The sequence below is a fragment of the Macrotis lagotis genome, chromosome 5 (genome assembly GCF_037893015.1).
Source record: "Macrotis lagotis isolate mMagLag1 chromosome 5, bilby.v1.9.chrom.fasta, whole genome shotgun sequence".
In the NCBI taxonomy this organism is placed as follows: domain Eukaryota; kingdom Metazoa; phylum Chordata; class Mammalia; order Peramelemorphia; family Peramelidae; genus Macrotis; species Macrotis lagotis.
Window position 1 is genome coordinate 236,554,516 of NC_133662.1, and position 251,947 is coordinate 236,806,462.

General features: G+C 39.7%; 4 protein-coding genes across 18 annotated transcripts; 1 reads left to right on the forward strand and 3 right to left on the reverse strand.

Annotated features, from left to right (window-relative positions):
* Positions 1–422: 422 nt before the first annotated feature.
* On the reverse strand, positions 423–25,832 carry ZNF207 (zinc finger protein 207). Of its 12 annotated transcripts, none has more exons than XR_012468756.1 (14): positions 25,622–25,831; positions 24,185–24,311; positions 21,513–21,651; positions 20,291–20,461; positions 20,067–20,142; positions 19,527–19,574; positions 18,358–18,428; positions 17,094–17,251; positions 14,825–14,917; positions 13,576–13,818; positions 12,765–12,927; positions 12,129–12,613; positions 9,103–9,157; positions 2,484–5,053 (listed from the first exon to the last, which is right to left on the reverse strand). XR_012468756.1 is itself a non-coding variant. In XM_074188958.1 (13 exons), the coding sequence occupies exons 1-12, from the start codon at positions 25,660–25,662 to the stop codon at positions 12,453–12,455; spliced, it is 1,491 nt and encodes a 496-aa protein (XP_074045059.1). In that variant the 5' UTR covers positions 25,663–25,832; the 3' UTR covers positions 423–12,208; positions 12,430–12,452. The 12 variants fall into 12 exon arrangements, 7 of the variants coding, with proteins under 7 accessions (XP_074045059.1, XP_074045060.1, XP_074045061.1 ...); XR_012468755.1 differs by having other exon boundaries at positions 2,484–5,056; XM_074188958.1 differs by having other exon boundaries at positions 423–12,208; positions 12,430–12,613; positions 25,622–25,832.
* A 13,639-nt stretch (positions 25,833–39,471) lies between these two features.
* On the forward strand, positions 39,472–62,935 carry C5H17orf75 (chromosome 5 C17orf75 homolog). Its single transcript, XM_074188965.1, has 10 exons — positions 39,472–39,661; positions 44,805–44,885; positions 49,147–49,272; positions 49,664–49,807; positions 52,332–52,389; positions 54,237–54,356; positions 55,740–55,804; positions 56,632–56,768; positions 57,548–57,651; positions 59,697–62,935. The coding sequence occupies exons 1-10, from the start codon at positions 39,510–39,512 to the stop codon at positions 59,913–59,915; spliced, it is 1,206 nt and encodes a 401-aa protein (XP_074045066.1). The 5' UTR covers positions 39,472–39,509; the 3' UTR covers positions 59,916–62,935.
* Positions 62,936–64,162: 1,227 nt separating this feature from the next.
* RHBDL3 (rhomboid like 3) lies at positions 64,163–133,603 on the reverse strand. 2 transcript variants are annotated; one of them, XM_074188966.1, is made up of 9 exons: positions 133,481–133,603; positions 131,447–131,470; positions 109,890–110,048; positions 103,942–104,166; positions 99,685–99,833; positions 94,545–94,657; positions 82,221–82,321; positions 72,729–72,789; positions 64,163–70,652 (listed from the first exon to the last, which is right to left on the reverse strand). In XM_074188966.1, the coding sequence occupies exons 1-9, from the start codon at positions 133,601–133,603 to the stop codon at positions 70,381–70,383; spliced, it is 1,227 nt and encodes a 408-aa protein (XP_074045067.1). In that variant the 3' UTR covers positions 64,163–70,380. The 2 variants fall into 2 exon arrangements, with proteins under 2 accessions (XP_074045067.1, XP_074045068.1); XM_074188967.1 differs by lacking the exon at positions 131,447–131,470.
* A 39,813-nt stretch (positions 133,604–173,416) lies between these two features.
* RHOT1 (ras homolog family member T1) lies at positions 173,417–240,361 on the reverse strand. 3 transcript variants are annotated; one of them, XM_074188968.1, is made up of 21 exons: positions 240,258–240,361; positions 219,149–219,207; positions 217,330–217,411; positions 215,418–215,461; positions 214,990–215,043; positions 214,099–214,151; positions 206,700–206,808; positions 206,343–206,444; positions 200,502–200,600; positions 199,788–199,896; positions 198,624–198,744; positions 195,303–195,387; positions 194,479–194,624; positions 191,150–191,250; positions 190,665–190,795; positions 189,976–190,059; positions 187,685–187,804; positions 187,193–187,395; positions 184,346–184,468; positions 176,077–176,220; positions 173,417–174,606 (listed from the first exon to the last, which is right to left on the reverse strand). In XM_074188968.1, exons 1-21 carry the CDS (start codon positions 240,292–240,294, stop codon positions 174,489–174,491), a joined length of 2,124 nt encoding a protein of 707 aa, XP_074045069.1. In that variant the 5' UTR covers positions 240,295–240,361; the 3' UTR covers positions 173,417–174,488. The 3 variants fall into 3 exon arrangements, with proteins under 3 accessions (XP_074045069.1, XP_074045070.1, XP_074045071.1); XM_074188969.1 differs by lacking the exon at positions 176,077–176,220 and having other exon boundaries at positions 240,258–240,360; XM_074188970.1 differs by lacking the exons at positions 176,077–176,220; positions 184,346–184,468 and having other exon boundaries at positions 240,258–240,359.
* Positions 240,362–251,947: the final 11,586 nt, after the last annotated feature.

A 251,947-nucleotide genomic window follows, 5' to 3' on the forward strand; every position in this document is an offset into this window, starting at 1 on the left:
TTTTTTTTTTTTGCAAGGCAAATGGGGTTAAGTGGCTGGCCCAAGGCCACAAAGCTAGGTAATTCTTAAGTATCCGAGACGGGATTTGAACCCAGGTACTCCTGACTCCAAGGCCAGTGCATTATCCACTACGCCACCTAGCCACCCCCACCATTACATTTTAGGTGTATATATGCTTACTTGGCAAGAATCATGTTTCCTAATTGAGAAGTTAAAACTCACCAGGTATCCCTTTAACTGTTCTTGATACTAGTAACAATAACAGCCAATATTGCTATTTTATATTATGACATGTCAACAAGCTGGATTTTTTTTGTATTAAAAGAAATGCTTTAATATAACTCTTGAGTACTACTGATCTAGTCCATTTTGAAGCAGTTTGAGGAGAGGAGCTTGCTTTATTCTCTAGTCAAAAGCCGAGCCCCCCAGCACCAAGTACTAAGCACTGTAAATGCATTACTGAATCTTCTAATCCCTACCTCATTTGCCCTTTTTATTTTAAATTTTTTTTCCCCCAAGGCAATGGGGTTAAGGAGCTTGCCCAAGGCCACAGAGCTAGGTAATTATTAAATGTCTGAGGCTGGGGAATTGAACTAAAGTACTCCTGAATCTAGAACTGGTGCTCTATCTACTGCATCACCTAGCTGCCCTCTCACTTGCCTTTTAAACATATTTAATAACCCTGTTATTCAAACCCTATCCTCAAGTCTCTATTATTAAGCAAAATGCTTTACTCCAAAATTGCTTTTTCCATTATGTATCGTCTTGTGTTAACCCCAAAGTTCATCATCTTAGCAACATCTACGATAATATAGTATAATGAATTAATAAAGATCAGTCTTTGAATCATAAGACCTTAAAAACCTGTCTCCATATAGTAGCATTGTGACCCTGGTCAAGACACATGACACTTCTAACTGTAGCAAGCAGTTTTAGGGGTGTTATGGAGGAATTATCTTAGTGTTTATTTAACTCCAGCATGGCATTTTTTAATAGCCCTATTAAAAGAACTGTAGGTACTTAGGATTTTCCTTAGGCTATGAACACAAATAGCCTTTTAATGTTTGACTCATACTAATACAATTTGCTTACAAGTTACTATTGCCCATAATATAAACAGAGCAAAACAATTTGACTACCTAATGAGTATCAATACCTAATGAGTATCAATCTGAAAAGAAAGTCTTAAATAGTATAGTGTAGAAACATCTATTCCATTTCACAGCTAAATCTCTAATGTAATTAATGTGGAAAGATAAGTAGATGTTTGAATCAAAAAGTTCAGAGATTATTTAGTGCTCATGATACTAGAGATATTTTTTACTACATTTTTCTAAGTAAAAAAAAAAAATCAAATTCTAAATAAAATTTATTGTAAAATCTCCTGAAGGAGAAGACACTAAATGAACTTTAAAAAATCCCATACCCAAATCCTTACATAAAAATCATTAGACCACTAATCTAATGTACTAATCTACTTCACTCCTGGCCGTAAATAAGAAAATGTTTAACAATAATCTCCAAATTTTAGTCTCTGTTCTTTCTATACTGAGGAAAGGCAGAAAAATTTATAAACAAAAAACAAACACATCAATCAAATAATACCTTAACAAAAATCTCATCTACAACACTGACAACCAAGTCATCATTCAGGCTGCTTTGAGACTTGAAGGATGAAGGATGGAGGCACAGATGCCTCTAACATTGGATCACTATATTTAACAGTGCCAAAAATTTCCACTCCAAAACTTTTAACATTTTTCCTAGTTCAAATAATATATCAGGTATAAATCTCTTCAAGGGATAGCTCAATTATCAGAACATAGCTAGCAATATTACCCAAGTAATCTCTAGACAAAAAGTCCAATTCTTCAACTACATGACATTAATCTTGAGCACCATTTTCAACAACCTGATTGCACTTAATTTTTAAGAAGAAACATTTTGAGATCCTTTCATTCAACCCTACACCTCACATCACCATTTGAACTATGAGAAATACTCCTTGGCCAAAGTCACAAAGGTTTAAAAATAGGTGGCAAAATAGAGTCAAAGCCAGCAAAATTGGTATTCCTTCCATAGCACCAACCTACCCCAACCCCATGTCTAGCCACAGAAGACCTTATCCACTTGAACTTGCTTTATTTTTTAACAAAAATTAAATTTTTTAGTTATCCTTACTAAATTTTATTTATTCAATAAGCTGGCCCAAATCTTTTCTTTTTTGACTTGTTATCCAAAATGCTGTCAATCCTTTTCCATCTTCAGTGATCATCAGAAATACTGCAAAGAATGCCATTTATACATTTATACTTTTAACCAAGAATGCTTTTAATACATTAACTTCAAATGGGGAACAGTAATTAGTTCTTCTCTTGAAATTATTTGCATCGTTAAACTGATTACAACCCCAAAAATAAGTTAAAAAATATTTACAACAATGTTTTGTTTTGCGCCCAAAAAAGCAACACAGACAAAAGAAGTAAATCCACCTCATTTAATCATTGTACACGCTTCTGTAAATGTTAGATACATCATACAAAGATCTGAGTCCCAAATTAAGAATTCTAAATTTTTGCTTATTTATGTAATTTGGTTGCTGGCCATGGCAACCATTACATGCATATAAAAGACACATACTTACCACATTTGTACTTTCTTTAATACTTATCTAGGAAAGGACACAGTGCTTTCAAGTTTTATTTCACTGAAAATCTTACAGACACCACCCAAAGAGTCAGGCTTTGCTCATTTAGTGCCAGTTCCAGGAGACAATAAATTCCAACATATTAAGAAAATACTTATTTTCTGAGGTTGGGTTGTTTTTTATACAACAACCATTTCTGGGTACCAAAAACTCCAAAGTGTCATTTCTGTTAAGGGTTCATAAAAATCACAGCAGGGAATTCATTAGAGGAAAGCACCTTTTAGCAAATGCTGGCAATAACCAGGCTGTAAGCTTAAAAAAAAAAGATCAATTTTTCTACATTGAGTAGAAACAAGGAGCAGAAGGTAGCACATTTACATCCATATATTTAAGAAGCTAGTTACACCAGCAAAATTACCTTAACTAAAATATATACTTGTGCAGAATTAAGTTCTACAAAGAAAACAATGTGAAAATGTTCATGCCTAAGAGAACTCCAAAAATAAGTAAACTATTTAAGTCACTTAATCCTATCTAAATTTAAATGCTTTTATAATTTCTGAACATTCACTTAAATAGCCAACAAATTGTTTATTTCTCCTCTATTACCTGAACAAAGTGATAGGATCCAATCACCAAATAACTGTAGTTATTGCTTAATTGACTCAATATTCTAAAGCCTTTGTGTAGAAAATACTTTTTTCCAAGATGAAATATTTTGGATTTCTTCTTAACCTAACACTTTCAAAATAGTGGGGAAAAATATTAAGCCATGCAACATCACCTTCTTAATGCTCCTGGTTTAAGGTAAATCTTAGAAATCCATGTAGGAATTCTGATTAAAACTATAAGCAGGTGGTGACGTAAGTTACTTCATTTTTTAAAAAGTTTAAAACTTGATATAAAAGCGTAAAATGGTACTCACCAGGAAGACAGCTTGTATAGAGATAGTTTTAAGGAAAACCAAATCTCCACTGTATCTACTCCATTTCTTAAATACAGTTTAAACTGTGAAAGGCAGGGAACCTTTGCCCTCAGGTAATTTCGTATAAGAAACAACAGTAAGTGATCTCATTAAAAAAAAAAACACATTACCAGCAGATAACCCTAGATTTTTTTTTTAACCAAACAGGACTTTGTCTATGAAATCATGAAAGGCAACTGTTTTCAAATAGTTATAACTCCAATTTAGCAGGAGCACTAGACCAGCTAAGTATCTACTTTAAAATGTTTCCCCCAATTCTATAGGGGGAAAATCTTAAGTTTAAAAGTTCAGAACATGTAGCTTCCAGGGATGAAGTTATATGAATCTTTTCACTCCCCTCCCAACCTCCCCCACAAAATCTCCTACAGTAATGAATGTGAAAGGAAGACATTATAATCAAAGCTCAAGATTGCAGATGGGGAGGAAGGGAATTTAAGCCTCTGAAAAATAAATGCTTTGTAATTCCCCAAATATTTAACATCACATTTATATAGCTTTTATCTAAGTTGTTTCAAGATTCATTTTATCAAACCACTCCCAATTCCCAGAATAAGTCACACACACACACACTTCCTTAAGAATCAAGAATTAGGAAAAAACTGAACATGGTTAGCATCATTTCAAGCCCTTGGAAGAATAAAAAACCTGAATGTTAAAATATATACATATATTATTTCCCACCCACAACTTATACTTGCAGCATCTGCCTGAATTTCCTGATGGATTTTTGCATTAACTTAGATATAATGAATGAGGTTTTATGCTGTTCTTAGTACAAAGGTAAAAAAGTACCTAAAGCTGGAACAGTAACATAAAATTGAGGTATATTTTATGTAAAATAAGTAAAAAGTTAATGCTTGTTTGTAGCAAAAGCACAACATCTATAGTCAAAATGTACACTATTTTAACATTTTCTAGCTTATACACCATTTGGTGCTCCTAAACTGTAAAGTTAACATTTTTTCCAAGACTTCAAGTCACACTGTGAAAGTGTATCTTAAAGGGAGAATGCAAGAAAGACTGGAGAGGCTCAAACAGATGAATCCAAGATTTCGGTACTTGAGCCTTAGCCAAATAAAACTATTACTGCCTTTTCCTTTCTTGGGGAGCACATCTATTTTGGGTCAACCACAAAAAGCCAGATCATTAGGGAGCATCATTATAATTTGACCTAAAATCAGCAGGTCTAAAACTGCTTCTGCCCCCAAGCGTATGTTTTTACATGTCCAAAGTAGTCAATATTAGATGTAGTCATTTTTTTCTTTTAACTAGGTTTTTATTTCCTTGTGTGGTTATATGGATATGTTTGAAAACAATATTTCAAATAGGAACATCAGGTACTTACAGATTAAACTAACCTGTACTGGCAGTGCTGTGGGATTTTTCTTCTCTACCAGTAAGTAGCAAATGCTGAAATTCTGCTGCTAGTTAACAAAAACACAAATTGTATTAAACTGAGGAGTTCAATTCATACTTATAAAGTCAATGTGCATTAAATTTCCTCAGAGCCTGCTATTTTAAACATTAGTTATTTCTTTAAATGCCACAAAATTACTTTACACGGGCTATTAAGTTTAGTGTGATCTGATCTGAATGATGAAACAATGATTCCTCGTGACCAATGATATAATTTGCATATTCCTGACATTTATTTTAACTTAGGGAAATTATAAAGCAATTACTTCTAAAGGAGAATAATCTGAAGATAGAGATAACCTTCTAAATTAAAATTCTATACCACAAGACAAATGATTTCTTCTAAACTGTCAAAACTTGGAATGACAGAACTCAAGATTTCTATTCATCTCAATTTTTAAAATTTGCTATAATTTCTCAGAGACCTTTCTTACTAAAAAGAAACAAAGCTTTTTCCCCCCATACTCTTTTTACCCCTGCCCACTTTAAGTAGTTTTAGTCTGTGATGACTGTGGGTGATGATCTTGCTGCTACTTTCTCAATGTCTTTACATTGATACTATTCCCTTTAATAAAGTGATGAACTGTGTATGAGGCAAATATTGAGAAAAATTTGTTAGCATGAATAACATTTTTTGAATATGATCCAAAATTATTTCATTAATTTGGAGGACAAAACCAAATACGAAGTATGAATAAGAACTTTTTCCTATATGAAACCGTCTTGCTAATATCAGGCCAATATGGACTACCACCATTTAAAATTAAATCCTTTAAAAAAGGATGCAGAAATCTTTGCCCCTAAACAATGTGTTTTTAAAAAATCATGACACAGGATCCTTCCAGAACAATAAGAATACCAAAGATTTGTTGGGATAAACAAGATTACTGTCCAATTTGGAAGGCAAAGGATTCAGTGCTAGATTCCCAAAACCCTTCCATAAATTTAAAGTTCAACTATAAAAAGCAAACTTGGGGGAACCTAGTCTAAATAATCACCTTAGAGGTGAAAGCCCTAACATAGAAAGTGATACTAGAGGACCAGAACAAATGCCAAAATGATTTGCCAATTTACTCATGACAAAATTGTATTGTCAAATATTTCACATACCTTATTATTGAACCCATAATTCATAAATTGTAATTTAGAATAAGTAAAAAAAAGTTGCTTTCAATGAAAGTGATAAGTAATCAACTGAGGTAGGTTTTACTTACATGCATCTCCCTTGCAATTATTCTGAGTAATTTAATTACATATGTGGTTATTTAAATTCCAAGTTTCAAAAAACTTGTCTTTCTACTACCTATCATACCTTGCTCAATAAAATCTTCAACTCAATTGTTATTCTTGAATAAGCATTGGTCAATGCCCACCACTATAGCCTCAAACTAGGTAGAGTATCCTCTTTCGATCTACATTCAGGTCTTTTGCTTTTTTTTTAAACAATATATGACATTTTAAAAACAAGCTAGGTCGACTTTTTAAACAAATTTTTAGAATATTGGGGGGGGCTAAGTGGTGCAGTGGATAGAGCACCAGTCCTGGAGTAAGCCACTTACCCCATTGCCTTGCAAAAAAAAAAAAAAAAAAAAAAAAAAATGGGCACAACATGAAGGAAGAGAGGTGGGGAAGGGACAATTCTTCCTTGGGGCAATGAACAAATCTTATTTACAAATGTATTTTGCTCCTGTTAAAAATACAGCAACATTCCAAAGTACCCTTCTATAGTGCAGCACTCTTTCACATGCCACTCACTCTTCATTTTCAACCAATGCTAGGCTCACAAGAACAGGAAAAATCTACCAATTCTTAAATACTATGATATGAAGATGATCTGAAATGTCAGAGTAGTCAAACAAGTTTTATTTCCCCATTCTTCACACGTTCATCTGAATAGGATTCATAATGGGGGAGTGGAGTGGGGAGGTGTCGTGGAAAAATATTTTAGTAATTCAGCATTAACCACAAAATTATAAGCACCAACAATGTGCAAGGCACTGTACTAAAAAGTTATAAAAAGCCTAAAAGCTTTAGATTTTTAAATGGGACACTTTATATATTATATAAGGCATAATCAGGTGACTGCTATACTATGAAAACCACAATAAGTAAATGATTCTAATTAAGCAAAGGGAGGAATATTTGAATCATGAGTTAATTGCCAGAAATGCAATTAACAATATTTATTTACAAATTTCTGCCAAGTAATTCATTAACAATTGTTTCAGAGAGAAAATTTTAAAGCTTAAAATCTCATGTCTCCTCTTAACCAAAACTGTTAACTTGAAAAATTATAGGAAAAGAAAATCAAATCCAGAGCACTCAGAATTGGATGACCCATGGCTAGATCAAAGGAGGATACCCACTTAAAAATATAATGGTTAATTATTGTACAAAGAGAAGAAATATGATTAATGTGTAAGAGAGTTCCTATACCTACCTCTGACTATATAATAAGCATTATGATAAAGACATCCATTGTTCATTTTATTAAACAAAAAATTCTTTGAGAACTTAAAACATAACATTTATTTAATTTTACCAATGGAGGCTGCAGATATCTGAACCATTAGATGAGTTTAATTTCTAAAATCCTACTTATTTACTAAAGCACAAATTATAAAGTAACGTTTTAATTTATTAACTATATTTTTTTTAAAAAATAAACTTTAAGGACTCCCTTACAAAATACCACCCTTTAAGATAAATGAGTAATTAAAATCCATCATACAAGAAGGGTTCCTAAAATGGATAAGAGTTCTCGGCTGGTTTCAGGCTCATCTAAAATTCTGGCATTACATTAATAATTATTAGAATAAGCAATTTTTAGAGATTAGTATTGAGAAAATAAAATAATGGCTAATTCTATGAAAAAAGCCAAATATCTGTCTCTTCCTGTAAGAAGTAGGATAATCTTTTCAGATTTGTCAATTATGACTATTCAAACAGCAATAATGAAGTTATTAGAAACAATAAATTTTGTTGTTAAAGAAAAAGTTAGATATTTTAGATAAATTTTTCTACCATTCACTAAAATCTAGAGTGAAAAAATCATCTTTATAAAACCTTAAAAACAAATTGGCGATTTGGTAACTGGTTAATATTTTAATTTCAGGCTTATAAATACTAAAGAAATAAAACCCAACATTTAAATGCTTAAAACTGCTTTTAACTTTGTTATTAAAAAAAAAAGCTTTCCAAGAGGCAGAATGGTGGGCCAAAACACACCCTAAATGAAGTACTTTAATCTAGATTTAAGCTTGTGTCTCCCTTTGTCTCACACCAAGTAATAGTTAAGAAGGGATTGGGACTCTTAAATTAGCCTAAAAAAGAAACCTCAAAATTATCTCAAATAGTGCAATTTTAAAGCTCATTACTAACTTTAAAATATACCACATTTTCCCAATTTTTTTGGCTGATTAAAAACATTAGCCAGTAATCTTTCAAACTGATTATGTTATGTTCAAAAGTTTCATTCCTTTCTTTTAGTAGCCTTTATAAAATCAAATTTCTATTCTCTTCCCCACCTCCGCATTAATGTAGGGGCTCTACATTAACATTTGCTCTAATGTGGTGACTTTAATATAAATTTATAGATAACGAAAGTTTCATTTTAAATGTAATTTTTAATACTCAATATGTTAATCAAACATGAATCTATTAGAAGGTTAAATATAACGCTTCAGTTAAACTAGGCAAAATTTTCATGGGTCACAAATATGATAAATACAAATAAAAATATAGCATAATTGAACAAATTATGTGTGCCTCTAAACGATAAAAACTATTAGAGGCAGTCAAGATACCAGACAAAACATAAAATTTCAGAATTATGTTTCTATAGAACTAAAATTCCTAACTCATTTAATCTAATAACACCACAGTCAAACATGAATATTAATATAGAGCCTTCTCTGTCAAAAGATTATAAAAATCCTAAATTTAATTAAATTTAGGGGCCTTCACCAAACTTGCTGCAAGTTTGGGGACATAAATATCCAACAGCCATAAAGCTGTGAAAGCCCCCATAAGGAATAAAATAAATCCCACTTGCCTCAGACTGAACAGGGCAACACTGAGACTCAGCCTCAGCCTGTCCTATGGCAGGGCTATAGGAAGAAGAAAATTTCAATTTTAGAAAAACATGACCCAATTAAATTTAAAGACATGCATAAAAAATGAACAAAATCCCAATGATCAAGCAAGCAAAAGAAAAATCAGCTTTTTTGCTAACTCTTATAAATTTATACTAAGCCCACATTTTGTTTGTTGGGGGGTCCCCCCAAACATTTTTTAAATTAGCAAAGAAAGGAAATGCTGAGATAAATATTTAATTTGCAGCTTGATCACTGGAACATTTAATACACCTACTATTATTTTCCCCATACCTTGTAGCATTTATTATGCTATGTCACTAAGCTAGAAATGCTGAGTAAAATGAAAATCCCATCAGTCTCTAGACCCTCAGTTAGTTGGTTGTGTTTCACCATACAACTAATAGTTCAAACAGAACAACTAGTGCCAGACAAATTTAAAGAGCTAGTTTTGAAGAAAAAATGAGAAACTGGCAAACACAAACCAGAGTAAATCAGTCTTAATACTTTCTTAATTATGGATGTTATATTGCCTTGCCCAGTTAAGTCCAGTTCAAAGGATTTTTGCTACAATTTTACCAGTTATTTTTTAAAGTGACAAGATCATCTCTATTGTTCCAATTTAAATAATACATACCACCATGGACCACAGAAGCAGTTAGGCACAAGAAAAAGTATATTCCAGAAGTTTAATGATATTTTAATGAATGTTTCAAAGCCACTAGAGGTATATTTTATACCAACCCCATATATACCAGTTATACCTAACAAGTGATATTTAATCAAGATGTGATTGATATTCAGGTGCTAAGGCCTTTCTGAATTAACTTTTTAAGCACACAGTAGAGAAATGCTACCATTTTGATAAAATTAGTTTTTAAACAAGAGATTTCAAAAGGCATTAAAGAATTGTTGCCTCCTGTATAATTCATATATAAAAATGGAAATTCACTTCACACAAGGTAAGCCCAAGTCAATTAAAGAGATCACAAATTTAAATCTTTACAATCTACCATCTACCTTTGCAACAAGTCTCAACTAAATGCACTTAAATTAACAGTTTTAGAAATCTTTTTCCTGTCTATTGATGCCAAATATATTTTAATCATTTTTTAAATACAATTACAAGCTTCTCAGGGAATTTTAGGATAAAGTAAGATCCTGCTAAGGGTGGGGGAGCTCTCCTATCATTGTCAGGTAAGTTATAAACCAAGACTAGCGGGGATCCTGGATATGTCTATAACACACCAGAGGAATTTCTTCCCCCAAAAAAGCAATAGTAGTAAAAAGGTATTGGTTCAAAATGTTTGACAACTTTTACTTTGAAAAAAGTTTATAATGCTGAGTATCTTTCAGATAAGTTATTTTCACCATTTAATTCATATATGGGCTTCCTTGAAACAAAAAAGTTGCAAAATACTTAAAATTTGAAATTGATCCACATTTAATAATTAATTCCCCATATGGACAAGCTTTGTGCATTTTTAGGACTAAAACTTGTGCCATGTTAACAAATTCAAGTCATTTTTATTATAACAAAATATCAATTTAAATTATATTTCATAAAGAATGAAAATATTTTAGAGTATTAAATCCCATTTCTCCTTTCACCCTCAAATGAAAATTTATAAGCAGTGAAGTAATTCAAGTTTTCAAAATAAATTTTAATACTACATGGAAAAGGTTTATCATGACATTACAGCTAAACCTTCCATAATTTTATATGTATATATATATATATATATATATATATATATATTGAATTTTCTAAGGAAAAAATCTTATCTGTAACTATTAAAATTTAAAAAAAATAACACTAGATAATTAAGACACATTAAACAAAAATTTCTTATTTCTACAAATGAAAAGCGTAAGTCAGTTGTTAAAGCCAAGTTTTTAGTCACAAATGGATAATATACATAATTACCAGCCAGTTGACTACAATAATCACTAGCTTCATCTGTGAAACCTTAAAAGACTGATATAGATTAAGAGTATAAAACAAATGTTTATAAACTTCTTCACAAGCCCTCATAAGTTTAAAATTAACACAAAGATGCTCAGCATTACAATTAGTAAAATTATATAACCAACTAATAAGGCTATCAAACTATAAATTTTTTCATCTTAGAACACAAATCTTAAAAATTAGTATAGCATGAAGTATGAGTTTTCAATGCTTTCAGCTAAATATAGAAAACACATTTATAGTATGAGGTTTAACTTCCAGAAGCTTGCACCTGTAAAGCTTTTGAGGTCCATGACTAGAATATTAAATAATCCTAAAATTACATGTGTCTGGCACTAGAGTCTATGTAATCAGCATCAGCAGCAGTAGGGAAGGTGTGGAGTAAAATTCATATATTTCTAAAGTGTGAAGTAAAATTCATATATTTCTAAAGTCACCTGTAATGTACTGAAACCAAGGGAACAAAGTCCTAGAAAGTGTTTATACTCATGTAATGGTGTAGTCATACCCTGCATTATGTCTAATGAAACAGTAAATGAGTTAAAAGTACAACTTTATGCCAACTGCTCAGGAATAATTTTTACCATGCAGCTAGTGACCTACAATTCAAACACAAAATTGGAGAGTATATCAAAACTTCACCAGTAATTATGCATTTTTTATTATATGTGGACATCTACTGTGGCATGCATCTGTACAAACCTTTCAGGCAGTGGTCCACAGCTGGTCATGAATAAAAAGGCATCAATTTTTCTTTCATTTTATTACAATTAAGTTTAACAGTACAGAAAAGTCACACGACCTTTAACTGGGTCAGTTGGTTGTTGTTTTAAACCCTGCAACATGAGGAATTCTAAGTACATTAAATATTGTTACACGTTCAGACTTCCAATGTACAGGTACTTGGAAACAGTTACAGCCCTCACCAAGCTATGTTGGGGACTTAAAGTCCAACAGCATATGAAATGCTGCGAAGGCATAACTTTACAAATAGCAACATAAGGTTACAGAACTTGCCTTTAAGATGGTATGTTCATGTAATTCCAGCGCCTTCACAATTTAACGAACCATATTTACTATACTTCACTTCTAAAAACCTAGATGAAACATGAAAAAGAAGCCATACAGTATAAATTGCAACATCAGGAAAAGTTCCTGTTTTATTATTCCAAATAAATCTTTCCCGTGTAAAACAAAATGTCCAATAGTTCCTGGTATGTGGGAAGATAATGTTTGTTAAAGTCACAATGAAGCCTTAATTGACGAAAAGCTTGGCTATATAAACAGCACAAGATGAGAAAAGGTTTAATCTCCAAACCTATTAGATTGGGTGAAGTAACATCAGTAACGGCCACCTTGCGACATTACAGGAGGTCTCATTCCCATCGGAGGTCGAGGCGGCCCACCTTGGTAAGGGGGTACCATTGGAGGTCCCTGCCCATATGGAGGCATGGCACCAGGAAGGTAACCTGGCATGCCTTGATGATGACCACCATACTGACCTATAAAACACATCCAAAGATATAACATAGGTAAATAAGCCCTTAAAAACATTTTGCAATATTAATTACTTTAAAATCTAGAAAATTTATTTTCTGTGTCTAGAATTCATTAAATAGTAGTAAAAGGTTTTTAAAAAGATGAAAAAAATACCATGTGGAGGCAATGGGGGCCTCATTCCTGGCTGTTGTGGAGGGATTCCTGGCTGCGGTGGCATCATACCTCCAATTGGTCCAACAGGTGGATTACCCATAGGGGCTTGTCCTGGTCGTGGAAGATTACGCTGATATTTAGGTAACTGCGCCCTTCTCTCTTCCTAATAAAGGAAATAAGCAAAATACTTTTAAAAGCTCAATACAAAGAACTTAATCAATACTAAGAAACTTTGGATACAGTAGTTAAAATAATCAAAATAAAACACCCACAAACTATGAGCATAATTTTCCAACTTTCTGGGTGAGATCTGTCAGTGGCCATCCAAAATAAAAGTCTAGTAATTTTCAACATATAACTGCTAGAACATGCAAAAGTAAACAAAGTATTATTAACTTATTGTCAAACTATCTTTAAATAACTGACCATGTAGAACATGGCCTTGTAAAAACATGTTAAGATGAAAAAGTGTCAACTATGTTTTAAATATTTGTTTTGGTGACCAGCTGATGCTGACTTGACACCTTTTCCAAGATTTATGTAACTAAAATAACTAAAATAGGATTAAAAAGGAGAAAGTAATAAGGTGCACATGGACATACTTTAATTTCAAAACCATTCTAATAATCAAATGGGAAATAATGGAGCTAAGCCCTTTTAATATTTCTTTCATGAACCAAGTAAGTTATGAATATCAAAATCTTTTAACACCAGAATACATGCCTTTATATGACCACACTCACTAAATGATAAAATGTTGATAATTTTTACTTTTGTAGTCATTTATTAGTGAAAACTGAAAACCACTTACCAGTGATATATCCTCATCGGGATGGATCAACTTACTGGTTGCACTGGTTGTCGTAAGTGTAGCTGGCTTACTTGTAATAGAAGCAGCTGGTTTGGCTGCAGTGCTATTTGTTGTACTAGTGGTTGAAGCAGTAGACTGAGTATAAGCAGGGAATGTAGGCTTGGGGGGTTCTGTGGTTGTTGCAGGGGTACTATTTAAAGGCTTGAAATCTGTACCAACAGGTCCTTGAACAGCTGCCTGAGCCTGTGAATTACAATCTTCAGTAAGCAAAACTCAAAAAGCACTAAAATAATGTCATTTAGGTAGTAACTTTAAAGCACACATCAAATAAACTAGCCCACAATAAAGCGCTTCAGCCTTAAATTATATATCAAAGCAACTCAAGAACACAACATAAAGGTAACGCAAAACCCAGTATCCTTCAAAAGCTACTTGACAAAAGCAACCATCAAAACATAAATCAATTCAAATTAATGAGACAGCATGTATAACTTCAATTTCTTCCATCTCATTCAAAAATTTAAGAGTTTACACAAAGTTATCCAGTTATTCCTGATAATATAGTATAATGTCATATACTGGAATACTGTGATTTGCTATTTTCTACATTCTAAATTAGTTGTTTTAGCAATTATTAATCTACATTGCAGATCAAAAAGTTAGAAACTGCTAAGAATGTCACATTTGAGCAAATCCCACTATTATTAAACACAGTATCAGTAATGACTAATTCATCTGTCCTTTGAAAGCAACCTATTACAAATACTAAAATGCTCTCATTAAATTTGTTTTAAAAGTAGGCAATAGAAAGACTAAGAATAATTCATGTATCTTTTAAAATGACATCAGAATTTGAGTAGTCTGTCTGAAATTGGGGGGGGGGGGGAATCACCCAAACTGAGAAAACAAAGCCAAATATTTCAACTTTAGTATGGAATTCAGAATACTGAATTCCTGCACATTAAATGTGATGCATTAGATTAAACAGCATAAATCAAAAGAGCTTAATCATGCATCAAGCTAACCATTGGCCACTAAGAAGCATTTAATGCTTACATGCTTTTTAACCCTTTAGAACCATAGAAATTTAGGATGTAATTTTTCAGTTGAGTTTTTAAATTAGCATCCATGACACTATAATCATTGATAAAAAATTGTTTTAGTTGGACATATGAATACAAAAGTTTAAAAGGGTCCAAAGGGTTAAGTTATAAAGCCTTTGTTTTTTAAACTGCAACTTCCTGCGTACTTGTGCTGTGCTAGGAAACAGAGCTTTAGAAGATGCAGACAGATTTTCTGAATTGGATGAAGCTGTACTTGAGCTTGTAACAGGTGTCCCCATCTGTAGCACAAAAGAAAGGAAACAGTGAAAAGTCTCCAAACAAATGGGTGAAAAATAAGCCATGTGGTAGACTTTTAACCCCAAGATTGTATTTTTGTAAATGAGAAATTATCTTCCCTGCAAAATATAATCCAATTTGATAGTTATTCAAAAGGCAGGCAGGACATGTTCATTTACAAACACAATCTAATGACAGTGGTCACAAGCCTTTAAAAAAAAAGGGGGGGGAATACCCACATAAGACAGTTTACTTAAACCTAGTTACATTTTTTTCCTTTTAAAGAAAGGGTTCCCTTTGTATATATATATATACTCTATGTGCACTATTAATGTGCACTATAAATGAATTATCACAGATAATTACTTTGAAATCTGAAGTACCATATTTCCCCATGTATAAGACCTATCCATTTGGGGTCTAAAAACTAGGAGGTTCTTATACAGTGGTTGTAGATTTTTTTACTTTCATTTTCTGCTTTTTTCCATGCTTGTTGTCTTTGCGCCAACGGTTTCAATTTGTTACTGGTATGTTAGGTTACATTTTGCCCAGAAAGGCTCAGTAAATATTTCTGTACAGTGCTGAATTCAAGTTCAAAGGGATCCAGTTTGCAAATGAGAATGAATACATGCTGCTGAGTGTCACTTTGGTCTCCTCCGCCTACTGAGAAAACAATCCAAGGGGAGAAGTCCTACTAAAATCACCATTGTAGAAGAAGGCCATGAGAGGCAATTAAAGTCCAATAGCCAGAGTTAGAAGAATGAATTGAAGAAGTAGACTGAAGAGCAAAGGGCAATTCCTCTGTCCACAAAGATGGTTCAGCATGATGCAAGAAGAATTGCTGATAAAAAGGAGTGACTGATTTCAAAGGATGACACAAATGGTGCTTCAGGTTCATGTAAGGGAATGGATTAAAGCATGCATCCACACACCAGACTTGCCCAGGGAGTGCTTGTGGTCAACCACAGACCAGAGCATAGGCAGGATAACAGTCAGAGCCTCTTCTAAGACAGTGACCAAACATAGATGAAGATCATTTAATCGAAGGGAGTTGACAGTGATGAGGAATTGTATTAATTTTATGAAGAATAAAACTTCAAGTTCACTAACTTTATGTAACTTTTTTTCAAATTTCTAGTCCCAAAATGAACTTATGTCTTATACGTGAGAAAATATGGTAAATAAACTTCATGCTGTCATTCTATAACAGATGAATGCAAACACCTTTCCATGTATCAAAAAAAAACATTAACTAGAAAGTTGAAGTTATAACAATAATTAAAAAGGCAACCCAAAAATGTTATCAATTAAAAAGAAACATTTTTCTAAGTATTTCATGCTTTTTAAAATGAAGTTTTAATATTATTTATCAAGTCTGAAAAGATTCACTAAAAATCTATTATCTAGCTAAAGTACACTTGTCCTTGTCTTTAGCCATAAAACTAGTACAGTGCCTCAGAACATAACAGGCACTTAAAATTTTAACTTGGAAAAAAGGATTAACTTTCTTAGTCAAGTGTCTTAGGAATATAAGATGAATTAGATCAGAAGTATCAAAAGCAAACCCTAAAAACTCCCAAATGTAGACCAAACTAAAGTGTAATTGGGAAATGCTTAAGAAAATAAATATGTAATAAAATACAAGTGTTCATTTGTGATTTCCTAAGTCAAGATGCAAGGAGTTATTGCTATCAAAAGTTTGAAGGAAAAACCCAAAACATTGCAAAATGTTTCCATATTCACATGGAGTGTCCCATAGTCATTTAATGAGCAGTCAGAAATAATCATCCCTCATCCTGATCTCATCCCACTTTCAGCTCACCTGAAAGAAGTCTGGATCTCTCTCATATCCACACAAAGAAATTAACTTTCAACTCCAGCTAAAGTCAAGTCAAGAAAGGGTGAAACTACATCCACAGTATTGATATATGAAAAAGTCAAATAAAGTTTCTGACACTTTCTGACTCTAAATAGAGGAATCAAATTATCTTCACCTACATGTGATCCTTGTCACTAACTATGTAACATTCTTTTAAAAATACAGTCTTATTTAAGAGGCTCCAAAGGAAAAATTGACCTCAGTAATATGCATGGGAAAATTGTAAAATTTAAATTAAAATTTAAAAAAATTTAAAAATTAAAAGCAAATATCCAAAATTTAATCAAATAAAGCCTTACCTGTCCTGCACTAGGGAAAAGTGGCTTAGTAACTGGAGGCTGGGGGGTAGGAACAGCTGGGGCTGGTGCAGGTGGTCTATTAAGAATACCAGGTGCTGTGACAGCCTGTGCTTGAGTCATAGGAGGCATCCCAGGACGAGGAACAGGTGGAGGCATACCTATAAATGAGTTGAAGTTTGGTCAGTCTGTTAAACACCTCATTATTTAAAAAAATTATTTTAAAAAAAACACTGAGGCTAATATATAAAAAAATTTAATTTTCTAAACCAAAAATTTTGAAGTTGACACAAATTCAACCAATTCATAAATGTGGCAGCTGGCCCTTTGGAATAATCTTTAATCCCTGCCCCTTCCCTACATCTACATGTCTAAGAGTATGACAGTAGCATTCTATACATAAAATATGCAAGTAGTGCAACTAAAAGGTACATGTGGAACTTATGCCCAGAGTTGAATTTACTAAATGCTAGACTTGATACTTGCATTAGTTTGTAAAGTATTAGGAAACTTTCTAAAGTAGAAGACAAAATGTGCAAAAAATTAGATTATTCGTGTATGAAAATGTCCATATTTATACAATCAAGTCATTTAAAATATAAGCTTGCTTTATACCAGTCACTAAAAAGGAACTCATGCCAAAACTCTACACTTAAACCTTACTTATTTAATTAAAATCTTTCTAAAATGTATTTACACTTCCCTGACTTAACATATATTTAACCGCATCAAAGATGGTATTCCTGGTCCAAATGGCATCATTCCATCCATTGGTATCATTCTATTAGAAAGCAAATTTTAGAATAAATGTAAATAAACTACAACAGCATAAAACAATAGACTATCATGTTCCTTTCATAATGACTCAGAATTATCATTATGAAGATGCTGTTATTTCTCACAGTGCCTAGCTGACTGCTCATCAATTTTTTAGCCAACTTAGTGAGAGTTCTATCTAAAAAGCCAAGAGATAGCAGAAAGGTCTGACCTATGAGCAAAAGGCCTTACATGATGATCCTGTCTAGGTTTGGCAACAAGTCCAGATGCTCAAAAGCATTTTACTATCATCTTAGGTGTCAATTACAGGAGATAGTGGACACTGTCAGATAAGGTATTAGGTTTAATTTCCCATTTCAAACCTCAGGAAAAATAATATATGCTGTACCTATATCTCATTGGTCAAATTTAGGAAAATCTAGTTATTCAAATGGGGGGGAGGGGAGGCCTCAAAGTCCCATAATATAAGAAAGCACTCCACATTTCCTACCTGGTGGCATACCAGGCATCAGAGGTGGTATTCCTGGTCCAGGTGGCATCATTCCACCCATCGGCATCATTCTATTGGAAAAACAAATTTTAGAACAAACATATCTTAAATACTAGAATAAACCACAGAAGACATCTTGACTAAGAGTTGAAGTAATCATGGATTAAAGACTTCAAAAGCCTTCATGAATTAAATCCAATCAAGTTCAAAGCACTCAACAAAAAAACAAAACCAACACATCCTTCAACAACTCTCAAAGACTAAAAAATTCTTAAACTAAAACAAAAAATATAAAAACAAAACACAGTAAACTTTACCAGAAAAAGGAGCAAAGTGAATCTTCTTGTCTGCATTTTTCCTTAACAAAACTCCACAAAATTTACTATCTAAATTTGTTTAAAATTAAATGCTACCATAAAAAATTAAATTTGTTTAAAATTAAATATGCTACCATATAAAATATGGTATCATATACTGATAACAAAATATACTTTTGCTTACTATAAAAAAAAGCCATAAATGTAATGGATTAAAGACTACTGTCTGCCTGTTTTAAGATAGATAGATAGATAGATAGATAGATAGATAGATAGATAGATAGATAGATGATAGAAAGAATTTGTTTTCTTCATTTTACGGAATTACAACTAGCCACTCAATTAAAATCACCCAAACAAGATCTTTTATCTATAATCTAAAAAAAGATTCATCATTTAACTCCTAAATATACATTCTAGTATTTCTCAATTTCCTACTTTCTCAAAAAACTTTTCCAAACTAATTAATGAAATAAAGAACCTTCAATTTGTCAATTCCTTAAACTCAGCATTTTGTGGACTTTGAAACATAAAGAATTTAAAGTACATATTAAGTTCCGTACCTAAACACATACATTAAAATGTGTAATTTGGCTAGTTAATGGCAATCTCTATTCATAGAACTTTGTACAGGTTAAAGCTTTTAAAAACCTATGTTTAATTTAGGAGTCTAAGCAAACCATTTCTTTCTCCAGCTATTTAGATACCTGCTGTCATTGAGAACTTGGGGATTTTCAAGCTTGGTGAGAAAGTTACAAACTGTTGAAGTCAACTGAATAAATATCATTATACACAAAAAAAAATGACATCATGAATGTACCTCCTGAATTACATTATGAATGAGATGCTTACATGTTTTCACCGCAAAATGACTGGGTGTATTTTCTCTGATGATGCAATCTGTGAAAATGTATGACAAAATCAAAATCTAACTGTGATTTTCAAAATACAGTGGGAGTGTATCGTCTACCTGTCATAGCCAACAAGATTACGTAAAAATCCCAGGTACCTCATACTTATTTAAACTTTTGATGCTTCATCAAGCAAATAAATTACAAAGTTTGCTTTTGGTTCACCTGTGTCATGGATAGTTATAAACTTAGAAATTGTGGAACCATAATAAACTATGTTAATTACAGTAATGACAACTAAGAGATGAAAGCAAACTGAAACTATCTACAGGTAAATAATTTCTAAAATCATTTGCAGCATTTAATTTATAAGTCTTCTTAGTTCCTTAGCTTCACATGTTCACAAATTATAAAACCCCGATACTGAACAAGTGAACAAGTAAAACAACTCTTAATTCACAATGAAACAATCAGGTTAAAAAGGACCAGCAAATTTAGGCAAAAACCAACTAAGGAAGTTATAAGTTATGATTTTGCTTACCCAGGAGGCATCCCTGGCATAACTGGAGGCATTCCTGGCATCAGAGGTGGAACACCTGGCATTAATGGAGGTATACCTGCAAATTTAATTTTCAAAAGAAATGAGTTAAGTATAACCTAGAAAATATGTACATACATGAAATTAAACCAAAGAATCACTTCAAATTAAAAACATCTGGTTCCTAACATACAACCTCATGGGTTTACTGGTAATTTGCTTATTACCTGGAGGCATTCCTGGTGCTCCTGGCACAGGTGGCAATCCTGGCTGTGCCATTGGGGGGATGTAACCTTGTTGGGGTTGAACAGGTTGGGGCTGAAATGAAGTTGAAGCTGTAGATTCATCATCATCATATTCATCAGAATCATCTTGCTGCTTCTTTTTTTGACTCTCTGCTAATGAAATTTCAGTTTTACAACAATGCAAGAAAAGCTTAGGATTATGTCATTTATTACATTTGAGGATTTTTTCCCATCTCAGTTCAGATCTTTAAACTTCAAACATTTCAGTTGCAATCTTTCAAATAACAACTCCTAACCCCTCACTCAGATGGCCTTCATAGACTGAAGTCAAAATAATTCATTTCCAGTTGAATGATCCAGTGATGAAGTGTCCAAAGTAAGATTCATCCCCATATAAGAAACAAAGACATAGTAAAACCTGTCCTCAGAGACTTTTCTGATCAGTAGGACCTGACAAAGCATGCTGTCACTATAATGATCTAGTTTTAAAGTATCATGATATCAAAATTTATATAACATTACTTTGAATGAATTGTGACCTCACTGTTGGTGTAATCTATGATGATGTGGACAATACTAACTCCACTGATAGAGATTTCAGTTCTTCCCTCTAGAACTGAGGATTGATAGCTATCTAAAATATCCATCACTGAACAACCACAATATGCATAGTCATTTCTGCTATCTTTTATATGCTTTTATATCCTGTGCAATTATGGGTTAGCAATAATACTAATAATAGCCCCTATACCACCATAAGCCTTCACACTGTCTAATGGGTATTTAATAATTGTGATTCTTTGGAGACTATATTATTCCCTAATTAACAGCCACATAGCATCATCAAAACACTGATGTTAAGATGGGCCATTGTTTTAAGCATCAGCTTGGGGGTGGGTGTCATTAAAGAAAGTATTATGCAATTTTCTGAAGGCAAACTAATCTGGGAAGGAAGCTGACCAGCTCATCTAAAGAGTTACTATAAATATTTTACATTCCCAATGTCCAAAACAAAATTCTATCCACCTCTCCTTAATCCACCCCCCCAATTATCTCCCAATGTAAACGAATTTGTTTCTTAGTAACCATAATAAAATAATAAACGTTTACTTCTACATGCCCCAGGTATTTTCTAAGCCAAGGGAAAATGGGGAGTTACTTCCTAATGTATTTTGATAAAGCAAAGGATAAACTTTGAATTCACCTTGAGTTTTTTGTTCCAGGAGTCTTCTCCGTTCATCCATATCTTTTTCTGGAATGCCTTCCATACCATAGATTTCCAATTCAATGTCCGTTCTTCCAGGTATGGCATTTGGGACAGCATCTATTGTTTCTTTATGCACCTATCACGACAAATTTGCCATTTCAATTAAAACTACAAATTTGGCCTCTGACACTTAATAATTACTTAGCTGTGTGACCTTAACCCTATTGCTTTGCAAAAAATATCAAAACAAACCAGCCTGTCAAATGATGGACATTCCATGATCCATAGAGAGCATTTTGGAAAGTATCATTACTTACTAAAAACTGAGGGGAAAGGAAGGGTCAAGTATGAAATAGCAAGTTTAATTTATGCAACTTTTCAAAGTCTCAAAGATATCTCAAAGATAAACTGCTTCTAGAGACTGCTTCAAGGTGTCTGAGAAGAGAAGCTTTAGTATGCTCCAAGAAATTAAAAACATAATAGGCTTGCATAGGAATTTTTTTTTTGGGGGGGGAGCTGAGTGAGTCTGTTCTGGTCCAGAAAGACTGACAATGTTCAACAGCATAAAATATGACCAATGCATTTCTTCAGTGCAATAGACCAACATTTTTGCTTTCTATTTCATTAGTTGATGAAGAAAAAAAAAAATCTTAAAATTAACAAATACTGACTAACATGAAGACATCTCTGGGAATCAAGAAAAAAATTTTTTTTTAAGTTTAAGAGCCTAAGTCTCTAGATACGGGGGGGCGGCTAGGTGGCATAGTGGATAAAAGCACAGACCCTGGAGTCAGAAGTACCTGGGTTCAAATCTGGTCAGACACTTAATAATTACCTAACTGTGTGGCTTTGAGCAAGCCACTTAACCCCGTTTGCCTTGCAAAAACCTAAAAGAAAAACAACAAGGAAAATGGTCCTAAATGGTTGTGACTTAAGGATACTCATAACCGGAATCTTTTAGTCGCATGGCCTTTTCAGGAAACCACTGTGCCTGTTTGTATTAACTATGAAGTTTACTAGATACAGGGGTTCACCATTAAAACAATAAAAATCACCATTCACCAACAAAAAAGTCATGACATACTTCAATGATAGATTAACTCAAGAGGGAGAAGACTTATGGTTCCCCTTTTCCTACCAATGTACTTCTTCAGAACACTCAGCAGTTCATAAATGTACTTAAGACAAAAACTTTAACTTTTCTAAAGATTTAATGATGCCTATCACTAAAATTCAATTCTTCAGAAATGCCTGGGAAGACTTACATGAACTGATGCTGAATAAAGTGAGCAGAACCAGAAAAACAATGTACATATTAATAACACTGTGTGATGAACCACTGTAAGGTCTGTTAGACCTTACCTCTTCTCAGTCATACAAAGATAAAAGACAATTCTAAAGGACTGGTAATGGAAAAATACGATCCACATTCAGAGAAAAGAACTATGGAGCCTGAATGCAGAAACATACTATTTTCAATTTTTTCAAGTTTTTGTTTAATTTTTTCCCTTTTTCTTTTGTTGTGACTGTTCTTTTACAACATGACTAATATGGAAATAAGTTTAACATATTTATAATATGTATAACCTGTATCAGATTACTCACCATCAAGAGGAGAGGAAAAGGAAAAGGAAACTGTGAAACTCAAAGTATTACAAGAGCTTATGATTCTTCAAAACAGGTTCTGCCTATCACACTTAGCTCACTAGGTTACTAATAAGAACATACAGAAAAAAATTTTTGAAAACCATTTGTGAAAATCTGTTCTAGATTTCTGTCATTCGATCAAGACCCTATTTGGGGTTTTCATAGCAAAGAGTGCCATGGAGTAGTTTCTCATTTCTGTCAACTCATTTTACAAATGTAACTTACCCAGGGTCACATAGTAAGTACTTAAAATTGAGAGTTACATTCAGATCTTCCTTACTCCAGGCCTAGCACTCTATATACACTGTTCCACCTAGCTGTTCCTTCATCAAAACTACACTATTGCTAAACTTGAGAACAATTATCTCGTTTTGCTTTTCCTCCTACACAGTCCACTAAAATTGGTTCCCTCTGTGAATTCAGCCAAACAGGAAATTTTGTTCAATCAGACACTAAAGGATTTATTAAAAAGACACATTTTAAGAGTCTCTTCAAAAATAGTTACTCACTTAAAAGTAGAAAGACCAGAAATACCCAAGAACAGACCAAAATGAATTCTTTTATTCTCTAAGAGTATCATAAAATGTTGCAAACATTATCCTTTAAAAGTTATGACATATAAAGTTTATTTAAATGGAATGAATTAAGCACTATACTAAGGTGAATAGAATTAGATATTACTGTTTGCAAAATTCAAAGCATTATCAGATTCCTACTCAGCAGATAATGCTGGTTTGTGTTATCATCCATAAAATATTTTAAGGGAAAAAAAATATTAAGATATTTTAAGACCCTGTGAGAAACACAACCTGAACTACTTACTTAAATGAAAATTTTAAACATGACTAAAAACCAAATACTGTCAAACAAGTTTGCTTTATTGTGTTAGCATTAAAGTTCACCATGGTTAACAAATTTGCAAAACAAATTCATCCAAGTCCTTTCCCAGAATAAAGGAAAATACAATAAATGTGGACAATACTTTTACAGATTAAAAAAATGAAATATAAGAATCACCTTACCTGCATACAATGAATAGCTAAACCAGGCCCCGTATATAGTTTTTTATGACATATGTGACATTTAAAGTGCTTTGCTTTTTGATGCTGTATAAGGATCTTCTCATCATCAAAATCCCTGTTACAATACCTGAACATACTGTTAAGGAACACAGTGGGGAACCCTAGCGTTAATTTTATTTACAAAGGGGAAAACAAGTGTCCAACTTTACATACATTTTATCACTTTGAAATTGAATTTTTTAAAAACAGATTTACTTACTATATATTCCTTATACATAATTCCAGACTCAATCCCATGGTTTCTTTCCCACCACCACCTTAAATAGGATTATGTACTACTACAAGGCACCCTCTTAATCAGGTCTGTTCTAATGCCATATTTTACAGTAAGAGAAAATTCAATTCATGAAGTTAATTGTCCAAGATCTCAAAAAAAATCTGGCCTGTGATTCAATGCTATTTTAATTACCAAATTCGTTTATTTTCAAAGATGCAGCTAACTTTTTGCCATGTCTCTTAATCGCATCTCGTTAAAATAAAGTAATGGAATTCAACGGTCAGAAAACGTTTGTTGTATTTTTAACATATTTAAAAGTTCTTCTACAGAATATATTCCAAGGGAGAGAAAAGAAACGATCATCAAAATTCAACACAAGGTAGGCCTTCAATTTATCTTTTTTTGTGCTAGAATGTAGTATTTAATGAATTCTGGATTCACAAACCCATTCAGCATTTCCAAGTCGGTAGAAACTAGAAAATGCTTCATTGGTGGTCGGGGGGGGGGGGGGGGGACGCAAGCTCAGTCAGTTTTGTTAGATGACCAACTCTTAACCCATGTCGCTATTTTATTCTTTCTTTCTTCTATTCCCGGAACCTGGGAGACAAATGAATTCAACAACCTAAAAAAGCCTCATTCCCAAAAGGATGCTGTAAAAATGCCCCAAAGAAAATGTCTCTGAAAAGCCCTTTCCGTCCCTGACAAAAATTAAAGCACATTTTCAAAGGATCCAAAGCAAAAAGAGATGCCTTTCGTCATCCAATAGTCTTAGGCATGAGGACTCGCGGCCCCCAGGGGTGAGGGAAGCGCTACCCGCACCCAGGGCCGGGGCTCCCTGCCCTCTCCGCCCCACTGCGCAGCGGCCTCCCGGGGGAGGTGGCGCGGGTGGGCGCCAGGCTCCGGGCCGGGCCGGGCCCCGGGGACGGCGCTTCTCCCGAGCGACCTCTGGGCCGGGCCGGGGAGGGGGAGGGGCGCCCAACCCTCCCCCCTCGGGCACACAAAGCCGCGGGGGGGGCCGGGCCTGGGCCTCCCCTCCCCCGCGCAGCCCCGCTCTGGGCCCGGCTCCGCGCCTCGGCCGCGGCCGGGCCTCCCCTCCCCCCGCCCCGCCGCCCCCAACGGCCGCCCCCGCGGGGCCTCGCCCGCCGACCGACCAAGGATACCAGCACCAGGGCTTCAGCTGCTTCTTCTTCTTCCGGCCCATGGCTGCCGCGCTCGAGGGACAGAGGGCGAGAGAGGGGAGGAGAGGCAGCAGAGGGGATCCGAACGGGCACCGGCCGCCGCGCCGTCCAACACCAGCGCCGCCGCGTCCCGCAGGAAAGACACAAAATGGCCGACCGCCTCGCTCCCTCGCCCCTCCGCTTCCCGTCAGGCGCCGCGGCCACGGGCGGCGCGGAGGAGCGGCGCGGTCACGTGACACGCCCCCTCGGCCGGCCCCGCCCCCTCGGCCTGGGTAGAGGAGGTGAGAGAGCGGCGAAGCCGGGGCGCCATCTTGTCCCCGAGCGCGTGCGCAGTCACCAGAGCCCCTCCCCCCTCCCAGACGTGTTGTCAACACACTAGTAACTGGGGAACTCTGTCCCTCGTTGTGCGCGCGCGCGGGCACACAGCGCCCAGACTCACACACAAAAGCTCTATAGTTCTTAGTCTCCTCTCTATTTGTGTCTCTCTGTCTCTGAATCTCTCTTTCTCTGAATATCCCTGAGTCTCTCTGGCTCTCTATCTCTAAATCTCTGTCTCTGAGTCTCTGTGTCTCTATCTCTGTTCTCTCTCTGTGTCTCTGAATCTCTCTCTGAGTCTCTGTTTTGAGTCTGGCTCAGTCTCTTCTCTCTCTGAGTCTCTGCCTCTGAGTCTCTCTTCTCTCCGTCTCTGAATCTCTGTGTGTGTCTCTCTCTCTTCTCTCTGAGTGTCTCTTTCTCTGAGTCTCTGTTTTGAGTCTGTCTCAGTCTCTTTTCTCTATCTCTTCTCTCTCTGATTCTCTATCTCTGAGTCTCTGTGTGTCTCTCTCTTCTCTCTGTGTCTCTCTATCTCTGAATCTCCCTTTCTCTGAGTCTCTGTTTTGAGTCTGGCTCAGTCTCTTCTCTCTCTTCTCTCTCTGAGTCTCTGCCTCTGAGTCTCTCTTCTCTCCATCTCTGAATCTCTGTCTCTCTCTCTCTCTCTCTCTTTTCTCTCTGTGTGTCTCTCTCTGTCTCAAAATTATACCCAGTTTCTCAAGACCAGACCCTCCTCCACTGTGATTTCCCATGAGCACCATCCCCTATTAAAAAACCAAATGAGCTAGGTGCAGAAGAAAACAAGGTAAATACATTAAGTCAGGAAAGCCTCACTTTCACCCCAGAGACTTAGTAGCCATGTGTCCCTTGGAAAAACACTCCCAATTTGCTCATCCATAAAGTGGGCATAATAATGCTAGTCCATCCCTCCCAGCTCTGTCTGGGGCATACTAAGAACTATATAAATGAAGGCTTTGTTAATATTCCTAGATTCAATCAGCAGCATCTTGCACCCATGTCCCTCTCTATTCTCACTTGAATTCCTTTGTCAGGTGAGGAAAGGGAGGTGAGTTAATGCTTCCAGTCATGGAGGAATGAAATGACGTCCCTTCAGAAAGTCCATGAAGCCTAGTGGAGGCGTCTCCACAGCAGCCAAGGACAATCAAAGAGGGGAGTGAGGAAAGATGCCGTCACAACTCCACAAGGAGACCCACAAAATAGCACTCATCCAACCTGTGGGCATCTTCCTGGGGCTGCCATGAAGGAGAACTTTGAAGAACTATCCAGTCCTTTGTCTGCTCCTGGGCTCTAGGCTGGAGCCCACTCTCCCTTGGACTTTATGTACTTATGGGAGAATGTACCCCCATATTTTGTATCCACTGCTCTAACTGTAATGTCTTAGTGAATATTCTTTCTAAAAACTAATTTTCTCTGGCATCAATTAAGTTCTCTGGCACCATTAAGTTTCCCTAGGTGGAAGGATAATGGATAGTGATAAAGGTTAAAGAATGGAGGAAAATGATGGGGGTCCCCTAGGACTAGAAAACAATCCTCCGTAGCTTCTCGAGCCCTCTAAAATCCTAAGAGAAGGAGCAGCAACTGCCTTCAGGGGACCCAAGCTCCCAGCAGGACTGGGAGTTGAGAGGCAGTCCTAGATTCTTTGTACTACCTCTTCTATTTGTATCACCAGCACATAACATAGTCTGAAACATAGTAATAATAAATGCTTGTTAATCAATTGGTCTTTCACTATCTCTGCAAGAATACAATGCTGAGCACTTGGGGATACAAAGACAAAAATAGTCAACCTTATAGTCTAATGGGAAAGACAACATAAAAACAACTATGTATATAGTGCCCTTAGATGTGAGGGACCTAGTGTATGATGGGGGACTAGGAAGAAAAAGGCATTTGAGCTGAAGCTTGAAGGAAGTCAGAAATTCTTAGAGGCAAGAGGTCATGATGGAGGGCACTCCAGAAATTCAATGCAGTTAAGACAATGGCAAAGAGATGAGAGATGTAGTATACTGTTGAGAACCTCAAGGAGACCAGTAAGGCTGAATCATGGAGTATGGGGAGGAGAGTAAGTATAATAACCCTGATCCCTTCTGGACTAGGTTGAGAAGAACTTTAAATATCAAAGAACATTATAATATTTGATCCTAGAGTTTGAGTAGGAGAGTTTAATGGTTTAGGAAAATCAATATGGTAGCTCTATGAAGGATGGTTTGAGGATGAGATCAATTTACTATTGAGATAGTAGTAAGGTGAGAGGGACAGAACAAGATTGATGACTATGTGACTGGAAAAAAGGGAAGAGATAAGGTGAGAAGTGGTGAAGATGTCAATGGCAATATTTGGTGAGTCATCAGGTGGGTCATTGGTGAGACTGAGAAATCAGTAGTGACACCCTAGTTGTGAATCTGCTTGACTGGGAAAATGGTGATTTATTAGGGGGAAAGATAATTTGAGCTCTGTTTTGGATGCTTTGAATATGAGATGCCTACAGGACAACCAGTTTGAAATGTTGCCAGACTAGTGCTCAAGCTAAGAAGCAACTAGATAGTTGTAGGAATCATCTAACTAATGAGATACCAAGTGAAACAGCATTATGAGGAAAGAGAAGAAAATTCAGGATAGACATTTCTCACTCCCTTTTCTCTCAAAGACAGAGGAATGGGGTAGACATAAATGTTTATGTAGGCTGGACTGAACTTGACATTATCAAATTTCAGGTCCAAATATGAACTATTTTATTTCCATTTTCCCCTTACCAATTTAAAAGGTATTAATTACAAGAATCCTTAAATACAAGAATTTAAAAGGTAGTTCTTAAATACAAGAATCCTTTTTCAATGTCTTTAGGCAGAGAGACTGGACATAGATAGAGAAGGATAAATAACAAACACATTCATGTTTGTTAAATGTCCAGCAGAGTTATGACTAGCAGTTTTGTCTCTGGACCATAAAAGTGAAAGCCTGAGTAAAGAGGTATAGCTTCTAGGGGATATAAGGTCTAATGAGAAGGAAGTATATAGTCTTAGGTAAGACAACTCTGGTGCACCCTTTAACATCTACTCCAGTTTGGCCCCCCAGTCTACATGGGAAGAGAGACAACTCTGGAAATCAAACATTCTAGTAAAGGGTATGCTTTATCATTATGCTAAAAACCTATACAATCTGGAGATAAATGTTGGGGCTATCTCTTGATTGGATTAAAAGACTAGCCTTGTTTATACCTGAGGGAGTTTTATCTACATATTCTTTTCAATTGCTAAACTGAACTGATCAGAAGGCCTTCCTTTACCTTTATCCACCAACTCTGTTCTTAAAAAGACACAAAAATAATTCAACTATACATATATAATATTTAAGTACATATATACACATATGACAAAATATACTATTGACACCTTCCCTTCCCTTTTCTTTTCTTTTCTTCCATTCCATTCCTTTCCCTTTCCTTCCTTTTATCCTTATTCATAGTCAGGAGGATAGGAGTTTCAAATCCAGCCTCAGACACCTGACACTATCTGTGTGATCTTGGGCAAGTCACTTAACCCTGATCACCTCACATCCAAGGCCATCTCCAGTTATCCTCCATGCTATCTGGCCACTAGACCCAGATGGCTCAGAGGAGAAAATGAAGCTGGTGACTTAGCGCAGCATCCCCTCACTCAAATCCAATTCACATGTTTGTCGCCCTGATGTCATGGTCTTCTTCAGGAATGCAGGACAAACATCATCATCTCATCATGTTGACAGTGAACTGTCCTTTCTGCTGAACTTCCATTGAGACTTATTGGCTTCTAGGGGTGGGACAAAAGATGAATGACCACTGCTTGGATTCCTTTAGGAGGATAGGAGTGGTCAGATTTGTGGCTCCAATACCCATTGATAGACTTCTGTTTTGGCCAGACTACTGACTAGTGAACAAAATGAAAAGAGATCTGAGCTCCAGGAAAGATTCTGATCTGGGAACAGAAAAAGATGGGATCAAGGAGAGAGGGTCCTGATTATTAAGACTAAGTATTCCTAGCTGCTAAGTGGCACAGTTAATAGAATACCAGCCCTGTAGTCAGGAGGATCTCAGTTCAAATGTGACCTCAGATACTTAAGAATTACTTTGCTCTGTGACTGTGGGCAAGTCACTTAACCCCATTACTTTGCAAAAAAAAAAAGACCAACTCTCCTCATGAATCATCTTCATAAAAATTTGGTGAGCTTGAGAACACTTATTTTTCTTATTTTTCTCACCATTCCTTCTCATTTGCCATGCTTTAACAATCTATGACTCCTGAAATGAAATTCTCAGGATCTTTCTCATTTCTTCCCAAAGGGTAAAGATAGTTGTAGTTTTTAAAGTCCAATAGTCAACCCTAGCACTGGGTGGGTATTTAGGAGGAGGCTTAAGAGATGATGGTGTATTTACTTTATATTTTGTGGAATAAACTTTGTCATCCCCATAGGTTTATTTGCATACAAATTAGTCAGGAAACCACCTGGGGAAAAGGGCTTGTCTTAGTATAGTACATTTTTACACACACACACAAACACACACACACACACACACACACACACACACACACAAACACTCCCTGATCTGGACAAATAATAAAAAATGAGTTTATAAAGAAAAGGTACTAAGTCTTTTAACTAGTCCAACTATATAGGCCCGGTCTAGAAGTAGTAAAACAATCAAAGAGAGAAGGGTTTGACACCTAGAGCTAAGAAGATGGCAGTTTTGTGCCTTGACATCTGCTGGCACCTTAGACTAGAATCTCAAATGAGCCCTAAGCTGGAAATGAAGGAGCCTCTGGCCAAACAGCAAAAGAGACACCATATCCAATGCAGAGAAAGCCCTGGAATCTCAGAACAACTCAACCAGTAGAGACTATACCCATTTTTGAGCAGTTCACAAACATCACAAAAAGAGAAAAGATAGTATCCTGTGTTATCAATGACTTATCATTATTAATACTTAGTTCAGAGTGATTGAAATGACTTTTATTAATACATCTCTTTAGGAAAGCTAGGTAGTGCAGTAGATACAGCATCAATCCTGGAGTCAGGAGGACCTCAGTTCAAATCTGGTCTCATACACTTAATAATTGCCTAGTTGTGTGACCTTAGGCAAGTTACTTAATCCCATTGTCTTAAATAAATACAAATAAAAAAATCAGAAATCAGAAATCAATAAATCTCTTTAAAGAAGGAAAGGATACCCTGAATTACGACAACACTGGGTCTTACATGCAGTTTGAAAGGCTTTTTCCTCCCCCTTCATGCCAATCATTGGCAAGGGTCAAAATCTAATTGATACAATTACCCTCATATGTTTTCACTGTCCTGCTCCCCTCCTTGAACAGGTGCACAGGAGAACACAGATCCTAGGTTAATTCAGAAGTAGATGGTGCAGACCTGATCTAATCTCTGATTTTGATCAGCTCAGCACTAATACTTTTGTCTTACACTCACATACCTGCCCATTGGCACCAATTTAGGCAGATCCTAGTCTTTGTAATGTAAAATAATAATCTCCCTTCACATTCTTGTGGAAACCAAGCACCCCCACATTCCTCGTACCTGTAACACAAGAGGAAGTTGCTTTGGCTGCATATTACCTACATGTATTTTTCTTGTCCATTCTTCCACTTATCTTGTTCAAATTTGTGAGTGGGTTTAAGATGGAGATATTTTATTATCACTGGTCAAGCTAAGTTTTTTCAGTAAATGCCTTTGCTGTAGGCTAATTATGTCAAATGTCACACTCAGGGGGAATTTGTAATACTTTCATTTTGGCATTATCCTGAGTGAAATTTAATAAAAAACATAAATTGAAGCACATTTCTCCAAACAAAAGAGTATTTTATGATGAGGGCTAGCAACCTGAGAATAAAATGGGTCAGCATCTTCCCTTGATTACCAAAGACCCAGAAATGAAGACACAACTCATCTTGATAAGCAATAAAATGAAGAACAGAGCAGAAATAGTGTAATTGGCTCCCAACCCAGTAGTAATTAGTTACATTAAAGAAAATGGTTCAGGGCAGCTAGGTGGTGTAGTGGATAAAGCACCAGCCCTGGAGTCAGGAGTACCTGGGTTCAAATCTGGTCTCATACACTTAATAATTACCTAGCTGTGTGGCCTTGGGCAAGCCACTTAACCCCATTGCCTTTCAAAAACCTTAAAAAAAAAGAAAAAAAAGAAAATGGGTTCAGCCAGATCTTGGATCGCCCCTCTTGAAGGAATACTGTATGAATTTATGAGTTCCAGAAGTATCTAAAGGTCATTGATAGGGAACCAGGGATGTACTCAAACACCTAGGAATTAGACAAGACTACCTTTTTAATTGGCAAGGATGAGGCTAGAGATGGGAAGTTTCTCATAGAATTAGAACATTTTATGAGAGAAATAAATCTCTACATTTATGCTTCAGAGTTCTTTGGACAGTGAGTCAGACATAAGGGAAGGAAAGGTTGGTGGATAGAAAGATATAAGACCAGATGCCCTGGTACTCGCCAGCATCTTCTAAGGACAGCTAAATTCTTAGAGGCAAAATAGAATAGTCATTAGAAAGAGAACAGGATTTCTAAGCTTAATCTATTACAGGTCAACTGAATTCTGATCTAAATATAGTAAACCATGACCTAGGCAGTGACAGGGCAAAACCAAGTAATTGTAAAAAGGATTTTGAAAATGATATAGAATCAATTTAATCTTCTCCCTAGTGCTGACCTATATAGTCCAATATGATTTTTTGGGGAAGGGATAAGGGTTAGACTAAAAGAAGAGCTACATATAGATTCTCTAGTTTAATATTTTTGAAAGATATCTCATTTCATCTCCTGGATCAATTTTAGATGTGGGCAGTATAGGGAATAAACCAACCTATTTGGCATCTCTTGATGCCCAGTGAAGACAATGACCACTACCAAGAGGATGAGTCATTTGTAGTTGGCTTGCAAGAAAATCTTGAGATATCACTGGCAGAGGCTTCATGAAACCAGGTTCTGTACTAGAGGAGCCAGATTCTGATAAGAAGGGATTCAAGCTTCTTCTAATATTCTCTGGATTGTTATTCCTTCACATGAAGTTACTACAAGAAAATCTCCCAATAGATTTGACTCATATCTAGGATCTCCCCAAAAGGGAATCACTTTAGGAAAAGTTACTTAATGTACAAAATAGTCAATTTTGGGGATAGGACAGCTATTTATTTTCTCTACCACAAAAAAAAAAATACCTAAAACATTAAAGATTCATAAGCTTACATTGTAACATACTTAAAACAAAAATGAAAATCTGTTTCCTCTATTATAGTCTCCCAGATTCTTTGATGATGTAATTCTGACATTTGCTATAGTGTCCCTTGAGTTATCTTTCTTTGAGAATTCTGTGCATTTTCTGGATCTCTGTTGTCTGTTTCCTATATAACAAGGCACATTTTCTCTATTTCTTCTTGAAGCATGTTCTTTAGTTTTTCATTTTTGTGATGTATTTTTGAAAGCCTTGTAATTCTTAACTTATCTTTTTGTATTCCCATCTTCAAGTACAGTACTCTTGCTTGGTATAGTACTCATATAGTCTTGCAATATTATTTTTTTTAGCTGGTGTTCCATTACTTTAATCTTCTGTTTCTGCATTGTTGTTTGCTTGCTTTTCACAAAAGTAATGGAAAGTATGTCCATCTTTTCTTCTACATTCTTTAATCTCTAGTTAAATTTGCTGTCTTTTTCCTTAAGACTGTTTGATATTGGGGTGGCTGCGTGGCATAGTGGATAAAGCACTGGCCCTGGAGTCAGGAGTACCTGGGTTCAAATTTGGTCTCAGACACTTAATAATTACCTAGCTGTGTGGCCTTGGGCAAGCCACTTAACCCCTTTTGCCTTACAAAAACCTAAAAAAACAAAAAACCACTGATATTTTCATTTCCTTCTTTTATTTTTCAGCTGAATCACTATGATGCTTCTTTGTAATTTTAGATGACTTAGCAGAATTTGTTGTAATATTTTGACTTTTCCCAAGAGAATTTTGATTCATTTTCTTTGTTGCATAGTATTTGCTTACTAGGAGGGCTTCCCACTTTGCCCTTCAATTTCCCCATCAGTCACTTTGTCTCTACCCCAGTCCTTGCTGCCTGTTCTCTTTTCTGAGACTACCAGGGCTGGCCCAGGTCTATGTCCTTCAGTGTGAGGTTGCCCAGTTGGGATTAAACCACAGGGAGATTCTAATTGTTCACCCTACCTGGGTCTATCCTCTACCTTGGATGGTTTCATTTTCTTTCTGGATACCTATCACATCTTCATTAGACTTTCTTTGGTTTGAAGGTTGGGGTTCCCAGGTAGGAGCAGTTCATGAAAGAACCTCCAAACCCTGCTTAGGTGAGGAGTGTCACATAGATCCTTGTCCTTCTCTTGTGCATTTTTTCTCAGTCATTCCATTGTCAGTTTGTTTCCTTCTGTGCTTTAGGGCTGCCTTTAACCAAGAGACCAAAGCACAAGGTCTTTCCTCTGCCCTAGTTTTAAAGCAGGTGAGCACAGAATAGTGAGCACCAATAGGTCTCATTTCACTGTTGCAACCATGAAAGTTATGGGGCAAGGACTGGTCAAGGGAACTGGGAACCAAGGAAGGGGAAGTTGTTCTTTATATCATTTTTACTTTGTGAAAGATTTGCCCTTTTTTTTTCTCCCATTGGGAGAGAGAGGAAAAAGAAAAAAAATTCTCATAAATTGAAAAAAAAATAAAAGTAAAAAAATTACGTGACAGGTTCTTTTATATTCACCCTTCCTGTCATTGCTAAACCTTCTATATTTGGGACCCCTTGTATGAGTAGGGCCTTATCCTTGGGATAAGGACAGGCAGGGAACAAGCTACCTTAAAGGTAACTCTCACTTTTCCATCTTACTAGGTAATATAGTAAATCCTAGTCATCCCTACTACAAAATCTAATGATCAGAGTTGGAACAGAACAAGAGCTCAACTAGTCCACTCTCTAATTAAGCAAGAATTCTCTTGACATTCTTAACAAGTGGATATCCAATCTCTTCCGTAAGAACTGGTGGAATGAGGAACCTAAATCTAATTGTCTCCAAGTCTTGTTCTTTTTTCACTCTACCACCACTGTTTTTGAGACCTTGGACAAGATTGAGTTTCTCTCCCCTGTGACCCTCCCCAATCTCGACATACACCTGTATGCTCACCTATCAGACAGGGATAATAATACCTCCCTGATTTCTTTGCAGATAAATATTTGCAGATATTTGTAAACATTTATCACCAACTTGTTAGTTTAGTGTAATAGCCTCCTCACTATTCTCTCTCAAGTCCATCTTTCACATAGCTGATCATATGATACAGTTCATCAAAAATCTCTCAAAATAAAAAAAATCTCTCAAAATTCTTCACTAGTATACAGAGTCTGTCAGACAATTCTTGTTCCCTCTAGGATGAAATAGAAACTCTTCAGTCTGGCCTCTATAGCCCTTTCTAATATGACCCTAGCTTCCAAAGTTCCCATTCATGAACCTCATGCTCCAGCCAGACCAGACTACTAATGGTCCTCTAAGCTCAACACAAAAGTTCCCGCCTCCTGGGTTTGTACAAGCTATCTCTGAGCCTGGAATGCACTTTCTCCCTATCTCTGCCTTTCAGAAGGCTCATCTGCCTTCAAGGTCCAAGTCAGGGGCCATTTCTTCTAGGGAGCTTTCCCTAGGGGATCCACTGCTTTGGTTCTCTTTAGCTCACAGTCACACAAAATTGCAGAGAAGCTTGGAGTCATTAAAATCATTGGAGTTCCCAAAAGTGCCACAGTTTACACAGCTACACTGAGGCTCAAGGACCCTTAGGTTTTTAGTCTTAAAACCCCTGCTGCCTGCAGAAATCTGAGAGAAGAGCCAGGGATGAGGAAAGAAGAGTCAGAAGGGAGGGCACTCAGGATAAGCCTTGCTCTTTCATGATTTTGCTTAGGGCCAGGCTGGTTTTGTTAGGAAGGAAAACTGTGCAAACAGATGACTACTTTCAGTTCTCTTTTTACCTTAGAAATAGCAGAAAATTGAAATACTAGGGTTCACTGAATGGATCTGAAAGGAAATTATGATATATATGCAATTAAATATTATTGTACAGAAAGAAATAAGGAATTTGGAGAAACATGGGAAGAACTGCATAACTACAGACAAAAATAGAGATCCAAAAAAAATACCAAAAAAAAAGAAAGGGAAAAAAGGGGCAGCTATATGTTCCAGTGGATAGAGCACTAGCCTTGAAGTCAAGGACCTGAGTTCAAATCCAAGCTCAGACACTTAATAATTACCTAGCAGTGTGACCTTGAGCAAGTCACTTAACTCCATTGCCTTAGAAAAACCATAAAAAAATGAAAGAAAAAATGAAAAGAGATACAGGGAAATTTCATTATGCTTAAAGGCACCAAAGATAAGGGATCAATATCAGTAATTTATACATACTAACCTTATAGCATAGCATATACATATTTAAAGAAAAATGTAATTGAATAGAGAAAATAGAGTAAAATTATAGTAATCTACATAAATCTAAGAAAAAAATTAAGTACTTGAGTAGAATGTTAGAGTGATTAGAGATGATAGCTTTTTGACAGTAAATGAGAAAAGAGTAGAAATAATATTTCTCTTGGCTTTATATGATGATGATGTTTTCCTTCATTCATGAATTGGATTTGAGTTGGGGGAACTGTGCTAAGTCACCCATCTCACTTTCTCCTCCAGAATCATATGGGTCCAGTGACTAGATATGAATCAGAATGACTGGAGATAGCCCTGGATTTGAGGCAATCAGGGATAAGTGACTTGCTCAAGGTCACAGCTAATTAGTGTCAGGTATCTCAGGTTGGATTCAAACTTACATTGTCCTCCTTACTCCAAGACCAGTGCTCTCTGCACTGCGCCACCTAGTTGCCCCTTTGGCTGAATATAGCAGGCAGTTAAATGGGGTAGAGTACTGGGTTTAGAGTCAGGAAGACCTGAGTTCAAACCTAGTCTCAGATACCAGTTATATGATCCTGGGCAAATCCCTTATTCCATATTTGTAGATCCACTAGAGAAGGAAATAGCAAACCACTGAAGTATCTTTGCCAAGAAAACCTCATGGACAGTATGGTACAGAGAGAGTCATGAAGTCAGATATAACTGAAAACCTGAACAACAGCTGTATGTGGTATCTTTACAAAAACTGACCATGTGTTGGTCAGTAAGGGGAAGATTTGTATTAGCTAATGCAGACAAAATAAGCAAAAAACCCAAGAGGATAATAAACACTATACCATAGATCACAGAAAGGAAGGTGGGTTGCAGGTAGTAGGAAACAGTCATGAGAGTTCTCAACACAAGAGATAATGCAGCATATCTCTTTTTCCTTATAAGAGACAGTGAGACATGACATTATAGAGAAAATAATAAGTCATGGTGTTTGTGTTAGAATTTTATGCTTATTTTTTTCTTACTAGGAAGGATTTCATAAAGTAAATGATACTGATATAAAAACAAAACAATGAAATATTTTTAAAATTATCTTTTTTTAATGAAAATCTGTCATGTAGATCAGTAGTTTCATAGTAGTGGGATTAAAAATACTAAGAAAGTTCAAGCCAGGAAATAGTTTTCCAGAAGATCTGGGCTTGTAACACAGTCCAGAAGTAAAAACAAAATATCAAGGGAGACTGACTGATAGGTAATCTTTTACCTATACTATTTGTATCACTCACAGTCTAGTTCTCTTTCCAAATATTATATTTAATACTGCTGGGGAAATCATTTCATGTTGTACAACCAAACCTTGGACCCAGGAATTCCTGGCCTCCAACCTCTCAGGAAGAGACACAAAACGGAAAAGGCAGTTAGGGAATTCAGTCTCAGGCTCAGTTAGATATTCTCATGTAATGTAACAGTCACCATTCATTAGGATGTGGGAAGGAGAAGGATCTCTCCCACTTCTTCATGGGAAGCAGGGAAGAAAATGTCTTAGTCCCTAGTAAAATGTTTCAGTGCTAGTGGGGAGGGAGTCAGGGGAGAGGGAGAGGGAGAGAGTGTTGCCACTGATGTGTTTCTTGAGTTCAGTTCTCCTTGCAATGCATTGCAACTCAGACTCGGGAATACAGGTTTTGGGAAAAAAATAGAGATTTATTAAAGAAAGTTACAATATATTAAGAAAGTAATAGAAAAGTTAAAGAGTTTAAAGAGAAGATCACATGGATTGCTGATTGAATTGGCCAGGTCAGCTGACCTGGGTTCAGGGTTCAGCAGTAGGCTGGAAGGCAAAAGAAAGTAAGCTCCTTCCTCCATCTCCTTAAATTCCCCCTGAGAGTCCATGGGAGGGGGTGGTGACCTGGGAGTGACCCAAGTCCCTAATTGGCCATTTTGCCTTTTGGGGAGGAGTCTCTTTTGGGTGGTCTTGGGTGTTTGCCGTACTCCCAGGCTGTCCTACCGGAAGACAATGCAATCCAAATCAGGTTAAAGGTCAGGCCCTCAGGTGTGGCCTAAATTACAGGATACAATGCAAACAAAAAATTTAGTGTGTCTTCAACTGATCTCATTACTCCCATGCCCAGGTTTCTCAGAGTCAAGAAGGGCAGAGGGAGAAGGGGAGACAGAGGAAGAGAGGACAGGGACAGAGCCAGAGCGCCCCCTTTCCCGGGCTCCCGGGCTCCCCTTTAGACGAGGCCCAGGCCCAGGCCCAGACTGGAGCACCTGGTCATTTTCACCTTCAGAGCCCACGCGCGCCGCCGGGTGACGTCACCGCCGCCTCGGCCCCGCCTCCTCTGCTGATGAGCCAATAAGCCTTCGCTCCCTCATCCAAAGCCACGTGCCCAGGCCCGGGATTGGCCAGGCTGGGCGGAGCCATTGCGTGCGGGCCCAGGAGGCAGCCCCGCCCCAGGACAGACTCCTGGCCCCCCGTTATCTCACCGCACCTTCTTCACCCTTCTGTGCCACTGTGGGCAGTTCCGAGGGGCTGGGCCACGGCCCAGGGCCGCACAGCTGTCCGGGTGGGCCCGCGCGGCTAAAGCAAAGCCCCGAAATCGTGGCAGGAGGAACTTGTTGGTTTTAGTTTTGTTTGAGGGGCCACTTCCGGCATTAAAGTCAATTAAATGAAATTAAAATTTATTGATAGTATTAAAGGGGATTATCCAGGGGCGACCAGTGGATAAAGCACCGGCCCTGGAGTCAGTTCAAATACAGACACTTAATAATGACCTAGCTGGGTGGCCTTGGGCAAGCCACTTAACCCCATTGCCTGGCAAAAACCAACACAAACCAAAACAAAAAAAGGGATTATCCAGCTTCTCCGGATTGGGAAAAGGGGCGCCAATCCCTTCTCCGCTGAGACTCATGGAGTTCCGGACGAAGGGGTCTCCGACCCATTTTAGATGGATGAGCAAACTGAGGCCCCCCACGGCCCCCCTTCCCCAGGTTCTCCGGGGGCCACGTGTGCGGGGGGAGGGGAGGGCGGGGCGGCGCGCTCCTCCCCCATCCCCGGCGCAGGCGCAGACCCGCCACTCGGCTCGGCTCGGCCTGGCCCGGCGCGGAGATGCTGCCCTCCCTGCAGGAGTCCCTGGACGGGGACGACAAGGAACTGGAGAGCAGCGAGGAGGGCGGCGGCGGGAACGGGAGCGCGGAGGACCGCAGGCCCGAGCGGCCGCCCAGCAGCCACTTCTGCCTCTACGCCTACCACGGAAGCAGGTGCGGCCCGGGCCGGGGGCGCGCGCCGGCACGCCCGCGCGCTCTCGCACGCATGCGCGCACGGGGGCGGGGCGGCGGGCACCCGGAAGCGCTGGGCTCCCCGCCCCTCCCCCTCCCCTCCTCCGTAAATCGGGCGTGATCCGAACTCCCGCCGCTCGGGCCGGCTCATGGTGGTCGGACGCGGTGATCCTCGCGAAACGCCCAAAGCGCCCTCCACATTCTAGCTCTAACGATGCTAATAATGATCTCATCGACCCGCCCCTCCCCCCGGAACATCCCTGGAGGCCCGCGCTGACGTAAACACACGCGGGAGCATGCGCACACGCATCCTGCCGGGCCTTCAGTCACGAGACGACCTAAGAGAGACTGGGGGGAGGGGGGAGGGATGGAGCAGGGAGGGGGAGGGATGGAGCAGGGAGGGGGAGGGATGGAGCAGGGAGGGGGGAGGGATGGAGCAGGGAGGGGGAGGGATGGAGCAGGGAGGGGGGAGGGATGGAGCAGGGAGGGGGGAGGGATGGAGCAGGGAGGGGGGAGGGATGGAACAGGGAGGGGGGGGCCCAGGAAGTTCAGGGACCGGCAGGGAGCAGGACTAAGGGGGCAAGACCACGAGGAGGAGATTGATTTTTTTTTTTAGTTTTTTTTGCAAGGCCGTGGGATTAAGTGACCTGCCCAAGGTCACACAGCTAGGTCATTATTAAGTGTCTGAATTCGGATTTGAACCCAGGTCCTATCCACTGTACCCCCCAGCGGCCTTTTTTTTGTGAAAGAGATGGGAAGTCCTACAGTTTGGGGCCGGGCCAGATAAGTCTTGTGGCTGAAGCCCCTGCTGCCCTGCGAGCGGGGCAAGGGTTGGGGGCCCTGCGGCCTACCTGGTGGCCGATCAGGTTATCACAGTGTTGTTAACCATTCCCCAGATCCATTGAAACCTCTTACACTTTTAACTCGTTGCAGCCAAAGAAGTGTTCTCTAGGAATATTTGGGCAGAGATTTAGGGTTTTTTTTTTCTGTCTTGACTTCCTCCTGTCTTTTTATTTCCATCCTTAGTATAATTCCAAATTGTTTTTCAGAACATTGTACCAATCCACAGCTCTACAACCGGTGAGCCTGCCTTTCTGTAGCCTCTCCAGCATTGACGATTTCTGTTCTCCCAACATTTGTCAAAGTTATTGTACAGATTGGCCCAGATGGCCTCTGCAGTCTCTTCCCATTCTGAGATCTTGTTGAATTTAGTCAATTTGGTCAATAAATTGAATTTAGAATGTATTAAAATTCTATTTTTTATATTACTAGCAATTTGTAGCAGTCTTGCATGTGACTGTTAATAGTTTGCAATTCATCTTCTGAGTAATGTCAGTTCTTACTCTCTGACCATTTATGTAGTAAAGAATGGATCTCAGTCTTAGACATGTTAGTTTTGTATAAAAGATATCCCAGTCTTCTTTTAAACATTTTGTTTTCCAATTATATGCAATAGTAATATATATATATATATACCCATCATTTTATGCAAGGCTCTTAATTCTACAATTTCCCCCCCCCCCCCAAGGCTGTATGATAGTCTCTACATTGTTTCCATGCTATACATTGATGTAAATTGAATGTTATTATAAGAGTAAACACAAGATTAAACATAACCCCCCCCCAAAAAAATGATGAGAAACCTCAAGAATAGAGAGGGAAAAAATGTACTTTATTCAGATTTCAATGACTCTGTCTCTGGGGTGAGTTGCTTTCCCTATCATAAGTCCACTAGAGAAGTTGCTTCAATATTTTTCTCTCAGTTGCTATTACTTGCTGTATTTCCCTCCACTCTATTTCTCCTCACTGTCATTTATTCTATTCTCTCTCCTTTCATCCTGGCCCTGTCCAAAAGCTTGCTGTATCTGAGTACCTTCAACCTTGATCTTCCCTCTCTTCTATCACTTATCACCCCCTTCCCTCCCCCCATTCCCCCTCATCCCGACCCTTTCCTCCCATCCTTTTCCAGGGCAAGACAGATTTCCTCACCCTATTAAGAGTGCATGTCATTTCCTCCCTGTCATTCCGATGAGAATGAAGGCTCACTCATTCCCCCCTTGCCTTCCCCCCTCCCCTCCATTGAAAAAGCTTTTTTCTGACTTATGTGAAATCTCTCAGCTTCATCTCCTTTTCCTTCCTCCCAGTACTTTCCCCCATGGCCCATTGACTCCATCCCCTTACCACATCATACCATTATATTCCACTCCTTCCTACGTCCTGTCTATATATGCTCCTTCTAACAGCTCTTATAAATGAGAAAGTTCATATGAGTTATCAATATCTTCTTCCTGTGCAGGAATACAAACAGTTCAACATCATCAAGTTCATCATAGTTAGTTCCTCTCTTCCACTCCCTCTATGGTTCACCAGTGTCCTGTACTTGGAGACCAAACTTTCTGTTTAGCTCTGGTCGTCAGGATAGGAAGTTTGAAAGACCCCTGTATCATTGAAAATCCATCTTTTCCCCTGAAAGATGTTCAGTTTTGCTGGGTAGTTGATTCTCAATTGTAAACCAAGATCTTTTGCCTTCCGGAATGTCATATTCCAATCCCTATGATCCCTTAATGTAGATGCTGCCAGATCCTGTGTAATCCTGACTATGGAGCCTCGATAGTTGAATTGTCCATTTCTGGCAGCTTTTAGAATTTTCTCTTTGATTTGGGAGTTTTGGAATTTGGCTGTAATATTCCTGAAAGTTTTTCTTTTGCAATCCCTTTCAGAGGGTGACCAGTGAATTCTCTTGATTTCTATTTTACCCTCAGCTTCTAGGATCTCAAGGCAATTTTGCTGTATTATTTTATTTATTTATTTATTTTAGTTTTTTGCAAGGCAAATGGAGTTAAGTGGCTTGCCAAAGGCCACACAGCTAGGTAATTATTAAGTGTCTGAGACTGGATTTGAACCCAGGTACTCCTGACTCCAGGGCCGGTGCTTTATCCACTACACCACCTAGCTGCCCCTGTATTATTTCTTGAAAAATGAAGTCTAGGCTCTTCTCCTGGTTGTGGTTTTCAGATAGTCCAATAATTTTCCAATTATTTCTTCTGGATCTGTTTTCAAGGTCAGTTGTTTTTCCAATGAGATATTTCACAATTTCTTCTAATTTGGGGGGTTTTGGGGGGAAGAGTTTTATTTCGTCCTGCTTTCTAGCAAAGTCATCAGCTTCCATTAGTTCTATTTTGCATTTGAAGGAGTTATTTTCTTCAGAGAGCTTTTTTTATCTCCTTTTCCAGCTGGCCAATTCTGCTTTTTAAGGCATTCTTCTCCTCATCTGCCTTTTGTTTTTCTTTTTCCATTAGGCCTAAACTGGTTTTTAACATATTATTTTCTTTGTTTTTTTTTTATATATATATATCTTTCACCAAGCTTTTTGATTTGGTTTTCATGATTTTTCTACATCACTCTCATTTCTCCTCCCAATTTTTCCTCCACCTCCCTTAATTGCTTTTCAAAGTCTTTTTTGAGCTCATCCACAGTCTGAGCCCATTTTCTATTTCTCTTGGAGGTTTTGGATATGGAAGCTTCGATTTTGTCATCATCTGAGTATGTTTTGATCTTCCATGGGACTGAAGTAATTCTCTAAGGTCAGATTCTTTTTCTGTTGTTTACTCATTTACTCAACCCAAGGCTAATTTACAGCACTTCCAAGGCTTTGGTGTTGTTTTTTGTGGGGGGGACACCCCACTGGGACCTCTATTCCTCCAATGTCTTATGCTTTCTAGTCTGTGCTTTGATATGTAGGTGACCCACAGCCCCTGCCCCCTGCCCTGGGGCTATAAGGCTTGATCCAGCTATCTTATTATGGAGGCCCAAACTGCAACCTGGGTCTGAGAATAGACAAACAGCAGAGTCCTACCCCGGGGAGAGCAGAGAAATCTGCAGACTTCCCTTATCTTCTCTGGGGGTGCAGGCTGCTTTCTCCTGATTCTCACTGCAGGTTCTGGGGCTGGTGCTCCTCACTCCACACTCACCCAGGTGCAGCAGAGTTCTCTCACTACCCCCTTCAAGCTGTTGCTGGTGATCTCTAGGCTGTGGTGCACCCAACCCCTGGTCCTGGTGAGGCACACCTTTCCCGCAGAACTTCTAAGTTATCTTGGACTGGGAAAATGTATCACTCAATCTTTCTGTGGGTTCTGCCCCACTAAATTTTGGCTAGAGCCATCCTTTGTTTTTTTGGGGTTTGGGGGGTCGGAATTCTCAGGGAATGCTGCTGCCACCATCTTGGCTCCACCCCTGTCCCAAAGTCTTAATGAAATTTTAAGCTATTGAAGCTTAAAATTCTACTAAGACTTTTGGTCTACTCCATATAACATGAATAACAAACCTTTGTCAAAGCTAGGGGATACAGGGGCGGCTAGGTGGTACAGTGGATAAAGCACTGGTGCTGGCAGGAGTACCTGGGTTCAAATCAAGTCTCAGACACTTAATAAATTACCTAGCTGTGTGGCCTTGGGCAAGCCACTTAACCCCATTTGCCTTGCAAAAACCTAAAAAAAAAGCTAGGGGATACAAACTTTGTTTTTTCCCAGTCTACTTTTTCTTATCCTGCCTGCATTGATTTTGTTTGTGTAAAATCTTCCAATTTAATTCAGTCAGAATTATCTTTTTTATCTTTTATCACCTCTCATTTATTTAGTTATCATTTTAAAATTAGTCTCCCTGTTCCTTATTTGTTTTTAGCTGCACCTACACAGTTTTGGGGTCTTGAAGTAGGCCTCATTTATGAGTTCACAGTTATAGACTTCCTTTCAGGTGAGAGGACTCCTGGATACTGCAGCTAACTAACCTCTTTACCTTGGTTTCATCCCTTTTTTTTTGTATGGGCCTTGGGTTTTTCATCTGGAAAACTGAGGGTTGGGTATTAGATGATCTTTAAGCTTCTATCTGGCTCCAGAGATTTGTCAGATCCTGAATGGATTGACTGCCTGTTGCCATGTTTTCACTTGGAGTTTATCAATTTCTCTTTATTAAAAATGGGCGGGTGCTACCAACATTGACTTTCTATTCTCACATTTCTAGCTGATTTCCTCTTTGACAAGTTTCTTCCCAGCCTTTCCCCTTCCTAGTGATCCCTGCCAGGAGAGATTTTCATGATTAATGACCATAACAATCCCATGGTTTGCAGATCAGCGACACAACGTGGAGACAGTGATGATGGAAGTCCGAGTAGCCTGACTTTGGAAGCCCCTTCTGCTGCAGACTTCAGGTAGAGTCAGCCTTTAATTTCTGTCTCTAGTGCACATCTGACTTGTAGAGATCAACAATCCTGATTTTCTCTCGAGGCATTCACATGTCAGACAGATGAATCTACCCTCCTCATGAGAACCTAGACATCTGTTTTCTGATATTGTGAATTTGAGAGCAGCTGACCAGTGAGTAAGACTTTGCTAAGTGACTGGGATACCAAGAAAGGACAGTCAGTGGAGGGGCTCAAACTACAGGGGGTGGTCCAAGTAATGCTTGTGTCATTAGTAATTAGACAAGAGTTGATTGTCTCTTAGTTTCTGGGAACATCCAAGGGATTCCAGTATTTGGAGTGAAATGATACATCAGAAATAATGAATGAGGGGCAGTATGGCCCAGTGGGTAGAAGCTGACTGTGGAGCCAAGAGGGCCAGGTTCTGACATATCCTGGGTCTTTGACCATGGGGAAGCCCCTTGACCCTGAGACCAGAAGTATCAAACTCAAGTAGAATCAGGAACCACTAGACTACATATAAGGATCCCAACGGGCCACCTATTTACTTAGAAAATCTCATATCAGTGCTATTTGTGTTTCATTGTATTTTTATTTTGTGAACTGTTTCCCAATTACATTTTTATCTGGTTCAGTTCATAATGGATAGGGCCCTGGAACCCTGTGTTTGACAGCTCTGCTCCAGATCAAGATGATTTAAAGTACAGAGAAGGTCAACTTGCATTAGTGCAGGGACTTTTTCTCACCTGAGAGTTCCCTATATCCCTACAACCCTGTATATGAATTCACAGATCTAGTCCCTCCCTATCAGAACTATTTTAAAGATCATTTTACAGTTTTGCTTTTCATACTCTGACACCTACCCACCCAGCCTATCTTTGTGATCTGTACCACACCTGGAGTTTGGTACATACCCTTTGATATTGGAGCCTAGATTTAGTCAGAGACCATCTAGTCCAGCCCTTTTGTTTTACAAATGAGAAAACTGAGGCTCAAGGGTTAGCTGTCATGTCCAAGGTAACACAGATCAAAGATTTAGAGCTGGAAGGGTCTGAAAGGCCAGAAAGTCTGACCTTCCTATTTTCCAGTTTAGTCTTCATTCTCAAAGAAGACCACAACATCAGGGAGGTGAGGCCATGACAAGCACTTCCAGAGCCGACTAGTGCCAGTGGTCAGATATGAATCTGGATGACTGGAGATGGCCCTGGATGTGAGGCAGTCAGGGCAAAGTGACTTGCCCAAGGTCACGTAGCTAGGAAGAGTCTAGTGGCTGAGGCTGGATTCAAACTCCAGTCTTTCTGATTCCAAGGCCAGTGCTCTATCCTCTGCATCACTGAGCTGCTCTATTTTACAGTTAAGGAAATCAAAACTACAGAGGTGACATGCCCAAGGTCTGAGCTGTAATGCTATGAAAGGACTGAAGAATGGAGGATTTACCTGAGATATTGGATTGAGAGTATATTCCTATACAGCACTGGGAAGTTTTGAGCAGAATAAGTTCTTCTCTGCCTTCATGGGAACAGGACCAGACCAGAACCACTTTCTACCCTGAGGCCCTGGGGACAGGATATCCCAGAACTTACTTCCTTTGAGCTCTCCAAAGGTCTTTGCCTGCTCTGTCCCCACCTAGGCTCTATGCTCAGAGGAAGAGGACCTTGGCTGACTCTTTCCAATTTGCCTTTGGTCTGAGGTACCCTTGTCATCTCCACCATCTTGCTCCAATCTCTTTCTCTCTTGCGTCTTGCTTTTCTCCCACCTCTGGCTATCACCCACAGACACATTCATGTCTTTTTAATTCTAAAATTATTGCTTGATCCCACTCCTCCTCAGACTATTGTTCTCCTGCCTTCCATGAGCATCACTGCTGCTACTTCCCCTCCTACATCGTCACTTCTTGGGCCATTGTAATCTGGTTTCCATCCCACCATGCTGCTCCAGAAATAACTGTCTCTAAGGTCAGTGGTAATTTTCTTGTGAAATCCAGTGGCTTGAGTTCTTTTTTTTTTTTTTTTTGTGGTATGCGTCATCTCTTTGAGGCATTTGGCACTTCTTCATGTTCCTCTTTCTTGCCTTGGCTTCTAGAACTTGGTACCCTCCTGCATCTCCTCCCACCTCCCTGTCTATCCCTTCTCTATCTCCTTTGCTCGATCCTTCTCTTTCCTTTGTTCCTTAAGAAGGGCTTTACCTGCGAATTCTGTCCTTGAATCTTTTCTCCTTTCTCTCTATATTCTCTCCTCTGGTAATTTCATCTTGGTTGCAGTAATCCCCACCAAACATATTTCCACATCTCCAGAGCTCCACTCCCGTATTGCCAGCTATCTTCTGAATATTTTCAGCTCTGTATCACCTCCCTCTTCAGGGCTCATCATCCCCCCCCCCCCTCCTCCCTTTCTGCCCAGACCTGCCCTCCTCCTGACTCTCCCATCCTCATCAGCATCAACTCAGAACTCTAGAGGCCCCTTGGAGTTCCCTCTTCCTTTCCTCATCACCTGCCAAGTCGAATCCAAGTTCTGCCATCTATTGATCCCCCCCATTCAGGTTCTCAGCGCTTCTCACTGAACCTCCAGAATAGCCTCTCGCTCAATTCTTCTTCCTCCAGTCGCTAAGTAATCTTTAATAAACCCATTTAGTCATGTGTTTCTTCAACTCAGGAATCTTCAGTGACCTCCCTCTTCCTACCGGATGAAACATGATATCCTGTTCCCCCACATTGTCTTTTGGGATGTTCCTCCCCAGTGATACTCCATGCCTTAATCTGTTTCCCTGGGCCAGAATGCTTTCCTTCATCACCTCAGCCTCCTGTTTTTCTTGGCTTTTTTCAAGACTTAGCTCAAGTTGCTGAGCGCCCCCCTTCTCTTGGGGGTCCTTCCTTCTCCAACTCTTGCACTCTGCAGTTACCTTCCATCTATACTGTGTTTAACTTGTCTGTTTGTGTTTCTCTGCATGTCACTTCCTCCATGAGAGGCAGACCCTAGAGGATAAGTACTATGTTTTTTCCCCTCCAGCATAGGCTTGGCACATAATCTGCCCTAATTAATGATTATTGATGAGCTGACCAATTTGGAATCTAAGGCCCACTGCAGTTGAGTTCCCAGCTATCTTTTCAGCCTCATTTCACACGACTGTATCTACTCCACCTCATAGGTAAACTGGACGGATCTTAGTGACTGGTCCTTACCCTGGCCCTTCTCATCTCCTGGTCTTACTGTGAGACCCGCTGAAAGTGAGGCTTCCCTCTTCTGACTTCCCCTAGCTTTCATGCTGATCACTCACTCTCTTGTAGTTATTTGTGGAAATGACCTTCCCCTCCCTCTGCCTCATTAGACAATAAGTTCTTGAGAGTCAGATTTGTATCTGTTGCATTTCAAGACCCTTACACAGACCTTGGTGTGCATGGTGGGTGTTTACACAGTGATTGCTTAGTTGAGTTTCTTCTGGGATCACATTTGAGATTTTTGCTTCTTATTTTCATAACAGAAAATTCAGTCAACAAAATGTTTGATATGAGCTTTGGGCTCCAAGTATGGTGAAATGGAAGGTGGTTGATGTGGTCACCAAATTCATGACTCCAAGTCAATAGTTTAGAACAGGGATCTTTAGGGGCGGCTAGGTGGTGTAGTGGATAAAGCACCAGCCTTGGAGTCAGGAGTACCTGGGTTCAAATCTGGTCTCAGACACTTAATAATTACCTAGCTGTGTGGCCTTGGGTAAGCCACTTAACCCCATTTGCCTTGCAAAAAACTAAAAAAAAAAAAAAAAAAAAAGAACAGGGATCTTTAACCCAGAATCTGCAATTAAAAAAAATATTTTGGTAACTATAATTCAATATGATTGACTTCTTTTTTTCATCCTGTGTATTTTTTTAGCACATTTGACTTTCTGCATTGTTACCAAAGGGTCCCTGATGTGAAAGGCTTCTAAGAATCTCTGTCAGAGAGACAGCCTGGTAGAGTAGTCAGGTGTCCTGGGTTTGAATGCTTCCTCAGATCTATCCTAGCCATTTGACTTTGGCCAGTTTACTTAGTCTTTGTATAAAATGAGGAGGTTAGCTCCTTCCCAAGCTGCTATGAATGCTATTCCTGCAAGTTATTCTAACTTCATCAGACATTCAACTTTGTTCATTTTTGCAAATCTAGAATTCTGTCAGCAAGAAATAAATAAATGTATTTGTATTTATATAAAGCAAATACATACACATATCCTTGAATCTATATTTACACACACACAAACACATGCACATTTATTTTGTTTATTTTGTTTGTTTCAAAAGCCTTTCCCTGGTAGATACTAATTTACCATCAGAAGCAGAGCCAGAACTCCGCAGCGCCATCGCTAAGCGTCTGTCCAAAGGAGCTGTCTTTGAAGGGCTGGGTAATGTTACATCTGTGGAGCTGAGGTAAGAACAGGGGACTGAGGCTGAGTTTTGTTTCTGAGCTAAATGATGGAAGGGATAAACAATTCCCCCAAGGCTAGATCTCCCTAGTTGACGTGTTCTTGGCTGGCTCCATGTCTAGACCCATCTGGATCACAGCAAGGAAATTGTGAAGTTTGATTCATCCTCTTTTAATTAGTTAATTAAGTTAATACTAGCAATCCATTTAACCTTTCCCTTCCAAGTATTCAACTTAAGGCATGATAAGGAGATGGGCAGACTCCCAATGTAGATATAGATGAAGGCAAGCACCCTTGAGTGCAGGCTGCTAAATTGTATGCATGTTGGCCCCAGGATGAGACACTAACCTGTTCCCTTTGACTTTTTTACCCCTTCCTCATCCCCCCCCCCCCAGGCTTCCAGATTCTCGGGTTGGTTGTTATTACTGCCTTTTCCAGCAAGACAAACCACTTCTAGAAACAGCAATTTCAGAGTCCATTCCTGACTCTTCTGAATATATAGTCTGTTTCTTAGGAGGGTCTGAAAAAGGACTGGAACTATATCCTTTTCTTTGTCTCTGAAGATAGCAAGAAGGCCAGGTCAGGATAATACAATAGAAATTGGGTTCCCACTGACTTTCCCCCAAGACCCCTCCCCATCCCCAAAGTTTAACCATATATCATTCCCACAACTTTTTATTCATTATATTTTTTAAAATTAATATTATTGATGGATTGGAAAAGCATTAAATGGCCTTGGGAAGGGGATAGAGAAGTTATTGAAAGCTTCCTTTGCCCTGAATACCTACCTCAGCCCTTGGTCCAACCATTGGGGATTTGGGAAGCTGCTGGCAGGATGGGGGGAGGGATATGGGTAAGGGAAGGGAAGGGTCCTTGTGGTGTCCTTCAAATGCTTTATTAATTTTTAAAATTAATAGCACAGTTTCTAGCCCATTTAGGTACTTTAAAATGTTTGTTGATTGGTTCATTAAATGTTTATTGAAAACAAACATCTTTACTAACCTCTGAATTTTTAAGTGATTTTTTTACTTATAAATTAAATTAAACACATATAATAATAGAACACACTTGGGCCTTTCCTCTTAGATTTCCAAGAGGATTCTTAGGCAATTCATGTTTAAAAACTTTTTAAAATGTTAATTTTTAATTAATATTTAATGTTGAATTTTTTTAAACATCACTGTCACTTTTCAATGAAAGTGTCCTCCTCCCCTCCCCCACCACACTCTCCTTTGGGACAAATAAGTCAAAGTAGGCAAAACAGATCAGTATATTAGCATTGTCTTAAAACATATGCATCATATTGCACCAATAGTCCACCATCTCTTTACTTTATTTTCAGTTCTCTGAAGTCATAATTGGTAGCTACATTGATCAGAATTCTGAATTGTTTTCCTTTATATTACTCTAGTTAATGTAGAAATTCCCTATAATTTTCTTTTCCTCATATAATTATAGTTAGTTTGTACTTTATTTCTCTTGTTCTTTTTTTTATAAAGGACTTTTTAAATTTCTCTGTATTTCTCATATTTATCCATCCTAGTGCATTACAATATTTTTTTACAAGAACATAGCACAATTTATTTAACCATTTTCTTTTTTTTTAGGTTTTTTTTTAGGTTTTTTTTTTTGCAAGGCAAATGGGGTTAAGTGACTTGCCCAAGGCCACACAGCTAGGTAATTATTAAGTGTCTGAGACCGGATTTGAACCCAGGCACTCCTGACTCCAAGGCCGGTGCTTTATCCACTACGCCACCTAGCTGCCCCTAACCATTTTCTTATTGTTCAATATTTAGGTTGCTTCCAGTTTTTTTTTTTTTACAATTATATATAATATTGCCAATGAAAATTTTTGAAAAGATAATTATTATTTTGGGCATTGATAATACTCTGAGGATATATTTCCAACAATGGAATTATTAGGTCAAAGTTTATGATTATATTTATAACATTTACTACCTTTAGATTGCTTTCCTAAGAGATTGTATAAATTTTTTTTTTTTTTTTTTTTTGGTTTTTGAAAGACAGTGGCATTAAGTGACTTGTCCATGGTCACACAGCTATGTAATTATTAAGTGTCCGAGGCCAGATTTGAACTTAGGTTCTCCTGACTTCAGGGCCGGTGCTCTATCTGCTGCACCCATCTGCCCCAGATTCTACAAATTTTCACTTCTTTCAGTAGTGAATGAGTGTATCTGTTTCTTCACAATCCTACCAGCATTGTGTTTGGCTTTTATTTATCTTTTACCCATTTGGTGGCTTTGAGGAGGTACCTCAAAAGTTATGTTCATTAGTTAGACTTGAGCATGTTTTTCAAGTGATTATTAACAATTTGCTTTTCCTCTTTTTAAAACTGTCTGTTGAACGAACTTTAAATTTCTTCTTACTAAGTGTGTCAGCTCCAGTGGGGCTAACTGCTCAGAGGGATAGTAAGAGGTGCCTGTGCTTTCACTGGTATGGGGACTGGAACTCCAAGATGAGGAAGGTTTGGCCAGGTCAGATCAATACCTCCTCTACTGTCTGAAGGCTAAGGAGCTGAGGACAATGACCAGAGGTTAAATGGCCCACTTGGCCTAGCACAAGGCAGGAGGTGTCAGAGCCAGACCTGGAATCCAGCTCTCCCTCCCTTCCACAGTTGCTCTGCAGCCACTAGGCCTCTTTGATCATTTCTCAAAGATCCCTTTTAAAGATTGTTTTAATTCATACTATTTGTAAGTGGGAGGTTTTAGATTTTTATTTTGAAAGCTATTTTGAAAGCCATCTTATCTCTTATTTATTAATTAATGTTATTATTATCATTACTAGGCAAATACAATGACTGAGCAGAACACTGGAACTAGAATTAGGAAAACCTGAGCTCAAATCCAACCCTGGATACTAGTTGTATGACACTGGGAAAGACACTTAACCTCTGCCTACCTTAGTTTCTTCATTTATTAAATGATAATGATAGTAGTACAAATTCCCTAGGGCTGTTGTGAAGATAAAGTAAGATATTTGCAAACCTTGAAGTGCCTTATAAATGCTAGCTATTATTATTATTATCATTCCTTAAGATCATACTTTCAGACTTGAATTGGACAAATACATCCAAGGCCTGAAGACAAACGTGGACAGTGAGGTAAAAAGCCTGACTTCATTCTTTTTAAGTATAGGAGATTAATAATATTGGATGTCACGATTCTCCTCTACTTGCAGAACATTTCCAGGTGGCCCCCCAGAATCTAAATATATGGTATTCTGAGGTTGACAGGGAGTTCACTCCTGAGGCAAGGACAGCCTACCAGCCCTGTGCATTCTAGATCATGGCTGTGCTGAGCTGCTTTCCCTCCCAATGACACTTTGATGATTTAGTTCTTTCATTGAAATGGCAAGAGAATGATGACCTCAATGAAATGGCAAGAGAATGATGACCTCAGAGGGGGTGGGAACAGGGGTCTCAGCTATGCAGAACCTCCAAGTTGGAGGCTTGCTCTGCTGTTCCTGCAGCCATGTCCACCAGCTAGAGCTCACTCTGCTCATGTTGCTCAGCCTCAAAGCTGGAATCATTTTCCCTGAATCTCAGGGCTTCCCTAAGAGCCCTTTTATGACTGTTCTATTCATAAATTTAAACCTTTTTTGAAGTAGCTTTACCTTTTTGGCTTCTAGCACCTCTTTGGGTAATAGATTTCATAGCCTGTTCTATGCCATAAGATGGATCGTAAACTTCTCTGGAGAGGGCCTGGGGGAGGATGACTTGTAATATAAGGAGATGGGTCAGTTGCTGCCTGAGTGACTACTTCTGGGAAGGTGACCCTTCCCATGAAAAATTGTGTCTGGGGGGGGAATGTGAGAACATCAGTCCCAGGATACCTCCTAGGGAGTCTCCCAGTTTTCTTCCAATTCTGATTGGTCAGGCTGGACTCTATCCTAAATTGGCCCATATACTTCCCATCCTCTCCTTTGAATGGTGACTGTCTCAGGTGAAGAAGTGACAATGAGCACCTTGGATTTCATCACTTTAAATAAAAATGTTTACAGTAGTTTTTATTCTAGCCTTTTTTTTTTGACTTTTTTTCTGAATTTACATTTTTTAAAAATTAGGAATTTAACCAACACTAACAACCATGAATATTTCAGTGGTCAAACAATAACAGAAAAGTAGGATTACATATGAAACTGTAAATCTTTGTTATGTACAGTTAGGGTTTTAAATGTATTTAATGTGATTAAAAATTTTAAATGATTAAAATTTAACAAGATTAAAAACCAGGCACAGTGGCTCATACCTGTCTTTCTAGCTACTGAGGAGGCCGAAACCGGTAGATTGAGTTCTGTGGGGGCCGGCTAGGTGGTACAGTGGATGGAGCACCAGCCCTCGAGTCAGGAGGACCTGAGTTCAAATCTAGACTTAGATACTTAATAATTACCTAGCTGTGTGGCCTTGGGCAAGTCACTTTAACCCCACTGTCTTGCAAAAAAAAAAAGGAATTCATAGATTGAGTTCTGTGCTTTGGTGAATTAAGTCTGACCAGGGTCTACACTAATCTTGGCATTACCTGATAAGCCCTCAGGGAATAGGGTCCTCCCAGGTTGCCTTAGGGATGAACGATGGGTCCAGGTCAGAATACAAAGCTGGTCAAAATTCCTTGTGAGGATCACAGTGGGACCAGCCTGTGAGTGCCCTTGCATGTCAACCTTGGTCAGATAGAGAAAATCCATCTTTAAACAAAACTTTGTAGCAACAAAGCAGCTTGCCTTGTCAGCGTCCACTCCTGAGCTGCCTTCTGCAGGCAGTGCTTCATTTGGCAAGTGGAATTTCTTAACAAAACTTACTCTTCTAGGAGGGATAAATGTCAGTATTCTTTTCAGAACTTAAAATTCAGTAGCATTTATCCAGTACTCTTATCACTGTGAACAATGTTGAAGCAGAGTATTACATCTCAGTTGGATTGTTAAATGATAGTGTTTTATTCTGTGACTACATAGGAAGGTAGTCTGGAGACCCACAATAAATCCTACCTTAGCAACTGGTTTGAGGAGGCCATATGTCCAATCCAGAGAGTTGTACATCTCTTTCAAGAGAAGCTTACCTTTCTCCTGCATGCTGTAAGTATCAATATATACATTCCATTGATTGAGAGTGGTTGGGACATTCTATGAAAGATTTAAAGAGATCATTCACATTTATTTTTCCATTTTTCCTAAATGTAGCTGTCAACAATTCACTCAGAAACTGGAAGTTCAGTTATTCATTTAGTGGCAGTTACCAGTTGAGTTGTCTTCATGAGATAAATCATTTCACAATAATAATCTCCTACGTACTTTTTAAGATAACTTCTAAATAGAATTCATTCCCTGAACACTGGGAGAGGAAGAGAAAAGCATCCAAAGCACATTGTGTTCAGAGGATCATAGATCTTTCTAGAGCCAGAAGGAACTTCACAAGACTATTTACACAAACAGCCTTATTTTATATGTAAAATTACTATGACCCAGAGGAGTTGCCTGGGGTCACACAGGTCCTCCAACCTGGCAGCCAGTGTTTGGCTTCTCTAACACATTGCTGCCTCCTTCACGGACACCCAGCATTCAGATGAAAACTGAAAATTCAGTAAGTATTCAAATATTTTGGCATTAGCAGTGCAGTGTATTTGAAATCACCTGGATAATTGACTAAATTTTTCACCCAGATAGTTGTGTGGAGTGTAGATACAGGCTTAGAAATCTTTATCTTCACTGTGTCACTGTTGAAAAGATCATCTTCATGATGAGCACCATATTCTTTCAGCACCTTGGAGAGAGCAGTGGGAAGCTCCCAGGATTTGGAATCCAGAGATGGGGTTCAGTTGTCTGCTCTGCAACTTTCAACCTGTCATGACTTTGGGCAAACGTCATCCAGTTTTATCTAGGCCTTGGTGGCTTCCTTTACAATATGAGGAAAATGGGCTGAATGATCTTTAAGTCTGCTTCCATCTCTCAATATTTGAGCCTCTGATACTGGTCAAACACTGACTGTCCAGTCAAATATTTGTATGTATCCCAAGGGCCAGTCCCGTAGAATGAGTGAGATGAAGAGAATGATGTTGAGTTAAAGGAGCAGAGCCAAGGTGCTCCCTGTTACATTCAACCTTAGGAGAGTTGAACATAGAAAAAAGCAGTTCAAAGGGAGAAGAATCCTAGGCATGTTTGGGGGAAAAAAGCACAGAGAAAGCTCCTTTGTTTTCTGGGGTTTTTTTTTGGTTCCATCTTATTGATTAGGGGCTTCTGTAAGATTGTATTTCTTGTTGGATATCATTACTTGTTTGTCTTTGTTGATGGTTATTATAACAATTTTTTTAAAGATCATGAAGAAATAGGTGTTATCCAGATTTTATATCTCTCCCAACCCTTAGCCTCTGCACATAGAAGGTGCTTAATAAACCTTTGCTGTGTGATTGGTTGAACCAAAGCAAATCCAATATATACTGACAGAGAATTTCTCTCTCAAAGGCTTTGAGTTACACTCCTGTAGAAGTTCAAGAGTCAGATGAAAAAACAAAGAGAGACATTAATGGGTAATGATTGCTAAAAGTTTTATGAAAACCTTTTTACACAAATTCTTTTAAATTTAATTTCTCACTTTTATGTATTTTGAGTGTTGTCTATGCATTTTCTTTTTATCTTTGTTGCAGACAATTTGCTTCAGTTTGTGGCTTTGAAAGCTGTCCTTGTCTGTGTTTTGTTTTTTTTTCCCTGAACCTTTCTTCTGTGAACTTTTTATAATGCTTCAGTTTCACTTTTCTTTCATTTCTTTATCTTTTCTTTTGCAATCATATCACTATTTCTTCCCATTTCTCTCAACTTTTCCTCCCTCAGTTCTCCTAATTACCCCCCAAAAAATCCCTCATATGCATAGTCAAGCAAAACAATTCTCACATTGACCATGTCTGAAAATGTAGTATGTCTCATTCTGCACCTGAATCTTTCACTTTTCTTAGGAGTTTGGTAGCTTGCTTCATAATTGTTGACCTGTAAAAATAGTTATTTTTCCTCTCTGAGGAAACTTTAAAACTTTGTATGGCTAGGTGTGTCTGTAGTCTTTGTTGCTCAGGGAACTAGGGATGGGGGATATGTTTAGGAAGTTTAAGCTTCATTAGGGCTGAAGTTGATGAGTTGTCTACAATAAAGCCAGTCTCGAGGCCCCCCCCCCCCCCCGGGGGGGGGGCAGAGTCATGTGACTGCTTAGACTGGCCCAGGGTGGGAAAATGGAGCAGGTTAAGCACATCAGTAGTGTGGGAACAGACCTGGGAGTTAATGAGCTGACCTGGGTGAGATAGGGAGATCCAGTCATAATAACAACAAAAAAGTGACATTTGGAAAAAGGAGCTCTTTCTCATGGCAGGTTTCTGAGTGTGGCCAGTCTCCAAGGTCTTATTCATGAAGGGACGATGACCTCCTTATGCATGGCTATGACTGAAGAGCCACACAAGTCAGTGGTTATAAATTGTAGTGGACCTCAGCCACAATTTTCTAATGCAGGTGAGATGGATGTTCTAAAGCATCCTTTGTTGGTTTTTTTCCTGAGACTGAATGTTCATGCTGTATGTGATAATAATAGGGAGGGAACAGATCATGTGGAGTTTTACTTTCTACTTTTCATCTTTCAGGCTTTTATTTTTTTTAAAAAAGTATTTTGGTATCTTTTGTTCTTAGAACACCTTTTTTTTCCAAATAAAGTCCCTCCCCTCCTTCATTCCCCTACTCAGTGAATCATGCCTTAATAACAAAGAATTTTTTAAACATCTATTAAAAATATTTTTTACTGTGTCACATCTCAGACAATGAGTAGATTATTTATAGGAACAATATATAAGGGATTTTAAAGTGTAAAATGCAGGTTACATTAACAAATAATTTAATACCCTAGGTAGAATGTTCTTTGCATAAGGAAGCAGCAGAGTATGGTGGATAAAGGCCTGCATTTGGAATCAGGAAGACCTGAGTTCAAATACTGCAATATCAGAGGACTAAAGTGTATCTCCTGCTTCTAGTGTTTATTCCATGTGTGACCTAGGGGCCTCAGTTTCCTCATCTGTAAAATAAGGGATTGAAATGAAATGGCCTCTGGGGTCTCTTCAGATCGTGCCTTGTTTTCTCTCTCTGCAATAGAGATAACCACCCACATAGTACTTAAATCGGCTGGTGACTGAATCTCAAATGATTTCACATCTATAAAGAGTAAAGCAAATCTTTCAGTGCTCTAAAAATTTCAGATATTTTTTATGGTTTTTCATTGTTCTCTGATTTTTTTTTTACAGGAAGCAACAGGTTTTGTGAGGACTGGATGCAGGCATTTTTGAATGCCACAGAAGGTGGCAACCCATTTCTTTTCCGACAAATCCTAGAGAACTTTAAGCTGAAGGTAACTTAGTGTTGATGTAGTTCTCTGTGGATGCTTGTCTTAGTCTCTTGGTACTCCTGACTCCAGGGCTGGTGCTCTCTCCACTGCACCACCTAGCTGCCCCTTTGTCTTAGTCTTCTGTGGCTCTATTTATCACACATTTTTAAATGCCTGGTGCACAAGAGATGGTGAGCCATTTAATTTCTTGCTTACTAAGTTGAAGGCAGTGATAGTTCCAAGTGTGATTCGTCTTGCAGTATGAGAGAGATTGCTATTTTCTGTGCAGTTATCAAAGACAGTGTGGCCCGGTGCATGGAAAGCTGAGCTTGGAGAGAAGGAGACCAGGGTTTGAATTCTGCCTGCTACTCACTAGACCTGTCCCTGGTGGGCCTCCCTATGCCTCAGGCAATGCCCTAGGATTTATTTGCAGAGGCAGAGAGGGAACCTTCAATGGACTTGCTGTTTGAATGCCAGTGGTTGAGCCCATACCCCTGAAGTCAGGAGGACTTGGGATCAAATCTGACCTTAGACACTTACTGTTTATGTGCCCTTGGGCAAGTCACATCTACCTCACATCTAGGGCCATCTCCAATCAACCTCATCCATATCTGACCAGTGGACGCAGCTCTGGAGGCTTGTGACTTAGCCCTTTTCCCCACCCCTCATACTCAAATCCGTATCATTTCATCACCTCCCAGGTGTCATGGTCTTCTTCAAAAACAAAGGACAAGGGGCAGCTAGGTGGCACAGTGAATAGAGCACTGGCCTTGGAGTCAGGAGTACCTGAGTTCAAATCTGGCCTCAGACTCTGGCCTAACTACCTAGCCATGTGGCCTTGGGCAAAGCCACTTAACCCCATTGCCTTGAGAAATCTTAAAAAAAAAAAAACCCAAAGGATAAAAAGCATAATGTTTGAATGCAGAGAACTCACACAAATGATCCTTTCTATTTTTGTGTACTAATGGTATGAAATTCTGAGTGTTGTCAGTGTTGTTCTTGTTTATGATGCATTTAAAAAAATTTTTTTGATTTTTTTTGTTTGTTTTTATGCCACTTTTTAAAAAAAAAAATATCCTTCCTCTTTCTCTTCCCCAGGGAGCCATCCTATATGACACAGAATTTTAAAAAGTGAAAGGGGAGGGGAAGAAAAGCAGTTCAGCAAAACTAATTAGCACTTGGGGAAGCATAGTCTGACAATATATGTGATGTTCCACAAAGGGTCCATTTCCTAAACCTAATTAAAAAAAGAAACTGAAGGATACATACAGCTGTTTCCCAGCAAACACCCAGACAAACCACTTGACAAAATATACTTCTTGAGAAAGCAGTTTGGGTCTCTAGTATTAGCAGAAAGGAGGGCTGTAAATGTACCTGTAATTGTGGCAATAGGACACTAACATTGACTGCTGTCTTGAGGCAGAGTTTGCTGCCTCTCCAAGTTAACTTTAGAACATTGAAGTTACTTTTTTTGTTATTTATTTTTTGTTTTGCTCTCCTTGATCTGCAATTACTTCATATAAATCTTTCTCTGTTCCTCTAAATTCTTCATACCCACCTTTTTTAGGTAAAAATACTTTTACAATTATTTCAGTTATTGTCATTTGTTCTGCCATTTCCCAGTCATCAGGCCTATGTTTTATTTCAAGATTTTCATGATCAAAAATAAGTTTGCTTTGATTACTTTTGTAAAATGGGTCAGTAATTTCCTTGGGATGTGGTCCCAGTAGTTAGTTCTCTGATTCTGCGCATATAAATTTGTCTTTATATCACTCCTATAAGGAACCTATTATTATGATCTGTTCAAAGTATGAACAGTTTAATAACTTTTCTTGGGTAAATCGAAACTGTTTTCCACATAGTTGAAGTAATTGAGTGTTTCATAAACAGAAAGTGAATGTACTTGTCTTCCCATAACCCCTCCAGCAATGAGTTTCTTATATTTTTCACCATATTTCCTAGCTCAGTGCATTTCAAGTGGTCCTTAAGCATTATTTAGACCTCATTATTAATTCCCCACTTTTACAAAGATGAAAACTATTTGCCTTCAACTCATTCCTTTTTTCTAGGCTATCCAAGATACAAACAACTTGAAGAGGTTTATTCGCCAGGCAGAAATGAATCATTATGCTTTGTTCAAGTGTTCTTTATTTCTGAAGAACTGTGGCAGTGGAGACATCCTACTAAAGATAGTAAAAGTGGAGCACGAAGAAATGCCAGAAGCCAAAAGTGTAATCCTGGCCCTTGAAGAATTCATGAAAGAAGAAGGTGCAGCCCAGGCTTCTTAATCATTTGTTTTTCTGTTCTCTGAAATTGCTGCTACGTAGTAATGCACAGTCATACTCTCATGATTGATTAGAACCATTTTTCTCGTGGTCATAATGGGTTATGCCATCCAAAAGCACTACGTGATTTCAGACTAATTCTAGATTGCAGTCTTTTGATGATTTAAATCATGTAAAAACCAGTGGGAACATTTTCCTTTGAGTCTTAGAGATAAAAGTGTGCTGATTCATAGTTGTTCTCTTTGTCCACTTTTACTCTCATCAATCATAGAATCTTGGGGTTGAAAGGGACGCCCAGAGGCTATCTGATCTCTTTAGTCCCCTACCTTGGAGGGGCAATCCTCTTTTTCTAGGCTCATAGAATGAGATTCTGTAGTCTCTCTCTTAAGTCATTCCTCTGTTTAAAACAGGGAAGACATTTTCCCCTGACAGAAAATCATCATGTTTCTTTCTCAACCACCATTAGATTGAGCATTTTGTAGCTGCTTAGAGAAGATACAGTTCTAGATTCAGGGCAGCCTAGCTTTACAAAAGCATTCCAAAGACAGGTCTAGAACACAGCCCTTGTCTTAAAAGCTTTGCACTCTGTGGGTGCCTGTTGTATTCTGTTGGATAACGGCAGTGGTGATGTGGTCAACCCTGGTGCTGATGTGCAAAGAAAACTTGAATTTGTAACAGATCGTGAATGAGCTTGTAGACGTGCCAGTCTGAAGGAAAAACATTTTCGGGTTAGTAGGATAGCCACAAAAGTGAATCGAACTAATGACTCTTTAAACTTTCTTTATTAAAAAGATAAACTTTTCATTTTTCATGAAGCTGAAAATACTTGCCCAGTTATCTGTTTGTTTGTCCTTTGAGTGATTAGGAATGGGACAAAGAACAACCAAGGCATTCTCTTGGCAACCTGCAAGTTGGGAAACTCAACAGATTCTTCATTACATTCAGACTTAGGCATTGATTTTTGATTTCTGTACTTTTCATTCTTATCCTCAAATTGTTTTGCACCAAATCAATGAAAAGCCTGCTCTCGAGAATCAGATGTCCTCTTTCCATTGGAACAGACTGCAGCTACACAGGCGTTGTAGTGGTTTTCCTTGTCTATAGCTATTGAAATAAACCCCTTTTGATCATTATTATTTAGTCCTGTCAATCATAGAGCAGTAAGATTGAAAGGCTCTACCCAGATCTCTCCCTTTGTGCTGATTCCTGTTCTTCTAGGCTCAAAGGAGACTCACAGCCTTGTAACAGAAAACATAAATCTGACGTTTTTACTGCCCTGTGAAGGCCTTTAAGCTGAGGAATCATCTCAGATTTCTCTAAATTCCTATGAAATGCCAAGTGATCTGCCCTTTCAGAATGATTGGTGGGGTCTCCCCCTTTTTATCCTCTAATCCATCTAAGAAACACCTACTATGTGGATTTTACTGTGCTATACACTAAAAGTGATGATATTTTGGGGATGTGAGGATCAGATGTGTGATGTCTCCAGGTTGGTCCCAGTTAAAAAGACTGGGTTTATGTCCTGTCCCTAGACAGGTGGCCTAATCTCTCAGTGCCCCAGACCAAACATTAGAACAGGTACCCATCTTTTTTTGGTAGAGGAAGTTTCCTTGTGTTGTTATTTAAAACAATACAATCATGGCTCCAAACTCCTCTCTTCCCCCTTTCTCCCCAGCAAAATTTAGCTTTTTTGTTAGTATATTTTTGTTAGTATATTTAAAAATTAGATGAATTCTCAAAATGACATCCATTTTATTCACAGAAGATTTTGATTGCCATTAAAATAAAGATTACCCTTCTGTATAGCAGTCTTGAGCTTTCTCTTCCTTGTTGATAGTTAAATGGGCTGGGAGGGCTAAGGATGACTTCCTTATTCACCATCCAGAAAGTGAGACACATCACCCTCAAAAGCCCAGGTTGCTTCCTTTCCCTTTCTCCATCCCCCCCCCCCCTTCATTTTAACAACCAAACAATGCCTATCTTTTGCAGGAGTACATATACTTTGTACTAATTAACAGGGAAACTTCCGCTTTCCTGGGAAACATTTCTCTCAAGCTATTTCCTCAGCTTTTGGTGATGAGTGGAAATTCCATTTTCTTGAAAGGAATCTTTCCACTGGGAGGATAACATAGGCCACATGCTAAGTCACAGGATAACCTTCTGAAACATGCTTTGTTGACACGATAGCACCAAAGTGGCCTTTCTCTGCATAAGAAGATGGAAGTCATAGAATGTTGCCTGTTGTCTTGGAACAGGCATTGACTCCAGACCTCTCATGGCCATAGCACCAAGCTAGTCACTTCACAAATGTCGGCTCCTTTGATATTTGCAGTAACCTTTTAATGGTAACCTTGGAAAGGTTAAGCTGAAGCCAGATTTTGGAGGGTTTTTAAGATCTAAACAGAAGGGTGGGTTTTATTTTCTAAGCTAGGGGAAGTCTTTGGAGCATCTTGAGAAGGGAATGGCAGAGGTCAGACCTGTGTGTTAAGGAATATCATCTTGGCAGATTCTTGGCTGTTGTATTGGAGAGGGGAAATAGAGCAGAAGCCAAGAGGTTAATAAGAGATTATTAGGTTAATTCAGATGAAGAGTAAGGAGGGATTAAATGAGGATTAAATTTAAAAGTCAGGGTTCAAATTCAAACTCGTTATCTCACTTGTATGGTCTTGAGAGAGTTATTTTCTTACCAGGGGCCTCAGTTTCTTCTGTGAAATGAGAAGCTTGCATCTGATGATCCCTGAGGCTCCTTACGGTTCTAATGTGTGATTCTCCTGTAATTTAATAGCCAAATGACCATCTGAATTGTTTGTTCATTCTGGAGCCCCCTGGATGGTAGCTATTACACATCCTAACTCCAAGAATCCCTGCATCTGACTCATGCTATCTGGGTGATCTTAGGGAAATTGCTCCACTTCCTTTGGGATTTCGTTTCCTCATCTAGAAAATGGAGGAGAGAATTGGGACCAGATGTCTTCTGCTTCCTTTGAGACCAGATCTCCAACATTGCTATTATAAGGGCCTATACTTATAAATACACACATATCTATATTTTATATATATATGTGACACATGTATCATCATGTATGATATATGTATCATATATAATATATATTATAGGGTACTATGTCTTGAAAGTCTGAGTCCTACAAATCAACCAACTCACTCACCATGTTTGAATTAATGATGAGCAAGTTGGAATTTCTGATGAGATACCAGTGAGGGATATGATTAGCAGGTTGCTTAGAGAACTAAGGTTGAGTGATGCACCCTAAGTAACAGCCTGTATATATCAGAGGCAGCACTTGAACCCAGAACTTTTTTAACACCCAGGTCAGCTCTCTTCACGGGAGAAAGGGAAGCAAAGAGGGAGAAAATGGGGAAGGGATAATGGTTCTGTCCCTGAACTTTGCCAAACTGAGGCAGAATATTGGACTTGCCAATCTTGCCTTAGACACTACCTGTAGGACTGAGTAAATTGCTTAGCCACTGACTGCCTCAGTTTCCTCATCTGTAAAATGGGGATAATAGTACCAATCTCCCAGGGTTGTTGTGAAGACCAAATGAGGCAGTATTTGTAAAATGCCTTAAAACAACATTAAATGTTGACTATAATTATCCTCCCCAACCTCTTTTCCAGTGTTGCGGAGGGTGAGACCTAGCTTTGTCACTACTGCACTAAATCATAGGAGAGCTGAATGGGAGACAGTGAGGAACTTGGCCTCCTTCCCTCCCCCCCCCCCCCTTTTCCTTCTAACAGGCCTTGGACACTCTAAAAAGAGAACTGTCATCTTGGACCTCAAGTCTGGGCTCTCCTCCCAAAACAATTCTGAGAAACCCTCTGAGTCATTAAGAACCAAAGCCCATTGATTTATAGCATGAAACAATTTCCCAGACTGGATTTGCTAGAGTGGAGGGGAAAAAAAGCAAAGTAAACATCTCTTAGCTGAAAATTGAAAGCAAGAGTCCTAAACTTTGATTTAAAAAAATACTTTGCTAATGATTTCAATATAATTGATTTCCTTTGTGATCATATGTGATTTATGCATTTAGAAACATTTTTCTGATTTTATCCAATTTCCAACAGGGTCCATGGGACAAAAAAGGTTAAGGACCCCATTCTAGGGAAAAAAAAGAATTCCCTTTAATAACCACCATAGAAGCCTGTGCCCCATCTTAAACAATTATCCTCAAAAACTGTACTTTTCTGGTTTGGGGATACCTCCACCCCAGCAGGCCCCAACCTTCCAGCCATGGGTCTGACTTTTTTGTATATGCTCTTATTAAAGTTTTCTTTAATAGGAGTGTTCATCTAATTTTTCTACTCTGCTCTTCTGCTGTAGTCTTGTCATAGGCCCTGTACCCCCCCCCAAACATCTGTAGCTCATTTCTAACATCATAGATGAGGAAATTGAGGTCTGTGCAGATGATATGACTTGTTTAAGGTCACACAAGTAGTGAAGATCAAAGATGGGATTTGAAACTAGGTCCCTGTTATTTGAGCAAGGATTCTTTTTTTTTTTTAAGTGGCTTGCCCAAGGTCACACAGCTAGGTCATTATTAAGTGTCTGAGACCGGATTTGAACCCAGGTACTCCTGACTCCAGGGCTGGTGCTTTATCCACTGCGCCACCTAGCCGCCCCTTGAGCAAGGATTCTTAGCCTAGTCTTTGAGCTTGTTTATTTTTGAAATATTTCAATATAACTAGTTTCCTTTGTAAACCAATATATTTTATTTTATGCATTTAAAAACATTCTTCTGAGATATTAAGTCCATAGGCTTCATCAGATGACCTTTTTGGTGATCTAGGAGAACCCTAAGTACTTTTTCACTGATGGGGAGATTCTCTTTGCTACTAGAAAGGGATAAGTCCAAGGACTAGAATTCAGTCCCTGTAGTTCCTCCTAGCCACTGGTTATTTGTAAGTCAAGCCCACAATCCTTTCAATTTCTCCCAGACTGAAGGACAAACTAGGTTCCAATTCATGGAGGCACCTCCCATAACCAAATGGCTTTACCCAAAAGAATCTTTAATGGATTCTGTGCTCAAATAATATTTGTTACAACAAAAATATACAGAATGTACACAATACAAAAATATTTAGAAACGAACATTGCAGCTTGGGCTACTTCTCAACTATCAACTTTCTTTAGCCCTTGGAGGAGAAGGGAATCGTCTGTCGGGCACTTCTTATTTAAGGCAGAAATGTTATTGATGTTCTAGTTACCATGGGAAACACTGATGATATCCAAAATAGAAGAAATCCACAGGCCCCAGGAATCAACATTATTTGCAAACTAAATTGGGAGCTGAGAGGAAACTGGATTGGATTTGGTGAATGATGACTTCCATTTGTCTCTATGTATTAATAATTCTTACAAAAAGCCGATTGCAGATCCTCACTAGGAGAGGAAGTGCTCTCAACTGATGGTTGGTTGTCCAGACCTTGCTGCCATTGTGGAAGGACCTCATTAAGGAGTTTTCACCAATTAAAATCCCAAATGATTAGTGGCACCATGTAAAACATTTCTCCTTTGAAGGGTCTTCTCTCTCTCTCTCTTCAAGTGCTGTGATTATTTTTCTATTTAACATGGGAATTTCACTGCCATTTTTGTATTCTCTATCTTTTGGGTTTAAATTAGACAAGACACTCAACCACTGGCCTCTGTCTTCCCCAGTTTAGACTGAAGATTTAAACCAGTTTCATTCTTCTTTACCCAAGCCCTTGGTCCCAATATCAGACTAGCTAGAGTAACTACATTGGAAAAAGGAAGGAAGAGGGGGAAAAATTAAAAAGACACGAGCCATTGACTGCCTGTTATAAGGGGAGAGGAATTGAAGAATGGAGGGACTTCTAGGGGTGACAGGGAAAAAGGTGAAAGGTAGAAGTAGGTACTGCAAAGTTCTTGGTAAACCCAGCTTCTTGCAAGCAAATGATCCTGAAATAAGAATAATTGGTGTTCTTGTTGGATACCTTGAAGGAAGAATGCAACCAACTGCCCTTCTCATCTTTGCTGGTATTTCCCAAGGCTGCTTAGTTCACCATGGTCAGTAGAGATCAGAGAAGACATGATGGGGGATTAGGCTTCTTCCTACATGTGACTCAACTTCCAAGGTCTCATGGACAACCTGTAGGGTTGGTTCAGTAAAATGGCATGTGAGGAGAGCAGAGGGCAGTCAACTGTGAGCACCAAAGAGGACAGAGGGTGGTATTGGACATGTGAGGAAGGTGATAAGTGTGAGTTCCTGGGGGGACATCTCATTCATGGGAGACTAGAGTTAACAAGTGTGTATGTACGTGTTTTCTACACTCCAGTCCCCATCCTTTATAGAAAAAGCCCAGGACTAAAGTTTGGAGCAAGTTGGGCTGACCTCATAGGGTTTCTGGGCATTTCATCATAGACTATCCATCAAGGACGTCAAGTGGGTAGATTTCTTTCCTTCCACCAAAAACTCTAGGGCTGGTGATGTACAAGATTGACTCAAATGGTTTCTGAGCATCATTTCACAGTCTCTTCACTAAGGAGGTCAAATAGGCAGATTTCTCCACTCTCACCCATGGCTTTAAGGTTGAGGATGTGCAAGATTGACCTCAAAGGGTTTCTGAGCAACTCTTCACACTCTCATCACTAAGGAAGCCAAGTGGGTGGATTTCTCCCCTCCCACTCACAGTTCTAGAATTAGGGACATGCAAGATTGACCTCCAAGGCTTTCCGGAGCATCTCTTCACAGTCTCTTCACTAAGGAGGTCAAGCAGGCAGATTGCTTCACTTCCACACACAGCTCTAGGGTTGGGGACATGCAAGAATGACCAAGCATAGTAGCTAAGAGAATGCCCTAATGCAGACAAAATTCTTGCAGAGCCTAGTTGGTGGCTGTCTGTTCCTGCACTTCCCTCAGGTGGAATGAAAGATGAACCCAGGAATCTCAGGAGCTTTTCTTTCCCTCTCCAATCCTTAGCAATAAGCACCTGAACTACCAATCCTTTACCATCATTACTTTAATCCAAAGGGGAAAGCATTAGCTGGGGCAAAACCAAAGTATCCTTGGGGAATGAGGTAGGGATGTGTGTTCATGTACACTGCTAAGATCAGTTAGCTCAATGAAAAGTTCTAGAAGTCCATTCTCTGGTTGCTTCAAAAAAGGCAAGCTTGTAGCACTCAGCTGTGACCTTGGCACAGCCCAGGGGATACTTTGGTAAGGTTTGGAGCTGATTATAGCTGCTCTGGTTGTTGGTATTCAAGTGGAAAGAAACGCTGGTGGAGAGTTTCACTTTGGTCCTGGGCAGGGGATGGGAACACCCCCTAGGAAGCAACCAGGTGTGTGCCTGGTGTCCTAATGGTATAGACTTACAGATTTTTTTCCTCCCAGGGAAAGCACTGACTTGAGTTCCTAGATGCCCAACATAAACTTTCCAGCTAACCCAACTCCAACATTCATAGAAGGATAACTGCTACTCTGCTACCTCAGGAATTCTAGTTGGGCACGTACCAATCCAAAGTTCCTCCCTAGACCCAGCTACCTGCCATTCTGAAGAAACAAATAGCTTGGCCCCTTAGGGCTGGGTTGTTCAGATGCTGTCTCTTGGCTGTCTGGCCAACTCCAGTAAATGGGTGGGAGTTTCCAAGAACAGTCAAAAGAAAATGGTACATTATGTCTGCTCCTCTGGTACAGGCCTATCTCTGGCCAGGTAGCTAGAGATGGATTCTTTCTGAAAGTGATTTCCTTCCCCTCTCCGGGCCTCAGTTTCATCTTTTGTAAAAATGACCAAATTGTACTTAAGTGCTCTTTCTAGATCTAAGATTCTATGATTCTGCTATGAGATGCTAACATTTTCACTGCAATATTCAATATAAATCCAGATTTCCATGAAGGTAATATCCCTCCCACTGCAGCCTCTTCTCTTCCCACTCCATTCTGTAGGGACCTTAGTTTTCTAAGACTACTGAACACTTCAAAGATCTAGGACTTTGATAGAGAGGAGATGCTCTCCCCTCTGCCATAGTCAGTCATCATTTGGGAAGAGATGCTACGGCTAACCTGGTAACATCTTTTCAAATGTATCCGGACCCATGGCTGAAGGCTTTTTAGTTTCTTAGGTCTGAGCAGAGTTTGGATTCCATAGGGGCAGCTCCATGGCATGATGGGATACAGGAGGAAGGTTTTGCCTATGTGACCTACATTGCCATGGAGATGAGACTCTCCAGCAGAGACAATCCAAGAGTGTCTCAGACAGCAACATGTTGAAATGGGAGAGGCTCTGTTGGAGAGTCTCATCACTGTGGTGATGTGATTTACACCAAATTTGACCCCAAAGCCTCAGTTTTTCTTCTCCCAGTCTCCCATTTCCTGGCAAAGTTCCTACTCAAAGGTACCCACAATACAACTTTTTTTTTTTGGAATTAATACGCATCCAGAGGTAATTAAAAAGTCAAACCTTAAAACATGGACTCTGCTAAAGAGAAACCCAAGGGAAACTACTCTCTCTTCTTCCATTCTCCCCTATTCATAGAAAACCCTGACATTTCAAAATTGGAAGGGACCTCAGAGAGGTCTAGTTTGACCAGATTCAATGAACATCCACTATAATACACCCAACAGATGGTCCTTCAGTCTATGATCTGGAGGTGGGAACTGATCACCTCCAAGGTGGCTGTTCCATTTTTAAACAATTTTAATGGTTAGGAAGTTTTATCGGACCTCAATTTTAAATTCCCCTCTTTGTAGTTTCCTTCTTTGTTCCTAGCTCTGCCTTTAGGAATCAAATAGAATGTCCAGGACTTCTTCTAAGTGACAATACTTCAAATACATGGAGAGAGCTATGATGTCCTTCTCTTCAGGCTAAAACCTCCAATTTCTTCAATTTAGTTTTGCTGTTTCAGTCATGTTCAACCCTCTGTGAGCTTATTTGCATTTTTCTTGGCAAAGGTATTAGAGTGGCTTGCCATTTCCCCCTCCAGCTCATTTTTATAGATGAAGAAACTGAGGCAAGCGGAGTTAGGTAATTTTCCCAGGCTGTATTTGGGCTATATTGGAACTCAGGTCTTCTTGACTCCAGAGCTGGTGCTCTATGACAGAGACTCATGGCTCTTTACCATTTTGGATGCTCTTCAATCTGCTTCCCCCCTTCTCATCCTCTTCCTACAGCTCAGAAGATCACTCCTGAAGTCTGTAGAGTCATTTTTTCTGCTTTGATTCACTCATCTGGCAGGATCAGTAGAGGGGAGGGGGATGAATGCAGAGGGAAAGTCCTTAGAGGAATGCTGAAGTTTTTCTTAAGAGGACAGGCCCAATGGATATGACCTACTCTGCTCCCAATAGCATCTCACACAAATTCTTGTGTTCATAGATGGAGTGTGGGGTACAGATGGAGGTGGGAAGAGTAAGGAGAAGACCCTAGGAATAAAGTTTAGGTAAGAAGGGAGCCAAGTCGTCAGGCAAAATGTCAAATAGAGGGAAACCCAGCAGCAAAATTCAGGGATTTGTGTGTCAGGACTGTTGGTGCCAAACAACATTCAAGGGACCCTGCACTTTTTTCCTAGCCTAGGCTTCCACCAGGATAGGAACAGGCTCATTAGGAATGAGACAATCAGTTGGTGGAGGGAGGACTGGGTTGAGATCCAGCTCATCAACTCTGCTTATAACGGCCTCTTTTCCTCCCTTCTCCTGAACTAAGACCTTAGAGGAAAAATAATACACATTCTCTCAAAATAGGGACACCACTCCTCCATGTTGATGGAGAATCCCACTTTTTTCAGTTATACCCATAGGATGATAGGAGCATAGAATTAGACATAGAAGGGACTTTGGAAGTTATTGAGTTCCACCCCCCCCCCTTCATTTTACAGGAGACTGAGGCCCTAGAAAAGCAAATGACTCAGTGTCTCATAGTATATATATGCAAGGCAGAATTAGAATCCAGGTCTTCCTGATTGCAAATCCAGTGCTCTATCCATTGTAGGAAGGCAGGAAGACCTCCCCTACCGGCTGTTCATTAAGCTCTGGTCCAGCTGCTTAGAAGTATCTTTCCTTTGCTGTCCCCTCCAGGTTTTAGCAGTCCTAGACACTGGGACAGCTATGCCATTTCAAGAGCAAGGCCTCTACTCATCTTTTAGGGTCACATTTGGTGGGCACTGCTCAGTTTTAAGTTAGGGAGGGGATAGGAAGTTAACTTGAATTAACCTGGAACAAGCCCAGGCCATCCAGTAGCATCCAGAATTCCCAACCCTGAGCCTGCTCTGGAGAGAACTAACATTGCCTTCTTCATCTCTGTAATGGCCTTTCCATGAATGTCTTCCGCTAACGCTTTCTTTTGCAGCCCATCCCATTCCATATACAAAAATAGAGCCAATGAGCATCTCATTTCTTCCTTCTCTCTTTAAACCAAGCTGGCGATGAAAAACAAATGAAAATTAAAACACTCAAGAGTTCGATCTCCATTGGCATCTCCACCTCCACCTGAGGGGGCTCTTCATGGAGGAGGGGGCAGCCGGAGGTCCAATAAGCTGTAGGCAAAGACATTCCAGAAGACAGCAAACAACACGAAGACAGCATACATGGCTACGAAGATCCACCATAGGGACTGGTCCTGGAGTCTCTGCTCATAGTTCCTTAGCACTACCACACCCAGGGTGATACCCACTGCCACACCACCCAGGTGGGCCACGAAGCTAGGGTGTGGGCATGGGGGGTATGCCGATGGGTGGAAGCGCAGCCAGACAGCCCTGCCAAACTCCATGCTCACTGCAAGGGGTGGGAGAAACAGAGAGGGGACCAGGTGGGTGATGGGACAGGGCAAGATCTTGGGAGAAGAGAACTGGAAGGGACTTCAAAGGCCATCAAGTCCACCTCCCTCATTTTAGGGGTCTGGAAGCTGAGACCCAGAAAAGATAAATGACTTGACTAAGGTCACACAGTGGAGCCACTACTTACAGAAGCATAGAATTAAAATTGGAAGGGATCCTAGGGGATACCATTTTATAGATAAAGAAACCAAGGTAAACACAAGTTAAATGATTTGCCCAAGGTCACACAATTTGTCTCCAAATCCATCCCAGTTCTCACTGGTCAGAACTGAATCTTATGCCTTATACTCAGGTTACGCTATGGACGACCATGATGAGTTTCTTCTCTTACCCCGTTCTTAATTTTCTCATCTCCAAAATGGACAGTTTGTTTTAGTTTCTACAAATTAAAATGGGCATTTGTTTACCTTTGACTTTGCAGGATATAGTTCTGACACTTTTGTCTTTGAAGAAATCTATCTATATAATGGGCACAATGATGATGATGATGATGATGGTTTATTTATTGAATCTGTTATTTCCCCCTCTCTTCCTCTACTTTCACCATCCCCAGAACTGCACAGATATCCATATCAGTAAGTCTAGTTCTGGGAAATCAAACACAGCAGCCCTAATATTCCCTTCATAGTGCATCCTGAGCCAGATTAAAATGTAAATAGGGAAGATTTAGCAAAATAAAAAAAATAAAGCATAGAGAACATTAAAATTGAAATCTGAGCCAATATCCAACCCAAGGGGATCCTTTTGTATGGATTAGTGGCCTCTGTTTCTGTTTGATTTGGAGCCCACTGAGCATCTCATTTCTTCATCTCTTGGATTTCTCAATTTAGCGATAGCTTCTCCCAAGTCCCTTATCTTGTAATTCTAGATGTCACCTCTAGATGGCAGCACAACAACCTTCAATTTCATTTCCCAGGGTGTCCTGAGACAGAAAGAGGACTGAAAAGGCAAGGTCTTACTCCAAACATCACTGGCTCTTTTATAAATCTCAGAAACTCTTTTTTTTTTTTTAAAGAAAAAACTGGGCTTGCACAGATAACTTCCTTTCTTTGAAGGAGTCAAGGGAAAGAGAAAGGTATCAGTGAACACAAACTCATTTTATTTTTATTTTTAATCTGGTGCCTCAAACAGACTTCTTCTCTGGCTATAGATACTGAAACAAGTCCTAGCTCTCTAGTTTTCCCCAAGACTGTATGGTCTCAGTCTCAAGTTAGGATTCTAAGCCTACTCATCCCTTATGAAAAGATCTGTGGGTAATCTTTCAATTGGGAAAGACTTTAGAAGTCATCTCTTCCAGCCCTCCTCATTATACATGGAGAAACTGAAGTCCAAGGAAGGGCAAAGACATTGCCTAATGATGCCTAGTTCTTAGAATCACAGCTTTAGGGCTTAGGGATAGTGAAAAGTTTAAATGACTTGTCCAGGGTCACTGGGCAAGTCATATGTCAGAACTTAAATCTAGGTCTTTCTGAGGCCATACCGATGAAATGATAAGTTTGATCCCTACCTCCTCCCCAAAAAGTCATGCTCACTGAAATGTATAACTAATAAGTGTTTCTTAAATTAATTTCTGTGGAGGGTTGAGCAGCTATTCCAAATAAACTCCTAAGGTAGATTGGAGGGTGCAGGGGATGAAGGCAGAGCTTCTCTGCTGACTTTCCTCCTTATCCATATAGCCCCTTCAAGCAAGCAGAATGAAGCTGCCCCATACACTGCTAGTGCTTACTCAGCCCAGTCTGGGCTGCTATGGTCATGCCCCCTTGCCTCCTTCCTTATGTAAGGGATAGGGAAGAATCCTGTGAAAATCTATATCAGAAGAGACCTGAGTTTGAAACCCACCTCTGAGGATTACTAAATGTGTGACCCTGGGCAAGTCACTTCACACCTCAATTTCCTTATCTGTTAAAATGGGGATTAAAAATTGAAGTCCTTTATCTACCTCGTGAGGCTCAAATGAAATATTGGGTATAAAACATTTTGCAAACTTTAATGGGCTTGGCAAATGGACACTTACTACAGATCAAGGCTACAGCCATCCTCAGCAGCTTGAACTGGCACTCCATCCCTGACCAGTTCTGGAGAAAAAGAAAAGAAACAAATCAATTCTGTGCCAAGAACCTCTCTTTAAGAACTAAACTGCTTTTAAAAGAAAAGAACTGGAAACTAAGGTGATGCTCATCAATTGGGGAAAGACTGAAGAAGTTCTGGCATAGGAATGTGATAGAATACTCCTATGCTATAAGAATAATGAAGGGGATGGGTTCAGAAACATCTGGGAAGCTTTCTATGAACTGAAGCAGAGGGAAGGGAGGAAAACACAACAATTTATAGGATTAAAATATTATTTTAAAAATTAATCATTTTGGAATATTTAAAGATCAACTGTGATCAACCATAATTCTGGAGGATCGGCATGAAACATGCCGTCTACCTTCTTACAGAGAGATGATGAACTTAAGATGCAGTCACTTTTGGCCATGGTTATTGATGAAATTTGTTTCTAAATTTTTTTTTATTTAAGGAAATGGGGTTAAGTGACTTTCCCAAGGTCACACAGCTAGGCAATTATTAAGTGTCTGAGGCTGGACTGACGAAATTTGTTTTGATTGACTATGTGTATTTGTTACAAGGGTTTTGTATTTCTATTTTTTTTTCAATAAGAGGAGTGTGAGAGATATCAAGTGAATTTTTGCTCATGGGAAACAATCAAATAAAATTAAGCTACATAGATTGATATATTATATATTTAAAAAGAAAGAAAGCTGTAGATAATAGAGATCCGTGGTTTCATGTATAATCTCCTCTTGTTCTATTATGCATATCCAAATGCCAATATTATTTGGTGTTTGTTAAGAATAAAAATAAAATTTTAAAAGGGCTGAGCTATAAAAACTAGTCCCTGCAAAGTAGATACCTGCTTTCCACCCAAGGGTGGAAAGTAGTATTATTTATGTTCTAAGCTAATTCTCCATTAGCTTGTAAACTCCTAGAAAGTAGGGATTATTTCATTCTTTGTCTTTTTATTACAGCACCTGGTACAGTGAATGGTGTTTAATAAATGCTTGTTGATTGATTTAACACAAGGAGTCATAGCAGAGTTCTCTGTAAGGTAACAGCTTCTTCAATCTCAACACCCTCCTTCTCCAAGTGCATTTAAGGATTCACTTTACAGAAACTCAAATTACTTAGAAACGTTTTAGTGGCATATCAATGGCATAAAGCAAGGAAGAATTGTGTTTGCTACCTGCCCCAAATACAGTTCAGGAGTCATTTTCAAGTTCCCTTTTGGGGGAGAATGGGTTAAATTCAGAGGCATTTCCCACCAGAAGCCCAGTTCAGTGACAGGGGTATCTGTGCCAGGGAACATACAATGAATCCTACTGTGTAAAAGGTTTGCTTTCTAGTGAACAGCCTGTGGAAGGCAAATTGGTAAAAAGAGAACTCTTTAGGCGTCTCCCTGTACCTCCCCTTTCCCATTATTTCTCACTGATCAGCAAACTGTTCTTAACAAAATGTGAGATGTAAGACACACACATTCTCTTTAGAATATAAAATCTAATCCTCAAATAGGGATGCAACAACTTTGAAGAAGCAGATGGCTGGGGAGTGTCACTGGCTGGTCTGTGTCCCAAAGGAAAACTTCACGAGAGATCAGCAACAACAATTAAAAAAAAAGGACTAAGGTTTTTTCCCATTAGTTTTGACCAGCACAATTCTATTTCTGTTGATTTTCTAAGGGTGCATTTTCTAATCTGTCCTGGTTGGGTAACCATTATCATAAAGCTATAAGGGAATTGGAGCGCTCATCTAGTCCCCCTTCTTTCTGGAATCCCTTCTGAGTTTTCCCAACAGGCAGCCATCAAGTCATTGTGGAACACTCAATGACAGGGATCTCAGTCCTTCACAACTGCAACCTATTGGACTATTGGGAAACTACCTTTGTTACTAAGTCCTTCCCTCATATAATGATGAAATGTCTCCCTGTTCTTTTCAGAGAAAGAACCTTAGAGGTGATTCTAGTTCAACTTCAAACTGAAAAGAAAATCCTCTCTACAATAGACTTGACAAGTGGTCATCCAACCTTTGCTCAAAGACCTCTGATGAGAAGTTCACTGTCTCCCAAGGCTGCCTATTCCACTTTTGGATCCCTTTAGTGGTTGGGAAGTTTTTTCCTAACATCAAGCCTAGAATGGCCTCTTTGCAATTTCCACCCAGTGCTTCTGGTGCTATACTCTAGAGCCAAGTTAAATGAAGCTAAAATGTCTTTATGACAACCCTTCAAATATTTAAAGACAATTATTGAATGGCATTCAATTCAAACACTTTACATAATCTCATTTTCCCTTTCTAGAAGAAATGGTGGGAAGATCAAGGAAATGCTTTCAGTAAGGCATTTGACAGTCTCCTAAGCTATCCTTGTGAATAAGATGGAGAAAAGTTATCTTGATACTGATTCAGCTAGAGAGATTCCAGATTGGTTGAATCTAAAGAGAAATCAGCCATTAATGGGTTGATATCAATATGAAGGAAGTTCTCTATAGTGGAACTTTAGGGAGCAGTCCATGGTCCTGTGCTATTTGATATATTGATCAGTGACTTAGTTAAGACACAGACAACAATTCTGGAAGATTTGCAAGTAATACAACACTGAGAGGGATAGCTGGCTAGCATGGTGGATGAAAAAGTCAGGCAAGACCCAAAATGATCTCAACAAGTGAAAATGATGGGCTGACTCTCTTATGGTAAAGTACAATAGGGAGAACATAAATTTCTCTATTTGTGTGAAAAGGGCAGAACAGGAAAGACATAGCTATACAACAAACTATTCTTGTGAAAAAGATCTGGGACTGGGGAAGCTAGGTGGTGCAGTGGATAAAGCACCAGCCCTGGAGTCAGGAGTACCTAGGTTCAAATCCGGTCTCAGACACTTAATAATTACCTAGTTGTGTGGCCTTGTGCAAGCCACTTAACCCCATTGCCTTGCAAAAACCTAAAAAAAAAAAGAGCTGGGAGTCTTAGTGGACTCAATGTGAGGCAATAGCAAGACAGTCAACAAACTTATATTCTCCTAGTTTGTGTTAAGAGAGGCATAGCATCCAGAAGAAGAGAGAGAGAGCTGATAATACCTAGCCAAACCACATTGGAAGGGAATGTTGTGGGCTTGTGGGCACACCTTTTTAGGAAAGATAAGGATAGAATAGAATTCATCTCTAAGCGTACAAAGAAAATGGGGAGGATACTGAAAACCATGTCACATGAGGACTGTTTGAAGGAAGTTAGGTTGCTTAACAATGAGAAAACTTAGAGGAGACATGATACTGAGTCTTTAGGTTGTCCTTTGGAAGAGCAATTGAACTGGTTCTGACTGGTATCAGAGGACAGATCCAAGAGCGAAAAGAAGTTTCAGAGAGTAGAATTCAGTTTGATATTAAGAAACTAACTTCTTTAAAATTAGAGCTGTCCCCAGGTCGAATAGGCTGCCACTGGAGTTTGTCAATTCCCCTTCCCTGGAGTTCTTCAAATAGAGACAGAGATGGTTTTGAAACAGTACCTGCTCCAGTTGGAAGAGTGGACAGAATGCTGGACTGGGAGTCAGGAAGAGCCAGGTCAAGTCTTGTCTCAAGAGACTCAGTGCTGTTTCACCTCAACTGTAATTAGGCATACTAATAGTCTCTATCTCCTAGGGTTACTATGAAGGTCAAATGTGATACTATCTAGAAAGGTCTTTGCAAACCTTAAAGTGTTCTCTATTTATTAAGTTATAGGTTAATCTCTCAAATATGACCTCAAAGATCCATTACATCTCTTAAGTTCTATAAGATTGTTAAATGTCTACCGCGTACAAGAAACTGGGCCAGGTCCTAGGACGACAAGGATGAAAAACAACATGGTGTCCAGCTCAAGGAATTCACAACATAATAGAGGGGCCATAACATGTGCTAAGATAAACATGATGGGGGACTGTTGTTGGTATTAATCGTTTCAGTTGTCTGCCTCTCTGTGATCTCATTGGGGATTTTCTTGACAAGGATACTGGAATGATTTTGTCATTTCTTTCTCCAGGTCATTTTATAGACGAGTAAAGTGAAGCAAACAGGGTTAAGTGACTTGCCCAGGGTCACATAGCTAGTAAGTGAGGCTGGATTTGGATTCAGGTTTTCTTAATTCCAGGGCCAACACTCTATTCCCTATGTCACCAACCACCCATGATATGGTATAGAATGTGATAAAGGAAAAATTCCAAGAGATGGAAAAAAATATTTGAGTAGAGACAACACTTTAATTGTGGTAATCATGGAAGTTTTCATGGAAGAAGTGGTCTCCAAATTGTACTCGAGAAAGATTTTGACTGGAAAGGGAGGGTGTTTCAGCAAGGAGAAATGATTCTGAGAATATCAGGAAACAAGACAGAGATAGAAGGAACTCAATGAAACAGTAGCTAGTTAATCTAGAATGTGTGAAGGGGAGCAGAGTGAAATGTGGCTAAGAAAGTGAATTGGGACTGGAAGTCTTATGAGTGCTGAAACCTTCAGCCAGAAAGAAATTATCAGATATTCTGCTTGAGTAGACTCAAATTTCTCCTCTCTTCTGCCCTTTCCCAACAGCTCTCCAACTTTTTCCATATATGGGTCTAAGATTTATATGTTTCCTAAAAGGGCTGTATCCACACGGCTTATCTAATGACTAATGAATAGCATGGAAAGGTAAGATCAGAGTCTTGGCCATTCTCATAGAAAATGGCCAAAGGGCATCATCATCTGCAAGCTAACTAGAAGGAATGAGGCAGGCATGCCCCAAGACTGTAACTTGGTCTTCAAGAGGAGTCCCTGACTAAAATTATAGCTATTTGTTCTCCTGCAAATATATGTAGATTCAAAAGGCAAGTTGCTCCTACCTTACCATGGTAGCTCCTTCCCACCAAATATTGGTGACACAAAAGTCCACCACAAATAGAGAATAATAGCAAGTAAACCCTTTAAGTCAAGCAAACAGATATCACAAAAGTTATACATATTAGAATATAGCAAAGAATATTGGGAGAGAGGCAGGATCTCCATTTAAACCAAAAGAGAGTCTGATTTCTCAAAGAGGTCCATCTTGTAGTCTCTATGGAGGCAGACTGGCAATCAGAGATGGGGTGTCTGCTGCTTCTTTTAAACTTATGGCTTTGTCCATGGGTCCCTGGAACCAACCATCTTTGAAGCTTTGGTACCAATCCCATCCCTTGAATAGGTATGAGGTATGTTATGTTAGCATACTCCCTGCCAAATAGGAGTGACATTTTGCTTCATATGGGTAGCAGTTCATAAAATACTCCAGGACTGGAAGTCTGGGTTCTCATGTATACTCACGTGTGAACAGGCAGCCGTCATACAAAATACATACATGCACATGTTTATGTGTTTCAGATATCTATATATAACACATGTATGTTGTGTGACATACATACATACATACATATTAGATGATTCCCAGGGTGTCTTTGGGTCCTAGGAGTTGAATATCTATTTGACCCAATGAAACAGAATTTTTAGGATTGGAAGAGATCTAAGAAGTCACGTGGTCCAAAGCCCTCAGTTTTACAGGTGAGAAACGTCATGAAACCCCCACAGTGAGTTAAGGACAGTGGCCAGATCAGCACTGGGTCTCCCAACTCCCAGTCCCTCACACTGCTTTCTCCAATGTATGTTCACAGTCTGTGAGCAAACACAACTCATCGCCTTAGCCTTTTTCTTTTTGGCTCTGGTTTCTTTCTTCCCACCCACCCCCCAACCCCAAAGCAAATATTTTATAGGCCATCAGCTAATCCCGATAGCAGTCAGGGGGTGAAAGTATAATGTCACCCTTTTTCTTCCAGCTGTCTCATTTTCTAGGACCATTATTCCCACCAATAAAATTAGCACAGCGAAACAACACGAGAGGGAAAAAACCACACTCTCACTCTGAACGCTGCCTCTATAAATGTTCAAAAGCCTCAGGGCCCTTGAGGAATTAAAAAAAACACGCACAAAAACCTCTGAAACCCTTTAATTCAATTCTCTCCCAGGTTCCAGCAAAGCAAGAAAGTAACTACCAGCATGTCAACCTTGCTTCTACAACATCTCTGACAGCTGGCCATGCAAACCTTGGCTTGAATATGTCCATAATTATGGAGCTTACTGCACTGTGCATCAGCCCACCCCACTATTAGACAAATGCACAGCAACTGATCCATTAATCACGGATATGGGCATCATTGTCATCTTCCATCAAGATCCCAGCTACATAGACCCAGGTGGGAAATTTATATTTTAAGGAAAGTTGGCATTCTAATTTTAAATGGCTTCCCGTTACATATACAAGTTTATCTCACCTTGAGAAAAAGCTAGTGGGTGAATGAAAATCTAAACTTATTAACACACAAATTAAGGTAAAATTATTTGTATTATAAAAAGCCTTTTTACATTAAAAAAAAAGACTTAGAGCTGTGCTTCTTTACTAGGTGGCTCAGTGGATAGAACTCCAGATGTGGTGTCAGAAAGATGAGTCTTCCTGAATTCAAATTTGGTCTCAGACCCTGTTTGCCTCAGTTTTCTCATCCATCAAATGAGTTGGAGAAGGAAATGGCAAACCACTCCAGTAACTTTGAATCACCTCTTATTTCTTTTAGGCTATGAACTTCTATGTTATTTTCTGATTTAATTTTAATTTAATTTTTGTGCATATTTTTTGAACATATATTCACAGAATTCTAGATTCATAGTTGGACAAGCCCATTAGGACTCATGTAGTCCAACCTCCCTTTGCTCAAGGTTACACAGGTAGGAAATGGGCCAGATATGTTTTTTGTTTTTGTTTTTTGCTTTTTGCAAAGCAATGGGGTTGAGTGACTTACACAAAGTCACACAGCTAGTCAATTATTAAGTGTCTGAGGTCAAATTTGAACTCATGTCCTCCTGACTTCAGGGCCAGTGCTCTATTCACTGTGCCACTTAGCTGCCCCTCTGGATTGGATTTGAACTCAGCTTCTCCGATTCCAAATTTAACATTTTTTCCAGTTTACAAAAATTCAGACAATATATAATTTTTTAGGAATATATCTATTATATCAAATGTTCTCTACCTATGAGTATATGAATATGTGTACATATATGATATAAATGGCTAATAATTGAACTTAGTATTCAACAGAAAAGAATGCTGTTATTTTTAATCATTTTTTCAGTTGTGTCTAACTCTTTGTAACCCCTTTTGTGGTTTTTCTTGGCAAAGATACTGTAATGGTTTGCCATTTCCTTCTCCAGTTCATATGACAGATGAGAAAACTGAGGCAAACAGGGTGAAGTGATTTGCTCAGGGTCACACAACTAGTAAATGTCTGGACTAGATCTGAACTAAGGAGGAAGAGCCTTCCTGACTGTCCAGGTTTGATACTTAATCTACTCTGGCGCCACTTAGCTTCCCAAAGATTAATTAGGAGACCAATTAATCATATTTCTGTTTTTCACTTTGGTTTTTTTGAAGCTAATTCTTTCTTTTAAATAAAGAATCCAGTTACTTATTGGCCCTTAGGAAATGAAGTGACTTTTGAGTCTGGTTTCCTGGAATGACTTTTTCAAAGCTTTTAAAATTCAAATCTATTTACAATTAGATGTAAGACTTTAGGAAAATCATTTAACCTCTCTTGGCTTCCATATTTTCAGCTGAAAAGTGAAGGAACTGGACTGGAAGGTTTCTAAAGTTGTGTGTTCTACAATAAATGAATACATCCATTTCAAAGCAGAGCCTCTTCCTTAAAAGATTAGCTTTGGGAATAGAAATGTAAACACATTTATTATGTTTCTATAAGTATGATTGGTAAAGTTTCTAATTGTTCTTCCCTGTGTGGCTACCAGTGGGAGTTTGTAATGATTACACAATAAAAAATATTCAGAGGATGAACTGAAAACAAATTTCCAGTTGTTTGGGTTGAAAATGACTCAATGTCTAGCTGCCCACTCAACACAGAAGTAATGTGGGCATAGGAAAAAGCAAAACTGACTGCCAACAAAGAGAAAACCAACTAGTTGGGTCAGGAAATGAGTTGTTTTGTCCCTGTAGGACACAAATAACTTTCTGAGAAGGCCAACCCCCTGTGTCTTGGGAAGGAGAAGAATAGGTTTGGGGAAATCTTTTGTTTTCGGATGGGTGCCTCTGCCAGACCTCAGGGAAGGAGCTAGTCAGCTCATTAGTCGAGGAAGACCAGAAGGCAGAGAGGCTCCTTTCTCCCTCCCTCCTCTCCCCAGGGAATACTCCTGGGAGCTGGAAGAGACTCACCAGACTCAACTGGTTTCCCTATGTCTCTCCATGAATCATTGTTTCCCAATGAGGAATGGGTGTTGGGATGGACAGAGAGGAGAGAGGAGAAGGGCTGGCTTCTTCTTGCTTGTTTGTTTTTACTTTGATATGTGTCTTTTTATTCTCTATTCTTTTATCCCCTCATGCACTCTCACATATTCCCCTGGGGATGTAGGCATCAACTTTGATTCCTGAAAGGAATGTGTGTGGTTTGGGAAGGAAAATAGGGACTAAGGGGAGGAAGAGGAGGGAGGAGGCAAAGGGAATAGGAGGGGTATTCAGATGAAAACTTGAGCTGGGGGGAAAAAAAGAAGCTACCCAGAATGAAGCACCCATTTTAAGTGTCCCCCATTGTAAGTCACATTGTACTCTGAAGATTTGGGGGGATGGTCCTGTGTTTTTTCCATAGAGTGTAGAGCTAAGCAGATATACACAGAGGTCCTGAATCCCTTAGAGGAACACATACAATCTGGATCCTCCTTTTTTTTTTTTTAGAGGGGTGACAATGAGGAAGGAGGTCATTGTACAAAAGGATGAATATTAAATGAGCCAGAATTTGGAGGGGTGGGAGGCAGGAGAGAGAGAGATGAGAAAAATGAGGGCAGGAAACCTGGGGAAAGTGATGAGGAAGCTCCCAAAGCCCCCCTGGAGTGACAAGGGGTGATAAACAAGTGTGACCAAGGACATCAACAAACACATGGAGAAGCAGAGAGAGAGAGAGAGAGAGAGAGAGAGAAAGGTGGGAAAGAGACAGAGGAGGTAAAAGGAAAGAGGGAGAGAGGTGGCAGAGAGGAAGAGGCAGAAAGAGAGAGGAAAAGGAGGGGGGAAAGAGAGGTGGGGGGGAGAGGCAGAGGATGGAGAGAGAGAGAGAGAGAGAGAGAGAGAGAGAGAGAGAGAGAGAATCACGAACATTCCACAGGCTAGGTTCCTCTAGATGGGGCTTGGTACTAAGTGACTACTGGAATGGACATGGGGATAAGTGAGGACTACAGTACCAGCACCAACATGAGAATAGTAGATAATGGAAGTGTTCATTTTGCATGTGTTTGTGTTCATTAAGTTCAAAATGGTTTTAAAAAGAAATCTTTTTAAAAGAAACAAAAGAATTATATGTTCAGTTGTGCTCGGGAACCTTAGGGAAAATGGGAATAGGCAGGCAGGAAGTAGGTTAGGGTAAGAGGGTGCTCACCATCACAATGTTGGCCAGGTGAGCAGAGACGAGAGCATAGACCCCTCCAGAAGAGCCAACGACTGGTGCAGTCATGTCAGCCACAGACACTGCCAAAGAACCTGTTGGAGAAAGACATTGGAAATTCTTAAGAGTGGCTGTATGCCTCACCAGTTGAATTTCCACCATTGCTGGTAAATCTGTTCTATGAGACAAGATTCCAATGACTTTGAGCTCAATCTTCTGGGCAAGTTTAGGGGAGGAAAAACAGCTTTAGGCCTCCACCTCCACCTGTCTTTGCATCAGCCTGCTAAATGATTCATTGAATCCATGAACATTTTCCATCTCAAGGCACTCTCTCCAAATTTACAGATTTCAGAGTTGCAAAGGTCCTCAGAGGTCAACTAATCCAGTCCACAGCTGTAAAAGAATCTATAGTATAATGTCTCTAACAAGTGGTCACCCTATCTAGCTAATCCACTACTTCCCAAAGCAGTGAATTTCTACTTTAATTAATGGGGAGTTCTTCCAGACATCAAGTCTAAATCTGCTTCTTCATCTTCTGTCCATTGTTTCTTGTTCTTTTATCAGGGGCCAAAAAAACCATAAATCTAATCCCCCACACCCAAACTCACCCCCCACCCCACCCCCACACACCATAGCCTTTCAAATACTTCAAATGTCTTCCCATTACCCCTTCAGGCTTCTCTTCTCCAAGATAAACATTCCCAGTTCATCTGGGAAACACCTGGGTAGTTAGATGTCAAAGATGATAGACTCCTGGACCTGAAGTCAGGAAGATCTCAGACACTGTGAGACCTGGACAAGTCACTTAAACTCTGCCTGCTTCAGTTCAGTAAAATGGGTAAAACAATAGGACCAACCTCCAAGGACTGTTTATTTATAAAGCACTTAATTGTGAAGGTCTCAATGAAGAATTTTAGAATTGACTATACAGCTTGGGAGATATTGGCACAGGACCACCCAGTATGACATGAGGGGGCTGCACTCTATGAGCAAGGTAGAATTGAAGCAGTTCAAAGAAAAGGTGACATCCGTAAGTCTAGAATACCCACCCCAGGTGTTCACATGAACTATTTGTGCCCAACCTGTGGTAGAGCATTCCGAGCTCGTAATGGGCTGATCAGCCACAGTTGGACGCACTAATCTGTCTCAAACATAAGGATGTTATTTTGGACTTCTTCGATAACTAAGGATGAGAACCAACCAATCCACTGTCTGACACATAAGAAGGACTTAATAAAGTTTCCTTCCCATTTCTCCAATTGATATTCAGAGGGCATAGGTTCATGCTTATTTGCCATCCTCTCTGTTTTCATCTGGATGCCGAACAGCTTTTTTTTTAATTACTATTTTTTTAACTAGTGTTATCCTCCCTCATAGGGATGTATACAGTTAAATGTTCTTGACTAGTGGTTTTTTTCTCCCCTTTCTGTTTACCTTTTTATACATCTCTTGAATCTTGTACTTAAAGATTGAATTTTCTGTTCAGTTCTGGTCTTTTTATCAGAAAATTTTGGAAGTCCTCTATTTCATTGAAAATCCATCTTTTTTGGGACTCACTCATTTTATCAGTGCAACAATCAGGGACAATTTGGGGCTGTCTGTAATGGAGAATATCATCTGTATCCAGAGAAAGAACTGTGGAGTTTGAACAAAGACCAAGGACTATTCCCTTTAATTTAGGGAAAAAACCTGATATCTTATTGTCTGATTTTGCTCTCTCTTATACTTTATGTTTCTTCCTTAAGGATATGATTTCTCTCTCATCACACTCAATTTGGATCAATGTATACCATGGAAACAATGTAAAGACTGGCAAATTGCCTTCTGTTAGCAGTGGGAGGAGGAAAGTAAGATTAGGGGAAAAATTGTAAAACTCAAAATAAATAAAATCTTTAATAAAAAAAAAGAAAAATCCATCTTTTCCCTTGACAGAATATGATGAATTTTTCAGGATCATTAATTCTTGGTTGTAATCCAAGGTCCTTTGCCCTCTGAAATATCATATTCCAGGGCATCCAATCCTTTAATGTTGAACTGATGGACTTCTTGCAATATTTTCTCCTTTAGTTGAGAATTCTGGAATTTGCTATGATAGTCCTTGGAGTTTTTATTCTGGTATTTTATTCTGTGTATTCTTTCAATGACTATATTGTCTTTTTGATCTAATATATTAGGACAATTTTTCCATGATAATTCCTGAAAGACAGTTTCCATTTTCCAGGCTCTTTTTTTATTTTTATCTAGGCTTTTGTATAAACAAATAATTTGTAGATATTTTCTCCTAGATCTATTTTCCAGGGTTTGTTTTTTTTTTTTTGTTTTTCACAAAAGGTACTTTACGTTTTCTTCAATTTTTTCAGCCTTTTGATTTTGTTTGATGGAATCTTAGTGTCTCATAGAGTCATTAGTTTCCATTTTTCCAATTCCAATTTTTAGGGTTTTATTTTCTTCAGTTAGCTTTGTTGTTTCCTTTTCCAGTAGGTTAATTTTACTTTTAAATGAACTGTTTTCCTTTTCCAGTTAGGTGATTTTATTTTTGATTATTTATATTCTTTTTCCAGCTGGTAATTCTTACTTTTAAAGGGGGTTGATTTCTTCGGTCAATTTTTCATAATTCTCCTGCATGACTCTCATTTTTTTCCTTCCTCTCTTCTTTGGTTTTTAAATTTTTTTTTTTGTTTTTTTGCAAGGCAATGCAGTTAAGTGACTTGCCCATGGTTACAGAACTAGGCAATTATTAAGTGTCTGAGGCTGGATTTTAACTCAGGTCCTCCTGATTCCAGGGTCGGTGCTCTAACCACTGCACCACCTAGTTTCCCCTTTAAAATTCTTTTTGAGCTCTTTCATGAGGTTTTGAATTGGAGTTCGATTCATAGACGCCTTTGAGACTTCCCATGTAGGTAATTTGTCATGACTTTCTTCTTCTGAGATGCATTTTATCATCTCTATCTAAATAGTAGCTTTCTATGATTAGTGCTTTTTTTTTTGTTTTAGATTTTTGCAAGGCAAATGGAGTTAAGTGGTTTGCCCAAGGCCACACAGCTAGATAATCATTAAGTGTCTGAGATCGGATTTGAACCCAGGTACTCCTGACTCCAGGGCCGGTGCTTTATCCACTACACCACCTAGCTGCCCCTCTTTTTGTCTTTTTGCTCATTTTGATAGTTGAGCTCTGTTCCTGGGGTGGAGAGAATATAGTCTCAAGCTTTTTGTGCTGGAGCTGGGGCCTGGTCCCTGGCTCATTGTTTGCCAAGGCGTTGTCTATGGAACCCAGGCTTTACTTATGCAGTGGTTTATTCCCTACCCAGTCTTGTCTGTTGCCTCATTGTTCCAAGGGCTCAGACTTTGTCTGGGGTTGGGAACCTTCCCTGATGGACTGTTGTCTAACTGCTGGAACCTGAGCTACACTTTGACTAGAAACCTCCTGTTGACCTTCTCTTTCTCTGCCTAGCTGGACTTCACTTTATCTTTTCCCCTTGATGAAACAGACCTTCACTGAAGATCCTCCATGATGTCTAAAGTTGAGAACCTGTTTTGTTCTTTCTTTTTTTTTGTGGGATCTATAGCTTTAATATCTGTGCAGAGGCTTCATTTAGCCTTGTATAGGGAAAAGCTCCTGGAACATACTAGCTTCATGCTGCCATATTGACTCTGCGCCAGAAGTCCACCCACCCAGGTTTTAAATAGTTTTAGACTGTGCAACCCAGAACCAATGAGTCTTCCAGGTGACCAAACTGACCATGCACAGTGAGATGATTGCCTTCTTATTCCTAGGCAACGTGTCCCTCCTATCACAGTCTTCTCTCTTTAGCTTCCTTTGTCCTTCTACGTTAAGTAGAGGGCAGCTAAGTGGCAAAGTAGAGCACCAGGGCTGGAGTCAGGAAGACTCATCTTCTGAGTTCAGATCCAGCCTCAGACATTTACTAGCTGTGTGATCTTGGGAAAGTCACCTAACCTTGATTGCTTTGCATCCAGGACCTTCTTTGGTCATCCTGATTCATATCTGGCCTCTAGACCCCGATGACTCTAGAGGAGAAAGCAAGGCTGGTGACTTAGCACTGCACTCTCTCACTCCAATCCAATTTATATGTTTGTCATGTTTGTCATGACATCACCTCCCTGATATCATGGTCTTCTTTGAGAACAAAGTCATAAAGCAAGGACAAACATCATATCATCATCATCATCATGATGTGCTAAGCACAGGATATACAAATAGAAAAGGGGAAGCAAGATCCAGTTCATTCATATGAGAGAACCTTCCCCCCAATCCATCTTTTGGGAGGCAGTATGGTGCAATGGATAGGATCAGGAAGACCTGGGTTCAAGTTCTGTGTCAGATACTTTATTGACTGTGTGATAAGAGGCAAGTCTCTGAGCCTCAATTTCCTTTTCTGTAAAATGAAATGACTTGACAAGATAGTCTCTAAGGTCCTTTCCAATTCTAAAATCTATGATCCTATAGTTCTAGGGTCTCACAGATTGGGAGTATTGGCCTGGACCTGAACTCAAGGAAGCTTGAGTTCAAATTCAAATTAATGATTGAATGATTCTGGTCAAGTCCTTCAACCTCTTTCAGTCTCAGTCTCCCCATCTGTAAAATGTTAGCTCCTGCCTCCAGGGTCATTTTAAGGATCAAGTGAGATCATTTTTGTAAAATACTTAGCGTAGTGTCTGGCCTACAGTAAACACTTAATAAATGCTTTTTTCTTCCTTCTTGCATTTAGAACAATTTTATACAATTGGTTGACCCTGTTTCTTTCATTATTCCTCAGTCCCCTCTTTTTTTTCCCCTGCAAGAACCCAGATGTTCCAATTCTATTAGCTGCTACCTTCCTTCTTCCCCCCCGCTTCTAAACCTAAAGCACAAGTAAATGAAAGAAAGCTAACAGACATCTAGATGATTTTTTTTGGGGGGGGGGAGAGAATGTCCTTGAAAGCAAAGCACTGAGAAGAAGGGCCTGGCCCCATCCCTGAAGGAGAAGAAAACAGTGATAAGCCCAGGTTCAAAGAAGACAAACTTCAGGCTTGGGCAGGAAGAAGCTCCAGAGAGAGGTGCTTAATTTATCGTCCTCTTCCCTGTTAAGTGTGATCAATGGCCAGGGCTTCCTGGGAAGGGCACAAGAGGCTAAAAATAGCTGGGAGGGACAGCCCGGGGCTCAGAGGAGTTTCAGGGGAGATGAGAGGTGACTAGCTAGGTAAGACTTGGTGAGTGTGCAGAAATTTCTACAGGAAAAAATGCCCTCAGGCTCATCAGCCCTTTCCTTGGTAGATGATGGAGACAGAGGGAAAAGGGTGGCAGAGACCCAGTCTTCTTGGCTAGATACTTTTCAGGTCTGTTTGGAGCAGATACAGGGACCTAATTACTACTGGGAATGAGCTCATTGGAGCCAGGTAAGATACCAGGCAGCTAGGTGACTTTGTGGATGGATTGGAGAGGCAGAAAGACCCAAGTTTGGATCTTTTCTCAGATAATTACTAGGTGTGTGAACCTGAGCAAATCATTTAACGCCTCTTAGTCTCAATGTTGTTATTTAGTCATTTCTCAGTCATATCCGAGCCTTCGTGACCTCTTTTTGAGTTTTTCTTAGTAAAGATACTGGATCATTTGCCATTTCCTACTCCAGCTCATGAGGAAACTGAGGCAAACAGGATTAAATGTCTTATCCAAAATCACAAAATTAATAAGTGTCTGAAGTTGGATTTGAATTCAGGTCATTCTAACTCCAGGCCTGGCATAGGGTATAATAAAAGCACCTACTTCCCAGAATTGTTGTAAAATAATATTTATTAAGCTCTTTGCAAATCTTAAAGCATCAAGATTAGGTAGCTATTATCTTTATTAGTTTCCTGAGCCAGGAGGGTCCTAAAAGGTGCAAGTAGATAGTAGAAGGAATCTAGAATTTAGAGCCAAAAGATACTTGGGTTTGAATCTCACCTCCAGTGACTTCATCTTTTAGTCTCAGTTCCCCTCTAAAATGGCAGCATGGCTCCAGGAAGACCTGGGTTCAAATCTTATGACATTAAACTGACTGTATGATCCTGGATTGTCCCTTAACCTCATAAAGCTTCAGGAGTCTGTAAAGAAGAGGGCTCTTAACTATAAATATTATTTTTCCTTTCTTTTTTTTTCTTTTAGGGCAATAGGTTTAAGTAGTGCCTTGCCTAAAGTAACACAGCTAGTATCAAATGTCTGAGGTCAAATTTTAACTCAGGTTCTCCTGACTCTAAGGCTGGTGCTCAAGGCTGGTGCCACCTAGCTGCTCCCATAAGTATTATTTTTAAAGATATCTGATATTTCAATATAGTTGGTTTCCTTGTAATCATATATATATATATAGATATACATATATATATATGTATATAGGCATTTAAAATATACTTCTGGGATGGTTTCAGAGAAACCTGGGAAGACTTGTACTAACTGATACAGAGTCAAGTGAGCAGAACCAGGAGCACAAGTTATACAATAACAATATTGTAAAAAGAAATAACTTTGTAACACTTTGGAAGCCTGATCCACAGAATGACTGATTAGCCATGATTCCAAAAGACTCTTGATGAAGGATACAGGATCTACTGATCAAGGTTCTGGACTCCCAAAGGGCCAGAGTGAGATATATTTGTTTGGATATATCCAATGTGGGAATTGATTTTGTTTGATTATACACAGTTACAATAGAAAAAAAAAATCCCCCTCAATACAGTGGGAGATGTGGGTAAGATTTTTGTTGGTTGAAATAATTTTAATTAAAGAAACTATCATTCTGAAAAGCTCATAAGTTTCAAACTGTCAAAGATGTCTATGATAAAAAAAAATTATGAACCATCAAGTGTACACTAAGACTTCATAATTTCAGAGAAGATACCAGCGTGCATTGATGGAAGTCACTAGGTCTTCCTGATCATCCAAAGAGTCCAGAATTCTATCATTTGCTCTATACTCCCACTATGAGAAAAGTTAAACCTTTTGTTACTTTATTAAACTTTCAAACAGTACATAAATATGAATTATTATCTTTCTAGTTCATATCTTTGCTCCAAGCCATTTGTAAACCCTCCAAGTAGTGGACTGGCTCTATTATTCCAATCGATAAGCAGGCATTTATTTAGACTCTACACAGTCAGGTGGTGCAGAGGATAAGAGAATGAAGGCAAAGCAAGAAGTCTGAGTTCAAAACCTGCCTAGGACACTCACTAGTTGTGTAGCTCTGAGCAAGTTCTTTAGCCTTCCTACACCTCAGTTTATTCATTTGTAAAGTGAGGTGACTGTGAGGATCCAATGAGACAAGATATGTAAAGATATCAGATCGTTGGGCAACCTTGAATAAGGGTGGCGATAATAACATTGGAAGCTACTTCCCAGCCTTGCTGTGAAGAAAATGCTTTGCAAACCTTAAAAAGCACCATATAAATGACTAGTGAGACAGTTAAGTGGCTCAGTGAATGGAGTACTAGATCTGGAGTCAGAAAGATTTGCTTTAAAATCCACACTTCCTAGCTGTGTGACCCTGGACAAGTCACTTAACCTGTTTGCCTCAGTTTCCTCATCTGTAAAAATGGGGTAGAGAGGGAAATGGCAAGTCATTTCAGCATGTCTGCCAGGACTCCAAATGGTGTCATGAAAAGTCAGACACAACTGAATGACAACAACAAGATGACTAATGACAAATCAAGTCTCAGACCACGGTTTCTCAAACCAGTACCTTTTTACATGTTTACCTTTTGGTTTTCTTTCCATTTCTTGTGGCCTTTAAATTTTACGTTTGGCTTTTTAGATGAAGCCAAAGCATATTTATTGAGCACAATAATAAATAATGCACAAGAAAATCACCAATGGGACTTGGAACTCTCTGAGTTGCTACAGATAGATTTTTAGGCAGGATATCAGGGACAATTTCCTGTCTGCTGGAACAATGGGAGATTCTGGAAAGCAAGAGCAGGGATAGCTAATTTTCCCTCCTTTAAAGAGTTTTAAAAAATAATCTGAAAAAACAAATTCTTTAGTTTTGTGTCCTCCATGCTTGGTCCAAAGAACTGCCTTGCAAATTAAAGTGCCTACTTCATGACCCCCAATGTCCTGCCTATTTCCTTGTGAGTTATTATAGCCCTCAACAAACGGGCTTTGGTTCTGTTTAAAAAGCCAATCCCATGATTTAGGGACCACAAGAATTTGGCATATTTTAAGGAAAGAAAAATAAAAGGTAACATAATATGAGGCCCTAATTGGGAACTTTGGTCTGAGACTCAAATTATTACTAGTAATGTTATTGGTTGTTGTGCTGTTGAGTAGGGCCTGACTCTTCATGAGCCCATTTGGGATCATGATTTTCTTGGCAGAGACACTGGAGTGGTTTGCCATTTTCTTCTCCAGTTCATTGACAGATAAGGAAACTGAGGCAAACAAGGTGAAGTGACTATTACCTTACATTTATAGAGGTACTTAAATTTTTTTTATTTATTTAAGGCAATGGGGTTAAGTGGCTTGCCCAAGTTCACACAGCTAGGCAATTATTAAGTGTCTGAGTCTACATTTGAACTCAGGTCATCCTGACTCCAGGGCTGGTGCTCTATCCACTGTGCCACCTAGCTGCCCTTATGTAGTACTTTTTAAGGGTTTTAAAAACACTTTCTTCACAATGATCCTGAGAAATAGCTCACAAATATTATTATTCCAATCTTACAGATAAAACTTTTAAATATCTGAGACAGAATTTGAACCCAGAGCTCTTAACTCTAGGTCCCACACCCCACTGGCTCTCTAGTTAGGGTCACTGAGGACATAAAGAAAGTTAGAAAGTCTCCTCTGCCAGGGTTCAAGGAGGCACAACAATACTTCTGGGCAGGATTCTCCCCAGGTATCAAAGTTAAGGGTGATAAACCCATGATCATAACCCTCCTGCTCTGCTCCTCTTTTGTCTCTTTTTGGATTTGTGTGCAGAATGTGGAAACTGAGTCCAGCACATGGAACAGATATACTAGGGGCACTGTGTCTCTGGGCAGACTCCCAGGGCTGGCTACATTGAAAAATGTCCCTGGTGCTATGGATTTCCTTGATTCATGAGAAAGTGGTCAGATGGAAAGGACAGTGAAAAAAGTCAGAGGTCCTGAGTTCGAATCCTTTATCTGGTATTGCTACCTGAGTGACCTTGGACAAATTACTTCACCACCCTAAGTCTCGGTTTTATCTTTAATAAGGGGTGGGAGGTAATGGCTTCTATAGTTCCTTACAACTCTATGACCTAAGACAGTTGGCTATTCAGCCTCAGTTTCCTCACCTAGAAAATGATGTGACTGGACTGGATGACCTCTGAGATCTCCTCCAGTTCTAATTCTATGATCCTGTGAAATGCGAATGTCTGTGAATGAGAGGAATGAAATGCACTTTCATTCTCTCAAAGACTGAGCGAAGGAATATAACAAAATCCACAGGCATGACAGTGACTTCACCTCCAGGACTTCAGGATCACTATTATCCAATCAGGGACAGGCTTAGTAGATTAGATTCAGTGATCACACAGAAGAAAAAAAAATGGCCAATAAATTAGAACTCCCTAAATCCATTCCCATCAGCTTTGCTCCAGTTTTAATTAGGTATTGATCTATTGTCAGTAGATTTCACAAAGCAGGGTCAACCATAAATTAAGGGAAATAAATAATCTAAAACCAAGACATGAAATAAACCAGTGCCATGATGTGCAAGATAATGGATTGGGGTTGGGGGAAATCACTGCAGTGCAGGGATGCACCAATAAGCTTACTGCTAACTAGAACTTGGGAAAGGATAAGAAGCTTGGTTATTCTGGTCCAGTTTGGGCAGGGGAAGTCCCAGTCTTCCAGGTTTGCTCTCCTTCTGTGCCCCAAGTTTCCCTCTTCAGAGAGTAGATGGATCTAGTCTCTGTTCCTTCATCCTTTCCCTCCTACCCACACTCCACCAGCCACAACCTGTATCTGCTCAACAGATAGGGATGCAGATCATCAGATAAGCTAGGCTCTCCAGGTAGGTTGGCTAATTGCAGGCAGGGAAGATTCCAATTCACCCAACTGGGAGGTCCAATGGCCAGGATCACAGAGACTGATTTCTGTATTTTTCTGAGAGAACTGCAATTCTCAGTCCTACTCTGACCATGGTACTTAATGATATTGGAGTCCAACAGAAGTCAGGAGACTAGATTTCCTGCCTCTAGCTCTATTGTGTGATCAGGAAAAAGTTATAGAATTCTCACTTCATAGATCTGGAATTAGAAAGAAACTTAGAAGTCACTGAATTTCTCCCCCTCTGAAGTAAATGAAGTTTAGTGACTTGTTTGGGGTTGTACAGCTAATACATATCAAATGTCTGAGGTTGAATTTGAACTCACATCCTCCTGACTCTAGAGCCATTGTTCTGTATACTGTGCTCCCTAGCTCCCTAGCTGTCCCAAAAGTCATTGAATCTTATCCCATCATTTGATGGAATAGAAAACCTACATCCAGAGAAGTTATCTGATTTGCTCAAGGAGCAAACATCTGAGGTAGGTTTTGAACCCAGGTCTTTCTGACTTTAAATCCATCCAGTTGTCTAACAGATCCCCAAATAACTCTTCTCCAAGGAACAACACAGCAATAAAGGAAATAGTTCACTCTTAGACGGGAAAAGAGAAATGAGGTCAACCAGCAAGAAAAGTGAGTAACCGCTAAAGATTTGGGGACAAAGGAAGGACTTACTAATGGGAAGGGAAGTAAAACAGACATATCTGGAAGCAACAGAGTAGCATTCTAAGCATTGTGTCAAGGTAACAGAGTGATATGAGACCTTCTGCTTGCAATTTATCTAAATTGTACAGTGTTTGTACTTCAAAGATTTCCCAAAGCCCCTATGGGGTAGAAAGGTAATGTGTACATGCGACTGCCTGTGGATTGATGTGGGTGAGATGACCCTAGAGAAAAATGGAGGCAGACCATGTCCCAAGGATGTAGTCTTTGGGGACAAAAAAAATTCCTTTGTTTTCCCAAGTGGTTGGCAGTGGAAAGTGTCCAAGAAACACTGGCAAGGACCTAATGACCTAGGCAACCCTTCATCAACTTATATTTCTCTAATTGGTGAATATGCCACCCTGCCCTCATTCCAGTCAGATGACTGTTTCATCCTGTTTCTTCATAATCTCATTTTTTCCCCCCTCCCAACTGACCAAGGTCATTTAGAATTTTATTCTTGTTTTCCCAAATATCCATTCTCTTGCTTAACTTACTATCAGCTGCAGATTTGACAAATGTATTTTGTATTTTATTGTTATGGAATCTCTGATTCTCTCAATTTCTTCTTCTGAAAAATGGGCACATTATTTCCTTTTTATGTATGTATATTACAGAAAATGGGGGGGGGGTGACCGGTGAGAGCTGTCCAAGGTAGCCTTGTTGTCATTCTTTAATTGGAGAACACTCAAGGAGGTAAGTGCTTGGGGAAATCTCCCAGAAATAAAGGAAGCTGAAGGGCAGAAAGGAGTTTTGTGTGGGTGGACACCACCACCACCTTCCTTCCTGAGCACCTCTTGGTCATACTGCCTGTACTTTGTTTGTAGAGCTGGGTGGAGTTCTGTTCTTTTGATTGCAATTTTACTGCTACTGGGAAAAGATTAAGACCTCACTAAACACACAGCAGGGGCTTGGGAAACCTCATAAAAATGCCACCAGTAAAATCCATTATGTGATGAGATTTCTCCCAAAGCCCACTAGAGCTAGATCTTGGCTTATTTCCCTGCAGAAAACTGTCCATTCCTCCAGTTCTTATCCTTTCAGAGTGGCTCACTGAGAAGTGTAAGAGGCACTTAGGAGGATTGATTGGACTCTTGATTCTGGTTGTCTGGAGGCCTACGCTCTAGGTTCAAATCCTGTACTTGTCACTTACTACATGCATGAACCTGGGTTAAACTGGACCCAGTTTCCCAGTCTGCAGGATAAATGGATTGGACTAGATTGAAAGACAAGCAGATAAGGCATTTATAAAGCTTTGTACTAGAGATAAAGGTCTTTCATTCTAGTGCTATGATTCAAATCTTCCCTCTGAAGTTTCATAATTGATGTGACCTTGAAATGAGTGAATGGATGAGAAGGCAATTATGAATCACTAACCATGTGTCAAGCCCCAGAGATACAAAGATAGAAAGAGAGTCCCTTTTCCCAAGGAGCTCACACTCTAATTGGGGAAGTTAATTCATAAAAGAAAGGTTCAGTTTACAAGGCAGATGGAAAGGCCTGGGAGGGCTGAGGGAGAATATGACCTGAAACCATGAAGGTTTTCCCAGACAGCTCTGGGGTGGCTGACTCAGCCCCACCTACCTGCCACAACCCCAGCCACATAGACGAATCCAATGCGGGCAGCTCCATGTACCATCTCCAAAGGGACACCCACCAAGAGTTGCAGGACCACGTTGAGACCTAGGTGTTCTATCCTGTACCAGAGGCAGAGAAAGTTCCATCAGATAGTTGGTCTTTGAAAAAAGGGGCCCTCCTTCCATCCAATCTGAGAACAAATGCTCAGGAGTGTGAGGGGACTGAGAGGAGGAACATCTGTTTTTTGGGAGAAGTTTGGAGCTTCTTGGAAGCTGTTTCGTGGCTTGGCTCAGCAGGCAAGCACCCAGTCTGCTGAGTAAGGTTTTTTTCACCCTATTGCCTTCTCTCTGTAGGAGGAGAAGAGCTGGGGTGGGGGGACAAGATCCAGTAAGGGATGTCACTCAGCAACCAGCTGTTAAAGAAAATTTTGAGAGAGGTTGCCTTGGATCCGTGACTTCCTTAGAGGTTTGACTCAAGTACCTGCTCCCACATGAAGACTTTTCTGCTCCCCAGTAATTGTTAAAATGTTCCCACCAAAATTATTCTCTATTTTGGATGTCTTGTATATACTTGTCTATGTACACTTTGTTTCTTCCAAAGGGAATAAGTTCCTTGAGCAAGGACTATTTTGTTTTATTTCTAGTCCCCTGCAATTCTCCACTCCAGCACCCAGGACAGTGCCAGGCAGACTAGAAGGTGTTAGGATGGTGTAGTTATATAATGGAAGAGAACTGGATTTGAAGTCAGAGGATCTGGACCTCTGACCCTTAGTACCTGAATGAGCTAAACTGCCAAGCATTCAAACATTATTATGAAGACTGCAACTGTGATGGGCTGGGTATGTTATTAAAATATCAGAAGTATGTTTGCTGAAAAAAACAATTTTATGGAGAGCTCACACAGGGCAAGAGCTCCCCAGGGAGTCAGAAGAATCACTACCAGGACACTCTAAAGAACTTTAGAATTGATTGTGCAAAATGGGAGACCCTGACACAAGACCACTGTCTTGCCCAGCATAGCATGCCTCATCAGTGAGGGTGCTGTGCTCTATGAGGGAGGCAGAATTGAAGCAGCTCAAAGGAAGTGTGACATGTAAGTTTACAGGAAGCACCCCAGGTGTTCTCAGGGACTATTTGTGCCTTGGTCAGTGGCAGAACATTCCAAGTTCATATCAGTCTGATCAGTCACAGACACTGTAATTTGTCTCAAACATAGTGATGTCATTTTGCTCTGTTTTGATAATGAAGGACAAGAACCAAACAACCTGAATGACCTTAGACAGTCTCAACCTCCAAAACTAGTTTTCTCATCTGCAAAATGAAAGGTTTGGACTAGGTGACCTGTAAGGCTCCTTCAGCTTTAAACTTCTAATGCTATGATTCTATAAAAGAGTATTGGGTTTGGAATCAAAGGACCAAGATTCAAAGCCTGATTCGGTTACTTATTACCCATGTGATTGTGGGCAAACCACTTCAACTCTCTAGGGTTCCATTTCCTTAGTTTTAAAATAAGGGGGTTACATAAGCTGATCTTTATGGTCCCTTCTAGGGATCCCAAAAATGATTGGATGAGATTAAGAAATATCATCTAAATGAGTGTTCAGAACTCAAAGTGACTGATGGTGCCATAATGTACAGAGAGAGCATCAGATAGCTAAGCCCAAGTCCAAATCTTGCCTCAGACATTTACCAACTGGGTAACATAAGGCCTTCTGAGTTCAAAATCTGGCTTCAGATCCTTTCTCTGTGACCTTGCATAAATCACTTAACTTCTGTATGCCTCAGTTTCCTCAACTGTAAAATGGGGATTAATGGCATCTGCCTCCCAAGATCATTGTGAAGATCAAATGAAATAACATTTAGGAAAGCCTTGCTTAGCATATAGTTGGTAACTAAATAAATGCTTATTATCTCCCTTTCCAAGGTTAGCACTGGGTCAGGTCTCCATTGCATACTCTAATAAGTCATGTCACCATTTTGAACAAAAAATACTTTGCCACCCATTTCATTCATCGAGGCAGCCCTGTCATTCAGACATTTGAATATTCTATTGTGGGCTCCCACAAAGTCTGGCACCAAAGCATACACTTTCCTCTGTTTCACTTAGAAGGAACAGTTATGAAAAGGATCAGAGAAATTAGATCTTGTAGGGACCACAAGGGTCATCCGATCCAACCTCTTCCATTTTACAAATGAGGAAACAGAGGCACCGGAGGTAAGTGACTTGTCCAAGGTTGTGAGTAGCAGCTAGGATTCAAACCCAGGTCCTTTGCCTCCAACATACTTTCCCACTGGCCACCTCCGAACCTGATCATTATAACTTTTCCTCTTTGGAGAGTGAGAAAGAAGGCCAGTAGAGCAAGAAGCAAGACCAGAATCCTCTAGGATCATCAGGGGAAAATGGAGAGTGGATGAAAAGGGATTGGATGGCAGAATAACAATAATTATAATGACAATGATAATGATAATAATAATGATGATGATGATAATAATAATAATAATAATAATAATAATAATAATAATAATAATAATAATAATTTTGTCCTTCATTTTTGAAGAAGACCATGATATCAGGGAGGTGATGCCATGACAAACACATGAATTGAATTTGAGCAAGGGGGTCACCAGGGCTCACTTTCTCCTCCACAGCCATCTGGGTCCAGTGGCCAGATATGAATCAGGATGACTGGAGATAGCCTTGGATGTGAGGCAGTCAGGTTAAATGACTTGCCCAAGGTCACACAGCTAGTAAATGGCAAGTATCTGAGGCTGAATTCGAACTCCCATCCTGAATCCAAAGCCAGTGCTCTATCCACTGTGCCACCTAACTGCCCATGGCAGAAGAAGAAGGTTCTTCTTAAGGGTAACTTCTGTATCAAGGCTGGTCTCTTTCTGACCTAGCCTTTGGAAAAGCTCTATTAAACTAAGCTCTATTAATTCGCATCAACCCCTCTGAGCTGGTCATTCTTTCCAATGACAGAATCCAATTGATTTATCAGTGTCCAGCTGCCTCAGGGAATAGACAGAATGGCCAAGGGAATTAATAAACCCAAGTACCCCCACCTCTGATTATGGCTGTATCAAAAGCTAAAGTGGGGAGAAGGGGAGAAGAGATTAACTATCCCTCCACCTGCCCTCTTCTCAGGCCTCTGGATTTCTCAATTCCCTCTGATTTTAGTTTTAGCAGCCACCTGGATGGCTTGCCATCCCACAAGTACCCTCCCTCCCCCTGCCTGGCAGGGGAGTAAATTAGGGACTGAGACAATTACCATTTTAAAGGCTCAGCAGGAAGTAAACTCACAATGGCTCTCTCCCCATGGTGAGCCTAGCCAGTCTGGCTCTTTCAGAGTGGGGGAAGGAACAAAGGCCCTCTGGGAACCGAACACTAGGCCTGGCCCCGTCCTTTCCCAAGGGTGAGACTACTCCAGAGAGCAATGGGTCAACAGGTCATTTCCCCCCAAAGTTCAGTGGAGATGGCTGGGAGAAAAACTAGATTGTTTGCCCTTTTGATGTGTGTGTGTGGAGGGAAGAGCTGGGGGGTCTGAGCTCTTGGACCCTGCCCAGTGACCTGGAGTCGGGGAAATATGTCTGGCCTGCTCTGGTTAAGTTATCCCAGCATGGCCTCCTGCCATGCCTCAGCTGACCACTTAGCCTGCAAGTCTGTCTTTGTCATGGAAATGCAGCAGGGGTCTGGCTGATTGTGTCTCTGCCAGAAAAGAGCACCCAGGCTGTGAAAGCTTCAAATAGGAATAAAAAATATCGATTCAAGTCAGGGGGATGACCCTCACGTATCTTCCCTGGCTAGGACTCTGGAAATAATCCACAGAGGAGTAGAAAGTGTGTGTGGGGGGGAATGGTATCATGCACTCTATCCCACCCGATCCCTAGTCCTTTACACCATAACCCTGACCCCTTAAAAATTCAATGGACACTTTTACCAATTCATGGGATCATAGCTCTAAGCCTAGAAATGACCTGGGTGGGGGGCATATAGTCCAACCCCCCTCCTTTTTTTATTTTTATTTTATTTTATTTTTTACAAATGAAAAAAAAGAAGACCTGAGGAAAAAAGAGACTTGTCCAAGGTCACACAGGTAGAAAGAATTTGGGCCAGGCTTTCTATCCTTCTTTTTACTACATTAAATCTGAATGGGAGGTAGCAAGTCATCAGTTCTAGAATCAAAGTACCTGGCCTGGCATTCCAGCTTGGTCATTTTGGATCTGGGATAAGAGAAAAAGCACTAGTCCTAAAGTCAAAGGATCTGGGCTAAAATTCTGCCTCTGTCACTCCATGAGATCTTGGGCAAATCACTTAACTTCTGTGGACCTCAGTTTCCTTCAACTATAAAATGAGGGCACTGGATAAGATGACATCTAGGGTCCTTTTCAGCTTTAAATCTCTATTATTATAATCTTTTTATACTACCTATATATCAAAGGTGGTACAAAGGATAGACCTTTGGGACTGGAGTCAGGAAGACTTGAATTCAAATCTAGCCTCAGTCACTTACTAGCTGTGTGAACCTTTGTCAAGTCATTCTACTCTGTTTGCCTCAATTTCTTCATCTTTCAAATGAGCTGAAGAAGGAAATAGTGAGCCATTCTAATATCTTTGCCAAGAAAACCCTAAATAGGGTTTATAGAATGTTGGATGTGACTGAAAAAAATGAATACCAACCCTAGAATTTCTGAATAGGTTGAACTACAAGATTCCAAAATTCTTTCCAACTCCATATCCATGATCCGTGATGTAATGAATGTATTTTTATTCTCTACTACTCTTAAAGCTTATTCATTATATACTTAAGAACCAACAACAAAAAGAATAATCAAGTAACCTTCCAAAATAAGCAACAAAATCATATGACTAGGTTCTTCTTTGGAACAACTGCATAAGGAAGTCTCAGAGCAAGTAAATAAGTCATAAATAAATGAATCTCAGAGTTGCCTGAAGCTCAGAGAGGCTGTGATTTGTTGATGGTCACATAGCCAGCAAATATCAGAGGTAGGGGATGAATGAATCCTACTTCAGTCCATCATTCTAGCTACCTTATTTTCTTTCCTTTATTAAATAACCCCTTAACATCACAGATTACATTATGAATTATCTTGACTTGGAGAGAGAAGACAGGGAGATTGGTACTTACCCTGCATGCATGAAGATGTAGGTAAGGTAGCGCCAGGCCTGGGCTCGGAGCTGGGGATGATAAACTAAAGCATTCTTCAGGTAATGGGGGTGGGTGACTTGCAATACAAACTGATCCAAGGCCACCCCATTGTAGAGAAAAAAGGCAATCTGGACAAAAGCCAAGAAATGCAGAGTCTCTGTTACTAAGGCTGGAAATGCCTGGGAACCCACCTCCTTTTGCTAACATTCAGAGTTCCTAAAGTGAATTAGAACTACCTCTATCACCCAGGAAACAAGCTGTAACTAGGGTGAGGTGATCAGGGCTCTGCCCTAGGGCACCTAAATTTAGAGAGAAACAACATATGAATTCTTTCAATGTCTTAGAAGTCACTATAGTAACTAATCCTTCCCTCCCACTCAGCTGAATTTGTCCTCCCTCTTTGGGTTTTTTATTTCTTAGTAGGTAAAATGACAGAGATTGACTAGATTAACACAGAAGGTCTCTTCTAGCTCTAAATCAATGGTCTTATCAGTCTTATCATTTAAAAGCTAATTGTTCTTGCTGCTTGCCCCAGGTGTCAAAATTGTTCATTATGGCTCAGTCATTGGGAAAATCCTATTGAAAGTGCATTACACTCGCTACTCTATATTACTATCGTTAGTTATCATGAAGTACACAATGCTACTCCATATTATTATTGTTAATTATTATTATTATTAGCTGACATTTATCCAATACTTTAAGTTTCAAAGTACCTTATTTGCAAAAATGTGGGAAATAAAAGAAGAGTTATAAGCCCAGTGGCAAGCCTCTCTGCTCTCTAAGCTTTAAGACCCCACTTCCCTCTCACATTCCCATGCAATTTCTGACCAGTACCCATGCCTAGAATTCCTTCCTTCCTCACTTTTGCCTCATAGAAGCCCTCTCTTCCTCCAGTCAAGCATCACTTTTTTTAATGAAATGAATCCTTTGCTGATCCTTTCAACTGCCTCTCAAGTTGTCTTGTTTTCAGTTACTTTCTATTCATTTGTACATATTTTCTTTGTATTTCTTCTCCATAAATTCATATAGTAAAAATAGCTAGCCAGATAGCCAAGCCCATTACCCTTGTGTTTAAAATACAGGTGACTAGGCTGAGAGGTGAACAGACCTCTTTACAGGTTTTGTGGCAACTGCTTCCAAACATGTCCCCCCTGACCTGATGTGTTCCACATAACTGATGTTGATACAAGATGACCTCTGGTTAAATTGGAAGCTACTCTATAATACTACTCTTGTGCTCAGTGAGCTATGCTACAACCTCCAGCACTGTGGGAGTAGTAAGTCCTTTCCTCAGGACTCCAGGGAACCATTCTGTCCATTGAAGCATTAACCAAACATAAAGGCTGTTGATGACTGACAGTAAATATGTCTTCTAAGTCATCTTCATCATTATAAGATTTCAAACAGGAGTTAATAAATGGATTAGCATAGGACTTTAAGCTTCAGTTCCAGAACAACACAAACAGAAGGGAAGAGTGGGAAGAGCACCAGTTGGAGTCATAAGATTTGCTGTTACATACCCATGACTCCCTGGACCTCAGTTTCCCCATCTGTAAAATGGGCAAAGTGCTGCCTACCTCATAGGAGCCCTGAGAGGCTCAAATGAAATTTGAAAATTGCCATTGCATATAAAACTACATGGGAAGAAGTCATAGCAACAGACCAAATGTGCTCAGGTCAGCGGATCAAGCCTTCTGTGTTGTGATGAAAACGAAAGAACTAGTGGTGCTTGGTTATTACACTACTGTTTGATTGGGTAGAAACTTCACTGTTGATGAGATAGTTAAATCTATAACTGGTGAAGGAGCTGGAATGCGGGGAAAGACATCATGAATATCTGGGGAAAGACAGCCTGGAGAGTTTCCAGTGACTAGGCTGGACATCCAAAAGAAATTGGTGGTGGGGCAGGTGGGAAGGAATAGTATGATTAAGAAATTATACTGTCTTCAATTCAAATATTTCTAAATTCTATCTTAAATTAGGCGACTTCTATTCAGATGAATAGACTAACAGGAGACTCTATTAAAATATTTTAAAAAATTAAAAAAATTAAAACCAGGTATGTGTACCTCTACTGAGATGTCACATCACATATATTATAATATGGATTTGTGTTCATATATGTGGATGTACATACATATATTTACAATAATAACTTATATTTATAGAGGCAGCATAGAGTGGTGTTTGGAGTGTAGACTTCAGCTTAGGGACCAACCTGGGTTCAAGATCTGTTTCTGATATATACTGGCTATTGAGATTGCCAGAAGGTATAATGCACAATGCTTGATGTGGAGTCAGAAAGACCTGAGTTCAAATTCTGCCTTAGACTCTAACTAACTGAGAGACCCTGGGCAAATTTTTCTTCACTGAAGTTTTCTTATGTCAAATGGGGATGATAATAATGTCTTGCGTGTGTGCATTATTATAAGGATAATAATGTCAGATTCACAAATATACACACACCCCTTATTGTAGTGAAGATCCAATGAGATAACATATGGGAGGCATTTGGCAAGCCTTAAAGTGCTATATGTGAACTATTATTATCTCTAAGAATACTCCTTGAGTGTGGGGCATCTGTTTATATTTGAATTCCACAGAGCTTAGCACATAATGTTTCAAAATACTCATTAAAACTATGACAACCTGGCCTCAATGGCTTAAGGTCTGGGTAGCTGACAAGACTTCCTGATCGTCTGAGTAGAAAAAATATTGCTTGAGGAGTCCATGGTGAGGGTTCTGACTGGTAGACCAGCAAGCCCAATCTACATAATCTCTAAGGATTTCAGGTAAATCTTTATAAATTGCACAAGCAAGGACTCATCTACATTGACGGAGGGGGTTTCCTTATTGAGAGTTCCCTCTAACTAAAATTAAATAGTGCCTGTAATCACTTTGCTAAGCATTCTGCAAACATCTATGATCTTTACAACAACCCTAAAGGTAGGTACTATTGTCCCCATTTTACAGTTGAGAAAACTGAGGCTAAGAAAGGTTAAATGATTCACCCAAGTTTGCCCAGCTAGTAAGTGTTTAAGTCTCCCTGACTCTAAAGGTCATCAACTCACTCGTTTTGTCATTTAGCTGCCAAAATGACAATGAAATCACAAGCCTAACACAAAACAAAACTTAGAAAAAAATAAGTCCCTAATTCTGACCTTGATATTTATATAGTACTTTAGAGTTTACAAAGTATCACAGCTCATTTGAAGCTCATAGCAGCCCTGTGAGGCAGGTTCTATGGGCATTGTTATCTTTATTTTTACAAGTAGGGAAACTGAGTCATGGAAGGTAAGTGACTCTTGCTTACAGTCATACAGCTAGTAAGTGTTGGAAGCAGGGATTTAACTTAAGAGCAAGACTTCAAGCCAAGCACTTTTCACACACACTATCAGGTTGTCTAGATTATTTATATCAATGTGTAAAATGTAAACTCATTGAGTGTAGGAACTGTTTTTCATTCCGCCCCCTTTCTATTCCCTAGATACAGCACATAAAACAGAGCAGATGCTTAATTAATTTTGTTGATTGACTGATTGATATCTAATGCTTCTATATTCTTTTTTTTTTTAGGTTTTTGCAAGGCAAATGGGATTAAGTGGCTTGCCCAAGGCCACACAGCTAGGTAATTATTAAGTGTCTGAGACTGGATTTGAACCCAGGTACTCCTGACTCCAAGGCCGGTGCTTTATCCACTACGCCACCTAGCTGCCCCTAATGCTTCTATATTCAAAGAAATTTTATGCTTAATCTTTCATAAAGCCTATGAGGCAGAGAAAGGGAGTTATTCTCATTTTACAGGGAGAGAAACTGAGGTTCGGAGTGGCTAATGGTACTCATTGAAGAGCAACTGAAAAAATTTGACTTAGAATTTAAAAAAAACTGGGCTGTATTTTAGTACAGTGAATACTAATGGGTTGCCTAAATACTTTAGTTATTTTTTTTTTTTGGATTTTGTTGTAACGGATGATGAAAGAGGACCATTCATCAAATAAGGACTGGAAAGTATTTGTTTCATGGAGGGTGTGAGATGGTTTGTTGTTTTTTAAACAGAATTTTCCTGAAATCACAAATGGGAATTTGCTCTTCATTCTCCATACTTTCTCTGTAGAGTTGTTAGCATCTCACCTGCCCTTCTCCACTACTCCTCACTTCACCTCATATCTGATGGGGCATGTCTCTAGGTCTTCACTCCACCCATCTCCCATCTCCCCAGGAAGTGCCACCTGCCTCCAGGAGAGTGATGGCAATCATGAACCAGGGTGGGGGGCAGCAGGTGTAGCTGTCATAATACCACTTGCGATCAATTTCACGAGGTAGGGTCTCATAGGCAACATGGCGGATCAACCGCTGGGAGAGACTCAGTCCTTTTTCCTCCAGCAATGCCTTGCTGCACAGGCGCCGGTTGCCTTGTAGGATGGCCTGGCGAAAGCTGTTGGACCGCTTGTTGCTCATCTATGGAGAAAAGAAGAGAAATGAAATCTCAAATTGGGCATTTCCTTCTACTAAGGTCATCTTGAGATGGGGTCAGATATAGCCATTTCCTTGTGAGGATAAAGAGCATAAAAAAACTGGGGGAAAAGGAAGAAACTAGAGTGAATGTGATCCAGGATCTTGTAAACTTCCCCACTCATACCACTCTCGGAGATGCCAATCCCTGGAAAAATACATTCCCTGTAAGCTTTAGGAATTTGAAAAAAAAAGTCCAGATAGCTCTATTTTTTCCTTTAAGAGATGTAATTTTCAGTGCTCCTGGAAAAGATGATAGAAGGGACAAAGACAGGCAGGAGGGAGAGAACTGGGAAAGAGCAAGAGAGATGGATGCTGGAGCCTCCCAGGGCAAGAGATATCTATTCTATTTCCCAAGCAGACAGAATCTTTGGAGGGGAAGTTCCCAGCATAAGAGACCAGGAATGGGCTAAGATAATAACATATTAGAGTTATGGAGAGGCAGTATGATACAATGGATTTAAAGAAGGAAGACTTGGGTTCAAATCTTTCCTCTATCACTTAGGACTTGAGTGACATTGGGTAAGTCACCTAACCTCTCTGAGTCTTAGTTTCTCATCCATAATGTGGGGGTCATCCTACATAGTCTCCAAGATTCCTTCCTATTTTATGTCTATGATCCAAGTCCAACCCTCTCATTTTATAGATGAGGAAACTGAGATCCAGGGAATTTAAATAAATGCCTCAAGGTCATAGGTAAGATAAGCAGAGCAGATTCCAAAGCCAGTATCACCGGCTCCCAGTTAAGCTCATTTTCAGAACATTCATTGACACCCCCCCCCCAGCTCCAAGCAGTGAAGGCATTTTATTAGACTTTCAAGTTTAGTGAGGACAATTGCAGTCTCTTCTTTTGAAGCTGTATGCCACCCCTGCCGAAGACCACGCTAACCACATCCTCATCTTGGCTCTACACAATACAGCCAGGTTGCTAACTCTTTCCTCGACTAATGGATCAACCACTCCATCTCCTGACCCTGGGTCTTTGTCCTGTCTGTCCTGGTCTCTAGAATGATTTTTTCCTTTCCATCTCTGCCTTCCAGCTTCCTTCAAGTTCCAACTGAAGTTTAACAGATAGGCAGATCTTTTCTCTTCTGCCCATCACAGACAAGCTTTCTTCTCTCTTCAAGCACGTTTTCTCTCTCTCTTTCCTGTTCCCCTGAAATCTGCAGACAAACAGGAAGACATTCATATATTTTCTTTCTTTCCTCTCCCCAAATATCACAGATAGACATACAGAAATACACACACATTTTCTTCCCCTTCTTTCTCAATTTCTATATTCCCCTTTAATTCTAGTGTCTTCTTTCTGTTAATTATCTCCAATTTATCCTGAATATAACCTGTACATAGTTGTTTGCCTATTGCCTTCTTCATTAGACTGTGGTTGACCCCTCTTGAGGGCAGATTTTGTCTTTAACCATCTTTGTGCCCTAACACTCAAAATATTGCTTGGGTGACGAAATGTTTATTGATTGACTAACCCAACCTCTTTTTGAACCTGGTTTCCAGTCACAGTGAGGTGAAGGATTAACAGTGAGGAAATGTCTGTCTTCCTGGTGCTCCTCCATAGCCACTTCTTTATAATCCTCAAGTCTGATAAACATAGCTCTCTAGCTATGACCAGAGCAGCCGTCTGGGGATTATCTGATTGTTCTGGGCTTCAAATAGTCCACTTCACCTATGGAAGCCTGGACCCAGACACCTGCATGCAATTCTGTGAAGGCAAAAAGTCCAGAGCAGGTGTCAACATGCAAGACTATGGTGAGTGGGTACATTGGAAACTATAAAGAGCTCCCGGAAAGTGAACTATAACTGTAAAGAGCTCCTGGAAAGTGAACTATTATTATTCAATCATGTGTAAGGAGGACGATAACTCTGGCTCAGGATTAAATAAGGGAGCTGGAGGACATCGAGAAAGCTAGACTGCTCCTGCCCCCCAAAGCCCTTCTTTTTTTTTCCATTACAACGTTTTCTCAACAATGCTCCCTGGCTGCAAATCACATCACATCACGATCTCCAAAGAACTGAAGCTGCAGGAGGTCCAGTGGCAAAGGAGACAGTGCCTGGCAGGCAGAAGGCTGAGGCATATTGCCAACAAAGGCAGTCACAGAGAGTGTGCTGCAAGTCCTCCACCCCAGCCCAAGAAACTTTCTGGAACCATCCTTCTGGAATCTCCTCAACTCCTCTATTCCTGGGCCTTCTAGCATTTCATTTCCACTCCATTTATTTGCTCTGATTCAGAGATTGCTTTGAAATACAACTTAATCAGTGGTTTCAAGTGTAAGTGTTTCTTCTCTCCAACTCTTGAGAGGGGGACCACATTTCTTCAGCCTTTTTAACCTCTTACCAAACACTCACCCACTCTCTCTTTTATCTCTTTTGATATCTATAGATGGTAACATAAACACACACACACACACACACACACACACACACACACACACACACACACCCTTTCTCTCCTCTCTCCTCTTATCACAGATACCTTTTCTCTTCAGACACACTTTCTCTTTTCTTTCCCTCAAACCTGCAGACATACAGAACAATATTCATGAATTTTATCTCTTCCCAAATTTCACGGACACACAGAAATGCACATTCACATACATATACCTTCTTCTTTCTCAACATCTACAAATAGAAATGGACACCTTCTCCCCCTAATAGCTACAAATAGATTCACACACACACACACACACACACACCCTCTCCTCTTCCTAAATATCACAGGTTTTCTTTCTTCTCTTATCATTCACACTTTTTTTTCTCTCCAAAGTTCAGACATACAGAATGACATTCACATACTTTCTCCTCTCCCCAACTATCATAGATATGCCAAAACAAGACACTCATAGACACTCTTTTTCATTCCTCTTCTTCATATCTGCAGACACATTTTCTTTCCTCCCATCCCTAATGTCTACACATACACACACACACACACACACACACACACACACACACACACACACAAACTCGGAACCCAATGCTGATACTTAAGTCTGAGATAGGAATGGCCTCCTTCATTCAGTCCATCCACTCATGCAACCCATCCACAAGGTCAAGACTGCCCCTTCCTCTCCTCTAGGGTCAGCTCCACTCCAAAGAAGACAAGTTTTCCCTTCAATGAACTTTATTTTCCACCAATTAATGGCTAACTCTAAAGAAACAAATGCTGATGGCATGGAGCCCCTTTGTATGGAAGTATGACATTCCTGCCATCCTGTAGGGAGGCAGCCTGGATGCTCTTATTCCCCGGACCATCCAGATAGCCCTGGCTGGGGGAAGCCGATAGGCCTCTACAAGACCTGAGTCTATGACCTTGATCTCATTAGGCCTGGACTCTAATCAGCTCACTGTAACCCTCCAAGCATCCTCCCTGTGGATCGTGCTTTGGCTCTAGTCATTAAACTCAATTTGTCTTCTGTGTTTCTCAAATGTTCCCAGGAGTCTCTCCTAAGAGAAAGGAAGCTCCCTCCAAACAAGCTGAGCAGGGACCTCAGACGCAGGCACAGGAGCGGGCTTGGCAGGGAAGGGAGGGGGTTCTACTGAGCCTTTAAGAGCCATGCATATTCCTGTACATTTACAGACCCAAGGGCAAAGTCATCCTGTGACTAAGATTAGTTAGAATGGGAAGAAACCAACATCCTCCATTTTAGAGCTGCAAAAAAACCAAGGTCCAGAGGGGGACCTGACTTTTACAAGGTGGGATGATGTCACTCTGCCCTACTCAATAAACATCAGTGGCTCCCTATGAACTCCAGGATTAAATATGAAGTTCCCATTTAAAACTCTTCAAAGTCTGTGCTCTCCTACCTTTCTTGTCTTCTTATACTTCACCCCCTTCAAGACTCAGTTCTCTAGATACCCTTGCTGTTGTTTCTCAGACACCACCCTCCGTCTCCCACCTCTGATCTTTGCCTCCCTGATTTCCTTTAAAGCTCAGCTCAATGCTCACCTTCTGCAGCAGGTCTTTCCCAGTCTCTGCTGCTACTAGTGTCTTCCCAACTTGAGTTAACTTCCGTCTACTCTATATCTTGAACACGCCTAATTATTTACATGTTGTCTCCCTAATTTAAATATAAGCTCCTTGAGGGCATTATTATTATGATTATTATTATTGTCTTTCTTTGTACTCCCCAGTTGAAATAGTAAGTGCTGAATAAATGTTTGTGGCTTGCTAACAAGGTTCCTTAGTTAGTGGAAAAGACCAAACTAGGCCCCAGGTTTCCTGACCCCCACCTTCTATGGTCTTTTACTATACCACACTACCTCCCTAATCATTCTGAAGGAAGAATTTCACACAGATGAAATTATTTGCTATCAAGACAAATGAGAATGATATCACATGTATAAGTCTTGAGGTTCTGTGATTTGATCCATTAAAAACTCCAAGTAAGGAAAATTCCCTTCAGTGTCCATAATGACCTCAGGGAGGAGTCTGGGGCCCTCAGAGGTGGTTTGATTTGCCCAGACTGGATCTGTCAGAGGTGAGACTCAAACCCAGATCTTCCCAGTTTGAAGACTAGCTTTCTATTCCCTGTGACACAATTCCCTCTCCTCAAAGACAGTTTGAGAGAGAGGGCCTCCAGTGGACCCCAGAGTCCTATTAGCTATGTGATCTGGGGCAAGTCACCCTCTGTGTGTTTCTATTTCTTCATCTGTAAAATGGAGATGATCATAGCCCCTCTCTCACAGAATTAACATGAGGATCAATTGAGATAATATTTGTAAAGGTCTGATACTTAATAAAACCCTAGTTCCATTCTCTTTTCTCCTTACAAATGGAATGAGATTTAATTTTGCACATATATATCCTTTCAGTAAACTTTGGGATAAAGGCATATAGATTATGGTGATGTGGTTCAATTTGCACAGGATACACTCTGGTTGCCCATTAATTTCTTTTATGGAGTTCAGGGACCCTCTTTAGGAGGTAGAACCATCATGCCCATTTTAAAGACAGGAAAAGAGAAACCAAGAGGGAAGACTTCCATGGCCTTCCCACACTCAATCAGTAGCCTAATTAGAGTGAGAAGGTTGGTTTCCTCCTTCTGGCCTACCAGCCCAGCTCAACTCCCCCCACAACACCCCAAGGCAGCCTGAACCAGATTAAAATGTAATTGGACACTTAACCCCATTTCCTTGCAAAAACAAACAAAAAAATGTAATTGGAAAAACATTAGCAAAATAAATAAGAAAGTGATAAAACAGATAATATTAATATGTTGTTTGTTAAGTCCCCATGGGGCCCTCAGGGATCTTTATGGAAAGTTTAGTGGTTGCTCTTCCTAATAGAGTTTAATGGGACAGGCTACTTCATCTGAGATCTTTTCCATCATATATGTGAAATTCTGCCTGATCTCATCTCCCCTTAGATCAGTTTGATGACCATCATCACCTTCACATACCCACCCAGACCCATACCCAGCCTCCAAATTCAGTCCCAGTTAGACTAGACATAGCCCAAGATAAAGGGCTAGCGGTGAGGTACCCTCTGTCATGTGACACTGATGATGCCTCACCCCCTCTTGTCCCCCACAAAGGCATCACCATTGAGTGTAATAAGGATATGAACTCCAATGAATCTTTTGCCAGAGAGCAGTTGGGGCTCAAACCTGAAGAAACTGAGGGGCCCAGAGATCGAGTACCTGGACTGGCTTGCTCACCAGGTTGACGAAATCCTGGTAGCAGATGTGTCCATCCGAATGGCTGTCGGCAAGGGCCAGGAGCACCTCTCTCTTATGTGGGTCCAGCTCGGACCCGTGGCTTTCTAAGAGGCTCCGGAACTTGCCTGTGCTAATGTAGCCGGTGTTCCCAGGGTCAAACTGCAGAAGGAAGGAGAGAGTGGAGATGTCAGATCATGGATCCGCCTTCCCATCCAACCCAAGCCTGGCTCCTTCTCCATCATCCTTTGGGTCTCTTCTGGCTGCCTCCCTAGCATAGTGGCTACGGCTCAGGACTGGGAATCATCAAGATCCAAATTAGAATCCTATCTCCCATAATTCCCAGCTATATGATTTCTGGAAAATCTATTCAGCCCCCACCCCCTTCAGATTCAAGTCAAACCATAAAGAACTCATATATGTCTTAGGATTTTTTTAAGTTCTCTTTTTTTAGGTCCAATTTTATTTTATTTTCATGTCTGAATTCCTTCCCTCCCATTTCCACCCTCACCCCCTTCATTGAAAAAGTGAGAAAAATAAAACTCATTACAAACCTGTCCCTCCCACTTCCACCCTCTCCCCCTTCATTGAAAAAGTGAGAAAAATATAACTTATTCCAAGCTTGTGCCTCCCACTTCCACCCTCATCCCCTTTATTGAAACAGTGCGAAAAATATACCTCATTACAAACCTGTCCCTCCCACTTCCACCCTCACCCCCTTCGGTGAAAGAGTGAGAAAAACATAACCTGTTACAAACATAAAAACAAGTAAAACCAATTCCCACCTTGGCTATGGGATTTCTATGTGTGTCCGCACACACATAATATATAGAGTATTTATAAATGCACACATGTGTGAATATACATATATGTTCATGTAAACATATAAACATGAATATAAAAATCTGTATCAGTTCTCCGAGTTGATCATCTCTCTATTTAGATCGCATTCAATAGACATCTACTAAGTGCTTTCTGTTTGCTGGTAGCCACACCAACTACTTGGGAATAAAAAAAAAAGACACAAATTCAGTCCTTGCCCTCAGGGAGCTTACCTTCTAATGTGGGGAGGGGAGGGATAATGTTGGGGAAAAGAATAAGCAACTCGATAGATACAAGATGTATAAAGAGTACAGGGAAGACATTCTGAGAGGGGAAGCAGACCCGGCTCCCTCATCTGTAAAATGGGGATAATTACAGTGCCTACCTCAGAAAGTTGTTGTGAAGCTCATCTATGAAAAGCATTTTGCAAACCATAAAACATTATATAAAAAGAAATGAATGATTTTTCCATTCATTCTCCATCAGCCTTGTGCCCTCTGCTTTTGACCAAAGACCCTTAGGACCATTTCTTCGGTTCATTTGATGTGTATTGTTTTGCCCCAAATCATAAGATGACTAGAATCATTGAGCTTCTAAGGTAATGGGATCACAGAAGAGTGCCTAATCCAACCCTCCTTTCACAAAGATATCAAGGCTCAGACAGTGACAATGACCTATCCAGGATCATCAAGTTCATAAGGGATAGAGCTGGGAGTGGCCACCAGATCCAGTGCTATGCCCACTGCCCCATTTCATCACACACAGAGTCTCTGTCCTGTCTTCTTGAGTCACAGCTTTTAGGAAATACATATCAGAGGTGACGTATGCATTGGCTCCATGGGCTGGATATGCCCCTCAGTTCTTTAGCAAGCATGGGTGCCCCCAGAAGCAGCTGCTTTGCCAACCTGCAGTCTGGAAGGACTCTTCTGATCTGGCACTGGGCTCACAGACCAGTCGAGGAAGGCTGAGGAGCACAGGACACAAGTGAGGCCCCCCTGGCCTAGATGAGCTGGGTTGGGGAGGCTGGGAATCTCTCTGCTGAGCATCATTAACAGGCCAAGCCAGGGGCAGGATTGGGGTGATGAGTCCCCTGAGAGCTGATCCAGCCAGCTCCACAGTCTGCCTGGTGCTCTCTCCCGGCAGGTGGGGCTTCATTTAATTTGATGACAAGGCAGTCACGGCCCACGGAGGAGAAGAGTCAGGAATCCAGGCTGGATTCCTAAATCTCTAGGGAGGCAGCTGTCAGTTGGATGTTTAAAAGAAAGTTCCTAAACAGGAAAGTTGGAAACCTGGGAGTTAATAAGGTCCCCATCACTGGAGGTCTGTAAGAGGTGGCTCATCAAGGACTCTGCTAGTTCAGTTTAGAAGAGATGAGTAGCAAGGTATAGATTTAGAATCAGAAGAACTGAATTCAAACCCTATGTACTTTAGACAAGTCTCCATCTCCTTGGGTCTCAGTTTCCCCATCTGTCCAATGAGGGAGTTTCACAGATGGCCTCAGATCTAGATATTATATCCTATCATAGCCCCAGGAGGTTACACTATCTTTCCAAAGTCCTTCCCCACAAATGTATTTTTCTCTTTCCTGACCCCCCCCAAAATAAAATCCTAAACCTATTCTTTGTTTATAATAGAAAGAGTTGAATGGACAAATGTTTGCTGTAGCTAGGTCCCCACCAATATATTCCCAATGGGTCCTGCAGGAATTTGGCATCATCCCCCATCCCTTGGGAGATGAGTCCTCTGACTGCCGGTGGGGCATGGGGAGGGTAAGCTCAGGGAGAGGGCCCATCTGCCCTCATTCCATCTCCAGACAAAGGACCACCTGCTCCCCCCATCCCCTGGGTATTCCCCCATTGTCCTTGTGACCATGTTTGCCCTCTGTTTCTCCATACCCTCACCCTCCCACAAGCACATGACAAGGGTCCTGGTGGGGAGTGGATGAACTGGAAAACAAATTGGAAGGCGTCCGAGGCATCTTTCTCTTTGCCAAAATCTTGCTCCTTTAAATTGGGGCCAGACGGGCCAACCAGAGGGGAGATTGGCACCCCTGCTAACAAGATATTAGGGACAGCTGAGCACACCAGAGGGGCGAAGGGAGGAGCTTCCCAGACACAGCTGGGAGGCAACACTTGACCAATCAACCCCAACAGTGGGGAAGCCAGGAGCAAAAATGGGATTCAGAAGAGGGATCCAGGGCTCAGACTGAGCGGTTTGGGGAGGGTAGACCATAAAGGGAAATAGCTTAAAAAACAACAAAAATAAAAACTATTTACATGCAGACAGAAGGGTGGGGAGAGGAGGGTGAGTGCAAAGGCAGGAGGAAGCCACTAACATCCCCACCATCCTTGACTCCCAGCAAATGAAATTCTAAGCTTAGAAAGGAGGTAACGAGGTGGCACAATGGATGGTCCACTATCGCTGGAGAGAGGAGGACCTGAGTTCAAATCCAACTTTAGCCAAGTGATACTAGCTGTGTGATCCCCAGACAAATCACTTAGCCCCAATGGATTTGAAGGGAAGAGAAAAAGAAAGAATTGAGGCCTGAATTTCATTGAATGAGTTAAAATCAACTTTTGAAAGAAAAATTTGCCCCAACTGAGAAGTCTGTTTTAAAGCTGTATGAGCATGGACAAATTATGTAACATCTCTGAGACTTATCTTTTGCATTCATAAAATGGGGAGCATAATACTTATAGGAGAAGGGCAGTATGGCTGACCTCAAAGCCTAGAAGACCTGGGTTCAAGTCCTGGTTCTACCATATAATGACTGGATAACTAAAAAAAACTACTTAATCTTCAAAAGTTTTAGGAAACTGAGACTAAATGGTAAAGAAAACAAGGACCCACGTTGGTGAGTGAGAGCCCTTACCTAGAAGATTCCTATGTCAATAAAGCCTCAAGTTCTGCTAACATTTAATGCCTAAAATATTTACTCACAGGGTTGCTAAGGTTTTTATGAGATAATGTATGAAAAATGCTTTGTAAATGGTACAGCATAATGTGTCAGTTAGACATAGAGTACTGAATCTGGAGTCAGAAGACCTGAGTTCAAATCGTCAGATACTTCCTAGTCATATGACCTTGGGTAAGTCATTTAACCTTTGTTTCAGTTTCCACCTCAGTAAAATGGGAATTAGAACAGTACCTTCCCCCCAGGGTTGTTGTGGGGATCAAATAACAGGTTTGTAAAGTACTTTTCAAACCTTAAAACGCTATTAAAATGCCAGCTGTTATTTCTGATGGGGTTCAGATTTAAATGATCTATTCTGAAATCTCTCTCACCTTCATCTATTGGCTGTTTCCCTAATGCCAAAAAACATGCTCATGTCTCCATCATCCTCAAAAATAGTCCTAATTTGATCCATCCATCCATCCCTGCTCTCATTCTGTACCTCTCCTCCCTCTTGTGACTAAAGGCTTTTTTTTTTTGGCAAGGCAATGGGGTTAAGTGACTTGCCCAAGGTCACACAATCAGGTAATTATTAAACGTCTAATGACTAAAGAATTTCACAAGACTTTCTATTATAGATGCTTCCACTTCATCTCTTCATCTCTCCTTACTCTCTTCTTAACTCTACAGTCTGGCTGATATTCTCAATATTTTGCCAAAATCCTCTCTCTGATCTTAAAATGGATCTCTTAATTGTCTAATCCTATGACCTTTTCTCAAACCTAATCTTTCTTGACTTCTGAAGATTCTGACACTGTGTATAACTTTCTTCTCCTTGATAATCTCTCTACTCTCTAGGTTTTTAAACTGCCTAGCATTCCAACATTACTACAGAGAGTACCACTATGATGGGCTGGACATGTTATAAGAATGCTAGATGAGCATTTGCAAAAAAAAAAAGTCAGACACTGTAATTTGTCTCAAATATAGTGATGTCATTTTGGTCTTCAATAACAAAGGCCAAGAACCAACCAGGTTTTTAAAGTCTTCCTCTCTCCTGGCTCTCCTCCTTCCCATTTGATTCTCCTCAGTCTCCTTGTCTGGACCTTCACCCTGGAATGCCCATTAAGTGTGGGAGGTTCACAGGGTTCTATCCTAGGCTCTCTCCTCCTATTCTAGTGTTTTTCTTGGTGATCCCATTGGTACTCATGGATTCGATTATCATCTCTATGCTGATGATTCTCAAATCTACTCATCCACCCTAACTTCTCTACTTGGTCTCCATTTTCAAATCTCCAAGTACTCATTGGGTCTCTCAAACTGGGTATCCTGTAGGCATCTTAAACTCATTATGAGTTGAAAATGGAACTCATTTTCCTTCTCCCCAAACCCTCCCTCTTCTCCTAACTTCTCTATTGCTATTGAAGATACCATTATTCTCTTGGTCACCCAAGCTCACTACTGAGATATCATCCTTTGCTCCTTTCTTTCTCTCACACTTCCATATCCAATCTGTTTCCAAAGTCAATCTCATATATTCTCCCTTCTCTCTTCAGGCACCACAACCACCTCATTCTTGGACTATTACAATAGCCTGTTGTTAGGTCTTCCTTCATTCCTTCCTAATCTGTTCTTCATTCAACTATCAAAATGATCTTCCTAAAGTGCCAGAATCTCATTCATAAACTCCAGAAGCTTCCTATTACCTCCAAAATCAAATATAAAATCCTTGTTTGATTTTCAAAGCTATGGAAAGCCTCTATCCCCTCCCACCTTTTCATTTTTCTTCTAATTACTTACCCCTGCCACAACATATGCTATATACTCTTGGATCCACTGATATAGCCTTCTTTGATCTCTCTCTCTCTCTCTCTCTCTCTCTCTCTCTCTCTCTCTCTCTCTCTCTCTCTCTCTTTGCAAGGCAAATGGGGTTAAGTGGTTTGCCCAAGGCCACACAGCTAGGCAATTATCAAATGTCCAAGGCCAAATTTGAACTCAGGTACTCCATCCAGACTCCAGGGCTGGTGCTCTGTCCACTGAGCCACCTAACTGTCCTCTCTTTGATGTTTCTCAAACAGGATGACTCCATTTTCCAATTCAGAACATTTTCATTGACTATTCCTCATACCTGGAATGATCTCCCTCCTCATCTCCCAGCTTCCTTCAATTCCCAGCTAAAATTCCAGCCTTTCAAGGAAGCTTATCCCAATCCCTGTTAATTCTAGCTTCTTCCCTCAGTGATTGTCTCCAATCTATCCTGGCCGTATTTTGTTTGCATTTGTTGTTTAGTTGATTAGTTCTGACTTTCTGTGCATCCCATTTGAGGTTTTCTTGGACGAGATACTGGAATGGTTGGCCATTTCCTTCTCCAGATCATTTGTCAGATAAGAAAAATGAGTTGTGACATGACTCCTTGAAAGCAAAGGCTGTCTTTTCTCCCCTGTATTTAACATAGTGCCTACCACATAGTAGGTGTTTAATAAATGTTAATTGATTGACCACAATTGTACTCATTTAACATTCTGCTGACTATTGCCAGTTGGATAAAGTGACTTGCTTTTGTGATTATTAATTAAATGGCTTCTGTCTCGGATTGGCTATGACTTGTAAGGCCAATCCTATAACCTCTTTCTGCTTCAAAGTGCTCCTTCTCTTCCTATTCCTTACACTTATGATGAAAATGTCTGGGCTGGGACTCTCATTAGGCACTTTCAGAGCAAATTAGCCCTAAAAACAAAAGGTAAAAAAGATTCTATTGGTTTGATTACCACCATAAATCCCCATCTCTCCTCCTACCATTATTCACCATTATTAGTTATTTATTTATAAGAACTGATGTGCTTGGATGGGAGATCCTAAATCTTTAATAAAAGGGTCTTAACATGGAGTTTGAGAATGTTAAGAAAATATTACTGATAACTGTATTTCAGTATGATTGGTTTCCCTTATAATCCTATATATTTTATTTTATATATTAAAAACCATTCTTCTAAGAGGAGTCCATAGGCTGGATTTGCCATATTGTCAAAGGCATACAGGACACAAAAGGGATTAGAAACTCCTCACTAAATTAAAGGAAAGGAGGTATATCTAAATTAGGGAATGGAGAAAGTGTGAGTACTGAGCAACTTAGGGGTGGTCTGAATTCGAAGGGAAGGTGGGGGGTTTGGGAGGTGGACAATCCAGGGTAGGGTTGCTGGAGGAATGTGAGCAATGAATGGGGCTACAGGGGCCCAGCTGGGAGAGATGAATTGGACCAGTGGGTAAAGGGAGTAGCCTCAGGGCGTTAGGGCTCTGAATAGCATCCAGGGTGGCTGGGGCGCCAAATGAGGCATAAGGCCAAGTTAAAGATGCAGTCTGAAAGGGTTGGGGGGAGCAGAGGGAGGCTAAATGGGCCCAATGGGAAGCCCATTAACACAAAGTGCTGGCACTAAAGGAGAAGCCCCCACAAGTCCCCTCCTCCCACCCACCTGCCAAGGCCTTGAAAAGAGCCTCAAGCGGCTCAGTAGGAATTTTTAATCCAGCCAGCACCCCCGCCTTCTGGCCCCCTAATCCACCCCAGCTCCTCCCCTCCCCTCCCCAGCACCAGGCTCTCAGACATCCTGTACCTCCCTTTCCTCAAACCCTTTTCCTGACACTCTACAAATAGATACAGTCTCTGCCTGGTGTCCTTCCCTACTTCCTCAAGATGGGAAGGGGGGGGGTTCACAGAAAAGAGACCTCGACTGAGAACCCAAGAAGCTGGATTTTAATTTCTTTGTGCCTCTGTTTCCTCATCTGTCAAATAGCCTGGTCTCAGGTACTGGAATTTAGAATCAAATGAGTTGTGTTCAAATCTTGCCTCTCATTTACTACTTGTGTGACTTTGGGCAAGTAATTTCTACTCTCTGGCTTCAGGTTCCTCATCTGTAAAGGGAGGGAGTTGTGACCAGTTTGATGTCTGTGAATTGTTAGACTGTTAGAAGCCTAAGAGGTAGGTCAGGAGGGTGAATCAGCACTCAGGACAAGACAGCTCCAAATCGGCTCTTGGAGGGAACGCCAGGCTAGTCAGGTAGAATCTGACTTTGTATACTTACACTTTGTCTGTTTTAGTCCTCCCCCAGGCTAGGATGGGGTGTCTCCAAGCAAAATGTGAGTGTTGAATTTAACCTAACCCCAGGAGGTTAGCAGAGTGCCTTGATTCTCTAGTCCCAGAAGCACCATCTCACAAACTGACTCTCCTTGTCTTCTCTCACTTACTACCTGAGTGACCTTGGGCAAGTCATTTTTAGCAACCTAGGGCTCGGTTTCCTCAGATGTGACACAATGTAATTGGATTCACTGACCTCTCAATTCCTTTCCAACTTGAAATATAACAAACTTATGCCAAATTTAATTCCTTTCATTACAGCAGCATAGTGAAGAGGAAAGAATGATGGATTAGAGGTCAAAAGACCAAGGTTGGAATCTCAACTCTGTCACCTATTACTTGTGCAATCTCAGTCTTCACTTCATTTTTCTTTCCTTTTTTGTTAAATGAAGAGATAGACATATCCCTCAAGGAGGTCAACAAGAAAGCCTCTATAGAAAAGAAAATATAGCAATACTTGAGTTAAAAGAAAGGAATTAGGAATTAAGTAGGTGCCCATGAACTGGGGAATGCTTAAACATACTGTGGTAGCTGAATGTAAGGGAACATTGCTATTCCTTAGGAAACAAAGACTATGAAGAATTCAGAAAAGAATAGGAAGATTTATGTGAATTGATATTGAACTAAGCTGAATCCCACAAGTAGAACAATATCACGTAGACAATGCCTACAGTGAAAATGAAAGAAACATCAAGGCATTAAAATGGCCTATCAGCCCTAGAGAAGTGTTGTAAGAATGCAATTCTTCCTTTTTTGCAAAGATGCAATACTAGAGGAAGGAAAACTCCAAAATTTAAACTTAATTTTGCTGAATTGGTTATTATTCTCTTTCTTATTCTTTGATATAAGGGTTGAATATTTGGGAGGAAGAGAAGAAGCATTTACTGGGAAATAACAAAAACAAAAGATGGCAATAAACATTTTTTAAATGAAAATTTTAAAGGAAGTGTATATTCTTCATATTTCTTTCAGATGACCTCTAAAGTCCTCTTTTGCTCTAAATGTACAATCCTATGTATGAAAGGCAGTTAGGTGGTGCAGTTGTTAGAGCACTGGCCCTGGAGTCAGAAGGACCTGAGTTCAAATGTGACTTTAGATACTTGCTAGCTGTGTGACCTTAGACAAGTCACTTAAACCTGATAGCCTCACATTCAGGGCCATCTCCTGTCCTTCACATCTGGCTACTGGGTCCCAGATGACTTCTGGAGGAGAAAGTGAGGTTGGAGACCTAGCACAGCACCCCTTCACTCAAATCCAATACACGTGATTATCATGACCTCACCTCCATGATATCATGGCCTTCTTCCAGAATGAAGGACAAGCAACAACAATCCTGTGATCCAGTCTCCTCCCTGAAGGAGCTTACATTCTATTAGGAGAAGAAGGATGGGGAACATGTACAAAGATAAATTCAAAATACATTTGGTCCTGTCGTGTCTTCCTAATTTTCTTACCATTTCTTCATTTTTGTTTCTGGATCATTCTCCAACAGTCATTCTCACTAATCCTAACAAACAAGATAGAGGAAGATCCTACTGCTCGAGATATAGCTGAGAGAAGCTCCATTTGGGTTCAAGAAGCTTTCAATATCTCCAAGGGCCAGTCAGGAAGCCAACCCTCCAGCTTCTCCCAAACCTGGTCTATTCCAAACCTCAGCAATTCCCATCATCTATTAAGCAGTTGAATGGCATAGCAGAGTGTAAATTTGCTGCAGGATGAGCGGAGTTCAAATCCTGCCTTAGTCATTTACAGTATGACCCTTAATAAGTCACCAATAAAAACCTCAAACCACCTCTCCTAGTGGGGGTTCAAATGTGAAAATATACATAAAATTCTTTGCAAAGCTTAAAGCATTAGACAAATGCTAGCTATTATCATTATCAGAGCAGTATGTCCCCTAAGGGAAAAAATACAAAAGGATAACAGATGTCCGTTCTCTGGGATGCAGGGGAAGGGAGGGGTTTGGATGGTTGACTTGACTCTTCAATATGCCTTCTTAATCATGAATCTGAGTTGAGTAGAATTAACGAGCCTGCCCAGGGGTCACTGTTCTATAGAGCTGACCCAACCCCTCCTCAAACCATTCATAGACATTTACAGCTTCCCATAAATAAAGTTCAGGCCAGCAGCTGCTGGAGGAGATGGGGGGAGGGGGAAGATAGCAACAGGACTCCAGGGCTTCTCAATGGGAATAGGGAAAGGGCTCCATAAATCATGCCACCTTACATTACCATGATGCTTTTTACTACCAAAATTAAATCACTTTTGTCCTTATGTTGACTGAGGACAAGCTAAAAAAGTGTTAACCAAATAATAACAATACTAGATTGCATTTATATAGTTATTTAATATTTGCAAAGTGCTTTACAACTATTATCTCATTTGATCCTTACAAACCCAAAAGATAGGTGCTATTATTAATTTCATTTTACAAATGAGGAAACTGAGGCAAGCAGAGGTTAAGACTTTCCCAGGGTCATGCATCTAGACCTGAGTCTGAATTTGAACTCAAGTCTTCCTGAATCCAGGTCTGGTGTTCTACCCATAGAACCAAAGAAAAGAGTCATGTAACCACAGACCTAGAGTTAGAAGGGGCTCCAGAGATGATTTAATTTATACTTTTTTCCTCTTCTCTATTTTACAAATCAGTCAGTTAACAAGATTGAAGTTACTTCTATGAACTTGGCCCTGTGCCAGATGCAGAGAATGAAAAGACAAAAATTAAACAGTCCCTGCCCTCGGGAAGCTTACATTCATTCTATTGAGGGAAGATAACAGGAGAGTAAATATAAATATAAAGAGTTAAATAGAATGATGTCAGAATGCATAGAACTCTTCTTCCTGAGTTCAAATCTAGCCTCACACATTAACCGTGTGACCTAACCCTGCCTGCCTCAGTTTCCTCATCTGTAAAATGTGTTGGAGAAAGAAATGGCAAACCACTCCAGGATCTTTGCCAAGAAATGAGGTCATAAAGAATCAGACACAACTGAAAAGCAATTGTACAAAAGCTAAATACAAGGAAAAGCAGGAGAATTATTAATAGTTGGTGGGGTTCAGAAAAGACTTTATAAAGAAAGTGAGGATTTGGAGGAGAAGTATTTCATGAGGCAGAGGATAGTGAGAGGTGAGGAGGGAGAAGAGGAAACTGAGATCCACATTTTAAGTGATTTTTCCAAGAGGTTTAAGGAAATAAGATCATGTGGTAGAAGATTGAGTAAACCATTTGCTTCCCTGGGTCTCAGTTTTTTTATCTGAAAAATGAAGAAGTTGGTACACTCTTAGAGCAGCCAAAACTCAATGCCATCGGCTGCCTCTAAGTCAATGGGCTTAGGAGGGGCAGAAATTGATATCTATATGCTAGTCAAGACCAATGAGGGAATTTACTTTGCTTAAGCTTTGCTTATCCAGGCCACCACAGAACTTCTTCCTTTCTATGGCTTTCAAGGAATTTCGGGTGCTGGGGAGTCCACTTCCTCCCTAGATTTCCCATTCTGTTGAGGGACACTACAAATTATCAACAGATTCTAGAAGTTCCACCCATCAGTTCTAGTTCTACCTTAGGGATTCAATAGAATAAATCTTTTCCTGCTTTTGACAGTTTTCCTGAATTTAAGATAATTATCATGGTGCAATAGAAGGAAAATTGAATTGAAGGCAGAATATTCAAATTCTGTCTCTGATATAAATTACCTGGGTAACTTGAGGCCAGTTTCCTCAACTGCAAAATGAGGGGTTGACTAAGAAGGCCTTGGAGGTCCATCCCAGTTCTAGCTATATGATCCTAGAATCTCCCTCAACCCAAGCCATCTCTGGGTGAAATATGCCCACTTCAGACATGTGCAAACTCAAATGTACCCATAAAAGTACTGCTAGTCAATGAGTCGGTCCAACAGACCCTACCTAGACTCGTGAAATCCTAGGACTGTAAGGAACTTTAGAGAGCATTGCATTCAGCTCCATCTTTCTAAAGAAAAGGGAGTTGAGGTCCCTGGAATGGAAAAGATTTACCCAGGTTTACACAGCTAGTGAGAAATCCTGCCAAAGATTCCAAGTTAAGCAAGTCCAATGTTCTTTGAATTCACGAACCAGGGAGATTGTCTAGAAATTGGACAAAAAGTCAATTCTTACTCAAAGTCTAGTGGCCTGTTGGGTAGGAGTGCCTTCCTTCCCCTTCTTTTGCTGTCTCACCCCTCCCCAGCAAGGCACAGTCAGTTATGTAGTAAATAGTCAACATTTATATACCACATTAGGATTTTAGAATACAATAATGATGAGAATGATGATGATGGCTAGAATTTATATAATACTTTAAGGTTTTAAAGTGCTATGATGATGATGATGATGATGATGATGATGATGATGATGATGATGGCTTCAACCTCAATGCTCTTTCTACTATACCAAGAAACCAATAATTAGCTGTGTGACCTTTGACAAGTCATTTCCTTTTCTCTAAACCTCAGTAAAATAGAGGGAGGAAGGTCTGGCTTAGAGGACTAAAAAGTCCCTTGAAACTCTAAGATCTCTTTGGATACATGGAGACAGATGAATGCAGTCAAACCAGTTTAATAAAGATAGGGAGGGGTAAAAGTTCCATGCTCTGGCCCCTCAGGCAATTCTTCCTCTGGAGAATTTTACCTAGTCACACCTCTCCTTTTTCTCTGGGAAGTTTGGGTAGAAAGGACAGCCCCTATCTCCTTTAAGCTCCAGACTCAAAGAATATAGTAACATCCCAGAGGGAAGAAAGAATCCGAGAGAGAGAAAAAAACCAATTTTTAGTCATAATCTCCATTCCTGGGAAAGAACCATCCATTTGAGTGGGTACATAAGATGCTTCCTTATCCCTTGGCAGGAAACTTCTCACCCACCTGCAATTTTACACATTGAGAACTGGAAGGGATATTTGAGGTCAACAAGTCCAAATTCTATCTTCCAGAAGATGCTCCAAGACTTAAAATGGATAAGTCAGGAAAGAAGAAAATAGCAGAGCCAACATTTGAACTCAGACCTTTTGACTGAGTTCAGATAGATTCTTTTCATCATTTGGGCAAGAAGCAAGGAAACATGCCTTCTAGAATCCATTCCAAACCTGGTTAATTTTATGTATTCTAGACTTAAAAGGTCATAGATTCAAGAAACAGATAAGGAGGTATCATTCACAACTATGGATAGGGGAAATTTTCTTGACCAAGCAAGGGATAGAGAAATTAGTAGTAGATAAGATGGACAAGAATATGATTTTTTTTTGTTTGTGGAATAATAGAAATAAAAGAGTTAATAAAACTACATTGAGGGATGAGGAGAGCAATAAGGATAGGATGTTTTTGGAGTGGATAGAAGCAGTCTCATGTATCCTGACCTCCGCTTAAAAATGTAAAAGTAAAGAGAAATTCAATTCCAAACAGCTGGATAATGTATAAAATATTTGGGAACCCCCCTACCAAGAGACACGTAGGAAGTATATGAACATAATAACAAAACACTCATTATGAAAATATAGACAGGCCAAAAAAAATTGGAGACTTACTAATTGTTCATGGTTGGGACATGCTAATATAATACAAATGACAACAAATAAATAATACAATATTTTGAACTAAAATAGTACTAAATAATATAAAATAATAGTACCTAAATAACAAGATAGTGACTAAAGTGATTTACTTGTCTAGTGGCAGACCAAACTAACAAAAGATAATTTTATATAGTTAGAAAAAAAATAACAAAATTTATTTGAGGAATGAAAGATCAAAAATCTCAAGGGAAATAATGAAAAAATGGTATGTCTAATCATAGGATTCTAGTGATACCAGATCTCAAATCATACTACAAAATGCTAGTCATCAAAACTATTTGGCATTAGTTTAAAAAAACAACAAAAAAGTTGACTGGTGAGACAAAAATAAACACAGAAGCATAGTATTTGCTAAACCCAAAGCTCTCTATTGGGAAAATTGAAAGACCATCTGACAAAAATTCAAATTAGACTGAAATCTCACTCTATATACTGCAATAACCTCCAATTGGATATATATTCTTGACCTAAAAAGTCACACCATAAATAGATTAAAAAAATAGAGAGATATCATCCACAACTATGAATAGGGAAAGATTTCCTGACCAATTAAGGGATAAAGAAATTAATAGTATATTAGATGGACAATTTTGATACATCAATTTAGAAAGTTTTTACATAAATAAAATCAATGTAGCTAGACTTAAAAGGGAAATTGTTAACTAAGGAAAATCTTTTATGTTTTTATGCTAAAAGTCTGATATTCAAAATATAGGAGGAAACTGATTTCAAATCAGTTTGAAAACATGAACCATTCCCAGTAGATAAATGATCAAAAGATATGAAAAGGCAGTTCTCAAAAAGAAGAAAAGTCAACATCAATACAAAAATGCTCCAAATCACTAATGAAAGAAATGAAAACTAAAAAAAAAACTTTCCAAATTAAAAAAAAGGAAAATATAATTGTTGGGGGGTAGGGAGGAAAGGCACATTGGAGCAATGAGGGTAGATTTGTGAATGATTGGCTGACTCTGGTGTACCCCTGGTTCTTAACTCTCCTCATAGTGGCCCAAGGTAGATGCTTAATAAATATTTATTGACTGACTATATAATCAGTGCAATGACTTACCAAGACTTTAGAGGATTGATGATGAAGCAAATGTTCTACTTCCTTTTAGAGAAGTGATGGACTAGAGGTACAGTATGAAACATACATTTTAGGTATGGTCAGTTTTATGGGTACATTTTGCTTAGCTAAGCTAATTTGCTTTAATTGAAGTTCTTTTTGGGGAGCTAAGAATTGGATGATGGAGGGGACCTAGTGATTTTAACAATAATTAGCTCCGAAAGTTTTGCACAGTGTTTTATAAGTATTTTCTCATCTGAAACTCATTTAAAAAAACTAGCAGATATAGGTACTATTACCATGCCCATTTCACAAATGAGGAAACTAAAGCTGAGGAAAGTTAAGTGATTTTTTTCCCAGGGTCAGACAGCTACTTTTTAGGGATATTTAAATTCATGTTTTCCTAACCCCAGGACCACCTAGGACTCCCTAATAGTAGTAATGTCAGCAAAATAGAAAGATCGTCAATGAAAGATTTTTTAAAAAATACACAGAAGAGACCTCTATTGGCTAATTGAGGTTTAGAAGGCATGATAGGTAAGAGAACTTTGCAACTAACTATGCTGAATTAAGTCTATACTTAAAAAGTCTATGTGTAATTAGATTCTCAGCTTCATATATAATCTTTTTTTTCTGATCTTTGGTGTATAGAAAAAAAGTTCATTTTCATTGGTGTTTGGTATGTCTAGAATATCTAAACAGATTTTTTTTAATATAAGGGGTGAGGGGGAGGGTAGTGGGAGATAGAGGATGAGGTCTTAAGTTCTTTTTAAGCCTCTTCCCTTTGTCCCTGACTGGGAGCCCCTCTCTCAGCTCATTAATCGCATGTTCCAGGGACACGGGGTCTTGGCGTAGTAGCAGATGACACAGCCTCAGGGGCAGGTGTCTCTCCCTCTGTGCCTGTATAATCTATTCAACCCTCTTGTCTGTTCCCCTTTTCTTAGAGTATCCTTGAGCCAGCTTGCTGGAGGACTGCAAATGAGATAAGGCTTTGGGGTCAGGGGATGTGGAGGGTCCCCATATGGGGGAACCAATGGAAGGAAATCAGATGGAAGAAGTTTCTCTCCTTATAAGAGCTTCTATGATTTGGGAAAAGGCAGGGCCTGACATCTGTGGCTCTATCAGGGCCAACATCTCAAAGTATTTTTTTTATCCATAGTTTCTGAAGATATTGGCTATTTGAGATGTGACTGGTTATGTGACAAAGGTGTGAATTCTGGAGAGTGGGTTCTCAAGGCAGGGTCAAGGGATTAGACTCTAGAATAAGAAGAGATCTGACTCCACCTAGCCTAATCCCTTCATTTTAATGGGGGGAAACTGAGACCCAAGAAAGTGAAACTACTTGTCCAAAGCTACCCAGGTCCTAATGTTCAGAGGGAGGATGACTTTACCCAAAAACCCACCCTGCTCTGTTCCCATGGCAAATTTTTGAGTTTGCCATCACTACATCCTCTATCCCAACTCCCTTAGAAGCACCTGTAGCTTATTGGCGTCGTTGATTATTCTTTATGGTTAATAAGACAAAGGTGATGGGTTTGATGCCCAGGTAGGCCAAATACTTCATTGTTCCCTGGGTTAAGCTTTGCACAAATCCAGAATAAATAGAGTTGATGACCCATCAAACACAAATCTATCCCCTCCACCAGAAATAGAATTTCAAGGTGGTGCAGCCCATTGATGGCCAGCAGGTCAATGGCCCCATCATCATCTGGATATAAAAGATGGTATTCATAAGATCAATGATTTGGACCTAGGAGACTTTAAAGATTAAAGAACCCAGTCCCCCTACTTTACAAATGAGAAAACTGAGGCCCAGAATGGGCTTGGAAAATCAGATTTAGAATAGGAAAGGACCTCAGAACTTAGTCCAACTCCCTTTGTCTATAGATGAGGAAACTGAGACCAAGGGAGTCATTAGGATCAGAGAACCCTTTAAATCTAGAAGGGACCTTGGGGACTATCCAGTTCAATCCTCTTAATTTAAGATGAAGTTACAAAGGCTTGGGAAGTTGAAGTGACTTTGTACAAAATTCTATTAAACCAGCTTCTTTCTCCTTGCCTCTTCCGTAATATATCCCCAGTTATATTTGTGCTGGGTGTGTGGGGGCGGGGCGGGGTCTGAGAATTAGAGTTCTCTCTCTCTGTGTAAAGTAATGGTTATCATAGTTGAAATGAATTGGGCATTTTGAGGTTTGCAAAGAGTTTTCTTTTTCTTTCTTTTTTTTTTTTTAAGATTTTTGCAAGGCAAATGGATTAAGTGGCTTGCCCAAGTCCACACAACTAGGTAATTATTAAGTGTCTGAGACCAGATTTGAACTCAGGTGCTCCTGACTCCAAGGCTGGTGCTTTATCCACTACACCACCTAACTGCCCTTGCAAAGAGTTTTAAATGTGTTATTTCAATTGGTCTTTGCACCATGAAGTAGGTGTCATTATGACACCCATTTTACAGATAAGAAAACTGAACCTAAGAAGCATTAAAAGACTTACTTAAGGTCACACAGGGAGTAGGTGCCTAATTTGGGATTTAAACTCAAATTTTCTGTCTCTAAGTCAGACACTCTTCCACTTAGCTGTCCTCAAAAATAATAGTAAACATATGTGTGTACATTTTATATCTCTCTCTATATATATATCACTTTAAGATTTGAAAGGCATTTTTATATACTCTATAAGTGAAAGGAAGGAATAATCATTTATTAACTACCTACTATTTGCTAGACATTTGTATGTGTATGTGTATATGTGTGTGCATATATCTACTGTTATAAGATTTGAAAGTCACTTTTATTTTCCCTATAATTGGAAGGAATAAGCATTTATTAAGCACCTATTCTTTGCTAGACACATGTGTGAGTATATGTAAATGTATATATATATATATATATATATGCCATTTTAAGATCTGAAAAGGACTTTATGTATACACTATAATTGGAAGGAGGGAATAAGCATTTATTAAGCACCTACTATTTGCTAAACAAATATATATATATATATATATATATATATACTTACATACCTATGTGCATATATATCATAAGATTTGAAAAGGAATTAGGAATAAGCATTTATTAACCACCTGCTATTTACTAGCCATATATATATATATAAAGTTTTTAAATTTGAAAAGAACTTTATATATATCTACACTAAACTCGGAAGGAATAAGCAATTATTAAGCACTTACTATTTGCTAGAAAAATGTGTATATATAATTAAATATAAATGTATAACATTTGGAAGACATTTTATATATGTAAATACACACAGTATTATTGGGAGGCAGGAATTAGTTGTTAGACATTGCACTAACCACTTTTCTTTGTTTTTTGGTAACACATTAGGGTTAAGTAACTTGCCCCAAATCATACAGCTAGTAAGTATCAAGTGTCTGAGACCAGACTTGAACTCAGATCTACCGGATTCTAGGGCCGGTGTTCTACCCACAGCGCCACCCAGCTGCCCTGCTAACCACTTTTCAAATGTGTTCTTATGTGATCCTTACAACAAGCCCGGGAGGGGTGTTGTTATTATTCTCATTTTACAACTGAAGAAACTGAGGAAAATCGAGGTTATAAGTGACTTGCTCAGTCACACAACTAGGAAATATTTGATTCTGCATTTGAACTCCAAGTCTTCCTGTATGGGAATAAGTCTCCCATAGTCCCTCTGCTAAACTTTCTAGACTTCAGATGGTCCAGCCCCTTTACCTAATCATGAACCAGGGCTAAAGGAAGAAAAAAGAGATTGAATGAAATCCTATCAAATACATTTCCCCAGGTGAACAGCTCTTTTTAGATCTCTTTGCCCTTCCATCAGTCCTAGGGTAAGATCAGAGGATCACAGATTTAAAACTGGAAAAAAAAAACTTTAGAGGCCCATCTAGTCTAATATTCTCATTTTACAGATTAGAAAAATGACACATTCAGAAAAGTTCAGTGATTTGCCCAGGATCACACAGTCAATAAAGGTAAAATTCGAACCCAGGACTCTTGGGTCCAAGCCAGAGAATGGTCCAGTTATCTCACTGCCTAAAAAGAAGAGAAACTCAAACACAGACCAGGTGAATGTCAAGTCTTAACACGGAGAACACTAACAGGACAAAAATAGAAGGAAATGATTAAGGCAATGTGGTATAGGAGAAACAGCACTCTGTTCAGAGTTAGAAGAGTTCAAATTCTACTTCTCACACTTACTCAGTCTTTCAGTTCCTCAGTTTCCTCATCTGTAAAATGAGGAAATTGGAGGTCTAGATTTATGATCTTAGAATCCTAGGAAATGAATCATCAAGGATTTACAAAATGAGGCAGGATGGAGATTAGATTTAAGGCCAAACATCCTGAGCATGGATTAACTGAAAGATGTTGCAGTAGTGCATATTCTGGAGATCTGTAAGAAGAGATTCAATTCCTGTTTGTTTAGGATGTTTAGTTTCAGGGGAGGGAGGGTTGGGGAGTAGGGTGGGTATCAAAAGATGATGTTGGGGTGGCTAGGTGGCACAGTGGATAGAGCACCAGCCCTGAAATCAGGAGTACCTGAGTTCAAATCTGGCCTCAGACACTTAATTATCTAGCTGTTCGGCCTTGGGCAAGCCACTTAACCCCATTGCCTTGCAAAAACTAAAAACTAAAAAAAATGATGATGTTCAATGTTCCCTTCTGCCTTGAGGAACAAGGATCGTCTAGGATCCCTGCTATGTATGACCACATTTGTCCTTTAGGTATCCCCCATTGCATCTCTTAATAGTTTTTCAAAATCAATAGAAAAAGTCTATCTGAAAATGTAAATACATGCAACCTAACAGAACTAATGAGACAAACAAACAAGAGAGGAAGACGGAGAGAAGAGGGGGAGAAAGGGGGAGTGGGAAGAGCTAGGAAGAGGGAGGGAGAGAGGGATATGTAGGGGGAGAAAGAGGGAGGATGAGGAGAGAGATGAAGGAGGGAGGGTGGGGGAGAGAGACACAGAGAGAAAATAGACTTTATTCAGATTCTTAAACAAGCAGGTATGTGAAAGGCTAATGCAAGTCATATTCACATCCTTGAGAAAACATGCCCCGTCCCACCATACCTGTCCCTGGGGAACCCTCAGTGGAAGGACAATGACTCCCAAATTGTATTGCTCCAGCTCTTCAGACCCTTAACTGTTAAGATATCTCCATCATTTTTTGTGGCTTCAAACTTAGCAATCTTTTTCTTCCTTCTCCAAAAAAGGTCCTCCCCCACTATCTGATTTTGTGACTCAAAGCCAAGGAGTTATCTTTGATGCCTCACTCAAACCACAAACATTTATTAAACACCTGCTTTTCATCAGGCCCTGTTCTAGGTCCTGAAGATACAAAGATAAACACCAAAACAATCCCTTCCCTCAAGATGCTACTTTCTGTCAGGGAAATCCATAGTAAAATAGACACAGAGGAGAGGCATAATAATTTGAGGGGATCCTAGCATCTGAGAAAACATCTGGAAAGACCTCATGAGGGAGATGCCCTCCAGAAGAGAGTTTGGAGGGAGGCTAATGACTCTTAGAGTTGGAAATGAGGACAGCAATATGAATAGTGAAGAGAGTACTGGACTTAGAGACCTGAAACAGAGTCACACAATCCAGGTCAAGTCCCTTAAACAATTGGTGCCTCAGTTTCCATATATATATATATAATAAAGGGGTTGGACTTTATGGCCTCTAACCCTCTTCTTCCAGCTCTAAATACATGATCACATCATCTTATCTCCAATATATACACACAAATGTACACACACACACACACACACACACACACACACACACACAGTAATCAAGTCCTGCTAATTCTTCTTTCTTGATCTCTACTTCTTAGGTCCATTCCTGTCCATTCTTGATGGTTTTCCTCTAGTCCAAACTCTCACTACCTCACCCTTGATTTGTATTTTTCATTATTCATCCCCCTCTTTCCACTCTCTCTCTCTACTTCCAGTTCATTTTACATACCAATGCCAGATCAAACATGCTAAAACTTGGTGGCAAGCAGGTGAAACATCCCCTTCTCCACCCTACACTCAAAAACTAGCAATTACCTACAGGATAATGTTATAAGATCAAAGCATTTTGAGCTAAAAGGAACCTCAGATATCACCTTGTCCAGACACCTGATTTTACAATTGAGGAAACTGAGGTGCCAAGAAGACCAACTTGCCCATAGGGCTTTCACCTGCCATTCTAAGTCTCTCACAATCTGGCTCTACCTCTCTTTTTCTACCAGCTTTTAGTGATCCCCTCAAATTAGCTAGTATCTATTCTCTGAATCCCCCCACTTGGACCCTCTGCTGTAATCTCAGTGGTCGATTCCACGCCTCCTCTCTCTATTTTTTTAATACCCAACCTGGACTGGCCTGATGCCTCCTCTGCACCTATCCATTATGTGGTCTCCTCAAAGGGAGGGGTTTTTAAAGATGCTGCCCAAGGACAGAGTGGTTTCCGTCCTGAAGGTCAGAGCTCTATTTCAAGGCTTAAAAGCTCTAACCCAATATTTCCAAACACACTGACCCTCCCCCAGACTGCAATCCTAAATACTGCAGATAATCCCATTTTCCAACCTTGGTTACTGCCCCCCCCAACTTTGGGTGAAGTAAGTGAATCAGCCCTTAAATGGAATGCTCTGAGTCACCCTGGGAAATCAGTGATAATCCTAGGGTGGTAGCTACCCCCCCCCCCCCCACGGGATTGTTGTCCCAGCCTTCCCCACTATGCAAGCCCACTGGAGTGCAAAGGATTCCCCAAGTCGATCAATCATCAGTAATAATTTTCCTTTAGGTTAAATCGGATCTGCATCTAAGTTTTCAATGGGTTTTGGAATGGGAGTAAAGAATGGCTTGAGGAAAGGACATGTTCCCCAGGGGAAAGACCCATCCAAGGAGGAGAACAGGGCTCCTTTTGATGCTCGGAGATCAGAAACACGTCAAGCCACACCCACAGAACGACGTCATCATCTCCGTGAGCAGCCAAGCCTGGGAAACCCACGCAGCAGGAAGACTGATAGTCCTGGGGAGGGGGGAGTTGGGGAAAGGGGGGGCCGAATTAACTGCTCACATACCTGATCAAACAGGACTTTCCAGTGCTGACAGAGAGGGAAGCCGTGCAGGAGGGGAGAGGAAGAGGAGGATGAAGAGGAAGAAAAGGAGAAAAGAAAGAAAAAAAATGCTCAGCATTAGGGCATCTGTAACATTAGAAATGCAGCTGATCTGGCCTCCTAGCTTCTGCATTACATTGGTCTCCAGGCTGCAGAATTGGCAATGAGAGACTAGAGGAGAGCCAGTGAGCTGGGCAGTCCTGGTTTTCCCCAACCCATTTCTCCCCCTCCCTATCCCACCCCGAGTCACTTGTCTGCACCAAACACAGGAAGGAGAAAGGGCAGCAATTCCCTTTCTTTTTCTTAGGGCAAAGGGGGAACCACTCTTTGTGCATCTGGGGGAGAGCACCTCAATCCTGGGGTGAAGGGGGTGGGGAGAGAAGCGTAGCCTGAGTCCCATTACCGAAGGATACAATGACCCTAACTCGGTCAGCAGCCTGACTCCCATGCCTTCTCCCCACGCACTCAAGCCTTGAGAGAATACAGTCTCTCTGAAGACTGGGATCCCCGACTTGCAACAAGCCTAGATTTTTAGATCAAGCAGAGTATTTAGGAAATGCCCTAAGTAAGCATTTGAAATCAATTAGCCACCCAGATCCTGGGGCTTTGAGGTGAGTGCAAGTGGGAAGGCTGAGAAGGGGGTTTCTGCTTAGCCGTAGCACAACCCGAGGATGATTGGAGCTGCCCCAGATTTTCCGTACATCCAGATGGGTCTGTGGGGGTCACCACAAAGGCCAACACTGGCAGACATAGACATAGCTCATGGGGCCCCTGGGCAGAGGGCAGGGCTGGCTAGGCTGGTTTCTAATCTGTATTCCTGGGGAATCCTCTGCAGCTCTGAGAAAGTCATTAAGAAACTCTCTCCAGCCACAGCCGATCTCCCTAGCTCTGGCCAAGCCGGTCCTTCACTCCCCACGGCAGCAGAGACCCTAGTGCAAGCCAAGGACAGAGTTGGGACAGGGGCTCTTCCTGGAAAGAGACCAGGTGGTCATACTCCACCATCGGCAGAGAGGAACTGCATGCCCATTCGGCAGCTAATCTGGGGAAGCCCCCCCCCATGGGGTACCTCTGGGGCATCCCTTCCCCCACACCAGAAATCACAGCCCTTATTCCCGAGGGTCTCTATGATCGTTGGCTCCTGCCCCCCCCCCCCCAGTTCTCCCAGGACTCCAGTGCGAGCTCTAAGTTTCAATTCTACTGTCTGACCTAGCTTGGGCAGGAGGGGTGGGCGATAGCTCCCCCCACCCCAAACTGTATCCATGCGGACTGCAAGAAAGAGGAGAGGGCAGTCCCCAAGGGGCATCTCTCCTGCAAAAGGGCCGGCGGAGGAGAAGTCTGGCGTGGTGCTTCTGGGGATTCAAAGTGCCTCGTAGGTCATGAGTTGCGGGGTGAGGAGGGGAGGGGGAGTCACTGCTGGTGACGTCTCTGCCTCTGCGGGAAAGCTGTGTGTCCCGGGCACTGCACCATCCGCGGGGAGGGGGCTCTGCTGAAGAAGGGGACCCCGGACTCCTGGGCTCCATCCCAAGCGTCTCCGAGAAGGGACCCGGGCGGGGGCGAGGGCCACAGGCACGGGAATGGAGAGCCCTGGGGAAGGGAAGGCGCCGTGGAACTTGGGGAGGCAGCGTCCACTCGGAGCTGGGTGGGAGGGTGGCCGCGAGGAGCGGCAGCTTCAGCACTAAGTGTGGCCAGCTCCTCCGCGCCCGCGCCAGAGCGGGGACCCTTCCCTCGAGCTCCCTCCGCGGAGGAGCCCCCCGTCCCGGGACTTCTGCCTCTTGGGTCCTGGGGGTCCCGCTTCACCTTGAAGCCGCCAACTTGCAGCCTCCTGCTTAGAGGGAAGGCTTGGAAGGGGAGGGGAGGAGAACGGGGAGGAAGGGGGGGAGAAGGGGGAGAGAAAGGGGGAGACTGGGGGAGGGCAGTCCTGCCCCTTCTGCCGCTCCCCAAGGCGGCGCAGGGCAGGCGAGCCCCGGCCAGCCCCCCGCCGGCGACAGTCGCACTTACGTCCTCGGGGGCCATGGGCAGCGGCCGGTCGGGCCGGGGCCGGGGCTCGGGCTCCAGCTCCTCGATGCGCTCCGCCTCGGCACAGGCGGCCACGGCGGGGGCCGGGCCGGGCTGCTCGCCCATGGCCGAGAGCGTCCCGCGCGGGCCCGGCGCGCCCGCTACTTAACTTTCGGCGGGGGCCCCGGCGCGGCTCCGGGGGGCCCCGGGCGCAGCCACGGCGGCCGGCCGGCCGAGGGAGCGGGAGCCCGAGCGCCTCCGGCCGCCCCCGCCGCCCCTGCCGCCCCCGGCCCGGCCACGGGCCCCGGCCCCCATGGCCCCCGGAGCCGCCGCGGGCGCCGGCCGGACTTCTGCGCGCGCCTCGCCTGCCCGCGCCCTCCTCCCCCGGCCCGGCCCGGCCCCCGCCCCCCGGCTCGGCTCCGCCGCCGCCGCCCGGGCGCCCCTGGGCCGGCCCGCCCGGACCCCTCTCCGCCGCGGCTGCCCCGGCGCTCTGGCCCCGGCGCGCTGGCTGCCGCCGGCTCAGGCTCCTCCCCTCCCCCGGGCGGGGGCGGGGCGGGGCGGGGCGGGGGCGGGGCCGGCCCTCCCCTGCCCCCCCCAGCCTCCCAGCTCCGGGGCCAAGTTGGCCGTGTCCCCCCCCCCCCCCCCCCCCCCCCCCCCGCCGCAGCCTGGGGTCCCCCCTCGCCGCCCAAGAGCCGGGCCAGGCCAGCCCGGCGGGGAGGCTTCGGAGGCCCCTTCCCCGTGATGATAACAGTAACCCCGACGGCTGTGATACAATGTAGCCGCGGCCCGCAGGGCCGGACCCCCGTCTAGAAGTCCTGACTGTCCCCGGGGCAACCTTCAGTGACCCAGGAGACCCTCTGACTCCGGGGCTCTGCACTTGGTTTCGAGGTCCTGGACCTCCGGGACCCTCTCAAGAAGGCTCCGGATCCTTCCTCTCGAGAAGGCTCCGGATCCTTTCTCACAAGAAGGCTCTGGATCCTTTCTCACAAGAAGGCTCTGGATCCTTTCTCTGGAGAAGGCTCTGGATCCTTTCTCACGAGAAGGCTCTGGATCCTACTTCTGGAGAAGGCTCTGGATCCTTTCTCAGGAGAAGGCTCTGGATCCTTTCTCAGGAGAAGGCTCTGGATCCTTTCTCAGGAGAAGGCTCTGGATCCTTTCTCATAAGGATTTTTGAGGCTTAAAATAAAACATATAGGATTACCCCCCCAAACCCTATTAGATGGCATTTTTCTTTTACATTTGGACAGACTTCAGGTTAAGAACTGTATGAGACACGAAATTGCAAAGCATTTGCCCATATTTACTGAAAGGGAGAGTTTCCTCCTCCATAGGTCTCTCCACCAATGAAGTCCCTCCTCCTCCTTCTGATTAGGTATTATTCCAGCTGATAGCTAAGCAGTATTTTAAGGTTCAGAAATCCCTTTGTGTGCATTACTTAGTCAAAACTTCACTGGGAGGCTTTGCACATTTAAAAACGAGGAAACTGAGGTTCAGAGAAGTCAATTCACTCCCCAAGGACACAAAGCTAGTCATTATAAGAGGACAGGAAAGACTTTCTGCTTCCCAAGACCAGGGATCCACTACTCAATTTACCCCATTTCGTTTTCCCATAAAACCCAAAGTTTCTGTCATCACACGGTATCCCCTCTCTCCCCACTTTGCCAAATGAGCTGTTCTGAGGATTCTGGGAGAGAAATCCTTCCTGTAGGTGATGAGGAAGTGGAAGAAGGGGTGGCATGCACCTAGGGGAAATAACTTTAAGTTGCAAAGGACTTGATCCCAGGCACAACTGGGAAAAGGGAGAAATACGTAGGAAGAATGGAGGAAAGAACAAGATGGGGCCAGAAGAGGGCAAGGAGTGGAAGAAGGGAGAAGGGAGACAGGGTTGCCACTTCACTATAGGAGGCATTTTAGAAGAAAGTTCCTTCTTAGAAGGAAGTTTCTCTTTTTATTTACTAACAAACTCCACTATCCTCTGGAGGATTTGGGTTCAAATACTACTTTCGATGTTTCCCTTTGTGAACCTGGGAAAGTCACTTCACTTTTCTAAACCTCAGTTTCCTGCTTTGTAAAATGATGGGGATGAACTAGATGGCCTTGGAGTTTCTGGTATCTGATGGCCCTACACTAACTTTAGGCTGGAATCTTCAAAAACTCCCCATGTCCCTGTCCTCCAGTAAGGCAACTTTCCCAGCCCTTGGGTCCAGAAAGCAGGGGGTCCATTAAACTCCAGGAATGAGATCAGGTGTTGAAGGAGACAGGTGATTTGATGAGGGGGACATCAAAATAGTAGCATCTGTCCTGCCATTGTCTGAGGTCAAATGGAATGTAAGCTCCTTGAGGGTAGGGACTGTTTCACATTTATTTTGGTTTCTTCAGCACCTCACACCGTCAGTCAATCCCGGTCAACAGCATTTATTAAGGTTTTATGATACATGTATTAGGCACTGCCCTAAGGATTACAAAGTAAGGCAAAAATAATCCCTAAGCTCACGTTCTAATGGGGAGAGAGACACGTAAGAGTCTAGATACATAAAAAGTAGGCAGAGAATAGATGGAAGGTAATTTCAAGGGGGGAAGAATTGGCAACTGGGGAAAGAAAGGGCTCCTGGGAATTTGAGCTGAATCTTAAAGACAGTTCGAGAATCTAAGAGGTAAAAGGGGCAGAGTATTCAGGGCATGGGAGAGTCAAGGCAAAGACTTGGAGATGGGAGATGAATCAGCAAAGACCATCTTGAATATGAGCCTGAAAGGAAATTAGGAATTCTAAGAAGGAAGGAGGGAAAGCATACTATCTATGAGTCAGTGGCAGAGGCACAAAGATAGGAGATGGAATGCATGAAACATAATTAATTCTTGCTTATTAATTGATTGATTGACTTCTATAGTGAGCAAAGGGAAGAATACATGTTGAAGGACATGGCCAGACTCCTGGAAGTAACAGGAGCAAAGTTATAAAGAATAAGCTGCCAGTCCCCTTCCTTAATCCCTTAGGACTGGATAACTTCCTAAAGTAGATTAGTCACCGAAATGCTAACACTGGTAAGTAGTGTCCAGAGTCTCCAACAATGGTCACTCCCTGCCATCTTCAAAGTGCAGCTTTAAGTCAGAGGCTTCCTCCTGAATCCTGGGCAAATATTCAGCTGCCCTCTGAGTCCACCAGATTCTGGAAAAGTCCTTGTCTAGCCCAGAGCTGCACCAGAATGATTTCTTCCATTTCTTCTCCCAGAGCTGGCTGGTTCTTACCTCCACCCACTCATCCACCTTCCTCTCTCTCTCCCAAGCAAGGGCTCTTTTCCAATATTGAGAATTGCAATTAATGTTCCCATCTTCATAACATAACATACACTCACACATTACGCACACACACACACACACATATACACACACACACAACAGATCCATATACACTGCACTACACCATACACACACACACACACACACACACAGATACAAACACACTCTTCTAATATAAAACCAGAAACCATCTCACTCAGACAATGACTGCCTCCTCTTAAAAATACGGAAAGGAAAATTAACTAGCTTCTAATTAGGTAAGCTTATTGCAGCCACCAAATCTGATCTCAGTTTCAGAAGGTGTCATCATTTAAACTATTCTTGTCTCCCCATCCCCCCCCTTGACATCCCTATTCTACTAACAAGTCAAAATCCTGGCAACATTTCCTTGTAAATAAAAAATGTCTACACAGGGTGTGAATTAGCAAATTGTTGGGGGGGGGGACACATGGTGAGGAAGGATACAGGAGATACTGAATCTTTAGAGAAGAAAAACAATTTAAACTCTAGAAGGAGCTGAGCAAACAAGCCAGAGGGCTGTGGATCAACAGACTTTCTTTTCTATCCATTTGCATGACCCACATGTGCAAGAGCTCAAGTCACATTTAGAGTCTCACCTTGAGAAATGGGCCAGGGAGGAAAAAACTGGGAGAAGGCAAATATGTTGAAAAAAAGGCAGAAAGTGCTTGACTCCCCAATGTAGGACAACTTTGATTGAGCATGTTTGGTGGGTTCTGATGATACCAGGGCTTTACAGTAGGTATACAAATGTTTGCTGAACTGAACTGAATGCTGGCCCAGGGGAGAGAGAGAGAGAGAGAGAGAGAGAGAGAGAGAGAGACAGAGAGAGACAGAGAGAGACAGAGAGAGACAGAGAGAGACAGAGAGAGACAGAGAGAGACAGAGAGAGACAGAGAGAGACAGAGAGAGAGAGAATCCAAGCTCCCTGTTGCTTCCTTTAAATTACCAACTCCCCTAATCCAAATATCTTCCAAAAGTCAAAAAATTAGGCAAATGTCTTTTTGGCCTTTGTTTGTCTTATCCTGCCAACTCCAGAAGTTCCAAAGCTCTCATTCATTACTTCATTCATTCTATAAGAATTTATTAAGCACCTACCGTGTGTCATGGAACAACTGAGGCTGGAATACAAATTCAAAAACAAAATCAATTTTAAATATAGAAATACTATAAACTCAGATAAATGCAGAATATATAGAAGTAATTCTGGGGTCAGAGAGACTCCCTAATACCTGGAGAAAGCATCAAGATTGACCCTCAATGGGGATGTGGGAAAACTGAGACACTAATGCATTGCTGGTAGAGTGGTAAACTGATCTAACCGTTCCGGAGAGTAATTTGGAACAATGCTCAAAGGACAATAAAACTGTGTATATGCTTTGATCCAGCAATAGTACTACTAGGTCTGTATCCCAAAGAGATCACAAAAAAGGGGAAAGGACCCACTTGAACAAAAATATCCATAGCAGCTTTTTTTGTATTGTTAAGAATTGGAAATTGAGAGGATGTCCATCACTGGGGAATGCCCTAATAAGTTATGGTATATGAATATGATGGAATAGTATTGTTCTGTAAGAAATCATGAGCAGGTGGATTTCAGAAAGACCTGGAAAAATTTACATGGACTGATGCTGAGTGAAGTGAGCAGAACCAGGAGAAAAATGTACACAGTAACAGCAACATTGTTTGTTGAGCATCTGTGATAGACTTAACTCTCCTCAGCAGTTCAATGATCAAAGACAATTCTAGAGGATTTGTGATGGAGGATGCCATATCTAAAGGAAAAAAACTGTGGAGTATAAATGAAGATTTAAGTATACTATTTTCATTTTTTTAAAATTTGTTTTATGTGTTTTCTTTCTCATTTTTCTCTTTTACTAATATGGAAATTTGTTAAACATGATTATGCACATATAACCTGTATCAGATTGCTCACTGTCATGGGGAGGGGGGGGAAGGAAGGAAAAAAGAGAGGGAGAAAAATGTGAAACTCAAAATCTTACTAGCTTTACATGTAATTGGGTAAAAATAAAATATCAGACCCTCAGTGAAGACGGTATTTGATTAGAACCTTTATTAAAGGAAGTGAAGGGTTCTGTGAGGCAGAGCTAGGAGAAACTTCAGAGAAGAATTTTTCTCTTTCATTTCTATAATTAAGGAAACAGAAGCCCAGAGATATGCTGAAGGTCACACAGGTGGGCAAGGTCAGTGACTGAGTTTGCTATCTCTGGTATTCTTTCTATGATACTAATTCTCTCTTCTTCCAACCTTTGGGTCTGACTTTACTCAAAGTAACCAGAGAAATGGAGCTGTGACCTTTATCACTGGAGAAAATGGCCTCTTAGTATCAGAGAAAGAAATCAGTGATAGGTCTTAGTCTCTCCCCCAAAGATATATCTCTAATAACATCTTGTTGAAATTCTTGCTTCAAACTGCCAAATCCCTCTTGTCTTGGTCTGTCATCCTAGGAAAGAAGAGTTATTCTCTAGCATCTTGCTATTCTTTGAAGCCACTGAAACTCATTAGGGTCTTCAAAATGACGGTCTTAAAACTGAGGGATCGATGAGTAGCCTAACAAACATTTAATAAGTGCCCATTTCCTGGATCAAAGTTCTTACCCTCATGGAGCTAATATTCACATATATGAAAATTCATACAAGATAATGGAGAAGATAATGAGGGTGCCAGGAAGGCACCAGTTGCTGAGGAATCTGGAAAGGTCTCAAGTAGGCCCAAAGCTTTGGAGGAAATGAGAGAACATTCCAAGCATGGAGGCCTCTTGGTTCAAAAATACAAAAAAGAGGAGATGGAATGTAACATGTGAAGAACAGCAAGAAAGTCAATTTGGCTGAAGCAAAACATGTGGGAAGGAGAGAAATGTAAAAGACTGCAAAGGTGAAGAGATCTGAGTCTGCTAGATAGTGACCTGGGCAAGTCATCAGTCTCTTAAGACTTGAGGAGAAGGTGCCAACCTGCCCTGGCAAAGTGAGTTTCTCCACAGAGAATTCTTTAAAATGTGATGCTTGTGGGAAAAATGTGATCCACAACATTTCTAAGTGCAGTCAAAACAGTTTAAAATCTTACTGGGAAGGGGCAGCTAGGTGGCGTAGTGGATAAAGCACCAGCCCTGGAGTCAGGAGTACCTGAGTTCAAATCCAGTCTCAGACATTTAATAATTACCTAGCTGTGTGGCCTTGGGCAAGCCACTTAACCCCGTTTGCCCTGCAAAAACCTAAAAAAAAAATGTTACTGGGAAATGTTTAACCAAAAAAAAAAAAGTTAAACCAATTAAACTTAGGTAACCAAAGGTACAGGATACTTAATAATGTTTCCTTCTTTCCTTCCTTCTGTTTATAGTAAAGGTGTAGGGACTGTGGCAGGTAGATGGCACAGTGTATGGAATATCAGGCCTAAATGGAACAGAGATCATGTTGATATGTGGCTTTCGAGGTTAACATATGACCTGTAGGAATCCTTTTATACAGTTTTTGTTCTTCAGTCATTTTCAGTTTTGTCTGTCTCTTCATGTCATCATTTGGAGTTTTCTTGACAAAGGGACTGGAGTAGTTTGCCATTTCCTTCTCCAACTCATTGGACAGATGAGGAAACTGAGGCAAACAGGTGAAGTGATTTATCCAGATCACACAGCCAGTACATGTCTGAGGCCAGATGGTCTCCCTGAATCCAGACCCAGTTGCCCTAGGTATAGTTTAGTAACTCCCATTTCTATTGATATTTGACATATTGCTTTTCGCCAATGAAATCACAATTTGAGTTCCTCTCCCTGATGTTGCACCAAGTCGCCCCAGCTCTTCCTCCTCAGACCCAACCTAACTTGCTCTCTGTTTCTGATCCCCTGCACAAGTTGCCTAATCTTTCTTTTCTTGTCTTGCCATCTCCCTCCTCCCAAGGTTCACCCCTCATCCTCCCATTCCCTCTCCACACCTGTAGCACCAATCCAATTGGGAAATGGCGGCGGCTAACCCCTGAGGCTTCCTTTGGCCTCTTGTCAGCCTTAGGATGAAGACTTAAATGATTTTTGACTTAGAGCCAAACTGAATTCTTTTTCCTCCAGGAATCCCCAAGTTGTGTTTGAAGTGTACGTGTCAGAACAGCAGATGTAACCGGAGGAGGAGAAAACCACACGGATTCCAACCACCCTTGGAAACCCCATGTAGCATTTTTTCCACTATTATGGGCTAGGAGATCAAACAGAAAATGATTTCTCTGTGATCCTTCCTCTTCCACCTCCCTTTTCTTTCTTCTCTTCTTTTCTCACCTCAGGGGTGAAAATTCTCTTAAGTGACTTTAATCATTAGTGAGAAGTATAAAGGTGTGTGCAAGAATTCAGATTTACAAAGAGAAGAACCAAAGCCCCAAAGTTGAGATCTGAAAGTCCAGGCTTAGCTAGTTGTTAGATGTCTAAGGAAAGGGGAAAATTCTCTACATCCTGAGGATGAGCCGAGGTCCTTTCCTCCTGCCAATTTCTCATTCCAAGTCTCCATCCAGTGCTTGATCTCTCTCTTTCTGGGGTCTGCTGGGTTCCTATGCATTCCTCCTACATGTCCTAGCTCCTTGAATGCTCACTGGATCAGAACTATAGGTCAAAAGGGAGCCCCTAGTCCAGCTCCCTTATTTTACCTGAGGCCCAGTATGAAGTGACCTGGTCAAAGTTGAAAGGAAGTAAGGTAAAAATGGACACCCCAGACACTTACTATTTGGGCAGACCCGGGCAAGTCACTTTACCTCTATCTGCCTCAACTGTAAAATGGAGATATACCTACATCTCCCAGGGTTAATTAATGTAAGGATTAACTGAGATCATCTTTAGCTGTGAAATACTGTACAGCGTCTGGCACTGTCGTTCAGTCACTTTTTCAGTTATGTCTGGCTCTTCATGACCCCATTTGGGGTTTTCTTGGCAAAGAAACTAAAGAGGTTTGTCATTTCTTTCTCTAACCCATTTTACAGTTGAGGAAACTGAGGTAAGCAGGGTAAAGTGACTTGCCCAGGCTCACACAATCTAAGGCTGGATTTGAACTCAGGTCACATGGTAGGTACTTAATAATGCTTTCTGCCTTCTTATAGTAAAGATGTAGGGACTGTGGCAGGTAGATGGTACAGTGTATAGAATATCAGGCTTAAAATCCTCTTCATGAGTTCAGATTCTACTTCAAACACTCACTAGCTGTATGACCCTGGGCAAGTCACTTCACCCTGTTTACCTCAGTTTTCTCATTTGTCAAATGGATTGGAGAAGGAAAATGGCAAATCACTCCAGTCAAGAAAGTCCTAAATGGGCTCATGAAGAGTCAGGCACAACTGAAAAAAATATCAGTGGCAACAATGGGGACTGTATCTATGGTTTCCTTGATATAGGAAATTCCCAAGTGAGACAATTTGCTCAGCTGTCATGGATTGGCCCCTCCTTAGACATCTAAAATCTCAGAATTCCAAAGACACTGAGAAGTTAAATGGAAAGATGAATAAGCATCAGAGATAGCTCTTGAACCCAGGACTTCTTGACTTCCACTTGAAGGACTATCCAAGCATCAATGAAATCTCAGATGCATTGAACTCTGGAGGATGTCTGGGAATGAGTTGCAAGGAGGAGGGGCTCCCCAGAGCTCTAAATCTATGATGCTTTGATACATCTATTGAAAGTATTCCTTTCCTTCAAAGCCCAAATCAGATGTCACTTTCTCTATGGAAACTTTCTTGTAAGCCTCCCTCTCCCCCAATTCTCCAACCTAAAGATGAAAATATTTCTCTCCTCAAACTTCTCACTGCACTTTTTTGGGGGCTTTTCTTATGTACATATCATATTCTCTCTTCTATAAGGGTTCTTAACCCTTAAGGAATCTGTAAACAGATTTTGAGGATTCCTTAAATTTTTCTTTCTTTTTATGTATTTTTAAAAATGTAATTTAATTAATTTTTTGGTTTCATTTTAAGTTCCAAACTATCACTCTCCCTTCCTCCTCACCCTGAATTAGAAGTCATTTAAACTGTTAATATAATTAGAATAATCTATAAATAAACAATAATGAATAGGCAAGGCAAAGATTTATCCTCTAAGATTTACCAAGAAATCTTTGGGTTGGCCACCATTTATCCAAAATGACTACCTTGAACAGAGAGGGAGTATTTAAACATGAAAAAGAAACAAGGGAATCATTAAAACTTCTGGTGGTCAGTAAATCCAGTTATACATTTGCTCACAAATAAATCATACTTACATTGCTATCTTGTTATAGAGATGACTATCTATCTCATACCTGATTTAATATTCAACAAATATCAGAAACCTATAGGGTTCTCACAAAGATAACAAGCCAGGTTTCCCCAATTCTAATCATTTGTTTTTCCTGTGATTATTAAAATAATTAACAATAGGAGAGATAGAAGTTTCAAACATAATCCTTAGTTACGGATTGAGTATTTAGACTTTGGCCATTCACATAAGCTGTAAAAATTAATAACTTTGATAAGACACCCATGTATCTCCTCACTTCTTTCCCCAAACTAAAGAAGGCCACCATTTGATATAGATTGACACAAACACACACACACATAAATAAATACAATATATATATATAAATATATATATATATGGATATGTAAAACCATACTATACATACTTCTGTTTTTCAGTTATTTCTCTAGAAGTGAATAGCATCTTCCTTCATAGGTCCTTTTAGTTGATGTGAGTATTTATAATACTCAATATAATAAATATATAATATAATTATATAATAATTATAATTATAATATAATATAATTATAATAATTATTTGCCGCTATTCTTCAAACAATATCACTGTTACTGTATACAGCGTTCTCTTGGCTCTGTTCATTTCATTCTTACTTATTTTATGCAAATCTTTCCACATTTTTCTAAAATCAGCTTACACATCATTTCTTTTAGCACAGTAGTATCTGGGGACCCTTAAATTGAAAACTAATTTCAACAAAATTGGTTTCTTTTGTAATACCATGTATTTTGTTCTGAGCATTTAAAAGCTATATTCTGAGAAGGGCCCACCAAATGAAGTATGGTTTAGGACCCCTCCCTTGATATCCTAGCTATCTACGAATCCTCCCTCTTAGATGGTAAGTCCTTTGAGAGAAATACCTCTCTCTCTCTCCCTCTCCCCCCCCCACCTCTCTCTCTCTCTCTCTCTCTCTCTCTCTCTCTCTCTCTCTCTCTCTCTCTCTCATGCCTTGTGCCTTGCTTAAAATCACTATTTAACAATTGTCCACTGGACTGAATAGCAATGCGCTAGAAGCAGCCCCGTCTGTATGAAGAGGCTTGAATCTGTTTCCTGCATCTCTGTTTGCAGCCAAGCAGTGAGAACGTCTCCTTCGTGCATTGTAAATACCATCTGTCATATCGGCCCAGACGTGGCCCTACTTACCAGAAGGGAAGGGAAGCTCTCTGTCTTATTCATGCAGGAGGCACCCTAGTTAAGAGAAAGGAGAGGTCTCCAAGAAATGGGGGTCAGACACCCACCATCCTGCGACCAGCACCACCATCATGGTGGCTGGCTGGAGGGCCAAAGCATCACAATTCACCTGGGATGTGGGGTCAGCTCTCTGTTTTCCAGGGGCAATTGAGGCACCTCGTGTCATATTGCTTCTCCAGCCAGTTGGTGATTCTGAGTCATTTTACAGACCCCCCCATTCTGAGAAGCCAGTGGGAGAGAGCAATGGGGACTTGGGGTTCAATTCTAATGAAGAAGTCTGTGGGAGAGGAAGCCAAAGCTAATTCCCAGGTCTAGAGCTGGAAGGGTCCGTAGAATCCAGCCTCATCCCTTTAGAAATGAGGAAACTGAGGCTGAAGGATATTAAATTATATGAGGTCATACAAGAATTAAATGGAAGGATTGCATTAGAACTCAGGTCCTGGGCCTTTGAGTGATCTTACCTCAGATGATGATAATGACAAGGATAATGATGATGATGATAAAAATAATCATTTTTATTTAGTATTTACTTAGCACCAAGTGAAGCACTTTACAATTATTATGTCACTTGATCCTGGGTAGTAGATGATGCTATAATACCCATTTTACAGATGAGGAAAGTGAGTGAACAGCCCAAGGTCACACAGCTAGTGAGTATCTGAGATCACATTTGAACTCAGGTCTTCCTGACTCCAGGCCCTGAACCTTATCCCTGTTAGACAATGAACTTAGGAGGTAATGCGGTATATTACAGCCGGTTAAACGGTACCCTTTCCTTTCCCTCCCCCTTTGTCCTGAATGTCCTCCATGACTGGAATGCATGCCCTCCTCACTAGACTCAGCCCATGGCTCACTTTCCACCTGAAGTCTTTTCAAGTCTTCCCTCCCCCAGTTACTAAGGTCCTCTCCATCATCTCCTATCCACTTTGCATTTGCTGTATATTCACAGGGGCAGTTAGGTGGCACAGGGGAGAGAATGCTGGCCTCATAGTCCTGAGTTCAAATGTGACCTCAGGCACTGAGGCCACTCAGTCCATTAACCCTGTGCCTCAGTTTGTTTCATCTGTAAAATGAGCTGGAGAATGAAATGGCAAATTGTTCTAGTACCTTTGACAAAAAACCCAACCAAACGGTCTGGACCTGACTGAAAAGACTAAATAACAACTACATCCACACAAGTATTGCATTTCTCTTAGTAGAGTGTCAGCTTTTGAGGCCATTTTGTTTCATTTTTCTTTTGGTTTCTTCAATATCCAGTATGTAAGGTGCTTAATAAGTGCTTATTGATTGAATTATTAAAGTTTAGGGGCACAGTGAATAGAGCACTGGCCCTGGAGTCAGGAGGATCTGGGTTCAAATCCAGCCTCAGACATTTAATAATGACCTAGCTGTGTGGCCTTGGGCAAGCCACTTAACCCCACTACCTTAAATAAAAAAAATTAAAATTAAAATTCAGTCTGGTCTGGGTGGACAGTGAGGTAGGCAGGTTTAGGGAAAGGTAAAAAATGCATTTACTAGCTGAGAAATCTTCCATTGAGGAGAGGAGCCCCTTTTCTTGCTCTAGGGCCTAGCACATGGTAAGCACTAATAAATGTTTTTTCCATTCATCTATCTATTCATTATCTATATTTCTCTCTACTTATATTTCTCTATATCTATCTATCTAGCCACATATTTGTCTATATTACTATGTATCTATCCATCTGTCTATATTCCTATGTATTTATCTCTCCATCTATCTATATTTCTATGTATGTTTATATATATCTATCAGTCTAGGCATCTGTCTATGTCGCCATCCATCTACATTTCTATGCATTTATCTATCCATCTGTCTTATCCATTCATCTATCAATCTATTAATCCATTTACCTCTATCCTTACTTATCCATCCACCTGGCTATCTGTCTGCCTATCTACATATCTATGTACCTGTCATATATATTTCTATGTCTATCAGTCTATGCATCTATCTAGCCATCTTGCTTTATACATTTCAATACATCTCTCCATCTGTCTTTTTTTTTTTGGTTTTTGCAAGGCAAATGGGGTTAAGTGGCTTGCCCAAGGCCACACAGTTAAGTAGTTATTAAGTGTCTGAGACTGGATTTGAACCCAGGTGCTCCTGACTTCAGGGCCAGTGCTTTATCCACTGCGCCACCTAGCCACCCCTCTCCATCTGTCTTATCCATTCATCTATCAATCTATTAATCCATTTACCTCTATCCCTACTTATCCATCCACCTGGCTATCTGTCTGCCTATCTACATATCTATGTACCTGTCATATATATTTCTATGTCTATCAGTCTACGCATCTATCTAGCCATCTTGCTTTATACATTTCAATACATCTCTCCATCTGTCTTATCCATTCTATCAGTCTCTCAGTCAATCTCGTTATCTATCTCCCTGTCCATGTAGTTTTCTATAGATCTACTCATCTGTATTCCTATATATTTATCTTCCCTCTATCTATACATCTATATCCTATGGATCTATCCATCTAGCTATAGTTCTACGTAATTATCCATTTATCTATCATCTATATTTCTGTTTCTATATACCTATCAATCTAGGCATCTGTCTATCTAGTCATCTCTCTACATCTCCATGCATCTATCTATCTGTCTTATCCATTCATTTATCTCTCTCTATCTCTCTCTCTAATGCTATCTACCTACCTATCTGTCCATCCATATTTCTTTGCATCTATCCATCTATGCTTCTATGTATCTGTCTATATTTCTATGTATATGTCTGTTTATCTATGTATGTATGTATCTTCTTTCTTCCTCATCTGCTATTTGAGTTGGGGTAGCTAAAACAGGACTTGAGGCAGGGGGGCTACTGGTGGCTTGAAGGTGACCCCATGATCCCATGGTCTTGTCCAAGACCAGGTAAGGTTAGAGGCACACTTGGGTCTGTGTGAAGGATGACCACTGGAGGCTGCGACCCATCTCGCCGTGCTGGACAGCAGGCACATGATCTTGAGCGCAGTTGTGGCCAGCCAGCCTTTTGTGAGTCCTAAGGGAGCTGTCCAAGTCCAGTGAGCAGTGATGGGGCCAGTGTGCCACTCCTCCGTGAAGGACACATTCCTATTGCAATCTATCTACTCCTTTTTTTTCCAGGCTTCTCTCCAACCCCAGTCACTGCAGCTCTGGTCTGCGGCTTCGTGCTCATCTGGTCTGTCCTCTCTCCAAACTGCAGCATGAACAACAGAGCAGAAATATATCCTTGAGAAACAGGCTGTTCTGTGCAGTTTGCAGGCTGGGAGCTGTTGCTTTCTCAGGTTCAGGAAAGTCCTGTAATGTTCCAATAAGCTTTTTCTCTCTCCTCGTATCCTCTCAAGGAAAACAAAAAGCCATAAGACAGGAAAATGATGAAAATTCTAAAGAAACTGGCAAGCTTGCCAGATGGCTGACAATCCTCTAGCAATATTTAGGAAGGGGAAGGCTGATGAAGAGAGATGAACTTTGATTTGAAAGTGGTTAGTGGAGTCCAATCTTTACCTTCAGGTTTTTCATTGGAGGAGCCTGGAGGCCCTGGCAGCTGTCTTAGGTCTGTACTGATGTGTAGGAGGAATATGTACACCCACCCATACACACACACACACACACACACACATTACACACAATCTGTCTCTCTAACCTTGGAGATGAGGACTGCCTCATGTAGAAAAAGATATTGAAAGGAGATTATCTTTGGTTTGATTTCTCTGAACATTCCTTAGTTTTCTCCCCCATCCCCCCACCCCCCAAGACATTTGCTTAGAAAAAAAATGACCTATTTGTCTACATCTTCCTCCTCACCAGCACTCTCAGTCCCAATTTTTTAATTGGACCTGTGATTTCCACTATGCCTCATTGCCATTTCCAGATTAAGTGAGTTCATTTTCACATTTGCTAAGAGGTTCTGATCTACTCTCTTCTGAATGTATCTTATAATAGTTTGAGTGGGTTATTCACAATTTGAATATCTCCTAAGATCACAAATCACAGATTCTGAGCTGGAGGAGACTTCAGAGTTCATCTCAGCCAACTCCTTCACTGGACAGATTTGGAAAAGAACCTAGAGCTAGTGTCAGCTAGTGTCGGGGGTGGGGTGGGGGGATAGAATTAGTTCCCTTGCCCGAAAATGGGAAGAAACTGGGATCAAGCCTAGGAGTGGAGGTGAGAATGGCAAAAGTGAGTTTAGACAATCATGCCCATATTTCAATATGTAAATAGCCTAGCATGAGTTGGAGCACCAGATCCACTAACAGCGATTTTTGAAAGTTCATTGAATTTCGATGAGTGATGGTTTTATCTTCCTTATTCCTCTCTCCCCACAGGGGAGGGGAGAATTGGAACTGTGTCCCTCTCTTCTTATTGTCAGAAATGACTCATGTATCATCCCTACCAAGTGTTCCACAAATATGTGCCCCTGGTCATGAGAGACATGGTGAGAGACATGGAAATGGCCCTGGACCCGGGGATTGAAAGTTCAGGACACAAGTCCCAATCCTAACATCCATTTACTTGTGGTGAGGCTATGGACCATAACAACTCAAGTAACCATGATATGCCAATGATGCCCATAAACCTTTCAGTTTAGATTGGGATTCCATCTGTGACTAAAACTTTCCCTGGGGAACTTTTTGTTGATGTAGAGCAGCACCTTCTTGGCACTCAGCCAGTGAGCTCCCTAGGGTCATAGAGGAAGTTATTTCTTCTAGGTCAGTCAACCAGTTTGTGTCTGAAGTGTGACTTGAACCCTGGTGACTCTGAGGCTAGCTCATTATCCACTTTTGCCACAGCTCCTGTTAGGGTACTAGGGATACAAAGACAGAAAAACATGCAATAAACCATGCAATCTCTGTCCTCAAGGAGATGAATGCTAACCTAACTGGCTTCTCTGCTCTAACTACTGAGCTCCTTGGCTTTCTTGAAATTCCAACTAAAATTCTACCTCTTACTTCAGTGCTTTTCTTCTGTTAATTAGTCCCTACTTATCCTGTTTAGAGCTTGCTTTGTATATATTTGCATGTTGTTTCCCTCATTAGATTGGAAGCTCCTTGAGGGCAAGGAACATTTTTTGGTCTCTTTTTGTATCCTCAGTACTTAGCACATACTTAATAAATGTTTAATTGATTGATTGATACTTATGATTTATATATGTCTATATTTGTAAATAATATAAAGCACCTTATTATATTACTATCTACTATTACATTAGCTAACTGCTCTTTCATTGGTTTATCAGTCACATCACACCCCCCCTAACAGTGGGGGCTCCCCAAGTTTCTCTCCTGGCCCTTCTCTTTCCTAATTATACTCTCTCCTGGTAACCTTATAAATTCCCTATGAGTTTAACCATTTTTCCTATTCAGATGTCTCAAAGAATTAGCTATTCAGTTTTGATCATATCATCAACTAGCTGACCTCAGTCATTTCCAACAGGAGACATCTTCAGAGACATCTTAAACTCAGTAGATTTTCATGCAATTTCATCCTAAATCATCTCCTCTTCTAAACTTCTCCATTTTGGTTGAAGGCATAACTATTTTTTCAGCATCTCAGAACTGTAATCTCTGCAGAATCCTGGATTCCCCCGGCTTCCTCTCCCCGCATATATAACCAGTTGCCACAGCTTGCAATTTCTACCTATAAAACATTTTGGGTTCTTCTCTCCACTCACACAGCTGTCATCTTAGTCTGGAATCTTTTCATTTCTTGCCTAATTGATCTCTCTGCCTCAAGTTTCTGCTTCCAGTCTTTCCCACACAGTGCTACCAAAGTAATTTTCTTTCAGTGCCGATCTAACTGTGTGACTAATACTCAATGAACTCCAGTGGCTCCCTATTGCCTCTAGGATAAATTTAAATGCCTCTGTTTAGATTTTAAAATTCTCTACTGCCTGGCTCCAACTTGTCTTTCCATCCTCCTTGGATGTGACTTCTCCCACTCTGCAATGCAGCCAAAGTGGCCTTCTCTCTGTTCCTCAGACATCACACTCTATTTCCCATCCCTCAGCCCTGGAATGCATTGTCTCCTAAGTCCCTCTCTTCCCCTGAGATGAAGCTCAGGCACCCTCTTATCCATGAAGCCTTTCCTGATTCTTCCCAACTTCTCATCCTCCCCCCAAATCTAGCAACTACTTACTTTGTATATGTTTGTCTTCTTTAATTTTCTATTTGTTTTTTTCACGTACTTCTTGTCTCAACCATGAGACTGCAAGCTAATTGTGAGTAGGGATTATTTACTTCTTTAACACATACCCCCAGTGCCCACAAATAGCAGGAGCTTAATAAAACCTGTAGAGGACATAGAGTAGGGCATTAAGAAAACTTGTAGTTGTCACAAAGTATTAATAATCCTTTCTATATTTGACACATAATAGGGGTTTAATAATACTCGATGGTTGATTAATGTTTGCAACTGCCTGTGAGGGATCCTAATACCCATTTTTACAAATAAGAAAATTAAATCACAGATTAAGTTAATTGCCCACATAGAGCAGTAGCAGAATGCTCTCCTGACTCCAAGTGCAGAAATCTTTTCACTGTATCACAAGACTTCACTTTCTGGTAGCTTAGCTTTCTCATTTGTAAAGTGGGAATAATACCTGTACTCCCTACCCTCTTTTTTTTTTTGACAGGCAAATGGGGTTAAGTGACTTGCCCAAGGCCACACAGCTAGATAATTATTAAATGTCTGAGGCCTGATTTGAATTCAGGTCCTCCTGACTCCAGGGCCTTGCTCTATCCACTGTGCCACCTGGCTGCCCCTACAAGGACAAGTATTTTGCAAATTATGAAAGGACTGTGTAAATGTGAGCTAACATCAGTACAAAGGCATCACTATACTAATAGAAAAGCAACCTGAGGTGAGAGGTGTCCTGGTATGACAGTGAATTAGGACCACCATCTTTGAGAAAGAAGGCCAAGGTCATATTACTATTGGCATATTGCTAGGCAATTCTGGAGAGTTTCATCAATATTTGTTGACTGATTTAAAAAACAGATAAGTGCAGGGCTGCTAATCTTTTAGGAAGTTGAATAAAGAATCTCACCCTTTATAAGCTCTGATACACCCATATTCCATAAGGTCTCCATATTTTGGTTTCACAAATCCAATAAAGAAAGAGCTGCCTGCATCTTATCAGCATTGGGCTGAAGTCAGCTCTCCCAGGTTGATGCTGATTCAGTCTCCTTTTTCCTCCAAGGAAAAGATAGAAAATCTCCAGTGTAAAAAAAAAGGAAGAATCAAAAAGTCCCTAAGAAATAGTCTCTGTAAACACTGTTGAGGGACCTTCCTAGTCTTCCAAACATTTCTATCTTCTATGACCCTTCAACAATGCTGTGATCATGGGCTGACATGAAATAATATTAATAACAATAAATATTTGCCTAGTGCCAAAAAGGTTTATATAGATAAGTTTAGAGTATTCGCCCCAGGTGTTCACGTGGACTATTTGTGCCCGACCTGTGGTAGAGCATTCCGAGCCATATTGGTCTGATCAGCCACAGTCAGGCACACTTAGTGATGTCATTTGGGTCTTCTTCGATAATGAAGGACAAAAATCAATCAACCAACCAACCAACCAAAGATTTGCAAAGCACCTTGCAAATATTATCCCATTTGATTCACATACAACCTGGGGAGGTGGTGCTATTATTACTCCCATTTTATAGATGAGGAAACTGAGGCTATTAAAGTGATTAAATGATTTGCCCAGACTTGTGTTTAAGGAGGTAGGATTTGAACTCAGTCCTTCTTGACTCCAGGCCCAGTGCTTCTTGAAGGAGAAAAAGAGTGGTTAGCCTTTCAGGGTCACCCTCTCCTCCTCTGCAAAATGGGGGACTTGGCCTGCATGGCTCCTGAGGTCCCTTCCATGATTAGGTTCATGAGGTCAGTAAAATTTGCTGGCTGACCACTAGCCATCATTAAACTACAGTGCCCTCTGGTGGGGATCAACTACCCTACAGCCTCCTGGAGCTGCAGATAAGTCTCTGAAATGAGACACCAGACAACGGCACAATGTGGACAGAGAGGGTTCATCTTCTGAAAGCATCCCTATGAGTGATACAAGGTCCTGAGGCAGGACTGAGTTGATTGGTTGATTGATTGATTGATTGGGCCTACTGGATGCTGTTCCTTTCCCAACTGGCAAAAACCTAAGGAAGACAGTTCCTGTCTTGTCTGCCCTGAATGCATCAATCAGAGACTTGTGGAAGCCATCACTGACTAGTTCGCTGATTATGTTACAGGGTTAGAGGATTTTAAAATAATCCTATTCTGAAATTCAACACCTAAAAGTGTTTCCAACTATAAAGTACATGATTCTGTATGAACCCCCGAATCTCTATTTCATACTGTTTGCAATTTTAAAGACAGAATGCACATGTTTTTCAAAGAATGCACAATATTTTCAGTATCCAACTAGCAGGATCATAGGACTTTGGGCTGAGCAGGACTTCAGATGTCCCTTGGTTCAACCCTTATTTTATTGAAAACGAAGGCCAAGTCCAGAGATGTGAAAGGTTGAACAGGTAATAAGTAGTTGTCGTTCAGCCATTTTGGTCCTGTCTACACTTCATGACCCCATCTGGGCTTTTCTTGGCAAAGATGTTGGAGTGTTGACTATTTCATTCTCTAGCTCATTTTATAAATGAGAAAAAGAAAGCAACCGGGGATAAGTGACTTGCTTAGGATCACATAGGTACTAAGCATCTGAGGCTGGCTTTGGACTCAAGGCTTCTATCAGGGTAATCTATCTATTTTGCCTAAAAATGCTTATTAGAACAGGGACAGGATTTAAGGGTATTGAGCTTAAATCCAGCACTCTATTAAATCAGATTTGGAAGCAAAATGGAGAACAAGGAAAGAAACCTACTGGACACCTACTATATGCCAAAGACTTCACGAATGTTACATCAGTTGATCCTCACAACTCTGGGAGGCAAGTGCTAGTATTATAATAACCATTTTTATATGTAAGGAAACTGAGGAAAGTAAAGGGTGAGTGACCTGCTCAGAGTCACACGGCTTAGAAGCGTTTGAGGTCAGATTTGAATTCAGGTACTTTCACTCTATTCACTGTGTGACTTCCCAGGATCATAGACCTAGAATAAGAAGGGACACGAGAAACTCCATGTTATACAATTCTCTTATTTACAGATGAGGAAATTGAATCTCAGGGAGGTTAAAGAAGATGTAGTAAACATCAAAGGTAGGATTTGAACTCAAGGCCTCTATGTCTCTCAAGGTTCAGTGCTCTTTCCAAAAAATCAGACAGAAGACATAGACTCCAATTCCAGTTCTACTATTGACTATTATTACTGGGAAAGCCACACATTCTTTTTTTCCTTTTTTTAAAATTTAATTTTTCCAATTACATGCAAAGATAGTTTTCCACATTCATCCTTTTGCAAGTCTTTTGAGTTTCATATTTTTCTATCCCTCTTCCTTGCTTCCCACCCCCCTGCCATGGCAGCAAATAATCTGCTATTGGTTCTACATGTGCAATCATGTTTAACATATTTCCATATTAGTCATGTTGTGAAAGAAGAATGAGATCTAAAGGGGGGAAAAGTCATACATTCTTTCAATTTAATCCTAAAGAATTTGGATCCATAGTCACTGAAGTATTTATAGCAAAATATTTATACTTTGGTGACTTATATTTATAGCAAAATGGATGCATATTTATAGATTATATTTATTTATAGAAAAATTAAAAATTTGGGGGATAGTAAAGAATAGAAATAAAGTGTCTATTGATGGGGAGAATGGCTAAACAATGATACTTGAACATCATGTGCTACAAGAAAACTGAGCATGAAGATTTCAGAAAGCTTGAAAAGTCTTCCATGAACTGATGCAAAGTGAAGTAAAAGCATCAAGGAAACAATTTACACAATGACTAGAGCAATGGAAAGAACAACAATCAAAAGTGATTGAAAATGAAGTGAAAAATTATAAAGAACAAGTTTGGCCCCCAAAATGAGCAAAAATAAATTATCTCCCCCTCAATCATTTGCAGAAGGAGGTCCATGGGAATGGAATGCTGCATATTGTCTGATTTTTTCAAGATGGTGATAATTTTATTGATTTTTTTTCTCTTCTTCATTTTTCTTTTAAAAGTATTATTTGAGGGGAAGCTAGGTGACACAGTGGATAGAGCACCGGCCCTGGAGTCAGGAAGACCTGAGTTCAAATCTGACATTAGACACTTAATAATTACCTAGATGTGTGACCTTGGGCAAGTCACTTAATTCCCCATTGCCTTGAAAAACAAAATAAAACAAAAAACCCCATAAAAATATTATTTGTTCTATGAAATGTCTCTCTGGGAGGAGGAAAGAGGAATAATAAGAAATGTAGATGATATAAAACAAAAATAGCAATAAAATCTATTTTTTTGAAAAATATAAATAGAAAGGTCAACTACATAGTAATCAAAAATGAAGTTTGCAAAATTATAAAAAAAAAATCCCAAACCCAAACTTTACCTCATAGGAGAGAATGGGAGAAGTCCTCTCCCTAAACTCCTTTGCAGATGTCAGGGTCCTCAAACTGTGGAACATCACATATGGTTTTTTATTTTTTTCAATGTTCAAGTTTTTTTCCTCCTTCCTATTATTTCAGTTAAAAAAATTTCTTTGTCATAATAGATGTCTCTCTGGAAAAGAGAAGAATATAGGGGGAACTCTAGGAAATGTAGGAATAAAAGAAATGAATAAAAATCTATTTTTAAAAGATTTGATTTTGACTTTCCCTGAGGGAGCCTATAAAGTGAGATAATCATTTTAAAAGCCTAGTCTCTGTTCCCTCAATAGGAAGGCAAGAGGCAGCTACTGTAAACTCCTACAGAGAAGGACAATGGGAAAGATTTATGTAGCTCTGTTTCTTCTTCCTCTCAAAAATTCAACATACTTTTAACATGAAAGTCTGGGAAATGGGGGGTGAAAGGGTGGAAAGCACTGATTCGAGACTAGAAATATCTAGCTCCCAGTCCTTCCAGCTCCTCTCTTTCCCTGTAATGGTTTCCTTACACAGACAGGTGCATTGGCCTTCTAGGTGTTTATTTATTGAAGCTGCAGCATTGAGCTAATTCTCCAACCTTTTCACTTTGTCCATAGAGACTTGTGCCAAAGGCTGGGGGAATAATACAGCTTTAACAAATGCCAAAATGACTCAGTCAGCTCCCTCCTTCACCTTGGATAACCTCAGACAGCATCAACCCTTCTCTGCTACCTCTGGGACATGCTCAGAAATAACTGTAGCAGCAGAGGGAGGGAGACGGGCTGGGGCTGATGTCTCCAACATCCCAACAGGATCAAGATCCAACCCCAGGGCAGCAGATGGATTCAAAGACTAGATCTCACTGATTCCTTAGACTTACCCCTTCTTCCCCAGGAAGGTCCACTCAGCTCCAGAAGCTCCCAGCTTCCACAAACACAGCTGTATCAGCCATCTGCCAGCTGCCCAACACTGCTAAGAGATACTCCAAACATCCCCTATCCTAGCTAAAAATAAGTCCCAGGTTCTCCCGGGCCCTTGCAAGCAGTGTGTTCATTCTGTCACAGAGGAGTTTTCCAAGAATGCTGCAAAATAGACTTCTGGAACTACTTATATAAAGTCGGTCAGAGTGAATTCTACCCTTTCCCTCCTGCTAATGGTCCCTGGGAAAGGATGGGAGAAAATTGTTCCATTAGAGTCTGTTGTGATAGGAAAGGCACTGTGGGAAATATGCAGTGAAATGATAGGTGTTCTGCCATGCAAGTGTTTACAATGGAAAGAGAACTGGATTTGAATTCAAATCCCAGCTCTGTACTTACTATCTGGGTGACCTTGGACAAGTCATTTAACTTCTCTGTGATCCAGTATGCTCATTTGTAATAGGAGGGAGTCAAATTAGATCAGGGGTTCTTAATCTGAAGTCTTTGAATTTTTTGATATTATATAATAATATAATGGATTTCCTTTGTAATTCTAGATGTTTTGTTTTTATGTGTTGAAAATGATTTATTCTGAGGAGGGATCCATAGGTTTCACCAAACTGTCAAAGGGGTCCATAAGAAAAAAAAGGTTAAGAATTCCTGGCTATATGTGAACAAAAATATTTATAGCACCTCTTATTTTTCCAATTAAATGTACTTATTTTTCCAATTAAATGTAGAGATAGTTTTCAACATTCATTTTTGTAAGATTTTCTCTGTCTCCCACCTTTTCCTCCTCCTTCCCTAGGATAGCAAGTAATCTGTCATGTTATACATGCACAATCATGTTACACATATTTCCTTATTAGTCACACTGTAAAAGAAGAATCAGAACAAAAGGGAAAGGAAAAATGAGAAGAAAAAACAAAAAAATAAATTTTATAAAGTGAACCTAGTATTGCTTTAGTCTGCATTCAGACTCCATAGTTCTTTCTCTGAATGTGCATGGCATTTTCCATCACAAGTCTTTCAGAATTGAATTTGATCATTGTGTTGCTGATCATTTTGTGGCAGCAAAGAAATGGAAAATGAGGGAATGCCTATCAAATGGGAAATGAAATGAGTAAGCATATGATTGTGATAGAATACTATTGTGCTATAAGAAATAATAAGGGGATGATTTCAGAAAAAAACCTGGGATGATATATATGAACTGATGCAAAGTGAAAGTAGAAGAACCAAGAGAACACTGTACATAATAACAACAATATTGTAATAATGATCAACTGCCAAAGGTTTAGCTATGCTATATGATGGTTCACAATCCCAAAAGAATCATGATGAAAAATTCTGTCTATCTCCAGAGAAAAAACTGATGATGTCTGAGTGCAGACTGATTTTTTTCCCCATAATTATTTTTCTTGTCTTTTTGCCTACAGTATGGCTAATTTGAAAATATGTTTTGCATATGTATGATGTTTGCATAAAGGGCATTATATTTCTTGCCTTCTCAATGGGTGATAGAAGGGATAGAGGAAGGGAGAGAGTTTAAACTAAAAATAAAAATAAAAATAAAAATTTTTTAGAAGAAAGAAGAAAATATGCATAGGCAAAGAGAAAATAAAATGTTCAATTCTTGAACAAAAATCAAAAGACCTTCTGGGCTAAAAGTTCTCCAGGGTTTCCTCCTTAACCCCACCACCCTTTTTAAAGCTCGATATGATTCTACCTACATAGGGAAGTCGCGGGAAGCAAGGAGGAAGAAGTTAGTTGGAATTAGAGTATGCAAAGCCTTAGATGCCAGTTCAAGAAATTTAGACTTAATTTGGCAGGCAATGGAGAGGTGGTTGATATCCTAAGCCCTGAGCTTTAGGAAAATCAGTCTCTTCAAGGTGGATTAAAGAGGATACGGAGTGGAGATCAGTTCATAAGCTATTCCCATACTTTAGACAAGAGATAATGGAAGGCTTAAACTGGGTTGGGTCAGGAGGCGATGGAATGGGACAAATGCCTCTAGTAAAAAATTGACTGAGTCAGGCAACTCATCACATGTGTTGGATAAAGGAAAGGATGGGTCAAAAGTAACTGAGGTTTTGAGCTTAGGGAGTTGATAGTTTAGTGGAAAGGGCCCATAATTAATGAAAGGCCCTAAATGGAATCTATCTTCCTTTCAAAACCAATTTTTCCTCTTGACTTCTCCGTTTCTGTTAATAACACTCTAGAAAGACTCATGGGAGTAGCATATTTGTATGCCCTCTCCCAATCCTCTGCTGCTCTATGCTTTATGATTCATGGATGAAAATCTAAAATGAAAAATGACTCATATCCAGGACTTACTGGAGAGGGCTGCAAGTGGAGGATTCCCTTCCATGGTCTCTTTTCACAGATACTTAAGCTGGGCAATGCCCAAAGGAGAGCTTACTTGGCATGGTATAGTAAGGTCTGATTTTCAGGATCTCTACTGGGAATAAGCTATTCATGGTCCTGGCTGGAGAAAGCCCTCCTCAGTAGCACTTCTGTAGATGGCCTTGGAAGGTCACTTCTACAGAAAACACTGACCCTCCCCCCTTCCCCAGGGAACCTCCTACAGGTTAGCAGAGTCTATAGATTGTGTCTACAAAGTCAAGGGGACTGTAGAAGAAGCAGGAACAGATGGGCTCAAGGAAAGTAGAAAGGGTTGATTTAGAAAACACAAACCTGTCTTCCCCTGAGATAAGAGGGATGGACAAGGGGTTGGATAAAGATACAAAGAAATTTTGAAGTAGAAAGGATGTAAGTAGAGGCAATTTAGGCCTGGGGATATCCTCATTAAGGTAGGAATTGATTCCATTTTCTAGGGTTGGGAGGTGGGGATTGGATGCTTAAGAATAGAAAAATTTTAGAACAGGTATTATGGGGATGTAATAGAGTCTATTCAAGCAAATAAAAATGATTGCTGAATCAGAAAATGAAGTTTTAAAAAAGTCAAAGGGACTGTCCATGTGATCCTCAAGTTATAAACCCACACATATGCCTGTCAGTACTCATATATAGAAGATTATAGCAGCTCTCATGTTGTCTGAAATGAAAACCCAACCTGAGAGAGTTTTCTCCTTTATGTTTTTTTATTTTTATTATTTTTTAATCATTTTTTGCAAAGTTTTGAATTTTGCAATTTTTTCTCTCTTCTTCTCTTCCCTCTCCCCTCCCCCTGAAGAAGGCAATCTGATAGTCTTCACATTTGCTTCCATGACAGATCCAAATGGAATGTGTTGAGGTTTTCTTCTTTATTTGCACATTGATAATTGATTGCTCAGACTCTACTCTGATTGCCCTTTTGGGGGAGGAGTGTGATAAGCCTTTATTCAGCAATTAAGATGTGTCAAGCCCTGATGTGAGGTAAGAACTGGGTAATGTATAGATGCCTACATTCCTATGTACCAAGCTCATGAAAATGACTTCACCTGAGAAAAAAAACCTGGAGAGGGTGGGAGGAGGGGGAGTGTTCCCTGAGGAGCTCAAAGAAAACCTGTGAATGTACGCCTTCTTCCAGATCTTAAGCCCTGAAACAGGGAGAAACAAAGACTGCTTCTTCAAGGGGGCTGGGGAAATGACAAAACCGAAACCTTCTGGATGAGAAAGAGTGGAAGTCAAACCTGTGACAAGGATTTTAAACTCTTTCAGATTTACGAGAGTTTAAATAAACTCTGCAGCATTAATCATCCTTTTGGAATCTGTCCAGAGCATCAACAGGAGGATAAGCTAAACACAGATCCAGAGAAGCAGCAATGGATTCAGACTTCTAGCCCCTTGGCTCTACCCAAAGACCCTACCTGACCATGTATCCTGCTACTTAGAGCTGGTGGCCTTGGTGCTACAAGCACAGATTCCACACTCTCAGGCACCTTGATGCTGCAAGAACAGATTCCACACTCTCAGGCTAGGTCCTGGCAGTCTTGAGTTATTGATTCTCCTTAGCCAATTCTTCTCCAAGACCATTATTGGAATCCTTAGTACAGCAAGTGGAGAGGCTTCTTTATTGAAAATCTAATGTTTTCTGCCCTTCAAGTTCTAGTACCCTAACCACCATATATCACACTCCTTCTGCTTTTCCAGTTGGAATGTTATTCCAGCCTTATGACATTACATTACTTTATCTTCTGCCACAGCCTGGCTGAGGTGTGGCCCAATGGATTTTCATAAAGTTTCAATCCATATAGGATGGAGTTTGGCAGGATTGCAGCCTGCCAAAACAGTAAGCATGAGGAACATCTAACTGGCTTCCAAATCTCAGTGAACCTAACCCCCAAACAGGTTAAAATCAATCACCCTTTGCTTTTCCAGCTTTCCCAGATGGAGCCAACATGGGATTGGCTTAGAGGTAATAACCTCTAGGGATAAATGTTTCAGGCTCCCTGCATTCTCATGGATTCTCAATGGAAAGGCCATTTCATTTCCTGAATTTTACATGGTGTGGCCATTGGGGGTCTAGAGAAAGAAGTGTCTGCAAAATACTTAAGTTAATGATGATTAAGCTACAAAAATATTATGCTGTAAAGTTCCTGAAAAGGCTTTAAGAGTTTATGTCCAGGGGTGGCTAGGTGGCGCAGTGGATAGAGCACCGGCCCTGGAGTCAGGAGTCCCTGAGTTCAAATCCAGCCTCAGACATTTAATAATTACATAGCTGTGTGGCCTTGGGCAAGCCACTTAACCCCATTGCCTTTCAAAAAAAAAAGTTTATGTCCAATAGTACATTGTAAAATGTGTGATCATATTAAAGTTACATAATAGGTAGTGGTTTTCTCTGAAATGGAGATTTTTTTCCCCACTATCAAAAATGTTCACAAAACAAGTAAATTGCTATGAATATACAATTCAATTGTAAACAACAACCACAAAAAGTTTACAACTAGTTGGTGCTTAATCCATATTTATGAACTTTAGCCACATAGGTTAGGCAGGAAACCAGGCCTGAAGGGCTCTCTTTCTCCACCATGTTAGGACTGAACATATCAGGAGCCCAGGTCAACTTCCACCTTACTTTCTTTCTGGGGGATAGGAGCCTGAGTTAATCAGTGAAGCACAGCACAGAGATATTTGTCTTTTTAGATAAAGCACAGCCTGTAGCTCCAGTCTCAAACTTGGCTGTTCTCAACTGGCACCTACAAACAGCTGTAAACTTTTAAAAGGGAGCTGGACAGTGAGAAAAAGGTGTCTAAAGGAAGGACAGGATTTAAAACAAAACATCCCAGTTCCTGCAATCACACAGATTAGACAGTTGCTTTACCAGAATTTTCTTCTTCCCATTTCTCATCATAACCTCAAAGAGTTAATCATCATTCAGTGTCCCAAATGTCCTCAAAACTGCACCTAAAGAAAGGCTCAACTAATTCTGAAAATAAAGACCAGTGTACACATTTTTAGAATACTTTTTTTTACTTTTCATAGGCTCATCATATTTTGGAAATGACCAATATACATAGCAATGGTAAGTATTTTCAGAATGCTTTTTTATTTTCCATAGACTTTTTAGAGCCCATAATCATGGAATTAAAGCTAGATAGGATATTAGAAGCCATATGTAAAACCCTCTCATTTTACAGATCCGAGAAGCACAGAGAGTTTAAACAAATTGCTCAGGGTTATGCAGCTAGGAGGGTCTGAGATAGGATAAGGACCTTAGTCAGGTTAGTCTCCCCGCCTCAAGTCCTCCCCACTGAAGTCTATCAATTAGCTGTCAAATTAATCTCCCTAAACCACTGCTCTGACTATGTCATCTCGCATTTAATTAGCATCCAAGGCTCCCTATCACTTTCAAGATCAAATATAAAACACTGTTTGACATTCAAAGTCCTTCACAACCTAGTCACCCCCCCCACTTTTCTGTCTTCCTACACCTTACTCCCTCCCCTCCCCCCATAAACTCTATGATCCAATGACATACACTAATGCTATTTCTCAAACAAGAGATTCTATCTCTGGGCATTTTTACTTGCTGTCTCCCATCCCTGAAAGACTTTCTTCCATATCTCTACCTCCTAGCTTCCCTGGCTTTCAAGTACCAGACCAAATTCATCTTTTTTCAAGAAGCCTGTCTTGATCCCCCTTAAAGTTAGTGTATTTTTCCCTGTTTATATATATATATGTGTGTGTGTGTGTGTGTGTGTGTGTGTGTGTGTGTAAACACACACATATCATAGACATGCAAATATACATATGTGCATATTATTTCCAATCTATCTTGTTCATAGCTCATTTGTAAATAGTTCTTTGCCTGTTTTTGCCCTAATTACACTATGAGCTCCTTGAGGGTAGGAACTGTCTTTTGTCTTTCTTTGTATATTTAGTGGTTAGCATAATGCCTGATATAAAGTAGGTACTTAATAAATGTATTTACTGATTGATTTTAGATTTAATGCCCTGTTCTCTATGCCAACCTCCTGATTTTCTAGTTGGTTTTGCATGTCATTCTATCTTCATGGTATCTTATAACTTTTTAGGTATGAAAACTGGGGCACAGAATGATTGATCCAAGATCAGAAATAGTCAATAGCCACTCTGATACTGTTGATTTCTATGCCCTGACACACAGGTCAATTCACTTTCTACAAAACTGCTTAGAGATGCTTAGATTTAACAAGTGTAAGAACATATATACCAGATAATGAAAAGAAACCTGAGACCTTCTTACCAAGTACCACGGAGGCTCTTGTTCTGTCAAACAGACTTCACCTCATGATCTTGCCTTTAACTCTTTGTTCTTTGAAGGCAGAATATATAAAGGTTTTAGAGCAAGATTGTGTTGCTGTCTGTATCCAGTTGTACATCCGGTCGTGAAGTGAGGAAACTGACTGAAGAAATCTTTCTGTTCCATTTTAACCAGGTTTCCAACTGCATGATGTCTTTGCTGTCACTGTTGTTGCTGTTCAATCCTCCATGACCCCATTCGGGGTTTGCTTGGCAAAGATACTGGAGTGGTTTTGCCATTTTCTTCTCTGGTTCTTTTAACAGATTCAGAAATTGAGGCTAGCAGGGTTGTGATTTGCCCAGGGTCACAGAGCTAGTAAATGTTTGAGACCAGATTTGAACTCAGGAAGAAAAGTCTCCCTAACTCCATGTCTAGCACTCTCCCCACTGACTGGTCTTTTGGAGGGTAGCAATTCTACAAAAGACAAGTCTCTTAATTCACACTAAGGGTTTACTCCTAGCAAAAAGAGGGCTAAAAACGTGAATCCTAGAAAACTGAGTCAATTCCATTCTTCTTAGGTACTAATCAAGAACCAGCTTAAGTCCCATCTGCTCCAAAGATTCTTTGACTGGTTTAAGCCTGCACTGATCTCACTCTTCTGGAAAATTTGATAGATAATATAGCTAGATATAATATACATATAAATATATGTATATATATATATGTATATATATATATATATATATATATATATATATAAATGTAAACGTATCTCCTTTCTGGAAAAATTGTTTCTACCACTTATTATATCTAATTGTATTATTGCTGTGTAAGCTGGCATGGAAGGAACAGAAAGGTCCATATCCTTAGGATTCTCTTCACCTTTCACTTGTGTTGCTTACACCGATGCCAATGTTTAAAGATACCCACTAAGAATCTGTAGCATTCAGAGGAAGACCTCTCTTAGGTCAGTCAGGTTCATGCTTTGGAAACTGTTGAGTATCATCTTCATAAAGCTCCATTTACTTATCTGTGTGCATGGGGTATCATCCTTGGAGGCAAACCTAAAATTATGCACCATCAGATCAGAAAGGCCTCTCAACCTTTCTGATGAACAGGGTGGAAATCGGGGGCAAACATAAAGCAGACATCTACTGCATCTCCACCCTTCTTCAGAAAGAAAGAGAAGGTAGTACTTTGAAATTGGAAGCCGTATTGCACCAACAAAAATTTCTAAAAAGGAAAAAGTATTTTTAAAAAGTCATTATGGGGGCCAGCTAGGTGGCACAGTGGATAGAGCACTGGCCCTGGAGTCAGGAGTACCCGAGTTCAAATCCGACCTCAGACACTTAATAATTGCCTGGCTGTGTGGCCTTGGGCAAGCCACTTTACTCCATTTGCCTTGCAAAAAAACTAAAAAAAAAAAAGTCATTATGGGGGCGGCTAGGTGGTGCAATGGATAGAGCACCGGCCTTGGAGTCAGGAGGACCTGGGTTCGAATCGGACCTCAGACACTTAATAATTACCCAGCTGTGTGGCCTTGGGCAAGCCACTTAATCCCACTGCCTTGAAAAAATCTAAAAAAAAAAGTCATTATGGGCTCCCAGGTGTTTAAAACAATAATTTTATTTAGCAGTTTTATCAACACACCACATTTTAATAACAAAGTCAGTCTAGGATTTGTTCAAAAATACTAATGCAAGGCTTTTTAACAAATAGGTGTTTTTTTCAGGAAACAAAGTTACATGTGAAATGAGAAACGTTTCTTTGATACAATGAAGGATCTGTGATTTGAGACGGGTGTTCCATTCAATTACAGACTGGCACCTTTCAAGAAGTAGTGCTTTTATGGAACTAGGAATATTGCTTTTCAACTTTGTGGATAATATGGTGAAGAGCAAGGGCTTTTCTTCACCTTTTTTTTTGTGTCTTGAATCCTTTGGGCAGGTTGATGAAACCCATGAATATCTCCTTAGAATCATGTTTTTGTTTGTTTTTTTAGGATTTTGCAAGGCAATAGGGTTAAGTGACTTGCCCACGGCCACACAGCTAGGCAATTATTAAGTGTCTGAGGTCGGATTTGAACTCAGGTCCTCCTTACTCCAGGGCCAGTGCTCTATCCACTGAGCCACCTAGCCGCCCTAGAATCATGTTTTTAAAGGCATAAACATAAAGGAGATTACAAAGGAAACCATATATATATATATGTGTGTGTATATATATATATATATATATATATATAGAGAGAGAGAGAGAGAGAGAGAGAGAGAGATAGTTCATGGACCTCAGGTTCAAGAACTGGTATAATGAAAAGAACATTGATTAGGGTTACTGTAAGAGAGACCTGAGTATTGATACTTATCTTCTCTGAAACTACAGGCAAACAGCACCTATCTAGGCTTCAGGATCCTCATTCATAAGGTCAAGGTGGATAACCCTTGTGGTTTTCTAGTACACAGGGCATTTGGGAGGAAAGCATGTGGTGTAGACCTTATAGCACTACATAAATAATATATAAATATTTGTCTGTATATGTTTGTGGTATTGTTTGCAAGAATCAGGAAAGGAAGCCATCTTTGGCTGTTGAACCCATAGCACTGTTCTATTTGCACAGGCTACTTGTTGAGTGATATTTCACTACATCCAGATGGTGCAAAGCATCATCTATACGATACTACAGGTCACTGGAGCCAAGCACCATATCTGAAAGGGTCAGCCAAAAGCCAAAGTAGCTTTGGAAGCTTCAGAAGTTGTTTCAGATAGTGTCAGAATTTTCCTGTCAATCAGAAATTCCCATGAAAACGAGGATCAATTTATGTTCAGAAAGAAACCCTATATTTCCTTTAACTTTTTATTTGAATTTTTGAAACTAAAACAAACATCTTCATTTAGCTCTTATTTGAATGTCAACATCACATTTACTCCAAGCCATATTTTCTTCCATTTCCTTCAGATTTTTTTCTAAGTCATTTTTTTTTTGAGATCTCAGAACCTTGGTTGTAAGACACATTTTTTTTTGAGGCCTCAAAACCTGTGATTTTTTTCTTTTGAACTTAGAAATGATTTGCTCCTTTTCAGTAAGTATCATTTCTCAGTATAGCAAGGGTAATTCATATATGGGTTGATTTGGTCATGAACCCTCCAAGTATACCTTCATATTTTGGGAGCCTCTTTAATTTGGATAAGCTCAATGAATAGACACACCACATTCATATCTCTTTTCTACAGTTGTATTTTCAGGAATGTGAAGCAACCACTTGGACATTTTGGGGCCAAGGATTCTATGTCCTGCCCCATTGCTTAGCATTACTGCACCTGCCAACTCCACCATTGCATTGATGAAAGAGGCACATTATGTGCTCCTGATAGCCTGGGAAGTTTGACTGGGGCTCTTGAAGTGGACTCAGATCTGAATGCTTTGACTAGCATAATTTTGTCGGAGACTCTGGACCAAGAGATTGACTCATGATTTTAATTATCTAGGATGGCTCAAAGGACGGGTTGTTTTTTTTTTAATTTAAATTTTTTCCCTTGCTTCTTCCTTTATTTAATTTTTTAAAAATTTAATCTTTTTTATATTATCTTTACCTCCAACTATATCTCTCTTCTTTCCAGAGGTTTTCCCTTGTAACAGAGAAAAAGAAGAAAAAGAGAAAAGGAGACAGAAAGAGAAAAGAGAGGAGAGAGAGAAGGAAGAAAAAATGGAGAAAGAAAGGAAAGAACGAAGGAAAAAAGAAAGAAAAAAGGAAGGAAGAGTAGCTTTGACAAACTAACCAGCATATCCACAGGGTGTCAATATTCCACACTTGAAGTTCCCCATCTCTACAAAGTGGAAAGGAGGTAGATTTTCTCCTTTCTTCTTCCTTCCTGTTTTTCTTGTTATTATGTATGTAGCTATCTTCTGTTTGAAAATTACTTAGATTTCCCAACAAAATTCTCTCCCTTTCCCTCCCTGAAAGCCAATCCATGAAATAAGAGTATCGAAAAAGGAGGATGAGGGACAGAAAGTTTAACAAAACTGAACAGCACAGTAGAAAAAGTCTGACATTACATGAAGTGTATTCCACACCCAAGGTCCCCCAAATCTACAAAGGAAAGGTGTCTTCTCATAGCTTTTTTGGGGGGCAAGCTTGGTCATTAGAATGGTACAATGTTCTATCTCAGTTTTTTAGGGTTCTTTCCATTTACTTGGCTGTTGCAAATAGTGTTAATAAAGAACTCCTTTGGGAAAAGGAGTTGGCTTCAGAGGTATGGAAATGATGAGAAATTGAAACTGTGTGGGATATTTCAGCAATCATTGGCTGATTTTATCTGAGAAGTATCAGGGTAGAGTTGACAGAGAGCCAACCTCAGCATCTCAAAGTCCTGGGCTCAGGTGCTTACTCTGGCATATGCTTCCTGTGTGACCCTGGGTATGTTAAGTGACTTATTCCCTCACTGTCCCAGGCAACTCTCTTGGCATGATGCAATGGAAAAATCATTGGTTCTAAAATGGAAGGACCTGGATTCCAATCTAACTTTGGTTATTTGTGAGATCTAAGATAGTCACGCTTTTAGACTTCAGTTTCTGAGGCAGTGGATCTAAGGTCTCCCCTTACATTCTGCAAATTGGCAAATGACAAAAATGGTAACTCTCAGAGTTGATGTTGGAAATGCAAGAAACTAAGGCATTATTGGTGGTGCTGTGAATTAATATAATCATTCCAAAAAAGTCATTTGGAATTATGCAAATAAAGTGGTTTAAATGTCCATTTTCTTTGACTTTGAAAAATATGAGATCATCAAGAACAAGCTTGGTTCCAAGAAAAAGATATGAGAAGACACTTCCTTATGTTCCTGTGCAGTAGATGGAGTCTTCAGGGATGGAAGTGTCTATGACATCAGAATTTTCAATGCAGTTTTTGCTTTTTAAACCTTTTTTTTCAATTTTAGAAAAAATATTTTCCCAGAATAACTCTGGGAAAGAGGAGAGGAGGGTTGTAAACCAAAATACATGAATAAAAATCTATTTGGAAAAAAGAAAGGGATTAAATTAGAAGACCTTTAAGGTTCCATCTAACCCTTTATGATCTAATGACTGTAAGTGTAAGAAAGTTTCTGATCTACTTCAGTAGATTCCTCATCAGGAATTTTTTTTTTTTTTTAGGTTTTTGCAAGGCAAATGGGGTTAAGTGGCTTGCCCAAGGCCACACAGCTAGGTAATTATTAAGTGTCTGAGACCGGATTTGAGCCCAGGTATTCCTGACTCCAGGCGCTGGTGCTTTATCCACTGTGCCACCTAGCCGCCCCAGGAATTGTTAATCAAATATAACATCAAATATTCTCTCAAAACATATGGAGTAAAAAAAAAAAGTACTGATACATTCTGTTTAGATATAACAGACACAACAATGAACTGGAAAGGGCTTTGGATCTGAAATCAGAGAACCTGGATTCAGATTCTGCCTTTGATGCTTCCCATTTGTATGGTCCTCAGAAAAATGGAACTAGTCTCAATAACACTCTCACTTTAAAGTTTTGATCCTATGGCACTTTTCAAACCCTTAAGCCCTTTAAACAAAGTCAATTTTTAAAAAAATAATTTTATTCCAAAGGCCATTTTCAAAAACATTTCAAAAACCTGATTTAGTGAGTTGATATTAAAACCACATTAAAAATTTAGACTGAAATATAGTATGCTTATCCCCTATGTGGAGGAGAGACAATCAAAGAAATTAGTGATCTGTTCCATGAAAAGCAATAAAAATACAAGAAAAGTTATAGGATGAGAATAAATTTTGAAGATCAATGTCAGATAAAAGCTTGACATAGAACATACAAGGAATTCTTTAATAACATATAAAAGTCAGTCAAAAAATGCTGAATGGACCAAAGTCTTCTAGGGACATGATTCATAAAATTAAAAAATAATTAACTAAATATAAAAGAAAAACAAATAAATAAAACAAAACACTTAAAACTGTTCAATTCTGATAAAAATACATTGAAGAAATAAATTAGAATAATAAAAAGTATTACTACATTCCCATAAGTTTTGAAAAAAAAAAATAGGACATAACTGACATGGTTGTGGGCAGAAGACCTCTAACATTGCTGGTGACAGTATAGTAAAACTGGTGATCTTTGTGGAAGAGTAACCTATGGACACAAGAATCACAAAACTACCCCTTGAATCGCAGACTTCAAGCTAGTCACATAGCTAATAATATCTGAGATCTTATTTGGAGCCAAGTCTTCCTGACCCAAATTGAACATTTTAATCACAACTATTTCCCCTCATCCTTTTTGACTCTACAATCCCACTTTGGGGAATTTATTCCAACAACATTTGATAAGAAGTGATTTCATGGGAGGGAAGACTCCCTGGGATGGAAACTCCCTTCCGCATACAGATCAGTAACTATATAAATTAGGGTTTTCCCCAATTGTCCTAGGAGGATGGAGTGACTTTCCTAGGGTCCAGAACTTGAAATCAGGTCTTCCTTACTTCTATGGCACATTGCCTTACTAGGTTGGGAATATGTGCAAGGAAATAACTAAAAAAGAAAAAGCTACACAAATGTTTATAGTTATGTCATCAATGCCAAACAGTAAAAATGCTCATTATGTACCATGGCAATGACGCTAAATTAGTATAGAGTGCAAATAATAGCTAGAGAAATAAATATCTATATGGAATAATATAAATTGAAAAAGCCAAACCCAGTTTTTACTATGTACAAAGTAACGATTATGTATGTGCATCTATTTGTATAGGTATACGTAGATATTAGCAATAATTTCTGAGAACTTGCCATGGTACTTAACTCTCATTTTTTTTAGAGATAAAAGGGTGGGCCTAGATTTGTCATTTTATTATTGTATCAGATATCCAGGTGAAGAAATTCTCTATAAAAGTATGTCAGCTTCTGCAATTTATAGTCTAAACATGTAATTGAAAAACATTTTTAAAAAATAAGTAAAAAATAGAACATAGATGTTAATATAAGGTTTTCTAAGTCAGAAAGCAGCCTGCAACAATCTTTGCATATGGTATAGTGTCCCCAATTCTATTTGAGTTTGACAAAATGGTCTAACAGATTTGCCTCAAGCATCAAGAGTTAAAGGGACATGGCCAGAGCCATAGATGCATTATGTGTCAAAGATGGAATGTGACTGACTTTCCAAGCCAGGTCTACTGTACAACCCAAACTCACCATGTTCCCATTTTTTTAAAAAGCAGTAAAAATCTGACAAAAATACAACTTTTTTTAAAAAGCTAAAGAACTGACAACAAATCAAATAATATATACGTGAAAGTTGTTACATTGTTTGGAGGTGAGCTATGCATACAAATTTTAAAATCAACTTTCATATCCATCTTGCTGGGAAGCTAACTTCAGTGTACAGTGCTGATGAGACGCAACAACTTGCTGTTAAGAGGCTATTCTTCAAATTCCTAACATGTGTATAAATGAGAAGACATGACAGATGCTGAATCTACCGTAACAGTTTGTGGACTTTATTCAGTCACCATTTTGTGTTCCTTTGTTTTTGATACTGTATTAAATGAAATTTTTTTTTTTTAGGTTTTTGTAAGGCAAACGGGGTTAAGTAGCTTGCCCAAGGCCACACAGCTAGGTAATTATTAGTGTCTGAGACCGGATTTGAACCTAGGTACTCCTGACTCCAAGGCCGGTGCTTTATCCACTATGCCACCTAGCAGCCCCGAAAAGTTTTTGTTTTTACTTCTGAATTGATCAAAACTAAGACATTCTATTCCTACATTCCAAATGCCTCCTTGAGTAAAGTGTTTTACCTTCTAAAGAGACAGAACATTAGAATAATAATTTTAATTAATTATTCTGTGAACAAATTCAGAAAGATTTGAGTTCCACTATAGCTTCAAAAACTTCTTAGCTGTGGGATCCTGAGCAAATCACTTGACCTTCCAGCCTCAATTTCCTCATTTGTAAAATTGAGTTAAAAAGGGGGCAAGCTAGGTGGGAGTGGATAGAGCACTAGCCCTGGTGTCAGGAGGACATGAGTTCAAATGTGGCTTCAGACACTTAATAATTACCTAGTGTTACCTTTGGCAGGTCACTTAACCCCATTGCCTTGCAAAAACTTTAAAAAAAATTGAGTTAAAAATAACAACTAAGACCTCTAAGCCTCAGTCTCCTCATTTGTAAAACTGGATTTAAAATATTAGCTACCTCCTGGGAACATTGTGAGGTTTAAAAAAAACATACATAGCACACTTTGCAAACCTTGGATTACTATAAATACTAGCTATTATTCTGATATCATTTAAATTGCTTTGGAGGGAAAACATCATTAAGGTTGTTGGCTAAGTTTATTGAAGGACTCAAATTCAAAAAAACAAAAATAGCATTAAGATCCCTCTTTCTCCTTTGAATAATAAAATGGTTGTTCGTTGAAGATTGTTAACAATAAAACAAATTTAAATAAAGGGTTAGCTAGACCACTTACCGTTTTATCTTCTTTTATTCAGGAAACTTTAAAAAACCATGAGTCTTCTTCATGAGTCCTAACTTCAATTTCCTTTGCCTGTTCAGGCAATTCATTTCTGGCTCACCAATGACATTTCCTCTTTTTTAACTTTCCCTAGCAAGTGATGGGGACAACTGGGCCTAGAACATTCCAAGCCCTGCTCACTTCCTCTTTTGGGGGTCTCAAAACAGAACCCACCTCCCCCATCCCACCAACCTCTTGAAAGCATTTACAAATAAATTAGGACATTTTGCTCCTTGGTTGTTCAGCTTCATGTCTATGTTAAATATGAACATCCAGAGCTGTGGTAAGATAGAGCAGGTCTCTAGATATTATGTAAAAATATTGCTGAGATGAAGATAATGCATGACACTATGAAATGCCAAACAGTTAACATGATAGATAGCAGTATCTGTTCCTATGATTGCCTTGCAATGTATTAATGGCTGTTTAGAATAAAAGGAGCCTAAGAAATGCAGATATAAAGTATAACCATTTTCTCTCCAACAAAAAAAAAAAGATCTCTTTTTAAGTCTTGTTCTATTTTCTAGTTAATACTATTTAACTGTATTTTGACTGTTGCAAGAATAAATCTTTTTCAATCTCAATTTTGTATTGCCCAATGGGTTTTCCCCCCTGCTTCTGTACTTCCTTTTTTCCGAGCAAATATCCAAATCCAGAATAATTTTTCTATTATTGCATCTTATTACTACTGCATGTTATTACTGCAAAAGCAACCCATGTGCTTTTCTTTCTCTTACATTTCCTGTCCCTTCAAAAATATTTGCTTGGCTTGGGGAAGGGGTGGGGGGAAGAGCAGAGAGGAATCAACACAAATACTATCCATTTTTCAACACTGGATAAGGGATATATGTTTAGAGGGAGGAGTAGGAAAGATGTTATTTTACTCTTGCCCAGCTGCCTCATACTGATTCCCCTCCTGCCCCACATCTATAAACTTCCTAAAATGGAGGCATAGAGCCATTAATCTCTCCAAAGTCCTTCTAAGCCCAAGAGGACATGCCAACAAATCTGCCAAAGTTAACCAGTTCTTTCTTCCTGAAAGAAGTATTTAAATCCCAAATCAGAAACTTCAAGGGAATTTTCTAATATAAAATACTTTTCAAGCAGGTGCCAATTATCTTGAGTCTTTCATAGAAACACCCTGAAAAGCAGCTTCATTTTTATATCAATCTTTGACCCTGAGCCTTAACCACCATGTGGGTCAGGAACACCATACATACTGAATAAGTGATTGGAGTTCTAAATGAGCTGTCAGGGGCTCCATTCTGGAATAAATGTGACTGAGACTTCAAAGCTTCTTAAAGACTGCCATGGGTGGAGGCTGGCCAGGTCCTAGATGCTTATGTAAGTCACTTTCTCCTAGTTAAGCCATTTAACCTCTCTTAGAATCTCATCATCTATAGATAGGGATATACTTGAACTATTTACCAGGTGGGACAATTGTTAGGTGTTGTTTTGGGTTTTTTGGGAGGGCCAGTTTTAAAGTATTAAGTATGTTTTTTATTATATCAAGAAAAAAAATAAAAAATGGGGAAGCAAATAAGAAAATATGGCACACACTATGGAAATTAAGTAATCATGTGTGGCAATTGTGCTGTCCAAGGAAGGGATCAGCTCTCCAAAACTTGCCCTTAAAAGAGCAAGAAAAATCTCTGAGGGAAAAAACCTCCTCGTAGGGAAATTGCAATTCATAAATGACTTTTGAAAATCAGTTATGAATTGCTATTCTCCTAAAAGCTACCAAATACAACTTTGTTCAGTTGTTTTTAAATAAATGTTACCTTTTGTTTGAATAACAGACTTAAAAGAGTTGGAAAGGCAGATAGATGGGGGGGGGCATCCAAATCTATGGAGAAATACAGATTGTCTCTTCCCTCTGTGAAGCATCCCTTGCCTTGTTATCATCTTGTTGCTGGGCTCTGGATTAATCACTGCTTCATCCTTCCCCCTCCATTCTAAATCACATGCTATGGGATGGAGATGGAAGAAATCACAGCCCAAATCCAATCTCATGGAAGCCTCCCTCCAACACGGCAATTCTCTTCCTCCTTTCCTAAATGATTCCCTATCCCACCAGTCACTGTGGTTGTTCCAGATCTTTCCTTTTCTTTTCAAATATAATACAGTGCCCCTGCCACTACCTTCTCAATGGAGACACCTCCAAAGTTACTCTGAATTTGATTTGTCTCTAGTGTATAACTACACGTACATGATGTCTCTGCTATCAGAATACAAGCTCCTTGAGGATAGGGATTTTGCTTCCCATAAGAGGTTATGGGGCAGCCAGGTGGATAAAGTATTAGCCTTGGAGTCAGGAAGATATAAGTTCAAATTCTGTATCAGACACCTCCTAGATGTGTGACACTAGGCAAGACACTTAACCTTATTTGTCTCAGTTTCCTCCTCTGTCAAATGAGCTGGAGAAGAAAACGGCAAACCACTCCAGCAACTGTGTCAAAAAAATCCCAAAAGAGATGATGAAGAATCTGACACAACTAAAATGACTAAACAACAACAAAGCGATAGAAGACCCAACATAAAAAAATGAACCACAGGACACATTAGTTATTTATTGAAATACTTTAAAAGGTTGATGATGGAAAAAAATAAGTTTATAGTGAGGGTTTAGATTCATTAGATTTATTCTTTCATTTAAAAAAGTTGCTGTCTATAGGGAGTTCTAACCAGGTATAGAACACATCAGGAAGCATGCAGCTACTGTGATATTCTACAACAGAGCAAGAACTGTGCAGTCCCTTGGCACCATAGATACAGCCAGGACAGGATGATTTACAGATTGGAAGAAATTAAACAGCAATGGTCTTTTGAATTCAAAACATTCATAACGTATAAATTGGCTTCTCCCCCCCATGTGATCTGAAATGGCTTAAAAAATACAACATACTCAAAAATGAAGGAATACCCAACAATTACACTGATTCTTTTGCTCTGTGACTTTCAGAAAGCTTCGCTCCACTCCCAGAGGAGAGCCTCTCATCCAGCTGGGCATGTCAGATTGTACTGAGCCTAAGTGGCTGGTGTGCCAGAGTGAAGCTATACTTAAAATGAAACAAAACTCTATTGGAAAAGTGACACCTAACCTCCACAAAGAGGCAAGTGTGAACTGTGCCTCGTATGTCTCACAGAGCCCCCTCCCACCCAGTCCCCAAAAGCATTATGTCAAATGAATGTGAAATAAATAAGTAATCCATGAGCAAGTACAATTGAGTTAAACTAAAACCTATGATAGTGAGTTCCAATTAAATACTAATAAGATATTATGTGGAAACATCTATGGACAGCATTTCCAGAACTCATTTTTTTCCGGGGAACCACACATCTTGCTGCCTGAGTATGTACATTATTTACAAAACATTCCCTTTTGGCCTCTGCTGCTTGGCCACCTTTCCGTGGCCATTAAATAGAACTTTCCTTTGCAAATGCTAGCCAATACTGCAGACATTGCTACCTTTTAAAATACTCTTATGCAAGAATTACAAATATTAATAAAGTAACTCTGCATATATAAATATCTCAACATTTCTAGCATTATTTAAAGCATTCAGAATGTACATAAAAGTATTGGTTTTTGGTAGGGCCAGTAGCGTAGTTGTTGTTTAAATCATCGCTGTTTCAACAATGCTTTGTACATAGCAAACCCCAAAACTGCAAACACTGTAGCACCAAAACTCGCTCGAAGCCAAAACGTGGAGCTCTTGAGGTCAGCTTGTGTCACGTGCCTGCAGCCAGAAAACAAAAACAGTTTCAAAACAGAGGATTTATTTGAGAACATAGTGCTACATCAGTCAAGAACTTTTAGGGAAGTATTAGGACACTTGTCAGGCTAATCCAAAATTGCTGTTTACTGAAACTTTTCATTAATATAGTTTATGGCAGAAAAGAGATAGTTGCTTAGTAAATAGCTAACATTCTGGAGGAGATGAGGTGTAGTATTTTTTATAATTGTATTCTGCATTTTTCTCTCAAATGAAGAAAGGCCAAAAAGTAAGTTTAAAAAAACTACCCACTATTTTAAATTATCTGCTGTAATTAAAATTTTTTTTTAAAAAAATCTTTGAATGTGATTTTGCTAAATTTGAACAATGGGTAAAATCACCCCACCCCAGGAACCTAAAGATACATTATGTAGCTTAGTGACAAGTGGTAATACTTTTCTAAGAGCAATGATAAATCAAACTTTTGAAATCCTAGTCCCCTTTAAAAAATTTGGAGGAACCCTCCCACACCAAAGGGGAAACAAAAAACACAACCAAACTACTAGTTTACATCACATTGAAAACTTGTATTAGGAAACCAGGTGTTAGTGAAACAGGCAGTGACAACAGTACAAACCAAAGGGCGAAATGTAAGGTGATAGAATGGCTGGATGACATAAAAGAAGCCATGTTATGCATGACAAGGGGAGGACAGCCAAAGACCCCATCTCCCCCATGACCACAAACTAAGCTTGTGAGCATGCTCAGTTAAAACCACTACTGGCCACCCTCAAGAGTCTCAAGTATGACAGCTTACCACAAGGAAGAGAAAGTTTTAAAGCCAAGGTGGGACCAAGGACTTTATTCAAAGTCACCAAAGTTTTAGTGAAGCAAATGCAACTCAAGTGATGTGAGAAACCTATGGATTAAAGGGCCGATGGATATTGCCTAAGCTAGATTATTTTTAGACCTACCAATGTTGAAGAAAGAGATTTTAGATGAAAGTTAAATTTCTACAAGGAATGAGCCATTGAAGTATAAACACATGCAAAAGAGAGTTAATAGCCAAGATATCCATTCCACCCGATGATTTGCCCCTTACCTAGTCACAGATTGCAGAACCACCTTAGTTCCAAACATTTCACTGCTTACTGTAGCTAGGGTGATTCTGCACTCCATGAGCCCCAAGGGCGGGGAGATGGCAACCCAAGCCTCAGAACTCCATGCTTATCAGTACTGCACAGCAGCACCACACTCCAATACTCTCTCTCACACATCAAAAGAAAAGTAAATACCTAGTTTAAAATTATTCCTTATGTGTGTGTTTAAAGAGTAAAATGATAACACAGGTGCATTTCATCTTGCAAGTTAGTTCTCTCAACACACAATATCTTTTTTTTTTTAAATCACTTAAGGAATTAGATATCTGGGTTTCAGTTTTTCCAGTTGGAAAACACCCAGCAGTGTCAAACCAGGGAGCATGGGAAATGTTACCTGGCTTCAAGAAAAACTGGACCGTGAGATGACTCCATGAAGATGGAATCTTCTACAGAACTGACGGCGTGCACCTGGTGAACAATACTGCCTTCGTCGTCGGCTAACAGCGTGGCACCCCACTCAGCTACCTGGGCTCTTAACCTTTGCACATATGCACAGTGGTGGTTCATGGAACAGCTCCACACAGCAAGGGGCTTAACCCCACCCCCCATAACACTAATGTGATGGTTCCTCATCTACGCTGCTCTGTCTCTTTCTACCTACTTTAGACTTTAAACAAACTTACTCTATAACAGGGTTAGCCCATGCAATCAATATTTTGTTAAAAATGACTTTTTAGGCCTGAACAAGCAACTCAAGGGCTTTTGTCCATACTTCCCTAGACGTTCTTACCACACCATCTTCTAACGACAGACCTGAGATACTTGGAGGAAACCACAACCATGTGGCACACCAAGTCCTGATATGTCCTAAGGGACAAATCACCAGACTCTCAACTCTTTTCCCTTTACCTGCAGACTAATTAACCATCACAGAAATACTGTGTATGAAAACAAAACATATTCCAATTAAAATCTGAGTCATTACCTAAAACACACAAGTTTACAATGACTGATGCTTTCACAGTTAGTGGGAGTCTCTAAACCACTCCAAGTCAACACATACATAATTTGAAAAGGGAACATGGGCTACAGCTACATTAGAACCTGGCTTGTAGGGGGTGGGCTTTGAGAGCAGCCAAAGCAATAAGATTTCTCCATTCAGTACTGGGGGTGAGTTTCTTACCCTCTCTGCTTCAGAAGGAGCCTATTCTCTTTGCTGGGATTAATCTCACATTTTTATCAGCTTGGAGAACAGATATTTTTATTTGTTCCTATTTTTTAAATCTTGGGGAGGGAGAGGAAGGAAGAAGAAGGAAGAGGAAGGAAGAAGAGGCCTGTTATCACTATATGAAAAATATAGTCAAAATGATTTCCCAACACAGAATCTCTAATTCTATAAAGATGTTTAATGTAGGTTCCTCTTTGTTGGAGTTATAACAGGGGGCCACTACTAAGGAAAATGTCCATCTTGACTTGACAGCTTAGTTTCATTAGCTTTGCAAAATAGTATTTATCTATTCCCCATAGCACTCTATGTAATACGGATGCACATAATTTACACATGAGAAACATCAACTGCACACACTGCTGAAGTTCAACTCACACAAATACATCCACTTTAACACCACTGGTTTATAGTAATACTTAAGGCAAGCAACCACTTACTCAGAATATATCTCAACATCGTCATCAATGTTATAGCTAATTCTGGGATATGAAAACATACTTAGAAAAATGAAAGCTGTACTATCTAAGCAGTATTTATAACAGAGAAGGTATTTATAAATCTGACAGCACATCTGTAAAGACTCAGTCAACTGACATCACATGAACAAAGAAAAGAGGGATCTAAGAAGTATTAGGGAAGTAGCAAGGTCTGATTCAAGTTTATTTCAAGAGATCTCAAGCCCAAGTACTGGGTTCGTAAAATGGCCACAGTGCTCATCTGCTAGAACAAGCTAAAACCATTCCTCAGTGATCTGAAAGTCTAAATCTTTCACAGGGGCTTCCACCAATCCTCACTGTAGAAGACCTGTCAATATCCGAGTACCCATCTTTTCTACTTCAACTTCCATTTGAAGATCTCCTAATGCTGCTTGCCAGCAGAAGATCAGACAGCTCAGCAATCCTCAGTGGCAAGATCTGATTAGAACATAAATAATGAATTAAGTATGATTAAATGCTTGAAGCAGCTTCTACTTAAGTGAATGGTGTTTATAAAGGCGCCTAAAATACAGGCCTACAAATGTAGTTATGTGTGTGTGTGTGTGTGTGTGTGTGTGTGTGTGTGTGTGCATCACACACACACACATACACATGCACACGTACACATCCCTGCCAAATGGAAAAATTAGCCACAATATATGTTTCTTTTTTCCCTTGTTTTTTGCTTTATAAAACAAATGTAAAGTTTGTTTTAAAATCTGAAAAATATATCTCAAAGGGACTTGATCAGAATTAAAATCTACCCTAGAACCTACAAATTGGGCGGAAAGGTTAATGTTTGTCCTTCATTCTCAAAGACTATGATATCAGGGAGGTGATGCTTTAGCTGGATTTGAGTGAGGGGGCTTTGCTAAGTCACCAGCCTCATTTTCTCCTCCAGAAACATCTGGGTCCAGTGACCAGCTATGAATCAGGACAACTGGAGATAGTTCTGGATGCGAGACAATCAGGGTTAGGTGACTTGCTCAAGGTTACACAGCCAGTAAATGTCAAGTGTCTGAGGCTGGATTTGAACTCTCATCCTCCTGACTCCAAGGCTGGTGCTCCATCCACTGTGCCACCTAGGAGCACTGATCAGTGAAATCCAGTGCTTTATTGTATAGAAAGTTCTTTCTGTACATAAATCCTATGAAATAGGTAAACAAGCATTCCCTCCTTCCATTTTCCAGAGGATAAAGTCAAGGCTCAGGCCTCAGAAGCCTGGTCATGTGATCCTTGAGATGAGCACCTTTTCAAGGATATCACAGTAACTCTCCTGTTTCAAATACATAGGCCACCAATGAGAGTCAAGGAAAGAAGGGAATGTTAAAATGGATAGAAAATAATTAATTTTCCTTGGCATCAAATTTCACAATGGTCATTTCACAATGGGAAGAATTCCCTAGAACCACTTTCTGGAGTTTAACAAAATGACCCCAGGGGTCAAAAGCAGGATGTGAGAATCCAGTTCTTCAGACTCAAAGGCCAGCCTGTCACTCACTCTGCTGTTCAGCCTTGCATAATCAAGTCTTCTAATCAAAAGGAAGTAATTCTCTTAAGTTTTTAGAATGTCCTGCACAGAAATGCTTTTTTGAAATTACATGTTGTCAGGTTTTCTTGACTTCATTTTCCTTTCTCTATTCCTTCTTTGCCATTAAGTATTTTGAATATTCATTTTTAATATAAAAGTTGATCCTGTTCATTCAAGTTGTAGGTCCCACAGCCACAAGGGAAGACAACATTTTGGTGACATGAAATGTTTCATTATTGCTTTTTCTTAAAAATAATTTTAGAATTGACAATGCAAGTACCTAATATGGGTTAGGAGCATCTCATTCTGCAAGCAATCTGCTAACTAAACTTGCCTTAATACTGACACTTTGGGAAAGGAAGGAAAGGCCCAGGAAGGCTTTGCTGGAAATCAGTAGCATTCAGATTTGCAACAGATGGAAGTTACAAAGAAATGCTCTAATATCATCTAAGGACGCCCAAATAGACAGACTAAAAAGAACATCAGAGAAGGTAACCCAGAGCTTGCCAGATAGTTCAACATTCTGATAAACAGATAGATGCTAACAAGAAGATCAAAAAGATGCAATCAGCAGTTACTGACTTTGTACACAAGATTTGGTGTAAAACAGGAGAATACAGTATCAAAGGGGAGCAGCAAAGCCTAACCTAATGTCCTATACAGTGAGCTCCTTGAAGTGCAGTCAGGTACTATCATTTTGCTTTCAAACTAGAACGGAAAGGACAAAGTCCTTTCACACAATCAACCTCCCTAATATGCATAAAACTTAAGGTTCCATAGTCTGTGTCTTCTCTTATCAATCCAACAAACACTTGGGAGGTCCCTCAGAGATTCCAGTAAGTGCTTGTCATTAAAAAAAGACTGTCTTAATTTCAGCATATTTAAACACAAGTAAGTCTCCTGTAAGGTAGCAGCAAAAGAGATGTGTGGAAAAACTTTGTCCCAATGCTGTGTTAAGAGAGCATGGACTCAGTAATAAACATCTTAATGAATGAAGATATGCAACATAACTTGCAAGCTTATAGATGACTAATAAAAAGCTCTCCTGAGAAACCATATTTTATTAATATGCTAGTCCATGGACATTCAATTTCTAGGGATCCTTCATCACGGAATAACTCAAGGTTTGAAAATGGGAAGATCTCTTCTAAAAATGGATGTGGATAGAAATGACAGGATCTGAAGAAAGAACAGGGTACCCTGAAAACTACAGTATTTGGACCATTAACCAATTTTGAAAATTCCTGCTTCAGTGATATTTCTGATTTTAAAGATCTTGCTAAGCTTTCTAATGGGCATGAGTACAAGTCACGGATGGAAAGGTACAATCATGTCCTACCTGAAGATTAAAGAGAAGGTAAATAAGAACTTTGTCACCAGAATAAAATGCTGTTCTCATGGTATATAAACAAAGATCCAATGATTTGATTAAATCAATGCAAATAATTAAAATGAAATGTAAGAAATATAATTCTAAAACAAAACTGGGAAACAAGTAAGCCACAAAGCAAAGTCTCCAAATAGAAGATTCTTTGATGAACATGTGGCTAAAATAAATGGGAGGATTCTACACAGAAATGGATGTGAGACATGTACAAAGAAAAGCTGTAAAAAGTGACCCAAGCAGCAGATGAGTGCTAATGAATGCCTACAGGAAATAAGAAATTAAAATTATTTAACACCCTACATTACTAACAATTCTCATGCACAGTATGGGAGTATATGAGTTTGGAAGGAGCCCCACTAAAAAAAGGGCCTTGGGCAGTTCAAACAAGTGATATAATTTGCATTTAATATAAAATAATTTTGACTCTTTATGTTAAAAAAATCAAGAATCTGGAAACTTTTTCATGAAGGATTAGTTATAATCACCAAGTATAAAATACAAATAGAATATAGTTTCACTTTTCCAATTAAGATAGCTTTCATCATGGAAAAGTACAGAAAGCATAGAAGAAACAAACATATATTAAGTGCCTACTGCATGCTGGACACTGTGCTAAGTTCATCACAAATATTATCCCTTAGAGTCTCAAAATATCCTTATAAGGTAGATACTGCTATTATCACCATTTTACACTTGGGAAACTGAGGCAAAGAGAAAAGTCTTGATGATAGGTTAACAATTTCTTTTTATCATCAAGTAAAAAAGATAAACCTTGCTTAAGAGCAAGACTTATATGATTTTTCCTTTAAAAGGAGTTCAATAAACATGATTATATTTGCATCTTCAGTTCTGTGTGTAGAATACAACATAAACTCAGTTAAACAGAATCAAGAGATTTTAAAAAAATAATCAAAACAATTAATAGTTAAGCTCCTATCCTAGGGAATGAAATTAGGAAAACAACAGGTATCAATGCTACTGAACAAATAAAGGGCTGTTAAGAAACAAACCCTAAAAGAGACTAGCTGGTATGATTCCATTGGATCATTTTCTCTTTCTAAACTGTCAGCAGTTAATTTTTCAGTATCTATTTTCATGTCAGAGATAAAATTCTGTTGTTATTGGCAGTTATTAAGCTACTTCCCATTTATATATGGATGCAGTTAAAGTACCTAAGATTGTTCCAAGGATACAAAGCAGTCCACTGAATGCTAACAGAGTATTTCTTGTATATCCTACCTCCTCAGAGTTGCAGTTTAGGTCAAACAGACTGGCCTCAAGTCTAACATTATGGCCATCAAATTAACACGGGCAAAAAAAATATAAATATATGATAAAGATAAAAAAGATAGTACATATTTCACAAAGCACCCTATGAGATACCCCCCCAATCTGCAATTAAAAAAAAGTCACCAGGGATGCCTAAAAGGGATCATCAGAAAGAACAGTGTTATGTAATAGAAAGAACACTCAAATTGGGTTGAAAGATTTGAATTCTAGTCACAACTCTAACCCTAAAAAGCTATGTGTCTTATTAGCTTTGTGGTTAAGTCATAATAACCTCTGGGTCTCAATTTCCTAATGTGTAAAATGAAGGGATTGGATATAGAAATACAGCTCCTTTTCAGCTCTAAAATTCTCTAAGTCTATGGGTTTGGGAGCAATAACTATTAGGAGCCCATGCAGATTCACCTAAGAAAATATCATGCCCAATCAACTTCATTTCCTTTTTTATATAGAATCACAAGATTGGTACATCTTGCAATTTACAAATTAGCAAATAGATTTCAGTGAACAGATAACATGCCCCCCACACACACCCTTACAGAGATGAGATGAAACCCTCATAGAGGGAGATTCACAGCTGGCAGCCCAAAGAGGACTGAGTGGGTTCTCTTCCAGAGAAACATCTAGAAATGTTTCTTCTAGTGGAGTCTTACTAGAGGTAATTTAGGTTTTATAAATCCAACGCTTTCAGCAACAGTTTGAATGTAGACATAAGAGGAAGTCTTATAAAATTTGCAAATGACAAAAAACTAGGAGGTATGACTAATAAAAACAGACTACATATTCAAAATAATTTCAACAGAGTAATGGATCAAACCCAAATTGAAACTTAACAGAGATAGATTTAAAAAAAAAAAAGATTATCTAAAATAGTCCGGGGAGACATGGTTTGGGAGTAGATCCCATGAAGATGAATTGGGAATTTTAACTGATCACACTTAGGAAGAGCCAACAGTGAGACACAGCTTTTTAAAAAACTAACATCATTAATAGTCTATGTAGACAGTAGACAGATTAGAGTAAGTATTAAATTGTGTGTGTGGGTCACGCTACACTTGGAGAGTATGCTTAGGCCTAGGTGTAACATCTTAAAAGAAACACTACCAAACCAGACAGTGGTCATAGGCAAAGGATAGAGAAGAGTCCAGAAAGGATTTCATCTGAAGCATGGAAATGGGGCTATTTAGCCTAGAGAAGAAAAGATTAAAGGAACAAATGATAACCATCTTCAAATTCTCAAGAATAAAAATGCCCCCTCACAAAAAAATTTTTTGTAAACAGATAGCAAAAGAGAGAGGACTAATTGATGAAATTGCAGAGATGGAATAAGAAAAAAAATTATTCCAACAAGGAGTTACTGGATTATTTAGTGGCATGACTATTTTAAAAGGTTCCCATTATTAGATGTGGCCAGTGGAGACCAAATAATCTTCTCTGGAGGATGCTATATTAGCGATTCTTGTTCTAAATGAAAGCATGATTTGTAATGAGTCTATGAATATGGAGCTACTAGGTGAGAGAATTATTTAGATTGAGCTGTCATTCTTTTACTAAAACAATAGAATAGTTTCCATATGGGTAATTTTATAAAGGTGTCACAAAAAAGTAATAAGATGGATTTTAAAAAAAAAAACAACTGAATTTTTACAAGCCAATAACATTTTACCAGCTACCATGATCTGAACCACTTCTGGATCTTCTATTTTGGAATTGCCTTTAAAGCCAGTTTACAAGCTACACTAGAAATCAAGTGGTCATCATATCTCATTCTTTATTACTCAGCTAGATTGCAATTTTATTTTCCAGGCTTGATTCTGAACAACATCTGAATGTATAAAAAATAAAATAAAATCTATCATCAAAGGACAAAGATTTACCAGCACAAAGTATAATCTAAAAAATGCCTTAGGCCTAAAGATTCCAAAAGAGGGTTTCCAATTATAAATTTCTTATCCCTGGCAATGCTGCTGAAGCAAATGTAAAAACTTTCAGACTGACTGTACTGAAGGAGACAAGATTATTTGGAATTATTTGGAAGTTCTATTCTGTGAAACAATCCAGTCGCATTACTTTATAGTCACACCTCTCATGTGCCAGAAGACATAACTCCCCCAAAGTGGTCTTGTTGACTTGGAAATCCCTTTCCCATATTGCTTCTAGGTCCTTAATAGAGGTGATGTGGGATGCTATGATGCTTGGAAGTCAAAGTCAATCAGTTAGCTTCAAGAATGGAGATTATTTAAGAAGCTACAGTTTTCTCACAACACATCGACTAGTTTAGACAAATCTAATATGCGGTGAACATTAGTAACAAATTATCATTTGGATACTGTTTTAACTTGTCTGAATAATCTCAATGCAATAAAATATCATCTACCACTATGATCTTTGTACTCCAAGTGTCTTCCCTTCCTACATTTCTAATATATTTCTACTTCAGTGTTTTTATTATCACTCTATATTAAAAAATAAAAACATCAGCCTCCTTAACACCAAACCCCAAATCTTCCTTACTCAATCCTTCACAGCATCCCCAAATCCAATTTTCAGAAATTACTGAGGATGGTCATAAATCCTAAGGACAAACCACCATTCAGCACAGTGAGTGTTGGAGTGCCAACTAGCAGCATTTTAAGACTAGTCTCCTGACCAGGGTGGCTACATACTGAAAACCTGCATTAAAAAGCAACGTATGTACTTTGTTGTGTTGGTATTTTAATAGAATGCCCGGCAGGCAGTAAATAAAGCGAGGACCTGGTAAGAACTGCCGTGAAGAGTTTGTTCTTTACAGATTGCAGCAAGTCTGAGTTGAGGAAGCTCTGACAGATGCAGAATGTACACCTGTTGCAGGTGCACAGACAGCGTAACCGGGCATGGCTGCGAAAACACACAGAAGGACATAGTTGAGTTCTTACTCACCAACGAGGCACCGCGGGGCTGTGCCAATGTTTGCTGTTGTTGTTGTTTTAAAGAGACTAAGGCATCAGCAACACTTAGAGAGGAAAGGGGCAGCTAAGGGCGGACTAAAGCTGTGCAGAGCAGGAGGCTCCCTGAGGCCCCCAGATGGGCCACAACACCTGGGAGAAGGTCTAAGGGCACAGGTCAAACCTTGTGCTTTTGGGGAGGGTAGTGGGAAGTAATTATTACTGCAGGATTTTTAGTATCTGCACAGCATTAGATGGCACCCTCATCAGAATTGGAAAAACAAAAAGAAAAAACAATTCGCCAACAGGACAAAGTTTTGTTTGCATTTAAAATAATCTCCACTCCCCCCTCCCCTAGCACACACACACACACATGCTGGAAAACCAGGAAGGAGTAAGAGCTGCTGGTGAATAAAAGACAACAAAAGACAAGTCTATCCACTTCCAGAGAGGCAGGAGTTCCACTCCCACCTCCCTCAATTTATCAGCACTTTGGGTCCCAAAGGAAACCAAAGGGCTTCCTAAACTGCCTGGAGCCCCATGGTGGGGTCATGGTGCTCTCCCCTGAAGTCTGGGAGCTGCTGGGCCTGGCAGGAGGGATTGGGGCTCTAGCTATGGAATGAGGGTCAATAGAGAACCCAACTGGAATCAGAAAGGGAATTAATTTGGGGGCCTTTCAAGGGGAAGGGAACAATTTAGCAGTCTTGGGGCATTGCAGCTCAACCCACATGACCAAGGGCCAAAGCTGCTCTTTAATAGTGGCCAGGTGGTCACATCCAGTCCGCATGCAATACCCGGACAGGTCCCCACATACGCCCACAGAAGCAGGGTCCCTATGGAATCAAGCAACTAGCACATCTGGCAACTTCTGAGCATCGCCAGAGGCTTCTCAGCCGGACAACACGGCGGCTGCACTGGTGAGAGCTGAGGAGGGTCATGGCAGATGGTGGTGGGATGGTTAAGGAAGATTAGCAATATCCCATAGAGAAAAATTTTTTGTTAAGTTTCATTAAGAACCAAAACATTCCTTTTAAAAACATGACTTGTGAGGATGAGCACATCACTGCTACTGAAGCCATTACCAGCTGTCATACTGGAATCCATCTGTTACCTTACAAATTGAATCTAAGGCTTAAACACACAGAAAGCTCCATCTACCAAGAAAGGCAGGATGCAAAGCGTGCTTAGCAACAGAAAGACACTTCAGAAGGAGGAGTTTCAGATCAACCCCAGAACGAGCCTCAATGTGTGTACATTTTTCAAATATACATGTGTATACATATGCATGCATGCAACACATGAGTGCATGTGACATTTCAAATCTACACAAGACACTAAAACATGTTAAAAGCATACATTGTAAAAAAGACACAAGACACCAAGCAATAAGCTCTCCCAAGCAGTGTGTTTCTATATGATTATGATATATTAAAAAATATGAGAAAAAAGAACATTTGGCAATCCTGAAAGAAAATATCAATAAAACCCCTGGGAAATTATAAGGAAAAAATAACTTAGAAGTAATCTCTTTTTTTAGATAGACTCAGTTTTTCTCAAATTCTCTGTTCTATCAATGTTGCTGATGTTTTATAGAGTCTGTCTCGGCAGTTATATATACGTGTGTGTGTGTTTTAAAGCAGTAATACCATATGAATCATACAAGGACAAGCAATCACTAGGTTTATACTTCTAGGAATGACTCTTCATCCCAATAGGAAGTAGTTAGAATTTTATGGTATTATGACTTTTTTGTTTTTTGTTTTAAGGCATCAGGGGAACAGCAGAAAAGCCAACTATTTGACTTTTAAAATCCATATTATGCTAAAGTTCTGAAATGATTCTTTTAAAAGGAAAATAAAACAAGTCTAGTTAACAGAAATGTTTGATTATTATTCTTCATCTTATTTCATTTTTTCAAAAGAAGAAAATGTCAAGATCTATATGTTAAATAAGATGTATATAAATAGTGAATTTTCCCCTTTAAACCCCTAAGAAACACACTGCCTGAAAAATGGGATTTTGTTGCAAAACAGAATGTAAATGTAAATCTACATATACAGTACTAGCAAAATACTTTTCAGTCATGCATTTTAAGACAATTCTGTGCATGTGTTTATATACACATATGTATCAGTATATCATAAATGTACATCAAATTGTGGCTCACAGCCATGAATAGAGAGCATTTATTCAGCTCAAATTCCCTCTACATGAAGTTTTTCAGCTTAAAAAATTGAACTTTCTCTTGCCTTCTCTTCCCTCATCTTCACTGACAATTAACCACCAGTAGGAGAGAAATTCATCTGAAGAAAGGACATAAAAAACATGCCAATCCCCCCCCCCACACACACACACTGGTTAAAAACCAAAGAATCATTTTGGTTTGTCTGGTGATGTCTTAAAGGTACGATTAAAAACCAAACCAAACCTTATATATTGCAGTAGTCTTTGCTTTTAAAACAAGGGTTGCTTTTGAGTGGATTACTTAATTTTTGACAAATAATATACCTTCTCAGATGAAACAATATTCTCTGTGATTTTACTTTCTCCCTGAAAGATCTCTCTTTCTGTTGCTAAATCACTTCAGTGTGGCAGCGTTCCAATCTCATGGTTGACCATGACATGCAGTGTCCCTGTGACCCATGAAGCCTGCCAATAAGAGAGAGCAAGTACTTACGGATACATGGCCATTGTTGTCAACTTAACAAAGATATCCTTACTCGGTGCATCAGCAGTATTGCAAGTGAAGGCTTGTGGTGGAGGCATTTTGTGTTTCCTGCAAAAGTCACTGGGTGAAATGCTATATTCTTGTCGAATTTCATGTAGGTCTGACTTTGCAGCTACAATTAAGCAGGGTATTCTACTGTCCATGAAGTGTTGCTGTGCAAAGAAAAAAAAAGGAAAAAACTCTCAAAATCATGGCTACTTAGCATCGGTCTATGAAGGGTAAATTTTTTTTCTCTTTTAAATTGGGAAGGCATCATTAGCTTCCAAAGGATTAGCAGAAAGAATCACAATACAAAGCCTTGTGTTGTTTAAGCCATTTTTAGGCTACAAATAGGATCTGAATTGTCTTTCTTTAATCTAGGAAATACAATGAATCTATCATGATACTTTAGGCTCACTAAAGTTTTGTTAAATTTGATAACAGAATACAACAGTTACAAACCTTAAAAATTCTGGCACAATATTCAAAGGACTTTGGATTACTGACGTCATACACTAGACACACAGCATCACATATGATCTCAGCCTCAGTCAAGAATTCAGACTCAGAGATGTCATGCAACTTGAAAGGAAAAAGAACAATCAATGCAAACACCAGGAAACAGATGACTGTTCACTGTAAACTTCAAACGATGTTTCTACATGTGAAATGGCCACTAAGGGCGCCCTAGAGCACCAAGTGGGGAATCAAGAGGGGGCCTGGACCAAGTCCCCCAGGCTCATCTGGGGGCTTCAGTGCTTTCATCTGAAAACTGGCATGATCACAGTGCCTTCCTTCCTGGGCTGTTGTGAGAATCAAATGATCCACCATTTGTAACATACCTTCAAGTGGTATGTATGTGTATGTCTGTCTGGATGTACATGTGCATGTTTTTGTGTGTGTGTGTATGGTATGTGCCTGGATGTGTGTGTCTCTGGGTGTGTGTGTGAATGTTTTTGTGTATCTGTCTAGATTTGTGTGTGTGAATGAAGGTGTCTATGTGAATGTGTATTGGGGTGTGTGTATGAGGGTGTGTGTGTGCTGGTGTGTGTGTGTGTGTGTGTGTGTGTGTGTGTGTGTGTGTGTGGTATGTGTCTGGATGTGTGTGTGTCTGTAACCATGTGTGTGCTGGTGTGTATATATTTGTGTATCTGTCTGGATATGGTGTGTGAGAGTCTGTCTATGTGATTGTGTGTTGGGGTTCATGTCTGGATGTGTGTATGTTTGAGAAAAATCATCCCTATTCATCTGCTCTTTGAGCTTTGTTCTGAAAACAGTCATGCTCCCCACTTCCTAGGATGTTTTTACAAATAGGACTGTGGGTGAGGGTCCCCTCCCTGCACAGGAAGTCTGTGTAGGCACAGTTGGGGAGAAGATCGGCTAACTTTCTCCAGGTCCCACAGGAATCCCTGTCTGCAGGAGGACAGCCCAGACAGAGTTATACAAGAGCCTTGACCACCCATGACTGGGCTTTCTCTTCTCCCACCCTTCGTGGTCTCTGGCCAAGGAGCAGCACTACCAGTCATGCTCTTGTCAGGAGAGATGAATGTTAAGACTTGTCCAATTGGAAAAAGGTCCTTAAACTTTGAAAAGGTCTAAAAACTACTTTATGCTGATGAGAGAGGAACAAAGAGGAATTTTTTAAAAAAAGCAAAAACCATAAATCCTCCTTTGGAGGATTTAATCTGGTAGACCCTAGGAATTTAAATTCAATTCGGTCATTTTATTGGCAAACTAAAAATAGATTCTTATATCTCAAGAATGCCCTTTTGGGTCCTCCTCTCCCTTTATTCACTAAACTATTCTTACACAAATTGGATTAAGCTCTCTAATGGGATTCTAGATAAAGCCTTGGTAATTGTACTATTCATTTCTTGTTAGCATGGTATGAAATAATGGCTCTTTCAAAAATAGCAATGGAATTTGTTTATTTGTTTAATCTGGACCTGCAATTCACTGTTTGGAGCTCTTGGGATGGAAATTCCCTTCCCCATGCAGTATGGCAGTTCCCCCAAAATTAGGTGGGAAATTATGGAAGCCCTGAGGAGTCAGTGACTTGCTCAAACTCACACTGGGAGTGACTCCTGCCCAGGTAGGGACCCAACTGACCACCACTGCCTCTCCGAGATAGTATTGTAGATAGTCAGTATGAAGGAACAAGGGCAGGAAGTAAGAGGGTGACCTGGTGGTCATTTCCAGAGTCTCACAAATTAGAGGAGTAGAGGAGCTGATGGAACCTGTCCCGTGGATTGACTAAGGCCACAACCTGGAAGGACCTGCTGAATGAGGGAGGGCCGTGGGTCCGGCCACCTGCCCTTGGTTTTCCAGACATGTAGTCAAGAGCAGCAAACATCAGCAAATATGCCAATGAACCAACCCTCAGATATGGCTGATCACTTTGAGCTGATGGAGCCACCTTAATAAACTTACCTAAGGCAGCAACAGTAAATGTTAGTCCATCCCCTACCACCAAAACCCTATAAAATTGATTCCCCAAACTCCTGTTCCCCACACTTCATCCATGACTGGTCAGGCTGCCCAAGGACCTGCAATGGTTATGTCAACGCACTTCCCCACCCCCTCCTGCTGCCTGCTTCCCTCTCCCACTCCTCCCACCCCCCATCCCCAGACCTTCTGCCTGCCTCAAAGGGCGTATTGATCCTTAGTCACAACTAACTATTCCATACTTAACTGTACAACCAGCAATGCACAAAGGGAAATAAATTCATCTTCGTGGACACAAAATTTCTTACCAACAAGTATTTCTCTTGTCCATATACATAAACAGTATTAATTGCATAATAAGATTTATGGTCATCTCGAATGTGTTTTTGCCTCTGAAAGAGAACAGAAATCTTTTATTATTTACAATATGAAATCATGCCAATAAATTTCTACCAACAAAGCATAGTATTATAACTAAAAGGGCTTCTCTCTTCTACACTATTTACTACTTAGCAAAGAGGAAAATTAGGTTGGTTCCTACATTAGTGAGTTATCAACATTTAAGGGGGGGGGAGACTTGTTTCTGTATCTGCTGTGACTCATAATGTTCTACATAAATAAAGCAACAGCTGAAAATGAGGCAAAATCAATTCCTGAAAATGCCAATTCCAGAGTCGCCTTCCAGCCCAAAGGCCCCAGTCTTAGAAGGTCCTTTCAGTATAAAACATTTAGAAGGATGAAAGACTCAATGGGGGTGAGCACACTGCCAGCTGCTCATCATATGTGAGATCTGGAATAAGCAGGAAGACAAATGCCGGAGACAATCAGGGCAAATACAGAACTTGACTCTAATAATGCTTCACACAATACTTCATTCTTAATACACATGTCACTGAGTTTCATTAAATCCTGATCTACCAAATATAACAGTATGAAAAGGTCAATAAAAGCAAAAGCATCCATCATTTTATTAAATTTCTCAAAGTTTTAAACTCACCATTAAGTTTCTTCCAAGTAGAGCCTGAAGAACTCCACTTTTCCCACAACCTTTCATCCCAATAACGTTACATCTAAACACATTTCTTTGAGTTTGCTTCTTCTGAAGATCTATCTTTTTATCTCTTGTTACTAAATAAACAAACAGAAACAGACATGATGGACCATTTCTCAGCCTCTATTTTGTTTTCAGTAAAACAGGAGGTATGTGGACACTCATCCACTTTAAGAAATATGTGCACTTAAGATACAGAATCTATTAAAAAAAATACCTTATAAAATAAACAAATCCCAATGACCAAAATATGAACCAAAGAAAACAACTTTTGATCCCCTTCTGCTCTCTGGATTACAAAGAAATTATCATAACAAGCAAATGGAAGAAAATATACTAGAGCTAATGTGTGGGAAGAACAATAAAGACCAATTTATTTTAATTCTTTGGTATTTATCAATTAGACATAATAAAAAAATTCACATAATTACCTGTAATAGCAGAAGCTTGAGACTCCTGTTCAGTCAATATTGAATAGCCTAGATAGCCCAAATACTCCAGGCACCGCTGTACATCTAAATAGGTTGTAAGCCTATGAAAAGGAAGATGACAGAAACAGTGAATACCTTCTAAAGGAACATCTGCAGACACAGAGCTCTCACAACTTAAGAATGGAATCATCCCTTCCAGACACAGAAGGTCACTGGCCCAGAGGCAGGAGACTCTGGCATCTTAAGGACCCCTTGGCTCCACCACTTCTAGGCAGGACTTGATTTGGGGCACAACACACAAGCTCAGGGATAATCAACTCTGAAATCATTGTGAAAAAAAATGAGTTTCAGCATAATTTTCTTTTCAGTTGTCTATCTGTTGGAGTTGTTATTATTCCTAACTCTTGGATGAGGAAACTCCTCTGACAACAGAATCTTTCTCTGAGAGGATGTGTCAGAGGAAAGACTTGAACCCAAATCTTCCTGGCTTAAGGACCAGATCTCTGACCGTTTTACCAGCAATTCTTCACCTTTTTTTTGAATCATGGAACCTTTATCAGTTTAGTGAAGCCTATGGCCCTCTTCTTAGGAATATGATTTCTTGCCTACAGTCATAATTGAAGGAAATGCTAAATTTTAGTTAGATGACAGTGACACTATAGAGCCCATTTTAAGAATCAATACACTGTATCAGGTAGCTGCTCTCTCTAAACAGTCTTATAAAAGGGTATATTTTAGGTTGGAAATGAAAATGAAGTAAATAGCTGTCTATTATTAAAAAAAATACCTTATAAAATAAACAAATCCCAATGACCAAAATATGAACCAAAGAAAACAACTTTTGATCCCCTTCTGCTCTCTGGATTACAAAGAAATTATCATAACAAGCAAATGGAAGAAAATATACTAGAGCTAATGTGTGGGAAGAACAATAAAGACCAATTTATTTTAATTCTTTGGTATTTATCAATTAGACATAATAAAAAACTTGAACTCTTGCTGAAAATAAGCAGGCCAAGAGGAGCACAGCTATCAGAAGACCTAGATTTGAAGCTAGCAAAGGCCTTAGAATGCTCCAGTCCCTCTCACCCAAATCCTCAATGTGGTAGGTGAAGAAGCTGAAAAGCCAAGAGGTTAAATAACTTGCCAGATCAGCCAACCAGCATGTGGGATCTCCTACCCAAGTCTTCCTGACTCCAAGCCAACATCCCTTCTCTCTGATGCCTCTCCATGTGACAGAGAGAGCTTTCATGAAGTCACCGCAAAGTCTGCTTCCTGTCTGAGGGGACAAGCATCCAGAGAAGACGCTCCTCAAGGGCCATGTCTACTTCTTATGCATAGTGGGCAGCTGAACATTTAAGTGTGATCATGAAGATAGGAGGTACAGTGGATAGTCAGGAAAACTCCCCTTCCTGAGTTCAAATCTGGTATCAAGGGCAACAAGAGATTGGGTGGTTTGCCCAGGATCTCAGCCAATTAGGGGTCAGTGTGGCCTTTCTCCAGTCTTGGGAGGCTGGGTCTTTATCTATCCACTCTCTTACTCATCTGTAAAGTAAGGAAAAACTGGCTGGTTTCTCATAAAGTTGTGGTGGAGGATCCCAGAGGCCAGTGAGTCCAATCTCTCTTTCATTTCAGAGTTGAGCAAACTGTCCAAACCGAAAAGTCTGCTTTATAAATAGAGGGTGTTGACAGTAAAGAAACTAGCAACAAGAATGCATCAATACAGAAGTTTATCAAATGCCCCAAAACAAGCCTTCAGGCAAGGAAAGTAGGACTTTCTTATATTAGAAGAACAAGGCCTCTAGGAACATTAGAGAATGCAGATTCAGGTGCCTCTGAGCATCCCAGGGACAAAAGCAAACCGACCAAAGTAACAATGGGACCCATATTTATTTTCAGTAATAGAAAGCACACACAGAATGAGAAGAAATCTGGGTTCAGACACCACTTCAGACACTCTGGGCAAGTCAATCAACCTCCATGAGGCTTTAGTTTCTTTATCTGTAAAATGGAAGAGACACATCCTGCATTATCTGCCTCAGAGACATGTTGTGAGGATCAAATAAAAGAATGGTTGTCAAGTATTCTGGAAACTCTAAGTGCTAAACACAAGTCAACAATTACCACTGCACCTAAAACAGGATCTTTCTGTAAGGCTAACATGGAAAAATCCATAAAAGGCGATGGTGCTTTTGCTTTCAAATGACAGTCGCATTGGTTCAACATGGACACCCAAAACTACTGCCCAGTTCAGTTTACACATTAGTCAAAAGGACCATTTCCTGTTGATGCTCCTCTCTGATATGTGCTCCCTTTGGTGTCCCTCTAACTGGCCTGTGGCTGGTTTTCCACACCCCCTGCTCAGGCTCTCCTGCTCAGCTCCAGGGGATTCCCCTCTCCTCCCCACTGAGGGCTTAGGCAGACCCTTGAATGCCCTTCCAATTAGTTGTGTCCAGAGCCTTGTTGCATAAGGCCTGGCCCATGGGAAGCATTTAGATTGGGTTTCCTGACTCTGCTCCCTGATCCCAGGAGTAGAAGGAATCGCAGATCCAGAGCAGCCACAGTCACCCCATCAGCACAGAGCCCTAGTGGCCCCTGCTGGTCTCAATGTCACAGGAAAGAGGCTCTTCCTGGCCTGGATGTGGCCCAGGGAACTGAGGAGCAGAGTTCAGATTGAGCTCCTATGCTCACCAGCTGCATGACCCTGCGCAAGTCACTTCACCTCTGATGCTGGCGACAAGGATTCCCAGAAGGCTGTGATCAACCCTCCAGGGTCCTGGCCAGACTCAATGAACATGAAACGATGCTCACTTTGGTACAGAGCTTACACATATCTTTGACTTGAGCAGTGTCACAAGTCTTGAGACAAGGATTTGAACTCAATTGCCCAAAGCATTACAGTTCTGACCAGATATAGCTTCAATCTAGATGTGAAATGTGTTTATATGAAAACAGTCTAAATAATATTTTTAATGTTCTTTAGAATCATACAAATAGGGTAAAATAGTTGCCAGTCCCAAGTTAGAAAGATTTATATGTTACAACTAAAGATCTGGCTTTCATGTGGAAGGAAAAGCACTTAACAAATTCCCTTTATTTTCCTATTCTTATGACAGGTCATGTCTTTGCTCTATCAGTTTCCACAGCATAAACAGAAAATCTGAAACTTTCTACCCTTGAGAACACCCTAGAATGCAGGCAGACCTGACCCCTCCCATAAGGGAGGACACAAGATGGACAATGTTGTTTACCACCAGAGAGATGCTTCTAAAGGACTACAAAACTCAATGAAAACACCACTTAAAACCACAAGTGAATTCTATACTCACGTCCACTGTGACAGAAATCCCTGATAGGTGATCCATCCTCTCTCATTTGTACAAACTGTGTTGTTTACATCAGGCCCCCAAGGCATATAAGGGAACACTTTGAACAAATCTTTAAGTTCATCAGGTGACAAAGCACAGTCTCGATCCTGAAAACAGACAGAGACAAAGGTGAGTAGTTCCATAAGGGCTTCCAAGAGAAGAACTTCCTACTACTATATTTAAAGTCAAATTAATGAAGCCAAATTTTCCAAGGATTAGTTATTTTCTAATGTAATTCTAAGCTGAAAAAGTATTTTACATTTTAATAAAAGTTTAGAAAATAATAAAGGGCGGGCGACTAGGTGGCGCAGTGGATAGAGCAAGGCCTTGGAGTCAGGAGTAACTGGGTTCAAATCCGACCTCAGACACTTAATAATTACCTAGCCATGTGGCCCTGGACAAGCCACTTAACCCCGTTGCCTTGAAAAATCTAAAAAACAAAATTAATAATAATAGTAATAATAATAATAATAATAAAGGGCAAGAAAATAATTTCAATTATTCAATCTGAAGAACTTAATCAATTTCATGTCTTATGTGAATACCAATCATAGTTAAAAAATCAATGGGGGCAGCTAGGTGGTACAGTAGATAGAACACTGGCCCTATAGTCAGGAAGACCTGAGTTAAAATCTGGTCTCAGGCATTTAATAATTGCCTGTGTGACCTTGGGCAAGTCACTTAACCCCACTGCTGAAAATAAATAAAATTTTTTAAAAATCAATGTAGTCAATCATACAGATATTACTTACCATAAAACATCAAAATCAGAGTTAAAAGCTTACCAAATCATGCTTGTCGAAAATGCTTTGAAGAAATAAATATGCATGATGATTTAATTCAGTGGTGCAGTCAGGAGGTATTTTTAGTCTATAGACCAAAAAGAAAAAGAAAAAGAAAAACTGCTTATCTAGATGTAAATTTTAACCAAGAAATGAATATTAAAATATTAGAAGTAATCTCATTTAAAATATCTTTAAGTTTTTTTTAGCAAACATATTTCTCAAAGTGAGTGCTCTCTATGTGGTAGTGAATATCCTTAGGCTCAATGATAATGATATTCTTAAGGGTACAGTGGCCTGTAAACAGTGTTTTTATAGGTAAATAGCAATTCTTCTAAGGACAATTTAAAAAAAGATAGGGATAAGAATCACACAGGATAAATACATGGAGATCTGTCTTGGTGAAAGCAACACCCATTTTAATGAAACCCCAGATACAAAATAATAAAGAAGTCTATAATCCAGTTATAAAAAGCCCCTTTTCTAAACTACTGTGTACATACTTATTATATTTAACTGGTTTCACAAGATGTAAATGGAGGATTTTTATATACTAATGTTGGCATGGAACAATGATGTGGATGTAAAATCCATCACCTCCATGGGGTATGATCACTAGACTGGTGAAGACTTATTCTCAGAAAAACTATAGGGGATAGAAATATGAACAAGGCATCTGAGGGAAAAGGCGCTCTTTTAGAGAATGAGAGCATAATGTATGAGGAAACTGGAAGAAGGTAGGATGATTAATGCAAGTTGGGAAGCTGCAGTGGCCTATAAGAGCAGTCACCAGATCAGTCAAGAAAGACTTAAAGCTAGGGAGCATACTCTGTAACACTGTCCAAACAAAAATAGACCTAGAGATGTAAAACATGAAAATGATTCATTGGTAGAATCCTGGAAAGCCAATGGGTTGACTCAGAACTTTGCTTCTTCAGAGGATCATGAAATCTAAGAAAATCTCTCATATTTAACTGGAGAAATTAATATGAGAAAGTCAAACAAGGAAGAAAGAGAGTCTCCAGATCTACTATCTGGGAATAAGACACAACTGATTATAGTGTTAACCTCTGTTAAATTAAGTAATGAATGTCTGTTTGTAATAATATATTTCTTTTTTTGGGGGGGGTTGAAAGACAATGGGGTTAAGTGACTTATCCAAGGCCACACAGTTAAGTAATTATCAAGTGTCTGAGACCAGATTTGAACTCAGGCCCTCCTGACTCCAGAGCCGGTGCTCTGTCCGTTGATCCACCTATAATATATTTTCTTAATTATTTCTTAACTTTTCTTCTGTCATTGGACCCTCTCTGGCACTCTGGCAAAGGCTACGGACACCTTTGTAGAATCATAACTTTAAATAATTGAAGATGTCATTTTTTCCCCCCATTCTCATTTTTATTTCCTTTCTACATACAATTTTCTCCACACAACTCTAGCTTTTGTCCTCTAAAATGACTGCATTAATATGTGCTTTAATAAAAAAGGTTTTGCTTAAAGAGACATTATTGCAGGAGTAAAAGAAAATGTTGGAGTGAAGGGAAAAGTAAAAAACAATTCCTCCTACTCTATGCTTTCTAAACAACTAATTCTTTCATCAAGAATGTACACAGTATCTATATTACCTTAAACATTTAATATGCTTTATGTTATCCCTTAAGGTAGTGACTTTGGATACTTTAGAAAATAGTTATGGGTCTAACACTAATAATAATAATAATAATAATAATAATAATAATAATAACAATAATAATAATAATAATAATATTAAATTACCAATTGAAGAATCTTCCTTATGTTTGCATTATTTATAAATAAAATATGTGTCCAACAACTGAGAAATGGTTAAAAGAATTATGGCATACAAATGTAATGTAATATTACAGAGACATATAGAATTGTGAATATGAAGATTCAAAGAAACAACAGAAGAATTAAATGTACTGAAAGACTGAAGAAGGCAGAGCCAAAAGGAGAAAAACAATATAAAATACAACTATAAAGAAAGTCAATGCTGAGATATACTAAAGCTTAAATACAAGTAAATATTGGAATCATACTGTCAAACTTAAATGATATATCCCACTTTTCAGGTAGTAAATGATAAAATTTCTTTAGGGAATACATTCTGTGTGGATGTGATGGGGTGTCAGGAAGTGATTCTTACATAGAAACAAAATATAACACTGAAATTTGTTTTTAAAATTTGAGAATCTTGCTTATAAAGAGGCATATTCTATATCTCCAATTGGTTCTGCAAAAACATGTCAGGAAGACAGTTACATAGCAACAAAGATAGAAAGAAATGAGCAAGTTGCCAAACGAGGTGACAGAAGAATTTTTCTGATTTTCCCAATAAGCTCTGTTATCACATTTGTGGGCTTCTGTGTGACATGCACCCAATATTATGAGATAGTCACTGGGCTGAGCACAGTCCGAGTGAGCTTTCCCCTTACACACTGAAGTATCTGGGAATCCTCAACAGGATAATCCTTATAAGGGGAAGCAGCCCCCGAGCATTGGGATTGATCTTGCCATGTTTCGAGAGCTCTAGCCTGAGAAGGGGAACAGCCCAGATCCCTTCCCAGAGCCCCCACGTCAGGGGGCTGACTAAGAATCCATCACTATGCTCTTTACAATTTCAGGAGGTACACAGGAAAGGAACATTTATCGACTCTCATTTTTGATCTAATTCCATTAATCACACAGTCATATCTGAACAAAAAGGTATAATCTCCCCCAAAACTTATTACATTGCATAGGAAAAATACTGTCTTGTGCACATCACATCCTTCCCCCTCCTCCCAAAATTCTCTCTTCAGATCATTTGAGAGATCTATGATCTCAATGATGTGGGTACTCCCTCTGCTGGTAAGGATCAAAAATCCATTTATACTCTTCTGTGTGAATCTCATTTAACTTAATTTCCATAAATCCTCTATGGAAAATTCATCCTCTGGTTCTTTTATGATCTTAAGGGCAAAAAAAAAAAATTAAGAACACTAATATTGTACTCAGACTATCCACCTATTGTCTTTTTTTTTTTTTGGTTAGGTGATTTCCATTCCCTTCCCCTCACTTCCACCCCATCTTTACCTTCCTCCCCAACCCCCTCCTTTGGCATTTCATGAAGATATTGTTTAGCCTTGCCAATTCATAAAGAACAGAAATTTAAGCTGTGTTTCTGATCAGTTGCAGAATTTGTTACCAATAGAAAATTAAACAATTTCATAATGGATTCTGAAGATAATAGATGGCAATTATGTTTAAGTTTTTAAAAAATCCTTAAAGAATGAATAAAAAAAAGAATCTAGAGATACATACAAAGGAAATAAATATTCAGGTGTGAGTTCCAGATCATCATCATAACCAAATCTACGAAGCACTGTCCAAGTAGTTTCATGTCTTCCTCTCTGGATAAAAAGTGTATGTAGAAAAAGGAAGCCTGAAATAAAGCAAATTAGTATGTAAATCTAATTTCCAAATGTCATTATATGCCATTGTTAACTAAGTGACTATGTAAATGTAGGGCTGTGTGCTATCTAGTGAAATAAGATTGGTTCAAATTGATGGCCAACTTTCCTCAAGAGGTCAATCATTTAAGACTCTCATATAGATGAGGTTCATATGTAGTCAAATGGAAAGCAGGATAAAAAAAGGGGCTAATCATATAACAGCTATACCCATAACCAAATAATACTTTTTTAAAAAAATAAAACTATTTCCTAAAATGTGCTTGTAGTACAAATAAAATTCAGGCTGGAGTTTTAATAGGCAGCTGATATCAAAATATTTACTTCATGCATTTATAGATGAAAGGTCCAAAAATGAATCACAGAGGACAGATCTAAACTGAATTCCAGAGTCTAGAACATTCACAAAAGTGATAGGAAAAGGGGGAAAAACAATCTTTCTATATTGGAAAATTCTAGGTTTCACTTTAAGTGCCTCCTTTCTGGTGCATCTCTTTAATGTATGCTGCTCTGACAAACAGGGAACATTCTGTACTTGGTAAATATGACTAGTAGTCAGAAAGTCTTCACTAAAAATAAGTTCTATTTAAAGGCTGCTTCTGAAGGAAGTCCTTTGAACAGGACCACATTTGTCTTCCTCAGGTGAACCTGAGCATCTCTGCAAACCCAGGTCATGATCAGATCACTCTCTGAGACAGTATAAGAATCCTGGGAATGAGGATGACATGGGAATCTCTCCTCCAAAGGGGAGTTTGTCAATGCTCAGGTCATGGGGCTGGGCTGCTATCAGATTAAGCCCATTCTTTCCTATTGCTACAGGATGACTTCCAACCCTTCTGAAGACACCCCTCCCTATACCCACCACAGGCTGACCTCCAAGGAGGCTTTGGATTAACAGAGGTATTAATAAACACTGACATCTCTAAGAATTACAAAAGCCATGCTACAAGGACCTTTTGCTTCTGTCAAATTTAACAAACATAAGGTTCAAGAGAACAAAACAAACACCACCCACCTTTGAGGGTGAGTCCACTGTCAGCCACTCCATCACTTAGATTTTTCCTGACTACGTTCTTAACATCTTCCAATGCTTGAGGAGCTAATGGAGTGTTAAAACAAATTCTCTAACAAACAACATAAAATAATGAAAAGCAATCAGCATAAAATCCGACAATAACCATACAATATTAATCTATGAAGCAGTCTAATATCAACATAGAAAGACCACAATCAAAGCAAGCCAACTAAAACCTGAAAGTGGTCCAGAGACTCAGAGGACCCAGAGCTGCACCATTCACTGAGGCCCTCACTCACACAGCGCCAGCGTAGGAACAGGAACAAAGGTACCGTGTGGCTCAAGAAAAGGGATGGGAGGGAGGGGGGCTAAGGAAACCAAACAGAAAGGGGTCCATGTCCAAGGTCTCAACCATGCTGCCCTGAGGGGAGAGAAACTCCACCTCCAATGACTTCTCCAAGGCCTCTTTGGAGTCCTAGCTTAATTTCTCCACTGGACCCAAAGTCACAATACTTCTCCAACTGAGGCTTAGGAGAAAGGACCTCTCTGGGGGAAGGCTGAGATAGTTCTATGTTAAAGAAGTCTCTCTCCCATGGAGGAGAAACTTACACCTGTGGTGTATCTGGGTATAACCTAAAGCCAGGGAGCATTTGCCAAAGCAGAGACAGTGCCCTACAAGAACTGAGTAGACATCTATCTAAGTAGACTATCTACCTGAAAGAAGTTGAGCTCAGCATCATTGAGTGTTCCATCATTGTCCTGGTCCGATATCTTGAAGATTCGTGTCAGAGCTTTTATACAAGCTGGTTTCATCTACCAAGGAGAACAGAAAAATGAAGGTTGTTTTTTACCTATAAGTCTATGCTGGAGGTACCCCAACTGATTTTTTCTTCTTTAAAAAACATTTATTTAATAATTTCTTTTTTCCCCAATTACATTTAAAAATATTTTTTAATTCATTTTTAAAAAATTCTGAGTTCCTCATCCAACCTTTCTGGAGAGAAATTTGGAACTTAGCCCAAAGGGCAACAAAAATGTGTATCCCCTTTGATCCAGCAATACCACTACTGGGTCTATACAATGAAGAGATGATGAAAAAAGGGTAAAAACATCACTTGTACAAAAATATTCATAGCAGCCCTGTTTGTGGTGGCAAAGAAATGGAAATCAAGTAAATGTCCTTCAATTGGGGAATGGCTGAGCAAACTGTGGTATATGTATATCATGGAACACTATTGTTCTATTAGAAACCAGGAGGGGGGGTGGCTAGGTGGCACAGTGGATAGAGCACTGGCCTTGGAGTCAGAAAATACCTGGGTTCAAATCCAACCTCAGACACTTAATAATTACCTAGCTGTGTGGCCTTGAGCAAGTTACTTAACCCCAGCAAAAAACAAAACAAAACAAAAACCTAAAAAAAGAAACCAGGAGGGACGGGAATTCAGAGAAGCCTGGAGGGATTTGCATGAACTGATGCTGAGTGAGAGGAGTAAAACCAGAAAAACACTGTACACTATAACAGCAACATGGGAGTGATGGAACAACCTTGATGGATACACTCATTTCATCAGTGCAACAATCAAGGACAATTTTGGGCTGTCTGCAATGGAGAATACCATCTGTATCCAGATAAAGAACTGTGGCATTTGAACAAAGTTCAAGGACTATTCCCTTTAATTAATTAATTGATTAATTAATTTTTTTAGGTTTTTGCAAGGCGAATGGGGGTTAAGTGGCTTGCCCAAGGCCACACAGCTACGTAATTATTAAGTGTCTGAGACTGGATTTGAACCCAGGTACTCCTGACTCCAAGGCCAGTGCTTTATCTACTGCGTCACCTAGCCGCCCCTCCCTTTAATTTAGGAAAAAAACCCCAGATATCTTATTGTCTGATCTGGCTATCTCTTCTACTTTATGTTTCTTCCTTAAGGATATGATTTCTCTCTCATCACATTCAACTTGGATCAATGTATACCATGGAAACAATGCAAAGACTGGAAAACTGCCTTCTGTGGGGGTGGGGTGGGGGGAGGGAGGTAAGATTGGGGGAAAAATTGTAAAACTCAAAATAAATAAAATCTTTAATTAAAAAAAAATTCTGAGTTACAAATTCTCTCCTTCCCTCCCTTCTTTTATTGCAAAGGTAAGTACTTTGATACAGGTTATATATGTGTAATCACTATCTGGGATTCAAAGGCATAAAAGGGAAAATCTCTGGATTCTATAGGGAATATGAGTTCTCTAAACTTCTCACAAATTATTTGGGGGCTTTCTTCAACAGGCTTATGAAAAGTCTGACCATTAGACCTATTGATCAAAGAAGATTTTATGTAATCATCAGTTCCAATAATAAAAACTCAGTTCAGGGCAGCTAGGTGGCACAGAGGACAGAGCACTGGCCCTGTAGTCAGGAGTGCCTGAGTTCAAATGCAGCCTCAGACACTTAATAATTACCTAGCTGTTAGGCCTTGGGCAAGCCACTTAACCCCCTTTGCCTTGCAAAAACCTAAAAAAATAAAATAAATAAAAACTCAGTTCTTATGACAAGGGCTGTAAGAAATAATATGTCTACTGAAAAGTAGTTGGCAAACCTTCTTGCCCTAATGTGACATTTCTACAGTTCATTGTTAGCTATGTTGAGGTAAGAACTGATTGTTTTTTGTAATTCTGGAACATTCTCTAAAAGCTTTGAAGGGTGTTTTTAAAATTTTTGTCTGGATAAATTTGGAACAGTGAAAAAAAAAGTGAAAAAATGAAAGAGAAGAAGAAAAAAAAGTAAAGTATGCCAAACCTGAAGTCAGTGGACCAGAATGTAAATCCTGTCTCTGCTATTTATTATCTATTTGACTCTGGGCAAATCATTTATCTCTCCAGCAGTTGGCACAATTTCAATTAAGTTAAGACCTAATAAATGCTTGCTGATTGTTTGGTTCTCTAGGTCTCAGTTTCTTCATCTGTAAAATAAGGAGATGAACTAGATGACCTCAAAGGTTCCTTTCAGGTCTAAATTTGTTGATACTGAAAAGACACAGAAGAGCCAACATCATTATAGGATGAAAAGAGAACTGATGTGGCATCAATAAGAGCTGGGTTAATGTTCTGCCACTCACATTTTTACTAGTTTTTTGATTAGGAACAATTTCACAAAACTGAGTTACAGATAAACTACTGGAATTTCCAATCAGGAAGTTCCCTACATCAAAGAAATCACAGGTCCAGCAACCTTAAATAAACACCTATAGAATTTTCTTTTATATAAATACTTATACATACACACACATATAATTTATGCTGGATCTAAGAACAAAATGAATGTCATTTATGGAACAGAGAACTTAAGGAAAACATTTTTTAGGGGATAGAGTAGGGGAAAGGAAGATATGATGAAGGGATGACTACTTGGACCTAGGATATAGGATGAGCAAAGTGGAAGAGGAATCTGATGGTAGCCTTGGGGAGTCCCCTTGTCTTTTTTCTTTAATTTTTTAGGTTTTTGCAAGGCAAATGGGGTTAAGTGGCTTGCCCAAGGCCACACAGCTAGGTCATTATTAAGTGTCTGAGGCCAGATTTGAACTCAGGTACTCCTGACTCCAAGGGCCAGTACTCTATTCACTGCGCCACCTATCCGCCCCTGGGGGACCCCTTGTTAAGGTGACCATCATGAGAAAGTACATGGGGGAGTTTCAAGGACATTTGTAAATGGCTCATTTGAGCCAGAGATTTGATTATGCAATCCTATTTGGCAACTGGAATAAAAAAGGAGCACCAAAAAGAGGAAAAGAAGAATTCTAAATACAGGTTCCTTCCTTAAGGAAAAAAAATTAGTGGTCTCTGGAAGAAAGTTCAATGAATTAGGAAAGCAGATTTGAGAAGGAGAAAAGGAAAAAAAATCAAGAAAGACTCTAGTGATAGAATCTATCACCACTTCTTTAGTGCGTGCGCATTCAGGCACAATACAAGCTACAACAGCATAAATATAAGGAGGCAGAGAAGAAGAAAAAACAGGAGACAGTGGTTCTACTGGAACAGACTGGGGGTCTGTTCCAGTGATCTTCCCATCAGGAACAGCAAGGAGACACATCTAAGTCAGGGAGTCTCTCTGTTCCTTCACAGTCCATGTTCAAAGTTTCCACAAGTGGGTCTGGTGTTTCTCAGAACTCAGTTACTATATAACAAGATACATGATGGTGACTAAAACCAATCTTTCATTCTGTGGCTCTGGTGTCTTATCCCACAGCAAAAAGCTATTAAAAGAGATTGCCAAATATGGAAAAAATAATCAATTACATGTTTCTCGGTAAAAATTAAAACTATCAGCAACTACTTTCAACCTCTTCAGTGAATGTGATGTGTCAACACTAGCTTCTTCTTTTAGCATACTATAATGAACCATCTAAAATGAAACAATGCTAAAAGTAAGACTTGAAAACATTTTAGGAATACTGGACTTAGAGGAAGCAAGAAGTGGAGATCATAGTCTAAATCACTCATCTCAGAAAAGAAGAGAGTGGGGTCCAGGTCATGCAGCAGACAGACAGGAGGTGGGCTTGTGTCCTCTGACTCCCAATCCACCTTTCCTCCCAGGATACCAGACTAATCGCCTCAATTAATCAGATTTTCACTAAACTTGAACATTTCTCTCTAGATAAGAAATTCATATTTTATATGATGAAAAGGGTACCATTACTTATATTTTGTCTAGAAATGTTCATAGATCTGAATTTTTAATTAGGAACATAGCCTTTTGGATGACTGTGATGAAACACAGTTTTTTATCTAAAATATCCAGTAAAAGTTTGGACTTTTAAATGGAAGTTTTGTAAAAGGAAACAGTCTAAATATTTCAGGTTAGTGGAGAGTTAGCTGTAACAAGATAGTTAGGTTACATCTAGCTAGGAACTCCAGAAAATAGCAAAGGCTTTCTTTACTACTTTTTTTTACAAGAGGATGTTACTGAAGAGGGGGCAGGGAGGAGAGAGTCACTAAGAAGAGGCAAAAAAGAGAGTCACTTAAAGGGATCAACAAAATATAAAAGACCAATACAGCTATTTCACATCACTATTAATGGAGAAAGAAATCAAAAAGGGCTATCTGTTCTGTCTCTTCCTAATCTTCTTTTCAAAGAAAAAGGATAGGTAAAGAAACTAGAAAGGCAAACTAAGGCCAGTCAAAGAAGTAGATCAGTGTGGTGCATCAGACAGAGAAAAGTTGCTGTTGTTCATCCTTCAGGGATTCAGTTTTGGCTAGTGGGTGAACTGGATTTAAGGGAGGCAGAATTGTCAGTCATCAGACACATTCTTCCAGAACCTCTATAGTCCAATGTCAGGACAAAAGACAGGATGACTGGTGATGGCCCAGGATACAGCTGGCAACCTTGGTGTCTAATATATGAACGAGGTCCACAGCACCTACTTCAGCTGTCTTCATGATCGTTGGAACAAAAAGTTCTCATCTGCCCAATGCCCTGGGGGAAGTCTTCACCTACTTGGGGTAGACATTCCCCTAATTCACTGACAGGTTTGAGGTTACCTTCAGCCTGGTCTAACCTATCTGCCAAGACTCTATATCAGGACAAGGATACTGTTCAGGCTACAGCCTCCTAGAGTCATACATGAGTCAAGTGACAGGTGGATACCAAAGGTGGATGAGCAGCCCTGAGAAGGGCTCAGTAAACCCTCATATCAGTCCTCCTGAAAACCCCATATACTCCAAGGCAGAGAAAAAGCAAGAAGGGTTAATACAAACTTTTGCAGAAGATTTCAAAGCTGAAATTCTCAGTGCTTAGGATTCAAGGGAAGTTTAAAAAAATACATTTTAAATCAAATCTGGGAAAAAGACAAATGTTGGGCTAAGTGATGGATGTTATAGTAAAACATTAGCTAGAGGGATAATACATTATCACTTAAGATTTTACTCAAAAAGTTTAAGCTATATTCAATATCTATACTATAGTTCTTGGTAACTCTTGTATTATTTTTCATTTTAAAAGAAAAAAAAGAAAACGCACAGAAAAGTTCCTCCAATTTATCTACACCTCAAATTTTCTGGCCTTGATCATCAGGGTACATATGCACAGCAACCAAACACCTCCAAGCACTCAGTGGATGGACAAAAACCCAAACTACAGATGTGGTTCTTCTGAGGATCTGACATTTCTTGAGGATGAAACTAAAAACTAAATCTTAGAGATAATTAAATGTTCGTTCTACTACATTGCAAGCAAGTCAAATTCTACTCAAGATGGACTAAGACAATTAGTTTGCATCTGGAAATTCTGTTCCATCAAAATAAAATTACCAACTAAGACTTGCATTTCATTTGTCATGATACTTTTATTCTAAAGCTACTTATGCAAAAATATTTGAATTAAAATAGTTTAAGTACTCAAGCTTTAAGCAAAAAAGTTTCTGAGCAATTCAACCATTAAATAAAAATGTAACAGCATTTCTGAACTTTAACTTTTAAATTCTAGAAAAAACTTCTAACAGACCACACAGTAAAAGTTATGACCTATACTTTCCCCCACCTCCACAAAAAGATATAGAGAAAAAGTACCTCTTTTTCTTCTGGACAGTATAGGGGTCCTGTAGGATGTAGTACAGCTTTCTGTGCATAATAAAATAACTCTGATATGTTCTTCAAGTTTTTCGCTGAACACTAAAAGACAGTGTAAATGTTTTTGCTTCAATAAATATGACTGATAAAAAGATTAACAAGTTAAACCCCATTTTGTTAAGTGGTAATAGAAAGCAGTTTCCTTGGAGAAAAAAATTAATTTTGTAAATAATGGAAGACAAAAATAAGAAAGGTGCAGCAGAACTCAGATTGGTGCCCATCCTCACGTCCAGGTCCACTAAACAACTAGGTACCACCAAGGCTCCAAGAGGGCTGCATGGACACACATCTGCCTACCTCCACACACGTTTCTATCTCTGTGTACTGGTTCATGATAGGAAGGATGGTTTCCATACTGCTGTAGTCCACTAGATCTGATTTGTTCCCCACCAAAATCAAAGGCAGCCTAGAATATAAATGACATGGTTAGAGGCAGTTAAGAGCCTATTTCTTTTGTCATTTGCTTCATAATCTATTCTAGCTGGCTAGTTTCTCCCTCAGTTGGGTCAGTATGACATCCTAATTACCTTCTACTCACAACACCAATTCCCACCTCTGATGTTCTCTTTACTTAAAACAGACCATTCTCAAGGCTCACTGCCTATGCACATTTCCCATCCTTCAAGTTGTTCTGTCCTTGTCTCCCTGAATGAAAGTCTTGCTCACAGTTTTATCACAACAAAATGAGAAAGGGAAGAGGAGTGGGGCCTATCATCTGAGCAAAAGCAGGTTTCAGATTACTGGGGTTCGCTGCTGGCCTCAAACCTATAGATATTGATTATATCCAGAAAGAGGTCATACCTGGGCAAACAGCCTCTGATATATGGCCAGAGGGTCCACTATTACCAGGATGTATTTATATTGCCTCACTTCCCAAAAGGGATATCCTAACCTTTGTTTTAGTTTCATAATAGATTTTTTTTTTTACTATATTTTACTATATTTTGTTGTTACATCACCAAATTCCCTATGTATGTTTTCACAGTTCCATAATATCTTACATCCCAACAGGGGTATCCTGTTGGGATACTTTTGTTTTAGTTCCATAATAGATTTTTTTTACCATATCTTACTATATTTACTATGTTTTACTATATTTTGTTGTTACATCACCAAATTTCCTATGTATGTTTTCCCCTTCCGACAACCAGAGTCATCCCTTATAACAAATCATGGAAGGATGGAAGGATGGATGGAAGGAAGGAAGGGAAGGGAGGGAGGGAGGGAGGGAGGGAGGGAGGGAAAGAAATTCAGTAGAATTGATCAATGCTTCGAAAAAAATCTGACATTAATATGCAACGTTCCACACCCTGGACCCCTTTGTTCGTGCAATAAAGTAGGGTTAAATAGATGTTTTCTCTTGTTCTTCTTTGGGATCAAATTTATTCTTTGTAATACCTCAATATTGCTTTTTCAACATTGTTCTTTCCATTTACATGCTGTAGTCATAATCATTGTGTATATTCTTCCCCTTCCTTAAGACCTCAGTTTAGTTATACTGGAAAGCTGGATTTTTTCCAAGTGCCAAACCTACATCTCCATCTAAGATGTGGGGGTGACTTCCCCATCTGCTCTGATTTGTATATCTGTTATTCTACTTGACCTGATGTCAACACTGAAAGAGAAAACAGCAAAGTCACACTGGCTTTGGAAAACAGGAAAAACGTGGAGTTAAAAAACTGGAAATGATAACAGGGATTTCAGTTATTAGAAGGTAGTTACTAGTGGAAAAGCTCCCTCTTCTCTCTACCAGTCCTGCTACAATGGAAGGGCACGGTTTTGGCATACACACATAATATGGGGAGCAAATCAATGTTTTGAGAAGTTTAGGGTCTACCACTGTGAAGTCCTTTGGTGACTGCTAAGGAGTTCACTCTGGTAAGTGAGGTTTCCAGGAACCATGTCTTTGCCTATATTCCTTATAGTAAATGGTCCCCAGAGGTTTCCCCAGTCTGTCTGTTCAAGGCTGCTTTAGAAGTGGTCCTCAGAGGACACAAGGGTGCTGAAGTTCAGAGAGGAAGTCATCAATGTAAAAAATATCTAAAGCATGGGAGATGGCGGAAGATAGATGAATAGACAGAATCATAGAAGCAACATACATAAGCCTCTGGGAGGATAAAGGACCTGGTGTCTAACAAAATGTTAGACAAGACCAAACAACCACTTGGCTGTCTTGTCCCTCTATAGGCACACTTACACTAAAGGGACAGTCGCGGCCTAGGACAGGAATTCTAGCAGAGAACACAAGCTCTTGATCATCTACTTAGATAGTTCAGGTAAGGTTTGAGGAGGCAGACAGAATACTGAAAGAATTTTAAATAAACTGAGCAACAAACCTGAAGGCATCAATGAGAAATATTTTTAATAGTTAAAAAGGCTTTCTGGTAATTAAATTTTAGAGAGGAGCAATCAATCCAGAAGGACTCACAGTTGGCAACCCTTTTCCACCCATCCCCCTAAAGGAGTAATCCTGCCTGGTGGTGACTATCTTCTTGGTCTCTCAATCTACCAAGGATTATGCACAGGTGTCCATCCCAAATGATGATAAAAATCATAACTGGGATAGAAGAGATTGTTCTAGATCAAAGCAAAAAGTTGATTTGGAACCAGGAAGACCAGAGTTCAAATATGACCTCAAATACGTACTAGTTAAGGGAATCAATAATTCCCTTAATCTCTGAGCTGGACTCAATCTCCAAGATCCCTCCTAGCTCTAAATCCATAATTCTGATACTATTATCTCCTGATAAATTGCTTGGGTATCTGATTAACACTTTTAGCTCTGGCATTCACCTACAGATGACAGTGAGAAGCTAAACAGGACCTATGAAAGCCTAAGAGTCAAGACAGTACACAAAGGAGATGAGCTGCAAACTCTTGTCAATAAAAGGGGGCTCAAAAACTACCTGCCATCAAATTGGCACTGTGGCAGCCATGAGGCTGTAGTACAGGGTAGGACTGAAATGGGCCATCCTGGTCAATACCCTGATCATCACAGGGTAAGCAAGCCTCCATAAAGGGGAAGGTCAAGAGTGAATTTCAGACATAGGTCCCCCCAAAGCTCCCAAGGGACTGTCAATAGTTACAGTCAACTCTATGAGTACTTATCAATCAATCAACAAGCATTTCCATGTCAGGCAGGATGTCAAAAGATATTACAGAATAGAGAGCCAAATGATCTTCAGCATCTTCCGTGACCCCAAATTCCCAGGCGTGATACTGTATGGTAGATTTAAAAGGTTTAGAGGTTAAGTGACTTAAGGGAAATATAACATCCTTTTTTTTATATAAAGGGTAGCCTCTAGAAAAACTAAAAGATGGTCTGTTCCATCTCTGAAGACCCATCAGCAATAAAACAGCATATAAATCCTGTCTTAAGGTTTGTACCAAAAAGGTAAACACAACAAAAAAAAGTTGTCAGAAGGGAAGGGGTGACAGGTGCTTTTGATGTCCTTCTTTGCTCTGAGATATGGTGGTCACCTCGCCATTTTGAATGCTTGGCAGGTCAGCACAAAGTTAAATCAAGCAAAAACATGAGCCTACCTGACCAGCTAGGGTCTGCAGTGTATCACAGCAAAGAAGTACACCAGGTTTCAAAGGGTCCACGATAGGGATTCTGCGCCTAACAGAAGAGGCACAGCATGGGGTAATAGAAAGAACAAGGAACTTGGAACCATAAGACCTGGGTACAAATTCTGATTCTAGTATTAGCTGTAGGACCATGTCTCTCTCAACCTCAGCTTTTTCACTGTAAACTAATAATAATAATATTGATACCATCTCAACACAGGGTTACTTGTAATAGAAGTAAATAAATTTTAAAATGCTATATAAATGTTTATAACTAGGATTACTACTAACGAGGGTCTCAAATCTTCAAGGGTGCTTCTAACAATAGTACTAACAAGGTCTGACCGGCCACCGTTGGACACACTGTAACTTGCATCTAACATAGCGATATTGTTTTGGTCTTCTTCAATAATGAAGGACAAGTAAGAACCATTTAACAAGAGCTGATATTTCTCCAAATTTTAAGGTCTTTATCTCACATCAGTTCCTTCATCGAGGCAGTCAAGTGGTAAAAGTAGTCAAAGGAGAGAAGCCCCTGGGCAGAACGGGTTTTACAGAGGCTAAGTTGAAAGGGCTGAACTGGAAGCACCTCCCTCCAAGATAAAGGAGTGTGAGGATCAGATGAACCAAGAGACAAGTGAATGCCACCTGAAATCGAATGAAGGCAGTTCAAATGACTAGAGCCTACTGCAAAGTGACAACTTTCTTCAGTAAGGATATCTCAATTATGAGGGAAATTGTTCATAGAAGCTGTCAGCAGAAGTTGTTAAAGCAACCTGCAGAATTTCACTTTTGTTTTTTCCCAATCTCTCTCCAACACTACCCAACATACTCCCAAGAACCTTGTTTACAAAGTTGTTTTTTTTTAAAGTCTTGTAACAGTATAACTAAAACTGTATAACATGTGAGACAAAATAAAAATCACTCTTCCAAACTGTCCATATTTGGTCTAAAAAATGTTTTTTTCACTTTTCCTCCTGATAACTGAGACTTCTGCAGGAACCTGTGAGGACTTTGTAAAATTGTGGGACCTCTTTTTTTTTTTTTTAAAGTAGACAACTGGGATCCTTCTGGGTATGTGATAAAGGAACTTCTTCCTCAGATATGGATGGATTAGATTGCCTTCCAACTCCAAGATTGTGGAAATCTTTCATGGAGGAAGCAAACAGACTTTTCAGCTTTTCCTAAATACAAGTCCCTGGACCTTTTATTCTACCACTGTTGGGGGGACACACACACTCTCTCTCCAAGCTGAAAGTCAATATGGCAGCACACACAATCCATGTGGGAGAAATGCCCAAGCTTCCTCTTTTCTAATACATTCCCTAACTTTCTGCATTTATGCACCTATATTTCTGAATAAAGGATCCTGTTGGGAGTCCCCTCGGTAAGTGATTACTAGTATGGGGGAAAGGAAGGTCCCCAAAGAAAGTAAGTGGCAGGGAATTCTAGTCTCCTACAAAAAGTACAGTGGATATCACAAAGCTTCTAAGAAAATCCTAAGCTGGAATCTGACCGTCTTCAGACTGGTGCTAGTTTTTGGTGTCCACAAGATACAGAAGATAGAGTAAAGATCACCTTGGGGTTGGCAAACCTAAGGCTAAGGAGAAGGGCAGGGAAGAGTGTCTCCACTGCCTTTCTCTTCAGGGTAAGTGAGGAAGGCCCCAAGGTTTCCTTAGCCCTCATTTCTGCTCTACTAGTCCTCCCACAGTATCCAGATCAGAGATGCCTTCGGGGAGCTGCTCTTTACAGTTCTGCTCCAGTCAGCACCCAGGCTCATTGATGATAGTACAACTGATAGAATGCTTCTTCTGACACAGGTGGACAAACCTCATCACCCTCTCTAAGATACAAGAGAAAAAGTTCACTTAATCTGGAACGATTCTATTTAAAGGAATTCCTGTGCAAAGGTTGAGGATAAGCCCATCCAACTCTTTGGATGGTTGGGGAAGTTGGCAGGTTGGGGAAAGCAAGAAGGTATTCAAGGATCTCTATACAGTTTGTACAAACCACTTCAATAGCGGTATATCAAATGAAACAACTCTGAAGTCTGGAGCATGAAGGCACGCCAGTAGAACAAGCATCCAACCCTCATCCACATGCACACTAATGGAAAACTTCACTCCCAGATGAAGGCAGCTGGCTCCTAAGCAGCGTAGGACTTGCCAGACCCAGAAGTCTAAGGAAACAATGGGTCAAATTCAAGGAAGTCATCTCAGGAAGAAGCAACATTTGGTTTCCACTGGTCCATCAAGGATCCAGTCCGGAAAGACAGTGAGTGAGGACACAGATCTCTGGTTCCAGGAGCCAGGACACTTTCTCTGCACTGTTTTCGGAGTTTTCTGAGAATGGGCACCCTTGGACCTCCAGGGATTTTTTTATACTGTTTGTCTTTGGATCCCCAGCACCATTTTTTGGACAATAGGAAGCAGAATTATAAAGGGCAGTTCCCCTAGAAGCATCTCTGAACTGAATGTACCCCCCCCCACACACACCCTGTGCATTCTACACATGGGGAAGAAAGTCTCCTATGCTAAAAATAGTTAGTAAGCCATTATGGCTGGACCATGGAGTGCAAAGAGGGCAAGAAAGCACAAGAAGATTGAAAAGGATGGGAAGGTCAGACTGTGCAGATATTTAAAAGTTAAACAGAATTTTTATGTGATTCTAAGAGGCAATTGGAAGCCACAGAAGTGGGAGTTTGGGAGTAGAGAGGAATTTGAAAGGATTAGAACTAAACTTTAGGAAAATCACTGGTGCAACTGTGTGGAGAATGCTTTGGAGAAGAGAGAGGTTTGAAGGAGAAAGTCAACAGAGTCGATATTATTACAAGACTAAATGGAAGGTGATAAGGAGGTGATTTAGGGTACTGACTGAATTGAGTGAATACAAAAGATTTTGTGGATTAGGAATAACAAGGTTTGGCAACTATTTGAATATATGGGATGCCAAAGATGACACTGAGTTTGGATAAATGAAAGAATAGTTGATGCTCTCAATAATAACAGGAAAACTCAGAAGAGGGTTGGATCTGGGGGAAAGAGAAGGAGTTCTCTTTTGAGAATGTTGAATTTGAGATGCTTATGAAACCTTCTGAAAAATGTCCAATTGGTAGTTAATGATGAAATAGAATTCAGAAGAGAAATAAGAGTTAGGTGTGTAGATCTAGAAGTCATTGACATAGCAATAGTGAACCTATGTTCACCTTTTTAAAAGATCGTTAAAAGAGAATAAAGATGAAAGGAAGGTCAAAGACAGAACTTTAAGCACAACCTTGGTTAGGGGAAATAACACAAGAAGCTGCTTCTTTGTTTCCAGTTCATCTGCTTTGCCCATCCAACTAGAGTCCAAGCTCCAGGTAGAGTTCTACCTCTAATGTTAACAGCCCAAATCATAGATGTAATGGCCTTTTACAATACACTAGGGAGGTGGAAGGAGCTCCACAAATGCTTGCTGAATGATTTACAGGAGCACTAATCCTGGAAAAGATTTAAAAGGCTCAGAAGGTACTGTTTTGGCCTATCAAAATAGTCCTGCCATGAAAAGTTACCCTTTGTCAATTTTAAGCTAAAACACAAGACATTTTCACCTAGGCTGATGATTTCACTTGTGTAGGGAACTATTGGTAGAGAAACTCCTTCCATCGATGCTCACCAATGTAGCTGCCAGGAGCATTCATGGAGAAGCTGAGTGACTGGTCTGGGACCACAGAGTTTGCAAGGACTAAACACAGGACCCGAACTTGGATTTCCCTAATGCCAAAGAAGAATTTCAGCCACTTACAAATCCTTTTGCTCTATGACTGCATAATGAGCATCGTGCATGGGTAAAAAGCTGGGTACAAGTCTTCCTATTCCTTTCTCCCCAGCCCCACGACTGCCAGAAGTCCTTAGTCAGGGACATGAGTGACTGTGCAGCAGAGCACCCCGTGTCCATAGCATTCACGCTGAAACTCCGGGGTCCACACTGACTATAAGCTGCCAGGAGGGCTCGTGGCATGCACTGTATGGGGGAGCTTGGAGCTGGGCAGAGACCAGGACATGACTCTACCCCAAGTTTTTGCATACGAGGGCTCTGATCCCATAAACAGTCCATCTCTACTTCCTACTTTCCTTTCAATAATTACCTGCTGTCTTTGTCTGTTCGTTCATTGATCAACGGAATCCACCGGCTTGTGACCTAAAACAGAAGTTTAAATCATTCAGCATGATAAAATACAATGGAGATAATTATGGTGACAGGAGTTCATCTTGCTATCATGCTCCAACATTGTAGAGTCCTTTCTACTTATTATCTCAAGGATGGTGTGAGCACCTGACCAGAGGAGCAGGGGAACATCTCTGTAGTTTCCCAAATGCCACTTTGATAAAGATGAAAATGAGGTATAATAATATTAACTAATACTTATTTAGGGTTTTAAAATTTGCAAAGTACTTGATTTAATTTCCTATCACTTAATTTTCACAATGTGAAGATACTTTAATTAATCCCATTTCACAGATAAGGAACCTGAGGCCGAGAGGTTAACTAGTTTGCTCAGGGTCACACAGCTTCTGAGGACTTGAGATAGGATTCAAACTCGGACCTTCCTGATTCCAAGGCCCAAGCTTTTTCTCCTGTGCTTCTACTGTGGGGTGGAAGAGCAGACTGGACAGGTGGTGGCATACACTTTAATCCTGGGGTAGTCACTAGCCAGGGAAGAGGGGGGCAGAAACAGGGAAATAAACAGGGAGCTCCATGGACCCAACTCCTTGAAACTGTGATTCCTGTCTAGAAATATAGCAAACAGAGCAGTTCAACCTGCCAGTGATAATACACATTCTAGAGCATCCTGGCTCCCATTCTTCAACTTTCCTTTCTTTAATGAGTCAAAGAATCCATGGAATAGGAGGAAAAAGTCCATCAACGAGGCCTCTAACATTCTAATTCAGGGCTGGTGAGTGAAAGGACTTTTTAAAAGTTAATCAAATCCAGGTCACAGAATAACATCCACCAAAAACTTCACACACACACATACCTTATCAATAGAATGCTTGTTGTTAACAGCATAGACTATGCAGATAACATTTGCCTAAGAGAAGAGTGAATACATTAGCAATCTCCTTTACATTAAAACAAAAAAGTAAGCAGCAGCAGCAGCACTATACTCTAATGCACTGGGGCTAATGGAGAGAAGAGTAAAAAACCAGGCTGAGAAAGTGGTAGGAAACCTTAGGTCCCCAGTGATATGAAGGGATAATATAATAAATCTTGAAGACTCAGCTAAATAATGATCTATAAAGATCACATCTCAATCAGCTATACAATGGAATACTGAGAGAAAAAGCTGAGGATAGAGGAGCAAACTGAGGAAGGCAGGACCACTGACCCAAGTCATTCCTTCCCCTCCCCACAAATATGCCCAGCTCCCAAGACAACTGTGTCTCACTGCATCCCTTGACTCACCTGGGAGATCTCATGATGAAGCTGTTCATCACTTTGTTCTGCTTCTACAAGGGACAGATATGTTAACTTCCATGGAAAAAAAAGAATGGTGAATACTTTATTCATTTTCCTTAGCACTAGGGAGTGTCACACACTGCAGGACTCCAGTTCATTATCACATGGTTAATACAGAGGAAATAGGGAAGGCCAGGGGGAGCCAGGGAAGTGAATTCACTCAGACAGAGGAGTTCACAGACATTCCTAAAAAGAGGGGCCATGTACCAAGTTGAAGGAAGGCAGCAAAGGAGGAAGGTGCAAAGGAAGGAAGTAAATTCTACAGTGCTTAATAAACAAGTTGTCCAGGGTGCAAGGAACAATTAAGGAAAGCAAGAGCAGGCAGATCCTGTGGGGCCAAGAGAGTATGAAATACAGATCCCCAAAAGACAGGACACAGGGATCAGGAAGCCAAAAGGGTCTGGAATCAGAAGAAGAGCGCCCATCGGGAACAACACAAGGTCAGAATCTACAATCTGAGATGAAGCCAAAGGCAATCAGAAGTAAGAACGAAGTCTCATGGTAATCCAAAGGTTCTAAACCACAAGGGGTTCCTCCTACATCCTCCCTAGGATCAAAAATGGGGTCTAAAACTATTTAGAGGCTGAGCTCAGGGCCACCTCTGAGTCCATTCCAACTCTGGATTCTAGGAGTGTGGATAGATGGAACCTGCAAGTGGTAATAAATAAGCAGACCTACATTCTTCACACCTGGATACAGAAAAATCATATGTCAAACTTTAGTCCCATCAGACAATAAAAACACTGAGAAAAGCTGTTGGGCTACAAAAGAATGTTTCCTTTGCCCAATCCCAGTACTACAAAAGAGCTTCATTGTATTTTAAATATTCTACTCACTCCTATTCTTAGAACGTTATCTTTTTTCTCCCCTAGTTTATAGACCTTTAATTTCATTACTGTGGGAAACTCCTGGTCTAGAAACTTCCTCCATTGCTGCAGCTCGGCCATTCCTCTATAACTTAGTCTTAGTGAGCTGCCTGAGACATAGAAATAATAAATGACTTGTCCATAATCACAAAGGTAGCAGGTCCAGAGCTTCTCAATTCCCCAGGATAGCCCTCTATCTTGCAGACCAAGCTGCTTCTTAATTTTGACATAATGAGTTAATTATATATTGAATTTTCAGTTAGACCATACACCATTAGAAGAGTTACAAGAGTAACTTAGAGTGACAAGAGACTTTAGGAGATTATAGTCTTGTCCCTTCATTTTATGTCCTCTGCAGAAGACCCAAGAAGGAACAGATGTAAGTCAAGGACGTTACACAACAAGATTGCAGATTTTAGAGTTGGAATGGACCTTTAAATACCTCTAGTCCAGATAGATTAATTTGTCCAGGGTCATACAGAGAATAAGAAGTGGACTCAGGATTTAAACCAAGGTCTTCTACTCCAAATTCAGCACTCATTCCCTCAAAACATAAGGAAGTCAAAATAACTTTTTATTAACTTTATCTTTAGGGTATTGTTGGCAATTATGGGCTAAGCAATTTCAGAGTGCTGAACTCAGGATTAGGGAACAGCTTTCTCCACACTCAATCTATTCAAATCCTTCTGGGGAGGAAGGGAGAAGGGAAGTAATATGAGTCCCAGAGTCATAAAACTGCCAGTCAAAATAAAGATATTAATAAGAGTTTAGGTAAAGTGATTTAAGAGATTTTTAAGAATGATATTGTTCTCCCTAATGCAGTCATAGGAATGGTTTTTAAGCATGGGAACCAGCACAAAGGCAAAGAGTAAAATGACTTAGAGGGAGCAGTGCCATCTACATCATTTCAAAATTTAAAGTAAAAATGCAAATATGTGATTTTTAAGTTGGTCCAAATACAATCACGCACAGAAGAAAGCCAGATTCACTACCTGAGTAATCAACTATGTGTGTTGGAACTCTCTCGGGTGTAACATCAGCTGGAATGGTGATTTCTTCTGCCCGTGGAGGAACCTTAGTTTGTAGACAAACATTGAAAAAGAAAATACTTCAGAAAAAAAACAACCAAAGCCTGTTCATAAATGCTGGAATCTGTCAACCTATTTGACAAATGTTCCAAAAGGCAACTCACAGCTGCATTTTCAGAGAATCAGTGAATCACAGAACTAGAGTTGGAAGGGACCCCAGGGCCACCCTGCCAATTCCCTCTTTTTACTCATGAGCAAATGAACAACTTGCCCAGGGTCAATTGTTGTCCCTGAGTTTTACTAGAGATGTAAATCAACATAAGATACACATCAAAATGTGTTTTTTTTATAAAGATTACATTTTTATTTATGATGTGCATATATAAGAATATTTCTTATGATGCTATTTATGAATACAGATTGAGAACAGTGAAGATTTAGAATTTTCAAAGTTATTTTGATTAAACATATAAAAGGTTGTGTTGATGTAAGGAATCTCCAGAAAGAACTGTAGGTAGACCTGGATTCTTTCAAACCACATTATCTGCTCAGAAATTCAGTGATGTTTCTGTGCTTTGAGTAAGTTCATCAATTCAATTTTAAAAACATATAAACCTTTCATTTTTTACTTTCAACTGAGAAGTGCTTCAATGTATCACTTTCAATTACTAAATCCTCAAAGTGAATAGTCTTGCTAGGTTAAATCACCTCAAAAGATGTACACGTACTAGATATCTTTCAAGCAACGTGACTGCTTCTGGAAGAAACATGAAAATGTGGCTCATGACTCAACAGTCACACCTCATATGAATTTTGGTATTTCAAAAAGCAACAAAGTAAAACTCAAATTTTAGCATAAAACTTCCTGTTCAAAATACTAATGAAGATGCCTCATGTTTATTCCAATTCAATTAAGTGCACGTTACAGCAGTTGTAGCAGGGGCTGAGGTTGACATGTGTGGCAGTTTCAAAGGGGGCTGGCAGGGGAACCAAAAGAGACTACAGAGCCAAACCCCATCCAGCTTTCCTTACTTCAAACTCACACAAGGTTTTGGCTAGAGGTATTAGAGACAAGAGACTAAATTTGAACAGCTCCATATATATCATTGCCCTCGTCTCACAGTGTGAAGCAACAGTGGGTTTTTAAAGGTTACACCGGTCACATTTAGGTCTTGTGGCTTGTACTCTGTTTCTATCATGAAAGGACCAACACAAGTTGAGTGAGACATATCATCAAATAGCTAACTATCAAATGATGAAATTTTTGGCCAGAGTAATTCATGAAAACCACCTACTAGATGTGGAGATGTTGAGATCTGTATCAATGAAAGGAGCAACCGCAATGATTGAATCAGACATTTAAAAAAAAAATACACATATAATTATTAACACCTCTACCTACTAATTTGTTTTGATACTTAAAAATTTTTTTCTAACAATTCTAGAAACATTATTGCATTCAATCCACAATAACCCATGAGACAGGCAAGATAGGTATTAACATTTTCATTTGACAAATAGAGAAATTGAGGTTATAGGATGCTAAATGGCCTACTCAAAACATCACACCCAGTAACAAGGGTTAGACTAAAAGTTACAACATTTCAAAGATAACCATCTATAGGCTAACATCACCCTTAGAAAATTAAACTGCTCAAAGCGAAGCTAAGCTTCCCTCCACAAATTCAATATATTCATTTCATTTTATCTCAACTTGGACAAAATCTGAACACATAAATCTCTGTGGAACTAGGATATTAAAGGAAAAATCAGAATGTGTTACCTCTTCTGGGAATTCTTCACTAACCAGAGACATGATCAGCGATGTCTTCCCAACTCTGGCTGTGAAAAGGAAAAAATCCTTATGTGAAGGAGCATGGAATGAAGGGAAGCAATCACATGTTCAGGAACTTCTACAGAACTCACTTCAAGCTGCTAGAAATTCCTGTTTACCACAACCTCCAGCCCTTCTACCTCTCCTCTTCCCTTATTCCCCTTATACCTGTTCTTTACCCTCTTCATTATCTGTGATCCTTTAATGCCTCCCTATTCTTTCAAACCAAGTTTCCCTTGCTCTGGTTTCACTTCCTTCCTACCTCATCCTGACCGAGTATGTCAATCATACCAATGCTATCCCTCCACTCCCTGTTCTGCCTCTCTCTCATTTTGGAGGGGGGCAAAATTGTTTCCTCAGGGCAAAGAGACCAAGTTATCTAGTCTGTTACCATTTGCTTCCTCTGCTCCAATTCCAGAGCCACTAAACATTTTGGGAGGAAGCAAAATCATATTGACTAGGTCCACAAACTTACTGACATAAACTAGGCCTTCTGCAGCAAGACCATACTAATGTTCATTAATTCTATTACATTATCTGAAAATGTTCTTCCACATCACCTTAAGTCCCAGCTCAACCTCTGCAACTCCCACCCTAGCGGATAGACAGTCTTGTCCCAAACAGTCTCAATTCTCTGCTTCATTCCTTTAAATGTTCTTGTGTCTTTCCCTTCATTCACCTTCCTTCTTACCACTTCTAGAGGAATCCCCTTCATCTTATCTACTAGTTGACTCTCTGTAAAACGAGGGGTTGAACTACATGACTTCTAGAGAAGCCATCAGTCTCCTTCCTTGAAGTCTCTTTCCATTCTGATCTTTCTTCTACTCAGTCATCATTCTTAAAGCGCAGGCCTAACTCCATCGCCCCTAAATATAAAAGCTCCAGTGGTTTCCTACTTCCTATTTGTTACTTAAAGTCTCTCCCTCCCTTTCTAGTCTTCTCACACTGTTCAATCTGCTGGGTGTCACTCTGGAGGCTCCTGACTCAGCTGTCTGCCTGCCTGGAATTCTCTCCCTTCTCACCTCTTTCACCTCTACAATCCCTGGAGACTTCAAACCTTAGCTCAAATTTCACCTTCTGCAAGAGGCTTTTCTGGTCCCTGTCGAGCAGCCAGGGTCTTCCATTTTACATCGGCACATGACTGACCTTGTGACTCCATCTGGGTCTTCTTCTTAACGGCTCTAGTACATATTTCATCTAGCACATGCCTATTCATTGCTGGCTCCTATCTTTAACTCAAGTCCCTTTTCCTTGAAAAACACCTTGCCCTTGAGTTGACACTCCCCGCAACTAGCATCTCTTCACTCACAGCCCCACTACCTACACCTGCTGCCTCCAGTTCCTCCCCATCCATTCACTGCTGGCCTCCTCAGCAGGCAAGTCAAAGGCTTCACCTCCCTTGGCCTCTGCCCTAGCTCCCTCTAACCACACTCTTCCTAGATCTCTCCTCCTCCTTGTTCCATACATCTCCCAAGGTCCTCAGCTCCCTTCTTTTTTTAAACTCTAAAGTCTCTTTCCATGATTTCATTTTCTCATTGCTTCAACTATTAAATTGTTCCATCTCTGCCCTCAGCCTCTTGTCAGAGGTTCAGGTTTATTATCTCTCACAGCCAGTTGTATTTCTCTACAAGAATATTCCTTGGATAGAACCAAAACTAAACTTCTCTGCTTCCTCCCAAAATGTGCCCTCCTCTTGGTCATCCAGGCTAATAACTTCCCCCTCATTTTGGATGTTTCCTTGTTCCTAATTTCATGGGAACAAGGGCTAGAAAGTGAATTAGGAGTTATTTATCTAATCCACCTCCCTCCTTTTACAGCAAAGGAAACAGAATAAAGGAATTTCATGGCTTGTAAATTAGGATTTGAATTCCCTGGATGGTACTAGGGGCCTCCCAGTCTTATCTCTGGAATCTCTTAGTTCTCTATTATCCCTTCTGTTCTCTGAACCTGACTTCTTTCAAATAAAACATCATCTCCAGATCCTAGCACTCAAGGCTTTTGCACTCACCCAGTATAATTTTCCTGTCTTAACCATTACCACTCCTATTCTCTACTTCATTCCAACCAAACCAGATTATACAACATGCTCATTCTTTCCCTATAGCCTCTATCACCTTGTTCATTATGGGTCAATTTCTACCTGTGGAGGTCCCTCTCTTCTTTCAAGGGCCAACAGAAATGCCATAATGTCTCTCCACAATGTCGTTCTAATCCCACTTCCAACCTTCAGGTGACTCCCTCCTCAAATTTCTCATTGCCCTTTTCTGAGTATCCTTTGCATCCTAGTTATTTGCATGCCAATTTTTCTGTCCCCTGAGTATAAAACTTCTGGAAAACAAGACTGAGTCACAACCACCTAATTTTATTCTTGGTCCCTTAAACAGAGGATGCTCTAAATACACGTTGGTTTGTAAGGGAGAAAAAAAAGAATCAAAATCACCATCATAATCTCAACAGGACACTTGTAAGACTTAAGAGTAGCTGGGCATTTTTTTAAAATTAGGGGACAAGAAGAGAGTGGGGGTGGCAACAATAAAGGATCCAGTCTTAGGCGCTTTCTGATAAAACTTCTAAACTAAGGACTCTAACTAAAATTTCGAGAGACAGAACCCACAAAGGGACCCAGAGAGGCAGTTTTCCTACTCAAGGTAACCTGGAAAAGAGCAGAAAGGCTCTGCTCCCCGGGGTCGGAGGGGCGGCCCCCAGGAATATTATAGCCAAGTTCCAGCACTCCCAAGTCAAAGAGAAAATATTACAAGCAGCCAGAAGGACACAGTTCAAATATCATGGAGCTGCAGTCAGGATCACACAGGACTTAGCAGCAACTAGATTGGAAGCTCGTAGGGCTTGGAATACAATATACCGGAAGGCAAAAGAGCTTAGAATGCAGCCAAGAATGAACTACCCAGCAAGGCTGAATGTCCTCTTCCAGGGAAAAAGATGGACTTTCAATGAACCAGGGGAATTTCAAAGGTTCCTGCTGGAATGGCCAGAGCTGAACAGAAGGTTTGATCTTCAGATACAGGACTCAGGTGAAGCATGGAGATTGGAGGAGAGGGGGAAAATATGACGGACTTAATGATGATGAACTGCATGTATTCCTGCATAGAAAAATGACACTGATAATACTCATATGAACCTTCTCAGTTAATAGAGCAGGTAGAGAGAGCTTTTATAGTTGGAAGCACAGAAGAAAGGCTGAATTCGAAGATAAAATATGGTGTAAAAATGGGGTCAATAGAAAAAAAGGGAAATGTAATGGGAGCAAGAAAAAGGAGAGGGGGAATAGGCCAAGATATTTCATATAAAAAGATTTTTCTTTATTACAATGAGCTATTGCAATGATATGGAAAGGGAGAGGCAAGGGGGAGTGAGGGAACCTTTGCTCTCATCAGAGGTGGCTAGGAGAGGAAACAGCATATATACTCAATGGGGTATAGACATCTGGAGTAAGAAGGGGGGCAGGGGGAAGGGGGGGATGCGAATAAAGGAGGAGAGGATGGACCATGGTGGGAGAGTGTTCAGATAGAACACATTTTCTTTTGTACTTCTTGCAAGGGGCTGGGATTGGAAGGCCTGTCCAGGACCATAGGGCCAGGTGGATTCTGGGCCTAAGGGGTGGTATGGGGGCTCAGGGCTTCTTGGCCCCAGGACCAGGGATCTGTCTGCTGCGCCACTCAGCGACCCTACAGCAGAGTCAGAGTGAAAGGAGAGAGAAAATATAGTACATGGTAGTGTAGAAATAAGAAAGGAGGGAGCTGCGATCAGCAATGGCAATGTTGGAAAAATATGGAAGTAATTTTTGCAATGGACTTACCATAAAGAATGATCCACCCATGACAGAGTTGTTGGTGTTGGAACAAAGACTGAAGCACATTTTTTATTATTATTATTTGGGGAAGGGTGCAGGGCAAATGGGGCTGGGTGGCCTGCCTGGAGCCACATAGCAGGGTGATCTTTGGGTGTCTGAGGCCAGATTTGGACCTGGGTGCTCCTGGCTCGAGGGCCAATGCTCTGTCTGCCACCCAGCCACCCCTACTATTATTACTATTTTATTTTATTTTGGGTCTTTTTTAAAATTCTTTTTGGTTTTTGCAGGGCAGTGGGGATCAGGTGGCTTGAATGTCACATGGCTGGGTGATTGTTGGGTCTACGGGGCTGGATGTGGACTCAGGTGCTTGTGGCTCCAGGGCTGGTGCTTCGTCCATTGCACCACCTGGCCATATCTACAATTATTACTATTTTTTTATTTTAATTTTTTTCTCTCCCCTTTACTTTATCGCTCAAGCAAGTCTATATTCATGGGGGGAGGGGGTATTTCATTTACTCTTAAACAAGAATATTTTATTAATTTAAAAAAAATTTGTATAAAATGAGAATAAAAAAGAAAAGAAAGAAAAAAAGAAGAGGGTGGGGAGCTCAATTTAATTCAACATTTTTTTAAGTTCCTACATCTATATAGCACCATGTTAGGCTCCATGATACATAAGAAAGTGATAAGATGAAGCCCCACAAATCTAATAAAGATCCTTCTGGTCCATCTGGTCCAGCTCCTCATTTTACAGATGAAGAAACAGAGGTTCAGAGAGGTTACATGAATCAATAATTGTAACCCAATCAGTGTTAGGGCAGAATGTGAATCTCCATCGTTCTGATTCCATGGGCCACCCCCAATTCACCACACAAAGGTGGTTCCTTTACATTTCACCGGGTGCCCAATCAGGAAGCCTAGGTAAGTGCCTAGGTAGGGAGGAAGTAGGTCGTGTGCTAGGTACAAGTTCTGTTTACAAATGACTACAGCAGTACAAATTAGAACACGATGAATGTATAAGCAAATGTTATCTGATGAATAAAGATCACTTCTGTCTATAGTAATCAGGGAAAGCTTCATGGAAGAAGAGAACTCCTAAATTTGAAAAAAATCTCAGAAATTTTCAAAACTCTATTCCAGAAATTAAAAAGAAAACTATAAACCAGAACCCCATTTTAAAATTTATGCTACTAACCTCTTAGTATTCTGAGCAAAAAACTGCTAGAGTTAAAAATGAGCTTCTTTATAAAGGTACTTTATACAAGAGAATCAGAAGCTGAGAAATGAAGCAAAGAGCATACTCCATTTCCTCTGTCTGTCATGAGCAGTATCCCACCATGGGAACAAGCCCCCAAAGGCAAAGGTTGAAGCACTTTTGTCCCTGCAGACCCAGCAAGGCACCATTCAGCGAAAAGATGTTGAAAATCTGCTTAACTGAACTGATTCAAGCCAACAAAGCTTTGATCAGGATCTGTAATTCACTTGGGGGATTCCCTCCATGAGAGCAGTTCTCTACCTGGTCAGTAGGTGGAGAGAGTACCCCGACAGATGCTTAAGAAAGCAAAGAATTAGAAACAAAGCAAGGGTACATCTCCCAGAGCATGATTAAACAACTATGGAACAAAAATAGAATGACAAAAAAAAAGATTTTGGAGAAGAATGGTAAGATTTTTAATGACATGATGCAAAAAAGTAAGCAAAATCAAGAAAACAGTAACACTGAGCATAATGACAACAAAGTAAATGGAAAAAACAAAATAAGAAAATTGAATGCCAGTTAATTTTAATGACTAAACTTGGTGTCAGAGAAGAGAATATTCAACTCCATCTCTCTCTCTCTCTCTCTCTCTCTCTCTCTCTCTCTCTCTCTCTCTCTTTTAAAGGTTTTTTTGTAAGGCAAATGGGGTTAAGTGGCTTGCCCAAGGCCACACAGCTAGGTAGTTATTAAGTGTCTGAGACCGGATTTGAACCCAGGTACTCCTGACGCCAAGGCCGGTGCTTTATCCACTACGCCACCTAGCCTCCCCTCCATCTCTTCTTGAGAGGCAGAAGACTATGGTGTGCGTGTATTGATAGTCACAAGTTGATGAGTTTGTTTTAATGAATTGTTATTTTTTCTTTCCTTTTAAATATTTATTACAAGTGGCAATTTGCAGGGTAGTGGGAAGGGATAGGTTATATCTGGAAATGAAGGTATGTCAAAATAAAATCACTTAAAATAAGATATTTACAAGTTGCTGGGGCCCTCTTTGTGGAGGGGGAGAAATGCACAACTATTGTAAGTGATGCATAACTTTTTCAGATTTAAAATTATAACGATGTAAAAACAAAAGGTATCAACAAAGACCTATTTCTAAAAAAAAAAAAATTGTTGGGGCATTTGAAGGTTGAAACTTGCCTATAGTCACATAGCTAATCACATAGATATAGTGTTTGATTGCAGGTTTCCCTAATCTATTCCCTTATTTTCTCATTCTGGAGAAGCGACTGGCCTTTTCAATTTGGTAATTTTTTTTTCAAATTTGCCATCCCATAGGCAGCGGCCAGGAATACTAACAATGAGTCAACTTCAGCTCTAAAGTCCTCTGGCCATAGCTCCCCTGCAACTCAAGAGAAGACCTCTTAGGAGTACTTTGAAAAGTCTGAAACATGAGGGTGGCTAGGTGACGTAGTGGATAAAGCACCGGCCTTGGAGTCAGGAGTACCTGGGTTCAAATCCGGTCTCAGACACTTAATAACTGCCTAGCTGTGTGGCCTTGGGCAAGCCACTTAACCCCACTTGCCTTGCAAAAACCTTAGAAAAAAAAGTCTGAAACATTAAGGTTTAAAAAAAAATTTAATACTTCTCAATAGTGGCTAATTAATGAAGAGGTAATAAGTGCTTCAAATGATAAGTAATAAGATAAGTAATAACATCTGATACTACTGCCCAAAAGAAAAAAGTCCCTACAGACCCTGTAACTGTCTTTTTCTCCCTATCTTCCTTCCCTTCTCTTTTCACTTTCTCCTGTTTAGGTCCCTGCCAAATGAAAAAAAATTGATGCCATTTGCCCAGAGCTTCTTCAGAATTCCTCATCTCTGCATCACTCAGATATGTCCTGCAGTATCTCTTCCATCAGCCCTTTTTCTCAAGAAGAGGTGGCTCTTCTTGCCAAATAAAATCCCACTACATGCTCAAAAATCCCATTCCATCCCATCTTCTCCAGCAGACTGCCCCTTCCATCACCCTACTCTCCTTAATAATCTTCAATCTCTGCTTCCTTAATGCCTATATACACACTCACACCTCTCCCATCTTTCTTTTTTTTATGCAAGGCAATTAATTAAGTGACTTATCTAGGGTCACCCGACAGAAGTGTCAGAGGCTAGATTTTAACTCAGTTCCTCCTGACTCCAAGGCTGGTACTCTACCGACTGTACCACCTAGCTGCCCCTACCTCATCTTTAAAAAAAAAAAAAAAAAAAAAACCCTTGGCTTATTATCATCTTGTATCTCTCCTCTCATACATTCGTGAGTAATTCCTTGAAGCAGGTCCTCTACACCCAGCCTCAAATGCCTTTCCTCTCATTTTCCTAATTCTCTGTAGTCTGGCTTCTCACTGTTACACTTCAAAGGTACAAATGAACTCCCTCAATCCTCATCCTTCTTGACCTCTCTGTAGTATCTGATACTGTTGGGCATCCTCTTTTCTTTGAAACTCTATTCTCTCTAGGTTTTCAGGCCACCACTCTCTCCTGGTTCTCCTTCTACCTACTGGACCATCTGTCTCCTTTGCTGGATTTTCATCCAAGTCATACCCCCTAAACATGGGTGTCCTCCAAAGTTCTGTCTTGAGCTCTCTCCTCTATTTATACTATTTTCCAGATGATCTCATTAGTTCTCATGGATTCAATTAACATCTCCATAAAGAAGAGTCAAAGATCTAATTGTCCAGTTCTAACCTCTCTCCTGGTTTCCAGTCTTGCATCTCCAAATGCTTAATTTATAATCAAAACTGGATGTTCTGTAGACATCTTAAACTCACAGGTCAAAAATTCCCATATCTCTATTACCCAAATCCCCATTCTTCCTAACTTTTCTGTTATTGTCAACCTCAACTCTTCATGTTCACCTCCCATGTCCAATCAGTTGTCAAGGTCAATAGTTGCTACCTTTGTAATATCTCTCCTATATGTCCCCTTCTTTCCTCTGACATTGCCACCATCTTGCTACTGGCCCTCTTCTCTTTATTCCTAAATCATTGTAATACCCTACTAATTGGACTTCCTGCCTCAAATCCCTCCCTACTATAGTCTATCCTCCACTCAACTATCAAACTGATTTTCAAAATCATTAGGTCAATCACCTGCCATACTAAATAAATTTCAGTAGCTTCCTATGATCTCTAAGATCAAATACAAAACACTGTTTAGCTTTTAAAATCATTCACTACCCTAGTCCCTTCCTATCTTTCCAATCTTCTTCCAATCCAATTCTCTTCTCCATGTATTCTTTGATTCAATCACACAGCCTTCTTGATTTAACTTGAATAAGACAATCTATTTCCTAACTTTGCAAATTCTCTCATTTCTACCTTCTGGTTTTCTTCAAGACTTAGTTAAAGTTTCACCTTCTTCATGTTTTTTCCTGATTTTCCATAACCTTAGTGTCTTTCCTCTGAGATGATCTCCAATTAATTTTATATAGAGTCTAGGGCAGCTAGGTGGCGCAGTAGATAGAGCACCAGCCCTGGAGTTAGGAAGACCTGAGTTCAAATGTGACCTCAGACACTTAATAATTACCTAGCTGTGTGGCCTTGGGCAAGCCACTTAACCCCATTGCCTTGCAAAAAAAAAAAATTTATACAGTCTGTCTGGACCTACAAGTTTGCATGTTACCTCCCCCAATAGCTTTTTAAGAGCTGGAACTGTTGATTTTTCTTCATATTTCCAACACTCAGCATTAATGTATAAAAAGCACGTTGAGAATTGCACCATACTATTTGGTTTACTGCCTTCCATCAGCTCATTCCTGTCTGTCTCTATGACCTCTTTATTCTTTTCCATCCTTTACTGGAGCACAACAAAGAAGAGCTGTCCCAGGACCTCAGAGATCTGTTCTACTGTAGGATCATGGGTCTAGAGCTGGGGGTCCAGTTTACCTCCTCACTTTGCAGATGAGCAAACAGAAGCCTGAAGATATTATATTACTTGCTCAAAGTCACATAGGTTTCAAACTCAGATCCCATAAGTCCAAGTGCAGCACTTCTCCCATTGAACTCCCCAACTTTCCAATATGACAAACTACAAACTCCCTCAGTCTTCAGTATCTTAATTCTTAAAACAGAGGTGAACAAAATGATCATTGAAGCCCTTAATTCTTAAAATAGAGATGAACAAAACAATCATAAGGTCATCATTGAGACTTTATATGAAATCAGAAAAATTCATGTTTGACCAAAACTGTACAAGTCTACCATAATGTGTAGACTTCTACCATTTCTTCAGGGCTGCCAAATGAAAAATGGCTTAACTGTAGTCCCTGAATGTGTGAATGATCTGGAAGTATTAGTGAGACATAAACAATCTGGAGAGAGAAGCAAAGGAAAACATATGAACAGTGAAATAAGCAGAGGCAAGAAAAAAGAATTCAAACTGAAAGTAACAGTAAAAGAAACTGGATGCTATATATCATAATGAATCACTTTGGTCCCAGAGAAGAGATAAGAAAAATGTACCTCTGTTTCTTTGCAGAGGTGAAGAACTATAGGTATGGAATATTTTTTTTAAAGCATTAAAAACAGATGACTCAAAAGTTGCTGTAAAAACTAAATCAAGGGGGCGGCTAGGTGGCGTAGTGGATAAAGCACCGGCCCTGGAGTCAGGAGTACCTGGGTTCAAATCCGGTCTCAGACACTTAATAATTACCTAGCTATGTGGCTTTGGGCAAGCCACTTAACCCCGTTTGCCTTGCAAAAACCTAAAAACAAAACAAACAAAAAAAAACCCCTAAATCAAAATAGATTTTTAAAACAACTGCCAATATAATCTTACTGATTCTAATAAAATCTAGAAGCCCAAAGCCTTCAGTCACCTCAAGTTGGCCTTTGCCTTAGCACCAGGACTTGTCCACTCTAACCCCACAGGCTCAGCTGTGATAGAGGATCATCCCTATCCAGATGAGGCACTGGGTTTACTTATTTCAGTTTCAACAATACTAAAATTTGCTCCATCTGTGCAAATGCTGCAATTTACAGATGCTTCTGAAGTATAGATAAATTATTTATCAAGTGATGCATAAATCTTTTAAAAATTGCAAAATTCACAAAGTACTGAAAAGCCATCAATAACATGTACTATTTAATCAAATTACGTGTTTTTTAAAACTAACAACATTACCAATAGATTCTTCCACAAAAATAAAATTAGGAGCACATCTAGGAGAATTTCCAGACTATCCATGTTATGCTGGAGTCTTAGTCATCTAACAGGATGATATAATACTGCTGAATCCTGTTTAGTGAAAATAATGAATTCCTAAAGTGGTCGTATGACTGAATTCTCACTATTTGAAGACATAATTATGTAAAATATGGAAGTTAGCTCAAGTCCAGTAGAAATCTACAGCACAAATTCAAATAATGCAACCACTTCAGGAAAATTCATCATTTACACTAACCAAGACCTGTCTGTATAGTTAGTTATACTGAGAACTGATATATACTGATAGTCTGAATAGCAAAAGGTCAAAACTAAGAGGTCAGTTAGGCTACCATTATATAAGTCTAGGTGGGACTATAGATCAGTGTCACAGAAGTCCACAACAAGCATGAAAGGACAAAGAAGCAGGCTTCTAAATCAGATTCCAAATAGAGAGAGAGAAAAAAAAGCCAGGAATATCAAAATGACTAGTATTGGTAAATAGTTTTGTGGCTACTTATCCCAGGGTTGACCAAGGACAACTGGGGAGAGGCTTTAGATCTTTTTTGATAAAAGCAGATGGGTTAAGTCTTTCAGGAAGTTTTTAATGTGTCTTTCTTCCTTCATAGGTTGTCAATAACTCACTTTGGAGCCTTCAATTTTTGTGAGAAGACTGGAAGGAAGTTTAAATTTTTGTAAAAATGAGGATCCACTACAGAGGCTCCCAAGCAATAAAGTTTTGTTTGATAATCTCCAAGTCGAATTAGAGCAAATAGGAAATCTCTTATCTAGGGCTTCCCATGACCCAAGTCCTCTGCTGGGCCCTGGGGACACAAGGACTCTTACTTTCACAAGGAGCTTACTTTCTCCTGAGGAGACAACACGTACATAGATAGACAGACAGACACATACACACACAGGTAGAGATAGCTTAGGGCACAAGCTCAGAGAAACCAGCAAAGGCTTCCTGTACAAGATGACACCTGAGCCTCTAAGTCACAGGTAAGGAGAAAGTATATTCTGAACATGGCAGAGACAAGAGACATATGAAGAAGGGAAGCTTACCCGGACCACTGAACTGTATCAGGTTTGAAAAAGTATATCAGGGCCAAGTAGTAAGGTATTTTAAAAGCAAAAAAGAGAATTTTCTATTTTCTATTTTACCTTAGAAGCTAAAGGAAAGAACTGGAGTTTGAGTTATGGAGCTATATAACTGACCTGTCCTTAAGGAAAATCAATTTGGCAGCTCTGAACTAAGATAGTAGCTGTGTGATTAATAAGAAAGGGATAGATGTGAGAGGGTAAAAATGGAAAATCTGGTAACTGAATAAATAGGTGAGGAGAAGAGAATGGTTGATAATAGAATTTTCTTGGAATTAAGGATCTGGCAAAGCTTAACCTTTATACTTAGCACCCAAATCTCTCTAACATGAGTGTCTAATCTTTTAGCTCTTTTGGGCCTCATTGCCCAATGAAACCTTGTCAAGGACTGCATGCAGAATTTAGTATTTATTTGACTACAATGTAACCCATATTACCAATAAGTATAATAACAAAATGCAATAATGTCACACGAATGGGCTTTGAGAACTACATGAGGCATGGACCACAGGTTGGACACACTTGCTCTATAGATTACATATTTTTATTTTGAATGACTTCAAAATGACTTAATCACAACTGATGGTTTATTTACAATGTGCACAGATACACTCATGTTAAGTTTGTATATTTGTTTTAAAAATGTACTAGTTCGGGGCAGCTAGGTGGCACAGTGGATAGAGCACCGGCCCTGGAGTCAGGAGTACCTGAGTTCAAATCCGCCCTCAGACACTTAATAATTACTTAGCTGTGTGGCCTTGGGCAAACCACCTAACCCCATTGCCTTACAAAAAACCTAAAAAAAAAAGTACTAGTTCCCCATTTTAATCTCTTATGTATTTAAAGTTTTACTTGAAGCTTGATGTAGTTGATGTTCAATAGTAACAAAGAGATAGCTACAGAAAGAGGTCTAGTTATATTGTAAAATAAAGTGTTCAATACAGTATAATATATTACCAATTCAAACAATCCACTCTTTAAGACAACAGATAAGGCTTTTAAAACCCCAGAATGTGAATCTTTTCCATAGAACAGCTTGAGAAGTTTCCTTAATTTTTTTCTTAAACAAGAGTCTGCAGTGAAAACAGAAGACAATTGTAATAAACTTTATATTTGGGAGGGGCAGAGGAAAGGATGTTGTCAATCATTCTTTGTGACCCCATTTGAGGTTTTCTTGGCAAAGACTGGAGGAGTTTGACAGTTTCTTCTCCAGCTCATTTTACAGATGAAAAAACTGAGACAAATAGGGTTAAGTGACTTACCCAGCATCACACAGTTATTAAGTGTCTGAGGTCACATTTGAGCTCAGGAAGATGAGTCTTCCTGATTCTGGTCCAGTGTTCTATCTACTGTACCACCTAGCTACCCCAGAGGGAAGGATATTTGGAGAAATCCTGGCCATGTAAAAACAGTTTTTTAAAAAGAAGCTATACTGGAAGGATTTGCATGAACTGATGCTGAACGAGATGTGCAGAACCAGAACGCTGTACACCCTAACAACAACATGGGGCTGGATCAATCTTAATGGACTTTCTCATTCCATCAGTGCAACCATCAGGGACAATTTTGGGGTACCTGCGATGGAGAATACCATCTGTATACAGAGAAAGAATTGTGGAGATTGAACAAAGACCAAGGACTATTACCTTTAATTTTTAAAAAAAATATCTTATTATATAATTTTATTGTTATATTTATATTTATTATTATTTTTATTATTATTTAATTTTTCCCTTGAGATTATGATTTCTCCCTCATCACATTCAACTTAGATCAATGTATAGCACAAAAACAATGTAAAGACTAACAGACTGGGGGTGGCTAGGTGGCTTAGTGGATAAAGCACCGGCCTTGGAGTCAGGAGTACCTGGGTTCAAATCTGATCTCAGACACTTAATAATGACCTAGCTGTGTGGCCTTGGGCAAGCCACTTAACCCCATTTGCCTTGCAAAAACCTTAAAAAAAAAAAAGACTAACAGACTGCTTTCTGTGGGGGGGTGGGGAGAGGGAAGGCAAGATTAGGGGGGAACTGTAAAATTCAAAAATAAATAAATTTTTAAAAAAGGAAGCTATTCATGTTATAGAATATTTAGTAGTCTATAATATGGTTTAAAAAATACTATGATTCAAAATATGTTTAATGAAAGGTCAAATGTAAGGTTAGAAAGTTCATGGTACAAAGATGACAGTAATAGAGACGAATAGAGTAGGGTAAAAAACTGTTCAAACAGATTCCAACACGAGGCAGTTGGGAAAGCAAGCCTTTTATAGAGTGAGTACTTTTATAGGGAAAGCAGGGTGTTGCGGTTTCCATAGGGATTTAGAATTGTTTGGGGGCTTCATGGAGGTTGTGGATTGTTGAGGTCTCCATGGAAGTTGAGTCTTTTGAGTTTTCTTAGGGGGCAGCTAGGTGGCACAGTGGATAGAGCACCAGTCCTGGAGCCAGCAGGACCTGAGTTCAAATTTGACTTTAGACACTTAATAATTACCTAGCTGTGTGACCCTGGGCAAGTCACTTAACCCCACTGCCTTGCAAAAAAAATAGTAGAAAAAAAAGATTAGTTTTCTTAGGATACATACTCAACTGGGCTCAACTGAGCAAGAATGAAACCCAGATCCATATCTAACATTTTTCTTCTGCCTTTATTATCTTTGCAGCTATGAGTAGTATAAGATTTAAAATCAAATAAGTGACTTTATAGCTAACTTCAATTCTCTAAGGTACATGGGAGTCCCCCAAACCCTTTCCATTCCTTTTCTAATTATATGTACATGAGCCAGAATTTTCTTCACATACTTCAACCAAAACAATGAATCACAACAGATTGAATGCCAAAGCCAATAAGAGAATCCAATTGTCTTCTATTAAGGTAGATATTAAAGAGATCTGCAAAAATATGTAAAAACAGTGCCATTTTTCTCTCTAAATTTTTTGTTTCGAAAAATATAGTAATTTTCATAAAAGTATATTATTTATATTCACATGTAATATATCTATTATTATTTTAAGTAAAATACTTTAAATGTTGGCAGTTTTAATTAAAATACAGTAAATATTAATATAACCAATACAAACAAAAGTTTTGTGAGATCCTCAATAATTTTTTTTTAGGTTTTTTTGCAAGGCAAATGGGGTTAAGTGGCTTGCCCAAGGTCACACAGCTAGGTAATTAAGTGTCTGAGGCTGGATTTGAACTCAGGTACTCCTGACTCTAGTGCCAGTGCTCTATCCACTGCACCACCTAGCCGCCCACTAATTTTTAAGAATATAAAACGTACTTAAAATTGTTTAGAATGTAAAGGGATACTATGAGCAAATACTGTCACATATGAATGTATAACTTCCATCTGAAGTTAAGAAAAATAAACTATAAGAAAACTCTTTAAAACAACTTAATAGCTGAAATATCTCTTAAAAATTCCTCTTAATGTCTGAAACATACGAGTTCAGACTATTTAAATTGTCTATGAAAATGAAAATTATTTATGTAAAGGCACAAATATCCCAAGTCTTTCCTTCCACATTTGTTTTATTGATTTAATTTCTTGTTTAACATGGATAAGTTATTTTACCACTGAAAAGCCTTCTGATATCCAAAGATTTCAAAAGAATGCTCTTCTTAGGACCAGTCCCATGAAGTCAACATCAACAAAACACCAGCAAGTCAGAGGTAAAAATATAATATCTGATGACTTCATTCACATATGAATTCTGACACTCTCCTCAATCCCTCACTAGGTTTTCCTTGCCAAAGGTAATTTCCCCTTTTACCCCAGGTCTCTCATTTCTTAAACATCTAGAGTTAAATGATTGCCTCAGATATCATCAAGTGATTTATAAATCCAAAAAGTAAGGCCAAAGTTACTCCCAAGAACAAGAAGGATCATAAGATTCAGTTCAATGAAACAAGTCAAGTTCAGTTTGAGAGACTGCTTCTAAAGTAGGTCACCCTTGAGAAACATAATTTATCATTAAAGGACAAATGCTTGAGACTTATCCAGGCTACATTTACTGTTTTCATCAAAACATCTAAACCTCTAGTCCTAAATAGCAATAAAATTCTTGCCATTATAAAACAAAAACATTATTTCTTAGTCCAGTCATCACCTTGACTTTAAAAGTCCCATGGGCTATTTCTCTTGATAACAAGTAGCTCTTGTTTTAGCTTGATCACTCTGGGATGTCTTATTTTTCATGTTTATCTTTATATATATTTTTGTTAAAAGTTTTTGCTAGGTGCTTCCTAAACAGTTTAGTAGTGCCCCTAAAAAGGATCTCCTTTTCCTCTTTAAAAAATAAAAAAAGTTTTAACAAATCCTATAGTTAACAACTTTAAAGACATTGTTTTATCTTTCAGGAAAACTGTTTGAGAATAATTTCCATTCTAGGAGCAAGAGGCTCTTTTCCTCCCAAATCAGATCGCTTACTAATACCTTAACTCACAGAGGGGGCAAAACAAAAACAGATGGGGGAGAAGATGAAGGGAATGTTGATACTTGCATTTGGAGGAAGACTGAGTCAATCCCACAGGAAGATAGGTTACTCCCCAGTAGGAATCCAGTATGAACACAACTGGTATGATTTAAGCATTAAAGGCATATTAATGAAGAAAAAAAATTAAACAACTGCAGAGGCATGACAACCTATCTAGTAAAACAGCCAATAGCTAGCCTACAGCTAGAGCTCTCTTTCCCTTATCCTCCTATGAAAACCTCCTTGGGTTGGTCTGAGGAAGTACTTGGGGTTTCTGAGACAGAACTGGACCTCTTTCTTCTCTGATAACACTTTCTGACCATCAATCCATGAAATACAGTTAGCAATATCCTAAGAAGACACTTTTTCACATTACTGACTAGACTATAAGAAAAGTACATCTATTAAAGGCATACAAAGCTGAAGAGAAAAAAACGTGGGATATCATAGGTAATATCCTTATAAACCCTAACAGGATTAACCTCATGAGAGTGTATTTACCAGAGACCAAAAATCACAAGTTATCAAATTTTGATGACTGAGGGGAATACTTTAGAAACTGGGAGAGTGCTTTCTCCTCTAACCACAGCAAAGGAACTAAAGCCAGTTTAAACCACAGGGGGGTGGGAAAACAGCAGTCACATTCCATTAAATGAAAAGGACATTTTCACATTCTTGATGAAATCTAACTAGCAGCTAAATAGAACAATGATATTTTGTAAAGAATGATTTTTATTTATATTTAATGTAGTTGTATGGTTTAAATTCAAAAAGTTTCAGGACTCTAAAATGTTTCATTCACAGCAAGGATATTAGAGATTATTTGGGCAAATCTAGTTAAATACAAATTTTAGTCAGTTTATAAGGAAATCTAAAACTTGAAATTTCTGGCTTTCACCTTAATTTTAAAATTTTGGAATTTTTTAGATGGGGTTTATTAATAGTCTCCTTATGTATTATTAAAATTTATGTATGATACAGAGATAAAGTTTCTGATTTTCTGGGCAAATTAATGACTATTAATGATTAATGATAATGCTAATACCATTCTGTCCAAGTTATCTCTTCAGTTTTGCAGAGAATGCAGTTTATAAATGGGTTTGAGTGGGGCTTTATTGGGAAATGTCTTCTATGTCAAAGTAAAATGTATCACTGAATGACAGCCTGACTCAGAATCTTTTTGAAGCTATCTTATTTTATAAATTACCCTCCCTACTCCCAAATTCTTTGAACCACAAAGACAAAAGGAATCACTGAATATTGGACTTTGAATGGGTCAAGAATTGACTAGTATAAAATGCCTTTCACTTCCAAAGGTTAAGAAGGGTTCATCCAAAACTAGGCCGAAACCATTTGTGGCAATCTTGTAGTCTCTTTGAACAAAAACTGATCTTGGAAGTTAAATAAAAGCAAGCTGACAGTAATGAAATATTTCCGTTAAAACAGTATGGGAAACCAACTTCTACTCTCTGTATCCCTCTCACAGGACACTTGTTTAAAAATGCAGACTTTAATTTCTAAGAATAAATAAAGATCTGAGTGGTTTTGTTTCCCCCAAACATCAATATTTTTATCAATTAGTAATAATAACAATAATAACTAGAATTTCTAGAATGCCTAAACATTGTAAAAGCTTTTTACAAGCATTATCATGTCATTTCCTCACAACAGCCCTGGGAAATAGCTGCTCTTATTATTCTCATTTTACAGGGGAAGAACTGGACAAGATGTCAGTGACAGGGGCACAACCAAGAAAGTGTCTGAGGCTGGAGCTGAACTCAGTGCCAGTCCTCTATCTACTGGGCCACATACGCTAAAGGATGTGATCCCTTCTCTTTTCCTAGCATCACCTAAAGGTCCTAAAGAGAATCTGATTGTAAATGGACAACCTATATCAGATGACTTGCTCTCATGGGAGAAGGGGAGGAAAGGAAGAGAGGGAGGGGAAAAAAAGTAGCACTTACAAAAAGGTGAATAATGAAAATTATCATTGCATATAATTGGAAAAAATAAAATAAAATAACATTTTAAAAAAAAGAGAAAGAATCTGAATGCTAGATGCCTAAACACTGCAGTCCCACTTCTTTAATTAGCTATATCGGCATCTGATAAAGTGAATCAACCTCTTTGACCCTCCCAAAACGGAACATCCTCCAAGACATGCAAGTTCAAAACCTTGGATACATCTTCCTGTGCTCCCTCATTTCATATTCACATAGAAGCCACATCAAGCAGCCTCTAACTGATGTCTAGCAGCCATCCCCCTGAGTCAGACCCCAGAACCTCTGGTCTATAATCCACAGTCCACACAGCTGCCAAAGACATCCTAAGGGATGGCTCCAACCATGGCACTTGAAGTCTAAAAATGTTTGGTGGTTTCTAACTGTTCTAAGGATAGAAAATAAACCCTTCCAACTGGAGTTTAAGGGCCTCCACACTCTGACTCCAACTCCCCTTCCTTGCACTCTATCACAATACCCTCCTTTATGCCCTCTAGATTCCTGCTAAACTGGCCCACTGGCTAATCCCCCAACTTCAAATTCCTTCTCCTGTATCTGAATTTGAATGTCACCCTACATTCTGAAATGTGTTCCCTCCAGGGTCCTCCAGTAAGTGTCTCAGATTCCTTATCTTCTGTCAAGACTAACCCAGGTGGCACTTGCTCAATAAAGCTTCCAAAATTCCTTTCCCTCTTGTGCTCTCTCCTTCCCCAAATTACATCGTATTGACTTATCTCAGTACTTGTTGAACCCGCTCCCAGGCCCCCAGAAACAGTAAGTCACACAATGGTGGGGACTGCACCGTAACGTTTTGTAAAGACACTTAAAAAATGCTTGAATTATAGGTATCAGAATTTCACAAATTAATTTATCTGTGGAACATTTTGAGACTTTAAATATATTGCTAGAATTTATAAACACAGGTCCTGGAGGTCTGCAGCTGCCCAATACCAAATAGAAAAGCTGGGATATTGTGAAATGAAGTAGAAGAAATCAAATCTACTTTAATACCTAAAATTCTGGCACCTACATATATCTGATACCTGCCTATCATAATTAATATCTTAAAGGGAAGGTACCACTAGGAGAGAAATTTCATGGAAACACTTGTCACATGACACAAGCAGCAGTAAACTGAACACAACGTTGGAAACCTACTATGATTCTCAATGTAGTTTCTAGAAGGTTTTGAATAACTAATTAAAGTAACATCTCATCTAGGAAGTATTTGCTTCTACTACTAAAGATCTGAAAGAAGATCTCTCAACAAAGCACTGACACTTCTTTCGAATGACACCAAGTACTTCTGGACTTACACGTACCACCGTTTTATAAGGAGTCTCTTCCTTCTCCAAAAGTCTATAAAGTCCTGTTTTCTTCAGGTTTTTCCTACCTACATTTTAAAAAGTAACTAAAAGGCATGGTAAAAATCTCACCACACAAATTACATTTATATATTTTTATGTATAAATATATTTCTAACTTTCCCAAAACACTTTCAAATTCATCATACTCTCTACATACTCACTACATTTTTCAAAATATCACTATATCAGCCAGCAAAGTAAAATCAAAGCAAAAACTTTAGGAGCAATTTTTAAAAATAATCACTGTCACAAAGTGGATAGAGCCCTGGCCCTGGAGTCAGGAGGACCTGAGTTCAAATCCAGCCTCAGACACTTAATAATTACCTAGCTGCATGGCCTTGGGTAAGCCATTTAACCCCACTGCCTTGTGGAAAAAAAGTAATAATGATCACTGTAAATGCCTAGGACAAGTTAAAACAGTTCAAAATAGGGCTTTACAAGGTCATCTATTATTTCTCAGTCACCCTACCACTCAATACTGTAGCAAGGATTTAATATATGATAGCAACTCCTTGAACTTTTGAACGAAGTCCATGTAAAATAGAAGGGCTGGAGCATAATCATAAATAAAATCTAGACTGGGAAATAGAAAAAAAAAATCAAAAAACAAATCAGGAGTCTGGATAAGCTTATTTATAAATTTCTAATTCATAAGCAAAAATTTGAGGACAAATAAGGCCACCGTGGAGGAATGTAATCAAGTTTTTAAGATGGGATCTCTGTGAATTCTATCACAATAATCCAGAGAGGCTGCTCTCCACTAAGATGTTGCTCAGCTCTAGGTTGTTGTGATTTCCAGTGTCTAAAAACAAACATCATCCCTCCTGCCCACTTCTTCTTAATATAGCCCCGTTCATTTAACTTGCATGGTAATCCCAACAAGCCAGGGCTGCTCTTTTTCCAGGCTTGTCCCCAAAGGAGAATCTAAAAATCTCCAGGAGTCCTTTCAAGTGTTTCTGTGTGATGAGTGAAAGTATCTAGAGACGTGTATGAGGGAAATATGGAAGGGTTCTTAGTTCCTTTAAAAAAAAAAAGAATTTCTTAGATGATATTTACTCCCTAAAGTTGTGGCTTGACAAAGATCTAAAGTTCTAGAAAGACTTGAAAGTAACTGAACTTGAGGTCTTTAGCTGAAAAATACTGACACCTTTTAGTACAAAAGGAAAATGGGAAAGACTTCTGCAGGAACCCCAAAACAGGCATCTGACCTAGCCGTCCCGGCCGATCCCTGCCCACAGCCCCTCCCTCGCGGACCAAGCTTACTGGGCAGTGCCCCCCGGGGGCTTACTCTGCCTTAGGGGGCACGGGCAAGGAAGAAGGGAAAAGCTGAGGGCCGGAGGGTCTGGGGAGGGGAGGAAGGGCATGGCAGGGATGGAGGGTGGGGGCAGCCCTGGAGGAGGCATGAGAAGTTGGGGGGCCGTAGCAGACCGGGGGCCTCGGGCGCCGGCAGAGGTCACGGGAGGGTCCGGACGTGTGAGGTAAGCTGGAAGCCTGCACGGACTTGGGGGGCCCTAAGGGCCGGGGGAGGGGAGGGGGCGGCAGATGGGGCCTTTTGGGAAAATGGGGGCCCCGGGATCGATGCGTTGACATGGGGGGGGCTTGGAAGCCCTCAAAGGAGAGGGTCGATTGGGGGGACGCCTAGCAGACCCGGGGGGGCTTTGAGACCCCCGCAGAGGAAAGGTCCCCAGACAGCGGAAGCCGGGGGGTCCTCTGAGAGTGGGGGCCCTGAGATGGTGGGGGTGACCAGGAGGGGGTCCTCAGACAGCGGGGCCTCGGGAGGGGTGTTGCGGTGCCGGGGGGCTTTAGGCACCGGCGCACAGACGTCACGAGGTGGGGGCCCCCGAGACCCTGGGGCGCGGCGGGGGCCCCCCGAGACCCTGGGGCGCGGCGGGGGCCCCGACTCACGCTCTCCCACCAGCAGGATCCGCACGTCCTTCTTCATGGCGGCGGCTCGGGGCGGCCCGGCCCGGCCCTCGGGGAGCCGAGCCGGAGGCCGCGCACGCTCGCGCCGCCCGCCCGGGCCTCCCCGCCGCCTCCGCTCCTCGCGGCTCCGCTCCGCCGGCCCCGCCCCGCCGCCGCCTCCCGCCCGGCTCCTCGGCCCCGCGGCTCCTCGGCTGGGCCCGGGCCGCGCAGGCGCCTCCTGCCCCAGCGGCGCGGACGGCGGGCGGCGAGGGACAAACCAGCGCGGAGAGCGCACGCCCCGCCTCCCCGGCCCGCCCCCGCCGAGAGGCCGCCGCGCCTGCGCAGTGGCAGCGAGGCGCCGGCGAGGCCGGGGGAGGGGGCGGGGACGCCCCGGGCGGGGCCCGCGGCTCCGGAGGCCCCTCCCCGCGCTGCTCTGGTCCCGGAAGAGGAGCCCCAGCCCCGCCCGGCTCCCGCCCGCTTCCCGCCCGCTTCCCGCCCGCTCCGCGGCTCTCTCTCTGGAAGCTCCCTCTCACCCTTTCCTTGTCCTCACGCGGGTTCGGGGATCCCCAGGAGAGAGAGAGAGAGATGGATGGATGGATAGAAAGATGGATACATACACATAGTTAGAAAGGTAGATGATAGATGATAGATAGGTGATAAGAGTCTGTCAGATACATGATAGATAGAAACATGGATAGATATAGTGAGAAAGAAAGATAGATAGACATAGAAAAATATAGATAGAAAGATAGATATAGATAGATGATAGAGATAGAAAGATGATAGATGGATAGAAAGACAGATAAGATAGTGAGATAGATAGTAGATAGAAAGATGGATAGGTAGAAAGATATATAAGATAGAAAGATAGATATGGATAGATAGATGATAGAGTCTTTCAGATAGATGATAGAAAGATAGTGAGAAAGAAAGATAGATAGACATAGAAAAATATAGATAGAAAGATAGATATAGATAGATGATAGAGATAGAAAGATGATAGATGGATAGAAAGACAGATAAGATAGTGAGATAGATAGTAGATAGAAAGATGGATAGGTAGAAAGATATATAAGATAGAAAGATAGATATGGATAGATAGATGATAGAGTCTTTCAGATAGATGATAGATAGATAGTGAGAAAGAAAGATAGATAGACATAGAAAAATATAGATAGAAAGATAGATATAGATAGATGATAGAGATAGAAAGATGATAGATGGATAGAAAGACAGATAAGATAGTGAGATAGATACTAGATAGAAAGATGATAGATAAAGATAGAAAGATAGATAAGATAGATAGATGATAGAAAGATGGATAGGTAGAAAGATATATAAGATGGAAAGATAGATATGGATAGATAGATGATAGAGTCTTTCAGATAGATGATAGATAGAAAGATAGTGAGAAAGAAAGATAGACATAGAAAAATATAGATAGAAAGATAGATATAGATAGATGATAGAGATAGAAAGATGATAGATGGATAGAAAGACAGATAAGATAGTGAGATAGATAGTAGATAGAAAGATGATAAAGATAGTTAGAAAGATAAGATAGATAGATGGATAGGTAGAAAGATATATAAGATAGAAAGATAGATATGGATAGATAGAATAGATGATAGAGTCTTTCAGATAGATGATAGATAGAAAGATAGATGATAGATATAGATAGAAAGACAGATGATAGAGATAAAAAGATGATAGATGGATAGATATAGATAGAAAGATAGATAAGACAGTGAGAAAGATAGATAGTAGAAAGAAAGATAGATGATAGATATAGATAGAAATATGTAGATGATAGAAAGATAGATGATAGAGATAGAAAGATGATAGATAGGTGGATAGATATAGATAGAAAGATAAGACAGATAGTGAGAAAGATAGTAGATAGAAAGATAGATGATTGATAGATATAGATGATAGAAAGATAGATGAGAGAGATAGAAAGACGATAGATGGATATAGACAGAAAGATAGATAAGACAGTGAGAAAGATAGATAGTAGATAGAAAGATAGATGACAGATATAGATAGAAAGATGTAGATGATAGAGATGGAAAGATGATAGATAGATGGATAGATATAGATAGATAGATAAGACAGTGAGAAAGATAGATAGATAGAAAGATAGATGATAGATATAGATAGATGATAGAAAGATAGATGATAGAGATAGAAAGATGATAGATAGGTGGATAGATATAGATAGAAAGATAAGACAGATAGTGAGAAAGATATAGATAGAAAGATAGATGATAGAAAGATTAGATAGATGATAGAAAGATGTATAGATATAGATAGAAATATAGATAAGATAGTGAGAAAGATAGATTTAGATAGAAAGATAGATAATAGAGATAGAAAGATGATAGATAGATGGATAGATATAGATAGAAAGATAAATGATATAGATAGATATAGATAGAAAGATAGGAGATGGAGAGATGATAGTGATAGAGATAAAGAAGAAAGATAATAGATTAGAAAGAAAGAAAGGTAATGGATAGATAGATGCTTGATTGATGACTAGATAGATGATGGCTAGATAGGTGATAGATTGATAAAGATAGATGCTAGACTTGATAACCAGATAGATAATAGATAGATATGTGATTAATGAATAGATATCAATGTATAGATAGATGATAGATAAATGATAGATGATGGATAATAGACACATAGATTGATGATGGATAAATAGATGGGTAATTAGATTTGAATAGTAGAGAGATTAGATAGATGATGGAGAGAGAGATCAATAGATGATGAAATTTAAAAATCCACCCTTGACTTGCACTTAGTCTGTTGACTCGAACCCAATTCCCCCAGATCCAAGGAGACAACATCTGGAAAGGGCTTTGCCAGTTGTAAAGCACCCCATGGATTTTAGCTGTTTTTATGACTATCTTTCTTAGCAAATGCAGGAGTTGTAGTGACTGTAGAGCCGGGAAGAACCACAGCTCACCGGGCTGACTGGAGATGATCCTGGATGAGGCAGTCAGGGTTAAGTGACTTGCCCAAGGTCATACCACTATTAAGTGACAAGTATCTGAGATCAAATTTGAACTAGGGTCCTTTTGACTCTACTGCTGGTGTTCTAGCCACTGCACCACCTAACTGCCCCCACTTAATGTTCCCACTTTTAGTATCACCACTTAGACACGAAAACAAAAATCACCTATGACCAACTTTAATGGCTTGTTTTTCCCAGTCCTCAACCTCCCTAATCTCAATGACTGTTGACCAACTCTTCCTTCCTAGGAAACAATCTTTCTTCTTTTGACTTCTCTCCCTACCTTTCTGGTCACTCCTCTCTCTTCTTGAGCTCCAGATGTTCTCAGTTCCTTAAAGTGGTTGCTCCCCAAGATCTTGACCATGATCTCCTTTCCTCTCTGTGTATTCTCTGCACTCCCACAGATTCCATTTGATCTCAGTATAAATGACTCCCAAACTTCTCTCTTGGTCTTTCTAATCCCTCTTGCATTCTCAAGAACTACATCTGAGACTGCCTACAGTAAATTTCCATCTGGTCCTTCAATCTCAACATAAGCTGGATTGAATTTTTTAAAATCCTGAGTTATTAGAGATAGTTCTTTGTGTGACATAGGGATATATCGTGGAATCTATTGGGAGATGAAAATAATGTCAAAACAAAATAAATTTTAATAAAATAAAATAAAAGTGAATTGCAAGGTAGTACTGTGGAATTCAGAATTAGAAACTTCTGAGTTCAAACCCTGCCTGTGTGACCTGGGACAGTCAATTTGGCTCTCTGGGCTTCAATTTCTTCCTCTCTAAAATGAGGGAATTGGGCCATATGTACCAAATGGATTCTTAATTCCAGCTCTTGATAGATGATTCTATAAGCTTTTCATCTTTTCCCCCAGATATAACTCTTCCTGCTGTTAGCCTTCTTTCTGTCTCCTTCACCCAGCCTCCCATGTTAAAAGCCTTGTTATTCCCTGTGGTTCTTGCCTTGCTCTCACCTCTCATATCTACTCATTAGTTTTTATTCTACCTCCTCCTCCTCCTTCCTCCAATCCCAGTACCACTGGCTGCCCTAAGTCTTCCTTACACCTGTTCAATCTATTTCTACAGTTCTTGCCACCTCCAGTCTTTCTCCCCCGCCAATCCCCACTTGCTATTAACTGCCAGAATAATCTTTCATAACCAATGGATTGGGTCTTGTCACTATTCTTGCAAAAAAATAATGACTCACTATTACTACCCTGGGAAGGTCAAATTTCTTTCCCTCGGATTTAAGACCTCCCCAGGATAATGCCCAACCTCAAGGAGACAGCACATGGTAGGGTGGAAAGAGCAGTAACTTCAGAATGAACGAGTTTGGGTTTAAACTTTACCCCTGAAGCCTATTATCATGTGACTATGAGTAAAATGGTTTTATAATAACAGTTAATATTGATATGGGCAACTAAGTGGCACAGTGAATAGAAGATCTGAGTTCAAATCTGGTCTCAGACATTTACTAGCTGCATGACACTAGGCAAGTCACTCAATCCTTATTTGCCTCAGTTTCCTCATCTAAAAAATGAGCTGGGGAAGGAAATGGCATTGCCCTTCAGTATCTTTGACAAGAAAACCCCAAGGGGACAAGTCAAACATGACTGAACACAACAGAACATAGACACAAACATCTCATTTTTACAAATATCTCATATCCCATTTTACTTCCTTTGGTCTCAGTTTTCTCATTTATAACATGAAGGGAAGGGAAGGTCATATGAGGCCACTTACAGATCCCACCCTTCAAACCTCAGTTCCTATTATTCCCTTCACTCTCCAATCTAGGCAAACTGTTTCTCAAACATTCTCTATATCCTGTGCTTTCCCATTTCAGTGCCTTAGTTCATTCTGTTCCTTGTTCCTGATATGCCCTCCCTTCATCCTCTTTGTTAAATTCCTACCCACCCTTTAAAAGCCCAACCTCATGCCACCTCCTCCATGAAACTTTTTAAATTTCCCTCTATTTTTTATTCTAAACTGAACAAAAATCAAATTTAATGAGTATTTCCATATGAATATGTGTGTGCATTGTAAATTAGAGGGAGGGAATTTTACATGAAACCGGAAATTTCTATTATGGAGAATTTGAATTTTTTTATCTTAAATATGTCATGTAGCCAAGGCCCAATTAGTGTGAATAATGATTCTGGAATTCACACAATTCAAAATTTGAATTATGTCATTATGTATTGGTCTTGAATTACGTATTGGTTCCAAACTGATGGAAATATGGAGTACAAATTTGATTAAACACCAAATAATTCATGGTTCTCAGTTAAAACTGGCTATAAATTCAAAATGTAACTTTCAAAGCTACCTTGCTTATTTGTGATTCTTGGGTTTTTTCCATTTGGTGGGACTGGAGAGGGAATTCTATATATCTAAATCTCCTCCTCCTCCTATCACATCCCCAATTAAAACAAAAAACAAAGTCCTTTGTAAAAACAGAACAAAAATGTGCAATTAAAAAAAAATACACACATTGATCATGTCCAAAAATGTATTCATTCTGTATCTTGAGTCCATCCCTGGAAAAATTCTCAATGTTAGTTCTCTGGAATCAAGGTTTATCATTGAGCTGATCAAAGTCCTTAAGCTTTTCAAAGTTGTTTATCTTCACAATATTGTTATTATATAAATTGTTCTCCTGCTTTGACAGTTGACAGTAGGTCTTGTGACTTCAAACTACCACTTTACAGTTATATGATCTTGGTCAGGTCACCCTTATTTTTCTGAGTTCTCATTTGTAAAATGAAGACGATAATCACAAGGAAATGCCTCAACATAAAATTGGAAGTAAATGATTGAGCATGTGTGAGCTAGCTTTGTAACTGTTTGAGAAGTGTTGTAATATAGTGACTAGATTGAGGCCAGTAGGTGACACAGTGAATCTAGAGTCAGGAAGACCTAAATTCAAATATGGCTTCAGATACATATGGTTGTTGTGATCTTGGGCAAGTCACTGCACCCCTCTCAGACTCAGTATCCTGGACTGTAAAATGGGGTTAAAAAAAGCCACCCTCCCAGGGTTGCTGTGAGAATCAGATGAGAACATATTTGTAAATCTCTTAGAACAGTGACTAACAAATGCTTCTTCTCTTCTCCGACTTTGACCTTTAATTTTTTCATCTACAAAAGTATATATAATTAGAGTGCCTACTTTACCAGTTTGTGCAGATCAAAGGAAATAATGGATGTGAAGCAATAATTCAACAAACCTTAAACTATCTTATAAATGTAGACTATTATTATTCATTGCAAAGTGTGACTTTAAAAAAAATAGTATATTCTTGGATCTCCAGTGGCAACAGAAGAGACTAGAACTGTGATATTTTTGATTTCTCTAAGGTCTAATTTTTGTAGCATTTTTTTATTAAGGGAAAGATCCCTTGGGAAGGGAGGAGTGGAGTAGAGGGAGTGTATTTTAGGTATAACACATTAGAAATAATGTTTGGAGAGATAATGTTTTTTTAAAAAACTTACTGTTAAAAATCTTTGAAGTCTCAGCAGTTCCAGAAGGAAGGCTACAGTACTCCAAGCTACTCCTTTGGATGGTTTTGGGGTGGTTTTTTTTGAGGGTCAATGGGGAGGGTTTATTTTTGTGGTGTTTTTTGCCAACAGATTTATTTGTCAAAAGTTCAATTCATAAGGAAGAACCTTTATGAAAATGAAGGTCCTGGCTTTCCCGGCCAGGCCCTATCACTCGGGTTTTCATATTTCTATTTATAGTTCAGTCATATGATCCACTTCGGCTGGCCCTTCTGGAATCTGGCTTGTCTAGAGAAAGGACCTGGCACCATCAGGCCAATCTCATGCCAGACTCATGATATTATTGGCAACTGTCCACTAGGGGCTTCTCTCAAATTTTCTTACTGAATGGGATAACTGCTTCTTGCTAGAAGAAGAAGAACAAAAAGGAGAAAGAGGAGAAGGAGGCTACAGATGCCTCTTCTCTTAGGTGGATACAAGGTCAATTTAACTACCTAAAACAAACCACTCCTCTTAGGTGGAAGAAGCAAACATTTTGCCAAGATCAACCAATGCATGGGATTTACAGGATTCCCTAATCTTATTTTATGCTTTAATTCCTTTGGATGTGACTGTTGAAACCTATAGACTCCTTCTTAGAATTTTTAAATACATCAAATAAAATATTTGATTGAACAGAAAACCAATTATATTGAGACTTTCTCATAATTTCTATAATATTTCATATATTTGTGTATATAAATATATACATATAAATATGTATCTAATAATACAAGTGTTATAGTAATAGCAATCTATTAAGAATTATAATATTACATGTATTATATTGATAGTATCTATAATAATTTAAGTATTTTGTATTACATGAATAAGTACTATAGTGATATTGTGACATTAATATTAAAAAATGTATAGATTACATACATAAGCATATCTGTTTATATACATATATATATTTTGTTGTTATTGTTGTTGTTGGGTTTTTTTTAAGGCAGTGGGGTCAAGTGACTTTCCCAGAGTCACACAGCTAGCTAAGTATGAAATGTCTGAGGTTGAATTTGAACTCAGGGCCTCCTGACTCTATGGTGCCCTATCTACTATAGCACCCTAGCTGTCCCTATACATATATTTTAAATATATTCATGAATCCCAGGTTAAAAACTCTGGAGATAAGGGAAGAAATATCTTAATCCTTCTTATCTTATTCTTAAATCTTCATTTCCTGTGTCATGGAATCATAAACTCTTGAGTTGGAAACAAGTTACAAATCACAGAGGGGATAAACCATAAGAAATGAGTTTAACAGTGCAGAGTGCAGAGAGATAAGAGAAACCAGGCAGTAAGTGTCTGCCAGACAGAGGAGGCAACAGGCAAACAATATTTCAGTCATACCTGATTCTTCATGATCCCATTTAGGGTTTTCTTGGCAAGGACACTGGAGCAGTTCACCATTTCATTATCCAGGGTCCCCATTTTAAAGTTGAGGAAACTGAGACGAACTGAGATTTAAGTGACTTAGCCAAATTTGAACACAGGTAAATGAATCTTCCTGACTTCTAGGCCCACTAGCTATATTTACCTCCCACTTACCTCAAATTCAAGTTGCATCAATCAAAGCTGTTCCAAATCACACCCACATCTGCAGACTAATCCTATCATCTGAGTGTTACTCCTACTTCCCCATAAGAAAGTAATGGGGAGGAACTGAAGTCACTCTTAACCCACTTCCTTGTTCAAATGGTAGCAGTTTGAGATTGTCTTACAATTGCCAGGGGAGGTCAAAATGATGAACCAGCAGACCAAACAGAAGGAAGAATACCCAAGTTTAAAAGAACCAATCATCTACTAACCATCTTTGGTCATTGAGAGATAATGATGATGATATTTGTCCTTCATTTTCAAAGATCATGACATCAGGGAGGTGATGCCATTACAAGCAAGTGAATTGGATTTGAATGACAGAATACTGTGCTAAGTCACCAAGCTCACTTTCTCCTTCAAAGTCACCTGGATCCAGTGACCAAATATGAATCGGTATGGCGATAGCAAGATGCCAGGTAATTGGAGTTAAGTGACTTGCTCAAGGTCACACAGCTGGGAAGAATCTGAAGTTTCAATGAACTCAGGGCTGGGCTCTACCCACTCCACCATATAGCTAATATATTGGTTAGTGGTAGCCTAAGTAATAAACTGATCATGCTCAAATCATTGTCTCTCAGTTTACTTTAATTTTCAATCATAACACCTCCCATAAATCTTCCACAAGGAATCCACCCAATATGCTGGAGGCCTTTGTTGAGAAATGTGACTTTTTAAAATACTCTCACTTGGAAACTTTGGAAGAATCTATGCCAGTCTATCTGAGATGAGAAAAACATGAGTCATATTCAGGCTGGTAGAATTATTGCCATTCTTTTCCAAATGATTATTTCGGCATTTCTATCACAGTCTCTCTCAGGAAGCCATCAAATTCTGCAATAACAAGGGATATGGTACCTTTCTGATAATAACTTGTGTGTGTGTGTGTGTGTGTGTGTGTGTGTGTGTGTGTGTGTGTGTACACAAGTAGAAAATAAAGCATTGGCAGAAAAAAAATAAGAAAAAAGTTTTGAAAACAAAAGAAATAAGGGACTGGAATTCAGCATCAGACCAGCTTATATCTATGTCTTCCATTCCCTTGTTTTGGGTTCTGTGATAAAAAAAAAAAAGAAAAGATAGTGTGGAATAACCAATCCAAAACTAGGTTTGGAATAGGAAAGACCTGTGTTTGAATCTGCCTTGGGGAACTAAAACAGAAAAACTAATGCTTTGTCCAAGGTCCTGAAATTTAGAGGAGGAATTTAACAACATCCTTTAGCAGTATAGGAACCACTAAGCTTAGATCCTACTTAGGGAAATATGGTATAGGACTTTGGAAAGAACTAAGTAACAAAACATGGGCTTAATTAATTAAAGAAGTTACCAATTGATAAGTCCCTATCCTCTTGGACATAACCCAAGTGAACTTCTCCCTTTAGAAGTCTGGCCACCTTCCAGGGAGTGTGCTGGTAAATGTTTAACTAGATAAATATAGATAGATATGAATATGAATGTTTATAAATATTTGTATATTATATATACATATATATTGATGTTCCATATACTTTTAAACTTTATCTGCATTACAAACAGTTATCCATCACTTTGCTAAGCAAAGAAAATCAACAAAACATAAACAAAGCCCTGGTGTCATTGGTGTAAGTGCTCACATTGAAAACTTAACTATCAGGGGTGACTAGGTGGCGAAGTGGATAGAGCACCAGCCCTGGAGTCAGGAGTACCTGAGTTCAAATCCAGCCTCAGACACTTAATAATTACCTAGCTGTGTGGCCTTGGGCAAGCCACTTAACCCCAATGCCTTGCAAAAACCTAAAAAAAAAAAAAGAAAGAGAAAGAGAGAGAGAGAGAGAGAAAGAAAATTTAAACTACCAATTCTCATCAATACAATCTGATTCCAACACATTGCTTTGTACTTCCTATCTTCCACTGAGGTAATCTCTCTCAAAGCACACTGCAGTGTCTCTGGGTCTCCAATATAATTGTCCAATTAAAATGAGGGTGTAGTTTGTGCTCTTTGTCTTCAGCACAAAAATTACTAGGTTTCAGTTCTGAATCCCACCTCTCACTTATAACTGTGTGACTCTGGACAAGTCTCTTATACCCAGAATGACTCTGACTACCCCTCTCCACCTCCCCACCAGAATTTGGTCAAAGGAGTTCCCTCCCACCTTCATCCTGAAGAAATCTCAGATCTCTGTGCAAGTGGGATACACATCTCTATTGAGAGGAAGTAAACATACATTCTCTGTCCTTCAGGGCTGGAATTGGTCATCTGAATTCAGTTGCTTTTCGCCTCATTTTCATGGACATTTTTATAGTCATTGTGTATTGAGTTCCTGGTTCGGCTTTCCTTAATTATCATAAACTATGTTGCTTTCTTTTTATCTAGTCTTTGTAACTAAGTATTTGTGCGGATCACAATGAAATGTGGCAAGTCTTCTGAGAGTTAGGAGCACCAGATCATCTAACTTCTCTCCTGAGTAACAAGTCTGTATGCTAGTCAAGAAGTAACAATTAGAAAAGAATGTGAGACAACTGACTGTTTTAAGGTTGGAAAAGGATAGGGGTGGTTAGGTGGCACAATGAATAGAGCACTGACCCTGGAGTCAGGAGGACCTCAGTTCAAATTTGACCCCAGGCACTTAATGACCTAGCTGTGTGGCCTTAGGCAAGCCACTTAACCCCATTGCCTTGCAAAAAAACTTTAAAAAAAAGTTGGAAAGGGAGCATGTCAAGATTTGCATGTCACCTTATTTATTTTACTTATATGCCCAGTATTTCATGCAAAATGCCAGGCTGGATGAATCAAAAGTTGGGAAAAACAGCACAACAATCTCAGATATGCAGATGATAACACTCTAATAGCAGAAAGTAAAGAGGAATTAAGAATCCTAGAGTGAAAAAGAAGAGTGTAAAAGCTGACTTGAAGTTTGACATCAAAACAATTAAGCTCTTGGCAACTGGTCCCATCACTTTTTGGCAAATGGAGGAGAAGAAAAGGAAGTAGTATCAGATTTTATTTTCTTGGGCTCAAAGATTTCTGCAGTCGTGAAATTAAAAGATGCTTGCTCCTTGGAAGGAAAGCTATGGCAACTCGGGACAGCATATTAAAAAACAGAACTGTCACCTCACTAACAAAGGTCTGCAAAGTCAAAGCTATGATTCTTCCATATGTACGACTCTAAGAGTGGACTAGAAAGAAAGTTGAGCATCACAAAATCAACACTTTCAAATTATGGTATTGGAAAAGACCTTTGAGAGTCCCTTGGATAGGAAGGAGATCAAACAAGTTTATATTTAAAGAAATTAATTCAGACTATTCACTGGAAGGTCAAATTCTGCAGCTGAAACTTAAATACTTTGGTCACATAATGGGAAGACAGGACTCAGTGGGAGAGGTCCTGATGCTGGGAAAAAATGAAAGCAGAAGGAAAAGAGGATGGCAGAGGATGAAATGGATAGCTAGTATTATGGCACCCATGAAAATGAACTTGGATAGACTTTGGAGAAAAGGGAGGATAGAAGGTCTTGGCATGTCATAATGGCAAGGTCCATGGGTATCATGAAGA

What these genes read in the sequence shown, in the direction of transcription:
- ZNF207 (XM_074188958.1), bottom strand. Translation starts at nt 25,662, where the DNA reads ATGGGCCGGAAGAAGAAGAAGCAGCTGAAGCCCTGGTGCTG. An exon ending in ATGCCAGGGATGCCTCCTGG is followed by an intron (nt 19,575 to 20,066) that starts GTAAGCAAAATC and finishes ACATTTTCACAG; the next exon opens with ATTGCATCATCAGAGAAAAT. An exon ending in TCATTTTGCGGTGAAAACAT is followed by an intron (nt 18,429 to 19,526) that starts GTAAGCATCTCA and finishes TTTTTCCAATAG; the next exon opens with AATGATGCCGATGGGTGGAA.
- RHOT1 (XM_074188968.1), bottom strand. Translation starts at nt 240,294, where the DNA reads ATGAAGAAGGACGTGCGGATCCTGCTGGTGGGAGAGC. An exon ending in GTGAAGAATTCCCAGAAGAG is followed by an intron (nt 217,412 to 219,148) that starts GTAACACATTCT and finishes CTACAAACTAAG; the next exon opens with GTTCCTCCACGGGCAGAAGA. An exon ending in GGATTTCTGTCACAGTGGAC is followed by an intron (nt 191,251 to 194,478) that starts GTGAGTATAGAA and finishes TCCTTTTCATAG; the next exon opens with GCTTACAACCTATTTAGATG.
- RHBDL3 (XM_074188966.1), bottom strand. Translation starts at nt 133,603, where the DNA reads ATGGGCGAGCAGCCCGGCCCGGCCCCCGCCGTGGCCGCCTGTGCCGAG. An exon ending in ACCAGGATTTCGTCAACCTG is followed by an intron (nt 104,167 to 109,889) that starts GTGAGCAAGCCA and finishes TTTTCTCCATAG; the next exon opens with ATGAGCAACAAGCGGTCCAA. An exon ending in TACATCTTCATGCATGCAGG is followed by an intron (nt 94,658 to 99,684) that starts GTAAGTACCAAT and finishes CCTCTGGTACAG; the next exon opens with GATAGAACACCTAGGTCTCA.
- C5H17orf75 (XM_074188965.1), top strand. Translation starts at nt 39,510, where the DNA reads ATGCTGCCCTCCCTGCAGGAGTCCCTGGACGGGGACGACAAGGAACTG. An exon ending in CCTTCTGCTGCAGACTTCAG is followed by an intron (nt 44,886 to 49,146) that starts GTAGAGTCAGCC and finishes TTGTTTCAAAAG; the next exon opens with CCTTTCCCTGGTAGATACTA. An exon ending in GTTACATCTGTGGAGCTGAG is followed by an intron (nt 49,273 to 49,663) that starts GTAAGAACAGGG and finishes CCCCCCCCCCAG; the next exon opens with GCTTCCAGATTCTCGGGTTG.